The 286,125-nt window shown below is 34.1% G+C and overlaps 27 protein-coding genes, 1 long non-coding RNA gene, 3 other non-coding genes and 2 pseudogenes across 47 annotated transcripts; 12 read left to right on the plus strand and 21 right to left on the minus strand.

The window, feature by feature from the left end:
• Positions 1-1,255: 1,255 nt before the first annotated feature.
• LOC132038612 (1,4-alpha-glucan-branching enzyme 3, chloroplastic/amyloplastic) lies at positions 1,256-24,606 on the minus strand. 2 transcript variants are annotated; one of them, XM_059429277.1, is made up of 22 exons: positions 24,211-24,603; positions 16,295-16,366; positions 16,077-16,141; positions 14,828-15,505; positions 13,103-13,263; positions 12,748-12,837; positions 11,278-11,353; positions 9,448-9,555; positions 8,456-8,546; positions 7,485-7,586; positions 7,080-7,182; positions 6,140-6,277; positions 5,972-6,043; positions 5,735-5,839; positions 5,066-5,143; positions 4,863-4,970; positions 3,824-3,904; positions 3,354-3,458; positions 2,492-2,577; positions 2,277-2,331; positions 2,006-2,083; positions 1,256-1,888 (listed from the first exon to the last, which is right to left on the minus strand). In XM_059429277.1, exons 1-21 carry the CDS (start codon positions 24,516-24,518, stop codon positions 2,051-2,053), a joined length of 2,715 nt encoding a protein of 904 aa, XP_059285260.1. In that variant the 5' UTR covers positions 24,519-24,603; the 3' UTR covers positions 1,256-1,888; positions 2,006-2,050. The 2 variants fall into 2 exon arrangements, with proteins under 2 accessions (XP_059285260.1, XP_059285261.1); XM_059429278.1 differs by lacking the exon at positions 7,485-7,586 and having other exon boundaries at positions 24,211-24,606.
• Positions 13,550-13,622, plus strand: LOC132038808 (small nucleolar RNA snoR113). Its single transcript, XR_009410283.1, has one exon. It is a non-coding gene; the product is annotated as a small nucleolar RNA snoR113 (small nucleolar RNA).
• A 16,030-nt stretch (positions 24,607-40,636) lies between the features above and the next one.
• On the plus strand, positions 40,637-42,259 carry LOC132036667 (mitogen-activated protein kinase kinase kinase 18-like). Its single transcript, XM_059427046.1, has one exon. It carries the CDS (start codon positions 40,829-40,831, stop codon positions 42,242-42,244), a length of 1,416 nt encoding a protein of 471 aa, XP_059283029.1. The 5' UTR covers positions 40,637-40,828; the 3' UTR covers positions 42,245-42,259.
• An 11,685-nt stretch (positions 42,260-53,944) lies between these two features.
• LOC132036127 (imidazole glycerol phosphate synthase hisHF, chloroplastic) lies at positions 53,945-63,442 on the plus strand. Its single transcript, XM_059426367.1, has 19 exons — positions 53,945-54,253; positions 54,851-54,933; positions 55,456-55,550; positions 56,002-56,105; positions 56,601-56,770; positions 56,890-57,004; positions 57,454-57,509; positions 57,596-57,634; positions 57,725-57,823; positions 58,539-58,601; positions 58,684-58,746; positions 58,866-58,948; positions 59,109-59,217; positions 59,336-59,389; positions 59,717-59,804; positions 60,384-60,421; positions 60,745-60,850; positions 61,744-61,910; positions 63,063-63,442. The coding sequence occupies exons 1-19, from the start codon at positions 54,073-54,075 to the stop codon at positions 63,120-63,122; spliced, it is 1,773 nt and encodes a 590-aa protein (XP_059282350.1). The 5' UTR covers positions 53,945-54,072; the 3' UTR covers positions 63,123-63,442.
• An 8,039-nt stretch (positions 63,443-71,481) lies between these two features.
• On the minus strand, positions 71,482-78,163 carry LOC132037990 (dihydrolipoyllysine-residue succinyltransferase component of 2-oxoglutarate dehydrogenase complex 2, mitochondrial-like). The gene is made up of 14 exons (XM_059428704.1): positions 77,998-78,163; positions 77,282-77,356; positions 76,318-76,378; positions 76,209-76,236; positions 74,898-74,968; positions 73,955-74,029; positions 73,801-73,856; positions 73,660-73,704; positions 73,274-73,528; positions 73,074-73,168; positions 72,605-72,695; positions 72,413-72,523; positions 72,045-72,239; positions 71,482-71,956 (listed from the first exon to the last, which is right to left on the minus strand). The coding sequence occupies exons 1-14, from the start codon at positions 78,046-78,048 to the stop codon at positions 71,765-71,767; spliced, it is 1,401 nt and encodes a 466-aa protein (XP_059284687.1). The 5' UTR covers positions 78,049-78,163; the 3' UTR covers positions 71,482-71,764.
• Positions 78,164-80,025: 1,862 nt separating this feature from the next.
• On the minus strand, positions 80,026-81,515 carry LOC132036739 (glycine-rich cell wall structural protein-like). Of its 7 annotated transcripts, XM_059427121.1 has the most exons (4): positions 81,323-81,515; positions 80,388-80,699; positions 80,319-80,351; positions 80,026-80,246 (listed from the first exon to the last, which is right to left on the minus strand). In XM_059427121.1, the coding sequence occupies exons 1-4, from the start codon at positions 81,462-81,464 to the stop codon at positions 80,176-80,178; spliced, it is 558 nt and encodes a 185-aa protein (XP_059283104.1). In that variant the 5' UTR covers positions 81,465-81,515; the 3' UTR covers positions 80,026-80,175. The 7 variants fall into 7 exon arrangements, with proteins under 7 accessions (XP_059283104.1, XP_059283105.1, XP_059283102.1 ...); XM_059427122.1 differs by having other exon boundaries at positions 80,026-80,348; positions 80,475-80,699; XM_059427119.1 differs by having other exon boundaries at positions 80,026-80,408; positions 80,475-80,699.
• A 1,608-nt stretch (positions 81,516-83,123) lies between these two features.
• Positions 83,124-93,861, minus strand: LOC132038266 (glycine-rich cell wall structural protein-like). Its single transcript, XM_059428955.1, has 4 exons — positions 93,522-93,861; positions 90,016-90,372; positions 86,515-86,883; positions 83,124-83,672 (listed from the first exon to the last, which is right to left on the minus strand). Exons 1-4 carry the CDS (start codon positions 93,859-93,861, stop codon positions 83,269-83,271), a joined length of 1,470 nt encoding a protein of 489 aa, XP_059284938.1. The 3' UTR covers positions 83,124-83,268.
• A 2,186-nt stretch (positions 93,862-96,047) lies between these two features.
• Positions 96,048-97,103, minus strand: LOC132038267 (putative glycine-rich cell wall structural protein 1). Its single transcript, XM_059428956.1, has 2 exons — positions 96,966-97,103; positions 96,048-96,539 (listed from the first exon to the last, which is right to left on the minus strand). The coding sequence occupies exons 1-2, from the start codon at positions 97,059-97,061 to the stop codon at positions 96,048-96,050; spliced, it is 588 nt and encodes a 195-aa protein (XP_059284939.1). The 5' UTR covers positions 97,062-97,103.
• Positions 97,104-102,283: 5,180 nt separating this feature from the next.
• On the plus strand, positions 102,284-106,909 carry LOC132038606 (uncharacterized). The gene is made up of 3 exons (XM_059429263.1): positions 102,284-102,636; positions 103,260-103,379; positions 106,899-106,909. Coding segments are annotated over exons 1-3 (345 nt in total). The 5' UTR covers positions 102,284-102,412; the 3' UTR covers positions 106,900-106,909.
• LOC132038605 (threonine--tRNA ligase, mitochondrial 1-like) lies at positions 103,865-105,236 on the minus strand (annotated as a pseudogene).
• Positions 105,565-114,231, minus strand: LOC132038604 (uncharacterized). Its single transcript, XM_059429261.1, has 14 exons — positions 113,956-114,231; positions 113,725-113,795; positions 112,491-112,682; positions 111,874-111,971; positions 111,388-111,578; positions 111,087-111,253; positions 109,760-110,098; positions 109,604-109,668; positions 109,255-109,303; positions 108,993-109,149; positions 107,572-107,656; positions 107,416-107,485; positions 106,594-106,734; positions 105,565-106,073 (listed from the first exon to the last, which is right to left on the minus strand). The coding sequence occupies exons 1-14, from the start codon at positions 114,062-114,064 to the stop codon at positions 105,777-105,779; spliced, it is 2,031 nt and encodes a 676-aa protein (XP_059285244.1). The 5' UTR covers positions 114,065-114,231; the 3' UTR covers positions 105,565-105,776.
• Positions 114,232-116,431: 2,200 nt separating this feature from the next.
• LOC132036565 (GDSL esterase/lipase At5g55050) lies at positions 116,432-122,067 on the minus strand. Its single transcript, XM_059426921.1, has 5 exons — positions 121,125-122,067; positions 119,423-119,547; positions 118,599-118,814; positions 117,637-117,889; positions 116,432-116,824 (listed from the first exon to the last, which is right to left on the minus strand). The coding sequence occupies exons 1-5, from the start codon at positions 121,384-121,386 to the stop codon at positions 116,604-116,606; spliced, it is 1,077 nt and encodes a 358-aa protein (XP_059282904.1). The 5' UTR covers positions 121,387-122,067; the 3' UTR covers positions 116,432-116,603.
• Positions 122,068-122,713: 646 nt separating this feature from the next.
• TRNAF-GAA (transfer RNA phenylalanine (anticodon GAA)) lies at positions 122,714-122,786 on the plus strand. The gene has a single exon. It is a non-coding gene; the product is annotated as a tRNA-Phe (tRNA).
• Positions 122,787-123,399: 613 nt separating this feature from the next.
• On the minus strand, positions 123,400-130,191 carry LOC132036709 (GDSL esterase/lipase At5g55050-like). The gene is made up of 5 exons (XM_059427089.1): positions 129,762-130,191; positions 127,917-128,041; positions 126,381-126,617; positions 124,514-124,769; positions 123,400-123,769 (listed from the first exon to the last, which is right to left on the minus strand). Exons 1-5 carry the CDS (start codon positions 129,991-129,993, stop codon positions 123,549-123,551), a joined length of 1,071 nt encoding a protein of 356 aa, XP_059283072.1. The 5' UTR covers positions 129,994-130,191; the 3' UTR covers positions 123,400-123,548.
• TRNAF-GAA (transfer RNA phenylalanine (anticodon GAA)) lies at positions 127,096-127,168 on the plus strand. Its single transcript has one exon. It is a non-coding gene; the product is annotated as a tRNA-Phe (tRNA).
• An 11,413-nt stretch (positions 130,192-141,604) lies between the features above and the next one.
• On the minus strand, positions 141,605-146,945 carry LOC132035786 (probable tetraacyldisaccharide 4'-kinase, mitochondrial). Of its 4 annotated transcripts, none has more exons than XM_059425902.1 (9): positions 146,764-146,945; positions 146,134-146,257; positions 144,829-145,068; positions 144,292-144,441; positions 143,952-144,161; positions 143,725-143,784; positions 143,381-143,461; positions 142,332-142,467; positions 141,605-142,259 (listed from the first exon to the last, which is right to left on the minus strand). In XM_059425902.1, exons 1-9 carry the CDS (start codon positions 146,943-146,945, stop codon positions 142,228-142,230), a joined length of 1,215 nt encoding a protein of 404 aa, XP_059281885.1. In that variant the 3' UTR covers positions 141,605-142,227. The 4 variants fall into 4 exon arrangements, with proteins under 4 accessions (XP_059281885.1, XP_059281884.1, XP_059281887.1 ...); XM_059425901.1 differs by having other exon boundaries at positions 142,332-142,482; XM_059425904.1 differs by lacking the exon at positions 144,829-145,068 and having other exon boundaries at positions 142,332-142,482.
• An 11,308-nt stretch (positions 146,946-158,253) lies between these two features.
• Positions 158,254-165,703, plus strand: LOC132036958 (uncharacterized). Of its 2 annotated transcripts, none has more exons than XM_059427374.1 (9): positions 158,254-158,880; positions 160,214-160,254; positions 160,339-160,417; positions 160,509-160,554; positions 160,657-160,755; positions 162,701-162,769; positions 162,846-163,179; positions 163,325-163,470; positions 163,545-165,703. In XM_059427374.1, the coding sequence occupies exons 1-9, from the start codon at positions 158,399-158,401 to the stop codon at positions 165,072-165,074; spliced, it is 2,826 nt and encodes a 941-aa protein (XP_059283357.1). In that variant the 5' UTR covers positions 158,254-158,398; the 3' UTR covers positions 165,075-165,703. The 2 variants fall into 2 exon arrangements, with proteins under 2 accessions (XP_059283357.1, XP_059283358.1); XM_059427375.1 differs by having other exon boundaries at positions 158,254-158,872; positions 160,209-160,254.
• Positions 165,704-167,090: 1,387 nt separating this feature from the next.
• LOC132036270 (uncharacterized) lies at positions 167,091-168,062 on the minus strand. Its single transcript, XR_009409546.1, has 2 exons — positions 167,643-168,062; positions 167,091-167,559 (listed from the first exon to the last, which is right to left on the minus strand). It is a non-coding gene; the product is annotated as an uncharacterized LOC132036270 (long non-coding RNA).
• A 5,618-nt stretch (positions 168,063-173,680) lies between these two features.
• Positions 173,681-174,533, minus strand: LOC132038268 (uncharacterized). Its single transcript, XM_059428957.1, has 2 exons — positions 174,462-174,533; positions 173,681-174,397 (listed from the first exon to the last, which is right to left on the minus strand). Exons 1-2 carry the CDS (start codon positions 174,531-174,533, stop codon positions 173,681-173,683), a joined length of 789 nt encoding a protein of 262 aa, XP_059284940.1.
• Positions 174,534-174,780: 247 nt separating this feature from the next.
• On the minus strand, positions 174,781-175,369 carry LOC132037258 (uncharacterized). Its single transcript, XM_059427751.1, has one exon. It carries the CDS (start codon positions 175,246-175,248, stop codon positions 174,859-174,861), a length of 390 nt encoding a protein of 129 aa, XP_059283734.1. The 5' UTR covers positions 175,249-175,369; the 3' UTR covers positions 174,781-174,858.
• A 3,282-nt stretch (positions 175,370-178,651) lies between these two features.
• LOC132036269 (autophagy-related protein 8C-like) lies at positions 178,652-181,296 on the minus strand. Of its 2 annotated transcripts, none has more exons than XM_059426568.1 (5): positions 181,137-181,294; positions 180,208-180,263; positions 180,054-180,106; positions 179,209-179,327; positions 178,652-178,916 (listed from the first exon to the last, which is right to left on the minus strand). In XM_059426568.1, exons 1-5 carry the CDS (start codon positions 181,171-181,173, stop codon positions 178,822-178,824), a joined length of 360 nt encoding a protein of 119 aa, XP_059282551.1. In that variant the 5' UTR covers positions 181,174-181,294; the 3' UTR covers positions 178,652-178,821. The 2 variants fall into 2 exon arrangements, with proteins under 2 accessions (XP_059282551.1, XP_059282553.1); XM_059426570.1 differs by having other exon boundaries at positions 178,788-179,012; positions 179,180-179,327; positions 181,137-181,296.
• Positions 181,297-182,776: 1,480 nt separating this feature from the next.
• LOC132036035 (probable beta-1,3-galactosyltransferase 2) lies at positions 182,777-188,454 on the minus strand. Of its 2 annotated transcripts, none has more exons than XM_059426257.1 (11): positions 187,980-188,454; positions 187,074-187,140; positions 186,637-186,701; positions 186,308-186,519; positions 186,135-186,198; positions 185,549-185,621; positions 185,331-185,451; positions 184,554-184,641; positions 184,341-184,466; positions 184,137-184,246; positions 182,777-183,238 (listed from the first exon to the last, which is right to left on the minus strand). In XM_059426257.1, the coding sequence occupies exons 1-11, from the start codon at positions 188,102-188,104 to the stop codon at positions 183,090-183,092; spliced, it is 1,200 nt and encodes a 399-aa protein (XP_059282240.1). In that variant the 5' UTR covers positions 188,105-188,454; the 3' UTR covers positions 182,777-183,089. The 2 variants fall into 2 exon arrangements, with proteins under 2 accessions (XP_059282240.1, XP_059282238.1); XM_059426255.1 differs by having other exon boundaries at positions 187,044-187,140; positions 187,980-188,443.
• A 4,525-nt stretch (positions 188,455-192,979) lies between these two features.
• On the plus strand, positions 192,980-194,157 carry LOC132036176 (heterodimeric geranylgeranyl pyrophosphate synthase small subunit, chloroplastic-like). Its single transcript, XM_059426442.1, has one exon. The coding sequence runs from the start codon at positions 193,070-193,072 to the stop codon at positions 194,117-194,119; it is 1,050 nt and encodes a 349-aa protein (XP_059282425.1). The 5' UTR covers positions 192,980-193,069; the 3' UTR covers positions 194,120-194,157.
• Positions 194,158-197,455: 3,298 nt separating this feature from the next.
• On the minus strand, positions 197,456-198,843 carry LOC132037138 (protein S40-6-like). The gene is made up of 2 exons (XM_059427596.1): positions 198,620-198,843; positions 197,456-198,175 (listed from the first exon to the last, which is right to left on the minus strand). The coding sequence occupies exon 2, from the start codon at positions 198,170-198,172 to the stop codon at positions 197,615-197,617; it is 558 nt and encodes a 185-aa protein (XP_059283579.1). The 5' UTR covers positions 198,173-198,175; positions 198,620-198,843; the 3' UTR covers positions 197,456-197,614.
• Positions 198,844-206,016: 7,173 nt separating this feature from the next.
• Positions 206,017-213,264, plus strand: LOC132036494 (uncharacterized). Of its 2 annotated transcripts, none has more exons than XM_059426847.1 (8): positions 206,017-206,147; positions 207,130-207,186; positions 207,665-207,717; positions 208,767-208,818; positions 210,027-210,089; positions 210,187-210,246; positions 211,585-211,627; positions 212,726-213,264. In XM_059426847.1, exons 1-8 carry the CDS (start codon positions 206,135-206,137, stop codon positions 212,787-212,789), a joined length of 405 nt encoding a protein of 134 aa, XP_059282830.1. In that variant the 5' UTR covers positions 206,017-206,134; the 3' UTR covers positions 212,790-213,264. The 2 variants fall into 2 exon arrangements, with proteins under 2 accessions (XP_059282830.1, XP_059282829.1); XM_059426846.1 differs by having other exon boundaries at positions 206,023-206,143.
• A 1,747-nt stretch (positions 213,265-215,011) lies between these two features.
• On the plus strand, positions 215,012-223,612 carry LOC132036358 (aconitate hydratase, cytoplasmic-like; annotated as a pseudogene).
• Positions 223,613-224,273: 661 nt separating this feature from the next.
• Positions 224,274-229,098, minus strand: LOC132036566 (uncharacterized). 2 transcript variants are annotated; one of them, XM_059426924.1, is made up of 6 exons: positions 228,847-229,098; positions 228,130-228,251; positions 227,332-227,501; positions 226,739-226,816; positions 225,445-225,589; positions 224,274-224,932 (listed from the first exon to the last, which is right to left on the minus strand). In XM_059426924.1, exons 1-6 carry the CDS (start codon positions 228,941-228,943, stop codon positions 224,519-224,521), a joined length of 1,026 nt encoding a protein of 341 aa, XP_059282907.1. In that variant the 5' UTR covers positions 228,944-229,098; the 3' UTR covers positions 224,274-224,518. The 2 variants fall into 2 exon arrangements, with proteins under 2 accessions (XP_059282907.1, XP_059282906.1); XM_059426923.1 differs by having other exon boundaries at positions 228,130-228,257; positions 228,847-229,094.
• Positions 229,099-240,335: 11,237 nt separating this feature from the next.
• Positions 240,336-242,707, minus strand: LOC132035848 (uncharacterized). Its single transcript, XM_059425990.1, has 3 exons — positions 242,527-242,707; positions 242,135-242,244; positions 240,336-240,647 (listed from the first exon to the last, which is right to left on the minus strand). The coding sequence occupies exons 1-3, from the start codon at positions 242,705-242,707 to the stop codon at positions 240,579-240,581; spliced, it is 360 nt and encodes a 119-aa protein (XP_059281973.1). The 3' UTR covers positions 240,336-240,578.
• A 646-nt stretch (positions 242,708-243,353) lies between these two features.
• On the minus strand, positions 243,354-248,269 carry LOC132035850 (pentatricopeptide repeat-containing protein At4g28010). The gene is made up of 3 exons (XM_059425991.1): positions 245,798-248,269; positions 245,489-245,620; positions 243,354-244,122 (listed from the first exon to the last, which is right to left on the minus strand). Exon 1 carries the CDS (start codon positions 248,068-248,070, stop codon positions 245,857-245,859), a length of 2,214 nt encoding a protein of 737 aa, XP_059281974.1. The 5' UTR covers positions 248,071-248,269; the 3' UTR covers positions 243,354-244,122; positions 245,489-245,620; positions 245,798-245,856.
• A 3,757-nt stretch (positions 248,270-252,026) lies between these two features.
• Positions 252,027-253,586, plus strand: LOC132036446 (protein translation factor SUI1 homolog 2). Its single transcript, XM_059426789.1, has 2 exons — positions 252,027-252,183; positions 253,003-253,586. The coding sequence occupies exon 2, from the start codon at positions 253,074-253,076 to the stop codon at positions 253,410-253,412; it is 339 nt and encodes a 112-aa protein (XP_059282772.1). The 5' UTR covers positions 252,027-252,183; positions 253,003-253,073; the 3' UTR covers positions 253,413-253,586.
• Positions 253,587-260,101: 6,515 nt separating this feature from the next.
• Positions 260,102-266,545, minus strand: LOC132036445 (calcium-dependent protein kinase 2-like). The gene is made up of 8 exons (XM_059426788.1): positions 265,487-266,545; positions 264,315-264,458; positions 264,056-264,208; positions 262,286-262,401; positions 261,368-261,535; positions 261,158-261,285; positions 260,955-261,054; positions 260,102-260,485 (listed from the first exon to the last, which is right to left on the minus strand). Exons 1-8 carry the CDS (start codon positions 266,175-266,177, stop codon positions 260,411-260,413), a joined length of 1,575 nt encoding a protein of 524 aa, XP_059282771.1. The 5' UTR covers positions 266,178-266,545; the 3' UTR covers positions 260,102-260,410.
• Positions 266,546-270,621: 4,076 nt separating this feature from the next.
• On the plus strand, positions 270,622-271,743 carry LOC132038269 (reactive Intermediate Deaminase A, chloroplastic-like). Its single transcript, XM_059428958.1, has 5 exons — positions 270,622-270,724; positions 270,833-270,879; positions 270,960-271,031; positions 271,152-271,203; positions 271,578-271,743. Exons 1-5 carry the CDS (start codon positions 270,622-270,624, stop codon positions 271,670-271,672), a joined length of 369 nt encoding a protein of 122 aa, XP_059284941.1. The 3' UTR covers positions 271,673-271,743.
• Positions 271,744-272,057: 314 nt separating this feature from the next.
• On the minus strand, positions 272,058-279,810 carry LOC132036108 (OVARIAN TUMOR DOMAIN-containing deubiquitinating enzyme 2). Of its 2 annotated transcripts, XM_059426346.1 has the most exons (10): positions 279,666-279,795; positions 279,522-279,566; positions 278,408-278,486; positions 278,277-278,322; positions 277,049-277,157; positions 275,369-275,460; positions 275,202-275,264; positions 274,470-274,588; positions 272,522-272,597; positions 272,058-272,443 (listed from the first exon to the last, which is right to left on the minus strand). In XM_059426346.1, exons 3-10 carry the CDS (start codon positions 278,470-278,472, stop codon positions 272,387-272,389), a joined length of 627 nt encoding a protein of 208 aa, XP_059282329.1. In that variant the 5' UTR covers positions 278,473-278,486; positions 279,522-279,566; positions 279,666-279,795; the 3' UTR covers positions 272,058-272,386. The 2 variants fall into 2 exon arrangements, with proteins under 2 accessions (XP_059282329.1, XP_059282328.1); XM_059426345.1 differs by lacking the exon at positions 279,522-279,566 and having other exon boundaries at positions 279,666-279,810.
• Between the last annotated feature and the right edge of the window lie 6,315 nt (positions 279,811-286,125).

Consider the following 286,125-nt stretch of genomic DNA (forward strand, 5'->3'; position numbering starts at 1 on the left):
AAATGCAACTTACTAGGATCTTGATAAATTATTTATACATATTAAATGAATTCTTAACACAAATATGACGTTTGAGATAAAACTACTGGATTCTGTCAAACCCAGAGACAAAGCTCTAAATCTGTCACTTACAATCACATATTCCCAATAGAATTGTGTAGAAAGGAATATTATATTATTAGATTAAGTATAACAAATAACCTGGAGGATAAAATGTTACAAAAGGGAAAATACGCTGAGTGTAAATTGTGGTGGATCTAGTGCATAAGCTACGGGTTCATGTGAATCAAGAGAGATATTCATAAATATTATCGTATATTAATTTGAGATAGCAATAGAAACACATAAACTTTAAATCTTTATTTCGCCTCTCATGTAAGTTGATTCCCTCTTGATATTCTTTATGTTGTGGTAAGTAAAAAGTTGAAGCCCTTTTTCCTTCCTGCTATTTTACATCTGTGATGGCCATGCAACAGAGTGATAATAGTGTTTTCTTTTTAATTTTTTATAAGACTTCAAATTCCAATTGTACGTTTCGGTCTGTGAAGAAGTGTTACTCAGCCTGATCATCTGCTTATCTCCATTCTTTTATTTGCCCTTTTCATACATGCCTTCTTGTTTGTATGACTCTTGTCGATACTAAAAGCCAATCAACCACTTGTTAAACCCCTTTATGAAAGAGTTTAAATTGTATGTACTAACAATATAAAAGATATTTATACTAATCTAGTCACTTGTAAATAAAGAAAAATAAATTCACAATTTAAAGTTTATGAGTTCTAGGGATCTTCCGCTTGCCTTGAACTCCTAATCTATTTATGCTATTGAGTTTCCAGCTTATTATATGTACATGTTAGTAAATTTCTCTAACACATATAAATGATTAGGGCTAAAGCTAATGGTTTTTGCCGAACAAGTACACTAAGCTGTGCATCTACCCATGCTTGTAAGGTAATTGCTTATCAATCTGTATGATAAGCATAACTTGGCAATTACAGAAAAATGATACTGACACACATGATATCACAAGTTAATTTGTGCTAATATAAAATAAAATTATATTGTCGGTACCATATTACCTGAAATCCTTCAAAAAGATAGTGGTTTGAAACTTAAACGAAGACAGAATATAAAAAGTGCAGATTCAACTCTGACATTTTAAAAGTGGTGTGAGATCCATTAGATAGCATTAACTAAATGCAAACACAGTAAGTATTTACGCTTAGTCTCCTAAATATATGATAATAGATGAAGATGTAATACGTAAAATTAAATTAAACTGCTTTGAGACCAGCCATGGTATACAAGAGTTGACTGTTAGAGGCCAAATACATCTATAAAATGAATATCTACAAGATAAATGTGTGATTATACAAGACTGGACATTATCAGAAATGGTTACATTTGAAATAAGTTGAAGTAGCACAAATATATGACAAAATAAGAGATGTCACATGAGATGGTTTGATTCCGATGTAGAACCCAAGATGTACCATTTCCTTAAGAGGTGTTTGTATATCTCGAATCAATGACTTGATACCACAATGTTCACAAAATATGACTCATCGATTTGAATGATCTCCTATACACACTGGCAACTTCAAAGGTGTCCGAGCCTGTTCACACCACGTTAATTTGTTTGTGTATCCTAAACCGAGTGAGGGTTCTACTCGAGGCCCGTGAAATCTTTATCTGGCAGATGCTTTTGACCCCCATGGCAAGCCAATTTTTTCCGTCCATGCCCCATTGCACAGAAGCAGCGACTTATCCAAATGCTGAAGGCAAAAGTTCATGACAACTGACTAACCAACAGCCTGTCCTTAAGAATCACATAAACTCACCTCGGAAAAGCCACAGTATTGATCAGTACAAAGGGGCAAATCAGAACCTATTAAAGATCAGAAAACAATATGAATAAACTATACAAGCTTAATGAATAAGCACGAGAGAGCGCTTAAATACATGTTTAGAATCTGAGTCAAACTAATGCATAGTGTGAACCTACCTTTCCTTTGTGTTGTAATATGAGGCACTTTGACTGCTAGAGTGATCATGCTCTTAGAATTCGGGTCAACTTGTAGACCTGCAAAACTTAAACCAAGTAAATAAGCATTTGTTGGTTATTGGCTGATGGTTCACGAAGGATGATTAGAGAGGCTGTTTTAGCAAATATGTAACTCACAAGCGCTTTCCAAAAGAGAACTCACTTTTGCAAAATAATATTTCTAATAGCTTTGAGATACTTCATAAAATGTTGCAAGTTCAGAGCTTCAAACCTGAGCACTTCTACTCGGTAGAGGTACTTCCAAGCAAAATCTCATTCCATCAGCTCTGAAATGGGAACATTAGACTCGCATTATATAAAAGTTGATATGGATATCATGTAAAAACATTGAAATGTCATCTTCCTAGTGGAAGTAGAGAACGTAAGTAAGCGACTAGATGTGGGTCATGTTAAAAAAGTGAAAAAGGAAAGCAAATGATTGGTTACCTTCTACTAATGGTTCTTTGAACATTCTGATCATGGCCAAGCAGTCCACTACCGCCGTACTTCTTTTCATCTGTATTTATTGCGACCTATAAAAGTTTAACGAACAATAGGGTAAGAAATACCAATAAATTATAGCCAGAGAAGTTAAAGATCAAGTAATTAAATGATATGTCAACTGTGTTCCTCTATAGATGTAATATTCTCTGTAATTTCAAGTTATAGCTAGAGAAGCCAGAAAATACATAGGTCAAATAATCAAATGATATGCCAACTATATTCCTCATAAATTTTATGGCATTTTAAGACAAGTTTCAAAAGTTTTCGTTTCTTTCTTCAAAATCTGTGCCTAGTCGAATAGGTTCACAAAAATTGAAACGGAAGGAGTAATATTTTTCTTCGTATTCTTGCGGGATTGGGAGAGAAAAAAAAAAAAGGAAAAAATGATCCTCTTCTCACACAAGCTAGGGGTTATTCTATGAATTTACTATGGAAGGCAGGAGGGACAGAAACAACAGCTACATAAATCCTTTCAACTTACAGACCCATTCCAAGTTGATGAGCCTTTTTTTCCACACTTCTCCTCATGTTCATGTGGGAGTGAGAAGAATATAGGAGAAATCTACATCTCGCACTAGGCTTAGATACTTCTCATCCCCGTAAGAAGAAAGTGAAAGACGCACAAATATTTTATTTCATTACTTATATGTAAATGGAGGTGTAACCATTTACTGCAAAGCAACCACCTCTATGCCTGACCAAATTAGCTGCATAAAACTTCAGCCACAGGGACAGCAAATGTTGAACAGAAACTTCAAAAGACTAGATTGAGAGAGACAGTAAGAAAAGGATAAATGGCACTTACTTGATACTCTCCAGCTTCTTCCACACCTATAATGTATGTTTCATATGAATTGACAGGATGAAAGTTGAACACAAAGAGATTGGGACCTCTCAAGTAAGAAATCACCTGTTCCAAAGAATAATTTCACTCTTTATATTCAAGAAATAAATGTTTGCCATACAAACTAGTTATATTGAAAAATTCCAGAGCAGAAGAACCTTTATGATGTTTTCCCCCCCCCCCCCCCAACCCCCACCCCACCACCCCCCAACCCCACCCCACAAAAAAAAAAAAACACAACCGCCCCTAGGGGTCACAGAGAGCTAAAATATGAGACCCTCCACCCTAACTAGGAATCCCCAATAAAGAACCATCTCGAGCATCACCTTCTAATTCTCATCAGTCAGGCATATTAGAAAAACGAGATACGGACAAAAATCGTCAAAATCGTAATGGAGAACCATCAAATTAAAGAGAGACAGTGTTTGTACCATAGTAGTATCATTGACATGGTGAATGTTGGCAAGACCTCTGGACATAATTCTCCCATTTTTATCCAAGTCCATCATATCCTGAAAAAGAACGGAGTCAAAAATCTCTGCTTTCTTTTTCCCTTTGGTTGCAGAACAACTATTCCAATTTACAGCAGAGCCAGAAAGAAAGAGATGCATAACATATGCCTATAATTGAATCAAACACAAATTATCTCATCAACCAACTAAAAAGGAAAATATAATGGTAATGGAGAGGTGATAAGTATCATCAAGTATGACATAAAATAATAAAGACGGGGAGTAGCACATGAACCTCATTTATTAATGCATAACTATGGGAGCTACCTTAATTGACCCTACAGTATATCTTTTCCACACAAATATCAGAAAAGGTTGCTATCCCCACTTGTGGGAATATACTGGGTACGTTGTTGTTGTATCAGAAAAGGTTGCTATGGCGTGTGGAAGCCTAACTATATATACTCCTTGATGGAAAATAAGGGAAGAAATCAATATGTGGTATCCAACAAAATATGTACTAAAGAGTACACTATTTTTCAGTACAGAATAACGGAACAGGTACACAGAATATCGAAAAAGGGTTGCTTGATGTGTGGAGGCCAAAGTATCTTTACTCCTTGATGGAAAAAAGAAGAAAAGCAACATGTAATATCAAACAGAATATATACTAAAAACTACACTCTAAGGGGAGATAAATTTAGTGACAGTCATTTACTAAAGCCCAACTACTAGGCCTAGCTTGCATTGCACATATGGTGTATTTTCTCCACACAGTACCAGAAATTAATAAAAAACCAACAATGATGTATGAAAATGGAAGAAATTTACTCCTTGAGGAGGGGATAGGGATACAAAGCAACAAATAATATTATATGTGTGTGTGTGTGTGTATATATATATATATATATATATATATATAGAGAGAGAGAGAGAGAGAGAGAGAGAGAGAGAGAGGAGGGGGGGGCGGAGATAAACAGGTGAGCAAATTTTGCATAATTAAGAGTTCAGTGGTTACCTTATCAAATGAGAACAATTGATCATGTATATCATCTTCCAATAAATCCCAGCGACGGTTAGCTAGTGAAAACGAGAAATTGTTGCTTGACATTGGAAACTCAACTCTCTGTTGCAGGAAACAAATGTCATTTGGTACTAAATCTACTGTATTGTAGTTGTGCATGTCCACAAATCATATGTGCAGAAAATGACTACTCTCACCTTTGGGTGACCAAATTCATTGCCCATGAAGTTGAGGTATGCATGACCACCAATTGTAGATGTAATTAATCTGATCATCTATTTAATTCAAGAAGATTCAAGCCATAATTAGACAAGCTCAAATGCAAGGGAATATCACATAACACAAGCAGGCAAGAAATCTAAAATTGTGCTAAGAAGAGGGAAATAGCCTAGTGTATGCTTTAGATAAATCCATTCCTTTTTGCATTAAGGAGTTTATCCGAAGAACTATCTATTAACCAGAGAATCAACAAAATCAGATTCAATAAGCTGAACTATTTTTCCCAGAAGAAGAAAATCTTTAAAGGCTAGTTTCTTATTGAAGCACATGTAAGTTTCACATGAATGCCACTGCTTATTGACCATAAAATCAAGAACGAAGACAATCTTACACAGGTTAATTTTGACCTCAAATAAGAGGTAAGCATGTACGTTCACAAAAGATTATTTATTTTGGCCGGATTACCAAAATAGAGTGAGACAATATTATTACGAGACGAGTGTAGGACGGCTGCTCATAGTACCAGATCTGATCAACCAAGGGTAACCAAGAAATGTCAAGCATTACCCTTGTGTAGCAAGCAGCCTCTAGGTAGTACCAGATATTAACTTTCTACATGGAGTGTAAACCAAGAATCAAGAAATTACCTTATGTAACGAGCAGCCCCTAAGCACTGACTCTTGTGATAGAGAAGATTTCCCCGAGGAGTTACCAATCAGTATTTCTGCAAAGGAACGACCTCCAGAAATGGACTAAAAGAGAAGGAGAATTACAACCAGTCAGACAATGTTGATTACTCAGACCTTTAATATATGAAAGAAAAGTAAAGGAAAAAGGGAGAAAAGCCATATATTCCACATGACAATAAAAAGAATTGTAGCTACCTGGTTGTGATTTTCTGCATACAAAAGCATCTTATCGGTATTTTGTCTGTCGCCCACTAATGTGCTAACAATCTGAAATAAGACAACCAAATTAAATACCACCAACTACCATAGCATTAGATGTTCGAAAGGAGAAAAATCCTGTAAGCCAATAACGCAAGGTTCAACCTTACTCATGCACCATTCATGATCAGGAGTATTTTCAAGTAATGCAAGCCACATCTCTGAGGCAGAAAGATTGGCAAAATAATCAAAGCCCAGTCCACCTTGAGAAGTTGGGTCGCAGAGTCCAGGATACAGTGTTGCCTACGTAACAGAAAGAAAACTTTATCAAAGGACAGTTAGGGGTCATTTGATTTAGAAGCAGGTTATGCAAGGATTAGTAATGTAGGGAATGTAATGTAGGATTAGTAATACACAAGATATAATGCAGGGATTAGTAATGCAAGAGTTGTAATTTAAGGATTATATGCTAGTATTAGATATTTGATTACTGTACTAAAATTTATTATACAATCTATTTTTTTAAATATGTTTTTATCTTTTTTACTATAAAATATAAATTACTACATGAAGGGTTATATTTTTAATCTGTGTATTACTAACCTTGCATTCTTGTTCCACACACAATCCTGCATTAAAATAAATATATTGATTCCCGCATAACTTATGCAAGTACTAGTTATGCGGAAAGAAAATTTGAAACCAAACATGTCCTGAAGTATGCTAAACTTTACGCGGTTCAGAAAAATCACATCAAATGTTGTTTTAAACAATGTTGAATTTTATGGGGAGATATTTCTCCATTACTCCAACCAAACATCACCCAAGGGTCTCAAAACAACAAGTTGCATGAAAAAAGGAAGGGAATCTGACACATCTAGCAATACAAGACTAAGAAGTAAACTTGCACAAGTAGAACTCACTCAACAATGAATTATCTTTACTTACCGAGAAACACTTAGTGAATTCTCTTTTCAAGAGATATTCTAAAGTATCATAAGGTATACTCAGCAGAACTAAATTCAATAGGAAAGGACTTCTACTTCCTCGAAAGCATATAAGAAAGCAATGAACAATTTCAAGAGAATTGAAAAATATCACTTACATCCTCCGCAATTGTGATCACATTAGGATGAAGAGCATGCAAGATTTCATTTGCTAATATGAGGTACAATAAGGCTTCCTTGTCAACATATTGGTTGCAGTACCTGCAACAACAAAGGTTTTAGATTGTTGAAAAAAGACCACCCAACAGAATGATAGATTCTCATAATCTTCGAATGTTAACACACATCCTAGTCACATAGTTATCCAATTTGAGGTCCTTCTTGACTTGTTTATTAATCTCTCTAGCACTTCCAAATCAAAGATAGATATCAAAATACAGTTAAAGACTGCAAACATATAAATCTTAACTTTATGTCATTGGTGAACGATGCATAAACATTTTTTAAATAAGTAAACAATGCATGAACAATTTACATGACACAATTAAACTTTTGATGCTTACTCATCCATGTCACCAGTAAATGAAGCGAATCCATTATGCGTATACAACATGGATGAGAGCGAATGAAAATGGAAGCCATCGACATGATACTCCTCCACCCACCTGAAAAATATCATTGTATAAGCAAAACGACAAGAAAACAATTTCTTGCACAATCATGTCTGTTAGGTGAAAGCATTTAGTTTGAACAAAGAAGTTTGTTTCTTAAACAGAAATCAGATGCACTGATGCGTCAGCCGTACTGTTACCCTGGATCTATGAGACTTTACTAGCAAGAGAACATACATGCTGCCAATTGACTAGACACTACCAATCCACATAAATTAACAAGGCGATGACACTCTAATAGACGATTACTGTTGACAAACAGGGTCACCTCCACCAGGTTGTAGATGAATTATCAGCTTAAATATTTGCTTCACGAGGTGCCAAATAGCAGATTTTTCTTTTTACTTGGGGGGGGTGTTGGATAGCAGTTTCTTTGAGAAGAGTGGTTCCTTCTCTAGCTTCATGAGACACGAATGAGGATCATTGTCTTCAGACCATGGGCAAAGGAGAGAGAGGACAATTGGGTACAATTTCCCTTTGATAAAAAAAGAATGGAATGTCATCTGGGAAAGCGGCATGAGGTCGCATGCCGGTGAGCAGAAGCAATTGCATGCCGGTGAGCAGAAGCAATTTAGAATTCTACCAAGAGTGAATCTACTCTGATACAATGCGAAATTGAGGGAGAGGACTTATGTTTGTATTTCCCAATTGATACAAATGGACAACAACATAAACCTATATATAGGTGTAAAGTACAAAAAAATACAGCGTGAGCTTAATAATTAAAGGATGGTGGTGCCTTTATTGCACAGCCATCAACATTTATCAGGTGCCAAACCTTGACGTCTAACGAAACTTAAAGCTAGCTATGAAACTGAGAGAATAGCAAGCATAGGATGGAAACCATATAACTATAAACTCACCAGTTCAGATTTGAAAGAAGAAAGTGCAGAACATCAGGATCGCCATATTTGAACATCCGTGTGCCCCAGAATTTGTGGTGTCCACGTTTACCTAGTTATGTAGTAAATACAGAACTCAGGATCCAAAAAAAAAATCATATAATATCAAAGTATTGAAATATTTAATCATATGTAGTTCTTTTACCAAGTTACTGAAGAGAAACTCCAACTAGTTAGAACTTCCATCAACATACGGAGGCAACAAAAATAGTATATTAGATGAACTAGTAGAATAACCAGTGAAGATGGTGTCTTGACTTTCTTCAAATTTGAATTCAAAATAAATCTCCAACCCCGACTGTCCTTATATTCTGTCCTAGACCAAGCTTGCGCTGAAGTTTATATTTTTTACGGCCGTGCACAACAAAAGTACTTATTTTTTGCATTAATATTTTTTTATAAAGTTTTCTACATAAATATATAAAAAGGCATATTAGGAAAACGACTGGAAAAGGAACAAGGTTGACCTTTGATGGAATATTACACTCCACCTCTCATTTCTACTTTTTCATTTTGTATATGACAATAACTTACTTTATTATCAGGGTAAATTGACATACAGACACACATATGCACATCTATATACATACACGTGTGTGTATGCGCACGCCCACAACTCCTGTTCAATGTAAACTTTAATATACCTAAGGGACAACACTTGTGCAACGGATATTTCAGCTAGTTAGAGATCCCTATGCAGAGCTCAATCCTTTTCCACTATGATGTAGCTGGAGTAGGCCAAGCCAGCAATCATTTTTGTCATGTAGTAGTTCCAGAATAGGTACTAGTACTAGTATAATAGCGATGTAAGCAAATTGGCTTGCGAATCCCAGAACCACATACCACAAATGACACACGCATCAGGGCACACAGTTTGTGATTTTGTAATGTAACAAATAAAAAATAATCAGGGCGTCAAGTGCTTCTAAACATTCTCACTTCGAAGACTATACCAGTGTGGAAATAGCAATCATTTGTTCCATCAAAAAGAGATAACCCAACCATTTCATCTGCTGCTGCATAAGAGTGCACAATCTCCAAAAAGACAAGCAGTCCAAGCCCTGCAAAAACAGAACATGATTAGTAAAACCCAATACAGTAAAGAGAAATCATAACAAGGAGGTGTATCACAATGTTATCCAGAAATCATTACCAGCACACACAAGTTAAAGGCAATAAGAGGCATAAGCTGAAGTGGGCATTGGAAAATATTTTCTTAAACGTAATTTTAAAATCTAAGTTGACATTTGTGTGTTGCAACAATTAGGAGATTCTCTAGAAGAAATACAGGGTTCTGCTTCTGGCGGCAACATGCTTGGTCCCGCTTATGGGGTCAAATCAATACGTTCTAAGAAGAAAGATTGGAATCTCAATCTCAGTTGTACAAAGTACCAAGCATTCTAATTGGATTAGATTAATATCAATGGATCCGACCGCTCTACCACTGAGCTACTGAGGAACAAAGAACAAACAATTTTTATCGGAAACATTCCTCTAATGAATTCCCTGGGAACTTCTATAGTCAATGGAATCTATAGAATTGTGATCAATCAACTATTGCAAAGTCCTGGTATTTATTACCGATCAGAATTGGACCATAAAGGAATTTCGGTCTATTTACTCTTTTTTTTTTTTTTTTTTTTTTTTGATTACTAATTTCGGTCTATTTACTCTTTCAATCCCTATTTCATTTGTAGGGTCAACTCGTGACTTCTCAGATCTCAGAATACATGAATTAATCTCTGGTTCATTCCGCCATCCCGACCAGTAACAAAGAACATGCTTTTTGGGGGAGAGATACTATTTCACCAATCGAGTCACAAGTTTCTAATCTAGATTTGAGTGACTCTAGATTTGAGTATCATGTCGTAAGAAAAAAAATGAATAGGAAAAAAAAGATTTCTTTTTTTAAGTAATAATCATTGAGACACCATTATTCGCCTCAAAAAAAGGAATTTAATGATATCAACATGGTTTTAAGACGTTTCTTGGAATAGTTTTGAAGGAGACGTGTCTCAGAATAATTTGAAGGCTCACAAGATAGCATCCTCTAGTTGATAGGACTATCTGTCAATACATTCCCAAAAATCAATAAACTATGTTCACAAGTCTCCTACATTCCTTGGCAGGTAAATGGTGTTTTATGCTTCCGATGCAGCCAAGCGTAGGAAGGTGGGTAAGTTCTGCAAAAGAGTAAGGTCTTAGCTTAAGGCAGTTAGCTACAAGGAATTGTTAGGATGAAACTCGTTCAATTCTTTTTATTCAGGTTGAGCAATTTGCAGACAGCGGCATAGACGTTTAGGTTTATGGAATATCTAGTAATGAATGAACATCTTCTAAGTTCAAGAAATCAAACAGAATGCATTAAGCAAATATAGCTTCCAAATGAACCTGGCAGAAAGTTAATGTCAAGGAATTGCTGGGGCGAAACTCATTTAATAAATTTGATCAAGTTGACCAATCTGCAGACAACACAGCATAGTACACATAGGCTTATAGGGTATCCAAGAATAACTTACGAGCATCTTCTGAAGTTCAAGATGTCAAATAAAATGCATTAAGCTATGCTATTCTAAACAGAAAATATACCAAAAGAGCCCGACAAAAAGTAAGTGTATATCAATTAATCAATCAGTAAATGACACCTCAATCACAGATATACAGAGTATAGTTATCAGAAAAATAAAAGGAAAGAGAAAAGCAAATAATGTGCAACATAAGCAGTCACTAACAGCTTAGCAGGATGTAAACCATATTTGCCCAGGTCAAACGTCAAGGATTACCATGTGCTTCATCAACCAAGCGCTTGAAGTCATCCGGTGTGCCATAACGGCTACTAACAGCATAAAAGTTGGTCACCTTTATAGGAAAAAAGACGGTGAAATTATATTGATGGTGAGAAAGAAACTATAAATCATCCTTATCAAAAAGAAACTATAAATCATAAAGGCTGAGCAGGTTCTGAATCTATACAAAAAGGTTATAAAATGTTGCCCACTACACTATTGCCTAATAGCTAAAAAGAGTGAGAGGGCATAATGATGCAATCTTTCACATGCCTAACCTGACAATAATATTGTTCAATAAACACTGTGTTCATGCAGGATTTATGAATTTACAGTCTGTTAGTGTTACCTGACACGAAGATTGATAAAAACAGCAGATTATGCATCTGATATATTCCATATAGTAATTGATTATAGGAAAGGGCATCAATAGGATATTTGCCTCAAATAAAGAGAAAATATCCCAGCATCAAGCTGCCTCTCAGTTTTCAACATAAAACGCCATATGCGCATTTAGCTTACTATTGTAACCCTCTAAAATAGAAAATTATGTTCGTTTATAGGGTTGGAAATAAGAGGTGTTAGAAGATGGAAAATAAGGAGACTAGTCGTTTCGGAAGATCGGTAAGGAAGCAAAAGTTTTTTTTTTTTTTTTCAGTGGCTCTGCTGTAGACACAACCAATTCAATGCTTCCTCTAACGGAAGTAAACCAATAAATAATTTTCTTCTTCCGCCTCACCCTCCCTACCTAGAACCACCAAGCCCCTTCACCAGTGACGCCCCATTGCCATCCTTGACATCACCACTGACCACTTTAAACCTCTATATTGGTCCTTCACTGCCACCCTCAACTTGTCACCACTCGCTCCCGATCACCACCGAGGGAACTACCAAGTCCCACCTTTCCTCAACATCATCTCCTTCCATAAAATCCTATTGACTGCGAATGCAGAGACATACCCACGCACAAATTGACAGATTAACTCCTTTCACCAATCCCCTTTTTCATTCCTCAACTGTCTCGTTCTCACCACTCTAGAGCCACATACAGTAAGTTCACATTTCTTTTTCTTTTTTTTTTCTTTTGATAAGGAGCAGTAAATTTGCATTTATATTGTGCCCTTCTGAGGCCATTATAACAACAACATACCCAGTGTAATCCCACAAGTTTCTTCTTCTTTTTTTTTTTTTTTCTTTTGTCTTTTGTTAACCTCTTGCTGTTACTCAATAAAAGAGTTCCCGGGCAAAAAAATTAAGGTGAGGCTTGGTGCAAGAGGGGCGTTCTCGCCTGTCACCAAGTTCAAGCTTGGTTGACCATGAAACAAATCCCAAAGTAAGTAATATGAAAGTCTAATAACATGACTCACTTTTTTATAGCAGCAAGCACAAGAGAAGTCCAATTTTGAGAATGTAGCATATGTAGCTTTCAGGGATAGAGAATTGAGGAGAAACTAATTCGTAACTCACTCTATATCCAACTGTGAAATAATCCTTGTGCTCAACAACTCCTATTATTTGTATTGCATTGTATCCAGCTTCTTTTACATGTGGAAGGACCTGGAATGACAAAAAGGAAATATATTAACAACTTAGAAAAAACAAATTTTTTATCCATACAAATGCAAAAACATAAAAGAAAATAAATACACTCTTTCAGCACAAAACAAAACATTTCTGGTAACACACCTTTCTTTTAAATAATACGGATTTAGTTCAGATATATCAACCTAAAGATTTTGAAGTGTGACACTTGCAAAAGTTTTGATGCCAACACTAATTGCAAAATAAATATTAATTGCAAAATAAAGTACAATGTAGTCACCTTGCTAATAAAATCATTGAAAGAGGAAACTTTTGGTTCCTGACCAGAAATACCAACATGACATTCATATATGCGCAAGGACTTAGGCTTGACTGGCTGCTTGTGTTTCCACGTATAAGCATACTCAGGAGATGGTTCCCAGTGGACTGCCAATGCTTGCTCTGCAAATGAGCAAAGGAGTTCAGCAACATCAATACATATTCCAGTCATATCCAGGAAGGACTAACGGTAGCTAACGAAATCAATGATATGATTATGTCCTGCATCTCTTTTGCAGCGGGCATGGAGATTCAATTTAGAATCATCTACCCAAGGTAGGGGTAAGGTCTGGGTACACTCTACCCTCCCCAAACCCCACTTTGTGGGATTTCACTGGGTACGTTGTTGTTGTACTCAAAATGCTCATCACAAGTCACAAGTCACAACGCACAAGTCAATAATGGAGGGTGGCAATGATGAAAAAAAGGCCGGACTTACGGCTGAAGTTAAAAGAAAAGAAAAGTCAATTATGGAGGGCCCTCTCCCTCCCTTTGTGCTGGAACTATTCATGCAATAGTTGCCTACCCTTTCGTCCCTTCACAGATATAACTTAAATTTTTTCTTACCGAGATAAAACTTATGACGCTAACCATGACGAACAAGTCAATTATGGAGACCCCTCCCTCTCCTCACTACCTCCTTTTCCTTCACTCTCTCTCTGCTGGAACTATACAAGCAACAATTGCCTACCCCTTCGTCCCTTCACAGATAAAACTTAGATTTTTTTTCGCCGAGATAAAACTTATAATGCATCAGTTTATATATTCACAGACCTTTCGATAAAGTAAATTATACACATTCGGAGTGTATGCCACTTACCACTTTACCACTTCAATTCAAAGTGTCACCTATCTTTTCCGATTCAACCTAAATGATACTTGATGCATGAACATTTAGCTCCAACTTAGTTAGGGGGTATTTTGATCTAAGCTTGCTGATGGATCACTAGGCTAGGTTAATGAGGCCCGCTTTACTCTTAAAGCTCCGTCCGCTACTCAACCTTCTTATCAGCAAATTATTGGACGAGGTTTTTGAACAGAACATTCGAAAAGCAAGAGGTGTAAGCATGCAAGCATACATGCACAAATTAGGGATAACTCATACTCCAAGCTTTAGAATAATCACCCAAGACCAAACTATGACTACAGTATCCCGTCCCCATTTAGTCACATACAAGTAATAAACACTAAACATATTGTAGCTTGTCACATACCCAAACGTATGGCTTAGCAGTTAATGACACTGGAATGCATCGTGGGAGATCAACTATGCAAAAAACACTTTGTGATTTCTTCCCATCGGTGTAAGTTTTAGCGGACAGAGTTTACCCAATACCTATACCGGTGGGAGGTTGCATGGAAGGTTGCAGTTACTCGATGTTTTAGTAAATATGCGTGGAAGCTGGCCTAGACACCATCATTGACAAGAAAATATGACACATTTATTATACGTGTGTTTTGTAACTTGTCATATCTACAATTGGATATGTGAGTATAAGATCCTAAGCATGTAAATACTCATACATTTACGCATGTCACTGACAGGTCATATAGGCAGACAAACAGAATACAGCAAAAGAAAAATATTCATAATTCTACATGCTTCAGTGATTCTTTTTTTTATATCTCAGCTAATTGCATATAAACCAGTTACGGATGTAAAACAGTATGTAAAATGCTTGTTTACCTGGAATGACAAAAGTAGCCCATGCAGGAACTCGTTCAAGAGGCCCATTTGGTGTGTTAAAATACAACCTGTATTTGCTTCCATGAGGTAAAGCAGGCATATATTTCTGTAACCAACCTTTCCTTCCCTTTTTAGTTTCCAACCAGTAAGCAATAGGAGGCTGCTTCGCACGAAATTTCTTAAATGATTCATGATCACCTATAATATTGAAAATATCATATTCTTTTCCATTATCTATCACATCATACGATGGCAAATTACTTGCTGGATCAGTTTTTTGTTGCTCTTTCCAAGCTTTGTATCGTGTGGCTGCATCAGGCATTTCTTCTAGTTCCTCTTCTGTTTGAGGTCCATTTGGGCCAAACATTTCCTCATATAACTTTGCTGCCACCTCATAACGTGATTTAATGAAGCGATCTTCTCCAGGTTCCCAATACTCATTATTTGCTTTTTTAAAGATTTCCTCGACGGCAATACCAGTGTCACCTTTGTCATAGTCATCCACGTAATTGTACTGTTGAAAATACAATTTATCAGGTTCTTCTCCTTGACGCAATTTATCTTCAAGAATAATAAACCAATAACCATAATCGTCATGACCAAAATGACCCTCCCTGGCACAATTATCAGTTGTTGACCACCGATTAAAATCACCAATCAGAGCACAGTAGCGAGCACCTGTTTCAACATCTTGGCACTTGTTGGTCAAAACCACAAAAGGAAAAAGAACAACAAATCAAAGAAACAATTGCTGACCATCAAGTGCTAAACCCACTCCCCATCCCATCTAATTGTGTCACACAATTGACGATACACAAATAGTTACATTGACTTGCATATAATCTCAGAGTTGGAATTAAACATCAATGAATTATTTGAGTTCGTGCATAAAGGTTACTCTACATGGAAAACCTCAAATCAAGTATTTTTCTAAAGTGATATCGCACCAGTCTTAACGTGAAGCACTAATTGAATTAGATGGATAGAGAACTTTAAAGCAATAATGAAAATCAGACGATACCAAATAGTGAGCAACTTTCAAAATGTCATGTAGTGGATGGATGAAATTTGAATGGTTAATGGAGTTTATATACTTAGTAGTTGCAGAATGCCCAATGTCACTAAAAATAAGCACCAAATGGTAATGTCATAACGAAGCATGAAATAATACAAAAGTAATTAACATTAGGAAGATAAATGTTGGTACTAGAAACACGTTAAGATGACAAATTGTTGTATGGATTTGAACCTGGAGCCCACTCCAAGAAATCAACTCGATGCTGCATGTTGCGATGCATACCCAGTAATTCATACCTGTGAAATAGACATCCAGAATCAGTCAAAAACAATTCAAGACGCATTATATGATACTATTAGAAAATAGTCACAGAATGATACTCAGAAACAGAGACAAATAGGAGAGAGGAAGGCGGGTATCAATGTAAGAAATTCGCCGGTAAAACTTACCCAGAAGACATCTCCTTGAGACTGAAGTGACGAGTCAATATTTCATCCTTCAAGTCCTTCAATGATTTATATCTGCAAAGCAGAATAAGTAAAAGAATGAATTACTCAAATGGTTCAAAAATGAAGAAGTAGCGGGAACAATCCAAAAATACTTAATTAGAGTTGCTGCTCATTATTATTTTGGATAAGAGGATTCCAGAAAGTCTAAAAGATCATAGAAATATGTTACGTGCAACATTAAAATGTTGGGCCCTCGTGTTGTGTTATCCACGTGTATGGGGTGTGTTAAGCCCCACATTAATTGAGAGAGTGGATTCCGATATCGCTCTTGGCAGTTCTCCGCTCATTAGCTGGCTTTTGGAGTTGAGTTAGGCCCAAGGTACATTTGTTCACAGTGAACATTGGCCCTTTACATCACCAGGAACCAAGGAAAATCTTGTAGCCTATTCAAACTCTTATGATTGCTGAGCGGCGAGCGCACAATTTACATTTCATCAAAGGTGTTCATCATTGAGGACAAGGATGTTTTCTAGAGGGAAACAGATATTATGCAAAATTGGAAGATGGAAACAATTTGAATATTGAAAAAAAAAAAAAAATCAGTTGTGAAGTCACAGCAGTCATTTTCTGTTAAAAACTGTTAGTTTCTTTCATCAGCTTCAGTGCGGCCTCACTACATAAGAAGCTCAAATTGTAAGATAAGAGAGTATTGTGAATTGTGAATATTAGAACAGAATTTTCATTTTCCCCATTCTTTCTCCTCTCTCAATTATGTTCAGTAATTTGTTCAAGGGCGTCTATTCTTTTAGGTCCTGTAGAACTATCCAATTGCTGTTTCCCAGTTAGCTGAAGAAAGAGCATTACAAAATAGTATTATAATTCCGTATAGTGCGTTGAAGAACCTAAGGTCTCATGTTCAATTTCCGGTAAAAGCATAAAATACACTAGGCGTGACAGAGTTAGCATGTACTAGAATTAGTCGAGTTGTCTGCAAGCTAGCCCGGATACCACGGTCATCAAAACAAAGATAGCACTATATAATTTAGAGATAATTGTCAAAAACACACTTCAACTATCACTTTTTCGCGAGTTTCATACCTAAAATAGCAGTGCTCCCTTTTAGTCCCCGAACTATCACCGTCTACTCAACTAGGTGTGTTTTAATACAAACTGCTTTTTTGGGGGAGAGATACTATTTCACCAATCGAGTCACAGGTTTCTAACATATTCATACCTAACGATTTTCCACAAAGTGGTGACGAAACGTATAACTTGTACAAATCTTTCCATTTTCCAAGTCGATCCGATCCATTCGTTCGTAGAGCTATTTACTCGATCGCAGACATTTCTGGAACACCTCTAACAGAGGGGCGATAACGGATTCTTCCAATATCAATAGGTTGATTGTTTCTCTCCTGTATCTTCCCAAAGGAAAAAAGATCTATGAGAGGAAAGAGTTGTTTCCTGAATCCGAAAGAGAGTACTTGGGTTCTCCCAATAACTAAAAAGTGTAGCATGCCTGAATCTAACTGGGGTTCGCGTTGGTGGAGGAACTGGATCGGAAAAAAGAGGGATTCTAGTTGTAAGATATCTAATGAAACCGTCGCTGGAATTGAGATCTTATTCAAAGAGAAAGATCTCAAATAGGTCCCATTCTTCTACTATTTCCCGGAAGCCGATGACTATTCATAGCTATTACCTTGACACCAAAGAAGAGTTCGACCCAATGCTTTATTTCTATCATAGTTGATCCTGATTCGACATTAGAAGTATATTGATTTTTCCCCAATAACCGAATACTTTTGTCTGTAAATACTACATATTTGATTCCATCCATAAATCGATTTTCTTCCCTATGAGTTATAGTCTCAACGGTAGAGTATTCGGCTTTTAAGTGCGGCTAGTGTCTTTTACACATATGGATGAAGTGAGGGATTCGTCCATACTCTCGGTAAAGTTTGGAAGACCACGACGCATCATTATGTTCGATAAAAGGAATGAGGAAAGCTCCAATAGAAAAATATTGAAAAGGAAAAATACTTCGAAGATGAACCTGTTCCCATGCAATAGTCAAGAATTCTACGGAAATCTTTTTCAAATACAAAAATTCAGTATCTTCCCCCGAATTAGTGAATTAGACAGGATTCCTTTGTCCAGAATAAGAAGTGGTGGGTCAATTTTCATAAATTTCATCGTAAATGTGAAATTGATGTGTTCTGGAAATTGGCACGCTTAGGAAGTAGTACTCGCTGCTTGCGGAAGTGTACAGATGGAGTTAGTTATATGGCGGGGCCCAGTTAGTTATCAAGTACCAAGCATTGCACTTTAGTCCTTTCATTTTTGTCATAGTATTTACTTTATTTACCCATTAGTCCCTAAACTAGGAAGAGCACAATATAAGCTCATTCCCTGTCACTGTTGCATTTTATGAAATGAGAACTTTTATCTTTTGTCTTTAAATTCTCCTTGTAGTTAGTTAATCTTAATTTCAGCTACGAATTCATCTTAATTCGTATCAGTGGTATCAGAGCCTGATCCTCGCACTGTGGATTTGAGCTCAACCATGGTGACTGACATGGCAGAGTTGTTGAGTAAGCTGGATAAAATTTCATCAGAGGTGGCAACGTTTTCCGATAGACAAACCCAGTTAGAAGCAATACATGAACGATCGTATCGCGAACTTAAAGAATCGATAGATGGTGGCCGGAGAACGGAGAAGAGCAAATTGCCGATGATTAATGAAGGTGACGAGCTGGAATTGTACTCACCTACTAAAGGACCTTCGTTTGGGTCGTTTGATCAAGGAGTTTAGAACTCTGGTGGGTCATCAAAACAAAGTGATGGAAAAACCCCAATCCTACCAGCACCGAATATACCAAAAACAGTCCCTAAACCATTTCTAAAACCCCCATCTCAGTTCACTTCTAACCCACAATCAACTCCATTCACACTGACCCAAAACCCAGCTCCATACCCTTCAACTCAAATTCCACTATACAACCCAGTACCACACCAAATGCATACAACTACGCCCTTCACCACAAAACAATTCCAATATCCTTCTTTAGCTCCCCAATACCCTTATAATCAGTTTCCTAATCAGTCCCCAAATGTATACGTACCTAATCCTTATCCTCCACAAATACACTCACCATCACTAGGTTCTCATTCAATGACTGATACTCTAAAATTGAATTTCCTCGGTTTAATGGAAAGGGTTTTCAAGATTGGTGGTATAAGGTGGAGCAATTCTTTTCATTAGATGAGGTTCAACCACATCAAAAGGTATCTGTGGCTTCTATTCATTTTGATGATATAGCAATTCAGTGGCACCAAGCTTATATGCGTAGTAGAATGAATCTTCCCCCTCCTAGTTGGGAGGAATACATTATGGCTTTATCTGATAGGTTTGGTACTGAGTATGATGACCCTATGGGTGAGTTGTTAAGAATTAAGCAAACTAGTTCTGTTGTTAAATTTCAAGAGAAGTTTGATAGAGCCATGACTAGACTTAATTTAGATCCAAATCATGCTATTAGTGTGTTTTTGGAGGGTCTAAAGCCTGAATTAGGAGATGCTGTAAGATTGCATAGACCCTACTCACTTCCGCAAGCCTACCATATAGCTAGGTTGCAAGAATCTAACTTCCTTAAGCAGGCAAGGGCTATGAAGAGCACTGCTTATTCTAACCAAAACATCACTAAGTCTCAAACACCCACTTCTACCTATAGTCACCTTAAACCAAATACCAACCTCAACTCTCACCTACCAAATAACCAAGTTAATACCATTGTTCCAGCCAGTCAATTCAGGAGAAGGAGGCTCAGTCCTGCAGAGCTTAATGACAAAAGGGCTAAGGGACTGTGTTATCTCTGTGATGAAAAATACACCCAAGGCCATGTTTGTAAAGCTAAGGCCCAACTATATCTTTTAGAATTGGATGAGGAGATAGAAGGGAAGTTGAACAATGATGAGGAAGTGTTACAAGTGGAAGAAGTGGTGGAAACATGTGAAATTTCTATCCATGCTGTTTCTGGATTGAAGGGATATAAAACTTTAAGGCTGACTGGTTACTCTCACAAGAGACCACTCAACATTTTGATAGACACAGGGTCAACTCATAACTTCCTAGATATCAACTTAGCAAGCAAAATGGGATGGAAACTGGAATCTTGCAGTTTGATAGATGCTAAGTTGGCTGATGGAAATGCTGTTCCTATTTCTGGGATGTGCAAAGGCTTAGAATGGGTACTACACAAGTCTGTTTTTAAGGCTGATTTGTTAGTCCTACCACTGGGAAATTGTGACATGGTGTTGGGATGTCAATGGCTGAGTGAACTAGGGGACATCACTTTCAATTTTAGGGAGCTGACTATGAAGTTTGTCTATCAAGGGAAGCAGTTTGCATTACAAGGATTGCAACCTCAACTGCAGTGGATGGAGGTTGACTCTAACCACTGTCCCAAGGAGGAGGGCACTCAATTATTCATAATCAAGGTAGTACCTAAGGAAGGTGAGGGAGTTGATATTCCCTCTGAACAATTTCAAATACCACAAGATATCACTGAATTGTTGCTTGAGCATCCTGAATTATTTGAAGAGCCTAAGGAATTACCCCCTTCTAGAGGTAGTTTTGATCATCACATTCCACTCATTGAGAGCCACAAGGCAGTTAATAGCAGACCCTACAGATATTCTCCTAAACAGAAGGATGTCATTGAGCAGTTAGTTCAGGAGTTGCTTCATAAAGGGTTGATACAACACAGTTGCAGCCCTTTTGCTTCACCAGTGGTATTGGTGGGCAAAAAAGATGGGACATGGAGGATGTGTGTTGATTACAGGGCTCTTAATCAACTCACTATCAAGGATAAATTCCCAATTCCATTGATTGAAGAATTGTTAGGGGAGTTAGGAGGGTCCAAAATCTACTCCAAATTGGACCTTAGATCTGGTTATCATCAGATAAGAATGGCTCCCTCAGATGTGCACAAAACTGCTTTTAGAACTCATTCTGGACACTTTGAGTTCCTAGTCATGCCTTTTGGGCTGACTAATGCTCCATCCAGTTTCCAAGGACTGGTGAATCATGTATTCCAAAGTCACCTAAGAAAGTTCATTATGGTGTTCTTTGATGACATTCTTATTTTTAGCAGGAATCTGGATGAACACTTGGATCACTTGAGGATCACATTTGACTTGCTTAAACAACATCATTTGTTTGTTAAGAGGTCTAAGTGTACTTTTGCTGCTGTTAAGGTGGAATATCTGGGGCATTTCATCTCAGCTAATGGAGTTGAAACTGACCCACAAAAGGTTCAAGCTGTTAGGGATTGGCCACTGCCTAAGAACCTCAAACAACTTAGAGGGTTCTTGGGACTTGCTGGGTATTATAGAAGGTTTATTAGGGGTTATGGTAAGATTAGTAGACCACTCACAGACTTGCTTAAGAAGAATGGGTTTACTTGGACAGATCAAGCCACATCTGCTTGGCAAAGTTTGAAGGATACCTTAACTACTGCTCCAGTGTTGGCATTGCCTGATTTTTCTCAGTTTTTTGTAGTAGAAACCGATGCCTGTGATCTAGGCATAGGGGCTGTTTTGATGCAACAGGGTCGACCAATTGCCTACCTTAGCAAAGCACTGAGTGGTAAGAACCTAGCCTTGTCTGCTTATGATAAGGAGTTGCTTGCTCTGGTGTTGGCAGTGACAAAATGGGGTCAGTATCTTGTGGGAGCTCACTTTATTGTGAGGACTGACCAGCAGGCTCTCAAATACTTACTAGCTCAAACACTGCACACTGGTTCACAATTGAAGTGGATCACTAAACTCATGCAATATGACTTTGAGATTGAGTATAAAAAGGGAAAGGAAAATTTAGCTGCTGATGCCTTATCTAGGCTGCCTGCAGTGGACCTAGCAGCCCTAGCCTTATCTCCTATGAGGACTGATCTGTTGCAAGCAATAATGGATAGTTGGACATTGGATAATGAGCTGATGAAAGTCATAAGAAAGCTGCAGAACCATGAGGAAGTTACAAAGGGGTATACCTTCATTAATCAACAATTAAGGAGATATGGGAAATTGGTTATAGGACCTGATAACAACCTAAGGAAGGAATTACTACAACTTTGGCATGATTCTCCATCTGGGGGTCACTCAGGAATGGATCATACATTTAGAAGGCTGTCAGCACTATTCTATTGGAAGGGCATGAAGGAAACTGTTATTTCCTATGTGAAGGACTGTGAGGTGTGTCAAAGAAGTAAAAGTGACACTGCTGCATACCCTGGCTTAATTCAGCCTTTGAAAATACCAACTTTAGCTTGGAGCAGCATTAGCATGGATTTCATTGAAGGATTGCCAAAATCTAAAGGCAAATCTGTAATATGGGTTGTAGTTGATAGATTAACCAAGTATGCTCATTTCTTGGCTTTGTCACATCCTTATTCAGCTACTGATATTGCCAAATTATTTATGGATAATATCTTCAAACTACATGGAATGCCTGAGGACATAGTAAGTGATAGAGATCCCATCTTCACAAGCAAGTTGTGGCAAGAACTCTTCTCCATTCAGGGTGTAACCTTGAATACCTCCACTGCCTACCACCCACAATCCGATGGCCAAACTGAAGTAGTTAATAGGTGCCTTGAAACCTATTTAAGGTGTTACTGTTTTGATTCTCAGACTGATTGGGTGCAGTTCCTTCCTTCTGCAGAATGGTGGTACAACACATCATTCCACTCTTCCATTCAGATTACTCCATTTGAAGCTTTATATGGCCAACCTCCTCCATTGCACCTACCTTACATTGCTGGTGAATCAGCAATTGCAGAGGTAGATAGAAGTTTAGTCACCAGAGAGTTTAAATTTCAATTGCTCCAGTTTCACCTCAACAGAGCTCAACAAAGAATGATTTCTCAGGCTAACAAAAAGAGATCTGACAGGCAATTCCAAGTAGGCGACTGGCTGTTCCTTAAAATCCAACCTCATAGGCAAATTACCATGTCTCATCAGCATTTCAACAAACTATCTTCCAAATACTATGGTCCCTATATGGTTCTGCAAAAAATAGGGACTGTGGCCTACAAACTCTCCCTCCCACCAGAATTACTCCTCCATCCTACCTTCCATGTCTCATTGCTTAAACCATGTCATGCGATCCCTGTTCACATTTCTCATCCACCTATTATCAACCTCTCTAGTCCATACTGTCCTGCACCAGTCAAAATTCTTGAGAGGAGATTGATTCAAAAGGGCAACAAGGCTGTTCCTCAAGTTTTGGTCGAATGGGACAAGTTACCAGTTGATCAAGCTACTTGGGAAGATTTTCATGCATTGAAGGTGCGGTTTCCTTCTTTTGTTCCTTGAGGACAAGGAACATTTTAAGAGGGGAGTACTGATGTGTTCTGGAAATTGGCACGCTTAGGAAGTAGTACTCGCTGCTTGCGGAAGTGTACAGATGGAGTTAGTTATATGGCGGGGCCCAGTTAGTTATCAAGTACCAAGCATTGCACTTTAGTCCTTTCATTTTTGTCATAGTATTTACTTTATTTACCCATTAGTCCCTAAACTAGGAAGAGCACAATATAAGCTCATTCCCTGTCACTGTTGCATTTTATGAAATGAGAACTTTTATCTTTTGTCTTTAAATTCTCCTTGTAGTTAGTTAATCTTAATTTCAGCTACGAATTCATCTTAATTCGTATCAGAAATACTTATACAAATAAAAATGCGGGAGAGATAAAAAAGATGCAGGGTCGTTTGTCTGGTTGGCTAGTCAAGCATGGGCTAATTCATAGATCTTTGGGCTATAGTTTAGGTAGGAAAAGGGAACAACCGATAGTTACCGAAAAAGTGATAATTCAGGTGTGTTTTTGACCGTTATGTCTATAATTTAAGTCAATGTAAAATACCTTTCACGAAGAAACTGAGCAAAACCTTTATGAGTAATGCCATATTTGCTAAGAAACCCAACAGGGTCAATTCCTTTCTCTTCATCCGATTTCCCCGAGCGATGCTTCCATCTTTGCGGTTGCGGTGGCGGTTGGTCGGTTGCTGAACAGCTACATATGTTGTTCCTCTGCGGGCACGAAACTCGAGGCTGGCGGCTCCGAACAAGTGTAAGTTGGCGACGGTTAGTGCTACAGCTTTGAGAAAGAAAGGTAAGACGAGTGTCACTTAAAGGTGAAGAAATTCGAATAGAGTCCGTTAGAGAGAGCATTGTTGATGATAATTCCGCAGGGGAACTAAGGGGGAAGAAGAAGATTATGAACTGGTTTTTATTTTTTCCGCCTTAGTGATAAGAGGCGGGTACTGTATCAGAAGTGGAGAAATTGGACTTGCGTTTGAGAGTAGATTCAAAATAGAGCCCGTTTGGATTGGCTTATAAGTTTTATTTATAAAATTTTTTTTTTTTGAGTGTTTGTTTGTAAAATTAAAAATCATTTTTTGTCTTAAAATAAGTTCTCAAAAAAATAATTGACCCATTTAACTTAGTTTATCTAAAGACCTTATAATTTGAAAACAAACATAGCCAAAAAAAAAAAAGTTGGACTACCCCTAACTTATTTTTTCAATTTTATATAACAAACAAATTTTTTTAAGCTATAAGCCAATCCAAACGGGCTCATAGTCTCTTAAGTATGTTCTGAATATTTTTAGTCCCTTATGTTTACTATTTTCATGTTAGAAGTTTTGTTTTCCATGAGATCCTCTCATCATGTTATAAATTTTCTTAAACTATTAATGTATTTTTTTTTTTTATAATTTTTGTGTTATTATACAAATTTTATGACATTATAACTTAAAATTTGAAAGATTCATGGGGTTTACGACCCATGCCTAGGGACTTATGCCTCACTCCATGCTAATTAATAAGTCTCGCCTCACGTTTTCGCCTTTTAAAACACTGTGGTATAATTTAGATGGTACTAACCTCCTTAAGGAAATGAGACAAATGAAAACGATTAGACAATCACGTAGTACTCTCGTCTTGTGTTGTGATCTTCCTTGATGCACCTACCCACCAATTTAAGAAAAATAATAGGGAAAAAAAACATAATTAGCCACCCATTAGTATTTGTAGTACTAGCATAGCCCTAAATTTTAGTTTCCACAAAATAACCCAAAAATAGTATAGCCATATTAATCAGAATTCAGCTAAAGATCTCGTTGATACAAAATTAACTACCGAAAATTAAAGCCACGGATTTATTACTCATATCAAGATAGGCATGTATATCTAGCTGATTTTAACGTAAACTACAACGAACTCCATCCGCAGATAATTTTGTGTCCAAAATTTAAAAAATAAAAAATAGGAACTTCACAGCAAGCACTTGGGAAAAATTTCATCTATTAACCTCCAACAACAACATAAAAAAGGGATATAATTTTGATGTATATGTGCGCAAGAGACCCAAAAATCAGTTACCAACACAAGTCTGCAACACCCATGTATAATTGATGTATATCCAATCTATTCAATGTATACTAGGTGTGGATACCTTATACACAAATTATGTTCATATTTGATGTGTAACATATGTATATATATGCAATGTATAGTCAGTGAGTACACCTTATATATTGATTATACAATTAATAAACACTGAATATATAATATATAATGTGTATACTTCAAGGTGCCCTCAAGGTACTTTTTCTCATTGCACTGACGAAGGAACCCTTCGGAGCAGTAATAACACCACCTAAACGTCCATTACTTTGGACCATTGAACAAATTTTTAGGACCTTCTTCACCACTTTTTAGACCAAAAACTCTACTGCTTCTTCAATTTTTTTTTTCTACCAGGGAACACTTTGAAGCTTCTCTATCAACCACCCAAAGTAGATGAAAAATCCATGAATTTGAAAGAGAATAATACCACACTTTTACTAATGAAGACACATAAATCTAAGAAGTTAGGTGGTGGATTTGTGGAGAAAAAAATAGAAGCATCGATGAGAAAAGGAAGAAAGGTAATATTACATTGGGATTGGAAATGTTGAAGACAAAGATGATAGAAACGTTGGTGTGTGACAGTGTGAGATACACGTTCTTTGGTGTATTGTATAGTAATTACTGATTTTACTAGTTTGCAACTGGAATCTGTTACATTAAAAAATGTAAGCTTAGATAATTATCAAAAGTTATTTCCTAAAATGTAGGCTTAATTTATGGATCACTGTGTATTGGATTAATAGGCTTTAAAAAGAAAAATCATGACCGAACAGTTAAAAAGGGTAAAGAAAAAAGAATGAGGCTATTTTGAGTTTATTGATACTATATGGGCCGCTATTCGAGTTAATTTTTCAAAATAATATAGGTGTTCCATATTATCAACAAACAAATGCAACTCCTTAACTTACTTCAAAATGAAGAAATTGATACGACAGAGAATACATTGGGCTTAGATCAAACTTGGCTTTCCAGTGCCCCAATGAAGATGTACTACTTAAATGTTAGTGGGCCTAGTAATAGGCTGCTTGTTCACACAACCCGGCTGAACAGGGCAATGAAAACCTTCTTTTATGCGCAGGATATAGGCTGTCCGAAATGACCCAATAGGCCAACGATTATGTCTAAAGGCCCAGAAACAAATTAAAGTGGGCCATTTGCAGGAATGTCCTTCGCTAGGGGTGGTCTTTAATTTTTGTTCGGTCTTTAAATTTTGTCCTTGCCTAAAAATCCTTTGGATTCAGGTTCGAACCCCGCTCAATAAAAAATTTTAGAAAAAAATTCGCAAGGTAGAGTTTAGATTTGCAAGGCAAAATTTTGAAGCAAAAATCTGAAAACGTCCTCCATGCGACTTTTTTTTTTTTTTTTTTTAGTGAGCTGGGGTTCGAACCCACAACCTAGGGGTATTAGGCGAAGGGCAAAACTTAAAGACCACCAATTTGAAGTGCAAATATTAAAGACCACTCCAAATCAAGGCCAATCCGCGCAAAAAAATGAATTAAAATAACAAAACATAATAGCTTCCAAGTCCCCCATAAAAAATATAAAAATAAGAGTAACAGAACACTGGTGAAAATAGGATCTCTTGCCCTCTTACAATTTGAATAGAAGAAAATGGCTTTTTCAAATCTCTTATGTGTTTTTTTTCATATTTCTTATATGTAAAAAATGAATATCTCTTGTAAAAAGATCATAAAACTAAATAAAGTTTGTAAAGGAGTAAAAATCCAATTCTCCCACTGAACTGCCACCCCATAAAAAATTTAAAGGCAAAAGACATAAATTGACCCCTAAACTATACCACAAACGTCGATATCATACTTGAACTATACAGACGACCTATTACACACCTGAACATCTCAAAAGTGAATTTAATACCACCCTCTGAGCTGATGTGACACAAAAAAAATTATAATTAAATAATATTAAATTCACATTTTAATTGCTCAGGTGTGTAATAGGTCGCCTGTATAGTTTAAGTGTGAAATGACTTTTGAGGACTAGTTTAAGGGCCAATTTATGGGAGTAAATACTCAAAATACCCCCAACGTTTGACCAAAATACCAACTACACACCTAACCTTTGCGTTGGTCCTATTACCCCCCTGGACAAATTTTTTCAGTATTAAAATGCCCATTTTTGCTGATGTGGCAGTCCAATATGCCAACCCCCAATTATTAAATGGCGCTTGTCCACACGCGCCTGGCCCACGTGCCACATCTTTAATTTCCCCCCATTTTGACCCGTAACCCTAAATTAATTCACCCCCAATTCTCATATTCACAAAAACCTAACACCTATCCCAAATTTCACGATAAGCACCATTTTCAACCCCAATCTTTGTCAACATATTATCACGTACATATTTTCGTTCTTTGCTCATTGTTCATCTAGTAAAGGTTAGTTTCCTTACATTTTTTTTCTTTCAAAAAATGATACTAGGATTTTGTGCATATTGTTTGAAATCTGGACTATAAAGAATAAATTTTCATAGTTCCCCAACTGTAATCAGCATATTTATTATCATATTGTGCATATTATTTGATTTTTTTTTTCAAAAAACGATGGGGTTTTCAGTTACTGTGCATATGCTTATCATTTTTTTGATTCCGTTTGACATTAAGTTGAATTACTTGTTATTCTTTGTTTTTTTGTTTTGTATTTAGGTAGTACATGGCTGATTTTGTGTATGTAACCTTAAGATGGTACTATGGAGGTGTGTTACACTTAAATAATGGGGAGCCAATATATGAAGGTGGGGAAGTTACTGATATATTCAATGTCGATGTTGATATGTTGTCTTTTTTTTTGTGTTGAGAGACTTTATTAAAGAATTAGGATACATAATTACTTGCACATTTAGTATTAAGCCACCTAATAGTGGCATTTTGGTAGATGTTGATAGTGATGAGGTTATTTTAAATATGACTGTGGGTTTGAATGATGGTGATACTGTGGAGGTTTTTGTCAAGCACATGGTTGATGAAGCAGTTGTTGACCCACCTTTATTAGAATATGTTAGTCATGGGGATAGGGAGGAATATTGTTCCCCTTTTAATAAAGGGATGACATTAGGGGCTGATGAAAGAGGTAGTAATGAAAGGGTTGTTGAGGAGCCCTTAAATTGTCCTAATACACCTTTGTCCTTTTCTACTCAAACTTGTGAAAAAACACCACCTCCTACCTCTTATACACCGTCGCTCATCGCGAAAACACACCACCCCATTCTCTTTTACTTCAAATTTTTTCGTTCCGGTAAAAAACACCTCCTACCTATCCTACACACTTGTTGCTCTCGAAGAAACAACACCCCATTCATCTTTTCCTTGTGCCGATACCTCTTGCTGAAAATACAAGCAGCCCTTCCTCTTCTACACTGCGCCTTCGATTGAAAATAATCCACCCCATTGTTCTTTTACTTTGTCGCTAGTCTTCTTTGAAAATACAAGCAGTCCTTCATCTTCTACACCTGCTATTCATGAAGATCTTGAAGATGTGGGTCCAGTTGGATCTAATTCCTTAGATGAGGGTTCTGATTTCTCAACTGATGATAGTGAATAATTTGTAGATGACATAGAAGGGGAAGGTGAGGATGAATATGCAAGTGATGACGATGAGGTAAGAGAGTTGAGGAATTTGAAAGGAGGATTGAAGTTCGAGAGAAGAAAAAAAAAGTGAGAGGCAAAACCTGATAGTGAAGAGGTTCCAGCAGGTGAAGCTGGTGTGGATTTAGGGTTTGATGAAACTACAACAGGTAAGGTTAGTCTTGAGGGTAGATTAGGCGGTGATGAACCTTACATTGATAGTTCTGCTGATGATAGCTTTAAAATAGATGAGGATGAGGGTTGGGATGATGAAGAGGACATTGAATCTATTGGGGTAAGTATGCCAAGAAGACAAAGGTTTACAAGAAGGAAGAATGATAAGAACAAAATCATTCATGACCCCACTGCCAAGAAAGTTGTATGGCAGTTGGGTATGGTCTTTAAAGATGTTGATGAGTTTAGGAGAGAGCAAAGAATAAAATATGCTGTTAGGAAAAGGGTTAAAGTAGAAAAGTGGGTGAATGAGCCTACAAGAGGGTTAAGGTGAGGTGCAAGGATGGTTGTCCATGGATATTGTATGCTAGGCTTGATAAAACCACAGATGATTTCCAAATTAAAACTTACATTCCAAAGCATACTTGCCTCCAAACTACCAGAAACTACTTGTGTAATGCCAAGTTTATTGTTGAGACCTATAAAAAGAGAATAACTGAGCAACCAAACATTAAAGTTGTTCAGTTGCAAAAGCTAATTAGGACAAAGTTTAATCTTCATGTTGGTAAGACCACAATTAAAAGAGCAAGAGCAAAAGTACCGAAAGAAATCATGGGAGATCACATTCAGGAGTTTGGAAAAATCCTTGACTACAGGGATGAATTGTTAAGGACCAATCTTGGTTCCACTTGTGTAGTTAAATCGAACCAAATGCGATGGTAGGCCTATTGTTTTTCGAGCTTTTATATCTGTTTTGATGCTTTGAAGAAAGCATTTCAAAGACTGTAGAAAATGTATTGGTTTAACGAAAGGGGTTTGTAGAGGACAATTGTTGGTAGTTTGTGTGTAAAGATGGTAATAACCAAATGTTGCCTCCGGCACTGTGGTGGAGTATGAAAACAAGAGCACTTGGACTTGGTTTATCGAATTTTGAAGGAAGATTTGGCACTTGGAGATGGGAGATTTAACATTGATAACAAATATGCGAAGGTATGTTTCCTTGATTTTTGTTGCAATTTTTTTTTCATGAAAACTCACGTGTATTCATCTATACTAATTATTCTTGTTTGGGACTATTTGTTGCTATTCAAGATCTTTTACCTGTTGTTGAACAGGAAAGTGTGCTAGGCACATCTTGGCTAACCAAAGAAAGACCGGAGAGGGCTACAAAGAAGACAAAAAGAAGTTTTGGAGAATTGCCAAAAGCACCTTTGAGTCTCAACTAAGGAGAAATATTGTGGGTGTTTTCTTGGTCCAACGAAAATGATGGACAAACTGATGTATTACAACATAGATTATTGGTGTAAGGCCTACTTCAACACTAATGTAAAAGTATCGTAGATAACAATATGTTCGAGTGTTTTAATGCTTGGATCTTGTTTCGCCTGTATGAGTAATGCATATTTACCTTGTTGTGTCTTTTGTAGATAACAATATGATTTGTTTGTTTATTGGCTAACTAGTAAACATAAAACTATAATAACAATTTGAGGAGATTAGGGTGAAAATGATGGCAAGGATTGGAACATTGAGGAGTTTGTAAACACTTGGAGATGTAACTACTCTCCAATGTGTACGAAGGTGTTAATTACACTTTCAATGCAATGTGAGTTTAATGGAGTTGCTGGTTTTGAAATTAGGGAAGGACTATGTCAACACACTGTGGATATTTCTAGAAGGCATGTGTCGGTGGGTGTGGCAGCTAAAAGGCATTCCATGTGCACATGCTTTAGCTGCAATTCAGTTCAAAAAGGTATGATCCACTTGGCTACATTGACCATTGCTAAAGAAAGAGACTTACATAAGAACATATGAAACCACAAACATGGAGATGTGGCCCGCTAGTGTGGCTCGTACATAAAAAGCATGGTAAGCCTCAAAAGGCCGAAGGAAGGAGATAGGTGAAATTCCAAAGTCCGGGAAGATGCCAAGACTCGGAATGGCCATGACTTGTAGCAATCGCCATAATAGAGGCCACAACAAGAAGGGTGTCCAAAAAAGACTAAATGGACAACCAATCCAGGGGAAGGGCCAACACATCACAACCACCATCTTCAAGCAAGGTCATGGGGAGACCAAAGAAACCCCCAACAAAACTAGTACCTGTTGAAAAGAGGCCAAGAGGAAGACCTAGGAAAACTGCCCAAGCAGTAGGAAATAGTCCTGCACTAGCTGAAGTTCATGTTTCACATGAAAAAGTAGGCACAAAATATCGCTAAAAGAGGAAGAGGAAGTGGCACTAGTGCACCATATAAAAGGCCTAGAGTAATGGGAATGGGTGTTTTCCAGGCAGAAAATAGGTTCAAAGCTGTTAATGTGAGTGCCTTAATAAGCACGAGTGTTCTTTTATGTGTTGTTTCCATTACTAAGTGTTATTTTATGTGTTGTTTCCATTACTAACTCCTTGTTATTATTTATGTACCGGCATGATTGACAGGATTGTGTCAACTAGTAAAGCAAAGGTGACCGTATTTTGACATTGGCTACAAGCTAAGCGCAAATAGTAAGCTGAAATGGAGAGGCAATGAAGCAATCACAACCAGGAAACTACAAGAGATACAGGAGAAAATGACAAAAGGTAGAGGTAAATCAGCAAACCCAAGCCAAGAAAGCACCTGTTCACAGTCCAAGCAGCCATGGAAAATATAATTATGATGAAAACTGTCCCTGCAGTTCTTAAATGTACACATTTATGGATTGACATTTTAGTATTTTGTCTTGTTCGTTTAATCAAAACAACATTATAGTACATAGCTGTTTAACGTATTCCAATTCCATTTCAGCTTGACATAGTTGTTAAACGTGTGCAAATTCAAAGAAAGGGCATGAATTTAATATGGTCAACAAAGGTTATTCAAGGCACTAAATCCAACATGGTCAAGGACCATTAAATGGCACTAAATCCAACATGGTCATAGGACCATTAAATGGCCTATTAATTATATAACCCATCTATATAACACAACATACACACACACCATATCACACATTCACTACACTAAACTACAACAACAACATCAACGTGCAACCAGCAACAAGCACAACAAACACAACAACATACCAGCAGCAAGCACAACAAACACAACAACATATAACATCTACATCATACCAAAAGAAGATGCTAGCTTTCTTTCTGAAAAAGTTAACCCGTTCTTACGTGCAAACCGATGATTTTGTAAGTTTTTTTTATATTTGTTATTATTATTTGATTTACGTGAAAACCGATGATGTAAACTTTCTTTTTTGTTTATTGAAGATACTTCCACATGAACATCATGACATTTTTCCAACGAGAACAACACATGCCGTGTTAAAGTATCAAGATGACACCGTTCACAAGATGACTTTCAGAATTGGAAAAAAAGCTCGTTTATGCCAAGGGTGGAAGGCATTTATAGATTCAAAAGGTTTGAAAGAGGGAGACACACTAGAGATTTGGGTGTGTAAATGTGAGTGTGGAGATGGCATAGGGTTTCATGTATTTAAAAAAGAGATAGAGATCATAAATATTGATTAGTAGATCTCTATTATTCAATTGTCTATGTTTAACATCTCCATGTATGCTACTATTTTGATTAAGACAATGATTAATGTTATGTGGATGTGATTTTGATTTTAATTTCGGATAAACACTTCAAAATACCTTAACATCAAACTTCTTCATTCATACATGATAAAATAGACGTATATGTTACAAAATTTGCCATAACAAAAGGCAAACAAAATATAACATAGCCGAGACACTACCACCACTACCACTATCTATGGCAATTTGATTTTTCCATTGTTTGAATTGCCACTACAGAATACAAAACTTATGAACACAACAACAACACAAACAACAAAACAAAAAATGAAATTCCTATGGAACCCACCCCCTTTAGTCTTCCTTGTGTCTTATTTTTTTGGTCCATCAACCTCGACCAAACCCATGTCAACACTAACCGAATTATTATCGTTAGTAGTGATCTCATCCAATTCTATCTTCAAACTCCGATATTGCACCAATTCCTTCTCTAAATCTCTAATTTTGTTAACCAATTTTGGGAGGATAAATTTTGATCTTGGATCAACTTCATCTCTCCGTCCCTCCAATGAAAAAACTTGCATTTTTGAGCCGAAAAATATCAAAACGAGCATAATTTTACAAATTTAATTTTTCAATAAATCAAAAAATAGGAGCAAGACCATACACCATAATAGGGACAAGACCAATTATCTTCTTCCAGGGTTGTTTTTAGACCAAGAAGTTTGCATTTGCAACAAATTCCCATGTTGACATTGGACCACGGTTCTAAGCATAGGATCACTCTCATCCATACACAATCGACCAAGGTCAATTTTTTCCATAACAAACCCTAAGAAATGAAAAATGACTAAATATGAGCAAGAATTACTCAAGAAATTTTAAACAATAAATTTCACATGAACCAATTTAAAGAGAAATAAATGAGAAATAAACCTTAACTGACGAACCTCTTTCCAACGATTGGAGCGATTAAGGTGTTGATTTTTGGAGCTATAACGATTGGAGTGGTTGAAGTTATGGAGTTGTTTGCTTTTTTGACAAAAAAATGGAGATGGGTATTAAATGGGGTGAAGAAAAAGATGAAGTAGCCGTTTGGGTGTAAAAATGGAGGGAGTTTAAATTTATCTATGTGGCAGTCCAGTTGGCGCTCCAAAACACGTCAAATGCTATTTTTTTAAAGGCTATAATGCGCCACTGAGCAGTGTATTCACGCTTTTGTCCACATCAGCAAAAAAGGGGCATTTTAATACTGAAAAAATTTGTCCAGGGGGGTAATAGGACCAACGCAAAGGTTAGGCGTGTAGTTGGGATTTTGGTCAAACGTTTGGGGGTATTTTGAGTATTTTCTCCCAATTTATGTTTTTGCCAAATTTAAAAATTAGAGTAACAGAACTGCCAAGTACCAAGTAGGGCTGGTTTAAATATTCAAAATATTTCCTCATGTTCAATTTTCGTCGGAAGAGAAAAAAATGAAACGTGATTCTCTTATGGGGGAAAAAAAGAAGCCAGCAAAAAGCGTGATGAACTGATGATATGAGCAAAATGCTTTGAAACATTTCATTAGTATCGTGACATATTGGTATTCTATACAATTAGCTTATTCAATGCTCATAAATACTTGTGGCTGCCAACAATACACGATTTCAAAGTTTAAATACGAAAAGAAATGAAATAATTACGACATTTTTCCTGAAAGAAAAGAGAATGAGAAACTAAACAGTAGTAAAAAATAAAAGGGAAGAGTAAAAGAAGAAAATACTGAAGAAAAATGCCTGGGGCAATGTTTTTCTCGTTTTCTAAAAGCTGCCATATAAGGACGCTCCAAATTAAAGTCACACAGCGTGGAAGGTAGAGTGTGATTAAAGCAAAGCCAGCGGCGGCAGGTAACGAATTAAAAAGGAAAATGAGTGTGTATACCCACTCATTGTGGAGGAAAAGATCATTGAAGTTGGATAGCGTTATCCCCAAGAGTGTAAAGAGTCACATTGCTTAACAAACTTAGGAAAAATAGACTTTTGTGGTCGGAGTAGTAGAGTGAAGATTTTTACAAAAGAAATTCCAAATATAAACATATAAATACATCAAGAAGCCAACGAAATAGTCAACGATTAGTATATATATATATATAGAGAGAGAGAGAAATTTGACCTATATGTCAACGGATTCCCTTCGTGGGTGGCCGGTTGCCTGATGAAGTGGTTAGCATTTTTTCACTTTTAATGATTTAATTGAAGTTAGTCCAGGTTCGAGTTTTAAAAATAAAGAACTTTTAGTACGAAACGTGTTAATGGAGCATTTGGACAAATGACTTCTTTTGAGGTCACTATTTAAGTTGTTTTTTTTCTTGTTAGCATAGTGAACTAAAATTGTTTGCAAAAATTAAAATCATCAATTATTTTTAAAGGTGAAATTTAACCCACTGAATTAATGGAAACAAAACTTAAAAGAGACCTCAGAAAAGGTCATATATGGCGTAAATAATCTTGCATTACTTACTTTCTTAATGAGCTTACCCGATAAAGAAAATTGAATTAGTCACCGATAAAGAAAATTGAATTAGTCAGACGAATAAGCTAGAAAGCAGGTAGTTAAATAAAAAATAGTACTTCGTAAGTTCATATTACATGGATAATCAGCTAGAAAGCACAAAAAGTACCAAGTGTTTGCCAACAAAGGTCATGGTGGAGTGACAAGTGGTTCTTCGACCATAATCAGAGGTCTCAGGTTTGAGCCTTGGGTATGAATCATTTTTGTTAGGGAGCGCTTTATCCTCCAATGTGAAATTTTTCAGCACGAATTCAAATTTTATCCTACCTCAATATGAATACCACACACGGGCTAAAAACCAAAAGCAAAAAAAAAAGGTACAAGTGCTTTTGGTTACCCAAAGGGTCTTAAGGGTTCCAAAATCGCGTGAATCTTGCCTTTTTAACGTGACACAACTGTGAAACCAACACATTACAGCACTAGGCACGCATTTGTTTTTCCTTAGTCAGCGATAGCTCAAGGGATGGGCAACATGATAAAAGGTGTAAATCAAAGCTGTTTTGGCCTTATTGGCTTCGCTTGGGCCTTACATTCTCTCATGATAGATAGCATGGAATTGTGCCGAGTGATCAGTTGTCACCGCCCACGTTCTACTGCATGTCACAGATCTTAAGTAAGTTAGTTATTACCACATCGCATGGACAGTCAATAATATGACTTCACTGACATATCCGTGTGTATTTAATGTGAATTTTTCATGATATAGTATTAAAAGAACCTATATACAGTGATTTTTTTTTTTTAATATTATCAGAGGTAATAGCTAGGCTAGTATTATTTACGCTATTTTGTGAGTTGCTGGTATACATTCGTTACAAAAAATTTCTCCTATATCTTTAGACACTATATGTTATTGCTCTTAAATGATATGGCGGTGTACAAATTCTTATACGATAGTGCATGTTGTTAAAATAATAAAAGTACCATAAAATAACGTGTACTCTTATTATAAACTTATATCATATCAGATACGTACTCATAGCCAGGGGGCGTAGCTAGGGATGTAAAGGGGTTCATCCAAATCATTTTCGTTAAGTGTAAGGTTAAAAACTCTCCATGTATAGATAGTTGATGTTGAATTTCTTTTACTATTTTCGTGTGTTTACTACTTTCTATTTTGATTTTCCCTTATTCGGGCTCCACCACTGCTCATAATAAAGTCCACATAACATAAGTGATTAGTATAATTTATGCCGTCATTAGTTCTTTTTTGTTTTAATTATTTTTGCTCTATTCTCTCATAAGTACTCTAATTATGATGTGCTACATGTAATGATATTACGAATTTAGTCACTTTCAATGGAAAAGAAAAACAAGTTTCACGTTTTGGATTTAATTTAAACTTAAAATTTCAACTACCGTAATATTTATAATTGCTCACATCTTACATGCGTTTTATCATACGTCACGAATTGAATCTCTATTAGTTGCTTTATCAACGAGAAAAATATGCACTCCACCCGATATTATTACGTAAAACAGGGATACAAGTTAATAGATATACTCCGTCTTTCTAAATTTATGTGGTAAACTTTCATTTTTAGTCTGTTTTAGAAAACTGTCATAGTTTATATTTTGAAAATTTAATTTTGTAATGCCTAATCTATAATTATACAAATATTTTAATTTATTTTAGATCATAAGTTTAAAAAAAAAAAAAAAAAACTTAAACTCCATACTCAATCATATAAAAGCATAAATTAGGACAAAGGAAGTACACGAATACAACCATAATATCAATTTCTTTTTAAAACCTGTATATGGAATGTAAAATGCCTATGGATATAAGCTTGTTTGGATGTGCTTAAAAAAGCAGCATATAAGCTGAAAAAGCTGCTTTAGATAAGCTAAGTCAAACGGGCCAAATTATTTTTTGGGGCTTATTTTAAGTACAAAATGGCTTATAAGTTGGCCAGTCAAATACTCAAAAAAACTGAAAACGGGCTCATAGATTGCAGCTTATCTTATCTTAGAGGGCAGTTGTGGGCGGCTGTGCTTTAGCTGTTTCATGAGCTTCTGGAATCTACTTTAATAAGGAAAGATATAACTATAACTATACATGTAAAAGGTTTGTTAGTTGTACCAACTTTGCAGCCGTTAAATTGGCTTTCAATTTAACCCACTCTAGCATTTTACCGAAACTGCCAAACTAGAAAAATATAGGTAGGGCGAAAAAAGAAATGGTGGTAGTTCGACCAAAACGACAAGGAACTAAATGCATTAATTGTGTCGTGGATTCTTTTTTCTGGCTGAGCCATATGATACGTCAGGTTGGCGCACACAATTATGAAATGCCTTTACTTCGTTATTCAATCCGTGTGCTGCGTTGCTTTTATTATTTACTGCCACAATATGCACTTTTTTCAGCTCTAAATTGCTCACCGCTGTAGTGCTTTGTCGTTTTTTTCTTCTTTCAATAACCATTTGATAGCTAGAATTGAGCTTAAATGGTTATTGAATTATCGTAAATAAAAAGAAATTATGAGTCGTGTATTTGGTCTAATGAGAAATAAGGTTTTTGATTAACATAAAATATAGTGGACTTAATATTTTATCTTCTGACTTACAGAAATTAAGTGTCAAATCGTTAAAAAGTAAACTAATTATGTTGCTTTCTGATTTGAGTGACCTATGAATGGATCCTTAATTTTCACTTATACCAAAACTTATAAGTTGTAATTTATGATTGCGTATTTTGTGTTAGTCTCTCAAATAGCAGTATATTTTATCTGTTTGACTTTTCCATCTCTCCTACCTTTTAGGTAGTAAATAATTAAAAAGAAAGTCTACGGGTTTTAAATGTAAATGCTGCCTAGCTTAGCTTGTACTAACTATTAATATCGCTATACTTTCAACCGCCGGCCCCAATGACGCTAGCAATTTGGGCAGATTAAATGCATCATACTCCTACAACTTTATTTACTTTTTACATGTGAAAAGTGTATCGCGATCATTCAAAACCTTTAAGAGAGTTTTTCTTAATCCAAATGCGTATTCAAGATTACCTGTTTAACCATTAAATTCAGATTTATATAATATATACTTTTTAGTTTCAAACTTTACAGAATTTACTTAAAAATCCTAAGATGTTCAAGTCATATTGAGAACTTAAATTTTGACCCTCAGTAATCTTGAGTCCTTTCTTATTGGAATTTAGTTTAATCACTTCAAATACATGATAAGTAGATCTTCAAAAGTATGAAAACGAAGAAAAAAACTATTATACGCACATTCTTCGCAATTGCCGGCAAGCTTAATTAAGGGCTTGTTACGTTTAATGTGAATGCACCAGACTTGGAAGTGAACGGAATCTGATGAATTGACTTAGTATTTTTAAAAAATATGTACACAAGACTTAGCTTCGTAGTTAGTTTTAGGTGGACTTTTATATCAAAATATATACACAAGACTTTGCTTCGTAGTTAGTTTTAGGTGGACTTTTATATATACACATATATACAAAATACAAAACTTTTTGATCTAACCATGTGAACATACCATTTGTTCTTAGTTTCACATTTGTAAGCATATTGGAAACTGCAATCACGCAAAGACATGCCGAGTCTTCCTTAGCTTAGTTTAAAGACCTGAATTGACCTCATAAACAACCAATTTGGTCAAACTTCTAGAATTTAGCTGCTCTATTTTGAAATGTTTTTGGTAAAAGAGTAACAATTATGTTCGGTCAATCAATTTGAAAAATATTTTTATCAATATTAAAACAGTAATTTGTTTTTGGCCAAGTCTTTTTTGGTAACATATGTGAATATTACCATACATGTTTGGCCAAGCTTTCAGAAAGTACTTATGAGGAGAAAATATATTTTTTTAGCTTATGAAAAATAGCATATACTATAACTCAAAAATGTTTATTCTTTTATGAAAAAGCCATGATCAAACACCTCAACTCTACTCACATCGTTCCATTTTACTATTCTCTATTAACTTGACACTTCTCTTAAGAAATTATCCGTAAAGTGTTTATTTTTTTAAAATTATTCATATTAATAATGCTTTAGAAATCAAATTTAATTCCTAATATTCTATGTAGTTAGTTACTTATAATCAGGTAATAATAGAAGAAAATAATAAGTTTTTCTTGATTTACTAAAATAAATAAGTATAAGAAAAAACTTATGTTTAATTAATGACTAAGGAACCGAAAAACATAAATTAATATTTTTTGGCTTTCAAAAAAACTTGACCAAATAAGCGATTAATATTAAAGCACTTTACTCGGTAAAGATTTAAAACACGGCCTATTGCGTGGTCCCTTACGCGCAAACAGTGAAACGCGCCGCAATATGAAGTGAAAGCAGAGGAATATGATTGGTCAGATATTACAATAGCGGTGATAACGCAATTTAAACGCACATTCTCACGTGTCTTCATGTGGACGGCTTTTTCTTCATAACTAAACAAACACCGCCCGCAGTCGGCCTAAGCTGTCCATTCCTTCTACTTTCGCCACGTGGTTGACTATCCACTTAGTTTTTCTTGCCTCAAACTTAGTTGGAGAGGCAAATTACAAGCAAGGAAAGGTCCCTCTTCATAATAGTGTGTTTGGATTTGATTTGTGCTCATTTTAATTAATTTTACGGGATATTTATTAGTTGTCATCGGTGTAAATATTGGATAATTCTGTTTATCAAGATTTGGGTGGATAAGAAGAAATTGTATACTCCCTCAGTCCTAATTAGTATGACATTGTTTGACTTGACATAAAATATAAAAAAGAAAGAGAGACTTTTGAAATTTGTGATGTAAAATAAATTTTAGATATTTGCATGACTATAAATCATTTTATTAAAGGTAAAAGAAAATTTTAAAATTAAGTTGTTTTAATTATAAAAACATGAAATTCTTTTTCATTCTCGACCCGGTTAATTTAACATTGGCCACATCATTTGGTGCTACAAGGAAGGAAAGGACTTAAAAACGAAAAGTACAAAAGAGCAAAATACATTGCTGTCATTGGTTCAAATACAATGAAGATTCTTTGTATAATCCACCTACTTATAAAAGACCCCAACACCACTCAATGTCCATTAACTACTTAGCTGCATTTGTAGGCAAAATATTTCCAACATTTAAATAACACCATCAAGCATATACTTTCTCATTAGAAATTCCCTAAACTTTTAACTCCACACCCCAAACCCTCTCTTCTTTTCTTACTACCAAAAATTCTTATCTAAAATACAGACGAGTCGAGTTGAGTCGAGCTAAATTCTTCAATGGATTGGATTAGAGGTCCCATAATTGGCCGTGGCTCATCTGCTACTGTCTCCCTAGTAACCAATTCTTCAGTTGAGCTCTTTGCTGTTAAATCAACCGAGCTATCTTGTTCAAACATGTTGCAAAAAGAGTACTCACTAATTTCTCAGCTGAATTCTCCATATTTAGTCAAGTGTTTTGGCTTTGACATCACTAATGAGCAAAATAAGAACATGTACAACATGTTCATGGAGTATATACCAGGTGGGACCCTCACTGATTTGATCAAGAAACAAGGAGGTTCTTTAAATGAATCTATGATCAAATTTTACTCTCAACAAATCTTACTAGGCCTGGATTATCTTCACTCAGTTGGAGTTGTACATTGTGATGTAAAAGGGCAGAACATTTTGATTAGTGAAAATGGTATCAAGATCGCAGATTTGGGATGTGCGAAATTCCTTGGAGATGAAAATTCAGGATTTTCAGGTACACCAGCCTTTATGGCACCTGAAGTTGCTCGAGGCGAAGAACAAAATTTTCCAGCTGATATTTGGGCTTTTGGGTGCACTGTTATTGAAATGGTTACAGGTTCACATCCTTGGGTTGAGATTAAAGACCCTGTTTCAGCTTTGTATAGAATTGGTTTTTCCGGTGATTTGCCTGAATTGCCAAACAGTTTATCAAACGATGCGAGAGAATTTATCAGTAAGTGTTTGATGAAATGCCCTGAAGAGCGATGGACTGCGAAACAACTTCTTCAACACCCGTTTTTGCAGTATTTAGAGTTGAATTCTTGGAAAGATGAAGAATTGAAGAGGGATTCTCCTACAAGTATTTTGGATCAGGGATTTTGGAATTCGTTCGAGGTGATGGAATCTTCGCCTTTTGAGTCTAGCAACACTGTTGATTCGCCTGCTGATAGGATCAGACGGCTGATATCAAGCTCTTTGAAGCCTAATTGGGTGGAGGAAGAAGATTGGATTACTGTTAGATGCAATGATACAGAAGAAAATTTGATAATTTCAGAGCAAAACTGCGAGTTGATCGAAGAATTTGGAGAATTGTTAGATATGGAAACATCAGTGTCAACATTTTTTCCTGAACATGAGTTTGTTGTCTCATTAGACTTAGAAGATACTTTGGTTAATTGTATTATTAACGATGAGATAATTAGCATTCTTGATACTGGTAGTACTAGGATAAATTTGATGATGTCTTCTGAGATTGTAGGTGACATTTTTGTATCCGAGTTTAATGATTCTGAAATAAAAAGGATGAAATTTTATTGTACAATTGAAATTCTTTTACTGAATTCAGTTTCTCCTCTTGTGAAGGTTTCATTTGATACACTATTAGGCAGAGTAAACAAATCTTTAGGCTATCATATCATTAATAAGCCAACTGGGGAAATGCCAGTATGCATTAGTTTGTAGCATAGAAAAGATTCTAAATGACACGTTCTAATCTATTAGATTAAAAAGTGTATATACACCAACTGTCAAAGATGTTTAGATTAGTACAGTATTATATTTACTGTTCCTTGCCCTTTTTTTATTAAAAAAAAAAAATAACTTAGTTAATGTAGTCAGTGAGAGGAGAATGCGCAGTAGAAGTGACGGCGACTTAGTAATTTTGGCTCATCTATTCGATAAATATAAATATTAAACTTCAAACCCCTAAAAATGATTGGTGAGTTCAGTGGCATCTTTGAATTTGTAAAGTTAAAATTCTGAATCCGCTTTTGTAGATAGTTATTAAGTAACTTGAAGAGCACCACATTTTTAACTCCAGCCAACTGAACTAGTATATCAATAGTACCAGACTTCTTTAACATCATTGGGTACAACACCATATATTTTGTTTTAAGAATGATTCATCATAAATTAACTAATTTTACAATAGTTTTTGACTTATTGCAATCCTTTTATTTATTTAAAGTTGGGATCAAGTGAGCAAGTTCATGCGGAGACATCGAATGATCAGAGCAAAAGATTACATCACCTATTACATCTAGAAAAAGTGAGCGTGGACTTTTCTGAAGAAGTTATTGTTCCGTTGAGTGTGAACCCAATGGACTTTTGGAAGAAAAGTAAAGTCAACTAATTTTGGCCATTGCATTTGGAGCATTCTATAGTTTGAATAAATTAGGTGAATGGCACAACTCCCTATGAGGTCATTGGACTTAGAGATACTTTGGTTGATTGTATTAACGATGAGATAATTAGCATTTTTTATACGGGTAGTAGTAGGATGAATTTGATTATTTCTCCTGAGAATGGAGACATTTTTGTATCTGAGTTCAGTGACTCTGAAATAAAAAGAAAGCAATTTAACTGTCCAATTGAAGTTCTTTTACAGAATTTAGTTTGTTCTCTGAACTGCAATTTCATTTTCCCCATCTCAATTGTTAGATGTTTTGTTTTTACCTCTTTGCACACGAGAAAGGTACAGTTCCAAAAATTATTTCCTCTTGTGAGTTGTGAAGGCTTCATTTATACAACTACTATGCAGTGTAAACAAATTTTAGGCTATCATAATTCGTATCATTAACAAGCCATATCCGGACAAATTCCAGTAAGCATTAGTTTGTGTCTTTGTGACATGGAAAATATTGTAAATAACAAGGCTAAAATCAGTAAGCATTAGATTTAAATTACATGCACTTGTCCTGTAAAGATATTTAAGGCTATTATTTTAATTTAACTTTACTTGCCTTTTTTCGTTGATAACTTTGAGATACTATAGACAGTTATTAAACCACTTGATAGTGCAACACATTATTTCACTATTAGTGCCAAAAATGAAATTCCAAAACGTTTAAACTACATTAATAATGTAAAAATTCTCAGTGAATAGATACATACAATATGGGGGATCATAAGTTTACTAGTTTTGATTGTCAACTTGCGAGCAAGCTCACACACAAGCAAATATTGCATCACCGAGTTCTACTTTCCTAAACAGAAAAAGTGGGCGTGGACTTTTTGAAGAAGTAATTGTTCTGTTGAGTGTGAAGGCACTGGACTTTTGAAGGAAAAGTAGAGTCAACTAATTTTTGGCCATTGCATTTGGAGCATTCTATAGTTTGAATAGATTAGGTGAATGGCGCAACTTGCGATGAGGTCAACGGGGAAAATTATAGCAGCGTTTTCTACTGGGCCATTGCATTTGAAGCCTTCTTTAATTTGAATAGATTAGGTGTGAATTGGAACTGAGATGGGGTCAACGGATCACCATGTGTTTGGTGATAAGGTGGAATGGATAGGATCCTCTATCCTTAATTAGTGACCTCGGGTTCGAACCTTGAGAATGAAAAAATCCTGACAGGGTATGTTTTCGTTTTTTAATGTGCCTTGTGCGTAGAGGAGCCAAAAATTTAAATTTATGGGTTCTGGTCCACAGTTTCTTTTGCTTGCTGCAATCTATTAGATTTTGCCCAAGTTGTGGCTACCATTGTGGATCTGCCCATGCTTACGTGGCGTAATTTTGGATCAATCAAGGTTGTAATGCAGGTATTAGACACTAGGCGAGAAGAAAAAATGAGGTCAAAGTGAATGGATATTCTTTCACCCTTAACTGAATGTCTCGAGCTTGAGCTCTGTGTGTGAAAAAAATCCTGATAGGGAACGCTTCCTACTTTAATAGATCTTACACTGTACAAATCCGCATTCATCGAGTCTTAATATAGGTGCCTGATACCAAGTGAGAACTAAAAAAACAAAGTCAACGGGGAAATTAAAGTTGTTTTTCGTTCCGTTGACCATGCTAAACTCATTGAACTCCACTTTGAATTGGGCAACGTTTTTTGTCTTTTGGAGTTTGGAAGAATGGGGGTTGGCCTATTTAGGTTTACCCAATTTGCGAAACAATGATTTCATACCTTGAAGAGGCAAAGAACAGTGACTTTTTCCAATGGTGCATCTAGTGTCGGTCCCAATCATATTTGGTTTTGCTAGTGGGGTGGTTGTGTCAAGCTCCATTTTGCTGTGGACGTAGTTCTTCTTATCCAGAAACCGACCAAATGGAAAAATCCAAAACAGGTGGTAAGTAACATATCCTATAATTAAATAGACGATGTTCAGACTATTGAATTTGTGTGTTGCGAATATTAGAGAAGATATTTTATTGGGTTATGAATAAATTACCTACATTAAGTATTTTTTCAACACAATATATAGTGTATAGACTTACTGTTATTTTTTCGAACCCGTAATTAAAATTCTAGCTCTACTCGTGTTCTATTGTGTTTATCAGAGACAAAATTTGTCAAATGCATTAACAGGTCATGGCTCGACCCGTCAAACATGAGCTCGGTGAAGATAGGACAAATAACGTGTCATAACGCACCACAACCAACACGATCAAATCCCCACATCCTGTTCTATTTTGCTTTTTGGAATAAGAAAATGAAAGCTAAAGTTTAACTTCTTATGATTTTATATGTTTTGAGTTTAAATTGTATTTGACATCTTAAATTACATTACTTGACATGTTTTGACTCAACAATTTGATGAGTCATTTCGAGTTCAATATGTTAGATCGAATCACCAAATGTATATCATAAAGTAATTCGTCTAAATTTCGAATGAGTTGGCCAAACTATTATAATTTTTTTCACCTCTAGAGCACGTTGACTATTAAACGAGGGCCATCATGGGTGGTCAACCTTGGAATTGACAAGCTTTGTTAGCTGGGGTTTGTAACAAGAAAATGATTTTTCACCATATTCCCATGATAGATAAAACCAAAGTGGAGGAAATTTCAACTATTTTATGGGTGCTGTTTTTGTCTAGAATAATAAAGCATATTCTTGTGGAAATTCAAATTAATGCCATAGTCCTGACTTAAGCAGTGACTTCACCTAGTCTATGTAATAAGCCTACGATTATATTCCCTCTTCAAATATCATACTCCAATTTTTCTATTCATTTGCACTCTGACTAAGTGACTATATTCCTCTATTTTTATAAGGAAAGCTACACAAACTGCCCCACAAAAGCAAAGTATATTTATCGAAGTTTGCCCCCATATAAATTATTTACCCGAAATGCCCATTAAGCCAAAACAATTTATCCGAGTTGTCTAACATTTCTACTGTGTGTAGGAGACCTTTGCTTAGGTAAGTATTCTTTTATGGCAATGAAATATCTGCTCCTTTATTGCTTTTGTCCTTTTGTGCTTCTTTTTTTTTTTTAATCTTTCCCTATCCTTTCTCCTTCATTTGTTGTTGATGTACTTTGGTGACATCTCTATTACTTTTTCTTTTTCTCTTATCATATTTTTTCTTTTAAAAAAAATAAAAATAAACTTTTCAAGATAAAAATATTAACTAACTAACTAACTTTAGACTAATAAAAATATTAAATATTAAATAATTAGATTAAAATAATAAATAATTAGAAAAATGCTAAAGTCACTAGTTTATGTATTAAAATCTAAATTAATAGAAAATAGTATATGTTTATAATTTAATTATTTTTTTGCAAATGAAAACAAAATTTATATCTAAAATATGACTCTATTTTTTTGGTAATATTTTTAAAAATAAAACATGCTAAAATGATATAAATTAAAATATAAAAATTAGACTTGAACTCTATTTGATGTATTTTTTTAATAAATTCTTTTTTCTTAAGGAATGAATCAGTCTTTATGATAACTCATCAGTATATGATATATACCATATGGATATCATAGATGACTAAGCTCTTTTTATGAAGGAATAAATCAGTCCTCTATGATGTCTTGCGAGTATATGATATATCACGTGGGTTAGTCATCCATGATACCTTGTCAGTATATGACATATACTATATGGGTATCATAGAGGTTTGATTTGTGTTTTTCTGGAAGGAATGAACCAGTCCTCTATGATACCTTGTCAGTATATAGTACATGATATATACCATGTTGGTATCATAGAGGATTGATAAGTGTTTTTTTTTTTTTTTTTTTTGTAGAGATGAACTAGTCCTCTATGAACCCTATCAGTGTATCATAGCAGACTGAGTAATATTGTAATGAATCTGTCATCTATGATGCTCTTTCAGTAGATGATACATACCACGATGGTATCCTAGAGGATTGAGTTTTTTTGTTGAAGGAATGAACTGTCAGACCTCCATGATATTCTGTCAGTATATGATATACCATGTGGGTATCATAGAGGACTGAGTAGTATTTTTTGAAGGAATGAATCAATCTTCTATGATACCCTGTCAGTATATGATATATACCATGTGGGTATCATAGTGGATTGAGTTGTGTTTTTCTTGAAGGGATGAATTAGTTCTCTATGATACCCTGCCAATATAGATATATACCATGTGGATATCATAAAAAACTGAGGAGCTTTTTCGAAGGAGTGAATCAGTCCTTTATGATACCCTGGCAGTATATGAATATACCGTGTGGGTATCATGGAGGACCGAGGAGTGTTTTTTCGGAAGAAATGAATCAGTGGGTATCATAGAGGGCGAGGGAGTATTTTTCGGAAGAAATAAATCGATCCTTTATGATACCCACAGCGATATATGAATATACCGTGTGGGTATCAAAAGGAGGAGGAGCATTTTTTTCGAAGAAATGAACCGGTCTACATGATACCACGGCGGTATATGAATATACCGTACGTGTATCATAGAGGACCGAAGAGTGTTTTTTTTCTCGAAGAAATGAACCAGTCCTCTATGATACCCCGACAGTATATGAATATATTGTGTGGGTATCATCGAGGACCGAGGAGTATTTTTTTATTTGTAGAAATGAATCAGTCCTCTATGATACCCTGGCAGTATGTAATTTACTGTATGGGTATTATAGAGGACTGAGAAGTTATGTGAATATATCGTGTGGGTATCATAAAGGACCGAGGAGTGTGTTTTTCGAAGAAATGAACCAGTCCTCTATGATACCCTGACAGTATATAAATATACTGTGTGGGTATCATAGAGGACCGATGAGTGCTTTTTTTCGCGAAGAAATGAACTAGTCCTCTATGATACCCTAACAGTATATGAATATACCGTATGGGCATCATAGAGGATTGAGCAGCGTTTTAATGAATCTGTTATCTACTAAACCTTGTTAGTACATGATATACCAGGTTGATATCATAGAGAACTCAATGTTTTCTTGAAGGAATAAACTGTCAGTCCTGTATGATACCATGTCAGTATATGATATACCATCTGGGTATCCTTTGAAGATTGAGTAGTATTTTTTCAAGGAATGATCCAACGTTCTATGATACCTTATCTGTATATAATATATACCATGTGGGTATCACATAGGACTGAGTGTTTTTCTTGAAGGAATGGTATTGGGTCCCTATGATACCATGTTAGTATATGGTATATACCACGTGGGTATCATAGTATACGCAATAGTATACTTCAACTGCTACTGATTTGGTATATTATATGCTAAAATATGTTGTTTTTTGAGATATAGAAGGAAAAAAAAACCATATATCAGTTATCCTTCTTATTGATATAAAAAATAAAAAAAGGAGCCAAAAGGTAGAATTAGACTATGAAAAAAAAAACAGGAACTAAAGAAAAAAATAATTTAAAAAATGAAATTAAAAAAAGAGAAAAAATAAATAAAAATCACCAGAAATAAAAAAGAATAATAAATAAAACTAACAAAAAAGGTGAATGAAATTAGATCACGGAGATAAAAAATAAAAAGCAAAGAAATAGCTGAAATAAAAAGGAACAAGAAATTAAAAAAATAGAGCAAAAAATAAAAATAAAGGAGCTAGAATTAAATATGAAATCAAATTATGGTGAAAAAGAAAATAAAGATAGTATGATTTGGGAAAGAAATAAATGAACAAAAATGGGGAAAAAGAAGTAAAGAAGAAAAGAAGATAAGAAGTGTAGAAATAAAAAAGAAAAGAAGAAAAAAGAGACAATTACCTACAAAAGCTACAATAGGTATGAAGGATAAATAATTCTGGGAGGATGAAAGTAAGGGGGACATGAAAGACTAATTATTTTTGTGTAGCGGACATTGGTGTTCTTTCCCATTTTTATATTCCATGTTATTCTTCTACTATAATGAACTACTTCTATTTGTATCCTTAGGCGTGAATGGTGATGCAAACATTCCTACATAAAAAAAGTTGTTTGGATATTATACTTGTGAATATACTTTTTTTCTTAAAAAGGTTTTACAGAATCTCTGGAGGAAATATACTTGGCCAACATTTTCGAGAACCTTTTTGACCCTCAAAAATAGTCCTTGGAATCAACAACCACAATATCTAACCAATCAGGTTTAATTACTTAGAGCTTTCCTTACCGTATTTTCAATTTCGCGTTGAATTTGTCATGGATAGTCAACTTTTACTTTATTGAATTAAAATTATCGGAAAAGGGCCAAATATACCCCTGTACTATTGAAAAAGGATCAAATATAACCTTCCTTATACTTTAGGTCTAAATATACCCCTGCTGTTATACCATTGGTTTGAATATACCCTTACTCAGTTAAAGTTTTCCAAGGTGGACATCCGATCCTACATGGCACTAGCATTTGATGAGGTGGACACCACGTGACAAGTCACCTCAACACCCCTAACCCATTTTACCCCTCCTATCTGTTTGTTCTTCCACCGCTAAGATTTCCTTCCCCTCCACTATCATTGTCACCGCCATTGCTCCTCTGCTTTTCCGTCACAACTGAAAGAGAAGGTGAATTAGCAAAAATTACACTTCTTTTCCGTCACAACTGAAAGAGAAGGTGAATTAGCAAAAAAATTACACTTCTTTAGCTCTTGATTATAGTGAAAGCATTGTTAGGCTTCTTTATCACCTATCTTATAGTCACTGGAATCTTACCCACCCCCAGTCCTGACAAAAACTTGAGAAAGCGCGGTGCAGGATGACTTCAAATGAATAACTCATCTAACCTCTTTGCATCTATATCAATTATCATGAAAAAAAAATGGTGAAAAATTCTAGACTACTAAAGCGAACTTGGGGGACAATTTAAAAAAATTTCAATTTCCTAAATAAAAATCCAAATTTTTACGCCCTCCGAGAATTCTTCATATGACTCAAAGTTGGAAAAAGAAAACTCACAGCTTCAGGAAGTAAACAACGTAGTTAAGTAAAGAAGTTACCGTTTAGTGTGAGCCATTTATTGGTTGCATTTTTAGACCTTTGAGCTGCAACTATTGTGACGGAGAAGCAGAGGAGCAATGGTGGTGGCAATGATGGTGGAGGGGAAGGAAATCTTAGCGGTGAAAGAACAAATAGAGGAGAGAGGTAAAATGGGTTAGGGGTGTTGAGGTGGCATGCCACGTGGTGTCCACCTCATCAAATGCTAGTGCCACGTAGGATTGGATGTCCACCTTGGACAACTTTAATTGAGTAAGGGTATATTCGAACCAAGAGTATAACGACAGGTAGGGGTGTACATGGACCGAGTTGGTTCGGATTTTTTAAAGACCAAACCAAACCAATTGCATCGGGTTTTTAAATCTATACACCAAACCAAACCAACAAAAGTCGGGTTTTTCAACCTCGGGTTTTCTCGGTTTTTTCGGGTTGCTCGGGTTTTTCGAGTTTTTTCCGGTAAACTCTTCATACAAAACATATAACTTGTACTTCAAATATTTCTTTAGTCCTAGTAAGATACGACTATCTAATTAAGATATTTATTAAGAAAACAACACAAAATGTGATGAGAGATGACATTGTACTAAAATATTCAACGAAAAAAATTAATGAAATTGCATAAAATAAAATTTTCATAATCTAAAAGTACTAAGTCATGCTACAATAGATACAACTAATTTATAAGGCTTGTAGAAAATGATCATAATCTTTGGGGTCGTTTGGTTCAAAAACAAATTACGCTGGGATAAATTATTCTGGGATTAATTACGTTGGGATAAGTTATGCTGGGATTAGTTATTCTGGAGTTATTTTTTATTGACTGTTTGGTATGTTGGACTAAAAGGATTATACATTGGATAATTTCTAAAAGAAGAGGTTTCTTCCTTATCCCGGGATAACTTATCCTGGGATAACTTATTCCATCCTGTGGTAGGTATAAGTTATCCCAGCACTATTTTTACTCCTGGATAACTTATCCCATGATTACTAACCAAACGAGGGATAAGAAATTGCTAAATTCTTATACCAGGACTATTTATGTTTATCCTTCATACCAAACGACCCCTTAACGTACTAAGTCATGCTAAAATAAGTACGGCTAATAAGTATTAGTTACATGACTAGATATTAAAGAAAAAAATAAAATTAAGTTATGTATTTTCACTTTCTAAACTAATATAAAACTAAAGAATAGATATCAAAATTATTGTCATTCCAGTGTTAGTTATGAATTTCTTCTGTTAGCATTATTATTGATTTGATTTTTGTTGAGTTTTATTTGAGTTACTAATATCATTGAGCTATAAAACTCATTAAACCATTCAAAATTCTAATTCCAAGCTTGAAATAATATGTTGAAAGACAAAAAACTATGAAAAAGTTAAAGAAACATTTATAAATTACATTATAAATAAATATTTCTACGTATAAAATATGTTTGAAATTTTATAAATGTAATGTTGGGTTGGTTTGATTCGGTTTGACTTTTTTTAGCTAAAACCAAACCAAACCAATAGTGTTCGGGTTTTTCTTTTTAAAACCAAACCAAATCAAACCAAACCACTAGTCGGGTTTTTTTCTCGGTTTGGTTCGGATTATCGGTTTGGTGCGGTTTATCGGTTTGCTTTGTACACCCCTAACGGCAGGGGTATATTTAGCCCCTTTTTAATAGTACAGGGGTATATTTGGCCACTAAACTTTATATTGTTCAAGGAGATAACCACTCGACTTTATATAAGTATCAAGGAAACCAATAAACTATTTTTTGCAAACATAATGTTCATTTTCCAATAACCACTCTATTCCAAATTCAAAGTTAGTATCGAACCACTTAATAACTCATTTATCAACTATGTAAACTCATTGTTTAAATGCCACATCTATTTCTACTAGCAGGTTAAGTTTTTTAGATTTTCTCCATGTTATTAGTCAAGTTAGAAGAAGCGAAGAAGGATCAACAACGTTTCTGTTTGAAGTTTATCAATATTGACTACAAGTTAGCTAATTTTAGACATTTGTATTATAACTTAAATAATAGGGTGAAAATTGGCTACCCTGTGCTAATTCTTCCGTTCTTCCCATTTCTTTCAAGAAATTTTTACATTGTGTAGCTAACATTGAGGTATTTCAGTATAATAACTACACTTTAATTTTATTACAAATCATAGCTATAAGGTATTTGTAATTACAACTTGTAGCTATGCTTTACCGGGTTCGCGTGTATTCAGGTGTATTTAGATACACAGTTCCAAAATTTGACTGTAAGTATTTGGCTGATTGTATTTTTGGGCAAACTAGTTGTATTTGACTTTATGTGTTGTTTGACTGATCTATATACATATTTATTTGGCTGACTGTATTTTGGCGAAGTAAAGTATTTGACTGTATGTGTTGTTCGGCTGATCTATACACACATGTATGTGGCTGACTGTATTTTTGGAACTGTGCATTGGAACACACCCGAATACAAGCAAAATAGGTAAAACATAGCTCAAAAACAATAGCTACGGTTGATTAGATACCTAGAAACTATAGCTATTTATGTAAGTTACTCTTCTTTCAAAGTAGGCCCAAAACACCACTCAAGACCTTCAGTGAATCAATTTTTTGCACGGATTGCCCTTCTTTTGGGGTGGTCTTTAAATTTTGCCCCTCATATTTGTGTTCTTTAAGTTTTGCCCTTCGCTTGGATACCGAGGTTCTAGGTTCGAACCCCGTTCGTGCATAAAATAAAAAAATAATTTCGCAAGACGGTGGGGGGAGAGTGTATGCCGGATCCAAAGATACAATCTTAGGAAAAACCAAAGTTATCTATGCGACTTTGCCTTGAGACATTTTCTTTTTTTTTATTTTTAACTTTTCAAGGCACACTTTTAGTTAAGGCATACTTTTGGTTATGCCTTAATTAAAAGTATACCCCATAAGGCATAGTTTTAAGGAAAATTTTGCCCCATAAGGCAAAACTAAATTATGCCTCGAGGAAAAGTTATGCCCATCCGGCATAACTTTAGTTTTTCCTAAGGAAGTTATTGGGATGAAGTGACTTTGCCTTGAGACATTTTTTTTTTTTTTTTTTTTTAACTTTTAAAGGCACACTTTTAGTTAAGGCATACTTTTGGTTATGCCTTAATTAAAAGTATGCCCCATAAGGCATAGTTCCTTAAGGAAAAATTTTGTCCCATAAGGCAAAACTAAATTATACCTTGAGAAAAGTTATGCCCCCTCCGCATAACTTTAGTTTTTCCTTAAGGAAGTTATGCCGGAGGCGGACTTTGCCTTGAGACATTTTTTTTTTTTTTTTTTTAACTTTTAGTTAAGGATACTTTAGTTATGTCTTAATTAAAAGTCCGCCCCATAAGCGCATAATTCCTTAAGGAAAGTTTTGCCCCATAAGGCAAAACTAAATTATGCCCCTCCGCATAACTTTAGTTTTTCCTTAGGAAGTTATGCCTGAGGGCAGACTTTGCCTTGAGACATTTTTTTTTTAAACTTTTCAAGGCACACTTTTAGTTAAGGCATACTTTTGGTTATGCCTTAATTAAAAGTGCGCCTATAAGGCATAGTTCCTTAAGGAAAGTTTTGCTCCATAAGGCATAACTAAACTATGTCTTGAGGAAAAGTTATGCCCCTCTCCGCATAACTTTAGTTTTCCTTAAGGAAGTTATCGGAGGGGCGTACACTCCTCCAATTTGCCTTGCGAAATTATTTCTTTATTTTATGCTTGAGCGGGGGTTCGAACCCAAAACCTCAGTATCCAAGCTAAGGGCAAAACTTAAAGCACTACAAATGAAGGAAATGAAAATTTAAAGACATTAATATGAGGAGAAAAAAAATTTAAAACCACCCTTTAAAAAGAAGGTGCGAATTGCCCTCAGTGAATTTCTGAAAGATGGACTCGAAGCCCAGGGCGTGTTACCTATCGGCCCAAATCAATAAGTTTCTAAATATGGACTCAAAATCCACTACCAGTTAACGTTAAAGCTGATCCAAAAGGCAAACAGAAAGAACACTAATCTTTAGAATCTGCTCTGTCACTTTTAGTTCAGTCCAATTGCCAAAAGTAGCCGTTTCTTCACTATAACATATTATAACATATAATTTACACTTGTAAACCAGAAACCAGAGCTTAGAAAATGGAGGCGGCGAGTTTCACTTCTACTTCACAGTTATTAACAGCTGAATCGACGGCGTCGTTTTCGTCGTATTCCTCATCTTCTCAATCTCTTCGTTTCCTACGTTACAAACCTAATGCCAAACCTCTCAATTGCAAATCTTCTAGAAGCTTCTCAGTCCGAGCCTCCACCGATGATTCTGGTCTGTTTCTCAATTTCTCTTCCTCATGTTGACAATTAAATAATTAATAATATGCAAATGCACATTTATTATATGTAAAATGATGTCTCAATTATGTGATGGCGGCGTACGTGATTGTAATGCTCGTTGCTATAATCATCTATTGACTTGTAAATAATAATGAGTTAATGTTAAAAAACACACCTAAACTATCACTTTTTCCGCGAATTTCATACCTCAAGTATCCATTGTTTCATTTACCTACCTAAACTATCACTCCTTTATATTAAGACACACCTCGATGCTGAGTTGGCCTACACGTGCCTGTTGTCATTGATTTCAAATATTTGGTCAACTCAGCATCGAGGTTTGTTTTAATATGAAGGAAGTGATAGTTTATGTAGGTAAAGGGAATAATGGATAGTTGAGGTATGGAACTCGTGAAAATGTGATAGTTTAGGTGTGTTTTTGACCGTTAACTCTTAATAATTCGCAAATCTACGTACACGGTTAATTATGTGTAAGATGATGTCTTAATTGTATGATGGCCCTGTAGGAGATTGTAATGCTTGTTGGTATAATTATCTATTGACTGTTAGAATTGCTTTTTGTTTGCAGTGGTAACTCTACTTGATTATGGTGCTGGCAATGTACGAAGTCTGAGGAATGCAATTAAACATATTGGTTTCGACATCAAAGATGTATGCTCCACCTTTAATTTCCTTTTCTGCTTTTGTGACTTTTATTTCCTTTTTAAGTATTTAAATTGAGGTTATTTGTAAGAAATTAAGACATATACAATTCAAAGAAGAATGTATATATGGCACCAAATTTTTCCACATGCACATGATTAGCATAGTTCAGTTGTACTCTTATGTTCATACAAATGAAGTTTGCAATCTTATAAAGTAGTGGAACTGGAATTACCGCGGCTATTGTTTCCTAAAGTCTTGGCCGACAAACAATTGAATGTCCTCTTTAGGAAATTTACCCTTAAAATGTTATTTGCTCTTTGATGTCAACCCTAAGTGTTTGTCCTTTGAGGATTTGAGGATAAGCATGCCCCTTAATCGCTGACGAATCATGAAGTAGTTTTTATGTTTATTTTTATTGTGTGGAAAGTTTATTACAAGCGCAAGCCAAAACCAAAAGGGAGAAAGTATCCATGCATTTAGAGTTTTGGTTGCTCTCTTTCCGTACTTTATTTTTTCAATGTCTTCCAGGTCCAAACACCAGAGGACATTTTGAAAGCAAAACGGCTCATTTTTCCTGGGGTTGGTGCTTTTGCTCCTGCCATGGATGTGCTAAACAAGAAGGGGTATGATTCTCTCCCACATAATCCATAAGGATGGGCTTCTTTATTTGTTAAGTACTTGTAGTTGTAAATAAACAGGTAAAATACCTATTGATAATTTTACTCGTGTTAGAAGTTCATAACTCAAGCATGGTTCTGGGATAATACAACCTCTTGCTCCATGTCTATGTACAAGATAAGCCGTGTATTTGCTTGAGAGTAATCAACCAGTATTTAGTATTTACTGCAAGACTTCTTCTGCAAGAAGGTACTAAAAAGGGCACAACAAAATATTTGAAAGACCTGTTAAAAATACATTGTACTAATTTATTTTGGTTAAAGCTTTTGCAAAGATTACAACATGTCTATAGAAAGTTCCTGTGTCACTATTTTGATTTTCGTGTTTTACTTTGTTGGTCCATTTAAATTAAGTTTTTTTAGCTTCTCTGAAAATTATGGGAAAATTGTTCTGCAGAATGGCTGAAGCACTTTGTACTTACATTGAGCAAGATCGCCCATTCCTAGGCATTTGTCTTGGACTGCAGCTACTTTTTGAGTCAAGTGAAGAAAATGGACCAGGTCACAAACTGACATTTAGTTTATTTATGGCTTTAGACATTTCATATTAACTGAGTTCAAATCACTTTTATCTGACTGTAAAAAGGGTCCTTATGCAGCAAGACGCTTAACTTATGGACTATGAGATTAGTGTCTGCTGCAATAACAAACAGGATCATTTCAGTATTTAAAATGGTTGTATATTTTGGACTATATTATCATGGATGAGGATCCAAGGCTTGCAGTTTCAGCTATAAGAATTTATCTACGAAATGAATTGATTGGGCCGTCCACCTGCTTTACATTGTTACCTTATTGAACATTGAGTCCTTTGGTTTCACTTTTCCAGTTGCAAGTGTATTTAGATGTCAATTTCGATTGCATAATCCATCTTTCAAACTCAAAGTGATCGTTACTCTCCAACAATATATATTTATTTGTTTGCAGCAATTTCATACATCGTTTTAACATATAGCTACTTCATCCGAGAAACTGACTTTCCAACATGTTTATCAGTAAAGGGTCTTGGTTTAATTCCTGGAGTAGTTGGACGATTTGACTCTTCTAAAGGGATCAGAGTACCTCATATTGGCTGGAATGCACTTCAAATAGCAAAAGATACTCAAATTTTGGATGACATTGGAAATTCCCATGTCTATTTCGTACATTCTTATCGGGCAATGCCGGTACTATTTCTCATTGAGTAAATATATATTGATGGTGACTCCATCCTCTTTTTTCTCATTTTTTAAGTTTATTTAATAAATTGGCAAACAGCTTGATTCAAACATTTCTCCTGATTTAGTCAGATGATAATAGAGAGTGGATATCATCGACCTGCAAGTATGGTGACAATTTCATAGCATCCATTCAGAGGGGAAATGTCCATGCAGTTCAGTTTCATCCCGAGAAGAGTGGTGGTATGGTGACTTCCTCAATTGTTTTGAAGCATGAAAAGAAAAAGTTAACTATGACAAAACTCTCTTTAACCTTTTTATGTTTGATCAATTAAAATATGTTGGCATGGAGGTGATCATAATGTAAACACAGCCAGTCAAACTTCATTGGAGAATTTGTTAAGGAGATAGCCAATTTTTTAAATCATTAATAGTTCAAGCCCTTTTTAACCTTTTGCATGTCGTTCATAGATACTTAAATTTGTTTTTCTCATCTTTGAAGAGCACAGAGATAAACCTCTTTAATTTTTTGTCCTTTATGGTTAAGCACAATATTAAAGTTGTAAATAGAGAGATCTCTCTCACACACACACACATTTATGTATATATCACACACACACACATCCCCGTAAACTGTTTAATTTTTTTTCTTATAATTACTTTCTCCTTAAACTGTTGGAGTACTTTTCCAGATGTTGGCCTTTCTGTATTGAGGAGGTTCTTGAATCCAAAATCTGGGAAAACGCAGGTATTAATGATGCTTATGACTTAATGCTATACTTCTCAAGTTAATTGTTCAAAGCATCTAACACATGAAAGCTTCATGCAAGACAGAAGCTAGTCCAAGGGAATGCCTCCAAACTTGCAAAAAGGGTAGGTCACATTCTTCATAGTAGTAACTTGATTCTCATAATTTTTTATTTGTTTGTATTGCTGAAGTTAGCGAATTTTGCGATTACTCAGGTTATTGCATGTCTTGATGTGAGGACAAATGATAAAGGTGATCTGGTTGTAACCAAAGGAGACCAATATGATGTTAGAGAGCACACAAAAGAAAATGAGGTAAGTGAGCATTAGTCATTGTTTAACCATCAGCTCCTTCTGACCTCTGTCAATTCAAATTAATCTTTGAAGCAGTTCAATGCTGGAGTTGATTTGCAAACAGTTGAAAGCGGACACTTTAAATCACAAACACCAGATAAAAATGAGAGCCGGCAATTTTTTTTTTGAACAGTAAAAAAAACAACAAAATTTATTTGGAAAAGGAGATCGCCAAGAGATGTAAAAGGGATTAAGGAAAATAAAGTTTTGTTATTCTTCTTTTTCTAAAAATGAAGGGATTTTATTCTTCCGCTGTAAAAAGGAAAAAATTTGCTAGTTCTTTATTCTTATTTGTTTGTCAAATCTCTTGCTCTGAGTTTAGAAAACAGACGCTAAAAAGTTGCAAGTTTTGGGCTACCAGACCTGGTGGCATATGTGATAAGAGGTTTCTCTACCTGTAAGATATCGAAATGAAAGAGAAGGTGCAATAGAAAAATAACGAGGAAGTAGCTAGCTGGTTTATGGCCTCTTAAGGTTCTTGGTGTCAGTTACTTGATGCACGTAGTTAATTCTTTTTGATCAGTAATCTAACTATGTTGTATAGCTGTATTGGAATATTTTGTTTTTTTGACATCTGGAATTTATGGCTCTTATGCTGAAACCATGTGGATCTTTTACTTGATTCTAATTTTCCAATACTTGCTCCTTTATTTGAACATGACTGTCTTTCCTGAAGGTGAGAAACCTTGGCAAGCCAGTGGATCTTGCTGGACAGTATTACAAGGATGGGGCAGATGAGGTTTACCTTAGCATTAGTTATCCATAAATCTATGTTACCATATCCTGATGATAGACTAACTAGTTGTTTTTGGTGGTTTTAGGTTAGCTTTTTAAATATTACTGCTTTCCGAGACTTCCCATTGGGCGATCTACCAATGTTGAAGGTCTGTTCTATACTTTCTCATAGTTTTCTTTAGTTCAATATTCTGAGGAAATTATTTAAAACCGTTCCCGGTCAAGAGGATGGTTAGTGATAATTTGTGCTACTTGATTTGTCATTTAGGTATTGAGGTATGCATCAGAGAATGTTTTTGTGCCATTAACCGTTGGAGGTGGTATTAGAGACTTCAAAGATGGAAATGGCAGGTTTATGTCTACTTTTTATCTTGTTCATACATCACTAATCATTTGCTTTGAATCTTCCATATTGGTTGCCTCAAACTGAGTTGACAAATTGAATAATGTTCATCTGGGAACGTGGATAATTATCAAAGTTCACTAGTTGATATATGGATTTACTTCGCAGATACTACTCTAGTTTGGAAGTTGCTTCAGAATATTTTCGTTCTGGAGCAGACAAAATTTCTATTGGAAGTGATGCCGTTTATGCTGCGGAAGAATACTTAAAATCTGGAGTATGTGATACTCATCTATATGAAAATTAATCTGTTTAGTTTTCAAGAAAAAAAAAAATACTTCCTTATTTATTGTGACATTAATCTGTTTTTTTCGTTTCGCTTACTGTCTTTGAAGGTGAAAAGTGGAAAGAGCAGTCTAGAGCAAATCTCCCGAGTTTATGGAAATCAGGTAGATTTGAAGTCATGTATAACTTTATGCTATTTTCTTCAGATAGTGATGTCTTTGTATGCTGGTGCTAGTAATGATAACACATTTTTGTGTCACTATCCTAGGTTGAATATCTTGGTTTCCAACTGCCAAGATTTGACTTTTAATGTGGAAACTACCTTTTTCTTCTCTCGTCAGTCTTCACTGATGAAGAGTGACTTAGACATATTAGTCTATAAGTGCTTTCCTTTGCCTGCTTGCTTTCATGTATAATAGCATACTCATTGTTATTGGATGAGTTGTACTAAAAAATTGTTGAATTTGGTTTGATGTATTGTAATATTGTAGGCCGTAGTTGTAAGCATTGATCCTCGAAGGGTGTATGTGAAGGACCCCAAGGCTGTGGAATTCAGGACTGTGAAAGTGAGAAACCCAGGTAACTGCATTCAGATATTCTCTTCCAAAGCAATTTAGTAGTTTATCTGCATCCAGTGTTTCCTCGTAGAAAGAGAATCTTTTTGCCCAAGAGCGACTTTTTTTTTTATTTTTTGATGAAGAAGACAACAACAACATACCCAGTGTAATCCCACAAGTGGGGTCTGGGAAGAAGAACATCAACTTACAAAACAGGAAACAGGGTATTGTAATTAGAGATGAACATCAACTTACATGTGCTGCTATATGTTTGAGACTTGCTGTCTAAATGTGGTGTCTATACATTTGAGGTTGTTTTGTGAAGTTCCAGCTATACATTGTGATGCTCCTTAACCCCCCTCCCTCTTTTTCCCTGGGAGGAGAAAAGGAGAGCAGGCCTGTGGGGTATAGCTTGGCGGTTATATATCCTTAGCATATCAGAAATACATTCATGCACACCGTCTTATCAGATTTGTGTCAATGTTGGGGAAGTAAAAAGAGAATCTCTTGCTATATGTCATCTCACATTCTCACTCGTCCAAAATAAAACGGGGACAAGAAGGGAATATTAATTTGACTGAAGTGTGTCTACTGGTTGCAGGTCCAAATGCAGAAGAATACGCGTGGTACCAGTGCACGGTGAGCAGTGACTCTTTTCTATTATAAATTACACACCGTTATTTTTGTAATATTTTTGCTTTATTCTGAGCCGAGGGTCTATCGGAAATAGCCTCTCTACCCCCAGGTAGGGGTAAGGTTTGCGTACACTCTACCCTCCCGCACCCTACTTGTGGGATTTCACTGGGTATATTGTTGTATTTTTGTAATATCTTTCTCTTATTGGTGTCACATGGAATATCAAAGATTGTTTTTCACTGTTGATAATTTATATATCTTTTGTTTTTCACGGTTTGATAATTTATGTATCTTCACCGAAGTTCAATTTAATTCTATGTTTCAAGGTGAGTGGTGGGAGAGAAGGCCGCCCTATTGGAGCTTATGAGCTTGCGAAAGCTGTTGAAGAATTGGGAGCTGGGGAGATACTGCTAAACTGCATTGATTGTGATGGTACGTTGTTCATGAACTTCACGTATATTTATCCTACATTTCAGGTTGTGTTAGAATGAGTCTGATGAGGTGGTCAGCGCCATAATTTGGTATTTCTACTGTAACAGTCGCCAAGCAGCAGTAGGATTTACATATCCTTTCTGCTTTTGTTTGCGATATAGTATTCCCAGATCTCACTTTTGTTGTATTAGAAGTTCAAATCTATGAAAAGTTAAAGAAGAAAGCTTAATCTTTGGACCAACTTTTGTTACCTTACATTGTATTTAAAATTGGATGGAAGGAGTATTTGCTATATTACGCCTTCCCTTGTCTGTGTAATGATTTTTGTTTTTTCCCTTAATGTTTGTGGGGACTATAAGTCCACAATTACTCCATTTGTGCTGTACACTGTTCTCTCTGATAATGAAATCAAGTTAGTTACCAAAAAGGGACGTGCTACTTCTAATAACTTTATAGGAGCAAGGTGAACTATTTTTTTTTTTTTTTTAACCCCTCACCCAAGGAGCTCCCTCCTTTTTGCTCCCTTGGTGACTCGAACCCACAACCTTGGGGTTGGAGGTGGAGGGTGCTTACCATCTGGGCGACCCTCTCTTATCATCTTAGCTATTTCTTTCCTAGATTAACTTACATGGTATGATCCATGGTACTTGTGAATGAAACTATACAAAACTTGCATAGTTGGCCACTCTTGATATGATTTCTTTCTTTGCCTTATTAGGACAGAATTTTCATTCACCCATTAGCTCTACTCCAAAGTTTGCTGTCTTGTAGTTTATTACTTGTTAGGATAATAGTCTAGTCATACAACCTGTGGGTTTCTTTTTGCAACAATCCATTTAATGTATTTTGGGACACTTTAATGCCTAATTATTGTTCTTTTGATGTCTTTTCAGGTCAAGGAAAAGGATTTGATATAGACCTAATTAAGTTGATTTCAGATGCTGTAAGCATCCCTGTGATTGCAAGCAGTGGAGCTGGAACTGTTGAACACTTCTCAGAGGTCTTCAGAGAAACAAATGCTTCTGCTGCCCTTGCTGCTGGAATTTTCCACAGGAAGGAGGTGAGTTGGCTATATTAAACAGATGCCTTCTTCTGTATTGGTGTTAGCTCAAAACGAAGATAAAACGTAGTTAGATGAGAAAAACATGTTAATCTTATCCAATGAAAGGTGGATGGTTGATGTCTCTGATAGCATGCACCTCCTATATGCGTTTAATGAGCAAAGCCTTGCCTAAAGGGTCTTTTTATATCTTCTAAAATGGATCTAGGAGATATCTGCCGCTTGCCAGCTAGTTAACGTCACTTGAAAATGCTTTCTATTTCTTCCAGAAGTGCATATTTAAGTGATATCTATGGCTACTATTTGTGATCTTAAGAGCCCGTTTGGATTGGCTTATAAGTTGGCTTATAAGCTGTTTTCAGCTTTTTTGAGTGTTTGGCTACTAGTTAAAAAGTCATTTTGTGCTTAAAATAAGCTCAAAAAAATAATTGGACCCATTTAACTTAGTTTATCTAAAGTTGTTCTATAAGCTGAAAACAGCTTATAAGCCAAAAAAAATAAGTTGACTACCCCAACTTATTTTTTTTCAGCTATAAGCCGCAAACAAATTTTAAGCCTATAAGCCAATCCAAACGGGCTCTAAGTATTGAAGAGAAAGTTCTTTTAGATTATTAAGGTCCTTCTGCATTGCATCTTATCAAAAAAATAAAATCTTCTAGATTATTAAGTATCACAGAAAAAGATTGCGTGAAGTTGCATATTTTGCAGTAGCTTTTAGTTTCAGCAAAACCTTTTCATTTCCAAACGCAAGATAGTCTGTATAGTACAAGGGAATGCAATAGGTAGCCTGCACCATCCAGAACCCCCCTCCCCCCCAACCCCAAATTCTCAACACGGTTCTCTACACTTTATCTTATTCAAAAGGCCGAGAAAGGTATCACGGTTCTCTAAGTGGTTAAAAGGAATGAATGTAACGCGAAAATAAATACTAACATGGTCGAACTAGAGTTCTTGGGAGGAAAGTGTTTAAAACTAAGTTCTGTATGATAGTGTAATGTACATGGATCCTGGAAGAAAGTATTTTATAAGTTTCTTGTTGTAATATAGATACATGTTAGGTATTCATCAAAAAAATAAAAAATAAAAAACAAATGCATACATGTATATGGATATCTGACTGACCTAGAGAGTTGTATAAATTATTCTCCCCAGGTTCCCATTCAAGCTGTGAAAGGGCACCTGTCAAAGGAAGGCATAGAAGTTAGAATGTAACAGAATTTTTGCTATCGAGCAACTCAATAGGCAGTACTATCCTCGACCAATCCTCATTAGTTGATGCTACTGAATGTCAGCTTTTTCTTTTTTATCTTGTCGCTACAAGGAGAGCCTCTTCTTTCAGTATCTTGTACTCTTCGAGTTTTGTGCCAATTTTGAGCAGGTTATCATTGTATAATTGTATTATTACATTTTTTGTGTATTTCCACCGTATTGCACATATCTGATGTCTGTGTGGGTGTTAGTCCTGAATATCATCACGGTTGGTTATGACATAGAGGTGCTTAGTTATTCAGAAAGTTTCGATTAGAGCGATGGTATACATTTTATTGAGAGACTCTTTTATGTTGAGCATTTGAGAATGAGTTTATTCCCAAAGAATATTTTGGTTAACATATTTTACTCTATATTATTATTATATTTATTATATATAATAAGGGTCAATGTAACTTTTTTGTAGTCTTAGTTAGAGTCTTTGGTTAGATTACAACTAAGAGTTGCCAACTAAAGGTTGTCTTTTTTCATATTTATCACTATGTTTGTCTTTTATTGTTTCATTTACTATAGGTTGTATAAAAAATATCAAGACACTTTTAAAATCTTTTTGATAATACAAAACCCCTAGGCTAATTTTTTTAAGGTGATGTGACATGTGCTAACTTCTTCATATATCTTATTTTTACTCCTACTTTATTTTCTTAAGTGCCACACCTAATTTTGATAAATTTAGAAAATTTTAAACTCCTCTTAAAAGACTTAAGAAATTGTGAATTCCATGAAGTCAATTAAAAGAAACACGTTACTATGCGTAATTTGAATGAGAGAATACACCACATGTGCAGTTACCTTGATTAAAACATGTACTGCACCAAAAAATCGTAATTTCTCTAATTAACAGCTCTTTAATTGCTCAGTGTGAAACTTTAAAAATTTAACAGATAAAATTGGTCTTCATTTGGATTAGATATTGTTACCTAAAATATTTATTTTTATCTAATCATTTGTTAACAATATTGAAATATGAATCTTCATTGGTATATTATGTTAGTTTGTATGTTGATTAGCCCTATTGTTCATATTTAACAAAATTAACTTTCTTTTTTTGGATATTATTTGGTGGATTATAATATTTTATTTTTTAAATTTGATATGCAACCTTAGTAATATTTTCTAAGCATAACGAACAATGTAAGTTGTAGGTTATACTCCATTCATCTAAAAAAATAATGCAAAGGCGTACTATTATTGTCAGTGGCTCAATATTTGGTATGAATTCATAAATATATTTCTTAATATATATTTACACTTAAAAATTACATAAAAAAAAATTATAATCTGAACTTGATAGAGTAGTTTAAATGTTGAGAACGTCTTTGAAAAATATGTAGTTAATGAAACAATTTTTTAGTTTCTCGAGTAATAATAATGTCAAACAAATTGTGACAAAAGGGAATATACTTTTTATGTTTTTTGTATATTTTTTTTTGGGCGGATGAAAAAAATGTTAGGCAGTGTTTGTTAGCATAGGAAAATATGATTAAATGGAACATGAAGCATTGAATGAAGATGAAGCATTGAATCTTCATTTGTGCTTGAGAAAATAATTAAAGTATACATTTTATAAAATAAGATTCCATTTAAACTAACAAAAGGGAAAATGTCATTTTTTCATCACGTAAATTTTTAGAAAGTAGCACGAAAGTCTACTTAACTTTTTTTGCCTTTTATTTTCTCCCAAAAGTACTTATTTTTTCAATAAAGTACTTATTTAAAAATAAGGGTGTTTGCTAAAGTTTTGGGATAAAATAAGTATTTTTTTAAAGATGAAATGGCTGTTTTTAAGCTAAAAAAAATAGCTTTTGCCCAAAAGACTTTTTGAAAAAGTTTTGGAGAAAAAAAATACAAAAAGACTTTTTAAAACCACAAACACTAATTCTCAATCTCAAAAGTTTTTTTTAAATTAATTCGTCAAACACTGTTCTTTTTAGCCAAAGATTTTTAAAAGAAAAGTATTTTGGAAAAAAACATTTTTTAAAATAAGTTGTTTTTATAAAACAATGCGCTATTTATTATATTAAGAAAAGTAATTAATTTTCATCATCTTTTCGATATACTTTGTATAATTTAATTGAAATTGACATCTACAGACACTAGTAAGTATAAAATTTTATTTTTATTTGTTTGAAAGTTATCTTTGATTATAAGTAACCTCATTAAAATCTCAAAAAAAGAATAAATATAGCATAAATAGTTGATATCTCTAGAACGATACTATTTTTCTTCTTTTTGGAAGAAAACGGTATAGTTCATATTGGATGTTGTTAAAAAATTAAGAGACTTTATGCCATGTAGTTGTTTGAAAGTTAAAAAAAAAGAAAAAAAAAGAAGGTCTAAAGTAAAGAAAATTCAATTTTTGTTCAATTTTTAAATATTTTTTTGCAATCTAAATATATGGAAAGTCTTTAGTTTTTAAAAGTTTGCAGAAAATATCGAACTAATCTTTCAATAACTTAATGTCACAAAGAGCAAATTTAACTTTTAATCTTAGTTTTGGCCGTGCTAAAGTTGTAAAACTATCAAACTAATCTTTCTATAAACTTAATGTCACAAAGAAAATGAAAAAAATAAAAAAAAATTTACAAATTTAACTTTTTATCTTAGTTTTGAGCAGAAACATACGGCCAAATGCCACTAGTATCATGAATAAATTTCCACCGAAAAGGTAATATAATAATCAAAGTAACTATTTTTGAAAAGGAATGCGTCCTTTTGGAAACGTAGACTAAATTAAGGCGTTCTCATGTCAAAGACTGATCAAAGAATTGCAATTTAAGTGACGAAAGTCTGAATTTGAATTAAAGTATACCAGGAATTCGAATTTTAGTGCATAGTTAATTGGACATTTCTTTGCTGATAACTATTCCTTTTCCCAAGTTTGTTTCTTTATTCCAAAGTTTATTCACTTTTTAGTTTTTGTTCTCGTTATCTTTAGTTAACAGCTTAGCAACAATTTTAGGAGCACGGAATGGTGAATATGTTTGACAGAATTGGATCAAAATACAATATGAGAACTTAAATAAATTAATTTCACAAACAAGATTTAGTGAAAAATGTTGAATGGGATAGCTCAAGATTATGTGGAAAATCTGATTTGAAAAGGGCACTAATATATTCCTTTTTAGTTTGTCTCAAAAACAGTGTTACCTTTCTATAATTATTAAAAACAACTTAACTTTTAAATTCCTCTTTATTCTTAATGAAATGATTTATAGCCACACAAATTTCTTAACATTGGTTAAAGATCTTAAACTTTGTGTCGGGTCAAATGATGCACATAAATTGAGACGGAAGGGAGTAATGTTTTTGATCATGGTTTATACTCCCTTCGTTTCATAACAAGTGATGTTTTTAGCTTATGCACTTAAGAAATTGCTCACCCTGTAAAATTAGGAGTATTTTTACTAACTTAGCCCCAATCAAATTTTACCTCTTTCTTAGAAAAGCTCTTAATGATTCTTGATTATATAAATAAGGTTAATTTTGAAAGAATAAGATCAATTTCTTCTTGAAATCCTAAAAAAGCACCACTTATTTTGGAACAAAATGAAAAAGCCCAAAATGGAGGGAGTAATACGTACACATGTAGAAATGGGCGGGTTGTTTATTTCTTTTTAGGAGGATTAGTTTTGAACATATTAGACAGTAGAGTAATACGTAAATTTAGACTCTTGTAAACCCTCTCTTCTTCATCAATCAATTGTAAACCCTAGTCTTCTTCGTCAAATCAACATGATATTCAAGCAAATCAGGTAAGTAGGGAAATACTTGTACGATTCAGCCACTCAAGCTATTGCTAGAAAAATCCAAAAGGAAGCAGCAGCTCATCCCAAATTCTGATCCACTATCATTTCAGCAACAAACAGATGCAACGTGGCCATAAATTGGGCTAACAAAGTCAACCCATTTGTCAAATTGAAGCCTCTAAGTGAATCCCAAACCATAAACACTGCTGCAAAACTGGTTGCTGATGCTTTCCTTGGTTTGGTAAATTCTGAACCCTATCCTAAATTTAGCTTTCTTTCAATTTGTGGTGGTTATGTCAAACAAATGAACGATGATATTTAATTAGAGAAATAATCTAGTTCTTATATTTCTATTCTAATTTGGAGTCAATAGTTTAGCCTAAATTAGGAAAATATGACTAAGAAGGAAACAAAATAAAAATATCCTATACAGAAAATAAATATTCCACTAAAGCATTTGTTTAGGCCCCCATGAGTCAAAGGCCCCCAAATTTTTTATTGTTATTATATAACAACTCATGCGTACGTATTTAAAGTTTATAGCTTTGTATGTTAAAAAAAACTCAGTATCACAGGTCTTATTATATAATTGGGAGAAGATCTTTCAAGTTAATAAAATGTTAAGTCATTTGTTGCAATACAATTTGTTGCAATACAATGAAAGTATTGTATTGCAACAAATGACAACAACAATGAAGGGGTACCGGATACAAAAAGAGGGAATTAACATAGGAATCAATGCACAGTCTGTTCTAGGTAGGGGCATTTCTCCTTTAATAGGTCTTATGCATCGCGAATCCGAATTAGTCGAGGTCTCGAAGGGGTACCGGATACTCAGCGGGAAATTAAAATATTTATACCTCCTTCTATCCGGAAACACTAGAATTGACATCACTAAAGCATGAAAATGGTTTCTAGCTCATCAAGCAAATTAAACTAAAAAATAAGAAAAGGGATAATTTATTGCGTGGTTTTTTTTCCTTCAAGAAACCTTACTCTATCATGTGATATAGCTAAAGGACTAAAATACTTCCAACTCCAATACACCGGGCGACTGTTTACCAAAAACACAGGTCTCCGCAAAGTCATAAGACCATGTATGGGGAATAGAGTTGCCTTTGGTACGTAGGAAGCATTTTACCTCCTATATGTGTGTGTGCGCGCGCGCACGTGTGTGTTGAATACCCTCATATTTTTACACGTGTTTACTTCTTTATATTTAATTAAACTTTAATTAGTGAAAATCCGGGCTCTGTCACTGATAGGGCGGTCAACATCCTTAACCACAGTTCTTGAATTCGAGTCCTTGAAATGGAGTTCATAGCCTTTGGCAGAGAACACTTTACCACAAAAAAAAAAAAAAAGAAGGATTCTCTGACGCGAATGCAAATTAGTCGAGCTCAAAACGGGTACTTAATACCAAATAAGAAACAAACATAAAAGAGGAATATATATATATATATATATTACTATTATATATAAGGAGAACCAAGGGCTTTTGTAGTCCTCACAAATTTTTTTAAATTAATGTTAAACTTTTCAATTAATTACTTCTAGGTCCTAATGATATTTTTTAAAGTCAATTTTTTTATTTTTTTTATTTTATTACATAGGGATAGGGGAAGGGGAAATTCGGGAGGGGATTATAACATGGGGATTCGAACCTTCACCAACAAGGTGAAAGTTCAGGTAGCCGATCAACTGAGCTCTCTTAGATCCCTACGTCAACTTTACTTTTTGTTCTTATGGTTTACTTTTTAAAAGCTGTCGAACACCTACCTTATTTCTTCTTTCACTTTCTTTTATTGATCTTATCTATTATCCTTAAAAAACAATCATTTTTCCATTAGATATTCTAGCTTCTTGTCGCTCTCTCCTTTTTCCTTTTTCATTTGTTGCATATTATCCTCTAACTTTTTTTTTCCTCCTGTTATTGATTTGTTGGTTGTAGATTCTTACATGTAGGCATTTCTTTTACTTTATACTTGCATCATTGAATTTGAGAATTTCTGAAAATTTGTTTATCATCTTAGCTTAGGATATCGAATCACTTGTGTCCCTTGAGATTCGCTAAATTTTTCTACTTAACTTTGTTCCTCATAAATAAAGTTTTCGTTAAAAATCATCTAATTGTGTGATGAAGAAACTTTAATAATTATAAAACTTACTAATAAAATATTATTAACCTGCAAATACATTAAATTAGTTATCCGATAGAAAAATGTACTCTCTCCGTCTCAATTTATGTGATATAGTTTGATTAGGCATGTAGTTTAAGAAACAAAAGAAGGACTTTTGAAACTTATGGCCTAAAACAAGTCATAGATATTTGTGTAGCTGTAAATAATTTCATTAAGGGTAAAATGGATAAGTTTTAAGTTTGATTATTTCTAAATATAGAAATGTATCATTCTTTTTTGTACAAACTAAAAAAAATGAATCACATACGCGTAAATTGTTTAAGGAATAACAGGTTATACTTATTTAATAAAAGATTATATTTTTATATTTTGAGTTTGAGCCCGGGTTTAGCACGGACCTTATATATATATATATATATATTTACCACTATACATGTCAAATCCACGGTGTTTAAGCTCACGATACTCTTGACACAAAGCACAACTTTCACAGCAGAAATGAAGCAAATAGTCCCCACAAGGACTCTCAAGCAAATTGAGTGGACCAAGTTCCGGGATGATTAGCTTGAAACTGGCCCGGCACGGGGATGCCGGTCATCGGTTTATCGCCGTAAATTGGAGCTGAGAGGTTGTTGCTCTGTTAAATGAAGTGAACAAGTATTCTAGGTCGTGTGGGTGTGGCCCATCTAAGCAGTTTCCCCGCAGCTGTGACATGCACAAGTGTTCTCGGTGGTGGCCCTATCTACCCCGCAGCTGTTTTGGCAAATTCAGAATACACGCTATGCAATTCCTACAAGTTAAAATGTTTTTCACAGTTACAAAGCACTTTTTCTATTCACTGCATTAAAAAAAATCAACGTTTTTCTCCTCGAAGGGCCACATCACACACTTCAAAATAGGAAATGATTTCAGATCCACTAAATTCACGTGAGATCTGAGAAAAGAAAAAAATATCAAGTTAGAATCTGCTTCGATCAATCATATCAAAATATAATCTCATGCAATTTTAGTGTTGTGTTCTTTCATATAAAATTTTCTTGTTCTTTTTTTTTTTTTTTTTAATTTCTTTTTACTGCTATGGATACGTACATTCCAAATCTAAAAAGGCAAACTTACAGTAACAGCTACAAGTAGTAGCTTCTAATATACTATAGCTATATTTTCTAAATTATTTTTCGTAGCTACCTTATATTTCGCTGTCTTTCCTATATTCATTGCTGTATTTGGATAGTAACTTTAAATTCTCAAAAAAAAAGTTGCTGCCAGCGGGTTCGAACCTAGGCGCGCAAGGGTAAAACACATGCCTAATAATCACTCCACCTACAGCCCCTCTTGTATTTAGTAGCTATGAAATGTAATAAAAAATACAACATCTAGCTACGAAATTTAATTAAAATACAACTTCAAGCTACGAACTTTAATTAAGAAAAAAGTAGTTATTATATATAAATAGCTCTTATACATAGCTTTGGCATGTAAAATTTCATTTAAAAATATAAAATGTTGGGCCCGTGCTCCCATCTAGTACTCTATTTAGAGCTCGTTTGGATTGGCTTATAATTTGCTGAAAACAGCTTATAAGTTGTTTTTAGCTTTTTTGAGTGTTTAGCTGGCTAGCTTAAAGCCATTTTGTGCTTAAAATAAGCCCCGAAAAATAATTAGGCCTATTTGGCTTCGCTTATCTAAAGCAGCTTATAAGCTGAAAATAGCTTATAAGCCAAAAAAATAAGTTGGGTTACCTCAACTTATTTTTTTCTTTTGGCTTGTAAGTTATTTTCAGCTTATATCTTTGGTTTTTTTAAGCCCCTCCATACAGGCTCTTAGTAGATATATTTCCGTTGGAATGAAACTAGAGAATGCTCAGTTTATGTGGTAACATTTGCTCTTTAATTTTAAACAATAAATTAAACTTTATACTGTACCTTTAATGAGAAACTTATGCAACACAAATGATACGAAATGTTTGAGGCCATAAGTTTTAAAAATCGCATTACCACACAAATGTTATTGGCATATTGATATCAAAAGTTTCAAAAATCTTCTTTTCCTTTTTTAAAATTTTGTGCCTATTCAAACTTCGACAAAAACTGAAAAGTTCTGGGTAAGTCCGATTACACTCTCAATCAACTTTGGTCCTTGTAAGTTGCTAGAGCATAGAAGAGAGAGCTTCGAGCACTTTTGCCATTTATCTATATGGAACTGCAATTAATGATCCCCCTTTAAAAATTGAAAGGCCAAAATGATTGTCCATAGTCATTTTTTGAGTGGCCAAAGGCTCATGGCATGACCCCAAAAGCAGGTGATTGCAGTTTAAAATAGTGGGAGCAACAACGAATGACTTTTCAAAGGTTACCAATCCAGAAGAAAATGCTAAAACCAAAGGCCGGTAGGGCCGAAATACAAGATTGTCAATTCGAAGACGGTTCAAGTTAATATAAATATATCCAAATGAGAAATAAGCATCCTGCAAAGTATATATGGTTCTGCAGAAGGGTGAAACGGAAGAAACTCAAAATCTTTATGGCTCTTTGCAAATCTCAAGTATATCTGGCTGCAACTGAGTAAATAATCATGACCAAAGCAACATCAGGCCAACAAAACTTTGATATCGCCATTTATTCTGGTTCTAAGTTTGAATGTGCACTCAAGTATACACTGACGTATCAAATCAAAAGCCAGATGATATTGCTCATCTTCAAACATCAAGGAGCAAGCGACGGGGATCTTCCACCACGTCCTTAATTCTTCTCAAGAAGTACACCGCTTCTCTTCCATCGATCAGCCTATGATCGTATGTCAGCGCAATGTACATCATCGGTCTTGGGACAATGTTTCCTCCAACAACCATTGGGCGACTGACTATTGAATGCATTCCCAAGATAGCAGACTACAAAATCAATCAGCAAATTCTCAATGGTTAGATAGCTCTACAGGGTAAATGCAACCACTTCCTATGTCACCTCAAAGATAGATACCTGGGGAGGATTTATGATAGGGGTACTGAGAAGACTTCCATACACACCACCATTTGATATGGTGAATGATCCTCCAGCCATTTCATCAATAGAAATACTTCCATCACTTGCCTTCTTAGCAAGTGTGTTAATTGTCTTTTCTATCTCAGCAAAATTCATCTGCTCAGCATTGCGTATAACTGGAACAACAAGACCCTGAGAGCAAGGAGAAAAGAAGATATGAACCTTCCAACATTTATGAAAACACTGCCAAAAACTAAAGAAGCAGAGTCCATAGAAAAAAGAGTTTGACGGACAAATTGGGACTGATTATGCAAGAAGTATCCATGTAAAATCTGAAACTTTTGAGTCAGAGAGAGCAAGCTTGCCTTTGGGGTACCAACAGCGATACTGATGTCTATATAATCCCTATATATGATGTCATCGCCATCGATAACTGCATTAACTATAGGCTGATTCTGGAGGGCGCTAACTGCTGCCTGAAATTCATATAACGATTTTAGGCCAGAGTTTGAGAATGAATATGGAAAACAAACAGAAACTAGTCTTCCTATTCATACTTTCACAAATCCAGACATGAATCCTAACTTCACTCCATGCTTTTCAACGAAGGCATCTTTGTAATCAGAGCGGAGCTTCATCAAATTTGTCCTGAAAAGAGCAACAATGAAGAAAGAAATACAACATAAGGTCAACATAGATGCAAAACAAACATCATATATGAGAAATGCCCACTACACCTCTCCTATAGGTCAGATCAGAGACCAATCTGCTTCCAGGAAAATAAATTGGAAAGAGTAACCGAAGTTATAACCTTAAATTCCAGTTTCTGTTTAAAAACTTACTTGTTCATTTGTCTGAGTGCTGTATATGATATTCAATAAGACAAAACCTAACATCAAGATTCAGATCTTCCAAATCAAACTAGATCAATTTTCTGTTTCGTGTTTAATTAAACGTGTGATAAAGATGCAGAATATTAGCAAAAAAAGATAATAAGTACGATACAAAATCAAAGTCCAAACTTACATATCAACTTCATTGAATGTCGTCAGCAAAGCAAATGTGTTCTGAGAATCTTTCAAACGTGTGGCAACTCTTTTTCTGAGCCTGGTCATGGGAACCTGTCATTAAAACATACTGTAAAAGCTAACACGTAGTAATTGCCAAGATACATAAATGAGTATTGCCATGAAAATGAGATTAGACAGCATCAATTGTTGACTCACTCGTCTTTCCCGGTCTTTGGGAGGAAGTTGGAGCTCTGTAGGAGAGCGTTTAGGGGGTGGAGGTGAACTTTCCTTAGGCTTCTCCTTAACAGTTGTCGTCTCAACTTGAGGTTTTGCCTTTTCCTCTTTCTTATCTTCAGCTGGAGTAGCTGCTTTTTCAGAGGGCTTCTCAGATGGAGCAACACCCTCACCAGATTTTGAAATGATAGCAACTTTATTGCCTGGTTCTACAGTGTCCCCTTCCTTGGCTACAAACTACAGGTGTTCAAAACCAGATTCAGAAGCTGTTGAGTACCAAACAAAAATGTAACATACTAGGTGGTGGCGGTTGGGGTTTGGGGAAGTTGGGCGAAGCAGAGTTTCAGTGCCAGCCAAATATGTTCTACCTTTTGGATTACACCAGCTTCAGGACTGGTAACATCAATTGTCACCTGTCAAAGTAAAGACCATCCAAATATAAGCCATTAATCTCCACAGAGACCTAAGAGAAAGGTGACCGAAATCAACTAATATTAGAAGTTATGTACCTTATCTGTTTCAATCTGAGCAATTGGTTCATCAACTTCTACTCTGTCACCAACATCTGCTCACATAAGGAAAGAGGAAAGAGAGTAAGTACATAGACTCAATGAACACTACTAAGACAGATGATAGTTGAAGGACTAATCAATAAAGACATACTCTTCAGGAACTTGGCCAGTGTCCCATCACTTATAGATTCGCCCATATATGGAACAATAGCGTCAACCGAATCACCTTCATTACAAACATTGAGGGTCAAATAAAAGCGAAAAAAAAAGTGAGTAATTGTACCAATACAGAATAAGGGAAAAGGTTGGCAGAGAAAAGGAGAAAGCAAATGTCAAAGAAAAACAATTAAAAATAACTGGAAGCAATCCATAAGTTATTCACTTTATAAATTCCCCCATTGTTTAAACTGTAAACAAAGTGCCAATTTCCTACTAATTCTTAATTTCTACTCCACCAGATTCTAGGTCCTTCTTGATGGCATCGATGTTGATGATAATGACAGTCTTGATGCTAGAGATGATATAGAACTTTATACCGCGTTGGAACTGCTAGCTAGCTATATCCTATGGGTAGAAATGCAAATAATTCTTCCACTTCCAAAGAGATATATGCAAATGATCACAACTAACACCACCCAATAATTTGGCACAATAATAGGAATCAGAAGACACCTGTAATGCTTTTTAGTATCTATATGACCACAAAAACAACATACCCAGTGAAATCCCACAATGTGGGGTCTGGGGAGGGTAAAGTGTATGCAGACCTTACCCTTACCTTTGAAGGTAGGGAGGCTGTTAGTATCTATATGACCACAATCAAATAGAAAAGAAATGGAAAGGGTAACTTCACTAAACGATGTGAAGATAATAATTTAAAAGGGAAGCTACAACTGACTTAGGAATATCCAATTGATAATTAATATGTTCAACAGCGCTAAAGAATAAGGCGATGGGACCATGATCAATTGCAGGAACAATACCAAGAGACCAAATAACGTTTTTGAACAATATCATATCCACTGTAATCATGTCCATGACTAATTTCATTTGTATCGACATTCCAATTAAGCTTAATTACTATAAAAATATACCACTATTTGCACAGTAATGCCTGCTCCAATTTGGTAGTATTGGACTTGAGCAAAGATTGGTCACAGCTCCCCTGCAAGCAATGCAGTAATTCATATAAACAACTGGTGTGCGTAGAGAAAATTAACACATCACCAAGTCCCATAATTTTTCTAATTAACACGCAGCAACAAATATGCCTCAATCCCAAACATGTTAGGGTCAGCTAATGAATCCTCACGGACCACAAATGAAGGAAAGTTCAAGCATCACAACAAGGTACCCTTATGAAAAATTGCTGTATCCGAACATTCCCGACGCCTATGCACTTCGAATTGGGTAAATGCATATTATAAATTAGGACTAATATATGGATTTTGGTTGGACTAAAAATGAAGTATCTAGGCTTGATTAGTAAAACACAGCTAAAATTGATGACATACTTAACGATCTTTAATTGCTAAAAGAGATTTCGATATAATTTGCTTCATGTCAAGACTTCTTCAAGTGTTTATAAGTTAGCCAATCAGATTGCATTAGCCGATTGTTTCCTAGGAGTCTCTTTAATTGGTTATAGGGAAACATACAACATTCAGAGAACCTCTAATTTATCATAAAAGACAAACTACTGAGTAATGAAATGAGGTGAACAAAGAGGAATGGAAATAGAAAATTCGTATAACCAACTCCAACGTGTTTGGGATTGAGGCGTAGTCGTTGTCATTATAAACACAAAAGTAAAAGAAAGGAAGATACAAGCAGGTAAATATCAATCCCAATATATGTGACAGTATTGATTATATTACTTTAGGACGTTACAAATGATTGAAGACAATTTCATAATAATGATGTTAAATCTCTGAAGTTGTGCACAACAGACCAACTAATCAAACTCCACCAACTACCCTGATAGTGTAAGTCCTTTAAATTTTTTTCTTTTTTGAAAATCAAGGTATGTGATATGCACACACTGTCATTATAACACAGGTACATTCACTAACAGAGGTCCACCATCTCCATCTCCTCTGTGGACATGCACACACTGGCACTCTTAACACAGAGTAAATTAATTGGAGTGTGTCGGCTTTTAGTTACTCATTCAACCAAATGAAAATACAAAGCAGATCCAACAACACCGAGCTAGGTCCCTAAGAAATGCATACAAGAAAACTATATGAATTCAACCGAGTTTGTCCTAGGAGAAAATAGAATGGCTAATTCGAGAAAGTACACTGTGTACTTACTCATGCTCTATGCCTTCATATATGTACTTACTCATGCTCTATGCCTTCAAATAATATATGAAAGGTGTTTTAGCAATATTAGATACTAACCTTGCTGGCCGCAAATTTGATGAGCACCCTGTATTAAGAAGTAGGAGTTCATTATAACAGCTGACACCAGTATAAATGTAATGAATCGTCATAGCTTAATTACACTTACCAGGTAGCACAAGCTGGCTGAAATTTCGCACATGACCACATTGTCTAGTCAGAACTGATATCTGTTGTCACACTCAAAATATGTCACAACAACATTTTAAATGAGATTAAAAATAAAAACAGTAGCAAGACAAATAACATGAAGCCTCGTGTTCAATATAATGAGGCGGAGGAGAAAAACATGAGTCTGAATCGTTAAGTATCAGAAGAGTTTCCATAGACAGTATGTTGTGGAATTTGAATAGCTTACTAAGTCAGAGCATAATATTGTAGGAGTGATCACAGCCAAAAGGCTAGCACCGATACATTGCATAATGAGAATTTAAGGATAAACCAAAAGCAACGTTAACAATAGTTATCACAAGAGTACTGAACTGCAAATTTTGTAACTGATGTATCAAAAATCCAAAACAAATTCACAATTTACGATACTAGAGTCTAGACAAAACAATGTGAAACAACGTTCCTTCTCCAGATAAACTGTACCAATATCAAAAGGACTCTGTCAATTCATTTATCAATAGTATTAACTACCAATCAATGCAGATCAAGTATTTAAATTGTGGCTAAATATATACTGCCTCTGTTTCAATTTGTTTGTCTTACTTTCCTTTTTAGTCCCTTTCAAGAAGAATGCCTCATTCCTTTTCTGGCAAATCTTTAATTCCAACTTTCCACATGGTGTGTTTAAGACCACAAAATTAAAGGACAATTTAGTACATTCTACATATCTTTAGTTTAAGACCATTTGCTCTCTTAAACTCCGTGCCAAATCAAAACCAGACAAACAAATTGAAACGGAGTATCTAAATCAATTTAACAAAAATTTCATCTCCATGAAATTGCAATAGCTTTGTATTCTAAATAATAACTCAAAACACTTCATTACTAGAAAAAAAAAATCTCCGAAAAGATACAGAACAAAAAAAAAAAAAAAAAAGGATAAACCTAAAATTAGGCATTACCTCTTCTACTGCAGCAGAAGGATTTCTTGATTTAGATGCTGCAGGTCTAACCGTGGGCAGAGATTTCCTTAAACACTGTCCAAAAAAAAAAAAAAAAAAAGCAAAATTTTTGTCATATCAAATAATTTCAGTAACTCATTTTACAAAATGCACAAATATATCGAAACAAAAGCCACTCCCTCTGTCCCAATTTATGTAATACTTTTCGTTTTTTGAGAGTCAATTTGATTACACTTTGAAGCTAAATTGGATTAGATTAACTCAATATTTTAAGATTAGAAATTTATATATTTGAAAACTTCATGAAAAGAACTATAAGTTGCAACTTTTCTCATATCAATTTGGTCATCTTAAAATATTGGTTAAAGTTCACACAGTTTGAATCTTGGGAAGCAAAAAAAGTATTTACATAAATTGAGACGGAGAGAGTATTGAAGCTAAATTGGATTAGATTAACTCAATATTCTAAGATTAAAAATTTATAAATTCACTAAGTACGTTGTTGTTGTAAATTCAAAAACTGCATGAAAAGTACTATCAGTTGCAACTTTTCTTATATCAATTTGGTGGAAAATACATCTATGTATTTGGTCAAAGTTCATGCAGTTTTTGAATCTCGGAAGCGAAAAGTGTCAAATAAATTGGAACAGAGCTTGTAATTCATTGTACAGAATGCATAAACATATCAAATTAAAAGCTAAATCAGGGATTGATACCGAAGTAGAAGAGGCGCTAGAAATGACTTTGCGCCTTAAAACGCCTAACATCGCTGATTTCAATTTCTTACAACTGTTAAATAAATCAATACAACAAAATCACAAAAACGTTGAGAAACAAAATAAACCGTTTATAAATGACTATATATATATGTGAACAGATCTTGTGTAATATGAATACGAGAAAGAAAGATTTGACCTGATGTAAATGAGAGAAAATTGAAGTTTGAATAAATGGTAGGGTTCGAGAAGAAGGCGCCGATTGAAAATTCGCTCACGATGAAATTGTACTATAGCTCTGCTTAGCTTTCGTTATTCGGACTTTTTCCTTTTTTACTGACGTAGGGAAACAGTGAAAAGAGTCTAATTGTTTAATTAACTCGTCCTTTATTTTATTTTTTGATGATTCATCTTGGTATGGTACCCACTACCGTATATACCAATCATCATATCGAAATGAATTTTTCATACCACTGTTTTGATATTATGATATTTGGTATGTATTTTAAAATAAAATTGGTATTTGGTACGATATGAAGTGTAAAAATTACATATACAATTTACATATTGGTATTTAATTACTAACAAATATATAAATTAGTATTAGTATAAACTAATTGTTTAGACGTTGAAATTTGACGAATCTATTTTGATTGAAATGTCCTTTTTATGTAATTGATTTACGAAGGGGGTTGTTTATACTTTCTTTTACATGTATAAGGTGTTAGCGTTTCTTTAATAGTTGAAGACATTATTATTCTCTATTATATAAGTATATGTAAGTTAAAATCGAACAAACTGTGATTACTGATTTACCGTACCTCAAAATATCGAACCATACCGAATTAATTTGGTAAAGTAATGGTATAATATTTTAAAAAATTAAAAATAGAAATTTCAAATACCATACCATGCCCACTCCTATCCACTTTGGGTTAGACTAACGAGAAATTTCACATTCCCTTACCAAATGCGATTATATAGTGTCGGGACTCAAATACCAAACTTTTAATCCTTTGATGGTAACTGACTCAGCCTTCCATAAAAGTCATGTCTATGACTTTCGAAACACCAATTACTGGCTTCGTTTTATTTATGTGGTACGTAATATTTCTTAAAAAATAATTGGCACCTTTTTTATTAGAAAATTATAATTTTAAACTTTTCATGTCATTAATAATGACATGTTTTACGGTTGTTATTGAGATCTCCTGCCATATCAAAGATTTTTAATCTTTATTATTGAGATCTCTTGTCATATCTAAGATTTTTAATCTTTAATTTTTTAAATTATGTGTCAGTCAGAGATTGTCACATAAATTGAATAAAACATAATTGCGGCCTCAATTCTAACCAAGTTAAGTCCATAATATAAATTCTTAATGGCCATATTAGCTAAAATTATTTCATCTTAAACCAGTATTATACAATTACATAATAATAATAACTTTGTCGTCTAGAATAATTAGAATACAACAATAACAATGTCACAAATTTTTTTTTGTTGGAATCTCTAAAATGATTCTTTAGTCACGATTTAGAGAGATTAGATCTTTCCTTTTAATTGTTAGCTGACCACCATATGATTGGTCCTTCTAACTATTGTTCAATCATATGATACATTAATGATGTTTGTGCAAAGAGATCCTTCACAGATTAAAATAGAAACAAACAATTTCCACTGTATTTTAAGCTTATATATTTTTGGTATAACTATTTTTTTTTTCGAAATTTACGTATTTGATTACTTTAGATAAAATTCATAAAGTGGAATATTTTCTATCAAAAAAATTTGATTCTCAAAGTTTAAATCGAGACGTGTAACTTAAATTAAAAACACACCGATCCTAGAGGTAGAGGCCTAGATTTAATTGATCAAAATGATCATTAGTGGTGATTGTCACTAAACTTATAATTTGGTAGAAATATAATAGGCATGAGTTCAATTATTTTTTTACTTATTGTTTCTTCCTTGGCCATTTAATATACAGTAGAATTTAAGAAAAAATGGTGATTGCTTAGGTTAGAATGACATCACACACGAATTTGTTCTCTCAATTTATTAACCAACATTACATTACATCCTACTCACACATTTCATAAAACATAACATGAAATTAACATGCAAGTGGTAATATTAGTACAATAGCTTTAACTCCACTGCTATCTACGTTGGTTTCATGGCCATCCACCGCCATATCCTCCGCCAAGCCCGTCACTGCCACCTACTCCACCGCCAACATTACCGCCTACCCCACCACCAACGCTGCCGCTACCACCTACTCCTCCTCCAAGTCCTCCGGTGCCACCAGGGCTGCCACCTGCTCCACCTCCAACGCTGCCTCTACCGCCTGCTCCACCGCCAATGCTGCCGCTGGCGCCTGCTCCACCGCCAACGCTGCCGCTACCACCTACTCCTCCTCCAAGCCCTCCAGTGCCACCAGGGCTGCCACCTACTCCACCGCCAGGGATGCCACCTGCTCCACCGCCAATGCTGCCGCTGCCGCCTGCTCCACCGCCAAGGCTTCCGCCACCAGTGTCACCACCCATGCCACCAGCACCGACACCTGCACCAACTCCAGCACCAATCCCAACCCTACCTTCAGCTCCTCCACTAATGGGCCCAGCACCCATACCCAACCTTCCTCCTATTCCAGCGCTAACACCCCCACGAATGGATCCTCCTATTCCAACCCCATTGCCTGTTAGATAAACAAAATGAAAATAAGTTAGAAGAAACTTAATTAAAGGCAAACTGTATACATGCTGTATATTAGCTTAGTGGATTTTTAAATAATAAATTTATATAGTTAAGAGAAGATTATTTTAAAGACCTAGTTTAAGATATATATACCATTTGTATAAAAATATTTACATTATCATGTCATTCAAAGAATATTTATAGGTAAGTTTCTTTAAAATATGAGATTTGTAATCTTGAAATAAGACAATTTACTTGCTATAATACGTAAAATTGGCTTGATGGCATAAGAAAATAAAAATATTAAATACTTTACTTTATGTATTCTAATTTATGTGATATAGTATGGATAAATACGAATTTAATAAAAATAAAAAAAAAATTGAAACTTGTGATCTGAAACATGTCATACGCTATCAGCGTGGTTATAAAACTTTTGAAACTTGTCATATTTAAACATGCATGCCGCAACATTTGTATATCCAAAATTCTCATTAAGGTAAATGATAGTAATAAGTTTAAAGTTAATTATTTTCAATAACAAATATATCATTTATTTTTAAACTGACTAATAAAAAAATAATATCAAACGAAATGGAAGTGAAGAAGTTTCTAGTAAACTACCACCAATATTGTCTCCGCCTTGGTTATCAGTAGTCACATAATTTGCGGCAACAAGAGAATCATTTTCAGTTGGTAAATTTCTAGCACCAACAAAAGCTCCAAGTGAAAGCACAAAAAAAAGTGAGAGAATTTTAACAAACATTTTGGCTAGCGCAGTTAGAACTTTAATAGGCAAAAGAGATATAATAAAAAGTTTTGTGAGAATTTAGAGGGATTATAGGAGGGATTTTATAGGGAGTTTGTGCCTGGAAAATACAAAAACCCAACGGTTTACTGTATTTTCATTCATTGTACGTAAATGAGTGCATGAATTTTATTGACATTTGTAAACCATGCACGTCGGAATTCAGTGTTATCATTACAAACTTGAAGAACTCTGCAACTGTATTTGCATATGAAAGAGAGAATAACTGATCCTCAGAATATTAATGCACATTTAATTCTCAAAAAATTGATGAACATTTAATTTGGACTACAAGTATTTTGACTCATCATGCCAATAGTAGAGACAAAAGGTTTATATGATCTGTGTCTGCTAGTAATAGCCTACACCTAGAGTCCAATCTTTATCATTTAAGTTGGAGTTCAACTAGTTTTCTAATTTCATGTCCAATCTTTATCATTTAAGTTGGAGTTCAACTAGTTTTCTAATTTCATGGATAATGAAAAAAAAAAAAATAACACGGTGCATGAGGCATTCCGCGTTCACATGCAGGGTTCAGGGAAGAGTCACATTCTAGGGGGTGTGATTGTGATATGTAGCTAGGCATGTAATTTACCCCAACACACACATTAATGGTTGATTCCATGACTCGAACCGTGACCTACAGGTCATCAGAGACAACTTTACCAATGTCAAGGCTTCCATTTTGACCGTGTGAAATATATTTATATAATTAGATCATCACTTAAAAAATAATTTGATAAGGTAACTTTTTAATACTAGCATTGATTAGTAACCTAAAATAATGGTAATTAAATAACATGTTGTAACATGGTTAAACTACAATGTTGGTGTCGAAAACTCATAACATCGATCGGTGGAAACTTTATTATGTGTCTCACACAATTGATACTAATTGTGTGAGGCTTTTTTTGTCTCACAAATTTGTGAATCCAATTTTGTAGACTCAAAAATGTAAGATTATATGTGGATCCACTAATTTGTGAGACAAAAAACTAGTTGTGTGAGGAAAAACAGTTCATAATTGCGGATTAATAATATATAGTACTTTGTTTTTGTGGGACCCAGTGGCAACTGTTGAATCTAAGTTTCCACGAAACAGTGGCAGTAATTTTCTTGAATTATAGAAATAGCTGAAAATAATAACGATCGAAAGTTACTAAACCAAACAGACATTGATAAGTTCTTGAAAGAATGAATGGGATGAACCCATCGTTTCATAATATACCATAGAGCAAAAAATATAAATCGTTCCATAAAGTTGTCTGAAAAATCATTTTACATTTCAACTTTACGGATAACATAACCTATCACCCTTATTCTTGTTCAAATTGAAATTATTATCCCTGAGATATTATAATCAGACTTTATTCTTCGCTTTATATACACGCACAACTACTTGCATGTGATTTACATATTTTTTGAATATGTACGTTCATGTCATTATATTATTGAGTTTTTTCATTGCTCAAATTGTTCATATTTTTTTCACCGAATCATTACATGATTTCCCTTTTGATATCATGTCCTTACACAAAGAAATCGTGAAGTAGAAAAAAGAAAGCGACGATCAACCAAAAAAACAAACAAGTTATGAATATAATGTCAGCATAAACATGCATTTATTCTTCACTAACTTTCGTTATTAGATGTAACAGTAACTGACTTTAACATAGTGAAATATTCTCTTATATTAAGCTTATTAAAACATAAAATTAATTCCTCGGCCTACTACAAATTATTTCAATGTGGCAAATTTGAATTAGATGCCACCACCACCGAAACCTTCTCCGATACCAAATCCATAACCACTACCACCATCCTCTCCGCTGCCTCCACCGCCGCCACCTCCACCACCACCGCCACCACCGCCGCTACCGCCTAAACCCGATCCTTGGCCGCTACCGAAGCCAAATCCAAATCCGGAACCATATCCGCCACTAAAACCACCAACTCCTCCTCCACCGCCTCCGCCCCCGCCCCCGCCGCCGCCACTGCTGCCGCCAGCTCCTCCAATAATTTGACCAAATCCTACACCATTTGCTCCAGCAGGGATATCAAAGATTGTAGCTACTGCATCTCCTAAGAGTTTTCTTGCTGACGTGTCACGTGCAAGTAATCCCACAATAATGAGAAAAATGAATGCCTTTGAATATTGTGTTGACACTGTTTTCAAAGAAAAAATTAGATTAGTAACTTGCAAATAATATAAAATATTTACTATAACACGTTAAATATATTAATAATGCAACATTTAAATCGTGTGAAATTGGTTTTTAATTCAGCATACAAACACACATGACACATTTGTTCTAAATGATAAGATGCAAAATAAGACACCGGCATGGCAAATTAATTAACTATGAATAAAATTTCTTTATCCTTAACTAAAGATTTTGGGATTGAATCCCTTGGATCGAAAAAAATTCTGCTAGGGAGTGTTTTTTCCTCATAATAAGTCTTACACGATGTGAATTCAAATTAATCGGATCCAAAATAGATACCGAACACAGAATGAAAAAAAAAATGAAAAAAAAAAGAAGAAAAGAAAAGAAGAAGAAGCAGCTATTCACCTATAGTATAACACACGGAAAAGTTAAAAGAAAATCTAAGATTCTTTACTATTTTTAAAATCATTTTAAAGAAATATGGGATCAACTGAATGTGAAATCATACACTGTATGACTTAACAAACCAAAATAAAGAGAATTACAATAAATCAAGTAATACTTTTCAATAGACATAAGCATGCATACGTAGTATTAGCTTAAGAAGAAAAAAGAAGTTCAAGAATCCTTACTTTTCATTCTTCGTGTCTTTGATTCTTCTGAAGAGATAAAGTGATTTTACAAGATAGAATTGTACGCAATGCAAAGACTTTAAATACTAGAGATAGCTGAAGATAACATGTCTAGCTAATTAATGTGAGAACTAAAACTGAACATATTAAGAAGAGTTATGACTCGCATATGTAACAGTAATATTTAATGGGTCAACTTATCCCCTTAAAAAACCTTGATAAAATTTGAATAACGCACATTCTCTTCCTCCCCACTAATTATTAATTTTCTAAAGGTTTGACCAGACCTAAAACTTTATAATAAATGTATTCTTACGTTAATACTTGATGTAAATCAGAAAAGAACCAAAGTACTAGTAGAAAGCAAGACTAAACTATATTTTTATTATGATGTTTAATGAATAGATATTCAGAAGAATGAGTAGAAACAATAACTTCTTGGGCTAATTTTATTTTAAAAAGTTTTAACTGCTATATGAATACTGACATGAATTTCAAAATTACTTTCTGGTACGCTTACATATTAATTAATAGCACAAAACATTTGTTTATAGGGATGATCTTGAATTATTGACTTTTTAAAACTTAAATAATAATAATAATAATAAAAAGTTAACACCATGGCATGCATTTGTAGACTTATAATTAATAATAGTGTTTTAATTTTTCTGAGTTCACACAGAGACAGATCAAAGATTTAAAGTTCATGCTTATGAGTTTGAAGTCTATGGATTCTGAAGTTTATTATATCGAACCTGTACTTTTCATATTAGTTCCCCCATGTTCACCAAGTCTAATGTACTTTTTGTCTTAATTAAAATAGTTAAGATACAAATAATGAAATAATCAGTTAATTAGTAAGCTAATCGTAAAATTTCGGGATAAGGCATAGAAACACCTAAACTAAGATGAAATTGCGCCAGCTACACAGCTAAACTATACGAGGGTCTGATGACTCCCCATAAACTAACTAATTTTTCTCGTGTTATTTACGCCCATGAACTAATTTTTTTGTATATTATTTGCAATTAAGTACGTATCTGATAAAAGAAAAAGTTAAACAAATACACGCTTATTCAAAACTAAGAAAAAAGGGTCTTGGTGTCTTTACCCAACATCCTCTTTCAAACCATTCATCCTCCTTCCGCTGTTACAAGAGTTCACATTTCCTTTAAAATTTTTGGAAAAGATGCACTAAGAAAATTAAACATGCAATTAATTAGCACTATTGATTTTCTATAGTTAGTCGAGTTCCCAGCTAATATACAACATTAGCTTTGAATTTAACAAGAGTTCATATTTCCTAGTTTGTTTTATCTCAAAATTTAATCACAACTGTAATAGTTAGGAATTAACTAGCAATTTTCCCATTTGAAGCTGCATGAGATAATTTAGAATATATCTTCCTTTGAGTTCATCCTTTAAGTGGTTGAGTTTATTTTTGGTTGAAGAAGATAAAATAGTGTGTATGACTGAACTTATTCGATTTGATATGGATTACTAATGGGCTATTATTCCCGTCATGTATTTACTTTAAAAAATTGAATTATAAAATTAAGTAACAAAAATACGTCATCTCAATTCGTTTCTCCTTTTTGATATTTTCATTTACTTTCGTGTATACAATGGATTGATTTGTTAGAGCTACATTAATCAACATGGATCTTGATAGGAATATTACAGACATTTGAACTTTTTTTTTTTTTTAATATAATTTCCTATTTTTTCTATATCAAAAAAAATTTGAACGACAAATCATATATTTTTTAAAATTATTTTGTTTGACAAGATCGATAAATTATTTGTTTATCATAATTGGGGGGAAAAATCGTATCAGTCATATAAAAATTGGAGACAGGACCGAAATGGCATGTATATCTAGCTACTTCGGTAAAAAAAGGAACGATCGACTTGGCACAAGACATAGGATAGTAATTGCTTGGTAACGACTTTTCTGTGATGAACCTTACCTGATGTGAATTCAAATTAATCGAATCACTGAATATACCAATACGAAATAATTAGAATAAAGTAAGTTGTTTGCATTAATGAATATAAAGAGAAAAAATTGAACTATCCTACTCTTCAACATTTGAAGTAAAGTTCATTATTTCAATAATAAAATTAGACAAACAAATTAATCGTGATGAATTCCATCAAAACTTTGGCCACCACCAAAGCCTTGCCCACCCCCAAAGCCTACATTACCGATTTGACCACCGACGCCTACACCGCCGCCACCTCCCATAGAGACCGATCCATCTCTGCCGATACTTCCACCTATTCCGCCGCCTCCACCACCGCCAATTGACCCAACACCGGGTACACTTATTGAACCTCCAACACCAATACCTGCTCCAAAGTCTATACCATCAGGACCAGCATGTCCTCCACTACCCCCTCCGCCTCCAAATGAGCCCGTAACTTGTGGAACATTATTATCGGGAACCCCTAATCTGCCTGTAACTTGTGGAACATTATTATCGGGAACCCCTAATCCCCCCGTAACTTGTGGAACATTATTATTGGGAACCCCTAATCCGCCCGTAACTTGTGGAACATTACTATTGGGAACCCCTAATCCGATAAGCTTTCGAGCCGAAGTTGTGTACATTAAAGTTCCCAAAATCATCAAAATCATGAATTTCGAAGCCATCTTTAAATTGATTACTTCGCTAAATTGAAAGAGTAAGCTCTTTAATTTGTGAGCTAAAGGAAACGCTTCAATTCGTTGTAAGTTGAGTGATCAGCTTAGCTGCATATAAGTTTAACAAATTGCTTTTAGGAACATTCTGCATTAATATGATTCATGGTTGTATGGACTATGGAGTATATATGCAACTGTAGATTGATAGAGAAAGACGAAACAGAAAATTTTCACCATTAATTGCTTGGTAACCTATTAAACAAAGTTTTTTGCATTAACTGTTGATTAAAGGTTTATAATGTAACAGATGACTTTATTAAGGATGCATTAATGAACAATATTGTTTGCTAGGAGTTCAATTCAAAGAGTTAAAAAACCAAATCACACGAATCTAATCCAATAGGAAAATAATATCAGCTACGAAATTCTGGTGCAACTTATTTTAATTTGTAAGCTTTGTTCCCCTCATATTGAGAAGTAATAAATATACTTTGAATCTATTACGCAATTAGTAGTCCCTCCATACCAATTTATGTGGCACCACTCGTATATTGAGAGTCATGCAGGCTGTTTACACGTTGGTGCTATACGTGCTATGTCACAAATCTGGCACTTTAATTATTTTTCTAATTCGCTGTAATTGTCTGACTTTCAATGTTTGAATGATCTAAGAAATAAAAAGAATTTCATGAATTACTATTTATCTAAAGCACTTTCCAGAGTACTAATTATAATTCAAATACTTCTTTAAGCTTTAGCAACTCCATATATGCTCCATGTAGATCCACCCATGTTTCTCCTTAGACGGATGTGTTTTAATAGTGTCAAGGAGCGGGACAGTTGCAATTGAAGTTGTGGTGCAGGTTGCATTATATTTTATCTTTTTCAATTAATACATGCAGTTAAATTTGCAGTGAATCAAATGATGATGATTCGCATCTCTTTCTACAGGCTAAGAATTTTGGGCCTGTTAATTGTGTCGTTTCTGTCTTCTTTTCTTTCTATGTTAATCTACTTCATGAGTTTAAGTACTCTTTTACTATTACATTAAATTATTCTGCATCCAACAAAAGTTGAGTGTTTACTGCTTTAGATCTGTGTTGCAAAGAGTTGGTCATGAGATCCAGACTAATGTTCTACGGATTTAAGTTACAGGTACTACAAAAAAATTGATAATTTGTGGAGGCTAAAAATTGCAATTCGCGGGGGTTTTAGCCTCTCAAGCCATTAGCGGAGGCCAGAGGCGGACCTACATGGAAGGGTGGGAGTGCACGTGCACTCCCACCCTTCGGAAAAAATTATGTATATATATGTGTATATATCTTGAGAAATTAGTATATATTTAATTGTGCACTCTAACAAACGAAAGTGTCTTTGGGGCACGTTGGTTGCAATTGCTGCTTCCCCTACATGTCACTCCGGATCGAACCGATGTCACTTGTGATTTTTTTTTTTTAGCCTATTTTTAGGAAAACAATAAGCGTTAAATGAGCTCGCCCAAATTCGAACCTGCACAGTCACCACATGTTGCACAGCCTTGTACCACTGAGCTATCTCTTTCATTTGCTTCACTGTGTTAAATTTTATTTATTACACATATTTGACCTATATACTTGTATTTTCGCCACTGCTACGCTATTAGTGACCGGTCCGACACAGTATTATCCCTCAGTCATCATTAAAATTTTTGTTGGCGTTTATGTTAAGATAATAGTGCCCCCAGAGTCTAAAAATCCTGGGTCCGCCCCTAGCGGAGGCTAAAACCCCGTGAATTCCAACTTTCAACCTCCGAAAATTACCCTTTTTTTTTGTACATGCAAAAAACAAAAACAAAAAAACTTACATTATTATATATGTAGTTATAATTGTGTGATAGCTGATGATTAGTTACCGTTTCTTGTTATTTTACCTTGTAATATTTGATAGCTGGCGAAGACAAAATTTTCACCAAAAAGTTTATCATTATTTTATACATAAAAAAATCGCCTTATTATATATGATGAAACGTAATTTTTCGGTGAAGGAGTTCGATTCTCCCCTCTAGCTCCGCCCACATTTGTAAAGAAGAGGTAAGAGGTGACACAATATCATTTGGCACCGCTATTAGATAAAAAGTAATTCTTCTATTTCAATTTATATGATAGTTTGATTGGGCATAAAGTTTAAGAAAGAAAAAAAGGACTTTTAAAATTTATGGTTTTAAGTATGTCTAACATATTGTGTGGATGGCTCTAAGTTGAAACTTGTGAACTCAAACATAACATACTATAAAAACTTGTTATTAAAGATAAAATGAAATGCTTAAGTTAAATTATTTCCAATTTTAAAAAGATGTTTTTCTGCCGAGAACGCTGCAATATGAGAAATGAGATTAAGGAGACTACTGCATATCACTTTACTACTAGGTACTACCTTCATACGTGTCAAACAACATACGGAGTATGAAGTAAATTACTATCTCTATGTGTATTCCGTCCCTTTGACAAACTAGCCAGCAATCCCCATTTTCAAACCAACCAAAACGAAATTTGAAACACGAAATCTTGGGTAACAAATTTTCCTAAATTTCTTTTTTTTAAAACTCAATTGGAGATCATTTTTAGCTCAACTGCTCATAGTAGATATTCCATCAATGCCCAACATTGCAGACCTTGCCCGCGGAGTGGTGCAACTGCTAGAAGTCCCGTCGCTATATTCTCATATATTAAGCTTATTAACAATAATAACATACCCAGTGTAATTTCACAAGTGGAGTCTGGGGATGGTAATATGCACGCATACCTTACTCTTATCTTTGTGGGGTAGAGAGGCTGTTTACGATTGACCTTTGGCTTAGAAAAAACGTAATGAATGTAGAATTGCAAGAAAAATTAGACATCAAAATACAAAATAGATAAAGCAACAGATAGTAATACACACTGAAAAGTAAGGAACTGCGCGATATACCTAAATAATACTACTAAGCTTATTATTAAACATAAAATTAAATCCTCGGCCTACTACAAATTATTTCAATGAGGCAAATCTATTGGATTAGATGCTGCCGCCGCCGAAACCGTCACCGATCCCAAATCCATAACCACTACCACCATTCTCTCCGCCGCCTCCACCACCGCCACCTCCACCGCCGCTGCTGCCGCCGCTACCGCCTAAACCCGATCCTTGGCCTGTACCAAAGCCAAATCCAAATCCGGAACCATATCCGCCACTAAAACCACCACCACCACCTCCTCCACCGCCGCTGCCACTGCTGCCGCCAGCTCCTCCAATAATTTGACCAAATCCTACACCATTTACTCCAGCAGGGATCTCAAAGATTGTAGCTACTGCATCTCCCAGGAGTTTTCTCGCTGATGTGTCACGTGCAAGTAACCCCACAACAATGAGGAAAATGAATGCCTTTGAATATTGTGTTGACACTGCATGCAAAATAAAATTCATAAGTTTTTATTTCAATGAATATATTAGCAACCTATATAATAATAGCACAAAATAATCTGCTAAGTCATGTTAAAAATAAATTTATAGTTTACATATTTATACTATAATGTAAATATAAAAATATATCTTAAATCATGTGAAATTGCTCTCTAGTATATCTATATGGTTTATCTTCAGAGTACAAAACACACATGACACTTTTGTTCTAAGTGACACTGTAAGGGCAAATTGACTATTCACCAAATACTTCGGGTGAGATGAGTAAGATTTTTCTATTCTTAATTAGAGGTTTCAGATTTGAATCCTGAAAAAGTAAAAAAACCTAGTAGGGAGCGTTTGCCCCTGTGATTGATACATGGCACAAATTTAAATTAGTCAGGAATGTCGAGTGAGAAATAAAAGAAAAACTAATTACCTTTAGATATAAACACATGGAAAAGTTAAAAAATATCAATGTTTTTTTACGATTTTAAAAGATATTTTAGAGAACTAATGAAGAGCTAACTGATGTGAAATCATTTTACGATTTAACAAACCAAAAATAAAGAGAACTAAAATAAATCAAATAATAACATATATTAATTTACGAAAGAAATGTTCAGAAATGCCTTACTTTTCATTCTTCTTGCCTGTAATTCTGTGGAAGAGATGAAGTGATTTTACAGGATAGAGAATAAAGTGATTAAATTCTCGCCAATTAATGCGAAAACCAAAACTGAACAGGTTAAGAAGAGTTATAATTCGCATATTTAACAGTAATATTTAATGGGTGAAAAATTATCTCCTTAAGAACCTTCATAAAGTTAATTTGAATAAATATTCTCTCCCCCTTTGAGTAATTAATTTTCTAAAGGTTGACCAAATCAAAGACTTTATAATAAATATTTTCTTACGTTAATACTTGATGTAAATTCAGAAAAGAAAATAAATACTAGAGAAGTAGAGTAAACTGATGTTTAATGAATAGATATTCAGAAGAATGACTAGGAAAATAATTTCTTGGGCTATTTTGTTTTGTTCTAATTTTTAGTACTACATGAAATAATGACCTGAATTTCAAAATTACTTTTTGGTTCGCCTAGCATATAAATTAGTAACATAAAGCATTTGTTTATATGAATTATTGACTTTTGTAAACCTAAGTCAAAACAAATAATAAAATAAAGTTGACAACATTTGTACACTTGTAACTGCTAATATTGTTTCAACTTTTCTGAGGTCACCGTAGCGTGGATCCAGGATTCGAAGTTCTCGAGTTCGAAAATTTAGTATAGCGAATCTGTACTTTTCATACGTTCTTGAGTTCTAAAATTTAGTATACCGAATCTATACTTTTCATACTAGACCCACCCTTATTCACCAAGTCTAATGTACTTTTTGTCTGAATTACAATATTTAAGAAACAAAATAATGAAATAATCAATTAAGTAAGCTAATCGTATAATTTATTGTAAATATAGCCATATATATGTCCATATTACATAGTACACACGCACATGCACACATACATACATATAATATTACATTTTATAATAATTACATTAGCTACATTCAAAAAGAAAGATAGAGGAAAATATCATCTTATTTTAATTATCTTTTACTCTAGTATCATGCACTTAGTTTACCTCAATTTTCTTTCAATCTAAATTCTAAACATATTATAACGAAAGATTGAATATTCCTATTCATTTGAGGATATTAGAAGATGTCATACATACGGGGTTTAGGGACTCCGAATTTGTTTATATTTCTTATTCTTTATTATTTATTATTGTTGAATTCCTAATTTGTGAACATTTTCTATAGTTTAACAAAAATTGAAATCAGAAAGAACAAGGACTGGATTTTAAATATTTGAAGAAGATACGCTACAAGAAAACATGCAATTAGCACTAGCGACTTTACTTAGAAATACGATTTCCTAGGTACTATACAACATTGGCTTTGAATTTAACTAGAGTTTTCTTAGTTTTTTATTTTAAGAATTAATCTAAATAATCGTCTACCGAACCGCTTAAACTAAAAATAGTTAGCGAATAATATATGTGAAATCCATGTTATATGTGTAAACCGTGTATAATTTACGTATATCATCTACGAAATGTTAACGGTAAATTTGATTGGCTATTTGTGTAAAGATCTCTTTTGTTGTCTCAAAATTTATCACAACCATAATAGTTAGGAATTGTCCCATTCTAAAGCTGCATGAGATCATTTAGAATATATCTGTCTTGACAAGTTCATCTTTTAATTGTTTGAGTTTATTTTTTCGTTGAAGAAGATAAAATAGTGTGTATGACTGAACTTACTCGATTTGATCGATTATAACTAATGCCTCCTCATGTGATTATTTAAAAATAAAATAGGAGATATAGCTCAACACCTTATCCATCATGTAATGACACCGTATTTTCGCCCATAATTTCAATGCTCCGATTGCGCCTTCTGTATTTATAACTGTAAGTGCACATGTATACTCAAATTTATATGTGGGTTCCGCTTCCGAAAAGGGTATAATATACTTTGTCTCAATTTGTCTATGCCTTTTGATATTTTCATTTACTTGCGTGTATACAATGGATTGATTTGTTAGAGCTACATTAATAAACATGAATCTTGATAGGAATATTACAAACCTTTGATTTTTCTTATATAGTTTTATATTCTTTTTATATCGGAAGAAATCTGAACGATAAATCATACTATATTTTATTGAATTATTTTGTTTGACATAATGTATTTATTTATCATAATTGGGAAAAAAATCAGTCACATAGAAGTTAGACACAAGATCAAAATGACATGCATGTATATCTATTTCGGGAAAAAAGGAGCGATCGAATTGGCACAAGACATAGGATAGTAATTTGTTTGGGAAGCTTTTTTCGTAGATGAAACTTACATATGATGCTCATAATAATCGAATCACTAAATAACAATTAATATAAATACTTAGAAAAAAGTAAATTATTTGCATTAAAATGAATATAAAGAGAGAAATTTGAACTACCTATACTCTTTGACATTTGAAATAAATTCATTATTTTCATTTTTATTAATAAAATTAGACAAACAAATTAATTGTCAATTCCATCAAAACTTTGGCCACCACCCAATCCTTGCCCACCTCCAAAGCCTACATTACCGATTTGACCACCGATGCCCATCCCGCCGCCACCTCCCATAGAGACCGATCCATCTCTGCCAATGCTTCCACCTATTCCGCCACCTCCACCACCGCCAATTGACCCAACACCGGGCACACTTACTGCACCTCCAACACCGATACCTGCTCCAAAGTCTATACCATCTGGACCAACATGTCCTCCACTACCACCTCCGCCTCCAAATGAGCCTGTAACTTGTGGAACATTATTATCGGGAAAACCTAACCCGATAAGCTCTCGAGCAGAAGTTGTGTACATTAAAGTTCCTAAAATCACCAAAATCATGAAATTCGAAGTCATTTTTTTATTGTTATACTTCTCTAAATTGAAAGAAAAACTTATTTAATTTGTGAGCTAGAGAAAAGCTTCCTTCTAAATTGATTGATTAGCTTAGCAGCTTTAACGAATATATATATATATATGAGAATAGTACAGAATTTATAGCAATATGAGAACAATTTATGGTTGTATCGAGTCTATATGCAACTGCAAATTAATAGAGGAAGAACGAAACGGATTTTTTTTTACCATTAATTGCTTTGTAACCTATTAAACAAAGTTCTTTTTCCTGAATTAACTGTTGATCGATTAAAAACTTACACGTAACAGGTCACTTTATTAAGGATGCATTAATGAATATTGTTGTTTGCTAGGAATCCAAAGAAAATAAAAATCAAATTACACGAATATGATCAAATAGGAAAATAATATCAGCTACGAAATTATGTGCAACTTACATAATTTGTAAACTTTGTTGCCCTCATGTCGAGAAGTAATAACATACTTTGAATATATCACGTAATTAGTTGAATATATCACGTAATTAGTATTCCCTCTATTCCAATTTATAATGTGCCATCGTTTGAATTGAGAGTCAAACGAGTTTTTTTTTTTTTTTTTTTTTTTTTACCGTGATCTTTTCATATGCCTTTTAGATATTCTGAATTGTTAATTATTGTGACTTATAATACATTTTAAGTAATTTTCAAATATGTAAATGTTATTTCAGAAAACCTAAATCCGATGTTCAAATTTGCTGTAAAAAATTAAAGAGTTTGGACTTTCAAACTTCGAACAATACCACATAATTGGGATTGTTTAGACTTGAAATTGAAGAATATATTGTTTGATGAGGTGCGCTTTATCCTTTTTAGTGGGCTTGTCTATAATACATCTAAATTAATCAAGCCACTAAACATCAAATACCATATGGTTAAGTCGAAACTTGAAAGTATTTGGCCATAAAGGCAAGAAAAGAAAGAAAAAAACAAAGAGAATCGCAAGGATGCCATGCAGGCTGTTTACATAGTGGTGCTATATATATATTTAACGGAAAAGGGCCAAAATTACCCCTGAACTTTGAAAAATAGTTAAATCCATCCTTTCGTTATCTTTAGGGCCCGATTATCTTCTGGGTTATCTTATGGGGTCAATTATCTTACATCCAGCTTGCCACGATGGCATCATCCTAGCCCTTCAAAATTATTTTACCCTCAAATAATTTTTTACTTACTAAAATAACTCAATCAGGCCGAATTTTTTTTTTTTTCAAAAAAAAATAATACGGATAATTTTTCCAAAAAAAATATAAAAATAATGCCGTATTATTTTTGCTGGAAAAAAAAATTCGGTCGGATTGAGTTATTTTAGTGAGTAAAAAATTATTTGAGGGTAAAATAATTTTGAAAACTAGGATGCCACGTGGCATACCAGCTTAGATGTAGGTATAATTGACCCCATAGTATAACTCTGTAAGGGTATAATTGGCCCTAAAGTATAACGAAGGGTATGAATGAACTATTTTTCAAAGTTCAAGGGTAATTTTGGCCCTTTTCCGTATATTTAATCTGTCACTTCAATTATTTATCCTCGTTGTAATTTTCTATTCAATTATTTATCTTCGTTGTAATTTTCTGACTTCCAAGATTAATTTGAATGACCAGAGAAATAAAAGGATTTTGTGAAATAAATAATTGTCTAAAGCACTTTCTAGCGTACGTATTAATTATGATTCAAATATTTCTCCAAGCTTTCGCAGCTCCATATACATTTCCCTAAATGGGATATATATGGAGCAAAGAGGGAGAAAATGGAAGAAAATAATACTCACGTACTACTACTTCTTGAGTATTTTGTAGTAATAATGTGAGACAAAAAACCTAACTTTAATTTGCGCAAAATCAACAAGCCATTTCAAATTGAAGTGGAACAAAGAAGATTAAGTTAATAATATTGCCATTGGAGAAACAAAAATACACTACATCTGGACTCTTAATAAATCTCCAAAAGGATAACCAATTTTAGAGAGGAGGAACTGAGAAGAGACACATAATTAAGATAGAAAAATAAAAATTGCAACAAGAAAAAGGAAAAAGAAAGTAGAAGCATACATAAGTAGCTAGTACACCACGCATGCATGGCTAGTACTCCACGCATGCATGGCTAGTACTCCATGCATGCATAACTTGTACTCTATGCATTGTGTTTCAAGGTGTTCCAACTCCTCCATAACCTTCACTTTCACCACATCCATTACCATTAGCTCCATCCATACCACCACCACCACCACCACCACCACCGCCTCCACCACCTCCTCCTGCACTCGCTCCAGTTCCAGTTCCATTACCATAACCATAACCACTTCCACTACCATATCCTCCACCACTACCACCATCACCATAACTACCTACTCCTTCACCATACCCTTCCCCATAACCATAACCGGAACCATCTCCTGTTCCTTCGCCACTACCTCCACCACCTCCACCTCCATATCCTCCACCACTACTACCATCACCATCATTACCTATGCCTTCACCATACCCTTTCCCATAACCATAACCAGAACCTCCTCCTGACGCTTCACCCCCACCCACACTAGGGCCTTCACCACAAGCAGTGGGATGATAAAATGACTTATCTTCCTCAAGCATGTAGTTCCTTGAATCCATCAGGGACGGCTCAATAAAGCTTATAGCCTATATACATAAAGTCAAATAAGAGACCTTGAACTTATTTCATAATATCGATATGCTAATGAGACAAACAGACTTACTTTTCATTAATATATGAATGAAGGAAACAAGATAAAGATAAGTATAGTTTATTCAAGAAATTATAATCGAGTTGAAATTAGAAAGTGATATAATTATCAGAAATAGAAAAATGAAATGAATGTACGTAAGTAGAGGAGAAAAAAATTAGTAGAATTGAAGAGATAAGAGGTACTCAAGTGGAAGTTCACACCAAATAGATCTAAAGATGAAAGTATATATATATATATATATATATTTGGAACTTTATCAATGATATTTGTACAAATTATATTGAACTTATTTATGTATTTTAACAGCTTCGATGCTTTAAATATTTGCGGATGAAAGCGATAGTTCCAGTGGCCTTACCTTCGGGTCAACCCGGGAAGATACAAGCTGCATGGCACCAAGAAAGCAGAAAAGAGCATCTAGAACAAAGAGAAGAGAAAACTTAGAGTTGATCATCTCTTAATTAGGTGCAATACTAAGTCGTTGAGAAAAAGACTGTAATTTTGTAGGCAATGAGGAGTACCGCCTAGTGATAAGTATATATAGAGGTAGAAAACACAATACTCCCAAGGAAAATTTAAGTATCCAGGCGCGGGACAGTTGAAAACGTTAAATATTTTCAATTGAATTAAGGAGTGGTGCAGGTTGCATTATATTTTTTCAGTAAATACATGCAGCTAAATTTGCGTTGAATCAAATGATGATGGTTCTCATATTTCTATAGGCTTAGATTTTCGGGCCTTTTAATTGTGCCTTCTCTGTCTTCTTTTTCTTTCTATGTTTATGTGTTTAAGTACGTACCCTAGTGGATTGAAATATTCTTCATCCAATGAAAATGGTTTATAGTAACTTTAAAGAAGGTTGCATCTATTGATAATTGGTGTAAACATTCAATACACATCTAAGTATTACGTGTAAAAAGTAGGGGTAAGAGAGGTGAAATATAATATTCCTCAGTCACATAAAAAGTACAATGTGTAGCAGACGTGTAAGAACTCCAATGGAAATTAATGTTGGACCTAACTTTATTTAAAAAATTAGTTTATGCAGTAAAAAAATATTTACCAAGATTATATAATGAGATCATAAGATGTTAAACCAATGGGATGACCTAATTAATCCTATTTAATTGGAGTGTCGATAACAACTATGGGAACCCAACAATCAAACATCAGATAAATCAAAAATATTAGAGATTTCTCTAGCTCTAATACCATGTTAAGATCTGTATCTTAGTCTAACTCAACTTCAAAAATTAGTTCATAAGGCAAATATTATCTAAAATCATATAGAAAACTAGACAACAACAGCCTATTTCTTAGAACAGATGTGGAACAATCTAACAAGACAAAAGGAAATATATCATCTCTACCACCTTGCAAACATGTGAAACAACTTATAATTAAGTAAATTATTCTCTCCTACCTTTTCCCTTCTAAAACTAAAACCCGCTGGCAAACCAACGATATGACATTCATGTGTACAAACAAGTTTGACAACTAGCAATCCTCATTGTTAACAATCAATTAAGACATGCAGTAATCATCATGTGATTCCAAATTTCCAATTCAACGACCAAAAAAAAAAACTTGAATCTGTGTGCAAGTATATAATATGTGTCTATTTTTAATGCTCATGCAACGGCCAACAAGTTCTACCGGTCAAAGATTTTTCTTACTCTTTAAAAATTTTGTTTTATACTTAGTAATCATGAAATTTATAAGCTGCTAAAAGTCACGTCGCAATTCAACAGCTTATTAATCATGACTCGTGCTATCAGCTTGATGATGAACTACAGGACAAACATATGCACAGTATTTCGTTTTCAATTTTATTTTTATTTTATTTTATATGTGTGTAGATATATAGTTCAACCCAAAATCAGGGGCGGCTCAACGAAATCGGTGGCCTAAAGCCAAACCTCCATATGAGGCCTTAAAAATATCTAATAAAATATTAGTACATATTTTTATTTAAATCCATTTTTTTTTTCTTTTTTCTTTTTTTTTGTGAAAATGGTATATAGTTCATCTTATATATATATCTTGATTATTCACTCATTTACATGCTAGCTTCACTATTAGAGGTATTTGGTAACTATATTCACTAAAATTTAAATAAACATTTGTGTAAGAAACATATATAGACGGTCACGATAATATTTTTCTAACTTCTCATAATCTAATAATCTCAATTTCGTAACACTATGTAGATGTCAAAATAATTTCATACAATTAGAACAATTCAAGTCTATTTTGAAGTAAAAAAAATGGTTTAATCCATTATTTATAAGAAACAATCAACTCTACAAGAAACTTCATCTTTTTAAAATTATCAAAGTAGTCATCAATTTGTTCACTTTTATATACAATCGGTACTTCGCTATAACGATGCTTTGCGCATATATAAAGACTCTCTACTATAGCGACCAACTTTTTTGAAACCTATTTTTTATGTTATATTTTACTTCTCTATAAAACATTTCACCTATATAACAACAACCAATTTTATAACGAGACGCTCTTTGCAAAATTACCCCCCATAAAATAGCTATCTTCTTTTTTTGGTAATATAATAATTACCATCTTTAAAAAATAGAATATCTATGATTACCAATAATAAGTGTAGAGATTTTGACAAAATATTTGATCATTTCATACACTATTACAACAAAAAAATATTATATGAATATATATTTTTCATCATTAAATGATTTTTCTTCGTTATACAAAGTGTGATTAAGCTTAGAATTTGACAATTAAAAATGAAAATTAGATTTTATGCGTCTTTTTTGCCTATAACAGCTAAATATTATTTAATTGACAATGCTGTTATATGTGTATAACAACCATTCTCTATAACAACTGAAAAATTTCGGACCCAACGATGTTGTTATAAAGAGGTTTGACTGTATTGCATAACGTTTATTACTCTCTAATTCATGTGAAGGTGTTTGATTAGACACGAAGTATAAGAGAAAAGAAAGATTTTTGAAACTTTGGTTTAAAATATGCCAAAGAAATTTTGTGGCTATAAATCATCTCATAAAGGGTAAAATGATATATCATTCTTTTTTGGACTAACTAAAAAAGAAAGAATGTCACATAAATGGGACGGAAAGAGTGTAAAATTAGAATTATTTATTTCAATAATCTCTATCACATTTCAAAAAAAGAAGTATAAATTCTAGTCTCTTTCATTCATATATAGATAATGTATATAAAATAAAATAAACTGAGGCCTTCATTTTGGGGGACCTAAAGCAACTGCTTTAGTTGCTTCCCCTCCAGCCGGTCCTGCCCAAAATCAACCGGTTCAATTGAATCCGCGTGACCCGCCTAGATTTGCTTCTAATTTTAGTTTCTACTACGTACGTTATTTTAACCATGAAGCCGCTATAGATAAATTCCGGTAATTTCACAGATGATCGCCTAATTATATTTTATTGTATCAAAGTTACTACTGTAATTATTTTCTATAACAAAAAAATCACTTAACTTTACTGAAATATCACGTAAGTTACTAAATACTAATTGATTGTAAGTATCGTTTTGAACTGTCTTATTTTTTTTAACTCCACATCAAACGCATAGATTATTAGAAACAAAAAGGGAAAGTCACATAAATACAAGTTTTTAAAAAGTTATTTAAAAACATTACAACAACTTTCAAAAAATTACACAAATACAATTTACTTGAATTTATTTACATAGTTTACAACTTTTTAAATTCTAAGTATCTTTGTAACACATATTTTTAGGAGGTAATATCATTAATGCATATACTTTTTACTTTCTCTTTCTTTCAAATATGGAGAAGACATGAGAGAGAATTAATGTAACTTTTCAAATAAAACAAAATTAGATGAATACTATTTTTAATAGACCTTTAAATCTGACATCTATCATTTTGAAAAGATTCTTTTTCGTTTCCTTCTCTTTATTTTTATTCCTTTAGTTTTAGTTGCTGCAATTATTTTTTATGACTAAAAGAAATTATTTGAGTATAGTAATATTAAGAAAAGTACATGAACATACATTAGTTATTATTCGCACTTTAGCATAAAAACTATTCTTATAACTTTTTTATTGTACATATATGTGTGTGTGTGTTTATATATGTATTTTATTTCATTAAAATAGTTGATATACCAATGTTAAATGTTGCATATAGTATGCTTAATATTATATAATTTATACAATAGCACAATAATTAATATTATACCAATATTATATGTTGTATAATATACTTAATATTATATAATGTATAAATTAGCATAATATACTTGACATTATATACCATTTATAATATTATAATAAACTTGATATATTATTTTTGATGATATAAAAGTTACAAGAATAATTATCACGTTGAAGTCTGACTAATAGTTACGATTTAATATGAATATTCATGCACTTTCTTAATATTAATGCATTCAAATAATTCCAACAATTTCTTTTAGTAACAGAAAGATAATTGCATCAAAGTGAAAAGTAAAAGAATAAAAATCAAAAGGAGGGGAAAAATTAATTCAACACGAGCTAACAACCCTATGCATCTGACTTTTTTTTTGGGTGTGGGCGGGGGGGGGGGGGGGGGGAAGGGCATGGAAATTATTTTTTTAAGTAGGATTTATACTAGATATTCATTTGCAAATATTCCCTATACTAGATATTCATTGTAAATATTTCCTAATTATATTTAATATGTTACCACTAATATATCATTCTTAAAAAGACTATCAAATATGATTTTAGCAGAAGATTTTTATTGGTAGTCATTGTAATATCTAATTTATTTGCACACACAAGAAAAACAAAGTAAAACAAAAAAGTTTCTTAATGAAAAACATTATTCATATATGAAAACAATACCTTTATTCTATTTTTGGGTAAAAGAATCTTCATATATCACCTAATAAGTGCCTACGTTTTCAAAATCTGATGGTGGGATGCTTTTCTAACTTAGAAACGGTTCTTCTTATAGTAATTAATAAAGATATAATTATAGTAATTAATAAAGATATAATTAATTGATTAGCTTAAATTTAGGAATTTATTATAATGTGAACTCCTTGATTAATGTGAACTTCTTGATTTTTGGAGAGAGAATAGGCTCTTTTTTTGTATACCATGTATACTTATTTTGTCGTACTAAATGTAATATTGAAATTGGCTATTGATTATGCAGTAATTTACTCATTTACTAGTATTTATGTAACTTCCCCCAACAAAAACCATACGCTATCCCAAACACCACTGAAGACCAACTTGGGCATTTGAAAGTTCACTGGGCTTTCTTGAGAGTCTATAGTATAAAAACTACAGGTAATTTATTAAAGTGAAAAATAAGATATATTATCCGGAGTTTAAGTGATATACATCGTTAGTATAAAAAAGAATTACATTATCAAATCATCCAAAAAATATCCATAGCTAAGTTTCTTAAAATATGAAATTTTGTAATCTTGAAAATAAGACCGTTTACCTGTTATGCTATAACAGGTAAATGACTTGATGGTAAACTTTTTTATATATTAAAGAATATATAATTTAAACTCAATGTTCTATTACAACATGCTAAAATATGTTGATAGTGTGAAAAAACTGCACTCTCAGATCAGGATGTGTTTGGTACTAAGGGAAATGTTTTCCGTTCCATGTGAAATGTTTTTAACGTAAGTTCTTTCTCCATGAGTAGACATTTCACTCTCCGTAAAACCTTATCCATATAATGTGGGATAGCCATTTCTTGGTTAAAATTCACCAACTTTATGGACTAAAAACAACACTTCAATTTCCTACAATATGAAGTGCATTTGCCTTCACTCTCCAATCTTACTGAAACTTCCAAGCAACAAAGTCATATGCCAATACCATAAATCAAAGCTACTGGAGCAGCAACAGCACTATAAAGCTAAATTAGCTACTTGTTTTATAATTAAGGGAAAAAGGACTCTGTTAATTGCTCCACTTAAGGCTATTAACTCACCTGCTGCTTCCGGAGACTTGTCAGTTTTGTTACAGACAGGGTTAGTACTTTTTTCTCTTTTTATTTATTTTAAGTTTAACTCATTAAATTCAATAACATATTAATGCACACAACATCTTGATTGAGGTGAAAAAAAAAAAAAATCGCACCTTGTTTGAAAAAATCTTCTTCTTTTCCTTCCCTTTCTTGCAGATTTAAAATTTGAAGCTTATGGGTCTTAACAACGACCTCAATTTCATATATAATAATAATCGTATTCACATTCAAATATTTTATCATATTTACTGAATTTGTAAATATATATCAAGAGTTCGTGCAAATGTATCCATATATTGTACTCTAGATTTCCCCTGAATGGAGTATGTTTTTAACTGCAGAGGAGGTTTTATTTAGAACACTAGTGCACTTGTTATCAAAAAAGAATAGTGAAATTGGAAACAGACTGAAGCACCTGTTTTAAGTCTGAATTGGAATAACTATAAGAAAAGAATTATGTACATTATAGGAACTACTGATATATTTTTGTAATTACAAGCATTTATATTGACTCCTCAAACAATATATGTTAACATTAGATAGGATAATGGGGATATTAATAAACTTTTTGCAAGCATTAAAGGAGAATAAACTAAAGTGTAATGCGTTTGCTTATTGTTTCGACAGTGCAGTAATGCTATTTATGTATTGGATTGCCAACTTTGTGGTGCCGGGGATCGTCTTAAAGGATCTTCAAGATGACAGTACCACCAACAATAACAAGGCTGATGAAAAAGATCTTCTATGAAGCAGAAGATTGTTAGTACCAAATGAACAAAGGGAAAAACAAAGGCTTCACAGCACCAAGCAAGGAGTTAAAACTCTGCTAGACTCTGTCAACTCTTCCAGATTAAAGATTTTTTATTGATTTTTTCTGTTGAATATATTGGAATTAATGTTAACTCTTGTTGAATAGAAGACCTCTTTTTAATCATAATGAGACAATGGAGTTGTTTTACTGCTTGTTTGGTGATTTTTACAGATTGTGTTTTATTGATTGTACAATTTTCCATTTTTTCATAATGTCGCATACCATCCATATGAAGAATAACCTTACACTATTACAAAAAAGAAAAGTAAGCATAAATAATGAGTAAAGGAAAGATGAGAAAAAAAATAAGGTAAGATGCAAACATAACGAATTGATCTTTACATAACAATGAATTTAACCATACGATATACTAATAAACTTTAAGTAACAATCAAAACAAACATTATATTTAAAGTAACAATACGATACTACTGAAATGATGCAACCATATCTTTGAAGTGAACGAGGAGATCATCAACTGTCATGAGTTGATGATCACGCTTGTCTCTCACTCGAACGCTGACCTGACCACTACTAGCTTCTGCTTCTCCAACAACCAGAGTATAGTTGTATTGTATCAGTTGAGCTTCTCGTATCTTTTTCCCGATCGCCCTGTCACTTACATCAACATCGACATAATAACGAGCATCATGTATCCGCTTCTGGATCTCAAGCGCGTACGCTTGAGATTTTTCAGAAACAGGACAGAGTATGGCTTGACGGGGACTAAGCCAGAAAGGCCATTTCCCCTTGTAATGCTCAAAAAGAATAGCAAACATACGCTCAACTGACCCGAGTATAGCTCTATGTATCATAACTGGTCCCTCCCTCTTACTTTCGTCTTCTGCTATGTATGAAAGGTTGAATCGTTCAGGAAGCTGGAAATCGAGCTGCAATGTTGCACATTGTAATTTTCTTTTCATTGCATCACTTAACACTGATATCAATTTTCTGACCATAAAATGCTCCGTCTCCTTGGTTGATCTCCCAGGGCTTCCCGAACTCGTTCAATGCTTCCGTAAGAGCATCTTCAGCCTTCTTCCAGCTTTCTATGTCTCCGATATACTTTTCAGGCCTCGTCGATAACTTGAGGTCAAAATTACTGACACCGAATATGTTATACACATAGCTGATGAAATCTAAGACGCCCTTGACTTCATCCTTAACCTGTGACTCCCTGCAGAAGATGTGAGCGTCATCCTGGTGAAATTGCCTGAGACGCGTTAACCCTGTAAGCGCACCACTAGCCTCGTTCCTGTGAAGTGCACCAAAGTCAGCCAGACGAAGTGGTAGTTCCCTGTAGGAACAAACTTTGTGACCGAATACTCTACAATGTCCAGGGCAGTTCATTGGCTTCAACCCGAATTGATCTGCTTTGTCATCAATATCAAACATGAACATGTTCTCCTTGTACTTTGCAGCATGGCCAGAAATTTCCCACAACTGCATCTTGTATATGTCTGGACTCCAAATCTCCTGGTAGCCTCTTTTCCAATACTCATTCTTTGTGAACTCTAGCAATTTGTTGCAAATTCGAGCACCATGTGGGAGAAAGAAACAACTTCCAGGGCTTAATTGATCAAAATAGAAAAGTTCCTGCTTCTTATTCAGCTCTCTGTGATCGTATTTGTTTGCTTCCTCCAGCATCTCTATGAATTCCTGATCCATAAGTTTGCAAACAAGAAAAAGGGAGATAGGAGACGACCACAATTAAGAAAAATAGGTAATTGTTGTAAATAATAATAAAAAGAAGAGATGGAGAGAATTGTAGAGATTGTATGTTGATAGGAGAAAAGAAACTTGTCCTACAAGAAAAAATGCTAATTTTGAGGACAGAATTCAAGCTACACTATAATCTATATATATGAATTTGACTACAAATCCAAATCCTAAACAAGTTAGGATTTCTTCCATCCTAAAAGGATACACTGACGTTGGAATTTACTAATGAAGCGTCTGATTTTATGTATGAACAGGAATAATCTTAGAATTAATTTATGAATAAAAAAACCTATATATTTTTGTAATTACAGGTATTTATATTGACGCGTTTAACAATATATCATAATATTAAGATCGAATAATGGGAATATTAAACTTTTTGCAAGCATCTTCGAGGAATGTTTTTCCATGAAAAACATATTTCCGAAAAATGTTTTTCATGAAAAATGACTCCCATCATATCAGATACACTAGAATCTTTGATAGAATCTTACATTAACCGTTTCGTCACCAGCATCAGCTGAAACTCACAATGTAGGGATATTCATCGGGTCTCTGTGCCTAAACTAGTAACATGAATTTACAGTTGCATAATGAACAAAAAACACTTCTTATACAATTGTCCAGTCATTTTCAACGGGTGTAACAGGTTTATCAGCTGGAGATGAACTTCCAGGCTTGGGAGGTTTCTTTGAAAACATCGATGAGAATGGTTGGCGTAACGGACTCTCCTCCTGGTTCTTTTGGCCTTGCGGTGATGGTTTATCCTTGTTACCAAAAATGAGACTGAGCCTTTTGAATCGACTTTTTAATTCATTTGCGGGCACAGCAGTAGGTTCTTCAGGTTGAAATGTGATCCTTATGACTTCATCTGGACTGAGTACCATTGTCTCTACAGTCTCGTAGACCTAGTAAAAAAATTAATTGTAATTCTTCATAGCAGAACAACCTATTAAAGTAACTATATGACATTCACAAATCACAAATGCTGTCAGCAAAGTTTGGGTCCAAATCGATGATTCTGTGTAGCATCGTCCTGCACTATAGGGCTAATAAAATTACAGAGAGATGTCTAACAAGCACCAGAACCCTGCTTCCATCATATCCCAACCTTACTATCTCATTGGCTAGTGCACACTTCAAAACTCTACGGATAATGGACCAGCTCCTGTACTGTTGGCCACTAAAACATTTGGTTTTGTCCGTGACAGAGTATGAACTCATGATGTGTGCCTAACTGACACATTATGTATTGTGATTTTACTAGAGAACTAAAGCCCTAGGGGCGAAAAGTTACTAGTCTATTATAAGCCAGTCCATGAGATGATGTCAAATGCACAAGCACATCTAAGGAGCAAGACTGCTTGTATCCAGCACCACAAGCAGTCAGCAACCTTATTAACCTCCAACAAGTTAGATAAGACATACCTGGCACAACTCGTCAAGTTTCTCAACCCAGTTGCTTCTTTGACAGGTGACAATGACATATTCTTTACAATCGCAGAACAGCTTTGATAAATTTGAGTTGTTGGAAAGGGTGGCTTCAGCAGCTACAAATCCTGATCCCAGCTGAAATTTAAATAGCAAATTACATAAATAATCTAGTCTTTGAGATTTGGAAGCTAAAAAATGTCAACCAAGCCAGAACGATGCTCTGTTTACTATGTAATGGGAAGGTGAGAGGGAAGGACATGATGACAGTAGAAAATTAACTTTGAAGGTTACTAAGCATCACCAAATGAACTGCAATTTATAACTATAAAATTGATCTGGCTAACCAAAATATATGGAATATAGGAAACAAAATCGGGTCTCGCACAAATTACATCAACTTTTTCCTCTTGACAAAGAAAGGACGCACAAAAAATGGAAATTTTTCAACTGTATATTTTGAGTTTTTTGATCAGGTGTATATTTGAATTTATAAGACGAACTTTCCACATTAGACAGGCTGATACAAATTCAAAACCTATGTTCAAAATGAAAGATACCAAGTCTTGAAACAATAACAGAAAAAATCCTTCTTCAACATGGAACTAATACTATGACGAGAGTTTCTGATTCCAAAAGAAAAATGCATATTGACATTCATTTGAAAGAGATTATATATCTGGGATTATTCATTTCCGGTTTTTATTACCAACGACGGCGGCTGAATTCTTTCATTTTGAGAGTGAGGAATGAGAGTAACAGAAGAGACAGATAAAAATTAAGACCAGACACATTTCAAACATGGATAAGAGGACTTACAAGAGACATAAACAGCTGCTTGAAAAGCTCATGTGGCGATATATCCTCTAAGTTATCCAGAATACTTTCCCTACAGAACGCACCATAGAATTCCTTTCAGAAAATCAAAACACATTGTTTAGATCTTCTAAGCCGACCTGGAACTTAAAAACTTACACAGCCAAATCCTCATCAAATAGTGGAGTTTGTCTAACAGCCGGCAGTGGCTTTGCAGTTTCCCATAGTTCGCGCCACAAGTTGCCTAAAAACATCAATCAGCAGAACATGTCAGATAAAGTATTGCACACTTCTTCGACCTGTTCTGCTTGGAATGCAATCAAAAATAGTTTGTACTTATCACATGATCAACAATCATAATGCAACCGTGAGGGGTCTTAAGAAGACACTTCAAACTTAGTGCAAGTTTGTATTTTGTTCCATCCACAAGAAAACTGAAACTTCACCATCAAAACCACAAAATACCCCAAATACCAGTTACACCAACTAGTTTAAAAATACTCTTCTACAACCTGCTTAGCATTATGAGTAAGGCAATAGACCCCTTGTCATACCTAGAATTGCTGCACGTACTTCAAAGAATCTTTCTTCTAATAAGACCCACTGGAGTTACGAGACTGAGAAAGCTACCATTTCGGAAAGTTCTGTCTCACTTGTGCTAAATGGCATATAGTTGTTCCTTGTGTATCCACAACTAGTGCACTAGTATTTTAGCAGCGTCCTTTTTTAATAAATAGCCTATCGTATGGCCTATACTAGTGTGTGCGACTATAATTTATAAGAGAAGAATACAGCGGACATCTAATATGTTAACAAATACAAAAAATCACAAGATAAAATTACCCCACAAACATAAAACTGTTTTTGTCTGTTCATGATTGCTGCAATATTAACTGCTTTCAGTGATGTAACCAATAGCAGTTGTTCTAGGTCTGCACACTTTACAAGTGACCAATAGCCAAATTAAACCAATTCGTGGTACAGTCCAATTTGAGGAATAGTCTCATCTTTATACAAATACAAGCAAATCAAATAATAACCTTGTTTAAGTTTCTACTTTCTCCATTCATCTATTTTCATGAATCAAACAATCATAGGACTCCAGTAAAAAATAACATCGCATTTATCAGAAAGCTTTAAGCAAAACCAAAAAGTGCTATTTCAAGAATAACTGCTATAATCATTTGCTTGTGCTAGGACTCTATCTAAAGCAATCCATTGACACAGCACCGTTGTCTTTTCCAGGCATAACAGAAGTGAAAGGTATAATATTTTTTCTTATTTGAGAACTATGCAAGCCCCTTATCACCTCATAAAACAGAGAGCAGCCGGAGCAGATGAAGTCTGAAGACTGATTAACAATGGCTGCTAGCAGATAGAAACATGTAACAATTTTTTTTTTTTTTGACTCAGCAGATCAAAGTGAAGGTCAATTTAAACCCTATTGGCTAAAGAACACCCCAAAACAAGAAAGACTCATGTATGACAGAAAAAATATCTGAAGTACAGCAATTGAAATGAGATTCAGAAAACAAGGGGTGGGTATTGTGGCATGAAATTTGAGTTAATTAGAGTAAAACCTTCTTTCTGCATTCGACTACTCAGTTGGCCTCTTCCAGGCAATGAGTCATTAGCATCAAGGGTTTCATTAATTTCATCATTTGCATCATATTCCATCCAATCAGGAGGAGAATGCCATCTAATGAAATCTTCTAATATACACCCAGGGTTTGCTGCCTAGCAGAGTTCAGAAATTTGCATGTTAGTTTCAGTCAGATACTGCCAGCTTGAGAAGGTACTTCAGGAAACTCTAAATTACAGATTCTGTTACTGAAACTTCACCTTGAAAGCCTGCATGTCAGACAGGAGTTGAGAGCACCCAGCTCCAAGACTGATAACAGGAAAGACGAGCATTTCAGATGAAAATTCAAAACAGTTTGAACAACACTGATGATTAATGGCAACTTTTATTTGTTTAATAAAAAGATGATTAGTGACCATTATCCAAGAAAAAGAAGACCCACAACTACTGAGTCATTCCTGAGCAACATTTAGTGCAAGGAAGGTATAGGTAAAGTAAATGTTTTTGCAGAGTAAGTGTTAAACTACTAATTTTAATGATTGGCCTCCATTTATGGACATTTGCAGTTGCAGGTATGATCTTGAAAACAGAACAGCCTAAAAGCATTACCTCCCTGTTCGGAGCACCAGCTCCTCTGTTTCTTTGATTAGATCTTCTGTTAGCAAAGGTTCTTCCTACATATATATACTCATGGTCATAAGCAATTAATAGTTAACAGTCGAAGGTATCCAATTCTTATCATAACATCTGCTCCTGTCCACAAACCTGCATCACTGGCGTGTATATAGGTTCACCTGTTTCCAGCATTGTTAAATCAGATCGTCTATCGACTCCTAACCGAAGAATTAATTCTCCTGTGCTAACTTTAGCGTACAAGACGGGAGTTGCAGGAAGAGTGCCCTCATCAACATGAACATCATTATTTGAACTTGCTAGCCTGACAACCGAATCCAACGATTCAGTGGCTGCAATGCGTCGATTTTTTCTGGAAATGCAACGGTTAATGACCTGGAATTGCTGATACAAAAGACACGAATTTAGGTCTGGAATTTGATCTGGAGGAATGCCAGGGATATATTGTCCTTCAGACCACAGCCTCCTCAACTGCATGCAAAGAAGAGTGAAGAAGTAGTACTCAGTTAGAGACGGAACTATGTTCACAGCGCATCAACTAAATTAGAAAAATGTTCTAATGTGTAACTTGATGTCTAACTAGAAGATGATATTCTGTTAAAAGGGTCCACTATCTGCAACAAATTGAGTACGAGAATAATATCTACTCATGAAGATATCATATGTCACTGCAGCTCAAACGAATCAGGAAGGTGAATTAATGCACTAGTGGACTACAAAATCTGGAAAGGATTCCATAAGACCATAAAATAGTAAAGAAAAGTAAGTGAACTCTTTTACTCTTCACATCAAGACAAGGAAAAGAAAAAAATCAGAAATCAGCAGAGGAGAAGAGTATGAAGAGGTTCAATTTGCAAAAACTTTCAAACAAGGATGTAGACTTGTCATAGTATATCACTATGATTGAAAAACGAAATTCAACTTGATTGGTAATTATACTATTCAAGCTATATCAGCTATGGGGTTTGGGGGTGGGGGTGTGTAAAGAAAATAAAAATAAGCATAAATGAAATAAATCCACGACGTACTTCTAACCATGGTAACCATCAAGTTGTTATACATCAACATACTATATATTTTGCATTACAGTACCCAACTTAACCATCAGAACCTGAACATCTAGTTCCTACTAGCCTTGCTGGTCAAGGATCACTGCAGATGAATAGGATTTGCTTTTTGGCAAGTTTAGTACCCTCAAGAGAGCCAACTAGTTTAGCAGACAGATATAGCTGCAACATTCTAGCCGGGGTGAAAAGTGATGCTGCTATATTATTCTTCAGAAATCACTCCCTTAACAGCAGGATGGATAGCTCAATGCACATTCATGTTAGAAAAAGCTGGTCCGTGACATAAGCAATGACAATAAGCAGGTAAGTGAAGAAAAAAAAAATCTCCTATGACAACACGAATCCGTTGCTTAGAAGATTGAATGTGAACTAGTTTTGTTGAGTATACTTACTTCTGCAACAATTTTGCACCATAATAATGCCATTTTCCGCAGTGATTTCATACGTCCAGTTACATCAGCAAGCTTAACGATAAAACTCTCAGGAGGAGCACCATGAATATCCTTAGGCAAAGATGAAGCATTCGCAGAATCTACCTTCCTTCCAGGAAAATGTCCTTCTACAAGTATCTTGCAGATATTGCAGTGGAAGTGAAAATCACACAGGATAATCCAAATAGCTAAAGGTAGAAATTACTATTATATTTAACACAGAAAGATATTCCACCACATAATTGAAGAAACTGGCAGCTACCTGCATCTAGCAGTAAATTGATAAGAGCCAAAACTTTGTCATCTGCACCAAATTCACCCGCAAATTTGTCATCTTTATCACGTAGCACTAATGACTTCACTGCTGATAAGCTTAAGCTAGCCCTCTCCATGGGTGAGGAGCCTCTGGATGAAGCTAGGAAGTCTTTCATTGTAATACACCTCTTTCCAGCCCTAGGAAAGACCCAATAGAGGGGAAAAAAAGGAAAAGGGAATCAGAACCACATCATCAATTTTCAAAGGAAAAAGCAACCATGTAAGTGATTAACATTCTTTTTTAGTTCACAGACTGGGTGTTTGTTGAACCACGACAAGGATATGGAAGATATTTCACTTGCATGATGGAACTGAACAATGTAAAATCAAACACTTCATGCAAATGCCAATGAGATGGGAAAATTCATAGAGAACCCCGACTAAAATTGAGGTGGTAGAAATTTCCAAATTTGAAGATAAACAAATATCTTACTCAACAGCTACAGCTAATTGCTTCATGACAGCGGCTGGAGGAATGACATCTCTGTCCCAAAGGTTTGACTCTTCCGTTGCCGAACCTGATTCAGAGTCCTTGAGAATATAAAGAAACTCATAACATTAGCAAAACAAAATTAACAAAGAAATATTTCAGCTAAAGGAGTCGTAGCTATGAGATATCTCCTATTCCTTTGATAGGTCTTCAGAGTTACAGACCAACAAGTGCTCTCCAACTAAGCATTTCTTATAAGAGAGAAATATATGCACGTTTACATAATTTATTTGATTCCAGGTACGATGAAAGTAGTTTGACATATAAAAGAAATAGTTATTATAGGTCTGACAACAGCATACAGGAAAACAAATAATCTTTAGCTTTAACCAAGTATAAATAAGGGTTTCTGCAAGTACAGATTGGGGATATATAAGCACCTATTTGAAACAATACGAAATGGGGATACAGTCGCTAACAAAAAGCTACCGTGGCATGTCAAAAGGTAGAATTATGTGAGAAATAACCAGGGGCGACAAAACAGCTCAAGGAATAACGAAGACAGAATGTTTTGTATATTAAGAACCTTCTGTTGTATATTAACAAGTGAGATAACTCACCTTTGAATCAGGTAATTCTCTCTCACTCGTGAAGCAAATATTTTCATCAAAAATTGCATATGCCATTTGTGGACTTTCAGCTTTATCAGTGCTCTCAGTTCCTCTTTTGCCTATTCTTATGTTCTTAAACCTCTCCTGCCAGTCCTGCTTTGCCTTTATTGGTGGAGGTCTCCACTTTGAATTCTTTCCGTCCTGGAAACAATGCATCCTTAAGATTACTTATACTATTGGATTTATATTATAAAACAAACAGCTAAAATCGAGTTAAAGATATCTAAAACATAACAGTATGAGATTAATTAAGAAAAAGACAACTATGTCGACATCAACTTGTGCCCTACTATTCTCCTTGTAGAAAAGAACAACAAAAGAAAATTGAAATTAGGCAGTTAAATCCGCCTATATTATCTTCCCAAAGTATAGCCTATCCGTACTGCGACCTACTTTAACTATGATAAATCCTCTGAATACAGAGCTGAATAGAGCATTATCAAGGATTCATATAGCCGACCCTAGCTAATTTTCCATTAAGGCATAGTTAATTAATTAATAATGAAATATCCAGTTGACCTGTAATTATTTGAAGTTCTATTTAACAAAATGAGTAACAAATACAAACAAGGTTCAAATCAATATCTGAATATTCTCTTTTATCATAGCAAAATAGTTTAACTATGATAAATCCTCTGAATATAGATGTAAATAAAGCAATACAAATGATTCAGATAGCTGACCCCAAGTCCCCAACTAATTTCCGATTAAGGTTTAGTTGATTGAAATTAGCCAGTTGACCTGCAATTATTTGAAGTTCTAATTGACAAAATGAGTAACAAATCCAAACGAGGTTAAATTTTATAATCAAAATCTAAATATTCTCTTTTTTTCCCTTCACATTATCATCTTCATCATCAACCAAACATGAAAATATAGAGCTGAATATAGCAATACGAACATTCATATAGCCCTAATTTTCGATTACGTCTTAGTTGATTGATTGTTATCAAAATAGCCAGTTGACCTGTAATTATTTGAAGTTCTGTTTAACAAAATGAGTAACAAATCCAAACAAGGTTAAAAATAAAAAATCTAAATATCCTCCTTATTTTCCTTATTATCATCTTCTTCATCAAAAAAAAAAAAAAAACTCCCGATCATATACATTCTAACTGAAAAATCTCATAAAATCAAAACAATAATAATTTTTTTGAAAAAAAAAACGAAGATAAAAATTTACCTTATTAGACTCGTCCTCATCGTCTGTAATAATCTCACTCGTTGACGTCGCCGGCAATTGTTTATCCAAATCTACACCAATTTTGAATGTTTAGAGCAAAAAAAAAATTGTAAAAAATTAAAAATGTATATCAGTAATAGAAAATAACTAGTAAATTTGTGTGCGCTTCGCGTTGTGGTTACATTAATTGAAAAAGAAAAAAAGAAGAAGAGAGAAATGAGATGGATAAACCTGGATCGTTGATGAGATCAGATTTTTTGATATCAGTGAAAACTTTCTCCGCTTTAGCAGCTGCTGAATGGAAGGCAGTTTTTGCTCTAGATACGAATGATGCCTCCATTTTCTTAGGAAAAAATAAATTGAGAGAGAGAGAAAAGATTGATGGATTTATTGGAGGGAATAAAATCAAATAATTTGGGAGTCCATACGCGTTTGTCAAATTTCTAGCAATTTGTTTAGAGTGTAGATGCTTATCATTTTGTGGATAAATAAAATAATGTAAACTGACTAATTATGTTGCTATCATGTTTCCTATTTGATGATTACAGTATTATATTATATGGGCGTACTACGAGTGATAAATTATTTTCGATAAGGTAATATGACTTTTCATTCATAAGATTCAAGGAACCTCCACCCTTCCAACCATAGTAATGGAGTATCTTTTACTATAATTATTTAGGGTTGATAATATTAATAAAACATTATCTTTTAGCTATTAACTAGTAGATTAATTTTGAAAGTCACCTCGGACACTATACGCTTATATTTTTAATACAAGTTCGAAAAATATAATTTAGTGTGATAAGAGTAGCAAAGGATAAAGAAGGTATGTGTTGAGTATTTCAATTTGGGGGGAAAGAAACAACATGAGGACAAGCGTTTAATTCAAGAACAAACATGAGGACAAGCGTTTAGTTCGAATTTCAGCTTAACAACTAGTAATAGTTTTGATTAGGGGTGGGCGTTCGTTTCTTCGCTTCGGTTTTATCAAACTTCGATTCGGCTATTTCGGTTTCGATTTTTTGAAGGTGGACACCAAACATCGAACCTAACTAGTTCGGTTCGGTTCTTTCGGTTTCGGTTTTTTGAAGTTCGATTTTTTCAATTCGGTTTTTTGATATGATATTAAAAGCGATTCCATTTACAAAATATAAGTTAACAACCTTCGGCGACCCACAAAGGACTCCAACTCCAAAATTATCACCTATTTCCATTATCATATTAATATATACCTTCAATAATTAATAGTAATTCTGTTATCCCATTATCTAATTATGTATCAAAGAGTTGACTTTGTACGAGTAAACTTGTTGTCTCAATTGAGAATGCATTATCCCTTTCCCCTATTTTTAGCCTGTTTGGACAAGTGTATGAGAATCTAAAAGTACCTTTTATGTTAGAAAAAAATAAGTGTTTTTGAGCTGTAACTAGAGGTGGCAATTTGAGCCCATATTTAGAAATGCTAACCCATTTAACTCATATTTTAGTGAGTTGGGTCACTCATATTTCATGTGGATAAATATGGGCTTTAAGTTTCTTTTTAACCCATAAAAATATGGGTAAAATATGTGTATCCATATAAGAACACACTAAACCCAATCACAATTTATTTCGAAAATGAGAAATTTCTTTCTTACATCCAACCCCAACCCTTACCCCACCACCCACCCCGCCATGCCCCACCCTTCCCCCCAACCATTTTCTATTAATTTATTTTACTTCTTTAATAAAATATAAAATGTGAGCAATATTTTCATAACCACCACCCCCCCCCAACACACACATTTTTTTATTTCATATACTTTATTTTACTTTTATAAAAAATTTATTTAAAAAAAGAATTTTGTTTTCTTACCTCCCACTCCGACGTCTACCCCCCACCACATTTTCTATTTCATACATTTTATCTTTTATAAAAAGTGAAAAAAATTCTTACTCCCACCCCACCCCTCCACGACCCCCCTCCCCCAACCCCCCCCCCCCCCCTAAATTTCAACTTCATATATTTTACTTCTATAAGAAATTTATAAAAAATGGGAAAAAAATTCTAACCCCCACCCCACCCCCTCCCCCCCTCCCCCGGGAAATTTTAGTTTCATATATTTTACTCTTATAAATTTTTTAAAAAAAATCTTACACCCCACCCCACCCCCTCCATAACCCCCCCACCCCCCGCCAAATTTCAATTTCATATATTTTACTTTATAATTTTTTTATAAAAAATGGTTTCTTACCCCGCACCCCACCCCCTCCACGGACCCCCCACCCCCGGGCAAATTTCAATTTCATATATTTTATTTTTATAAATTTTTAATGAAAAAAAAAATTCTTATCCCACCCCATGACCCCTCCCCCGAAATTTCTATTTGATAATATCAATTATGAATATATGAAAAAATTAATTTAACTTGACAAAAGAAAAAACAATTATAAACATTACACTTGAAATAATATTACACTTGTATAATATGGGTTAACCCATAACCAACCCATATTTAACCACATGAAATATGGGCGGTTTGAAACCCAATCTGTTTTTGTTCAAACCATTTTCAACCAAATCAAATCCAACCAAACCCACCCATTTGCCACCTCTAGCTATAACATACGCTACTTTCAGAAGTTGAAGAAAATAGTTTCTTCCCATAAGTACTTTTTGAAAGTTTTGCCAAGCACAAATAGCTACACTTCTGATAATTTTACAAAACAAACAAATTTCGGAAGCTTAGTCAAACAGACTATTTGTTGAGATGATAGAACACACTGATATCAAGTATACAGTCCCATGAAAACAAATTCTTATTTATGTTATTAAAATATTTTTTTGGATAGGCTACACTAGGAAAGTACCATGTGCTGTAGATAATTGACTGATTCTACAAAGCAAGTAGCTTGGTTAAATTCATCGAGGTTACATATTGTTTTGTATCATTGAAAAGAGTATTAACAAGAATTTTGGATGCTGCTTCCGTAGGATGAACTTTATCCCAGAAAAGGTGATCACTCCTGTTGGGACAATATTTTGAAATAGGAATGCAAGGAACGTCTGCATATAATCTCCCCATCCCACAACAAGCAGCTTTAACCTCACGAAAACCTGAAAATAAAACAATTTTTATAATTGTAAGAGAGAGAGATCAAAGTTTTGAATGGGTATTTATAGAAATTAGAAACATAGAAGAAAAAAAAAACATTGTGTAGGAAGGTGATATAGGTGGCAAAGGGTTGAATTAAACGGAACAAGTCAAAATATGTCAAATTAATAAACATGTCATAACTCAATTCATCCAAAGTTTGTTGGCGAATCAAAATAGATTAGGTCAAGATGAGTCAAGAAACATATCATAATTCAGCACGCAAGATGTGAGCTAACATGCCCTTCTTTTTCATTTTGCTTTTTGGAAAAAAAAACAATATGGAAGCTAATGTATTTTTCTTAAATTATTAAATCAGATTTTTTAAATTAATATTATACTCGGTTTCCAAATATGATTTTATATAATTAAATTTGTATTGCATTTTGACCTGTTGAGTTACTATTTGATCCGTTTCGACCCAATTATTTTGAATTCAATTAATTGGTTTTAAGTCAACAAAGGGGTCATATTGCGATCCATTTAGATTTGGATTTATTAAAAATGGACTAAGATTCAGAAAAAGAGTCAATAGGTCTTGTGAGAATTAAATACGAATGCATAACAACAAATGTATACTGCTCCTATCTTGAGAAGACAGAGAGATAATTTCAGATACACCCTCAACTCGCGAACGATAAAAAGAGACAGTAGCAATAAACAAAACAAACAACAAGATAATGAGATAACTGAGGCTAAAGAAACAAGTCGTAATGCAGATCTACAAAAATCATAATAAACACTGCTAAATAAAAAATGAAATTGTAAATTATACCGTATTTTGTTGGATTTTGGATGAGATCACCCAAGAAACTGTAGACGTCAAAGTAGGAGTAGTTGAAATCTTCCTTTAGCTGTGACTTCAATTTTTGCAACATTGATTGTAAGCCTTTATTATAAATCCTCGCCCAATAGTTTGCCTTATCGTTACAATTATCAGTTGGGTTCAAAATTCTTTGCTCCGGAATGCACCCAATTGGTCCTATCCCAACAATCACAAATTTATGTGCACCTAGACCTTGTAATTTCTGTAATCAAAACCAAAATAATTTCAATAGGCTAGCATTATTTCCCTACAATTAATGTGAATTTTGCATAGGATCAGTAAATTGTACTAACACTAATAATAAAGTCACATGCGTAATTATTTTTTGTTACATTAAAATAATTAAACTTTATTCATTATAATAGTAAAGCATCAATTTACTTCTGTCACACTAGAAAAATGAACTGTGCCCATTATCACATTAAATAACAAAACTTTAACTACAATTACAGTAAAGTCACCTTGATGGATATGTTTTATCGTTACTATGAGAGTGAACACAATTCAGTAATTTTACTGTTATATCGAGTAAAATTTAGCTATTACCTTAATATGACAAATAATAGCTATGTGACTTTACTGTTATAATGGTCAATTCACTACTAGAAACACAACGATCCATTGGAAATCCGTCAGAAATTGTTTATTTCGTCAGGATATTTTCGTCAGGATTCCTATGGAAACGTCCGCCAAAAAATATATGTTTCTAGTTGTTTTAAAGTTTAGGGAATCTAACTGTTATATTGAGCAAAATTCAGTTATTTTAATGTGACAGAAAATAGTTTGATGAGTTTATTGTTATAATAATAAAGTCCAGTAAAAAAGAAGAACAAATTAAGGGATTATGTTACACCATTTTTTTTCCTTGTTGTTTAATTAATTTTATTATTGTCGAGGCTAGAAGAACATACCTTTAGCTGGTCCGCAAAGGTGGATAGCATTAAATCGATGTACTCTTGTGGTGATTTGGTGATAGGTATTTTGAAAAGGTCATTGCTTCCAATAACAATAGCAAATAGAGAACTTGACATGTGCCTTTTTGCTGCACTTTCTCCTATCTTTTTAATCAACCTTTGTTGCACTTCGGTGAAGTACTCAACTTGTTTTGAGAGGTATATTGTGCCATTCTGTCACAGAGAAAAAAATAAAACAAGAATTAAGAAACTCATTAGAAAAAGGCAAACACGATTCTTAAAATACTTGTCATTTAAGAAGGAAACAAGAAAGAATTAATGATTTCTCTCTAATTATAATCTTAGCATTAGTGGAACGAGTTTTATTAAAGAAAGATTGATTTGATTGAAAGATCAAAGAATAAAAAAGAGTAAATAAGTCATTTGACTCTTTATTAATGTTTTCTCGGAAGATATGTAAAAGACTAATATGACAGGTATATTGGAAAAAGGGAGTATAATAAAAAGAGAAGCACCAACCTCCGTTTAATGAATGGGTTGGTTTTACAAAGACGGTAAGATTTCAAAATATTAGTACTACCTCTTTTTTTTTTTATCTCGACAAAATGTCTAAATTAGAAATACGAGAGTCAAGCATACCAAATTTTCAGTGTGTGATCAGAGATAAATTTTCTTTTTAAGATAAATTTCATGTACTTGGGAACTACAAAATAATTAGGGGTACCAATCTAAGAAGAACTTTGAAAAATTCATAATCAAACAGAGAAAATTGAACTTTTTCAATAATAATATAAAATAAGATAGAATAAATATGCTCTTACAAGAGGATGGTCATTGGTGCTACTTAAAATTCCAGCTCCTCCCGAGGCAAAGCTTACACCTTTCAGAAAGAGGTCATTCTTGTTGGAAAGATACGGCAGAGGTGTTGGTAAACCAACATTTTCAGCTGTTACATAAAAGCCATTAATTTTCCAAAATTAAGTATCATTTATTTTTTCTTTACCACAAAGGTAAGGGTAAGATTTGCGTACATCCTACCCTCTCTAGACTCCACTTGTGGATTACACTTGGTGGTGTTGTTGTAGTACTATCATTTCTTGTAAATGTTTCGCCTAATTAACACTCCGTTAATTAGAGATGTAAGAGTAAATTTGATGAAAAGTGATAAATACTTCTTATTTTATAAAGCGCTAAGTAGGTGTTTGTCCATACAATATGAAATCACGATTTCATATATTAATTTCAAATCAGCGTTTGTTTATGAAATTTGCACAAAAATTCAGCTTCAACTTTATATCATGATTGTAAATCCCAAATTCTCCAACAAGGCATGATTTGGGATTACAAAGCATGATTTCAAAAATTTTAAATGTCAAACTTACATATATATATATATATATGTGTAAGGCATGATTTGGGATTACAAAGCATGATTTCAAATTTTTTAAATGTCAAACTTGCCATAAGTTTATATATATATAAATATATATATTTTTTTTTTTTGAAAAAAACAAAGATACATAAGTTGGTAGATATATTTAACAGCCATGTTTACCAACCATTTTTATCAAGTATAAAAAAAAGATCTGCAAGTTGGTAGTATATTTATAACAAATTTACTCTTACCAGCAACTCATTTAAAGAGTAGTTATACTACAACTCATGTTCAATTTTTCTTTTTATCGAACTAAAGTTTGATCTATAGATGTTATATTTTTATAAAGGTCTTCTAGTAGTGTATTAACTTTGTTATGAACTATGATTTGCTTATTTGGTAAGATTGTATAAGAATTGAGAAAGTTTTGATAGTTTTCACACCTTGTTTGGTTTTTATGTTTATGACAAAATACAACTTAAGAAATCCAAATTGCATGTCCAAACAAAACTTCAACTTCAAATCATTCAGATTCCAAATCACTGATCTCATATCATGATTTCAAATCATATTCAAACAGGGCCTAAATATTTTGGAACAAATTTAATACATTAATGATCTTGGGCCTAACTCAAACTCAAAAAAGATAGCTCATGAGGTTAGGATTTTTCAAAACCGTATAAAGAGACTTATTTAAAATTCTCAACAATGTAGGACTCACATATGGAGCGTGGACACTATAATATTGGGCCCAACATCGGGCAAACACCAAATTGGGATGAACATGGCCTATGATACCATGACAACAAAAAAAAATCTTGGTAACTCAAACAAAAAATTAGCTCATGAAGTGAGGATTGCTCAAGATCATATAAATTTACCTAATTTTATATTTCCAACTGATGTGAGACTCAACAACTAAAACAACAAATACTTGAGACAAAAAGTACTCCCTCTATCCCAATTTTTGTGAAGGTGGTTGATTAGGCACAAAGTTTAAAAAGTAAAAGATTGTGTTTTAAAAAAAAATGTGGTCTAAAACAAGTCATACATATTTGTGTAATTATAGAAAGACGTCATTCTTTTTTGGGTTGAAAAAAAAAAGTATTGCATAAATTGAGATAATGAAAGTAGTATTTAGTATTTACCAAAAAAATCAGCAGCATTTTTCCCATTGCTGAATCTTCCTGTTGGTTTGCCACCAGCAAAATCAATTCCATTGAAAGGAAAATTTGCCCTGAATATAGTCTCAAAGTAATTGTTGTTCCCCACATCTACTAGAGAGTCACCAAACACATACATGGCTGTCACCTTTTGTGCTCTTAACATATTCAATTGCAAAAGTAAGAGAATTGCAATTAAACAACATGAATGTAGCAATTTAGTTTTGACAGAAGAGAAGGCTGCCATTCTTGCTCAGCTCCAATATGATGTGGACAATAAAACTATTTTTGTGCGTTTATTTAAGGAGCTAGAAGGGTAGAAGAAATCTAAAAGGTGTTTAATTAATTTAATGTCATAATCAGAAAGGGTAAATAGTTATAAATAAGTTCTTAGAAAGAGCCGAAATAATTAAATTAACTATTAAAGGCAATGCAATCTTGTGTGTCAAAACGTGGAAAAAAAGATTAAAATGAAATCATGATAATCTCACAACAGCAATTTTTTCTGGAAAACCAAAGGCGCAGAGTAAATATGCTTTCTTAAGATCGTAGCTAAAATATACACCTTCCGTCCCAAAAGAAGTATTACCGTAACTAAAACCACGTCCATTAAGAAATTAATATAGACAATGTGAAGTTTACTAAACTATCCCTATTTATTAAATATTTTTTGAGAATTAAGCAATATTAAAGAGGACTATTTCTTTAATGCTAAGGGCGTAGTTGGAAACATGTGTCAATTTTTGTCTTGAATTTCTAAAGTGACACTTATTTTGGACAACTTTTTTTTGCTAAGGTGACACTTATTTTGAGATGGAGCGAGTATTATCATAAAGTCACTTAAGTTTGTATCAATAAAGTCACTTAACTTTTGAATTTTCTTTTAAAAAGTCATTCAACTTAATTTTGTAACAATAAAGTCACTCAACTTTTTTTTTTTCTTTATAAACTCACTCTAGCTAGATTTGTCACTTCCAGTTATTGAAAATTTCTGACTTAGCAAAATAAGCTGATTTGTTATGTCATATAAACCTGGATCCCACACTAAATAATACAGTATCAAAAGACCCATATTGAAAGCGAGTCTGATTGCTTAAGACGGACGTACCCAAAAACAAAAACAAAAAAAGGAAATTAAGAACTAAAATTGTTAGTATATTAGTGTACTGAGGGTATTCAGTAACGTGACTTTTCAATTTTTACAGATTTTTATCTTAATTGAATTTGATCGAATATAACTTCTTAATGTAGGTAACTTATTATTCAATAGCTTAGGAACAAGAAAATAACGAGTCATTTTCTTCGGTATGGATGTTTGTCATATTTAACTGACTATTTCGGTGTATTCTAAGTTGTCGCATGTCGTGTAATCTTATTTTGTTGCGTCTAAGACAGAAAGTATTTATTTGCTATATTTTGACAAAAGGTCAAACAAGAGAAAACAATTAAACAAAGATAAGACTTGTTATGGGTTATGCAAAAGAACAATAACTGAATAAAGTTGTTGGATGTCTCTGGGGTTAGAGCTATTCCTTACCTGTAATATATAACATTTGACAAGACGCAGACATCTAGCGGGGATAGCTCAGTTGGGAGAGCGTCAGACTGAAGATCTGAAGGTCACGTGTTCGATCCACGTTCACCGCATTTTTATGTTTTCTTTTCTTTCATTCAGTTTAGTTTTTCAAAAGCAAGATCTAATGCGCAGTTTTCTGATTAATTCATTCTCTGAAGCTTCATATTTTGTTCAAGGCCGCTTGCTACATCAAGAGCCAAGCTTTATCTTCATCAATATGATTTAGTTATGGTCTTTTTATCCTTATATTTTACTTGCCGTGCATATCATTGAGTCAATTCAACCTATATTGTTTCATCACTACGTGTCTGAGCCAGACATAACGGGCTAACCGCTAATGTATTATTGTATAATGTGCTCGATCTGTGCTCACTACATAAATTTTATTAGACGGGAAAGCGTTTCATATCTAGATTTCTAAAGCTCGAACTCGATACCTTTGATTAAGGACGAACATATTCAATCTTGCTACATGCCATGGTGCTCCTAATTATTTTTTGGAAAATTCAAATGCGCATTATTCATCTTCAAAATACCATTACCATTGGTACTCCTAATTACAATCGTCATTCGCCTGAGTAGAGCCAACTAATCATTACTAGTGCCCCTAATTAAATTTTATCCAACTCCATAATCCGATGCCGAAATTGATAGAAGCAGCAAATAAAATAACGAGACCATCTCTCAAAAACAAAATACGCAAAGCTTTTACCTTAGATATTTGCAAGAAATTACAAACAAAAGTGTAATTCAATGATAGTACATATATATATAGACAAAAACCTGTCTACAAAATTAACTTGATTTTCTTTTCCTGTGCTCAGTATGCAAAACTACAAGGCAATCAGTTGCTTCACATTCAGTGGAAAAACATATTGGTTGGTTCCATCAAAAGCTGTATTAATAATAATACGATTAGCAGCTTCTGTAGGATGATATCTATCCCAAAAAACATGGCTACTTCTGTTGGAGCAGAATACGGCAACTGGGGTGCATGGAAGTTTAGCTCTTAGTCTTCCAAATCCACAACATGCACCTTTCGCTTCACTAAAACCTGAAAAAAACATTTCATCTCAGCCAAATTAAATACTGAATAATTTAGGAAGTCGAAAAAATGGTACAAAATAACGGCCAATGTCAATTTGAATAGAAGAAAATAAAGATATCTAGGAGAAGTTTGTGATTTTAGTCTGTGAACTTTTGAAAAATTGTTGTGTTTGGTTCTTGTAATATTTTATTTACACATTAACCTCCAGTTAATTGAAATGTTCACGTTTGATCCTTCTGCTTGTGATTTTTTACAAACTTAGCAGATTATTAACTGTTAAACCATTTAATTATCCATGTGTTATATTTAAATTTATAATGTTACTCCATATCCTATGGTAATATATATAGTTGTAAAAATGTAAGTAAATCACAAATTTCTATGTAAAAAGAGCCAAAAAAAAAATGCAAATTTTAATTTATTCAAGGTTTAATATGCTAAATAAATATTCAAAAGGGACAAAATCAAAATTCATTAATAACTAAAGGATCAAAAGTGCAAATATCGCTTATACTAAAATTGTCCATGTGATAGTATTCTATGCTCAATAGCTTAAGTTCTAGATCCACCTCTTTTATAAGAGCATAACCCAAGTCAAATGTATTTAAAATATATGTGTTTATGCTAAGAATAGTGGATGCATGCAGTAGTATTTCAAAAACACACCAACTTAAAATTCTAGATCCGTCTCTATGACAGACAAGAAATTAAAACGAGTAATTGCAATTAGTTATTGAAATCGGAACTTACCGTAAGTAGATGGATTCTGGATGACATTGAGCAACAAATTGTATGTGTCCAAGAATGTGTAATTGATATCCTTGAGCTCAGCCTTCAATCCTTGTAGCATAGACTGAACTTGTTGGTTATATTTGTTTGCCCAGAAATTAGCTTGTTCGGAGCAGTCACCAGAATTATTTGCACTTTGGTATCTTAGCAATGGAATGCATCCAACTGATCCTACTGCTGTAATCACAAATTTACGTGCACCTAGACCATGCAGTTTCTGAAATAAAACAAAAAGGGAAAATTTCAGAGACCTCCTCTCACGTTTTGCTTCGTTTCACTGATCTCCCCTCACTTTTGGAATATTACGACTAACTCCCTTATTTTAAAATTTTATGTAACAACTCTTTTATTCTATTTATTATTAATGAAAAAGTAACATATGTGGACTGATTTGTCCTCCCTAAGATCACGTTTTTTGATTAATTATTATTTTATCAATTCTCGTTTAAAAAGTTACTTCCTAGGAATTGTTATCATGGGCTGTTCACCCGTACGTTCCCAACATTTGAGCTTTTTGTTTCTTCATGTTTTAACTTTTTAGAGAAAGTATCTTGCTAACTACTCTGTGATTGATTAAAAAATATAGAAAGTGAATTTTATATATTTAAAATATAAATATCTTATTGCAAGCAAAATCCAACAACACGTGCTAGATAAATTTTTGATACAAGATGTCTTTAATAGATGAGGCAGTATAGAGACCTTTATCTCTTAAACCCAATTCGTCAAATCCAGTCCATTAGAATACTACTTAATTCCTAGCAGCAAAAACACGAGGAGCACTTGACATATTTACTTACCAAAAATATTACAAGTAAATAACCTTTATTTGTTGAAGACACACTTAGTAAAAAATAATTATTTTTATGCAGAAAATATAATGAGAACACTAGGGAGGGTTGAAGAGGAATAGGAAAAGAGAACCCTTCTTTTGAGAAGACTGAAGAACACTTTGGCATATTCTGTTTTCAGTTTATTCGGAAATGAGATATTAATAAGATACTAATTCATCCAAAGAGCATGATCTTAGGGAGGCAAATCAGTCCATGAATGTTATTTTTTTAATTAGTAAGAAATAGAATAAAAGAGTTGTTACAAAAAGTTAAAATAAGGGAAGTAACTGTAATATTGCAAACGTGAGGGGAAGCTAGTGAAACGAGGGAAAACGTGAGGGGAGGTCTCTAAAATTTTCCCAAACAAAAAAGTACAAATAAGATTTCCAATATTATAATGTACTGAAGCTACTGGGTTCGAGCGGTGGAAGCAGCTACTAATACTATTTCATTAGGGTAGGTTGTCTACATCACACCCAATAAGGTGCGACCCTTCTCTGGAACCTGCTAGCACGGGATGCCTTGTGCACCGTGCTGCTCTTTCTTGTAGTTAGTGTTGTCGGGGAAAATTCAATTTTTGTTAAATTTGAATTTCGTTTTGGCTTTGAAAATTCTGAAGGAATTCTGCTACATACTCAATCCAAAAAGCGGGAATTTAAATTCGTTAAGGACAAAAATTACTCCCTCAAAGCCATCAATTTTCTATTTCGGGCAACTTCACGGAAATCTGTCCGTTGATTTTGCATTACAATAAGGGAGAGGTAAAAAAGTAGCGGCCCGCAGGTGTTTACACCATGTTAATGGATGCATGACATGTGTTTGTATATAGATTTTAACACTTAACCATGATTAATTAACTTGCATTTTCACCTCATTAAATTATTGCACTATAGGATATCTAAATATTGGTGTAAACACCAGGGGCGAGTAAATATTTACTGGGAAAAGCTTAATTAATGTAACTTTGGCTATTAGGTGGTAGAAAATGAATGTACCTTGAGCTCGCCTTGTAGAATAGAGACCATTTGATCAACGTATTGCTGGGGTGCTGTTGCCTTTGGGAGTTTTGAATCGGATTTAAAATAATTAATTATATCATTACTTCCAATGACAACACCAAGTATGGACTTTGATAGTTGCTTCATTGCACCATCAGCTCCTAGCTGCTTCACCAATCTTTGTTGCACGTATGAGAAAAACTGCACTTGTTGAGAAAAATGAAGTGCTTTACTCTGCAAATAAAGAAAATACTTGTTGTTACATGAATGTTATCATCTAACCATAGCATTGTAGGCGGAGCTAGCATTGAAAGTACGAATAACAACAACAATAACAATATACCCAATGCCATACCATTTTTGGGGAGGAATCCGCAGACCTTACCCCTACCTTGGGAAGGCAGAGGGTTGTTTCCGAAAGACCCTCGACTCAAGTGCAGCAAAGCATTGAGAGTACAAGTTTGGTAGAATTCGGCTATTTAAATCCAAATATTATATTATTTGTTGATAAATTCACTTAATATGCATATATAATAACCTTCAGAACCGATAAGAATTCAAAAATTTGAAGTCTCTTCCGAGTATTCTAGTGATTTCATGCATTAATTCCTTCATCCTATGAAAAATAAAATTCATATATTCCGATTCAAGCCAAGAGGGCTTTTTTATTACTAAGCAGGTAAATAAATTAATAGAAGAGGATAAGCATAAAGCTGGGATAGTTCAGTTGGGAGAGCGTCAGACTGAAGATCTGAAGGTCACGTGTTCGATCCACGTTCACCGCATTTTTATGTTTCTTTTCATTAGTTTTTGTTGGACGTAATGGGCTAATGCCTTTGCGGCCCATGAAACTTTTTGTTTTCATTTATTTGATCCAATGTGTCACCTAATTTTTAACTGAGGTTTAAGACATAGATTTGGTTGAAACTTGAAAAAAGAAATTGTGAAGTTGTGTTGAAATTTTTTTTTGTAAGTTAAAATTGCTTTTGACATAAATTTTACTTGAAAAAAGTAGAATTTTTGTGAGTGGAAGAGAAAATTTCACCCAAAAATTGGCCCAAATTAGTTTTTGAAACTAGATTTTTTTCTTCAAAAATTGATCAAATTCCTTGAACAAACAACGTTTTCAAATTTTTTGAAACAAATACCCAAAATTTATGTCCAAACGGGAGATTAGTTTCATGTACCTTATCTATAATGTAAAATCAAAAAATGTCCAATTGAAAAATAACGGCGAGAGGCATTCAGGAAATCATCGGCGATTGTGGTTGAGATGAATAGGATACCTCGACTCTTAATCAGAAATCACAGTCTCGAACCCCGTGAATAGATAAAGATCATGATAAAGAGCATTTTATCCTTTAATGAATCTTACGCAACACGGATCCAATTAGATCGAAGGCCCAAAACAAATACCCAAAGCCGGAGAAAATCAAAAAGAGGTACTCAAGGGATATCTAAATTGCATTTCAGAAAGAAAAAAAATTATAAAAAAAGAAAAGGTGAATTATGTAAGATGAATTTATGTCTTACAATTAGGTCACCATTGGTGGTGTTGAAGACTCCAGCTCCACCAGAAGCAAAACTTACACCTTTGGGGAACTGATTATTCTTGTCGGCCAAGTATGGGGGAGGTGTTGGTATTCCTAATTTCTCAGCTGCCAAACAATAAAAATGCAAAAATTAATTAGTTACGTTATATAAATATAATGAATAAATAAAAAATTACGTGATGCTCCCATGTTTGCATCCATAATTCCACGTGCATAAAACAATACAAAATGGATGTCACCCGATAAAAAGGATAAAAGAAGAGATATTACTATAGCAAAAAAAAAAAAAAAGGCTAGAGTTTGCTCCATCACTCAACATAGAATCAATCCTCCACCGTCAACTTTATAGTGGCATCAGTTGTGCTTGTATACAAAGAGCAATTGACACCCCATTTTAATAAAGAAATAAAATATATATTTGTCTCGAATTATTTTATATTCCTGCCTTTTTATTTTATGTGATAGTATTGGACTGAACAGAAGTTAAGAAAAAACTAAATAGATTATTTTAAAGTACTCTTAACACTTGTGTCATCTAAATCGTGCCATAACATTACTAGTTATGATTATTACAAAAATATATCATCAAAGATAAAATTATGAAATTTAAAAAGCATTATTATGATATGAAACATATGGAATATATAACTTAACGTATATGCATGAATGGGCCCTAAATATGTTCTCATCGCTCATTTTCGATAAGCATCTTTATTTTTTCTTCTTCTTCTTTGCTTTTTTTTTTTTTTTACCCAACAAAACTATGTCTTCATGTTAATTTAAAAAAAAAAAAAAAAAAAAAAAAAAAAACTGCAACCTACCGATTACAAGAATTGCGTTTAATACAGTTTGGTGGGGGTGGGGGGGCTGGGGGGGGGGTGTGCGCATGCATCCAAGATTTTGGTTTTCATGCACAATTTACATTACGTACCCCACTAGTAGTGATAGTCCCATTTTACAGTAAGTATGATTTCGACATTACAGTCGAATACGTGTGGTACCACAAAAATGTATGTTTGTATATAAATTGCTACTATCATGTAAAATCAATACTAAGGGTAACGTTGGGTACAAAGGAAAATATTTTCAGGTTTGTATACAGTAGCAAATCTAGGATTTTTCACACAGGAGGTTCGGAAAAACAATAAAAGCTAAATACAAAAAATAATGTTGTTCCTGGGCATCAAACTTAGAACGCTAGACAATTTTTAACACTCTGGAAAATTTTTTTCGTTTTGTTTAGGGTATCCAAAAGTATATAGTATATATATTTACGTCAACACCGAAAATCTACCCTATATATACATTGTAATTTTTCTTGAGGGTATTCAGGTGAACACCATCACCACCCTCTAAATCCGCCCTTGTTTGTATATATGTTTTCTTGTGTTTGGTAAGTAAATAGCAAATATTATCTCCAAAAACATTATAAATAATTTAGGCCAACACTATGAGGGTGGAGGTGATGAGAGTGGTGGGTTGGGTGGGGGAAAGACAATCAACATGGAATGCCACTTTGAAATTTGTTTTCTTTGGTTTTACCATGGAAAAAAATATTTTCAGAACATTAACCAGCCAAACATAAAAAAAAAATGAAATTAAAACATTTTTCAGAAAACATTTTCCTTCGTTCCAAACACATCCTAAGTGCACGCATTTTTTGATTTTCCTTGTACCAAATATTCATGGAGATGGAAAATAGACTAAATACTGGCAAAATAAAGGTTCAGTTACTTTACTATAACAAAATCATTTTATGTATTTTATTGTTGTAGCTCATGAGTAGAATTCACTGATCATAAGTGAAATTAAGACGAGAGCTTACCTAGAAAATCGGCAGTGTTTTTGCCATTGCAAAATCTTCCAGTAGGTTTTGCACCAGGATAATCAATACCATTATAAGGAAAATTAGCTTTAATAATGGAAACAAAATGGTTGTTATTGCCAACATCAATTAGAGAATCTCCAAACATGTAAGCTGCTGGCACTGACTGCGCTTGAGATAGTTTAAAACATATGAGCAAGAAGAAGAAACTCAAAAAAGAAGAAATAGCCATTGATGATAAATTTGCAAAAAAAAAGAAAAAAAGATTTATGGCTATTTCTTCCACACTGAAAAAATTGTATGAGAAAGGGCGCTATTTATAAACATGAATTGGTGTTGTGGTGGTTATTATTGCAAGGAGAAGAAGACACAGAACCCGACAAGTTATTGTGTGAACAAGTTGAATTTTTTTGAGTGACAAGGAATTAGTATATGCTATTTGATGGCCACATCTTAAATATTGGCCTTCTAAAACGGAGCTGCTTTTTTGTGTCTGTATCTAATATGTTTGAGGACTCTTTTTTAAACTTAGTCGAATAATTATTAATAGTCGTAATCCATATGTCTAGCTGGAGTTCGAGCTCCGAAGCGAGTACTATAATTAAGGGGAAAGAACGTCGCTGCCCTTGAAAATGAAATAACTATCCGTTCATACATCTCTTACTTTCATGCCCCAAAAACTATTTACCCGAAATGCCCTCAAAATTATGATATCGATACGGTATATAAAAATACTAAGATGGTATCATGTGCATTTATTCAAAAGATAAACTTTTCTTAAAAAGCACCCATGACATCGTCATCTTATATACATATCTATGATGGTATCGTGGAAACTTCTTCAAATCCTTGATAGAGGAATCGCTCAATTCTCGTGGATACTATCGTGGTACATAAATATATTGACACGATATCATGGAGGACAATCCTCTTGGTCCTTCATGGTACCATCATGACATATAAAAATAATGCGATGGTATCATGGAGGAAGGATTTTGGGCAAGGGAATACTCGGGTAAATATTTTCGGTTGGTTGGGTAAGAAGCGAAATTAGTTTAGTAAGGACATGAACGGATAAATATTTTACATTTAGAGATATTTTATGTTGTTTACCTTATAATTAATGGTAATATTTTTGTATATATTTTTTTTAAATTAGAAATTCGAGTTTCAGCTCCGAAAATGAAAAATCTTTTACTAATAGGGAGTGCTTCATTTCCTTAGAGGTCATTTGACGCAAAACAGGGTTATCCCACGATTATAATCTCACCTCTTGTATCAGTCAGCTTACCAAAATTTTGATATAAAATCTATAACGGTACTAGGTAATACCAACAACCGAACAATAGATAAATGTAAGTTCAAATCCTAATCCTGATAATCAAACAACCACTTAGTGAATCGACACGGAATAAATCCAAAGTAATCGGAATAGTGATTTTTGAATGATGGAATCTAAAGAAAATCGTAAATCGTTCAGTTTAAAATTTATTATAACTAAAAATATGTTTATGTAATCAATGAAATGTATTTGAGTCTCTGTATAACATTAGTGTCATATAAAATGAAATATGCAAATATAAATAATAATTAAATATCATTAGACATCTATGTTGTCCAAGTTCTGTCAAGGCCATAACTTGTTGTACAAAAATATTTATTATGAAAGAAATTATAAAAATGCAACAAAACGGATTCGAGAAGACTCCAATATCATTGCTTAGTAGTGGAGCCAAGTGTGACTACTGTTTTGGTTGCTCAGAAGATATTCTTTTTTTTTTTTAACTCAAAAAATATTCTAAATTTTAGAAAAACTGACAGACTGGTAAAGCACTTCTTGTAAATTGAAAAAAATGAACCTAATTTTAATCGAAAGTAATAAAAAGAAATATATTTTTTTCTTAAAGAGAAGCCAAAAAAGGGTAATTGTCCAATGAAACTTGAAGTGATGTGTTCATAGCTTTTAGATAGTATTATTTATTAACATCAATAAATAGCTTTCTCAAATGATGCACTGAATTTTGTAAAGCTGGTGATTCTAGAATCAGATTCACACGTTTTTTGGATCAATTGAAAGCTCCTTTTGGAAGATAAAATACTCCACCGTCCATTTTTTTCGGGAATTTTACACTGTATGCCAATTATGGCAAAATATTTACCCGTTTTAGCTCATCCTTTTAACATTACCCGCCATAGCCATTTTTTTCCTCTTCAGTTTTTTACTAGTCTTATACATTATTATACACTTTTATCTGAGTTTATACATTGTCTACATTAGATGTATAAAGTTATATATTGTTGTATAAAGGTTAATATTGAATTGTCATGAAATGTTGGTACGTAGGTTTGTAATTTAAAATATGGGCTATGAATATGTAATTTTGACCCATAAATTGTTTATAACTGAAATTTTCCCCTTTTTTCCAATATAATAAAAATAAGTGTTCATTTTTACTTTTTCAATTTAAAAAACAAGAGATACACCATTTATGCCTATTTTACCCTTATTATTAATAACTCGACTTTCTCAATTCATCTGCAGCACTTCGGAATTATAGTTGGGAGCATGTATGTTTAGTTGATTTATGTCTAAGTAATTATTAGGGATAATATAAAACTGTTATTTATTTATTGCTCATTAAGAGGTATGTCAAGTCAATATTGGACAAGTATAAATAAATGAAGGGATCGAAGTAAAGTAAATAGATAAACTTAGCTCCTATCCCTATCAAAAATTCAAGAGTTGGGGACCAAAGTTGTCGTAAATTGTAAACATCTTTTAAGTGCATCACAAAGATAAATCTTTAAATTTAAGGGCATAATTGGAAACACTTGTCAATTTTCGTCTTGAATTTCTAAGTTAACACCTATTTTGGAACATAATTTTTTTCGCTAAACTGGCACTTATTCTGGAACGGAGGGAGTAATTAAAATTTATATTTAAAAAAATTAGGACTATTGTTAGGTGACTCATCTTGTGCATGTCAATTCCAAGTTTTCACTTCGAATAATTGAATGAACGGCTCAATGTCATATTAATTACTAGAAATAAAAACACCGACACGTTCCTCAACAGTCAAAGTGGAATTTATTTCACCTTTTTGGCCCAAAGAGTGAATCTATCACATACAGCCCATTAGTTAATTGTAAGATCCCAAAGCTACCTTCCCACGCGCACCCCACTTCGTCATTGACTTTTAATCCAAAATATATTGCTTTTGGTAGCCTTCCATACTCCATAGTCTTGCCTTTTCCTGGAAATCCATATTCCATGACTCCAACAGCAATAACACACCCAATGTATTTTCACAAGTGGAGTCTGAGGAAGATAGGATGTATCCAAACTTTATCACTACCTTTATGGGGTAGGAAGGCTTTTTTCAATAGACCCTCGGAAAAAAAAAAACAGGCTTCGAAGCATGATATTCGAAAAAGCAAAAAAGAAGAAGAAGAAAGAAAGGCAACAAAGGAGTAAGATAAAAGCAAAGATAGGGATAAGGTCTGCATATTCCATGACTCCGTTTTCTAATATTGTTTACTCAAAACATCATAATCTCTTTTTTTGTTATCTCTAAGCACACTTCTAAGAGAATAGTAGAAACTACTTACTAGAGAAAACTTTAGTGAAGTTTGAATTATATTAGTTTTGATTTAATAAAAAAATTGGAAATTTTTTGAAAAATAATTTTGGGAAAAAGTTGTGTGCTTAAAATAAATTTGGTGTTATAAATATTATTTATTATTATGGATGTCTATCTCTAGGAAAAATATTAGGGTTAGTGACTTTGGGATCAAGTCACTTTTTCCCTATAAATATAGAGGTTCTTCTCCATTGTAAATGAATCGTAAAGAGAAATAAAGAATTCCTCTCTTCTCTCTTTCTCTACAATTATTCTTGTTCTTTGCTTTATTATTTTATAACACGTTATCAGCACGAGTCTCTAATCTTTTATTGGAGTTTGGTCGATAATAATACTACGTATTTGAGAGCTTGATGTTACTGAAAATCAAGTGAGAAAGAAAGAAAAATCCTTTTGTAGAGGTGAATGGTCCAATGCACGAATAAGGTACGATTACAATCTTTTATGAGATTTGTGGCTTTATTAAGTTATATTACTATGTGGCAAACGGTTGAGGTGGCCAACGCAGGTTAGGTACTATGAGCCTTATGATTGTTCTTGGTTTAATAAATTTATCATTACTTGCTAGTAACGTATTTAATTTTGTACATTGGATTTGAGGAACCTAATAGGTTCATTCGTCCCTGAAGAACAATACTGTGAAAAGAAATATATGATGGATCAGCACAAGTGACGATAAATTCTAAGTCTCATTAGACTAAATTTATTTATGCCCAAAATCACCAGAAGTGACAATAATTTTATTGTGATTGCAATTAAATATGTATTTAAAAAAAAAAAATTATATGCACGCCTCGATTTGCTCCTGAAGTAGCAACATCATAAGAAGAAGTTGTAAGTTACTGTAATTTTGATATGGTTGAGGCAAGTCCATGTGATGGTTCCACTCCCTGAAGTGAGTGAAACAACTTACAAATACAGATTCATTCTCTGAAGTGAATGTGACAATATTGTAAAGCCTATAAATACGAACATGTACTTGGTTGTGAAGATATCACGACTCACCTCCAGAAGAGGTAGAATAATCGAGAAGAAATATTCTGAATTTCCTTACTTGTAATAAATCTGAAGTTTACTCCCGAAGTAGTAAGACTCTAAAATTTACACTTGGAGTAGTAAATCTGAAATTTACTCCCGAAGTAGTAAGACTTTGAAATTTGCTCTGAAAAGTAAAACTCTTAAATTTACCCCCGAAGTTGGTAGAACTTCTAACTTTACTCTCGAGTGGTTAAACTTTGCATTACTCCTTAAGAAGTAAAACTTTGAAATTTTCTCCCGAAGCAGAAAGAAGTTGTAAGATATATGAGAAATAATTTGAAGGAATATCTTCTTGTGGTTGGGAAAAAAAAAAACTATTAAAAATTCTGTATAAAGCGCAACTAAGTGACCAGATCATTCCCCGAAGTGAATGAAGAAATACCACAATACCTCCTGAAGAGATAAAATAATAAAGAATATAAATGTTATTTTGTGGTATAAAGTAATTGTTGCACGTATTTGTCGTACGTAGAAACATCTTGGTCAATTTTATTTTAAGGTAAAAGATGGCAGATCTTGTTGAATGTTTTCTCTTTTGTATGTTTTTAATTTTCCTGAAGGAAATAACAATTTATATATTTTTCCCTTGAGGAAGTACACCAATATGTCATGTAGTGCATATTCTTAATAATATGTCAAAACCAAGTGCACAACTATTATTTGTTTGTCGAATATTAAGGCACGTGTAAACCACGAGTAGTACGTTGTTATATATTTGGATTGAGCCTAAACCACATAGGCACTAGATACATTAATAAGAACCATAATAATTTCTGTGTTTTCATCCTTTGTTCTGGTATAAGGAGATATGGGTCACTACCCAATTTCATTAACTTAATATTATTAAATTAAGTCTTCGATACATCATAAAAGGATTCTCTTTAAAAAGTACTATATGTATGCAAATCTTTTAAAGTTAGAAAAGTGAATTATTGTATCCTAGTAGGATTTATTAATTAGTCATTATTTTTCATATTGATGAAAATTTATCAAGATGGATGTAATTCTATTTGATGAAAACAAGGACCTGAAACTTTAAGTATATGGCGTGGAAGTGTCCATCACTTTGTTAATTAGACCATTACGAAATCATGGGAGGAAAGGTGTGAAATATATATTAAACCATTTCTTTATAAGTTTTATAGTCTTTGTGCATTTTTATTTTATGGCTATCACTATGTGTTTATGGTGTATATCCTTTGACGATAAAAGAATGTTTTGCATGTGTGCGTGTAAACTGTACCATATTCATTAGTCCATTTGATATCACATGTCTGTATTGGTTCTCTCAGCAGAATATAACCATTGGTTTGTTATATCACTTGTACTTTCTAACGGTACTAATATTTAATGTGTATTTATTTTACTTTATGTATGTTATTCCATTTGAAGATATGGATAATTCTCCAAGAAAGTTTGGATTAAAATCCTATTATGAATTTATTATTTTTAAAATGTCCATTCGTTTACTGTTTTCTTTCATGACACCAGCAGTGTCTAACAAAATCAATTAAGGGCTCCAGAAGAGCTAACCATTTATATAAAAGATCACATCACTAGTAGTGTCCAAACAATTTGTGATTATGGAGAATAAATTAAAGGCTCCTGAAGAGCTTATATAGTATTATGTCATTCATTCTAGAGTGTAATATACGAAGGTGTTATGATCGAAACACAAGTTATAGTAAACCCGAAGTTTACTAAAAGTAAATGGCTCTCATATTGAAGGAGGATTAAATATTTTCAAAATCATAGTGGGCATGAAATATCTATGTGAAAGGTTACATGCCTTATTCTCCAAAGTGTACTATAATATAAGCATGATGAAATCACATGTCACGGTAACCAGAAGTTTATCGATGCGAAAAAGTATTCATGTCATGGTAAATCAGAAGTTTACTAAAACAAATAGCACATGGCATGGTAAACCTGAAGTTTACTAGTATAGATAATTTTATTAGTTGGCATGAGCAATTTGGCCGGCCCGATTCAAATATGATGTGCGAGATTGAATATTCGACATATATTGAAGAACTTGAAGATTCTTTAAGAATTTATCTTTGTTGCTTGTTCTCATGATAAGTGGATTATCTTGGCTAATGTTGGGATTGAATTTCCCAAATTCTAAAAAATATAGAAAAGGTGAATATGGGCCCGTTCACATTGTTATGTGATGTCTTAAATAGATGCATCGATAATGGTCACATTTGCATTTATTGTCAACCTGCAGTTTGACATATGCAAAGTTACTTGCTCAAAAATGATTGAGTTGAGAGCGCAATTTTCAGATTATGTAATCAAGATAATTCATCTTGTGAATGCTAGTTTATATCCAAGTTGGTTTGGCATTGAATGCCTCCGATAAAAAGCTAAATCATTGCTTATGAGAACAATGCTTCATGTCTTTGAATTATGATAAATTCTCACCTCATAATTGGTTCAGGGTTAGGAACCATATATTTTCATCTAATAGTTTTTATGTGTGGTATATGATTAATTAAACTACCATGATGCACAAAGATGAATTTCCCCTAAGAAGATGGAATATATGTTAGTTTTTCTAACATAAGGGGGAGAGAATAAGAAGCTGAGGAATATGTTATAAATTATCATTAGTATGATCCTCATTTAAAGGATAATTCAACTCAAATGCTAGAAGCATTTGCTGACCCAAAATTAATTTCTAACTTCAGCTGCAAAATGCTCCTATTAAATTCATGTCCACTGAAGGACGAGTCTATAGCATGCATGAAGCGTGGTAGACTAATCGGTTCCAAATGCAATAATCATTGAAAAGAAAGAGGAGCAAATGATCAATGATCATTATAAGGAGGCAATGTGCTCTTGAAGAGCCTACGACATAACACTTCATGAAACCTTATGAGAGGTTAGGTACCTAAAAAATAATGGAAGTGATGAGATCTCAATAAGTTATGTCCTATTGCAAACCGATACAAGATAATATATCGTCGACGATATCTTTGGTACAATATAGCGCAATATTGTAAAATATTATGAGGATCTAAATTCTACGTCTATTAAAGCATGCTAACGTAGAAATTATTATCAAGTGAAATGACGCATCTTGGTAAGTGTAAAGCTTATTGGACATGTTGTCCAGACACCAGAAGATGTCACATATTTAAATAGAAATAGATGTTGTCACAGCCTATATGAATTATTTGACAAAATTATATGAAAATTCCTGAAGAATTTTAAATGCTGAAGCATATGCAAGTTGTAGAAATTTGTTCATAATTCTTATATGAATTAAGTTAAGCAAGGTGAACGCGACTTTATCACCTTAATGAATGTTTAATGATTAAGGGCACAAATGACTTTATTTATCCTTACATCTTTGTGGAAATCAAAATCTGTCATATTGTTAGTGCAAGTTGATGAGTTGAGAATTATTGAAACTCTTGAAGAGTTTTTAAAAGAAATAGATTATCTGTTGAAAGAAGTTGAAATGAGAAACTTGCAAGATTTTTGGTCTGAAGTGCTATATCTTTATGCAATTGATTCATTTATATATTTTGCTATGACTTGGAGGATTATAGTCATACGATGTTGTTCTACATGACGGTTAAATCATATAAAGATAACATTTATTTATAAAGCAAGTCGGGAATACACACTTGAGTGATTTCAACAATATCATATACCAATGCAACTCTATCCAAAGGCGAAGATGTAGCGACATACATAGCCCAACTAAAGAGAGGATTCATAAAAGCACAAGTCATGCTTCACAAAAGTTGTTCTTCACACACGAGCTCTAGAAGAATGGTGATATCAACGTGCAAGAGATTTGTTCGAGCGTTAATATGACCGATTTATTCACCAAGTCTCTACAAACTACAACTTTCATAGAAGATAACACAAGATTGAAGAATGAAGATTCAAGTTTTGGAGTGATGTACCCATCGGGGGGAGTTAATACGCGTTGTACTCTTTTTCCCTTTCAAGGTTTTTTGTCCCAATTGGGTTTTCCTGGTAAGGTTTTTAATGAGGCAACCAAATAGCGTATTATTAGAAATGTGTACTCTTTTTCCTTCACTAGATTTTTTTCCCATTGGGTTTTTTCTAGTAAGGTTTTAACGAGGCACATTATCTATCAAATAGACATCCAAGGGGGAGTGTTATAAATATTATTTATTATTATGGATGTCTATCTCTAGGAGAAATATTAGGGTTAGTGACTTTGGGATCAAGTCACTTTTTCCCTATAAATATAGAGGTTCTTCTCCATTGTAAATGAATCCCTCATAAGAGAAATAAAGAATTCCTCTCTTCTCTCTTTCTCTACAATTATTCTTGTTCTTTGCTTTATTATTTTATAACATTTGGGTTATTTTTTATTTCCTTAAAAAATATAGGTGAATGAAAGCTAAAATCCATTTAGGAAAAAAAGGGGCTTTAGTTCTTATGTTTTGCGAGAGTATCTTCTTGTGCGAGACGTTGAGTCTTCGGACCTTTCTTTAAGTTATAATAATTTAATCAAAACAAGGATTGTTAGAGTGATAAACACTCATTCATTTTTAATTAGAGGTTTTGAGTTCGGGTTCTGGATGTAGAGTCACATTTGTTAAGACAAGTTTACCTCCAATATGGAATTTTTCGGGCACTGATCCAGACATAGTTGAGTCCCAATACTGATACTAGACATCAGGTGAGAAAAAAAAAATGTAAGTTACTGCTGTATAAGTTTGTGATTTGACCATATCCACTAATTGTTAGTCTTCTATGGAAATTTAACTCAATACTTGCAAAATGTCAGAATGCCAGAATACATTTAGGGCCTGTTTGGAAAGCCACCCAGGTAATTGGGTGTAATTGCACAGTTTGGTCTGTTTGTTATTACACATTTAGGTGGGAATTGGGTGTAATTGAGAGGGTGTAATTACACTCTCCAATTCTCAAGGGTCGAGAATTGGGTGTAATTACACCCTATAATTACAGAGTTACTTTTTAATTTATTTCTTTTTAATTTGTTTTCTTTTTTAATTTATTTTTTATTTCTATTATTTAATTTATTTTTAAATTTATTTTAATTTGTTTTCTTTTCTAATTTATTTTTTATTTCTATTATTTGATTTCTTTTTTATTTTTAATTTTTAATACTATATTTTTTGTTTTATAGAATTTATATTCCATTTCCTTTCTTCTCATTCCAACCTTTACTTCTTGTGGTTCCATGTAATTGTTCGTATTTTTTTTTAATCTTTAATTTTATTCATTTAGCATAACCGTGTTAATATTTTAATTTTTGAAACTACATCTCTTAATATTACAAAGAATGAGTCATTAGCAAACTTGGTATATAAAAAGTAACATTATTAAAGTAAAACTTCGTTGTGAATGAGGTTATTGACTTATATTTTCCCTTTCCTTTGAATTATAGGAGTATTTATTTACGTTACGTTAAAACTTACTTATGTAATGTTAGAATTTGACATAAGAGTAGTATGTTAAAAATATTCTTTCGAATTTTGAATTTAAGTTATATTTTCAATTTTAAAAATATTTGCTTTAATACTATTGACTTGTTATTTCGCATTGCGTGTTATTTATTTTTCACTTATAGTTGATAGAATTATTGTCAAACATTTGAATAGTGTTAGGGCATTATATTTATAAATATTCTTTTTTTGTCAAACATCCAATCCCATGATATTTTCACAAAAAAGGTATGCTTTTAATTTGAAATTATATATCAATTATTTTTTACAATATTAGTTACAAATATATGATTATTAATTAACATATTTTCAAGAAACAATGTATTATTAAATAACTAATTTAATATCATTTATAAAGGCACATATTTTTAAATATTAATTTTAAATTTTTTATAATTAAATTTTAATTTAAATTAAACTAACTTTGTAATTACATCAGGTAACCAAACAACACAAATAGAATTATATTGAATTACATTACACAAACAAATAGGTCGTTGAATTATAATGTGTAATTCTTAGTTCGTGTAATTCTTAGGATAGTAATTACACCAATTCCAATTACCAGGTGGCTTTCCAAACGGGCTCTTAATTCTTTTTTCCCCTGAAAAAAGGAAAAGAAAAAAGGGGGACCATTAATTGGAACAATGGAATGTAAGTTGGGGTCCATCGTATAGCTGTATTACGTACTATCCTCCTAGTTGACGTTGAATTTTGTGTCGTATTTTCTACTGTATGTCGGGTCAATGACTCAATGTAACTGTAGATATGGTGCTCCACTGCCCCTTTTATATTTGTTGTTTCACATTTCAGTTTCACCAAAATGCGGTATTCCCACTACAATTTTTCGGATCTCAATGCAAAATGGAAAATGTCAATTTGGGAAATATGGAGCCTTCCAATTGTAGTAATCCAAAACTATCAATTTCTAGGTAAACTTGTTGAAATTCATGCAATTTCTAGATGGATCTTCTACTCTGACTAAGTTGATACCCCACCGTCGCACTATAATCCAAAGTATCTCGTGCCGATGCCGAGAAATTTGAAGAAATTGCACGGTTTGTCCTTTAAATGGAGTGGTCTTTAATTTTTACCCTTTAAAATCAAACTTATGATGCGTGGACATAATTTGTGGGATATTATGATGCGAAAATATAAACTTATGTCCCGTAAAAAAAGTTGTTTGTCACAAGAAATACAATTTAAAGACCAGCACACAATAGGGAGAAAAGTGCAAATGACCCGAGAAATATTTATTCAGTTTCACAAAGCCCATACATGAATGTGAGCCTAATCTTTAAGTCGACAAGATAAGCTCAATCGAAGTGCACAAGTAGCAACTTTAAGGATCCCTATTTATGACATAGCCAAAGTTTATAAATTATTATAAGCCTAATCGCTTCAAAATCTACTTCCAGCATACAGTCCAAAGCCAAAACTTCAAAGATGAATGTTTGAAGTTTCACTTAAATGTCTGAAATTTTGCAGCTCGTTTTTCGTTCTTTAGCTTCAAGCTTCGATCCAACCCTCCTTAAATCGGTCCCATGAGTTGCCAAACTTTGGATTTAGCTTCACCAATCTAGTTTTACAAGTTTTAGCAATAGCCAAATAATGCTCGAGATCTATTAATGATATTACTTGACTCTTGACTTGAGAATCTGAGGCTAACAATTATCAACCAGGCATTATACAAAGAAAGGGCTTTAAATTGAGAATTAATGCTAACTAGATACTAGTACACTTTAGATAATAATCAACTACAGGATCATCACCACATTTGCTGGACGACGACGAGGAGTATTTACATTGGAAGACCTTTGCTTCAAACTGGAATTAAGGTAATCAAGAATATATGTGTTTCTTCTTCAATGATGAAATACAAGCTTGACCTTAGTTTTATAGATGAAGCTCTGTACTTCAAAACCAATGAGCTTATACATAATCCACAAGGCTATTCCATCTTATGGCCTAGTAGATGTTGAAAAATGGCAAACGACGCTACATCTAGCAGCAAGAGAAGGCAAAATAACCAAGTCTTACAGAATTCTAACCAGATATAAACCAGAGGATTCCACTTCCAATGCTTCCAATCGGTTATCCCGGTGTACCTTATAGCTCTAGTGGTATAGCTCTAACTTCATTTAACCATGACGATGATGTAAGGTGTGGAGGCAAGTGGTCTACCTTGTGCATACTTGACGAGAAATACTTCCTTTTGTTACTGTCCTCCCACCATTTTCTGGTACTGTAACTCCATTTATCCGACAAAATCTTATGAATTGTGTGTAGCATATCTTAGTGCAAGCTCTCCGTGTAAAAGTCACCTCAGTCACATCTTTTAAAGATCACAAATTCATCTATAAGTAAGCATTGAAGCTTATATGACCTTCAAAGGAAGTGTTATACCATATTTACACCTTGTCGCTTACTTCCAAATGCTGCCAGACATTTCTTAAAGCTATCTTCTGTGTTTCCTTTATGAGGTAGAATTTGCAAGCTGGAGCAAAGAATCAACACTTCATGTGGATCTAAATACTTGAGAATCTCGGGAGATCTATCATAGTCCTGGCAAATCAAGAACTGGGATTATCAGAAAAAAGCATTAGCTAGTAAATACATGAATCATACCATACACATTATGGTTTAAATTGAAGTTCTTTTTAAGACTTAAGTACCAATTCCGTACCCAGCGACAATTGTTTCTCAATAGGAAGAGGAAGGGTCACGAAGGACAAATTTAATGGTCTATGTTTTCTCGGATATAAATTAAGAAAGCCATCAAGTTGAGAGATAGTTATCATCTTTTTAACAGAATGCGCCAGGAGGAATGTTTCAAAATGAAGAAGAAGAATGGTAACTGACCTTCTAAAATGAGATGGAACAAATGCAGTTATTGTCAAAAGGTCGGAATCCAGGTGGATGGGGTCATTGCATCTTTCCAGCAAAGATACAGGGAAATTACGGGACTAGAAAGAATGGAATAAGGTTAGCAAAACCTAGAAAAGCAAGCGCTGGATGGTTATTGAAGGACAAGGAAAAGTGAGGGGTTTTCATGCCTTCATTTTAGGGCACCTCGGCCAGACAAACCCATTATAAAACAAGGGTGCCACCACAAGGATTGGGCCATTTCTCTGTACAGATTGCTAAAACGTATAGATGCAAGATCAGACAATGAGGTAAATGTAGTTGTCTTAGGATCAGAATTATACTCTTTGCATTTCGTATCCTGTAAAATTTTTATGTAAAATATGTTGGCTCTATTAACTCTACTAGCTTGTTTGTGTCAGTGCGTATAAACTCCAGGTAACTTGGTTCTGTCAAATGTTTATTGATAATCACCAAGTTCGCAACATGTGTCATCTCTTTAAAGACAAACGAAAAAAGAACCACACCAATTTGCAAGATGTATTCACCTTTACTGAGTTCTGATCATATTAATCTCTTGTTAAGAAACAAAAAAGAGAAGAAAAGATGATACCTTTTCTGTTACAACAACAAAAGGCTTCATAGCAAACTCTGATTGAAGATTCCGAAGTCTTGTTTTGATCATGTCAATATCCTAACATTGTTACGGACCAAGGTGAAAACTCAAATTTTTCTAAACAGAAAAGATAAGAAAACGAAAATGTCCAGCACTAACATTGATTCAAAGAATCCAGGTAGAGCAGGGAAAACAGGTGGATGACAGATCTACGGGTGCCATGTGATGTAAGAGAAACTACATAAAAACGTCTACCTTCACAATTACAATATACTCGTTATTACTCTATGACCAAACAGACGGGCAAAACGAGATGCCAAACAAAAACAGATGATGTTTACCTTAGCTTGAAACGAATGATGGTCACTGAAGTCCAGCCGATCAACATACGCTGGCCCCAACTTCAGAGTGTTAAGAAAATTTTAGAACAAAAGAGAGAATAATAAGTTGTGGTAATGAAACCAACGAGAGAAGTTGAGTAAAAACTCAACCACCTCCAAACTTCAAAGCGAAGGTAGAAAATAGAAGGTTGTATGAGTATCAAACGAGAGAACTCAAAAAATTGTACCTTCTTTATCCTCTCAACAAAAGAATCAGCAGATCCAATTGCAGAGACACATAAGACAAGTGTATTACGGATGTTCATCAAAACCAATTTGCATGACATGTTGCCAGCTTTAAGAAAGTATAAAGGCGCCAATGTGCTCAAGAATATAGGAAGAGATTTTTTTACTTTTCGAATTTCTGATGCTATGGCATCAATGTCCTTTTCTGAGACCTGTGTGCCTCGGACAAATTAAAGGATGTCAGTGGTCCTAATTGATGTTCTAATTTTACTAATCAAATGTTATGCTTCACAAGTATCAGGAAGCTATCTCAGATATACAGAAGAGAGAGAGTGTTAATACCAAGTCTGCATGATGGATTACAACTATATCGGCACGTGTGAGTGCGGCCAAAGGTTCCCTTAATGGTCCAAGTGGAATTAACTGATGGTTCCCCCACGGAATCATTGCATTCACCATCACAATCTCGACGTTACGCCACAAACTGATATGCTGCTTTCGGATTTCCACAGTTAACAAAATGTGAGTAAAACTTCTATGTTAAAACAAGGAGCCCACAGCCATACTCCTAATGAGAAGCTAAGCCATTTTTAGGTCCGGATATAAAGTCCGAGGATTGAAATAATAAGAATATCCAATTTTTAATTGCTTGGAGGATCAAATAATAATAATCCAAAAAGAGGAAAAGAATAAGAAGGATTGTGATTACACATGGTGCAGGAATGTGGAAAGGTATTACATATTCCACAGAAAGATGGGACACAATTTTAACTCATTTTAACCCAAGAATAGCATGAACTAGTTCTACTGGATATAAACAACAAAATTCCTGTTTGATCAGTAGGTGAGTAACACTTAACGTGCAGTTTTGGCCCGGACCTGCATTCCATCGTCTAGGATTGCAATCCCAATTTGGTCAGAATAAGAACTATTTCCCTTTTTGTTATCAGACAAAAGTCTCTCCAAATCCGTGTCACCATGCTTGCAAGGGCTGATATGGCCATATCTTTTCAGAAAACAGGAAGCTGTATCGGCCCTGTTTGCACCTATGCCTATCTTCACGGGTGTTCCATACAGATGCCTTTGAAGCATTTTTGATTCATCTGCGCCACCATAACCCTACAGAAGAAAACGTTTTCCGACATACTAGCCTTATTTTTTGCAACACGGTGAAATTTGAATTGCAAATGGTCCAAAGTACATGAGAAAGGAGAAAAGACCAAAACAACTGAATACCACAAACAAACCAAATAAGAGGGTCAAACTATTTCTCCCTATCTTGGAAGATTTAGGTAACTAATGTTGGACCACACTGTCACTAGGTCAGACATGAGATTAGTACAAAGAGACAATAAAAGGCCGGATGCAACAGTAATAATCCACTGTCAATAAAGCAGAAGAGTGGCCTATTTACAAGGTTCCTTTGTGGTAATAATAAAACCCTGGAACATCAAGCAAATTGAATGTAGTTGAAACAGAAATGAGATTGGATTCATTCATTTTCAAAAATATAATATGAAAAAACTAAAATATGGAATCATAAAGTATCCCCACTGCTGCAATGTATATGACACTCTTGTCAGCATAATTACATTCCAAAATCTTTGATAACTTCCCATTAACAGGATTACTCCATACAACTCTCAGAAATCAAATCCACTTAACTATTCAAATTTTAATCTTCACGTACTGTTTTTCATCACACTAAGGGGTCGTTTGGTTGTGGGCAGGAAAGGAGTTATTCATGTATCAAACTAGCATAGTTAATACCATGTCTGGTAGCTTTTTAGTTACTTTGTATACAATTCAGCACACCAAGTACGTGTCTGGTTATCATTTACAATCCCACACAAATAAAACGGGTATAAGTTATGAGTGAATTTATGTATTATTTTATGCGGGATAGAAGATGGAATAAAGGGTTAGTAATACATGAATAACTAAACCTGTGTAACTAATTCCTGCATTACTAATAGCTGCATAACTCTAACCAGCAACCAATGGACCCCTTAACTTCCTAAATATTTCAGTATTACTTTAATATTTTCTTCTACTAATATTAATATAATACAACATGTCAAAATTAACATCTCAAGTTCCATATTCAATCAAGCACTATCACACATAATGTAACAGACGGATTAACTGGGCTATATTAAGAAGATTGGGCGAAAAAGCGACTACCCTTGTTAGAATAAGAGGTGAAATTCCAGCATTAGCCAACCAAACAGCAAGAAACTCAACCATTGGAGTCTTCCCATTACCTCCCCAAGTTAAATTCCCAACACTAATCACTGGCACCGGCAACCTAACACATCAAAAAGCATTACAGGGTTATCAATGGTGCAGTTAGGAATTTCGCTAAGGATATTCAGGATTTAATATATATCCATAAAAGTTAGTTTTTAACCTATATGTGCAGTATCATTTTCTATATAAACAGTACTCACTCTGTCCCAATTTATGTGGCACAGTTAAAATTTCGAGATTCAAACTTCTAACCTTTGACCGTGAATTCATACATAGAACCTTTAAGTTTTTTAAATTTTTTGAAATAAAGTTATATGTTTGGAAACTACCTAAAGGTACGGTAAATAACAATAATTAACAACTTAAAATATTTAGAAGCCATATAAAAAAATTACGGTCAAAAGAAAAAGTTAGCTGACTCTCGAAATTTCAAATGTGTCAGATAAATTGGGACTGGGTAGTGTATAATTTTCTGAATACATAGCAAGGAAACAAAGTCCAACATAGAACAAAATAATTATTAATTACTGGGTAGTGAAGAATGTATTGTGGGAATTTAATTACCTGTGTTTGTGAAGCAAACCAAGTTGGTAAAAGCGATGACGTATGGGAAGTGCGAAGCCATAGAGAGTGGAAGCTAGTGATAGAAGAGGTATGAGAGAAAGTTGGAGGGGTGAAAGTGTACGGAGCCTTTCTTGTGGGGGTGTATACGCTATTTGGTTCACCAATTTCCTCATTTTCTCCATGGACGCACACATTAACGAGTGGAGCAATACGCTCTAAATTACTTGAGTAAATAGCATTTGCGAATTGCGAATGACTCCAATCCATATAAAATTGCACGTTTTGTCCTTAAAATGGACTGAACTTTAATTTTGCCATTAAAATGAGCTGGTCTTTAATTTTTTTACTTTAGCAACGGACTATAACTAGCTTCTTTAGAAATTATTAAAGTCTTGTGGATATTATGTACAAAAATATAAATTTGTGGCCTTCGGATTTTGTTAAATTATGAGGGACATAAATTCAAGACCAGCACAAAAGAAGGTCAAAATTGCAAATGACCCCTCCAAATCTCATTTATTTCAAGTTGTTGGATTTTGGAGTAAAAACATATGACAAACGACGATGTTATCTCTCCTTTTTTTTTTTTTTTTTTCATCAGGTGTTCGATACCCGCATTGAAATTCGATTAATTTGGATTCGCGCCACATAAAACGGCCCACTATCTTAGTTAAACTTAGGACGCATGCAAATACTCCACTTTTTTTGCTTGGATATTTCATATTTTTTTATTTCTCACCAAAATTACACTTTTTTGAAATTTTATAACCAAAAGTATATGTTCTAAGAAAAATATTAATACTTAAGAAGTAAAATTTACTTGGCATAACTTACATTATTACCTATTTATACGAATTGTAAATGTAGAACATATAGTTATAAGTTGTTAGAAGGAGCTAAAAGGTAGCTGTTTCTGAAAATTTTACTACTAAGAATTTGATATCAATGAATTCTCTTCAATTGATGATATGTTCACTCGACACCCTCCCCTCCTTTGTGGGTCTCAACTCTTAGTAATTAAATCGTTAATTTTGTAGCCTGATAATATAAAGTACTTATTAGACTGGATCATGTTTTATGGTCCTTCGGAGGAATTATTATATGTTCTATCATATTTTATTCACATACGTGTTTTAAATTTTAATTATCAATTTATTCAAGATATTTCTCTTTTCAATCTCATACATCACAAAAAAGATTATGTTTCCACACGACAAGATTAATAGTAATCAATTTGATAATTCGAATAAAAAAATGAATGGATTACAATTTACATGGCCAACATACCAATTTTTTGTGTGGAGTGCCCTTCAAATGCACTGGTCTTTAATTTCTTTCCCTCAAATTGGTAGTCTTAAATTTTTGGCCCTTTCGCCTAATACCATGAGGTTTGGGTTCGAAGCCCGGCTCAGTAAAACAAAAAAAGATAATTTCCCAAGGCAAAATTTTATAGTAAAGTTAGGCCTATTCGGGCCAAAGTTAGGCCTTAAGACAGAACTCTGCCTTCAGGTATAAGGCAAAACTCCGCAGCCTTACAGGTAGGTTTTGGATGCTCAAGGCAAAACTCTACCCTCGGGGAGATTTGACGCCGATCGAGGGTAGAGTTTTGAGGCAAATTCTACCTTAAGATAAAGTTTCAAAGAGACCTGAATACAGGCAAAGGCAAATCTCTTCCTTGTGATACTTTCAAAAAATATTTAATTGAGCGGGGGTTCGAAGCCGAAACCAAGAGATTCTAGGAAAGGCCAAAAATTAAAGACCATCAATTTAATGGACAAAAATTAAAGACCACCCCAAAATCAGACCATTCCTGAGAATTGCCCCCAACATACTCTGGCTTTGTTTGTCTGGGCTGGACACAATATGTGCATGAAGCCCAACACAATTTCCTGGAGATTTTTGTTTTTTGACATGTCACGAAATTTACTTTAACTAGTTATAACTAGAGTGGGTTTTTGCAAAAAAATTATATATATAAAAGAAGTTTCATTTTGGGACATCCATTTTTTTTAATAACATCTACTACTAAATAGTAATATTATCCTATATTTACTATTAAGAATTCAACTGAATTCTTTGTCAACCAAATTTTAACTTTGATGTGATATCTTCTCCATATAACAATATCCTTTGAATATCACACCAATAATAAGGCACAAGTTGAATCAACATATTAAATTCCATATGAAGTCAAACATTGTCATATAATATAAAATAAAAGATTATTAATTAATGTATAATTACTGGATCCTTTCTTTGAATAAGATAGGCTAAAAAAAAAACTTGAGTTTAACTTTTATATGTTGATAACATATAATTTTTGTACTATCAGTAATCTGAAAAAAAAAAAAGTTGCACAAGTTGAATCAACGTATTAAATTCCATACTAAGTCAAACATTGTCATATAATATAAGTCAAGCATTGTCATATAATATAAAATAAAAGAGTATTAATTAATGTATAATTACTGGATCCTTTCTTTGTATAATAAGATAGGATAAAAAAAAACTTGAGTTTAACTTTTATTTATTGATAACTTATAATTATTGTACTATCAATAATCTAAAAAAAAAAAAAAAAGTTTCTCACTATATATAAGTTAAATTAGTTATCTAGAAATAAGTAGACTGGCTATCTGCTACTACTAATAACGTAAAAACAATATTTTATACCTTTCATATTATATAAAAATTAAATCATCAAAAAAAGGAAAAAGTGTTGATTCCACGAAACTACTACTTTGGGGCGGACTTTTTTGAGATCACGTTAGTGCATGCACGTAGTTTGTCTATGCTACCTTCATTAATCTCCTTTAATAAATTATTATGTCCGTGTATAAAGGTTTTAGTCTAGCTCACGGTCACCAATAAAAATACGCCACAAGTAGCAAAACATCAACAACATACACATGCAATGCTGAAAAAGTGAAACGGAAATTTGCTAAAAGTTTTGCAAGGAGGCCACATGCACATTCCCACAAGGAAATAGAACCAAAAGCCTACGTATGAATCAATTGTATTCTTTACTCCATTTGTTTACGTCGGATGTGTGTGACGAAAATCCTATATTAATAGTTGAAAAGAAAAATTTATAGATTGGACTTTTAATAATGTAAGGTCTTTTAGAAAAATCGTGCGAGTTTAGTTTAGAATGAATAATATCATGCTATGTTAAATATAGTTGTGTGTTGTTTTTAGCTCAATAACTTCATTTGATGTTTCTTAATTTGACTGATCATGAGATTTTCTTTATCTTCTTTGTTTGAAGACATTTTAATTTATTCCAGTTCCTTTGAAGTTTTATATTTTGCGACTGAATGAATTCGAAAGACAACAACGTTCTCTTTGTTTGCTTTGGTTCAAAACCGATGCATAAGAAATAAATTATGATGAGCCGGGTTATTTATGTGCTGAGTCTATATGTTTAATTGGAAAGGACAATTGAGATCTAATAGCCGAAAGGAGAGACATTTTAAACCTGAATATAATTTAAAGACAACTGAGGTCCAATTAAATATAAAAGAAAACAAGTTTAAGTCATTTTCAATATGTTAATGGTATTTTGACCCTTTTCCGTAGTAGTATTTGTTTCTCATCCATGATGAACCTCTTCAAGTCTGGCTTAGCTTGTTGCGTGTACGATACATTGGAATTGAGATATTAAATATATCTAGAGTGAAAAATTAGTCCATGAAAATACAATCTAATCAATTCATTCAAGTTTTGGCTCATTTTGATCCCGCTAGTTCACTTCATTTAAATCGTAATTGGTATGATATGTAGTCCAAAATGGATCTATGAAAAATTTAAATATTTTCATAAAGATATATTTTCATATATTATATATTGTCATAGTAAAGAATTTGTTTTATTAGGTACTTATAAAAACTTATAAAGACCAATCAAAAAAATAAAAACTTAGTAAGGATTGGACATGTCAAGTTCTGACTTACTTTTAAGCTTATTTTAGCTCAAGTAATTTTGGACGAATCACCAATCCGTTCACTTATTAATTTGGTCATTTTGATCTGCTCAAATTTAACAAAATTGTCCATTTAAGTACCCTGCTAATGGTAGATGATAGCAAGTGTCAAAATGCTTAGGAGCCGTTTGGACATGATTTCATCTCATGAGATGAAATCATGAGATGAAATCACGAGATGAAATCATATTTGGACATGCAATTTGAATTTCTTAAGTTGCAGTTTTTTTTTATAGACATAAAACCCCCACAAGTTGTGAAAACATCAAAAAAATTCCAATCCTCATACAATCTTACCAAATGAGTAAATCATAGTTCATAATAAAATTAATACGCTACTAGAAGGCCTTTCTAAAAAATACAACATCAATTGATCAAACTTTAGTTCAATAAAAAGGAAAATTTAACATGAATAGTAATGTAACTACTCTTTAATATAATTCTCCCACATAGTAAACAAGATTGATAAATATATTTTACCAACTTGCATGTTAATATTTAATACAAATGATTGGTAAACTTGATTGGTAAATATATCTACCAACTTATGGGTCTTTTTATACAAAATATAAACGTATGGGTTAAATTTTACATTTATATTTTTTGAAAGGGAAAAGGGTCAAATATACCCCTCTACTTTAGTTTATTAGTCAACTTTGTCCTCCATTAGCGAAAGTGGTCAAATATACCCCTCCCGTTAATAAAGTATACACCCATACCCCTCAATTGGATGGAATCCCCAAATCAACCTCAATTTACTAATTTCACTTACAATTACCCTATTTCCCCTTTTTAACCCGACTCGACCGGACCCACTAAACTAATTTAACCAATAGGAATTAAACTCCAAAACCCATTTTCTTGATCATCTAACTCCCGATTCTTGTGGAAAAAAAAAAAACTACCGATTCTCACCAATATTCTTGGACATCCATTTAAAATCTGTTGAAGATTCATATAAGAATAATTAACATAAATTGGTAGACCCATATAAAATTGAGATTCCCAAAAAATGATATTTTTCCACAAGAACAAAGTTACTAATAGAATCATTTCCAGTCCAAGAATTGATTCTTTTGCAAGATTCAATCTTGGGTTTAGGTGCTAAAATTAGCTCAAGAAAAGATTATCTTAAGCATGGTAAATGTACAAATGATGCTTTTTTTTAGTGATAAACGCTATTAGGAACAGTCATCAAGGCTGTCGTAGTTGGTGTGGCCAGAGACGAGCTAGTCGGATTTGGTTGGAGCTCGCTGGATTTTGTTGGCTGCTTGCTGTGTTTTGGCAGTGTGGGAGTGAGAACATAGAGGGAAGAATAGTGATGACGTGGAGGGAACCCCTCAAGCCATGGCCCATGGGATATATAGCTCCACCGTGTCATTGCTGCAATGATCAATGAAGTGTTTGTGAGAAGTTTGCAAGTAACACAGAGAGCCGGTTTAATACACAGATTGTTTCTCTTGTCATCCTATCAATTTATTACTTTCATATTAAAACATGTCAATTATCAAAAGAAAAATATTTAATTTATAAATTCTATGTAGTTCGCCGGAGAAGACGAAGGAGCAGTCACTCTCCCTTCTCTCTCAAATGTCCACCGAAATATTTTGGGGGAAATGGGGTATATTTCGTGGTTATTTTAATTAGGTGGGTATGGTTGGGTCGGATTAAAAAGGAGAAATCGGGTAATTTTAAGTGAAATTGGGAAATTGAGGTTGATTTTGGAGTATTCCATCCAATAGAGGGATATGGGTGTAAACTTTATTAACGGGAGGGGTATATTTGTTCACTTTCATTAATGGAGGATAAAGTTGACTAATAAATTAAAATAGAGGGATATATTTGACCCTTTACCCTTTTTGAAATCATGATTTCAAATCCCAAATCATGTCTTTTTGGATGATTTAGGATTTCATCTCATGAGATAAAAACAGAGATGAAATCGCATGTCCAAACATTAATTTCATCTCATGAGATAAAATCGCATGTCCAAACGCCTACTTAGATTAGGACTCTAATTTGAATCACAGATATAGAGAAGCAAGGCTCTTTGGCTCATAGCGGTAGCTAGCTAGGAGCACCAGTTTCAATCTTTGGAGCTTTTATGGCTAAAAGGGGACCCAGTTGCCTCTCTTAAACTTACTGTACTACTACTACAATTTTCATGATTGGTATCATATCATGCCAGTACCAAGGGAATCTGTACGTTGAAAACTTTTTCTATGATAGACAACTATACCAGTTGTTGCTATGAGTAAAATTTTGACTAATTTCAAATTTGTATATTGAATGTTGTAATCGGTCAAATTACCATGTTGATGCAAACACGCAAGGGGCTGTTTTGTTATGTGGATAAGTAACAATAACTTCAGCATAAATGTGAGACTACTTTTTCCATGTTTAATTGAGTTTTTAATTCTTATTGGCCGAATACGATTTCTTTAACTTGCTATTTATTAAATTTTACGTAAATACTCGAATTATGATAAGTTTTCAAGTGAGAAAACATATGATAGGAATTTCTATTAGACAATTTCAACTTAATTTTTGACTTTTTTTTTGTGTGTGTTTTCAAGTGCTCATTTCATGGACACATAAAATATGTCAAAACGTAAATACTCGAATTATGATAAGTTTTCAAGTGAGCAAACATATGATAAGATATTTCTATTAGACAATTTCAACTTAATTTTTGACTTTTTTTTTGTGTGTGTTTTCAAGTGCTCATTTCATAGACACATAAAATATGTCACATACTTTAATTATACACATCAGCATCAATTGGAACAAGCTTTGACTTTTACGGTTTATTGAGACTAATGCGTATAATTAAATGAGATAACATATTTTAAAGGGACAGTTAACTTAATTATGTACGAAATGGATGCTTGAAAACATACCTACAAACTTTTTAAAATTTTAGTCGAAAGACTAATTAAATGTTTTGCATATATTCGGTGGTAACAATGCCATAGTTTATTTGGTTGGTTACAGTGCATCTTGCTCTCTAATGATTTATGTAGGCGACGATACGTATTTTGGAAGAACTGAAACAAAAAATAAATAATCCGGTTGTCGCTTTCATTAGTCTACTAAGCTCCAAAATAACTAATTATAGTACTTACACCTAATTTGATTCAGAATTGATCAATCACTAACCTCAAACATAAAGAGCTACTAATAGTTTGACTTGTGTCACATGACATAAAAAGGACCAGTTTAATGTATTAAGACAACATGTAATTATGAATCTCCTCCAGTGCTGTTGTTTATGAATCTCCTCCAGTGCTGTTGTTTAGTATTTCCTGTGCTATATTTAATCTTCTTGTTTCAATTGACTATTATAATAATATGTATCTTGTCTCTGACGCATACAATCTGCAACTTTTCTTCGTTGACGAATTACCGCACTGACATTAATTCCTTGATCAGTACTGAATTTGGGAAAGATTAATTCCTTGATCAGTACTGAATTTGGCAAAGTGTGTGGAGAGGAAAATGTTTAATGATAGTTTATACCCATAGTATAGTAGTAACTTTTTTAATAATCGCGGTGTTTGAATCAACTTAGTGTCTATCGGAAACAACCTCTCTATCTCCCAAAGGGGTAAGGTTTACGTATACTTTATCCTCCCCATACCCCGCTTGTGGAATTACACTAGATACGTTATTGTTGTGGTGTCTGAATCAACTTACGTGCACCTTAACTAATTCCACGAAATATCTGAAATCTTCCATAATATATTAATTTTTGCTAGTCAATTTTCAATTTTACAGTCACTACTAGCCAAAAAAAAAAAAAATGCCACTACGGGATAGTTCAAATTAATTTCACCGAGATTACAATTAATTCACAAATTGCAACATCATGAATTCATTTTTTTTTTCCAGATATCTAATTACTATAATCTCTTATTAATTACTGCTATGTGTTAAACAAGATATAATCTAATTAAATTTTAGTCAAGCTCACGACATAAACGAAGTGCCCCACATGGCGGGATTATACTCATTGTTGTTGTTGTTGTTGTTGTTGTCACGACATAAACGAAGTGCGATGAATGAAGCTGGCCCGGCTGTTGCCATAATATTCTATTCATACTTGGTCCCGGCACTTTTGTAACCCAAAAAAAAATAATTTGAAACCGAACTAACCCTTTAAAAAAAAAAAAAAAAAGAACCAAACTAGACTTCACGCACAGATTCAAACTGTAACTTTTTGAGTTTGGTCCTTTCACGCACAGATTCTGTGTGTGAAAGGGGGTACTTTTTTTTTCTTCTTTTTTTAAGCTATCAAAAATTACATTTTTTTCATACTTTGAGCAAAGATTAGTCATGTTTCAAAACCCCGAAATATCAATATTTTATATAGAACTTAATATATTTTTTTGCATACAATAACGTCAGCTCATTACATCAAGTATACCTAAACATTTGGATCGTCGTTTTAAGGGTTGTAAAGTGCCCCGAAGTAAGTTTTGTTTGCTTGAAAACTTGTCATTTTTAGATCTAAGTGTCATATTTCATAGGATTTTGATTTAAGTGTTTTGAAATAAAAATATTATATTAAAAAATAATTCATCCAATACGAGAGGTTCAACCAAGGTATAATATATCTCATTCAATGCTCCCACCAAAATTTGATCCCATGTTGTTGGCATAAAAAAGAAGTAAAAAAGAGAGGCTAAACCACCAAGCCAAATTGGTGAATGCAACAAAGTAGACACTTTTTATTTTTTATAATATTCACTAATGTTATCTAACTCGTTTTCATAAATTGAATTTCGAACCTCGAAATTGACATTCAAAACATCATTACCACGGGATTAGCATATCGAAATAGATTTTTTATCATTAGATTTTTACTAGAGAAGAATGAAATTTTTGCACAAATTTGGGGGAAAATTCAAATTGAAAGGGATAACGGGCGTTTTTTGAAAAATCGGCTCTGCCAAACCTCCTCACGGTAGTTTGTTCGCGTAGATCTCAAAAAAATACCCTGAATCAAAAAAAAAATCCCGTAAATCGGACATCCGAGCGCAAAGTTATAACCATTTAAAGTTTCAATAATTTACAACTAGTTTTCTACCTATGCTCCGGTCCTTATTTTTTATTTACGTGAGTGAAGAGGCAGATGTATACTTGATGTAATGAGCCGATATTATTGTACGCTAAAAAAAATATTAAGTTATATATAAAATATTTATATTCCAACTTTTTGAAACGTGACTAATCTTCGGTCAAAGTATGAAAAAAAAACTTAAAGTAGACACTTTACAACCCCTAAAGCGACGATCCAAATATATATGTATACTTGATGTAATGAGCCGACACTATTTTATGCTAAAAAAATATTAAGTTCTGTATAAAATATTTATATTCCGGTGTTTTGAAACGTGACTAATATTCGGTCAAAGTACGAAAAAAAGATTAATTTTGAGTTTGATTTCCAAAGAACAAAGATGATAAGTTTTCAAGCAAACAAAACTTAACAAAGATGATAAGTTTCCAAGCAAACAAAACTTACTTCGGGGTACGTTACGACTCCTAAAACGACGATCCAAAAGTTTGGGTATACTTGATGTAATGAGCCGACGTTATTGTACGCAAAAAAATATATTAAGTTCTATATAAAATATTGATATTTCGTGGTTTTGAAACATGACTAATTTTTGCTCAAAGTATGAAAAAAACGTGATTTTTGATAGCTTAAAAAAAGAAGAAAAAAAACAGTACCCCCTTTCACGCACAGAATCTGTGCGTGAATGGACCAAACTCAAAAAGTTACAGTTTGGTCCTTTCACGCACAGATTCTGTGCGTGAAGCCTAATTTGGTTCTTTTTTTTTAATGGGTTAGTTTGGTTCCATTTTTTTTTTTTTTTTTGGGTTACAAAAGTGTCGAGCTCTTCATACTTCTGTAATTAAGAGCGCGAAATAATTGCTCCTTTATTCTGGATTTTGGTTTTCCTTAATCATAAGTCTCGGGTTCGAGTTCTGAATGTGAAAAAATTCTTAGTAAGGAGCGATTTCCCCAAAATGAAGCTCTAAGCAGGGTGAATTTGAATATAATCGTGTTTCAATACAGGTATCGTATACCGGGTGGAAAAAAAAAAAAAAAAAAAAAGATTTTGGTTTCGGACAACTGGACGTTGAACGCAAAAGGGCAATAAAAAATAAACTCAAAAATCAAAAAGCATTTGGTCACTTTAAATGGAATCGCGCCAGCTCACGAAATGACAAGACTGACACATAATATATCGTGAGAAGTATTTAATCGCGCTCAATATACATATCGAATACATACAAACAAAATAAAAAATATATTGCATATATTTATTATTTAATTATAACTATAGTTTTATTTTAAAAAATAATTAATTTAATATAATATAAATGCATATGATATTTAATCATGTATTCTCCATAACCTCTTATAGTCCTAACAGTGGCGAATGCAACATGGGATTACCGGATTCTTTTGAATCCAGTAATTTAAACGCGAAGTATAAATTTATATATATAAATTATAATAAATAATTAATCTGAACTCATAATAAAGAATATAATGAATTCAGTACTAAAAACACTAAATGTTGACCTATAAAAATAAATCTCGAATCCATCTCGAGTACTAACAATGATTGTGGGGATAATGAGTACTCTTTCAACTCTAATTAGAGGTTTAATTTATCTTTGATACGTGACTTTTCAATTTAAATTTGAATTTAATCTATCTTCCATATCAGTCTAATAAATCTATCTTCAATATAAGTCAAATAAATCTATGGGTGAAGTTCACGCTCTTATGTAGAAAGCATGCATGATTTGACGTAACCAGGAACACACCTTTGGACACGCAAACTCAGCGGGCGGTATTTAACGTCGTTATTCTCAGCCACCAACGGCGTTTCATACATAGAGAGCAAAGAAGCTCAGTTCTACGTTAATATAAATTCTCCCTCGATTTATTTTTTCCTGTCTAACTTAACACGCCCCTTAAGAAGTAATCTCCTCATTTTAATTTGTTTGTTTTATTTTTATTAGGCAGTTTAAAAAAACATTTCTTTTCTTTTTTGACAATTTTTTAATTTAAATTTTCTACACGACATTTTAAAACCACAAGATGAAATGACATTTTAATACATTTTATGTATCTTTAATTTAAAATCACAAGATTTAAATTTTTTATTTATCTTTTAAATTTTTTTATCAAGTTAAAACCAGACAAACAAATTAAAACGAAGAGAATAATTAATAAAATGACAAATATGTTATATTACTCTTTGAATATAATAAACTCAAGATTTTGAAAATGCATTTGACAAATGATAATAATTAATTAATAGTAATAAAAATAAATTAGGAAACTAAGTGATAAATTTGTGTTCGATTTTTCAAATTGGAACAACTAAAGGGAGGGATTATTTGAAATCCTGGGTAATAGACCCCACCACCAAGGCTGAGGTATGGACTGAGGTTCGGACCACAAAAGCAATTTCGAAAAAAGCCAAAGCACACAACCTCACAGTCAGAGAGGAAGAAAATAATGTAATGCTAGTAAAAGAAGAGAGAGAAAAAGGGGACGAGAATCTAGAGAGAGACTTGTAGAGAGAGAAAGAGTAAATTCTAGAGAGAGAAAGAGTACCTTTGTCGATGGGGCAGATCGTGAAGACGAAGAAGAAAGGACGTCCATCTAAAGCAGATCTAGCAGCTCGCCGTAACAACGCCGCCGTTGAGCTGCCGGAAACTGCGCAGGAAAGAGAACTCCGGCGAAGTGGACGGCGTCGGAATGTACGGTACGCGTTTGACATCGATGATTACTTGGACGACGACGAGTATTTCATCGAGGACATCGATGGAGATGAGAGACGAAGAGAGAAGAAGCTGAAACTGTTGCTTAAGTTGCAGAGCGATGAAGCCGGCGGCGGCGGCGGAGGCGCTGAGTCAACTCCACGTCGGCAACGACCTGCCACGTCAGCTTCATCGGATGATGAAGAGAGGAAGCCGTCTAAGAAGAGAAAAATTAACAACAACGACGACGAGAGAGATGAAGAGGAAGAAGAAAATGATGAGGAAATTGAAAATGGAAATGGAAATGAAATTGAAAATGAAAATGATGATGATGAGGTATGTGTGTGGATCTCAGTTAAGAATCTACTAAAGCAAAGTGTGAAAGTGATGATGTTCCATGTAAATATTCAAAATTAGTAGGAGTTGACAGGTATCCGGTGGAATTAGTCGAGGTGCTAGCAAGCTGGCCCGGCCCGGCCTGGACACTACAGTTATAAAAATATATCAAATTTGAAAATTGAGAGCAAAATGGGGAAGATTGTCGAGCTCAGTTTGAGCTCGAAATAAGAAATGGCAGATTGTTACCTCTGTTTACTTTTGCTATCAATTAATACTATATAAGTATAGAAAGTGATTTTTGACATGTATATATGGATATTCAGTTTAAGTTTCTATATCGACGAAGGGTGTTCAACTGATCACCTTCAGTCTATCGTGCTCCACCACTAGAAGTGTGAACTGTTAAGTTTCGAGAGCCAAATTGGGGAACAAATTGAAGTCCAGCTAAGCTGAGTGAACTGAGATTTTTTTTTTCTTTCTTCTAATTGGACCAGACTTTCTAAATCAGTCACAGTTGTTTCTCTCTCTTTCCATATAGGCACTACTCAATGTGTGTGTGTGTGTATGGTATATGTAGGTAAATCTGTGTCGGGGGGATTGATATATACTAATATAACTGTCGGGTCAACTGTCAAAAACTAACCCCCACAGAATCTGCTCACACGCTCCCACCTTTCTCTCTCTCTCCCCTTCTCTTTCTCTCTCTATATATAAAAACCCATAGTCCCTCTTTTTGTTTCTGTCTCTGTCTAGCAGGACCCGATTTTTCTTCATGTGTTCATCACGAGTCTTTTTAATTTGCTTTGAGTTTTCTGCACTCTAATATATTTTGAGGAGATTTTTTAGTCTCTTAGTGGGCGTATGGATATAAGAATTGTGAAATTTGGAAAAAAAAAAAAAAAGTAGTAAGTATTTGTTTTCAAGTTGAAAATGGTATTTGGAAATTGGAGTTGTTTTTTGAATTTTTGTGAGTGATTTGGAATGAAAATTGTGGAAATAATTTTTTGTAGTTTTTCGAATTTCCGGAAAAGAAGCTGAATTCCGGAAAATTGTAACAATTCTATGTCCAAATAGTTTTTGGGAATAATATTCCGGATAAAAGTGAAAACTATCCGTGGCCAAACGTGGTCCTTAGAAAACTCTAACAACTTATTTTTTGAAAGATGGTATTCTTGAGAGAAAATGGATCTTTATAGAAGGTGAATAAATGAGGATTTATATAGCTGACCTAAATTAGGATAGGGATAGTTGCTTGATTGTTGTATAATTCTGTGCTTTTGTATTTTGGTGATTATGTTTATGGATGTTTAAGGTTACTGTTGGATTTTGACAGGCTAGAGGAAGGAATGAAGAATCAAAAGGTGTAGACTCTGCTCCAGGTATAGTTTCTGATTTTTCAGAAATGGAGATATTTCATGTTTGATTCTTGTCCACCTTATTGAATGTATGATGTGGTTGAGCAGGGACACCATCGGAACCACATTCTGGAATCCCGTTGCGAGACAAGAAGACATTGGAATTGATTCTCGACAAGTTACAGAAGTAGGTGTTAATTGTTAGAAAAATGGCAATATTGTTGGTTGTTCAGCTAGTGGCCCTTGTAATGTTTAGTTTCCTTAATTACTTGTGACAGGAAAGATATATACGGTGTTTATGCGGAACCTGTTGATCCTGAAGAGGTATGTTTTTGGAGGGGTAGTTTTTTGTTTTAGAAGTCTTATTTGGAGACTGACAGTAAAATTAAAGAAAAGCTGCTTAGCTGTTTCTTGATTTCTGGGCAGCTTCCTGATTACCATGAGGTGATTGAGCATCCCATGGACTTTGCCACCGTCAGGAACAAGTTGGGAAATGGATCATACACCACTTTGGAGCAATTTGAGGTGAATCTCTTCTACTAACCCTCTTCATTCTGGTTAATTTTGTCTGTGGAGTGAAGGAAAATGCATTTGTTTCTTATTGTGTTGCGCGTTTTGGTATTCCAGCGGCACTGAACTGGGCATTGTACGCTTGCCTTTTGGATATATTGTTATGCTTGGGTCGTTGCATCTAGATGACGGGAATAAGTTTCTTTCTGTTTCAAGAAATCACGACTCCTCACTTCATCAAGAAAAGAAAAAGAAATCATGACTTCTCACACTTGACTTTGTCTCGTTCTTTTCTCCTTCCAGCGTTAGCTTGCATGGTTGTAAGTAGGGTTTTTTTAGTTTTTTTGAGTGACAAGAAACATGTTGATTCTGTTGACAGCTCAATTTATGTGGCTATGAAGAGTAAGAGGCTTAGTCTTTTGATGGTGCTGTGCCATTCATCACTAGTGGTATTGAGAATCTGTAGCTTTGGCTGCTAGTGTCAGGGGAGAATCCAGGTATAAAAAATGGGTCACGTGAACACATGGTCACCCCACTAAACTCGGTATATTATGTATATAATCCGTAAAATATATCTAATATTAACTAAAGGAACACATGCTCAAACTAGACCGAATGGAGCATTGGCTAAGTACTACCTTTAATCACTTAAGGTTGTGGGATCGAACCCTACTAATTGCACTTTTGCGTCTTTTTAAAAAAAAAAATCTAAGGTGAACTCATCCTCTTGAAATCCTGGATTCGCCTTTGGCTAGTGTTACCCTCAATAATTGAAATTTGAACGGTTTCTTAGTGTAGTCACTACATTGCTCTATCTCCTTGTATAATTAAAAAGCTCATACTATTTGGTGCTTGTGATTTACTGAATGCGCGGAAATGGGAGAGGAGTTGCTTTTAATCGAGATGGATCTAATACCATTGTGGGTGGAGAAGTTCGTCCTTGTAGCTCTGCTGTGAAATCTATTCAACTGGGAAGAGGAACTAAAGAGGAAAATAGAGCAACATCAAAGAATATCAATGACTAAGCTTAATTAGATTGTTTATCTTTCTAGTTGTTGGATACTGACAATTTGTTTTAGCTGCAGCCTCTAGGCTTCTTCTTTGTTAATTGAGGAGGCATAATGGATTTTACTGATATATAACATCTATTTCTCTTATGAGTTTTGCAATAATGGAAACCTGTGGTTTTCTGATTTTTGGGGTGAAGATAATGAGGAAGGGGTTGGGTGGTATCCCATGACCCTGTTTTAGGTTATCTGATGCCTAATTCAGTTTTATCTCTTTTTTCCTTTTCCAAAAATAGAAAGTAAAAATCAGTTGGTATTCTCAGCAAGTTGAGGAAAATTTGAAATATTTGAGTACTTCAAGTCTGGTGAATACATAAAATAATGATATTGCAAAACCAAGTGCTAGGGAAGCAGGAATTGCTGACGATATCACGGTGTCCTCTATGTAGTCTGAAGCTTTTCTGCTTTAGGTGTTTTGTTATTGCATGAATGTGCATGCTAGACTTAGTCACACTGCTTATCATTCGTTTTGGATGCTTCAAGCAGTATTGTAATGGTGTAGTAACTAGCCCATCTTAAGGTGTTTGCTTTTATAGGTAAGTCAATATCTTTTTTAATTTTGTACGAGGAATATAGAATGTCTCTTTGTAGGATATAAGGCTACCAGGGAGATACTATGCGTCACTTTTAGAGATGTGAGTTCATGGGACTTCAATTTGTGTTCATTCTTCTCATTCTTTTCTTTGATGAAGGAGAAGTCCTAGCTAGTCTTTTGTGTGTGACTTTACCCATGAGGCTGTTGAAGTCCAACTGTCACTTTTGTTTTATTAAGTGCATTCTCACCATTTTTTTCAAATGGATTTTAAGCTATGTTACTAGCAAGCAAATTTCCAGTATGTACTGATCTTAGCTTGATGTCCTTGAATAATCAAACTTTCATTGTTCCATTTCAGAGCGATATTTTCCTCCTTTGCTCAAACGCAATGCAGTACAATTCATCAGATACTATCTACCATAAACAGGTAGTTCTTGCAACCTTATCTTAGTCACCCTTTCTCTTTGAATCTATGATGCTTATCTTGCAACTTTTTTGGCAAGGCACGTAACATCCAAGAGTTGGCTACAAAGAAATTTGAGAAGCTAAGAATCAACTATGACCGTTCTGAGAAGGATGTGAAGGTAGAACAGAAGACAAAATACGGGTCTGTTGTCAGGAAGCAAATAAAGAAGCCGATTGTCCAGATGTTCCAGGAAACTGTTGGCTCTGATTTCTCGTCAGGTGCCACTCTTGCCGCTGCTGGAGATAACCACTTTCTGAACAACACTTCCCTTGCTGGAGTATCAGAGAAACCTTATGGTGTTGATGGGCTTGCTGAAGGAAATTCTTCACTCAATGATCAAAATGTGGAGAAGGCAGAAGAATCACTATCAGGTGCCATAAATTATTGTTTGTCTTCAAAAATAATCTAGATGTTCATATTTGCATAGTAACATGGTCATTCCTGTTCTTTATCCTGCACTTCTCTTTTAGCTGTTGACAGCTTGAATTAATCAAGATTTTTACTAACTTGTTGCAGTGAAGGGTCCCCTATCCAGATTTGGAAGGAAATCAACTGTGCCTGATGAGAATCGTCGTGCAAGTTACAACATAGCCACACAACCAGTTAGCAACACCGAGTCCATATTTTCAACGTTTGAAGATGAAAGCAAGCACTTGGTTACTGTGCGTACCACATAACTAGTTTTATTTACATTTAGTTATTGTCTTCTTCTTATGTAAAATTCCTGTGTGTTTAGGTTGGTCTTTATTCTGATCATGGATATGCTAGGAGCCTTGCCCGATTTGCTGCAACTCTCGGGCCTGTTGCATGGCGAGTTGCATCCCAGAAAATTGAACAGGCATTACCTCCTGGGTTCAAGTTTGGTCGTGGGTGGGTTGGGGAATATGAGCCACTTCCAACCCCAGTATTGGTGCTTGAGAACCATACCGTGAAGGAACCTCCATTCTTTTCCAAGTCTGTACACAAGTTTGGAGCTCAAAAGAATGAGAAAACATCTGAGGACACAATTGCTGCAAAAGATAAACCTCTTTCAAGGCCTATGCTAGAAGGAAAATCACCATATCTTGGTTCAACTAGCGGTAAGCCCACAGAGAGCGGTCTGAATATCTTAATTCCCTCAAAGGAGCAATCTCCCAGGGAGGTTAATCTAGAAGGCAGACCATCTTTTCTTTCTTCTTCTGGAAAGAAACCTCCTATTTGTGCTAGCCCCAGATACCAGCAGCCAGATTTGCAATCCAGGAATTTCACTGAACCTGATAAAAAGATGCATTTCAAAACTGAACCTGATAAAAGGAACAATTTCAAAACTGAACCTAATAAAAACCTGCAGAAGCAGGTTGAGTTAAACTGCCCACCCTCAGCCAATCAAAGGAATTCTGAGATTATCAGAAAGAGTCACGTTACTAGTACTTCTGAAATACCTGGATCGAGGTCTACTGGGGCAAGTCCGAGGAACCCATTCTCGGCTGGGTCTGGGTCTTTTAAGCAACCGGTCATGAATGGAAATGCTGTTGGAGGACTGCCCAATGGGAGATCTGTGAATAACAACTCGGACACTACATCAGTGGCGCATTTAACTGCTGATAGCGTTCCAACTGTGAGAAAAGCAGCGGGTTTCTTTCACCGAGAACAGGAGCAGGGCCTCAGTGACCCTGTACAGTTGATGAGAATGTTGGCCGGAAAGGCTCAAAATCAGCAGAACTCTTTGAGCCAGTCACAAACTGATGCTTCTCCAATTTCCCCTGTGACTCCATCTTCGAGGAAAGATGATTCAGGGAATGCCGCTGCCGCTGCTGCCCGAGCATGGATGTCAGTTGGGGCAGCGGGAGGTTTCAGACAAGGTGTGGAAACAACAAGCATGCAGAATAGTCATATTTCTGCTGATTCGTTGTATAACTCTTCTCGCCATGTCCAGCAACAAGCTTCACGAGTTCGGAGTGAACTTCCTGCATCGGCAATGCACTTTCAGGCTGAGAAGAACAGTACTCCGCTTCATGCTTTCGTGCCTCATCCTGCGAGAGTGGGCAGCGAAGCTCAATTCCAGAATCAGCCAATGATTTTCCGTCAATCAGTACCTGCTGACTTGTCTAGATTCCAGGTACAATCTCCTTGGCAGAGTTTTAATCAACCAGCACAGCCAAGACAGAAGCAGGATTCCCTTCCTCCTGACTTAAACATTAGTTTTCAGTCATCTGGGTCTCCTGGCCGGCCATCTTCGACTGTTTTGGTTGATTCTCAGCAGCCAGACCTTGCCTTGCAATTATGAGACCAGGCAATTTACGATAAAATATTTGAAGAGGTCTGAACCACAAGAGCCTTCGGATCTTCTGGCTGGCATGTCTGAATCTTGTTTTTGGGCACCACTGCTTCAGCAAACCACTAGCATCTGCCTGTAATTGCTGAAGGCTTTGATATCGGGTCTCATTTCATGGGACGTTAAGGCTAGCAACTAGACAATTGGAGTCAGCTGCTTCATTTTTATGGATGTTCCGAGGTATTTATTGTGTTCAATGGTGGGAAAAGGCAATAGATCTAGTTCAGGTTTAGGATAGGCAGCAGGAACAACAGGAGGACCACTGTCCAGGTCACAAGTCGGTGTGTCGTGTGGTTTCTTGACAATCACTGACTTGGACATTGTGATTTAGATAGCTGAAGACGGGAAGCCTGTTAAGTTAATAATAGTTTGTTCGAGGGCTCGCTATATGGTGATTTACTGATAGAAATGCTTTAATTCATTGTACATTGAAGCAAGGTGGGACTAGTCTTTGGAGTTTTTTGTTATTTTACTTCAATCATTGTAGTTCTACCTCATTTTCCTCCTTAGATCTGCGGGTTTTCATCTACATGTAATGGCGTAATATTTAGAGAAATGCAAAAGAATTGATATTCTTTTTTTGTGCCATTTGTCAATATTTTGGTTAGTGCTCGCGGAGTTGAACAACAAAGGCTAAATATAAAAAGTATGTTGTCGACGAGAATGAACTTAAGACGTTAGATAATTTTGAACACTCTAGACCGCTTAAACTAACTTTTTGCATTTGTTTAGGTATTTAAAAGTTAATATATGTACATGAATACAAGAAATCTATCTTATATATACATTGTAATTTTTTACTGAATATATTCGGATGAATACTCTCGGCACCCTTTAAATCCAGCCTTGACTGCAATGTTCACATGATTTGATGCCAGCTAGTCATGCCCTCATGCAGAGGCAAATAGACCGTATGAGTTCTTGTCCTGATTGAACTCAATATTTTTAGCACTGAAAATAAATCACTAAAATTTCAACAAATATTTATTTTGAACTCATCAATTTAAAAATGCAATTGACTTCCGTAAGCTGATCACGGATGAAAATAACTAAAACCTCAACATATATTATACTCCTTCTGTCCCATATTACTTGGCCACATTACTAAAAATATATGTCACAAATTACATGTTCATTTACAAAATCAAAATAAAATTAATTAAATTTTTCCTATCTTACCCTTAGTATTAAATGTTCTTGAAAATAATCAATATTGATTACACCCACCATTCCATAATAAGTGGTGTTTTAGGCTTTTCAGTTTTAAAATAAGTGGTGTTTTAGGCTTTTCAGTTTTAAAATAAGTGGTGTTTTAGGATTTTAAGAAGAAATTGATCTTGTTCTTCCAAACTTACCCTTATTTATAATCAAGAATCAGTAAGTAACTTTTCTTTTTCTAGGCATTAATTCGGGGTATGTTAGTAAAAACACTGATAATTTTCTAGGAGTGAGCAATTTCTTAAGGGGTGTGCATAAGTTAAAAACACCACTTATTATGAAAAGGAGAGAGTAGAATGTATTTATTAGAGAGAGATAGGGTAAGATAGTAAAATAGATTATTTATTTATAATTCCTTAATAGGCGTGCAAAAGGTAAAGTGGCCAAGTATTTTAAAAGCGCAATTGACTTTAGTTCTAAAAACAAGATTGAAATTTGTATTTCTCTATGTATACTATGGCTGTACTCATCCACTATCGGTCATTTTCTTCCATCTCTGTCAAGTCAAAAGCAACCCATCCCCAATATTTAAGTTACAAAGAAAGAGCTCTTAAGTGGAATGGTAGTGTTATTATGTTTTTGTATTACATTAGTAGATCATGGTTTTGGTATTTTGTGAATATACCGAAAATACGTCACGTATTAATACAATCTGCTTTAAATTGGAAGGAATGATTATTCTCTTCAAAAGGGTCTATCTTTGATTATCATCTTATTCAAACCTGGGAGAGTTGTTCTTGTATAAAAAACTTCTCCAAAGAAAATAACAAATCATTCCGTGATTGAATACGCAAAATTTCGAAGGCAAAAATCTGACAGAGACGAAATCAAAGGAAGACTATGCATCACTATCAGTTCTGCCAGTTGGAAGTCTCGGCTATATGAATTTTCACTGACCAGTATATATAGTTCAAGTGAAGCTCATTTCGAACTAATGTTACAAATTAAAAAAAAAAAATCACTAGAAATTCTCTATACTGAAAGATGTATCAGAAGCAGAGGTGGATGCAGCGTTGCCGCCATATTCATCAGAATCCAGTAGTCTCAATGCGGAACATAAATTTATACGTAAAAATCCACTAAAATTACAACAAATAGTAGGTCCAAACCTATTAAAATACAACAAGTTCAATACTAAGCTGAACTTGTAGAGCTTAAATCCTGAATTCGCCTCTGAGTTCAGAAATTCAGAATCCTTGTTCTGCTGTGCTAAATGAACCTTCGGCAAGAACAGAAACAGAACCATTATTCACATAACTAAAAATAAATGATCTATCTAGATATGAAGTAGTAATATATTACTAGTCATTTTTCAGGATTTGCGTGGAGAAAAGGGCATCCTCAAGCTTAGCTTATTCTTCTTCTTGTTGATGACCTTGTTGTGATCACGAAGGACACAAACGTCGCCTTTGCAGACGAATCTGCTTGATTCTGAGGATTCAGAGAAGCAGCCCCAGAAATTGAACAAAGCCATATGGAGAAATATTGTGGCTTCTCTCCTCTTCCTCCTCAATCTTTCTTTTGAATATTTGTGATGATGAAATGATAGGATTGTCTTTGTATATTTATGGACAACAGACAAAAATGTGAACAACATGCGAAAGTCGTTATTGGCAATTAAGTCCATTTAAACGAGCCAGCACCATTTGCCTATATTTTTATATTGATTTAAGTTATATACCGGTGAAGAACTTTTATACTATTAAAATAATTTTATGGTTATAGCAGATTTTCATCTTATTTTCTAGGTTATCATATTAGACTTGACGTGAAGAATTACTTATTATGTTTGATCAATTTTACTTGATAGTAATAACAATATTATGTTGTGGTGGAGTGAAAAATATTTCTTTATTCTTAATTAGAGGTTTTGGGTTTGAGTGTCGAGTGTAGAATTACTTTTGGTAAGGAGCACTTTACCCAAAGTTTTACCAAACTATTGGTCGAACAGTTTAGTGGACTCCAAAACGAGTAACGACCGCCGGTGGAAAACCAAATGAAAAAAATTTGTACGTGCACCAAGCTTAGATTCATAATTTATTGCTACGAAATTTGCACCAAGCTTAGATTCATAATTTATTGCTACGAAATTACAATTTCTAGTAATCCTATTTGTTTAGCGTTTGAATTGTCTTCTCAATTCTTTATATTTGCTTTCAACTTTTTTATTGATTAGGACCACCACTAGCAATTAAACACGTTTAATGAATGTGGTCTTTTCCTTATGAAACAAGCCTCCACTGAAGAGCACACTCATGCTTTTGTCAAAGAATAAGTTTTGTGTTCCAGCGGTGTAAATTATATTTATACAATTGTCTCTTAGAAAAGTTATTATACGTAACTTTTATAATAAACATTAATTGATTATCTGATAAAAGTAATTACTAATCTACAACTCTATTATTAATTCTTTTTAAAAAATAGACTATCGGTATATATAATTTAATTTTATAAAACTATATATAAAAAAAAAAATTGTAGAGAAGAAAATATCTTGGCAGATGCAACAGGAAGCACTAGAATAACTAGTGCGAAGGTGACTAATGTGTGTACGTGATTCAGGTCAATAATTTTGACATTTTGATCCATCGCCAGTTTTGTACTACTACACGTGCTTTTGACAATGGAAGCATGCCTCTGAAATGCTATTGAATGGCTTTTGTTGTTTCAAGTTTTCAACATTCAAAGTTACTAGTAATTCTTTTTGGTTATCCTATCCGGTGTTCGAAGCCTCGATCGATTGAATTTGTGTCGTGTAAGGTCCATTAGAGGAGGAAAAGCTCCCTATCAGAATTTTTTCATATCCAAAACTCGAATTTTAGACCTCTAATTAAGGGTGAAAGAATCATATCTATTCTATCATAATCCTTGGTAGTACTAGTGCTTGGACATAGAAATGTTTTTTGGAAAACTGTTTGGACATAGAATTGTTACAATTGAACCACAGTTTGATTTCTTATTTTTTTTTCAGCTTTTCTTTTTTAAATTAAAGTTGTTGCTGTAGAAGTGTAATGCATCGAATAACAGAGAGTTTATATTGGAATCTTATATTTGATTTTCCTCTTGATGAATGCGACATGAATCCCCGCTACTCATGTAATACTATAATTTAAATGTTGCGAGTTCTAAATTAAGATCGACTTTAATATATATAGTTCTATTTCTATTTATACTTTAACTCATTTATATAGAGTTAATTTTGAAACACTGGTTATCTCGAATTTGTAAATCCATTGTTGAATCCATGTAACAACAATGGATCAAAAGCGAATTCAAGATTTGAAATTTGATTATTGATTCTGAAATTTTGCTTTTTGTTTTCTAAAATTTACAATTTATACACACAAAATCACAAATATACGATTTGAATTAAAATTACTTAATTTCGCCGACTTCTTCTCATGAATGGTGCATAGAGGATAGGCCCCAGGCCGCCAACCCCGAATACGATATTTGTTGAATGTAGACTCGTGTTGTTACGTCGTTACGTGATTTTGTGTAACGTGACTTAACCAATCTCTAGTCTACAAACAAAAAACAGCTACTTTATTCTCATTGGGCTGTGGGGGTCACATAATCAAACAGCTTTTGTCATTTTGTCTACTTTCAACCACTACAATCCAGACGATCGAATTGCTGCTTAATTTTCAATACTTTCAATTCTTCATTACCATTCAATTTTATTGTATACATATATTGGAACCCAACTAAAAAACCTTCATGTATTGGTCATAGACCCTATTTTAGTGCTAGTTGCTAGGATGAAAGGAATAGTAAATAACGTCATATTCTTGAAGTACACGGCTCAATGTTTTTATATAGTAGCTTTTAATGTCGGCTATAGCATACAATCATATCTCTTTATAATCACATCATTTGTCTAGAAATTTATTTATCGCTAAAGTGAAATGTCGTTACAGAAAACACAGAGTATAACTTAACATGAAATATAGATTCCAAAGAAATATGATCATTATAGTGAAATGTCATATAAATGATGATTGTTATAGTCTATAGAGAGGTTTGACTTTATATGAAATCCCAACACACGATGGTTGATTAATAGAGGCAGCGAGGGAATTCCATTTTTGACTGACTTCGAGCCCTTGTGTGCTTGAGTTGAAATTAGTTTTTAAGTATGACAACGGCAAAAAATTATTCGTACCAAGTGATTGCACAAAACTAATCGAAGCATGACATGTGATTATATATATATTCCTCTTACCTAATCAATAACAACAACATACCCAGTGAAATCCCACAGAGTGTAGATCGAAGAGAGTAAAACGTACGCAGACCTTACCCCCATCTCGGAAGATGGGGACTGCGTTTTCCTAAGACCCCTACTCAAGAGAAAACATGATGAGAAAAGGTCAGATACGCACAAACTGTTCAAAGCAATACGAGGTTAATTAATTTCATATAAAGTCAAACCTCTTACCTAATCATAGTTAATTAATATATATTCTTACTAATGACAGAAGCACAATTTTCACAAGGGAGTTCATTGCCTACTATATATACATAAAAAAGTATTATATATACGTACAGTGTGGTTTTTGTGCAAAGGAGACTCGGATGAATTCCCATTCTACAACCTCCCCCCCCCCCGATTCTCACTCAATTCATTAAATCACTTAATTATGATAAGTTGATATGATTTGATGCAAATATTCAGTGTGAATAAGTTATTTAAGAGCTGAGACTTGAGACTATGTCAGGCCTAAGAATACGTTTCAGAAATTTTTTCTCAGTTGTCCCTCTGCAGATATCTAATGCATGCACTATGACAGTTTCTTTGAAAGGGGCTGAAAATAGTTTAATAAAGTAGCTGACGCTGCTTATAGTAGGCCAATGATCAATGTATTGGCAGTTGTTTAATACTAATATGAAAGGACAATATATCTAATGGTTTAAAGGTCAACCAATTAGATTAATAAATTAAGCCTCAATATTAAATTAATTGACATGATCCTATAGAACAGTTGTTACCATTTGGCTCTATTTGAACGCATATTCAGCGGTAGATGCAAGTTAAAACTCCTTTTAACTTTAATTAAAACAACAACAATGAACTAGTTATATGTTCATTGTCAACCTATTACAACTTTCCTCTTTTATTAGGATGAACTAAGAGGCATGGCGGCAATATAAGCTCCCTAAGTAAAGCAACACCCAATCTAAATTAATTCCGAAATTCAAGTTCAAGGTTCAAATTTTTTTTAAAATTCAAGTTCGAATATTTGCGTATAGAGTTTTGTGGTTTCTTCTTCATCATTCAACTTCAATTTCTAACTTATGTTTTCTGCTTTTGACAATAGTATCCAATTGATGTGCAACAAACAAACACTTAGCTCCCATTTGGCCGTAGATTTTGAAGTTGAAACCTTAAAATTTCAGTTTTTGAAATTTGTGATTTTTGGAATTCGAGATTGTGTTTGAACATGTATTTTACTTGAAAAAAATTTGAAGTTTTGCAAGTGAAAGTGAAATTTCCTCCAAAAAACTTCAAACACCCAGCAAATGGAATTCCAATTCCAACTTACATTAACAGTGTTAACTTACGATTTTCATCTCAGTAACTCACTGACAAACTAATTTTTCAAACTCATTCATTGCCAGGGACCTCAAATGCTAGGGACCTCAAATGGCACATGCAAGTATACAGTAATGATGAAGAACCTGAGAATTCGAATTAACAGAACCTAATGCCTTTTATTTTACAACAAAAAAAATAGTTAGCCAAAATGGTTCTTCTTGAACGAAAAGATGGATCATCAATACAACATAAACAGCAGCACTAACAACAACAACAACCCAGTGAAATTCCACAACGTGAGGCCCTGAGAGGAAAGTAGGAAACTTAGACTACTCCTACCAAGGTAGACGACAATTGCTTTCCGAAAGACTCTGCCTCAATAGAAAGATAAAAAGAGGTCGGATAAGGCCAAGAAATTCAAAGCGATATGGAAATGAAAATAACGAAAGCGACTAAGCCATGATGAAGCGGTTGCAAAGGGGTAGTAGCTATCAAGATAAAATAAGATAATCAAAGTACATAAAATAACGTATAGTAGCGAGTAAATCAAAGCACAAGAACTTATATCGCGATAATGCGACTACTAATATGAAAGGATAAACGATACTATCTATTAGCCTTCTATCCTAATACGAGTCCTCCATACCCTCCTATCTAAGGTCATGTCCCTGCAGTCAGAATCGCGCCATGCCCCGTCTAATCACCTCTCCTCAATACTTCTTCGCCTACCCCTACCTCTCTTCGAAACCATCCATGGCCAACCTTACACCTCCGCACCGGGGCATCCGTGTCTCTCCTCTTCACATGTCCAAACCATCTCGCCCCGCTTCCCGCATCTTTCGTCTTCCACCGAGGCCACTTCCACCTTGTCCCGACAGCCTCATTCCTAATCCCGTCACTCCCGGTGTGCCCACACATCCATCTCAACATTCTCATCTCGGCAAGTTTCATCTTTTGAACGCGAGATCTTAATCGGCCAACACTCCGCCCCATACAACATAGCTCTGCCTAACCACCACTTTGTAGAACTTGCCCTTAAGTCAGTGGTGGCACCTTCTTATCACATAGCACTCCGTAAGCAGCCTCCATTTCATTCACCCTCGCCCAATACGACGTGTGACATCATCGTCAATCTCCCCACCGCCTTGCATAATAGACCCAAGATACTTCGAAACTACTTTTGCTTCTGACGACCCTATACCAGCCTTACTTCCACGCCACCTCTCGCGCGCTTCACCGAACTTGCACTCCAAGTACTGCCTTCGGTCCTACCCGCCTGAACCCTTTAGACCCGCAGTTTGTCTCCAACCCTCTAGCCTAGCGTTAACTCCGCTACGAGTCTCGTCGATCAGACTATGTCATCCGCGAAAAGCATACACCATGGCACCCTCACCTTGAATTTGCCGTGTCAATTCATCCATCACCAAGGCAAGTAAAAACCACCAAGAGCCGATCCTTGACGCAACCCCATTACAACCGGAAAGGCTTCCGAGTCTCCTCCTACCGTCCTTACCCCGGTCTTGGCTCCCTCATACATGTCCTTGATCACCCTAATGTACGCCACAGTACATCTTTTAGCCTCCAAGCATCTCCACAGATCTCCTTGGAACTTTGTCGTAAGGCTTTTCTGGTCGATGAATACCACGTGTAAGTCCCTCTTCCTCTCCCTCTCGCTCTACCCGTCTCCTTACAAGCATGGATGGCTTCGTAGTCGAACGTCCCGTATGAATCCGAACCGATTCTCCGAAATAGATACGCCTCTCTCCTCACCCTCATCTCTCCACCACCCTTTCCCACACTTTCATAGTATGGCTAGCGAACTTGATACCTCTATAGTTGTTCGCAACTCCGGATATCGCCTTTGTTCTTGTATAGAGGGATCATTACACTCGACCTCCATTCTTCGAGCATCAGTCAGCCACTCCAAACCTGCCGAGCCCGCAATCTTCGAAAATTCTCCAGGAATCTCGTCAGGTCCGGTCGTTCTTCCCTTGCGCATCCTACGAGCAACACCCTTAACCTCCTCAACCTTAATACTCCTGCAATACCCAAAATCGCGACGCCTCCCTATATGTTCTAAATCTCCCAACACAATGTCCCTGTCCCCTTCTTCATTCAAGAGTTTGTGGAAGTATGACCGCCATCTCCGTCTAATGTGAGCCTCCTCTACCAATACTTTGCCATGCTCGTCCTTGATGCACTTCATTTGATCCACATCACGTGCCCTCCTCTCCCTCGCCTTGGTTAGCTTGAACAATTTCTTATCCCCGCCTTTTTTCTCTAGTTCAGCATAAAGGCGTTCAATAGCTGCCGTTTTTGCCATCGAAACCGCCAACTTCGCCTCCTTCCTCGCCATGTTATAAAGTTCCCTATTCGTCAACTTCTCCACCTCATCCTTGCTTTCTATCAACTTCGCATACGCCACCTTCTTTGCTTCCACCTTCCTTTGCACTTCTCCATTCCACCACCAATCCCCTCGATGCCCACTATCAACATTGTATATCTCCCATTTCTTCAACTTCAACACCAATAGAGCAAATCAATCCACCATCAACATTCTCGATCCTTCCATGAGAAAACACCGACTTCACTTTCTCCAGATCTAAACTGCGTTGCAAAGGCTTAGGAACTCCTAATTTGATCTGCAATTTCATCTGATCGAACGAAACACCAGGTATAGATCCTCTTCTAAAAGCAGGTATTGAATTCGAAGAAATTGCATCTCTACAAGCTAGCGTCGCAGTTCAAAATAATTTCGAAAATCAAATTCGAAGTTAGAACATTTGAAAATTCAAATTCTAGGTTTGACTGTTTGTTTATGATTCAAATTCTCAAATCAGTATTGAAGCATTCAATTATTAATTCACGTTTTCTGCTTTTAATAGTGGAATCAAACTGATGTGCAACAAACAAACACTAGAAATCTCTACATTGATTGACTTAAATTGCTACAAAATGATGATAAAAACAGGTGAATTACTAGTAACCAACATAAACAGCAGCATTAACAATATAACAATCATCATTTGCATCTCCCATTTCTTCAACTTGAACACCACTAGAACATACCAATCCACCATCAACAACCTCAACATTCTCGATCCTTCCATAAGGAAACACCGACTTCACTTTCTCCAGATCTAAACTGCGTTGAAGAGGCTTAGGAACTCCTAATTTGATCTGCAGTTTCATCCGATCAAAGGAAACACCAGGTATAGATCCTCTTCTAAAAGCTGGAATTGAATTGGATGAAATTGCGTCTTTACAAGCACGCATAGCAGCTGAGGTTATGTCTTGACCGTGTTGATCGTAACCTACGCCCATTTCTACGAAGAGAAGAGTCATTGATGAATTAGGAACACACGCCATTGGTGATGGATTTGAGGTATCAATCAAGGGAATATGAGTTGTGCTAGGTTAGGGCAAAATTGAGGAGAGGCGGCTTCTAGTGAAAAGAACAATTTGGGGCTAAATGAGGAATAAGGGAGTGTTTGGTATAGTGAGAAATGTTTTGCTGAAAAATAAGTTCTTGTTACTTATTTTTTTAGTGTTTGATAAGCAAATAAAAAATATTATTTTAAAAATATCATTACATCGGTTCCATTTTATACGACACTTTTTCTTTTTTAGTCAGTCTAAAAAAGAATAATAACTTTCTATACTTAGTAAAAATTCAACTTTAAAAATACTTTTTTACCTTTAATGAAATGATTTCTAGCCATTTGTAGGGCATCTAGTAACTTAGTTGGTTGACTACCTGAACTTTCACCTTGTTGTTAAGGTTCGAATCCCCACGTTGCAATCCCTTCCTCCATTTTCCCTTCCCCTACCCCTTATGTAATAAAAAAAAGAAATGATTTCTAGCCATCCAAGTTTCTATGATTTGTTTTGGATAACTAGTTTCAAAAGTCTTTATTTATTTCTTAAATTTCGTGCCAAATTAAACACCCTCATATAAAATGGGACGGACGGAGTAGTATAAACTAGGAAAATGGTATGATGAAGGGAGTGAAGGGTGGGGCGTGGTGCGGAGTGGGGCTAGGCGTAGGGTGGGAACTTATCGTTGGAGGGATGGACCTAATTATTGAAGATTAAATCTTGTATTTTTGACAAAATTTTATCAAATAATTATAAATAATCTATTTAGAATCCGGTTCACAACAAGAAAAATTAAAAATCCTGACAGGCTTCTAAGAGTAGATAATTAGTACTATAAAATGTTATCTATGAAACTTATTTTGTCACTTTCACTAGAAAAGTCATTTTTAAGGAATTTATGTTTCGAAAAAAAAAAAAAAAAACATCAATCAAAAATTAAAAAAGAATGAAAATATTTTTTATTTTCCTTCACTCCAAATAACCAAACACACCCTAAGTTTCAGAATCTTTTTCTTAGGTGGTCCCTCCGCATCAATTTAATGCATGCACTATGACAATTTCTTTTTAAGGGGCTGAGCATAGCATTGTAATGTAGCTGATGTTGCTTATAGCATGCCAATGTATTGGCAATTGATTAATAGCATCAAAGGACAATTTAAGGCTACGACAAAGAACAAACTAGTCAGAAAATTTGACAGGTATTTGTTTTTAGTTCAGATTAAATAAGAAACCAAAATTCTAGTGGGAGCATTTCATCTTTTAGCAAATCTTACACGATGCAAATTCAAATTAAATAAAGTCTGATATCGAGCACCAAATTAAGAAAAAAACGACAGATGAGACGGTTTAGTTGGTCCTCCCCATATATGTAGTGGTTAAAAAATCAATCAATTGGATTAATCAATTAAGCCTCAATACTACATAATTGAATTGGTTGTATGGAACATTTGTAATCATTTGCCTCTATATATTGTAAAGTCATTTCACTTCAATGGTAGATAATTTAATGTTAAAGCAAGTTAAAACTCCTTTAAGATTAAAGACTTCTAATGGTGATAAGGTACTCCACAAAAAAGAAATTGCGTGCAGAATAAAACAACAAATAGACTGGTTTTACGTTGATTGTGAACCTATTACAACTTTCTTCTAGCACATGAAATAAACTAGTCATACGTTCACGTTCATTTCCAACCTATTACAACTTACTTCGTTTATTATTTCTACTATATTAGAAGAGTGGGTTGGATCGTCGTCCACCCACTCTTCTAATATAGTTAAAATAATTTTTTTTAAAAATTAAGGTGGGGCCCACTCTTTTACAATAGAAGAAATTAAAAAAAATTAAGGTGGAGATTACATTGAACAATTAGGAGACAATTCAAAAAAAAGGACATTTAAATAATGATAATAAGTTTCGAGAAAATGTAAAGGTACGCTTAGAGAAAATTTAAAGAAGAGAAATTAAATGAAAAAAAAATAACGATTTAAATTGAACAAAAACCTAAAGAAGTCATAAAACCAAAAGATTTAAAACTTATACCACACATAAAACTACACAAATAATGAGGAATAACATCGAAGAACGAAATATAAACGGTCAATTAAACGTATACACATATTTTCTTAAAATGATGAAGTTGGTCTATACTTAAAAATTTAAGATTACAACAGATGCTAACACATGAAAATGCTTTTCATGTTGTTGAGTATGAAACTCGGTAAGAGAAGGTGTATTTCAAATCTTTCAATTGGAGAACCAAATCAGGAAAGTCATATATGGGAGAAGCGGACTAAGTAAAATAATTTATTGATATTTTCAATTAATTGAATTATAATACTTTCTATAATAAAATTTCATAATTATATTACTAAAAGGTACTCTCTCTCTGTCCTAATTTATGTGACATAGTTTGACTGGGCACGAAGTTTAGAAAAAAAAAAGATCTTTAAAACTTGTGTTCTAGAATAAGTCATAGATATTTGTGTGGATTTAAATCATTTCATTAAAGGTAAAAGGGGAAGTTTCAAGTTAAATGATTTCTAAACATAAAAATATATCATTCTTTTTAAAATGTTAAAAGAAAGTATTATTTTTGTGTTGGCGTCTAAGCACAGGCTTTAAATAATCAGTGATGTATATAAATAGGGCTGTGGTGGTGTCAAAGATGGATCCAGATATAGGGCTGGAAAATAGAGTCAAGGTTGGGCCGGACTGAAGGAGCTGAAGGCTTCCCAGTTGTGGCCTAATCTCGGATAGACTCTTTCACCAAAGAGGGCCATATATGCTCTGCTCTCTGACTGCTCCATATCTCATGTACATACATCATGAATAATTGAATGTCCCTCTCCTTCCCTGCTCTCAGCTTCAGGGGCTGATGTTCACGAACACCCTCGGTAAAAAAATACACCGTATATACTAAGGCATTTAATTATTTTTTATATACATATGTAAATTTTGACTACCCCGAACACAACAAAAGAGGTTAGTTCAGTGGTTTAAAGGATTCAAAATTCACCTTGAAGTTCCAAGTTCAAACCCCAAACTAAGTGAAAATCTTGAATCCGCCATTGCTTAGCTTTTGTAAAAAAATTCTGCCATTGAGACGAGCTTAAATGGAGTAATATTAACAATAAAGATTCAGATGACTGACCCAACTTGTTGAGGGCTGAATCATAGTTGTTTAATTTCTACGCAATATTCAGGACCATCTCCGAGTCTCTCTCTAATTGCTTACTAGTTATAAAATAAGACAGATATATGCTAATGAATTCCACGATAAGATCGCATAAATATCAAAACTCGATGATTTGCATTGAAGCATGAAAAAGCAGAATAGCCGATCACCGGGCGATTTTTGTGACTAAGGAAAAGGAAACACAAACGAGACACCAATTTAGCAAAACAGAAAATGAGCATCTCCATAAAGGTAGTAGATACATAAACCGGTCAATGTCAACCCAACACAGCATCTTGGTAGAAAGATAATTCCAACGAGTAGCTAATATTAAAGTATTTACACGGTTTCTTAAGACGTATTTACATAGTGCGGTTTGCCTGCACCTTTAGAAGGATCCGAAGGTATTCTCGCCACTGTAGGTCATGTACAGAAAGCCATCCTCATCCTTGTGTTCCTCATAAATGGCGGACATCATGGCAGCTGTAACAATGAGGAAGTACAATTACAAAAAGGAATTTCAATTTAAGTGTCTTAGTTTGACTAGACACACAGTTTAATTTAAGAAAATAAGTGAAACTTTTGAGTCTTGTAGTCTTAAACTAAAGGTGTGAAATGTACCAAAATGTCCTTTGAATCTTTTGGTCTTAGATATGCCATGTAGAATGTTAGAATTAAAAAGTTACGAAATATTGAAAGCTACATTCTTTTGAAACAGACTAGGAATGCCAGACACTTGTTGAAACAGAGGGAGTACTATAGAAGTTGTTCTCACCTGTAGGGGGGAGGATATTTTTCACAAAGATAAAAATGGCCTTCTCAGCACTGAGCTTAATCCTCTTGCGAACAACATACACAAATTGCCCAACGGTCAGATCTGCGGGAACCAAATACCTGCAGGTATTTCGATTAACAAACAATTTACAGTTGAGAAATCAGACAAACTTAAAAAAGAGCATGACCATGGGAAAATTAGCCGAGTCAACTCTGTTCAACCTCGCTGGTGGTACGAAATCATTGTTTGAGTTGTCTATCACCAGTTGACTATAAAGAAAGAGAGTAAAAAGGTCCTGGAATTTCATTTTGAGATTCTACAAGAAACTTTCACATCTAAAGCCCATCGCCATTTCGTTATAGCATCTATTTTTGTCGTTGCAGGCCGTATGTATAGAACCAAATTTTGGGATTGGGCATATAAACATCTTTGAAATCCTTGATAGTCTGGAAAGAGATTGAATTTTCTTGCATTTCTATATACCTCCTTCCTAGAGCAAAGTAAAGTTCTTTCAGCCTGATTACTAGTAATACTACTACTAATGACAAATGATATGACAACAATAGAAAATACTGGAATGTGTTATTCTAAGCAAAGACATATCAAGAATTTTCATCAGTCACATAGCTCAAAGGGAAGATATAAACCATATTAACCATACTACTCGAGCGCAACAACTAAAAGATACAAACTTGAGATTTATAAGCAAGATATACTATTATGGGATCATCACAGGGAAACAAAAGCTCATTTATGACAAAATAATGAAGTAATCTAAACTTAAGGACATAGTCAAATGAAAACCCAAGTAAAAATTGCAAAGCTCAAGCTGATAAAAGACTAACTTTTTCTTGTCAATGTCAGGGATGTCGCTTCTTTCAGCCTTTTCCACAATCACCTAAATAAAAGGAAGAAACCAGGGATTAGGTAGGAGAAAAAGCACATAATTTTTGTAGCAAAACCGGAAGAGCATTGCAAGAGAATAGACGAAATTTGTACCGGTATTCTATCAGGGTACTTCTCCCTGATACGAGCAGCTTCTGCCTGTCGCCTCTCTAGATGAATGCAAGACCAAATTATCAAAACATGTAAATGGCATTCAATGATAGCAGAGAAAGATAGCTACAAGGGAAAGAAAATTCAAAAGAGAAACCAAAAGAATTTAAAGTAGAGAAAAATAATATATCCAAGATATACACAACAAGCCCATGATCAACCATCTAATGATAGACAATAACTCTCGGAACGGTTATTAGGAGAGCATCAAATGATTGACATTAAGAAAAAAGAACTTCTACCAAATTGAGGATTCTTTTACTGACTAGTGACTACAAGTAGGATGTTCTTGTACTTAATTTTGTACACCACATTTTGGCGAATATCTCGCAACAGCTTTTAAAACTGCAGTAAACAATCAAGCTTACAAAGAGTATATACAAAAAGAATCTACCAGTACACACATAATTTTAACCTATGTTGCTCGGAACTCTCCAAAGATGTTGCAGCACTTGCGTCGGATCTTCCCAGACACAACGTGTCAGCATTTTTTAAGAGTTCGAGCAACATAGATTGTAACTGAAAAAAAGAAATCCAAAACCTCCAATTACATCAACTAGACAGTGAAATTCACAAGTAAATAACCGGAAAAAAAAAAAAAAAACCCCGAGAAATTTAAAACATAAAAAAAAAAAAAAAAAAAAAAAAACAGTAAAAATAGAATTCCAGTAGCAAGAATCAAGGTTAAGCACAAAAGTTTTTGAAGGTATAATCCCCACCTACCACACAACCCCACCCCATCTCCACCACCCCACCCCCAACAAAAAAAAATACTAATTGTCACTCTGATTATAAAGGAAATAAATTCAAGAATTGAACAAGTCAAAGATCAGATCTTGGAAATACAAAACAATAAAAACACAAAAAATTACCAAGAGGGTGTTCCAATTTGAAGGAGCTTTTGGCCATGGTGATCTGAGAATGAGGATAACAAAAAATTGGGCTAATCTGCAAACTGAAAGATGAAAATAAAATTAGGGTTTTTAACAAAAAGGGAAAAAGATGTAAGTAGAGAGAAAGATCCGGAAAATTTTAGGGAAAGAAACCTTAGACACACAGGAAATCACAAGAGAGTGAAAAACCGATAAAATTTCTCTTTGTATATATTAAAGTTATTAAAACTATATTTTCTCTATATAAAATAATAATTGGACAATGAAACATCCATCATATACGCCTCTTCAATTACGTTTTCCCTATTTTATCCCTTTCTTCGCGCGAGAATATGACAAAATTGGTCCCTTCTATATAAGGGTGGGTTAAGTAGTCCCATAAATATGTTTTGAGCAATTCTGATCATTTAAATTTATTGAAAGTGAATGTTTTTTGTTTTTTTGCTAAATGTTTGATTAACTTTACCTATTAAATTTGATGACAACTATAAAAAAAAAAAGGATTTAACTGAATATATTAGGAAAGTCTCATCAACTTTTAAAAATTGCAACACAAAAATAAACGAAAAATAATATCTCAAAAAACTGTATCAAATTCTAGAAATAGATCAAAGATAGTGAAAACTTGTGCCGAGTATCTAATGGAAACAATTTCTTTATCTCCCAAGGTAGGAGTAACTACTTTGTAGGATTTCACTGGTATGTTGTTGTTGTAGATCAAAGATAGTGAAAACTATGAGAAAAATACCTCCCAATGTAGTTGTCTCTAAACCTTTTTTTTTTTCATGGTATTTTCAAATCTAACAAACAAAGTTTGTTAAATATTTGCCGGAAATAAAAAGAATACTTTTACCAAACAATAAAGGACCAAAATTACTCAGATCATACTTATAGGACTACTTTAAATCTCTCACTCTAACTTGAGGGACCATATTTGTCATTCTCTCTTTTTAACACACCATTTTCATAATGTTGAGGGCCACGGCCTTATCCATGCTTAGTACTATTACACTCTGCTCTTGTGTTCAATATTCTTTTGCAGTTCTCTATTTTCTTTTCCTCTTATGGTTTCTGCTCTAGGATGCTAAAAATGGTTTAACATGATTCTTTAAAAGTTGAGTTGAAGTAAATAATGTTGTAAAGGTCTTTTATATTATCTATCAAAAGATTTCTTTTTCGTATACTAAAAATATTACCCAATTTTTCAACATATCAATATTTTATAACTTCTTGTGACATGTAACTTCTCTTGTTTTTCAAATTATTAAGGACAATCTTTTACTCTTTTAAGTGATTCGACAAAGGTTAAATTTCTTTTGAACTGCCAATGTAGAAGTTAAACTCATTAAATGTCTTGTTTTTCTAATTACTAAGGACAATCTTTTACTATTTTAAGTGAATTGACAAACGTTAAATTTCTTTTCCACTGCCGCAAAAGTTCATATAACCAAACACCTGGTGCGAATAAATATTTACTTTTCTATCAAACCCTTTTCTTTGTTAGTCAGCTTCACAAGGCAAATAAAAGTCACATTGCCTAAACTTCATAGCCCATAGGCTTTGCATATATTGCCACAATGACTCCTATAATAACATGAGTAAGAATGAAACGAAGTAACTAAAGGAAAATTTCAATACTTTCATATATGAAAGCAGCAAAGCACTTGCTGAAAGATACATTTATTAGTTTCCTCTCACAAGACTAACAAATTATGTTCTAAGCATCTAAAAAGAATGGTTGTTTACACTTTTGCTTCAAATGAAACTGGTTGCTACAATTCTATCCCCTCCTTAGCTAATAATATTTGGAGCAGATACAGTGGCAACCCCTCTCCCTCTCTCTCTGATGTTTCGGCGAATTCTTGTTTTTTCTCTCGTGTTTGTATGATGTTCTTGAAGTCTCTCCAGAGATTGGAGAAATACTGCATTTTATCAAAAGACTGCATTCCACAAAGCATTTTCGCCTTCCCCACAACGTCGATGAACCTCCTTAATCCTATCCACCGACCTGCATATCCCGCTGCAGCTCCAATCAAAGGAAGCAACACAAATGTTGCCTGCTTGAGCTTTCCACTCACAATCTGGAGAAATTAAGATAAACAAAATCGAATTAATCATCTCAGAACATTTAGAGATCAATCAAATCAAACTTCTTCCTCAATTAGGACAAGATTCCCCGTGTGAATAGTTGTAGTTGTAACTAAGGCCCAAATAAATGTGACATCCGAGTTCCAACATTCGAGGATCTAATGTACGGCGAGGAAGCGAATTTCTCAGACTCAAGAGGGTAACTAAAGTGCGTAAAGAAGGGGGAAAAGAGAATGGAAAGGCAATCAAGGAATTTTTCAGAACTTTTCTCAACCAAATGAGCCATGAAAATAGTACAAATGCAATTTTTTTTCCCGTCACGAGGCACAATGAGGAAAAAAGAACAAACTAACAGAGTGGTGCTATTTGCATAAAAGGCCCAGGAAGCCATGTGGAAGAAAAAAACTACGCTACTAGAATGGCACCATGTGAAAAAGTACAAAGCAGTCATGAGGAGAAAGGCAAGGCGTCATAATTGTTTTTTGATAAAGTGAATTAACTACCACAGGGTAAACCACCACCTCTCGGTTCATGTGGTTGTTCTAATTCCATGTACGTAGAAGTGTAAAACAAGTAAAAATGCTAAAAGAAAATTCTAAGCCTTTAAATTACTCAAAATTGGGAAGATCGTAGTGTACTTGGAGATTTTCTTAAATCAATAGTTTGATCTTGTAGGCACATCTTAATCACCTTCCCAATTAGAAATAATCATTAACCCTATCATTCCTGCCTTATTTGCTCGGAAAAATAATAAAAGATGGATAATTGGAAAACAAATCTGCCAAGTTTAAAATGTTCAATGCAGATACAAGGATCAAAACTTCAGGGACTCTTAAAACTGACAGTTCTAGAAGATACTCTACTTCCAAGAATAGTTTTATGAATTGTTACCAGGTGGAGTTCCACAACACAATCTTCTATCATCTATATGTTCCACATCCAATCCAATGAGCCATGACCCAAGAGAGACATCCTCGTTAACATACTTGTGCAGAACGTGCCTAGGATTATTAGAAACCAGGATCAGCAAATGTTATTCACGCAAAATAACACAAACACAGTCCAAGAATATCAGGAAAAAAAGCAAATACTTACTGATTTATAGATATATAAGTGGCTAAATCTTTTGAAATGGCATATAGCTGCCCTGTTGCATGTCGAAAATATCTGTTTCCGTCCTCACCAAATTTCCAATGCTCAGGTTCATGATATCTCACTCCCCTGCAAAGAGAAGAGCGGCAAAATAGAGGTGAGTAGAGGAAATATATCTATGACTCGTTTACGGTCAAAAGTGAACTCCTTGCTTACTTCTGAGCAAGGACGGGACCAGATTTCATGCAACCGATATATACACGGGGTTTTGAACGATGTCTAAGCAGAGTTGCTCCTAGTGCACCTGAAATTTTCAACATGCATGTTATCGCAAGAGTGGTAGCATAAGCATAGCAGTGCAATTGTTGTAGTAATACAAACATGGTCTTTGTGAACAATCTAGAGAAAATGACAAAAATGGTCCCTTATGTTTGATGGTAGGTCCAAAATAGTCCCTTAAGTATACACGGAAGGGTTTTGGTCCTTTAAGTTTGATAAAAATTAACACTTTTAGTCTCCGTCAAATACTTACCGAACTTTGTCGGTTAGATTTGACGGCAAATATGGAAAAAAGGAAAATAGAGGAAACTCACATTTAGAGGTACAAATTTTGTAGTTTCTGCTATTTTTTATTTATTTCTAGGGTCTAGCGCAACTTTTCGTGGTGTAATTTCTACTATGTTTTACATCATTTTAGTGTCTAGTGCAGTTTTTTGGTGCGGCTATTTTAGGATTTGATGGGACTTTCTTGGCAAATACGGTTAAATCTTTTTCTTCCCACTATTTCCGTCAAATCTAACTAACATAAATAGTTAAAAATTTGATGGAGACTTAAAGTGTTAATTTTTGACAAACTTAAGGGATCAAAACTGTTCAGTGCATACTTAAGGGACTATTTTGAACATACCCTCGAACATAAGGAAACATTTTCTTCATTTTCTCAACAATCTACGATGCAGAAAGAGAATAAGGTATAATGGTTGAAAGTCCTACCTATATTTACATGTACATCATCATCAACTTTAATATAGAAATCAGCATCCCACAGCGCAACAGCAGTAGTAAAATAGGTCTTTGTCTTGGCGGATAATTCAAGATACCCCTCAACATGTTCCTACGAAAGTCCCAGTAACATGTCCAACAGTTAGATTAGTTTTAGAGGACTGGGATCTGATATAAGACGAGACCAAATAAAACATTAATATTATTACCAGCCTCAAGAAATCTCCGTGCTTCTGGTCTTCTGCTTCAATTGCTCTATCAAGAATGCCACCTGATGTTGCACTGGTTATTGGATAAGTAGATGTGTAAGACTCCACGAACATCAAATTACAAGTAAATAAATATGCAAACTAACACCTCCCAATTAATAGGAGAAATATGAAATATCAGCTGCCCCATTTTGAAATATATTTTTAAGTACCGAATCCTCAATTATACTAGACAAAAATTGTGAAAATGTGAACTAAGTACTACTTCCGTCTCAAAATAGTTGTCACGTTTCGTTTCTCAAGAGCCAATTTGACAAATCTTTAGAACTAAATAGATTAGATTAGTTCAATATTTTAAAATTAAAATTTAGATATTCAAAAACTATACGAAATGTACTGTAAGTTGAGATTTTTCTCATATCAATATGGTGAAATAATACATCTTAAAATGTTGGTCAAAGTTCATGTAGTTTAACTCTCAAGAAGTGAAACGCGACAAGTATTTTGCAATGGAGGGAGTATTTGTTCTTGTCATCCCCATTCCCAATACACATTGAGAATATCAACAATCAGTTGTATTACCCACCTGTGACCTATCACAAAACGAATTACAATACCCTTTTCTTCCTCTAGCTTCTTTCTCTTATCACCTGTTTTCCACGGGTCAATTATCAAAATGCTTAGTATATATCCAAGTATCCAACATTGGAAAATCTCCAAGACGGACTCAAAAAAAACCAAATAATGAAGCTCAAAAACCTTGTGGCATCCAGGTAGCACGGATCGAGTCTCTTCTTTTTCGGCTGTTGAAGGCAGTGTTTATCCCTACGACCATGAGATATTTTCTCTTCTTGGTCAATTCAGGGATCTTTACGTCTTCGGTTATGGGAGATCCACTCAGTATAGAATCTTGCAAAGATCTTGCCGCAGCTAGTTCCATCTCTAGGTTTGAAATTGTTTTATCCAAGGTTCTGTAATTTGTATACAAAGACAACAGCCAATGAACTCGTCGTTCCAAATACTTGAGAAAAGGAAACATAAAGTACGACATTCATCAAATCTACAAGTTAAAAGCATGAGAAACATACTGTACAGCGTGATGTGTTTCCGAAACTTCCCCGAAAATATCCTTGGATTCACTTTTCACATCTTTCTGTTGAAAACAAGAACACCAAAAGCCATTATTTTCGAATGACTCAAAAATCATTCCTCAAATTGCTGCTACACTCCTCTTATCCAATACTCCCTCTTTTTCAATTTGTTTGTCTTAACTTTCTTTTTTAGTCTATTTTAGAAAGAATGTCTCTTTCCTTATTTGACAACTCTTTAATTTCAACATCCCACATGACATGTTTAAGACACAAGATTAAAGGGCATTTTGGTATATTACATATCTTTAGTTTACAATCACAAGATTCAAAAGTCTTCTTTACTTTCTTAAACTCCGTGTCTACTCAAACTAAGACAAACAAATTGAAACAGAGGGAGTACTCACTTTTGTAGGATCACAGTCCTCAGAAACTACCCCTAGTTTTCGATCATCAATCCGTGTTGTCCTTGAAATGCCTTTAGCTTCTGGCACTGTCCACATCCTATAACCAAATATCTTCATTGATGAAAAAATAGGACAAAGTTGCAAAAAGGCTCAATAGTTGGGCAAGCAAGAAAGATAACAGTAAAAGGAGCATTTTAAGCTACTCTCTCCGTCCCAAAATACTCATCACGTTACGCTTCTCGGGTGTCAAATTGACTAATCTTTGGAGCTAAAATGGTTCAGACTAATTCAATATTTTAAAATTAAAACTTAGAAATTCGAAAACTATATGAAAAGTACTATAAGTTGTAATTCTTCTCATATCAATAAGGAATACAGACAGCCCTCTCCATAACAGCCATCCTCTATGACTACATTTCACTAAAACAGCCATATTTTCTGTTGAATTGATCTTTCATGTAATGTTATATTATATGTTCTCTCTATACAACATTTCGCTACAGCAGCTAAAAATATCAGGACAAATGATGTTGTCATAGAGAGGTTTTGTCTGTACAACTTAAAATGGTCAAAGTTCATGTAATTTGAATCTCAAGATTCGACGAGTAACAAGTATTTTGGGACGGAGCGAGTACACTAATATGCTTTAAAATGCAGCTATAGATCTTTTTCATGACTAAAAACCAGGCTTATGTCAATAACACCACCATCCTATCTTAGAAGTAACATCATTAAATTTCTAAATTGCATAAATGAAATTCAAAAAACTAAAAATTCCCTACATAAACATACAGTACCAATCTAATATGAAGCTTAGATGGAAACACAAATTCTTGTGTAAAGATCCAAACTTTCATAATCGAATCAAGAACAGAAAATCTCAGAAGACTTCTTATCACACACAAAGTTGAAAAAAGAAAGATCAAATTAATAAACCTGTCAGTGAAGAGCATCCCAGCACAAAAGCATCCAATACATAGAAGAATAGTCAATTTCCTAGAAAAAACACCTCTTCCAGCTGATTCAACTCCTCTACTTTTGAAATTCATTGTGTTCTTCATTGCTTAAAACCAATCAATGACTAATTCAAACAATACTCATTTCAGACTTTCAGTTCCCAAGTCAACAACCCCAAAATAAAGAACCCCAAAAGTAGTATCAATCTCAAGATTACTAAAAAAAGCTTCTTTTTTTTATAAAAGGGGTTTCTATTTTCACATGGGAGAAGTTGAAGGTCGGTGAAGTAGAAGAAGAAAGTTTGGAATTTGAGGAAAACAAGACCCCCAAACAGCACTTTGTTCAAGACTCCATCTTGTTTTACTTTTTCTAAGTACTTTCTTATTAATTCTTTTAATGGAGTACACCTGTTTCTTTTTCTGTCAAGAGAGAGATAACATTGTCGGTGAGGTAGCTGGTAAATTTTTGTAACTGTAAAAAAAAAAAAAAGGAAGTTGCCTCACCACAAAAGTGTTTTTTTTTTTTTTTAACCTTCTCTTTTGTTTTATTATTACCAGGTAGCAGGTGATGATCTGTTAGTTAGTACAGATAAAAATCATGGATGGTGCACTTGTAGTAGTAGTAGTAATAATGTTAGATCTTGGCATGTAGGGATGGCAATTGGGGCAGGGCGGAGCGGGGCAGGACAGGGCAAGCCCTTAACAAGGCAGGGCAGGGCGTCACTTAAACAGGGCAGGGCGGGATAGGGCAGGGCAACATTTATTTTTTGAATTTTTTTAATAGGGAAGGCAGGGCAAAATTTGATTTTTGCATTGTTTGGTTGTTGAAATCTGGACAGCCTTTGTGTAGTTTGGATCATTGTGTGTCCAGCTAATTCTGTGTAGTTCGGTTGGTATATCATAAGATGGACATATACATTTTCTAATACAATGATATTTGTTTCGGATTTTTGATGTTGGTTTTATTCCACTTTTTTGTTTCAATTTTGGTATGAGACTATCAGTCCATTTCTTATTGTGAAGATTCATTATCATCTTCTCTGTACTTTATGGCAACTGGTTTTTGAAGATTGGTTGGCAACGGAAAATAAGTGAAAAAGATTGTTGAAGATTGGTTCTTGTAAACAGGTTTTAATTGAAAACTATGATTCAACTGCACTTTTTAGAACTAGTTGGAACTTTGTTTTACTAAAAAACTTGTGAAAGTCGATCTTTGCTAGGATCAATCTTTGCAGTTCACAAAATACTATTGCAACATTACTATCACAATGACCTTTTTCTTTCACAATAATCTTTGCAGGAATTGATTACTAATTATATTTTCAAATCCTAACGATAAAAAAAAAAAAAAAAAGATTCAATTTCAGGAATTGTTTGTTCAACCAATTTACAAAAATCAAAAGGATTTTTTATAAAAAAATCCATGCTTCAAAGTGAAAAATAAAGAGATAAAATGAAAGATAACATAAACGGGGCGGGGCGGGGGCGGGGCTTGGGGCAGAAGCGGGGCAAATTTTTGAAAATGCTAAGCGGGCGGGCAGGGCAGGGCGGGTCGAAATCTTAGCAGGTCAAGGCTTGACCCGCCCTATTGCCATTCCTATTGGCATGCTGCAATTTTGTTGGAAATGTGGTCAACCTCAAATGTGTTTTGCTCTTTGTTTTTAGCTAGCGTTTGGTATAGATTTTCAATCAGATTTTGAAAAAACTATCTTCAAATATTTATTTGGTCATGAAATTTGATTAGATTTTGAAATTTCACTTCTACTCGCAAAATATTAGAAAATTTTCAAATAAAATGCATGTTTAAACACAACTTTAAAAACTAAAATTTTCAAGTTTCAAATTTCAAACAAACGGAAGCTTAGTCCCATATATATTGTATTGTATGGTAAGAAATAAAAATCATGTAAGTTAATAGGTGGTGGGATTTTTTTTGAGAAGTTAAAGTTAAAAAAGATTATTTGAAAAGTCAAATTAATTGAGGTTTATTGTTCATACAGGTATTAGTTATTTATATAGTTATAAGTATATGTTAGTTAGTATCTTTTAAAAAAATTCATTACAACGAGAGAGAAGGAAAGGGTAAAATGAAAAGATGAAGCGAATATACACTACAAATAAAAATTGAATTTTTCACTTCAATTGTGGAAGGCAGATAGCTTGCCATGTGAATCAAGCAACTTAACATTTAAAACTTCTTTCAATTATCTTCCTTTTGATCAAAGAGTTTTAATAAACTATGTTTCACTTAAAGATTGAGTCAAAAGAATATCTGTGTTTATATAGTAAGACAATATCATATTAAGAACCTAAATTTGACTTACTTTTAAATGGCGCCTTCCATTTTTGAACATGTCTCATCAAAATTTATGGGATTGAGCCCAAAAAGCCATTCAGATTTGTTATGCTAAAGGTATTAGTAAAGTTATAAAAATAAAAGAATTAACTAAGTATCAAACCGTGACTTTCGTAGCTCTTTCAAGAAAATAAAGTTTTAAAATTTCAATAAACAATTGTTGTTCTTATCAAATTGAGCATCAATGTTTACCTTGCTATCAATTATCACGAGAGTTAAAATTTTATCTTTTCAATGAAACATGTGACAGGTTGTTTTCCCTAATTTTATCTAGCTTTTTGAGATATCAATGCTTTATACGGTTGTAGAGTTCTCATTAATTCTTTGAGTTTGGTCCTTTTCTCAAAATAAAAAGGTGCATTCCATGAATTAGATATCAATAATTGCATTAGAGGAAAAAAAAAAAAAAGACAAAAAGGAGTAGGTATCAATCATGGCAATATGATTGGTACAATTGTACAAACATTCAACAATTTCTCATGTGGGAGGGTGAAAATGATGTGTTACCTTAACCTCATTTAAATGCACACCTTGAAAACTTTTGCAATTATAGTATTAATATTTTCTAATTTTTTTTTTTTTTAATCATATTGGTATTGTAGCAGAGTTTCAAGTGGGTTGGGGCCACTATGCCCATAGTGGTTAGGTTATCACCGCATTCCAGCCATTTTTGGTCTGGTCGAACATGATTGGCTACCAAATATGTAGCTCGAAGCAAAGAAAATCTCTGCCAAAAAAAAAAAAAAAAAAAGAAGATCGAAAAAGGTCGTAACATTGAGGTACATCAATTATATTCCGTTGATTAATTTATTTTTTATTCGAAATTCATTGACTTGATTAATTCACTAACGTTCATGATATTTAGTATAATGGAGCTTTCACGATGTAAAGAAACAAAACTAATTATACTTTTTCAAAACTGGCCTTCTTGCAGCCTTTGTTTTTAGTAACTTTAACCATATATTATATATAAATAAACACATAAGTTATGTCGCACAAGGGCAACACATACTACAGTTTTTTATTCCAAAGGTAAAAGCAAGACTTGGAAATAGTATCGGTAGATGGAATTGATTATTGAGAAAAAAACAAGATCGCAATATTAAAAATACAAGGGCGTAGCTCTTACAAATAGACAACTTTTTGTTATATCCCTCAAACTTATCAATCTTGACATGACCTTTTAACAACATAATAGTAAACCTTTTATTATATATATTAATTGAATAATTTGCCGCAACAAATGATTATAGTTGGATGGATGAGATTTTTCTATCGTTAATCATATGCAGGTGTTGATATGACTTTTCGATTATGAGTTTATCCGAATCCATTACTTTCGATACAGAGTATAAATACACACACACACACATATATATATATATGTAAAAATTATTGAAATTAACAAATATTAGATCTAAAATCATAATTCTAATTATACAATGAGTTCAATGCTGAGGATATTTCAAAGTTGAACTTATTAAATTTAAATTCTAAATTCGCCTTTGATTATATGTCTCAGTTCAAACCCTGAGTATCAAAAAGATCTTGGTAAAACTTCTAACAGGCCTTCGCGATGCGAATCTAAATTAATTTGTGGCCTCAATTCGAATATCGAAGATATGAAGAAAAACTAATACTAATTTACTATGTCCGGTCTAAACAAAAAATTATTGATCCGTACAAGCATCCAATAGTAGCTAAAATAAACTCTGTGTTTCAATATTACAAACTTTCATTCTCTATTTTAATCTTTTCTCTTCCCTATTCAATTCACGTGCTAGCTGCATTCTCCAAAAAAGAAAAAAAGAAAAAAAAGACGACTACATTGTGTTATTAACACTCACATGGCTTGCAGCATCTAGACACACTCTTTGCATGATTGCCTTCAGCTACAGCTTTTATACATAAATAAAGTACAATATGATAAACTAGAATTATTGACATATTTAATAACACAAGCCAACCGATTTTGTGGTCTGTGGATGCCCTTCTAGTATTTTATCCCTTTTACTAAAGGTGAATTTTCTTTTTTCTTAGATAATTTATAATTAGACTCCCAATTATTACTGTGCCCACAGGATTTGTCAAAAATGACCGTTCATGTTTGTAAAATTGTAGATTTGAGAGCACACATTTAAAAGATTATGTAAATTTTTCAATAATATATATCTTTAGTGGACCTCTTCGTAGGATTTGAACCCAGATAAAGAAATAAGGAGACACTATAACAGCCCTTTAGGCTTTTGGACCAAGTCTAAGAACATATCATAATATTAGTGATGTTCGGTAGAGTGAGCGGACCATGTTATACCTATAATTAAAAATTCATATCGGATTGGGTTCAAATTATGAAAAGAAAGTTGTCTTTGATATGGAAAGTTTTACCAAATTTTACCTTCAAAGCGAGATTTCTAACTTAAATTCAAATTAATTGGACGTTAAAAGTGAGTATCAAATACCGAGTAGAAACAAAAAATATATATCAGGCTTGAAGTCACTAGAAAATTCTAGGCACTTTAGTCTTAGTGGACAATGTCTAATCTCACGTTTAAAAAATGAAATTACATATGAAACGTGTACCAGGAGAAAAATAATAAAATAAAGGGAGACGTGTACACTACTGCAAACTTTTTAAAACTTTTAATCTTTATCAAGATCCCATCTTTAAATTGATATGAGCTCATTTGCCATTTCAAATTCAACAATTTAGCATGGCAAGAGTCTTTTCCTTCATCAATGGTTCCACAAGCCTTTCTACTCAACTTAGTTGTTCATCGTCATCATCATGTTACAGACCAATGGTAGTTAGAATGTGCCAAAATCAATCTTATTGGGCTTCAATTGAATCTGACATAGAAGCCCATCTTAAGAAGGCCATCACAATTAGGCCTCCTGAATCTGTCTTTGAGCCAATGCATTACTTAACCTTTGCAACACCCAAATCCACAGCACCAGCCTTGTGCATTGCAGCCTGTGAGCTGGTTGGTGGTGACAGAGCCCAAGCCATGGCTGCAGCATCAGCAATACATCTCATGCACGTGGTAACTTACACCCACCAACACATGCAGTCAACGCTGAAGGAGTCAGGGCCTGGGCCCGAATCCATACTCGGGGCCCGGTCCGCTATTGGACACAAAAAGATTGATGTTGAATTGCAAGATGAAGATGTGAGCCCGGCCCGTAAAAACTCGAACGAGATCTTGAGGTCTACTGGGCCCGAACTAGAGCCCGCCAAGGGACACAAGTTCGGCCCGAATATTGAGCTCCTCACGGGAGATGGGATCATGCCCTTTGCCATTGAGTTGCTAGCTAAAGACATGAGCCCGGCCCGGAATAACTCGGACAAGATCTTGAGGGTCATTACTGAGGTGACACGTGCCATCGGGTCACAAGGGATGCTAGAAGGTCAGTATCGGGAGATAGAATGGGCTCGATCAGGCAATGGAAACGAGAAACTGTTGGAATACGCGTGCAAGAAGAAAGAAGGGGAGATTCATGCATGTGGAGCTGTTTGTGGTGCAATTTTAGGGGATGGAAGTGAGGAAGAAGTAGAAAGCTTGAGGAAATATGGGCTTTATGTTGGAATAATACAAGGAATAATAAATGGAGTAGGAAGAAATTACAACAAAACAATGGAGAAAAGGGTGGATGAACTGAGAGTGTTGGCCATGAAGGAACTGAATACGAGTTTCAAAGGGAAGAAATTAGTGAGGCCAATTGCTAGACTTGTTGAAGAGTTTTTCGTGCCTCTCAAAATGTGATCTTGTTTAGATTTTAATTGAACTACATATTTAATTTACAATAAGGTCTTTTGGCCACACTATTTTGGCCACAATGGTCCAAATGGGATAAATTCATATGACTATTTAGGTTATATTTAATAATTTATGCTTACTTAATGTCATTTCTATCTTTTCTTCTCAAAATTTATCTTAATTTAAAATTATAAATTATGATAATTTTTACATAAGTGTAGGCAAATTTGAGTCAAATTGGTATGGTAATTTAACAACTCTCTTTAATTTAAACTATAAAAAGGTGTAACTTGTCTACTTTTCAACAAGTTTGAGTGAGTGATATATTCATTTAAATGTTGCAATTTGGTCATTTCAAGTCAAACACATTATTTTTTTTTATAGTCCTCGCACGAAGTTTTTTGTTTCTTTTTACGCCTAATTGAAGTTTTTATGACATTGTGAATCCTCACATATTTTGATAAATTTTGAGAACTTTAAGGAATTTTTTATGAGACTAAAAAAGATGATGTCATAAAAAAGGTTATGGTGGCCTTACAAAACATACTCACAATATTTCCTCATAAAAGACTCAAATATGTAGAATTATATTTTTCCTTAAGAATTTATTATAAAGACGTAGAGAATTATCATGTCATTCAAATTCTATCTTAATATAAGCTTAATTATTGAATCAAAATATTATTCTTGTAATACTATTTACTTTGTCGATGTTATTTACCAATTATCGTTTGTTATTTTAAAGTTTTTTTGGTCTTGTTAAACGTAAATTCTTTTTATTTTCTCCTGTAATTTTGAGTCATACACACTGGCAAAAATAATTGATTAACAAAGATTTCACTTAAGGTATGATTAAGTTTAAATTAAAAGAATAAATACAAATAGACTTATATCATTGTTAAATTCTTAAAAAATGTATCAAAATGAGAATTACAGTCCTTTCGCCTCAATCGAAAAAATGAATTTCTAAGTACAATAGTAAATTAATCAAATTTTATGTGCGCACACTTTCAATATTAAATTTGTCTAATAAATTAATGTTCTAAAAGAGAAACTAGAAAATACTATTTTATGTATATATTATGAAAATATTTGAGAAAACATTGTAATTAAAGAAAATACAATTTGATCTCCAAATATTAATAATACAAGACAATTACTAAATACATTTTTTTACTTTTTTTAATATTAAGATATTTTACAAAGTACCGGATAATCAATATTTATTATGATTTAGGACAAATAGTTAAATTGAACATGAAAAAGTTATTACAATGTAGATTTCATAAATGGTTCCTTAAATTAAGAAAAAGGGGAAAATGTTATTTTCTTAAATGGCGTCTTTTGGAAGGAAAAAATAAAAAGCTAAAGTAAGAACAATTTAATTTTGTTGACTTTTCAGCACTTTTTTGGTGATTTAATTTGAAAGAATATCTACAAAAATATCTTGTAATATCAAGGTTATTTTTATTTATTTATAAGTTAATTTTATTGATTTCATCATACAATTATATTTTCGCATTAAATATTTTTGAAATTAATTGAATATTTTAATATATTTTGGTAAAAGAAAAGTTAGTCATGGGTTCAATTCAAAGAAACAAATGAAATTAATTTAACATATGGAAATCTCAATTTTGATTATCTCAAACTTTAATCTCAAAAAATTTAAATAAAATAGAAATTAGAAGAGTTTTCAATTTATTTTTTTAACAAATCTAATATATAAATTAATAGAAATATTTTCCTTTAATTTTTAGATACGTTTTTGTACTTTAATATTTTAGAAATCTTTCGAAAATGTCAATTTAATGTTACAAAAACAAAAAAGCAAGAGCAGAAAAATTCAAAAAATTATCTACAAATTGAATTTATGAATATCCGTAAGGCTGGGCCAAATGACACTAGTTCCAAGATATATATATAAAGGATAAACAAATGTTTTACTACTGTCTACAAGTATGATTTTACGTTATTGTACTGTTAATTTTCTTCTAGCAACTTAATTACATAAAGCAAAACAAGAGAACAAACAAATGAACAAATTGAAAGTATTTTTGAGTTAAGACGAATTAGATTATGATCTGCAACTCAAACCATATTTGACAACACACTCTTTCCTAAAGCGTATAAATTATGCCTCATTTATTGATTCAATCTATTTTTATTAATACGTGTAAATTTGATCCAGTTCAATACTCTAGTTTTATACTGGAAAATCCAAAATTAAAATGTTGAGGTGCTAATGTCATGATCAATTGATCATATTTGATTATGACTATGAAAGCAAAGCAAATGACTTTTATTAATTAATTAATATGATATTACGTACTAAGCAGTATTTGTATTTATGCAATGGGCCAAAAGGAGGCATATGAAACATGCTTTTTCAGTTTATAAAAATGAACTTGGTAGAACATCACTTTCTATTTTTTTTATTTTTTTTTAATTTTTTATCCCGCGCACAGCACATGATATGTATCTCGGGCTTCATTGTGTTTCTCTTAAACTTGCTCCTTTCCCACATTTTTTAATACTATTAATTTTGTATTTGGAATCTGTTAATTCGACTAATATAAATTTGTGCCATACAAGATCCACACGACTTCATTTTGTTAATACGATTTTCACTATTAATAGTCTTCATGTTTATGTTAATTATTGATGACTTTTTAGAAAAAACTCCCCACATCAGAAAATCAGATCTTGCCTGCTCTTTGATAAAGAGAAGGGAAAAGTGTCAAATTTTCCTTTCTATTATGTAAAAAGGATTAATTTTTTACCATTTGTTATATTATTGTATAAAAAGAAAACTTCAGTTACCCAAATGGTTTAAATATACTCTTGCAATGCCGTTAAGGTTATTCAAAGTGGACTCCCAATATTACGTGACACTGACATTTTGATGAGATAAACATTATGTGACGTACCACCTCACTGCTGCCACTCAGCCCTCCCCTACAACCTAAATACTACATACAAAGAGACACTACACTAAGCATTGTTTATTGATCATTATGCTTTGTCTTGCTTAACATGATTTTTTTTAATTTTTTTTTTTTTTTTTTTTTGTTTCCGAAGCACCTGTTGGCCCCTACCAAGTGAATATGATACAGACAAAGTTTTCTTGAAAAGTCTGCCACTGCTATGTCATGGCTAAAATTTAGTAAAGAAGTAAGAAGAATATAGTGTTGACATCATCCATTAGGTATGCTAAATTTTCTCTGAAAAATTAAAGAAAAGAAAAAAAGCACAATTGCTACATGCCACTAACCGCTTAAACATTAAGAGATTCAGAATTTAAACTCTGCTAATTCTACGTTGAAAATATTACTCGATTACTAATCAAATCCTTCTAATGATGCCCTATACTGTAATCATCAACATTCACCGCATCATCTGCACGACTATAATACAACAATAACAATAATTACGCCTTAATTCTAAACAAATCGAAATCGATTATATGAATCTTGACTGTTGATCCGTTCCATTTTAATGTTATTCAAGGAAACCTGTTTTGCTTAAAATTGCATTTCTCACCCTGCTCAAATCTCTCCCTTTCAAAGTTCTTCCAACACCTTCACACACTGAAAAAGAAGATATTTTACTCCTTCCAAGTTTTTTAGCAATCCATTCATGTGGAGGCATTATTTCTCCTTCATCATCATCGCCGTCATCATCTTCTTCTTCATTATATCCACCACCGCCAGAACCGTCATCATTTTCATCATCACGCCACGAGGTTTTTTTCAAACTTGTCCCATAAATTTTTGACCAATCGGGAATGTTTACTGGAGCTGAACACTGAGTTATTTTAGGTTCGTGAATCGAACTCTTGTTTGATCTTGAAATCATTTTGGATGCAGTGGGCAGCTTCCTAGGACTGAAATTTGAAGACGATTCTTTGCTTCTGCTGAAATTTGAACCAAATTCGCGACTTTCATTGGTGACATTACCCCAAATATCTTCTTCTTGAAATTCTTCATTCCTCATTGATGTCCATCCACTGCTACCCTGACTATACAGATTGTACCTCCCTTCATATGACGATGACATCTTCTGCAAAACCCAAAATTCAATCGAAACTTTATAAATACAAGTTCGCGATTTTATGTAAAGGGTTATACTCACTCATTTCCTCTAATTTTATCAGAATCTGCCCCTTAGTAGAGCAGATATTATGATATATGATGGGTAAGTTGATTAATCTTGTTACCCACTATGTTCGAAACAGAAATAAACATAAATGGAAATAAAATTTCGTGAGTGTCCTTAAGAAATTTAACACTTTTCTAATATATGAGGTATAAAATTATTTCCTTCCAAACTAGAACAGAACACTTTTACTGGAATAGCAGTACTTCAAACTGCAACAACCTTCGGACGTCAAGACCGAAGCATATCACACGACTCGATTTTGTTGAAAACAATGCATAGAAGAGGCCAGAGGGGAGATTTATTTCGAAATTCAATGAAAAGATTTGAGATGAGTGCAGAATGTACCTCTTTTTCTAATTGAAACTTGCAAACAGATAATTTCTTCAAATCTTGAAAATCTTATCTGCAAAATGAAAAGAGAAATAATTAAAACAAAAGAAGACCAATAATTCCATTTAATGGGGAGAAACAGAACGGTTTCTTCTATTGCTTTCAACATCAGAAAACTCTGTTTTTTTACCTTAAAACCTATGAATAGCTCTTGCTGATGAATGAAATTCTCAGAAGAGAGAGTCACAGAGGAGAGGGGAAATAGTGAGCAATCAAAGGAGAGGGATAAAAGACTTTATTAATTTTGGACTTAAAAGAGATTTCCTAAATAATTGACCTGTGTGTATTTTACATTTTGTCTGTAGCAAAATGCTCGACCATTTGATAAGGAAAGGTTAGTGAGCAGTGGCGGAGTCAGGATTTTGGTCGAGGGGGTTCAAAATGTAAAAAAGTAAACATACGAAGAAGCCTGCGCGGTTCAACATCTACTATAGATACATAAAAAATAATTTTAACCTAAGAAACCGGTGCTTTTTTCGCTCTATGGGTTCGGAACACTTCTCTGCATAGTCTTACCGTTAGTGAGACCATATGAAATATGTAAACTATTTCACTTAAACTGACAATTTCATGAATGTTAGATCCATTTTAGAATGTTGTTGGAACCAGAGGGATTTTAGAATGTGTTTAAGTTTTATACATTGTCGGGGTAAATAATTTTTTAAAGTATCAGGTCATTTTGAGATATTTGTAGGTAAACATTCGTAAAGTGTGATATACAAGGAAGAGGTAGTCCCAGTGGTGAATGATCCGTTGGGAGTTTGTCTCGGTTGGAAACTATACAATCTTTTCTCAATAAAATTTCAGTTGCGCTCATATTCATTATCGTAGAAATTGTATTCAAACTTTTCCCAAAACCCTTCTCATCAATGGACTCTTAACGTATACTGCTAATTCTAGGTTACGGCACATTTCGGAATTCAAAAGATTCTCATTCAGTGGTGGGGTATTCATAAAACAGAAGGCCTCGTTTAAGGAGTAGCGAATTAAATTGAAAACTTAAAAATAAGATATGTTACCTGCTACTGCTACTGCAGATAAAAATGGCGTGCCTAAAAATTTGTATAACACTTAAAACTCTTTTAGAATTAAGTAAATTGCTAAGAAATTAGCAGGGAGAGCTAGTATCTGCTTGCTTTATAATAAGACTCCGTCACATGGAAATTAGCTGGTTAATTCTCTTTCCCTTTTCCTGGTTGTTTCCTTAAATTGGCTACTTCTGCAAGAAACTTTTTACCCTCAATAAAGCTCCTTTATAGAAAAAAAGCCTATAAGCACCAACATTAGTGCACTGCACTTGTAAATTTTACAACATAATTTACATTATCATGTTTAGTTAAACCTTTTTTTTTTCACACATCGCCCCTTGTTAACAAAAAGTTAATCTCTTAATTAAGCTCATTAAGGTGACTTCCATGAAAGCTCAAGTGATATCGATGTCGCCTAGTGGGGATAACCAAATTAATCTAATTTTTGCTGTGTGTCCACCACCTTAATTTTTTAAGGAAAAGGCAAAAGAGGCACACTGATTGATGTTTCTCCAAATAAAGTCAGATTCTGATGAAGATTCCTGCTGGCACGTTCTGTAATTAGACTTTGGCAAATGATGATTTTTATTTTTAAGTATATACAATTTTTTGTGATTTTCCACCATTGTCTGGTATTGGCTTGAAGTCCCATACTATAAGCTTTTTCATACACAAAAAAAGTTACTATTCAATATTCATCTCAACATAACCCTTTGTGGTTGAATATACATATACTAAAAATATAATCGCAAGTAGTTCCATATGAGTGAAATTATTAACTCGAACAATACAATAAGTGACCTAATGAAACATGCTAAGATACGCTACTAATATATCGCTATTCTAGAAAGAAAAAAAAATCAACTCTTTAATTAGGATTTAACAATCTTAAAACGCCAAATTATTAGATCCCATAAACATGCTATATGTCTCAATTGATTATCATCAAATAAGAAGTAAGAAATAAAAAATAAAAAAAGTTAAGATGGGCTGCAAATATTTTACTTAGTTAAACAAGACAATATATTTTGTAAAGCATGTGTTCAACATGACGACAGAACCAAAGATCTTAATATATGTAAATAGAGAAACCAAAGCAGAATTCTCTACACAGCGCAATATGGTTGAACACTTCTAAGTTGAGAGAAAACAAAGTTATCAATGAAAAGATAGACATGAATTTACCCTTTGAAAGCGAAAGAAAAATAAGCTTCTACCGTTAAGACAAAGAAGAGCAGCCGCCATTCAATGTATCTGCCTGATTTCTGGACAAACATAGATTTTGCACATTTCACGTTCATAGATATAACCATTTCTACACTCAGATTACTTCATAGAAAAGAAAGAGAATTTTAGTAGGCATTTAGAAATGAATTACAAATTATGATTTGCAATCACTAATTTGGGTAGGGGTAGATTGAAGTTGAAATTTCATTTTGGCATCCCATTTGAATTTCGAAAGTGTATTTTTTTCTCATAAATATGAAAATCCCCCATAATTTGTGAAACTATCAAAACTTCCTCAACTCTTATTAATATTACCAAATGAGCAACCATAGTTCATAAATAATGTATCCGAATATCCTAAGACGCCGGACAATAAATCATATATTTCCATGTTCGTTTTATAAATAAATGCTTGCGAGTACACATTATTACAACTTTTAATTACTCATAATTTTAAAACGATCCACCGATCTAATAAATCAACAATAATAGTAACTAGCTATTCTTTAATATAATCCTTCCATGTGGTACAAACAATCTCTTCACGTCAAGCATGAGTTTTTTTTTTTTTTTTTTTTACAAATTTTAAATTATAAATCTTATCTTTTGCAGAATATAAACTTATGGGTCAAGTTTTTAAACTTTAAAAAATTGCGATCACAAGCTTGAAATTGTAATTCTATTTTTTTAGATGAAGTTGAGATTTGAAATCAAAACTTCAAATTGAAAGTTCAATTTTATTCAAATATCATAAAAACAAATACAAATTTCAAATTAAAACTTCAAATTTAAATTCTAACTCTTGTCTTGGTCAAACAAGCCCTTAGTACGTACTAAAAGTAGTAGTATTTGGTTTCATTAGATGAAGTATTGTAAAGATTGAAATGTAGCTAAATTCATTTCCTCCACAACCCCTCTGTTTTTCATTAGTACGTATTAATTAATTTACTTGGCGTACTTTTTTTCTTTCTTTTGGGGGATTAAAAATTGTGTTGGCGGCTGTCAAGCAGAATCTGTCCCACAACCTGCGGCCGCCACTCTGGCCAACATGTCTGGTTTCACGCATTTGTTTGACAATCAGGTAAATACGTAAATTCCTTTTCTTTTTTTTAAAAAAAATATTGAATGAGCGCTTTCACTTCTCTTTAGATTAAAACTAATATCAAGTGAAATGGATTTCGTAATACTAGATGGCCTATGCCCGTGCGCACTTTAGATTATAGTGCATCTATATGTATGTAGTTGTGTTTGGATAGTGATTATATATAATGTTCAAAACACGATTAATATAACATTATAGTTTGTGCTCCGTATCTAAAACTTTATTATATTAATGTTTGCTACTTAATACAAAATCGGCAAATTTATTAATATTTTTTAAAAGAGTAAGCACTTGTTTAAAAGGAAACTATTTTCCTCTCTTTGAGATAAAACAATAGCAATATTTAAGCATCAGTTGATACTTTCAATTTTAATTCAATTAATTTAAAGGTGTAAAATACTTATTATTTTTTATCAAATTTTGATTTGGATAATTCTAATTCAAATTATTAAATTAATTTTACATGTTTAAAACGAAACAAAGTAGAAATTGATTTTCTATTTAAACGAAGAAATACTATTTTTCAATTTTTGGTAAATATTCTCGATTTAGCTCATTACTTGTCGTGTTGTCTTTTGCATGGTTTTTTAAGAAAACGTCGATTAGAATTATAATTTGACTAATTTACCTTATTCATTATTTGATCTCCATTTGATATATTTTTTTTTACGACATTAATCTCTTTTTCACATTTATTAGAGTAAGAATAAAAATAAAAAAGTAATTAAATTCTATCTTATTTTAAAATATAAATATTTTAAGTATATTTATTTTAGTAAACATAACAAATAAATGACATGGCGGAATAGCAAATACAATAGCTTTAATATCTAGATTAGATCTCAAACTAATATAAAAAAGAAAGAAAATTGTATGGTTTGACTACTTAACCTTTGAAGAAAGAATTTCATTTGCTCCACTAATGGATTGATACGCACGTGAAAATGAATCCATCATTATTGACTTAATGAGATACTTTGGAAATTACATGAATATTGTTTAATTTTTTAATATGGGGTGCATTTTTTTTTTTGGACATTATTAATTTGCACTATTTTTATGCATATACATATATATGTTCAAAACACGATTAATATAACATTGTAGTTTGTACTCCGTATCTAAAACTTTATTATATTAGTGTTTACTACGAATACAAAGTCTGCAAAACTTTTTTTTGACATTATTTTTTTTTTAATATGGGGTTCACTTTTTTTTTTTGGATATTGCTTGATTTTGTTAATATGGGTCTACTTTTTTTTACCGTGAGTTTGGAGATGGTGGGTTCCACTTTTTATTTTTATTTTTTTATATTGCTTGATGTCGTTTAGTATGGGGTCCACCCTTTATGGGGTGCACTTTTTTTTTTGGACATTATTAGTTGCACTATTTTTATGCATATAATATATATACATATACTATGTTCAAAACACGATTAATATAATATTGTAGTTTGTGCTCCGCATCTAAAACTTTATTATATTAGTGTTTGCTACGAATACAAAGTCTGCATTTTTTTTTTAACATTATATTTTTTTTAATATGGGGTTCACTTTTTTTTTTTGATATTGCTTGATTTTGTTAATATGGGATCCACTTTTTTTTTTCTCATGAGTTTGGAGATGGTGAGTTTCACTTTTTTTCTTCCTTTTTTTTTTGTTTTTTTTTATATTGCTCGGTGTTATTTAGTATGGGGCCCACCCCCTTTTTTTTTTTTAAGGGACAACGGGCGACGAAGCATGGGTCTAAACCCATGCTTTATATAGTTTCTTTTTATTTTTTTTTTATTTTTTTTATATTGCTTGGTGTTGTTTAGTATGGGGCCCACCCTTTTGGACATTATTAGTTTGCACTATTTTTATATTGCTTAGTGTTTGCTACGAATACAAAGTCTGCACTTTTTTTTTTTTGACATTATTTGTTTTTTTAATATGGGATTCACTTTTTTTTTTATATTGCTTGATTTTGTTAATATGGGGTCCACTTTTTTTTCCCTTGAGTTTGGAGATGGTGGGTTCCACTTTTTTTACTTTTTTTTTTTAATATTGGTTGGTGTTTAATATGGGGACCACACTTTTTTTTTTTTTTTTAACTTGACTACGAAGCATGGGTGTAAACCCTTGACATTGTTTATTTTTTAATATGGGATTTTTTTTTTTTTTATATCGCTTCGATTTTGTTAATATGGGGTCTACTTTTTTTTTTCCCGTGAGTTTGGAGATGGTGGGTTTCACTTTTTTTACTTTTTTTTTAAATATTGGTTGGTGTTTAATATGGGGACCACACTTTTTTTTTTTTTTTTTTTTTTGTTAATGCTTAACGGACGACGAAGCTTTTTTTTTTTTTTTTTTTTTTATGCTTAAAGGACGACGAAGCATGGGTGTAAACCCTTGACATTGTTTGTTTTTTTAATATGAGATTCACTTTTTTTTTTTTTTTATATTGCTTGATTTTGTTAACATGGAGCTCACTTTTTTTTTTTTTCCGTGAGTTTGGAGATGGTGGGTTCCACTTTTTTTTACTGCTTTTTTTTTTTAATATTGATTGGTGTTTAATATGGGGACCACACTTTTTTTTTTTTAATGCTTAACGGATGACGAAGCATGGGTGTAAACCCATGCTTCTATATAGTAGTAAATATAGTAGTAATGAGTACTGAGGTAAATACGTAAATTTTTTTATTTTTTTTTTAAATATTGAATGAACACTTTCACTTCTCTTTAGATTAAACTAATATCAAGTGAGATGGATTTCGAAATATGAGTACTCAGGAATCAGAGTACCACATATAATGTATTACATGATGACAAATGTGACATTTCATGGACTAGTCAACACATTTTACTTGCTTAACCATAATCTCCATTTAGCTTGTTGGATCCCAAGTAACTTACGGTTATTAATTGGCTAATACTGATAAAATTCTTTTGTAAAAGATTTTGAAACGTTATTTTGCAAATATCGTCCAAACTCCTAATAGTTGAAAATTGCACTACCACATATCTTGGGAAAAAGAAAAAAAGAACTAGAGATTTTTATACAAATAAGCGGACGGATTCACTGCTTACTTTTTTCTAGCGGGTATAAATAGATTACGCATGATTATACAAATATTATATGTGAATTATATCTTATATTCTATATCCGACGGCTTTAGTTTAAACGATTGGGTGAATAGCTATTTAAGTTAACTAGACATCTTATAAGAAATTTTCACCAGTTGTTCCTTCTTAGACAACTGTTTAGAAGATGACCCTCTTTTTATTTTTCTTACAATCTATGAACATTTGAAATCACGGTCTAAAGATTCTTTTTGAGTTAACTAGAAATCGCATGAGGAAATGGTAGATCATGGTCTAAAATTTTGTAAGTTATTCAAATGTTAGACAACAATCTAATATTTTGTCTGTTACATTGAGTAACATATGGGTAAACATTATACTCAAATCTAATGTTATTTGGAAGGAAATTTTTAAGGACACTCTTTGCAAAACTTGTAAAAGTACGGACATCGCGTAGATCATTATCCTTATGTGTGTATTGCCATGTGTTGCTCCATTTGTTCCGTATCTTGATATTTTACTGTCTTATTTCTCTTAAAATCTTGCATTGACTATGCTTCTTTTGAGCCGAGGGTCTACCGGAAACAACCTCTCTACCTCATAAACGTAGAGATAAGATTTGCGTACATCCTATCCTCCCCAAACCCCACTTATGGGATTACACTGGATATGTTGTTATTGTTGTAAAAGTTCGGACAAAATCTACATGATAGCCTCAAAAACGGACACTTGTGTAAATCAGCCTAATATAATACGGACCAGCCCACTAAATCCCATAGCCCAATTTCTAAGAGCCCAAGCCAGCAAACGGCTGCAAAGAGATGTGGGAAACTCGAAATGTACAACGAACACTTGCCTTCTCCGTGAAAAATCAAGGGAAGCTAATTCTGCACTAAATTGGAGAAATACACTAAGTGAGATTATTAAAAAAGGATCCCTAAAAAAGGCATGTCGAAATTGTGGGCGAGATTTGCAGGTATATTCAGTAGCAAGAATTTTGTAGGGATAGATAAAGCAGGCAATCGCTATTTTAAAAGAACTGAGGAACTTGATGGTGTCAGTAAGTGCGTTTTCCTTCTTTCTTTCTAATTTCATTTTCTTCTTTACTTTTAGTTTAATTCATTTTTTGTTCAATGAGGAAATAGTGTGGGATTCAGTTTTTGTGTTTGTATTTAACAGTGATGACTCTAGTACATTTTTTTTTTCTTTTTCATATTAAACTTTCTTAGCTTTTGTTTTGGCTAATTAATATTGCTAGTTATGATCATTTCGCTGTTTGAAAGTTCAGTACTTGATTCTACGCTATTAGTGTCCAAATAAACGAATAAAAAAGAGAGAGTAAAGGTTGATTTTTGTATGTTGGAGGAACCCATTCTAGCCCAATATTTTGCTAGACTAGACCATTAAATTTCCTATTTCATGTCGGGAAACAAGGGGAAGATATACAATAATAAATATTATTTATAAGAAGATACACAAAGTGGCTTGAGACGTGCTAGGCACTGTCGTAAGAAACTACTATTTCAACAATGTAAAATGTTTCCTCAGGATTAAACAAGCCTACTTCCACTAGAGAGGTGCAGGAACAACAAAATTTCAATAACAAAATCAGCAAGTTGGAAAGAGGGTAGGATGACGAAATAATGGTTTAGGCTAACTCTTATAATTCTCTCCTAGTTCATGGAAATGATGAAAGTCAAAATTATTTATATATAGGCGTAAGAAAAAGTGTGGAGGAATTTGGGCGTGACACTTGTCTCTTACCCTTACTCTAGCAATCAAAATCTTATGAAATACATCATTTTGCCAACATTTCATACCCTATCGGGATATCTAGCTAAGAGGAATATTTTTGACGAGTTCAGACTTGACCAAGTAAAAGAAATGAGGTGATTTTGCATGAGGAAATTGGAAAAAAGAATTACTTACCTAGTTACCTATAACTCTCCCAAGTATTCAGGTGTTCGAAAAGTTGTATCTAGATGGCTTGTTTTTTATTATGTTATCTACTAAAGAGCTCTGTGTGATGTTGTTATATTTTATTAGTGAAGGAAAAGAGATGGGTGACATTCAAAGGAGAGGAAGATCCAACCTCCATTCCAGGTATGCCTTATTGGGAGAAACACCTAGCCAGCTCTAGATCTTGTTTTTGGTCTCAGGGTGTGTTTGGTATGAAGTAAAATGTTTTTTTCTTTTTAAAAAAAGGTAAGTGGGTTTCTTACTTATTTTCTAGTGTTCGGTAAGTAAGCAAAAAAATATTATCCCGAGAGCATTTATATGTAACTTGACGCAATCCTGTGGGAGTGAGTTGGGTGGGGAGGTCATATTCCTTATCTTTAAGGAACTTGTATTCCTAGAGAAAATGTTTTCCAAAACATTTTGACCAACTGAACATGGAACAATTGGAAAACATTTGCTAGAAAATATTTTCCTCCATACCAAACACACCCCTAAGTATAATACCCTTCTCCATCATGTTAATATGTCATGAAGAAAAATAATTGGCTGCTATTATTAACTTTTCAAGTTACATTACCACATCATTTGTTGCCATCAAGTAATTACAATTGATTGATTGCAGTTGAATGGATATGTTGGTTGAATGGACAACGGAAGAGTGCTCCAACTCCAGAGGTAAAATTGGACCTTTCATGTTAAAACTCCGTGCTCATAATCATTGACCATCATTAACCAGCATTATCTTTTCTTTGTTTGAATTGTCTTGTTCAAGAATAGTACTGTTATCCCTTTACCAGCATGGGTAAAATTATAGAACATATGTTAATAAACCGAATAGTTTGGCTTTTTTCCCCCATATTTGGAATTAACACAGGCAAATCATATTGTTGTATAAAAGGTTGCAACATCAGTGTGATACGCCGGTATTTGAGTATAGTTGCTTTTGCTTGCAATCCATATCTCTTGCCTTGTCTGCTACTCCAATGAATTCTTAGGTATATAGTCACTTGATATTTTCTTTTTTATTTTGATTTTGATAGGTAAATAATTCATTGGAAAAGCAGCATTGTGGAATGGACCCATATGCCTTTAACCAGAGTCTAAAAAAAAAAAAAAAAAAAAAAGAAAAAAGAACAAGCCAGCAAAAGTCCCATAAGCCCCTGTTCTTCTTTTGCCATTAATTCCAGCTCCAGGCTACTATTTCAATTTTCGTTGTGGTACTTGAAACACTATGCAGTTTTTCCTTCTCGCGGTTCTTGTTTGTTGTGCCATTTCATTTATGACTTTTCGGTCATGCCCAATTAATTGAACATAGGTCCTCGGTGTATACGGTGCAATCTAGCTGAGGTGCTTCTATCATTACATTTGTTGTCAAAAAAAAAAAAAAAAAAAAAAAAGAATACTGCAAAGCTTCTCAAATATTTGCCTTCAAATAACTGATGGAACTTATGTGATTAAAAGTAGGTCACAAATTGTCACTTTTAGCACATGCTTTCCATTATTCAGATATGCAGTTTTTTAAGTGTAAGTATGTGCGATCTGACTCGGTTGGACCCTGTCCGTAGGCGAACAGTTATAGTAGTTGGTTGTCTTGGGATTTGCCGTAGGCGAACAGTTATAGTAGTTGGTTGTCTTGGGATTTGATATTGTCCATCAAAAGCATTTTATTTAGCTTAATTCACTTCCTGAACTGTTATTTGACGGTTATATATTTTCTATACCAGGAAATGGCTGAGTTGGAGGCCAGAAGGGAATTTGTTAAACTTAATATTGCTCGTAAGTTTTCCAGTTTTATGCCTCTTTTTGGTTCATGGATTTCTTAACTGGTCTTGAAAAAACAACTTTAATATACTGACTTACTCCTAACACCTAGAATATTTAAGTTTGTAAGAGAAGATAGAAAGAAGCTCACTCGGACTCTTCACTTTCGGTGCCGCACCAGTGTCAACACGACGTGGGTGTGGGATCCGTACCCGATTTGGTCAAACGATTGTGGATACTTTGACCAAAATCGATAGATAAATTTGAGACATACAATGATTTCTGAAATTAAAACAAAAGCTAGGGCTATTGCAATAGCCATGGTACACCAAAAAATAGTAAGGAGATGCATCTATACTTAGAGCCCGTTTGGATTGGCTTATAAGTTGGCTTATAAGCTGTTTTCAGCTTTTTTGAGTGTTTGGCTGGTCAGCTTAAAGTCATTTTGTGCTTAAAATAAGCTCAAAAAAATAATTGGGCCCATTTGACTTAGCTTATCTAAAGCAGCTTATAAGCTGAAAACAGCTTATAAGCCAAAAAAAATAAGTTGGACTACCCCAACTTATTTTTTTCAGCTTATAAGCTGCAAACAGCTTATAGAAATAAGCCAATCCAAACGGGCTCTTAATAATAATATGCATCTATACTTAATAATAATTACAGTTTCAAACTTGCTCTCAAAAATTTGTGCATTCTTTTCCTTATAAATAGTCCACTATATTCTGGGCATATTTTTATAACTCTATTTTAGATATTTGAATTATTTTTAGCCGAATCCCAGCACCCGTATCCATACCTGGATCCGTACCCCCGAATCTTAAAATTTAGATCATGAAGGATCCGACCTCTAGATCCGCACCCGTATTGGACACCCGCACCCGAGTCCGAGCAACTTAGCATTCAACTTCTAGATGGTTGAATTTTTAAATACTTTTCTGCTTTGGCCCATAATTAACCATGGGTTGGAGTCAAAATAAGTTTAGGTGCTTAAACTACCGGGTCACTTAGATTTATTTTTCTTTCCTACTTTATATGTTTAAAAAGTTAGCTTCTGTTCTGGTCGTCACTTATGAGTTATGAGTTTAATTTTGTTATTAGTCCGGTTTGAGATTTTCCAAGATCCAAACTTGCATGCTTTTTTAAGACACTTCGGTGATCATTGGATTGGCTGTCAGTAGGACGACCACCTTTCTGATAATATATTATTTTTTTGTTGCTCTAAGGTCTCAAGAAGGAAGAGGAGGAAAGAAAGGCCAAAGAAGGCAAGCGGAAAGCCACAAACATTGGTAAGTTGCTAACTACAGTTTTACTCTATCCTTTGAAAGGGGAATCAAATTGCTAGTTGATCTGCATGACGTTTATTCCTCTTCACCTTGTCCCTAGGTAAAGCTGATGGCCCAGATTTAAAGAGTTTCGTTCAACAATTTCCAGATGCTTCAGAAGGTATCACCCTACCCTACCAAAGTACCCATCTCCATTCTTTAAGCTAGGGCCTGTTTGGTTTTGCAATCAGAACTTATTCGTTTTAGAAACCTAAACTTGCAAAACCACTTCTCCTCTCCATGTGAGCTTCCTTTTTGCAAATTGCACTACCCTTTTAGGGAATTTTTTTATTTTTTCTCTTAAAGCTTCTTTATTTAATATGTTCAGTAGCATCTGCAGATATTTAATGAGTTCTATTCTTCTAATTTCACCGTATGAAAGACTCAAAAGATGTTTTAGGATATGAGATTTCCAGAAGGCAACCCCATGGTGAAATTTAATCCACCACAATTAGAGTTGACTGACTCTTGTAACTAAATTTAAGTTCAAACGCTGGCCAGAGGACAAGTAGGTGTGTAGCCAACCACAAGATTGACGCCAAGCTCCTATCCTGAACAAAAAAAACCACCTTCTTCCAATTTATTCTTTGTCTATCCTTCTTAGCCCCCTTTTTTCTTGAACTGTTCCTCCAATGATCTTCACTTTGTTAAAACGTTATGAACCTTTAATAGCAAATTTTGTCACCTCTACATCAGAAAATGAGTTGAAGGTTGTTTTACATGCATTTAAAAGGGCGGGCATATCATGTATGGATGTGTGGAAACATTCGTTATATGTGCCAATTTTGGTAATTGGGAGTAGCTTATGGGACTAACAGAGGGGGATTTTTTTTTTTTTGTAGCATAACATGTTAGAGGGTGTTTTGGTTTGTCAATAAGATGCACGTGTGTATTACTGGGACGGAGATAGGAGTATAATACATCCAAATTATAATACGGAATACGTATTGCCGGGATTATTAAAAGGGATATCATTATACTGAATATCGTAGTATACAATACCCGAAGGTATTGTTTATCCTCCGCTTGTATGATAACCTTTAATTAAATAGCAACTTGGTGCTTAACCGGGCGACTAAATTCCTAACTTGAATGATATAGATGTAAATGCCCATTTGTTATTACTAATCACCTGTATTGAGTAATATAGGTGTGATGTTCCGCTTTTTGCTAAATCGCTCACGTACAGTAAGTGGGTTAATGAGTCTAATAATTACCATGATTTCAAATACAGTCTTTTACCAGCAAACCGAATAATTTTCTGTTTTCCCCTTTTTGCTTGGAACTAAGCAGTTGTTGTTTTTGTTTTGCAATACATTATGGTCTGATGTTAATCCATAGCAGAATATATCTTTTGGTTCTGCAACTGTTCTCCTTTTCCTGTTTTTATTCTTCTCTTCAGCTAAATTATGGTCAATTGTTTCTGGACTTTGTTTTGATTGCATCTTCATTTCTGTAGGTGATAAAACCGCAGAAGCATCTGATAGACAGAATGAAAAAAGGTGAGCCAAAGCAATAGTTTTTTTCAGTGTGGACTGCTTTCACTAGGTTTTCACTCTTGTAATCATTGATAAGAACAGGAAAAAGTAAAGAAGTGAAAAGGAAAGTGGAGGATAAGCGAGAAATAGTCCTCAGATAATTTCTCTTGCGACCTATGAATTTGGCTTGTTATTGTGTTCTCCCGCTTATAAAACTTGCATACTGTGTTATATAGACATGCTAGACCAAAAGTAACTGAAGCAGCAATGTGCTTATCGTGTCAGATATCAAGCACAAAAAGTTCTCTTGTTTGTCATTTGGAAAATCAATTTACCGCCTAAAGTCTCCTGTTTCTGCTGGGTCGCTCTAAAAAGGGCTTGTTTAACTCTGGACAACCTCATGAAAAGGAAATTTCATCTCGCTAATAGATGTTACATGTGTCATTGCACCTCTGAAACCATTAACCACCTATTCTTACACTGTCCAGTTGCTACAGATGTGTGGAATATGTTCCTCACTTTGTTTGGTTTGCAATGGGTTATACCTCGCACTGTCAGGGAAGTTTTTGTCTGTTGGAGTTCTTGGAAAATTGGGAAGGCCATCCGAAGAATCTGGTCTATGGTCCCTGCTTGCATTTTGTGGTGCTTATGGTTGGAAAGGAACCAAAGATGTTTTCATGGTATTGTAACTGCCAGCTCATATCTCAAGGCCAGATGCCTGACCACTCTTTTTAGCTGGATTAATCTTACCCCTGCATATAACCCAGACTCTTTTTTGGATTTTATTAGCTCCTTAGTCTTATGATAGATTCTTGGATTTGTCAGCTCTCTAGACTTATGATAGGTTTTTTGTTACCTTTGTATGAGCTGATATTTCCTCCTCTTTTGTGACTATGCATCCCCTTGATGCCTTTGTGATTATAAAACACTTACATCATCAAAAAAAAATATACCCTTCTACTGATCCACCTAACATACGCTGGAAACCATAGTTCTTTTTGTGATTTTAAGTTCTCACTAGTGGAAATAATCTTACATAGAATGAATAATAGCAGGATGACTAGCTATTAGACAATCTAATTATCATAGGCAACGACTTAGATATATCTTGTTTGTTTTCAGGTCGACAGAGCCAACTGGTTCCGGTGAATCCTTTAGACCAGGAACATGGCAACCTCCAACATGAGATCACTCAAACACAATGGCAGCCTTTATTTTTCTCTTGATGTTCTATTATAGTCACCAGATGACTGCAGAAGTTGAAGACAACGAATTAAGGCCACATAGTGTGGCAGTCTCATTCTTTTTCCGCACGGATGTTTGCTCAGAACTATTGTTTCCGGCCTTCTTGTTTACCCGTTTCAGAGTCTTGCAGCTTTTGGTGGAACAAAAACTTTTGGATGAGTAATCCTCACCCTTTTTCCCTTAGATGTACTGTAAAGTTCTGGTATAAGGGTAAGTTCCTAACAGAAGAAAAATGAATAGAGTGCTATATATTAGGAATATTATACACTCCAGAGGCTTTCTTGCTTGTTTAGCCGACCTGTATCTTGTGAAAAGTTACTCAGCTTTTCCATCTAACAATTTTGTGACTAATTCGTGTTTTCGATAATTGTTTTCTATGGAAGCTAATTGTTTTCTATGTAATCTTATGAAGTGAACTTGGTAAGGTTTCATATTCAATTCGTGTTTTCGATAATTGTTTTCTATGTAATCTTATGAAGTGAATTTGGTAAGGCTTCGTATTCAATTACTGATCAGGAATACCCTGAAATGCTCCTTGAAGTGTTCTGTTTTCTTGTTCCTTATCGATATCTTTCACTATGTTCTTTCCTTAAAAGTGGCCCTCCTTCCCAGTTAGCTAGAGATCAATTCATGAGTGATCGAGTTCTTTTTTCTGTGGGTTTTCACCCGGTGTCCGGTATTTGTTTTGGGGTTGACTGATTCGGATTCATGCCTGAAACTTTCAATTTGAGGGGAAAATGCTCTCTTTTAAAGATGATTTTATTTTTAGGGGATCAAATTCGGGACCTATGTTTAAGGATGGGGAATGCTTACCACCATTTTGGAGTGCATAATGATTTCATTTCTTGGTTTTTTTTTTTTTTTTTTTTCATTTTTCATGTTCAAATTTGGATATTGCATAGTTGTAACTTTCATGTTGTATGTCCGTTATTTCATTTCAATTGCTCAACTTCGGTTCTAAAATTTCACATAGGTAGTAATTAGGAAAATTTGGGAAGATTAAATAGGTTAAGAGTTGAGGCTGCATGAAACTAAGACCCTAAACCCTGAAATCTTAAACCCTAAACCCTAATACAAACCTAAACCCTAAACCCTTATCCGTTACTTTGAATTATCCAAATTTAGACGTGTTGAATATATTACACTTTGCCACCTAAATTTGACACCCCTTGTTACTTCTTGGCCGCAGTTTAGCTTTCATCTGCGCATCACGTGTCCTCGTGCTCATCTCTTCACCACTTCACTGTCTACACTCTTGCACAATCAGTAACATCCTCCCCACTATACATTTCCCCTCCACCCCCCACAGACTCAGGGGCGAAGGCAGAGCTAAGGGACGTAAGTAGCTTCATTACATCTTTATCAAAAGACGTATATAAAATTGAAATACCGATTCAAATTACATTTTCATGTTTGTATGGTATGTTGAATTGACCTACTTTTTCAAATATCTACTTCTATGTATTTTGAATCTCCTTAGCGATAAGTCACCAGTAAGTTTAGGTATGGCAGAGCTATCTCTGTCGAAGTGATGATAATTGATATTTCTTAACCGAAAAAATTACACTATATAGATAGATAAGTTAGCGAAGTCATCTTTGTCCAAAGGGTGTCAATATATATACTCCTCCATTCCAATTTATGTGACACTTTAAGCTTAGTCAATATATATAAACTTCGACTAACATTTTAAAATATTTTTTTATTATATTGACACAAGAAAAATTGCAACTTAGTTGTAGTATTTTTTGTATAATTTTTTAATGTAAAAATTTTAATTTCAAAATATTTAAGTTGATGTAATCTAATTAAAAAAATATTAAATTGACTTTTTTTAAATAAAATTAATTGCCGCATAAAAATGAGTTAAAATTTTGACTCCCCTATTGGGCATGGATGATCCCACTAAGCAAAAGAAATTCAAATTCTGCCACTCCCGAGCTCTCGCCAGCTCCTTCTACACATTTCCTCTGTACAACTCCAACATTTTTTTTTGCTACTAAATACTTGCTATAAATAGCAAACAAAAACAAAGAAAGAGAGATAGTAAATGATAACTCCAGTAGTTTTCGTGTTGTGATGGACAATCTAATATGATCATGTATTTATCCACTTGCCATTCATCATCATCATTATCATTATCTTCTTCAGTCCTTCTTCGACCTTCCAAGCTTCGCTTTGCTTCCACTCTCTCTACTATAACAATAATACCTTGGTCTAGTTCAACTTCAGCTGTTTCTAGAACCTTCTATTCAGCTTCACTTTCCCGCCATATTCAACGTGCTTCCTTTTCTGTTACTTACCCATCATTCAGGTGCTCGGTTCCTCGTTGGAGTTACGGCGTTGATCGACGTTCTCCGATCAATCTAACGGCTCAGATTAGGACAGCGAGTCCAGTTTTTAAACGCCTGGAACGCAATATAGCTACTATGATGGGTATATCTCCTCATATTTTTCATTTAACTATTGAATTCGTGATCAACTTTAGTTCCTAATGCTGCTGTTTATAAACTATAAACGTATTAAATGTTAATATTAAGCTCTAGTTTGATGCACTGTGTGGTCGAATGAGTTGCTTCTGAAGTTAACGACTAGAGCTCTCCCTTTTAAAAAAAAAAAAAAATTGGTTTCAAGTATTCAGTCTAGAAAGATTATGCTTCTAATACATGTACTTATTTAGTAGAGTGATTGCATGGATCTCTAAAAACCAAAATCACCTGTAGTGAAATATAATACTACTAACACTTGATGCAAAGTTGAAAGAAAAAGAAATACTAGTTTTCAAGCCTTGAGAAAATGCTTAATTGGGTTGACGCATTTGTTTATTATCTTGTGTACCCAAAAACTTAAGAAGGATAGGTGCTTCAGAATTCAGCAAAATAACGTTACGAGAGTTTTGGATTGACTTTTTAAAAGTAGTTTATAAGCTAAAAGCTAATAGCATAAGTTGGGAATATTTGAATTTTAGCTTATTTTTGTACTTTTTTTGCCTAAAAATAAGTGCTTAAAAACACTTTTTATCTTTCCAAAAAACACTTAAAATAAGCCAATCCAAACACACTTGTAGTTTAAAAAAGAGGGAGGAGAATTCAGTAGTTACGTAGTTTGCTCAATATAGAGATTGGAGTTATTGCAGTAATTTTTTCTTTGGTCTTTAGCCGCATTATCAAAGGTGAAAAGAGTCCAAAAATCTCTAAGGTCCATTGGGGCTTTAAGCGCAAAACCCAAATAAAGCATGGGCTTGAATGAGGAAAAAAAAAAAAATACAAATATGGATGTGTAGTCGAAGATTAATAATTATAAACATGGAAAACAAATATTGGGACAAAGAAATTGAAAAATAAAATTACGATAAAGTGAAATATCAATTGCTTTAGTATTGCCTCTTTAGGATTACCCTCATTGGCAAGGAAAAGTATCTTAGAGCCTTGATGAAGACACTGAAGCGCCCACTAAGCGAGGCGAAATGCTCAGCATGATATGCGCCTCGCTTCAAGGCACTGGTCTTTAGTGATGCTCAACTGCAAATGAGCGGCAGAATTCACAGTTCATGGGGATATCTCCTATGGAATGAAGAGGAGTAACAACTATTACCATAGATATTTGGAAATGATTTTATTGATAGGTTAAGGTGGTTGAAATGCACTTGCTTTTGAAGTCGTTAATATCTATCCAATACTGCTGCAAGTGTTACCGATATTTAGTGTTTTTTCATTGGGATGAAAGATTGATCATAAAAATATATTGCATGTTAATACTTCTAACATTACTTTAACGGATTATCTAACTTGATTATAACGAGTTTTCTAGAGTAGGTCTAATTGGGGTTGAAACTAGGTCTTTTATGGATTACCTGCATAACAAGGCTGTGGATATCCATGTGAATGGCTCCTTTTGGATTTGGAAATGGCATGTCATCTGATGCAAATTTCGCTGCCTCGTGCATGAATCTTGTGATGTATGATTCTTTAGTTTTGTCTGAGAAATCCTAAGTCAAATTATCTTTAAATTTTTATCCAGCTTCAGAACATCCTTTCAAACGAATATTTACTAGTCTTCCCAAGCCTGGAGGTGGCGAGTTTGGAAAATTCTACAGTCTTCCTGCTCTAAATGATCCAAGGATTGGTATGCACTCAAATTAGTTTTACTATATTTAATTATCTAGTTCCTGCATTCATTTTTTGATCGTCCTTGTCGTCAAGCCAACATTTCAGAAATTTCTGTATTTCATTTCTTGTGATGCAGACAAGCTGCCTTTTTCTATAAGGATACTGTTGGAATCTGCTATACGGAATTGTGACAATTTTCAAGTAACCAAGGATGATGTCGAGAAGATCCTGGACTGGGAAAATACTGCACCAAAGCAAGTTGAAATTCCATTTAAGCCTGCCCGTGTTTTGCTACAGGTGAAAAGAATGAAATGCCAATGATTGATGATTGTAGCATTAACAGATTTATAATTTTGAATTCTTGCTCACGTTCAATACAATAAACTTTTAATGATTATGTACTTAGGATTTTACTGGAGTTCCATCTGTGGTTGATCTCGCCGCTATGCGTGATGCTATGAAGGAGCTTGGTAGTGATCCTGACAAGATCAATCCTTTGGTACATTTCTTGTTCATCTAGTTCTAGATTGCTCAAGACTTCTATCTCTCTGTGGAGGGTAGTAGTGGTTCTTTGTTTCACTTCCTGTATATTGAGACATTGGTAATCTATCCAGGTTCCAGTTGACCTTGTAATTGACCACTCGGTACAAGTTGATGTGGCAAGATCGGAAAGCGCGTTGCAGGCTAATATGGATATTGAATTCCAGAGAAACAAAGAGAGGTTTGCTTTTCTCAGATGGGGTTCCACTGCGTTCCGCAACATGCTGGTTGTTCCTCCTGGTTCTGGTATTGTTCACCAGGTATCATCATGTTTTTTCTTTTTTTCAATTTAAGAAAATAAAGGAAGAGAGACCTATTGTATGCTGCTGCCACGGCATTAGCCTGCATAGAGTGTTGTTTCTGATTTTAAATTCTGCTTAAGACTTCTTGTTTGCTTTGAGATTTTCTTTTGACATCATTTCTCCTGTTTGCTTCCTTATTCTCCTCTCAACTATTCCATAGGTTAATTTGGAGTACCTTGGACGAGTAGTTTTCAACTCAGATGGTGTACTTTATCCTGATAGTCTAATTGGGACTGATTCACACACAACAATGATTGATGGGTTAGGAGTTGCTGGATGGGGAGTTGGTGGAATTGAAGCAGAGGCAGCAATGCTTGGGCAGGTAATAAATTTATTTCAGTATTCAAGTGATTTTGTGCTCCATCGTATATAGAAGTATATGATATCTCCCACCCTGTAATCCTGCTATGGATCACCACTCCCCTTCATTTGTTGTCACTGCATTGATTGCTTGAATGCCGAGGTGAGACTATTTGCCTAAGCATGCTCGCCCTTCAGAAAATCTTGGCATATTAACTGCTACTCGTTATCAGATCAATCATTACTTTATAATTATAATTTCACTATCTATTTATTGGTATTCAAAAGTTGTAAGAGTGATAATCATTTTGAACTTTTTAACTTTATGTGCCTCTGTGAGGATATGAGGATTTTGGGTTAATAATGAATTATACTCCAAGAAATTTTACTTTTTAACTAGATGATGTTCCTTTTTGGTAGACTAGATCTTGGTTGAAAACCTGGATTGTTGTTTATGCATGTTTTTTATGCTTCAGCCCTCAGCTTTAATCCTAGGAATGAGAGAGAACATTAATTTCCTTAATAACTTATACAGTGGTGGCTTACCTGGTTGTACCATAGAATTATCAGTGTCTGCAATTCTATGTTATTGCATGTAGTCCCTTGAGAAACACTATCATTCATTTAATCTGATTTTTTTTCCTTTCTTCTTTTGTTCTGACAGTCAATGAGCATGGTTTTGCCTGGTGTCGTCGGCTTTAGAATGATTGGAAAACTGCGTGATGGGGTGACAGCTACTGATTTGGTCTTAACTGTAACTCAAATGTTAAGAAAGCACGGTGTTGTCGGAAAGTTTGTGGAGTTCTACGGTATTTAACCATTGCTTGGGCTCTTTTAGCAAAAGCGATGTCTTCTCTGCATGTGGCTAATTTAGTTTCTTTGGTATATAGGTCCAGGACTAGCCTCACTATCATTGGCTGATAGGGCAACAATTGCAAATATGTCTCCCGAGTACGGAGCTACCATGGGTTTCTTCCCTGTAGATCATATGACCTTACAGTACCTTAGATTAACTGGACGGAGTGAGGAAACAGTCAGTTGTTCCCTCTTTTTTTCTCCTTTAATTGTGGTCTGCTCTAAAAAGTAAAATGCTCAGATATTTCTAACAGTCTCATTACTTACTATATTATTAGATAACAATGATTGAGGAGTACTTGCGGGCAAACAAAATTTTTGTTGATTACAGCGAGGTAAAATTTCTATTAGTACATGTTATCATCATATATTAATGTTTAACTTTTGTGATGTAACTTAGCGGTATATTGTTACAATACAGCCTCAAGAGGAGAGAGTTTACTCATCTTATTTGGAATTGGATCTTGCTGATGTTGAACCCTGTGTCTCGGGACCAAAAAGGTAATACTGTGTTCACATACCAAATATTTGTGTAGCTCATTGTTCGATCCTATCCAGCACTCTCACTGTTCTCATCCCTCATAGGCCAAATGATCGTGTCACTCTCAAAGATATGAAAGCTGATTGGCATGCTTGCCTCGATAACAAACAAGGATTCAAGGTCATTCTTTCCTCGGCGAACATTTTGAATTTTGGAGATATTCTTCTCCATTTTCTTTTTTATCTAAAACATGCAATTTCTGATTGATGAAGCATCAAATTATTTTAGGAGCTGACAGAATAATGCGATAGAAGTGTTTACTTGTATAATAATTAATAAATATGCCATGAAGTGTTGAACGGCACAATAAATAAGCTCTTTCTTTTTAATCATGCAGGGATTTGCTGTCCCCAAGCAGGAGCAAGATAAAGTTGCAAAATTCACATTCCATGGACTGCCTGCTGAACTTAAGCATGGTAGTGTAGTTATAGCTGCTATAACGAGCTGCACTAATACATCTAATCCAAGTGTCATGCTTGGAGCTGGTCTTGTTGCAAAAAGAGCCTGTGAATTAGGTTTGGAGGTTAGTTTTAGTGCCTAAACTGATGCTGCAGGCCTTGCAGTTTGTCGAGCATGGCGATTCCTGAGCTAAACTATTTATAGATGGAGCATGCTTCTAAAGTTAACTTGTGTGATTATTCAATAGGTTAAACCATGGATAAAAACAAGTCTGGCTCCAGGTTCAGGGGCTGTCACAAAATACCTCCATAAGAGGTACTGTTTGTGATTAATTGTTACTCCCCCCGTCCCAATTTAAATGTCTTACTTTCCTTTTTGGTATAACCCAAAAAGAGTATCTCTCTCTATATTTAATAAGTTGACAGTTTAAACATCCTACACGACAAGTTTGAAACCACAAGATTCAGACATTTATGTACATTACACACATCTTTAATTTAGGACCACAAGATTCAGAAGTATCTTTTTATTCCTGAAACTTTGTGCCCAGTCAAACTAAAACACTTAAATTGGGACGGAGGGAGTACTTATCTTGGCTCTTTCGCTCACTACATTATTATTTGTTCTCTCTGAGTTAATTTGTGACCTTGTATTGCAGTGGCCTAGAAAAGTACCTGAATCAGCAGGGCTTCAATCTTGTTGGCTATGGTTGCACAACTTGTATCGGTAATTCTGGAGAACTTGATGAATCAGTTGCTTCCGCCATCACTGACAATGGTACTGTCCAATTTATCACTTGATCCTTGCTATTTTACCTTTAAGTACTGTTCAATCTGTAGTACTTTCATGGTGCTCTATTTTGTGCATTTGCTGTAGTACTTTCACATGGTGCTCCGGTGGCATTCAGGCTGCTTGAGCAGGTCATCTTTTAGCAAGAAAAAATGATTGGCTATGTTGATGATGTTCTTGGGATTCTTTTGCAGACATTGTAGCTGCAGCTGTGCTTTCTGGAAATAGGAACTTTGAAGGCCGTGTTCACCCCCTAACAAGAGCTAATTATCTTGCTTCGCCACCGCTGGTTGTCGCATATGCACTTGCAGGAACGGTATGCTAAGATGAATTAGTGGGGGACCTGTCCCACATTTTCTTAGATTGATAGCCTGCGCTAACCATGGAAATTCAAATTCTGCAATGTCATAGGCGTGGAGATGGCATGATGCTAGTATTGGGTCACACAGTTTGTTGAAATACTATCCTCTAGGCATAAATTTGCTGGAGGAGTGAACTTTCTGTGCTTAGATAGTTTCTTTTTGTGCTTTATTTCCCGTTAGCTACTCTCAATCATTAGCCTTCAGTTTCACTAAATGTGTGGACAAGAGCCTTTCCACCCTTTTTTAGCATGTTTCTTCTGATAGAGTTCATGTTTTGCTGCTCTCTGCTGCTTGTGTTTTGTTTCACTAATTTTTTGTTTTTGTTTTGCCCAACTGTTGGTTAGAGTCCCACATTCTCATGAGCTAGTTTTTGGGGTTGAGTTAGGCCCAAGTGTCGTATCTTTACACCAACCAAGTCTCTTTTTTTTTTTTGTTTTTTGTTTTGGGGGGGCGGGGGAATCTGCATCTTGGTACTAACCACTAGATTACTTACTTTGCTTGCATATTTGTATGGTTAAAATTCTTTCTACTATATTTCAGGTGGACATAGATTTCGAGAAGGAGCCTATTGGAAATGGAAAAGACGGAAAAAGTGTTTACTTAAAGGACATATGGCCTAGCAATGAAGAAATAGCTGAGGTATTATGCTTTCCTGTCCTCAATAAACAATGATTATCTCCATGGAATGACTAAAACCGATTCTCCATGGAATCAACTCACGGTCCCATCAACCCCCATATTTCAAGGGCATGAGTGTGGATCCTCCCGGCCCTCATGGGGTGAAGGATGCCTACTGCTTATTGAACTTTGGTGATAGTATCACAACTGACCATATCTCTCCAGCAGGTAGCATTCATAAGGATAGTCCTGCTGCAAAGTATCTCATGGCGCGTGGAGTTCAGCGGAAGGACTTCAATTCTTATGGCAGTCGTCGTGGTAATGATGAAGTGATGGCTAGAGGTACTTTTGCTAACATTCGCATTGTCAACAAGCTCTTGGACGGGGAAGTTGGCCCAAAGACCATTCACATACCAACTGGGGAGAAACTGTACGTGTATGATGCAGCAATGGTGAGTTGCAATGTTTATTGAGGAAATAATGCACTATTGTTTGGCTAATAGTCTCTGCATATTCCATAAACACGGTGTTCCTCTTATTTTGTTACATTACCCCGTCATATGGTAATGTGTTTGCTATATTGAATTACTTGCAGAGATACAAATCCGAGGGGCACGACACCATTGTTCTTGCTGGAGCAGAATATGGGAGTGGGAGTTCCCGTGATTGGGCTGCTAAGGGCCCAATGCTACTAGTAGGCATTTTAGACTAGTTTCCGCAGTTCATATTATCTTTTTTAGTTTCTTTTTTCTCTATAAATGGTACATTATTTCTTGAAACAGGGAGTTAAAGCAGTGATAGCTAAAAGCTTTGAGAGGATACATCGCAGTAACCTGGTTGGAATGGGCATTATTCCACTTGCCTTTAAGCCTGGTGAAGATGCAGAAACACTAGGTTTAACTGGTCATGAGCGTTACACTATTGATCTTCCACAGAGGATTTCTGATATAAGGCCCGGACAAGATGTTACTGTGACTACTGATAGTGGAAAATCTTTCACCTGTACTCTTAGATTTGACACGGAGGTATGTATTTTGTTTCTACTATACAACCTGTTTATCCCAGTCTAAAAAATGACTTACATTGACTGTGCAGATAGGAAGTAAAATGTTCAAGTAAATGATCAAAATGTGTTTCCAGTTTGAAATATAACATAGTTCAGTTAAACTGGAAAGCTATTGAATAGAGTTTGAGATCGGATGTAGTAGTAGGGAATAGTGAAAGGAAGTATTTATTTGAGTTTTATTGAGATGGAGAAGTGCATTTGAAGTGGTCTTATTTCTCTTTTTTCTTTCTTTCACATAGCAGCATTAGTTCTGGAGACTCCAATACAGATGACCTGGCTATCTATATTTAATCATCACTTATAGATTGAATTGTCGCAAGTCTTAACTAACATTTGTCGGTACTTGGTCCTATTAAGGTTTAGTATACAAAAGAGGACATAACTCGTTTATCATCTGGATTCTGGTGGTTCTTTGTAGGTCATTCCCCTGACCTTATGAATTTATTATATTTAAGTGAGAGAAGTCTATGTCCAAACATGTGTTATGTAACCAATTGTGTAAATATCGGGTGAAAGATAAGTTTTCACCATATCGTGATAGCTTATATATTTGTTGATTTGGGAATGTAGGTTGAGCTGGCATATTTTGAGCATGGTGGTATCCTTCCTTACGTCATTCGGAACTTGAGCAAACAGTGAACTACGTATGGCCTGAGGGCTAATATTGTTGCACAATAACATGCTTTGCTTATGCTACTAGCATCGCTCAAGAAGATGGATGTCCTGAACTCGTTGGTGGATAAAAGATGATATGGGTCGTAAAATGTTTTATGATTTGTTATATATATATATATATATGGGGTTGTATTGTAAATTGTAATTGGTAACATAAATATATGGGTTGTAAATCTTTTATGATTGTTAAAATCTTTTTCTTCCCTCATGTTTTATATTACTGTGGAATGATCTTATATTCTTATGGAAGAGCTTAAAGACTCTTTCGGCAGCTGCGGGGAACCTCTTGCAGATTAAGCTAGGTTGCACATAGCATTTTTCTTACTTTGAAATACGTTATTTTTTTAGTTTTTCCTTTGAGAAAATTGATAAAAATGACTAGCTAAACAAATCGTCGTGATTAAGATGTTATCTTAAACTAAACTAAACAAAAATCCAATCCTGAACCCTCTTTGTTACGTGTTCTCCTCTCCAATCGATCAATCTCTCTCTCGTGCGCAAGATAATTCCAATTTCTAAAGAAAATTGGTCAGGCGAGTCCTCGTTCGTAAGAAAATTTCTAACTTCGGCCAGACAACATGAAAAGCTTCTATGTGATCAAACCTTGAAACAATCGCAAGCAACTGTGTACGCAAAATCTACTTGATAACATTTGGTACGGCTTACGGAAAAGCAAAAACAAAATCTATGGGAATTCATGCACTGTAGATGGAAAAAGAAAATTGGAGCACATCATTATATGAATCTTCAGCAGCAAAATTTTAATGTACACACACAAGAACGACAACCAAGAACAATATACACACCTCACCACAGGATTGACCATGCGAAAGCAAGGCTCTTGACCAGTGGCCTTCCTCTTAACAGTGTAATGTTTCAAATAGAAGACCATTGCCTGAAAGAAACCAAATACTTTGTCCGAAGCTCGCGAAACATTTGCTTCCTCTCAACTGTCCTTGCAAAGAGAAGCTTTCCCAGTTACCAGAAAGAGATTACATATGACACTACGTGAGACTCGCTTGAAGTCTACTTGTCAAAGTATGCTGCCATACAGAAGGTCTTTCTATTGGCTGATGGAGATGAAATACAGGTTTATAGAAGTATACATCCATTTTCAGTTCCAAATGTTGAGGGATTTGCTCGCCAGCGAGGCAAGTGCTAGTGCTTTTGCCCTACTATTCATCATTACCCATTCCTTTTCTGCACGTCGCTGGTGTTGTCTGGCATTCTTTGCTCGCTTTGGGGCTAGTCTAGTATCTCTCTCAAGAAATGCAAGTCTAAACTTTTCTGCCACGGGCAAATCTTCTGTGCTTGAAACTGATGATGCTGATGTTCTAGGTACAAATCCAGATACTTCCCAGGTCTTGGGGTCAATATCTTCAACAATTGGATCATCTAACGATAGATCTAGTCTTGCTTCTCTAGGAATATCAAGCCCCCGGTAACCTAATGGTGACAGCTTCGGATTAACTATGATTCGTGGGCATTCTTCAGACAAACTTTCCAGCATGTCCTTTTCTATTTTTGGCTGCAAAAGGGATAGACAAACATTAAGTCTAACTCAGAAGACTACTTCCAGGTGCAGCCAGGGATAAGGGAAGATCAATGAATCTGGAGTATTAAATCAATAATCTACATGCTGCTCCAGTTTGAAGCCACATGCATAACTCCTAACAAGAAAGATGAATAGCCTATTTGGACAAGCTTCTCAGAAGCCAAAAGTGCTTATTTAGAAAATTGAGGTGTTTGGCCAAGCTTTTATATAAAAATAAATGTTTTTGAGTAGTGACAGACGCTGGTTTTCAGAAGCTAAAAAAAGTAGCTTTTCCCCAAAAGCACTTTTAGAACATTGGTTGAGCACAAAGTACTACCATTAATATTGGCAAAAATACCTTTCAAATTAATTAGCCAAACACAAAATGCTACTCTCTAGAAGTACTTCGAAAAGCATTGCTGACAAAAAGCACTTCCCAAAATAAGCATATTGGAAGCTCGCCCAAATAAGCTAGATTGCAAGCCTGAGACAAATAGAACTCATACCCATAAAAGCCAACGCAAGGATGTCGCACCATGAGCTATTTCTGAGGTATCAAGTTCCTCCCAAGAATCTCCTTCCACATGCTCTAGTGTTGGCTTCAACGAAGCGAAGCATCTACGAGCTGTGTTCTCACTCCGAGGGCAGCCTCTGCAACATTAACTCTCATTCATTCCAGTTATGTGGTTAACTTACATTTTCCTTATTTATTGAGAGAGAGAAGAAATCTTTGAAATATATTTATCACGCAAAATATATGATAAACCTAGATTTTTACAAGGGATTTCTTCCGTAGAAACACTTCAAATGATATTGTAAGTAGCTGAAACATACAGTTCTCTTCTTTCCTTTTTCAACCTTTTTTGGCTAGCTTCACACAAAGTGTCTAGTAAGGCAGGCTAAAAGCAAAACTAGAGGATTCATGAGAACAATCTTTGGGTATCAAATAACAGATCTAGTCAATAAACCAAAACTTCCTTACAACCCTACGGGTTTAAGCATGCCAGGCTTATCATGTAGGATGCACTCATAATATTACGTGGTTACTTGAAAGTGAGAAGCTAAAGCAAACATTAAATACCTGGCAAGTGAGTACTAAAGACAACGTTAAATTACATAATTATGTATACAATGCATATTTTATATCATAGATCTGTTTACCCCCAGAACATGTCCACACTTGAGAAAGAAGAAGCTCATAATTAATGACGAGGAGCAACAGCAAGGGAATAAAATGCTAAAACCCACAAATATTTGACCATTATATTCCTAAGGATAGACAATAACAAGAACCTACCACAACCTACGTAAAGAATAACAATCATGCAAAAACATATATGCGCTAATCATCCTGTCGAAGAAACATGAACGTAAACAATATGATTTCCCATAGCAAGTAGTGTCCAGTATCAAAACAAGAAAAAGTAGATTGGATTTAAAATTAACACAGCTCTTTGCCATTTGCTTGTCTAGATCAAATCTGAGCATCCTTAAGCCAGGCAAGTTCAAAGATCTAAAAAGTAGCCAATGAACACTTAAGAGTATGCACATATCTGAGAAGAATCTTAATACTGAATGTAATCATTAGTAACCAAACCACAATTTAACATGGAAAGGTCCACAAGCAAGTTATGAAGAAAACCAAATGATTGCATCAGTGGACTAGAGGGTGACCCAAACAGTCATTTATGAAATGTTAGCTTAGGAGAAATTCAAGGGACCGGATCTTCTTATTGTTATACACGATTTTTCAAGCTTCATGACTGAAAGAAGTGACTTGATTTAAGAAAGGAAACCTACCCCCATCTCAGTATTTCAAGAGACTGGCAGTTCAGCAAGAGTTCTGATACACTGGCTGACGTGAGCTTGCTGCAGCGACTGTGACAATGGATGTTCACATTTAGGTTTTACATTTCAAAACCAAATTTAAGTTGAGCAGCAGAAAAAGGACTGAAATAGGTGATAGTGTGGCCTGCACAAAGTGTGTAATGCAACTTTAAAGAAATATGGAATCCAGAAAAGTACTTGGCATAAAATTGAGCACGAGTACCAGATCAAGGACTAGCTAGAGAAAGCTAGAACAGTCAAAAGTCGGAATTGACGCCTCATTACCTAATTTTTGAGTTACAAATTAAGTAACTACCTGATTTAATTTACTAATAGTTGAGGGTCGGGTTCCTACTTTCATACTCCTTACTAATTGCAGAATTTTGACATAGGACAACAAAATTTAGTGTGCCTCGGTGGAAATGTGAGGTGTCATCTAGAAAGCCATAGTTGCTGTGCCAATCATATCCAATAAGGAAGTTAAACCAGAAAATGCTTGTCCGACTCGCATGTTGTTTTTAAGAAAAAAAAAACCCTCGACAAATGAAATGATCAAAAAGCAACACCTTATATCAACTGCTCGCAGATGTTTGCATGTCGTAACCACTTTTGATAGGCCAAAATCAGAAACCTCTGAACCAGATAAGTCCAGGATTTGCCACGAGCTATCAGCCAATGCAACAATAACATCATCATTCAATAACCTTCTCCTTCTTGCAATTGCCACAAGCGCCATCTAAACAAATAATGTTCAAGTAACAAGAAAAATTAGAGTCGAGACAAAAAGCTAAGACGCAAATCCACATTTTTAAATAATGTCATTAAATAGTTTTGCAAGATAGCATGGATTGACAGTTTCACTTTTCTTTTATAGTCACCCTCCACCACCACCACCCCAATCCCCACCCTACAATTCCCCCAGTGAAAACAAATGTATACTTTGATATCCAAGAAGCAGTCTTTTGTAAAAAAAAAAAAAAAAAGAAGAAGAGCCAGCCCGGTGCACCAAGCATCCTGGAAAAGGACGCACCCCAATGGGGTGTTATGTAGGCAACCTACCCTAATACAAGCATCAATGGCTGATTACACGGGTCAAGAGACAACTTCTCTATTAAGTTCACCCTTAATGTGGTGGAGCAATAAATTAGCCAAAATTTGAACTTCCTCATAGGACATTTGTAATTTGCCATTTTACAGATTGTATGGTTAATTAAAGCATGAAAGGATCGTTGAGCTAAAAAGCAGAAGTTCTCGGGCTAAAGAATTGCTAACTAAAACTACCAGTATTTGCATCTACCAAAGGTTACATCTTTATAATAATTACAACCAAATTATGTATAAAATTGAGCAAAAGAGTATTCAACCTTCATGGTGGATGGAAAATTAGCAGCAATCTCAGCGAGGTCTTCGATGATATCCTCAAAATGCCTGCCAATAACTCCGAGACACAAGCTCACTAAGCTGGGTGGCTTTCTCTTCTTGATAGCTAATACTGTAACAAAACAAAACAACCAAACTCCATTTAACTCATCAACAATCCACTGACACAAAAAGCAAAGCAAAATAACAAAATGGAGGTCTGCTCACGACAAAACTATACTCCCTCCGTAACAAATTAGTTGTCATGTTTCGCTTCTCAAAAAGTCAAACTATGCGAACTTTGACCAATGCTTAAAAATATTTTTTTTTCATCAAATTGACATGAGAAAAGCTGCAACTTGTACTACTTATGGTATGGTTTTTGAATATCTAAATTTTAATTGTAAAATACTGAGTTAGATCTAATCCAATATAGCTTTGAAAATTAGTCAAATTGACTATTGAAACGTGAAACATGACAACTTATGTAAAAATTAAGACAATTACATTCGATTGCCAAGAAAAAAACAACACTATTACTATTTATGACACTGAATTTTACTTCCCAAAAAATTTAAAACCTGTTCAAATTCTAATTCACACAGACTAATAGATGATTTCACTTTATACTAAAAACCCACTATTCTTTTTGTAGATACCTTTAATAAAAAAGTATGCTTGACATGAAAAGTATATTGAAAAGGGGTTATGTAGAAATGTACCAGATGATTGAAAAAAAGAGCTGTGAATTGTAACTTGTGAATTAATAGGAGAATTCTGTATGCCAACAAAGACTTGAGGGGCTTTTGCTTTGTCCATAACACAAAGATTGTATACAAAGGAGATGATTGTTCAGGGTTGAAGCTAACTGCTGACTCTTTTTTTTGATTCTTGATTTTGGACCTAATTAATGACAACCACTGTTACCGACTATGAAAATCAGATTTTCTTTTTTGGGAATATTTTCAAAAATATACAGCTTTTCAAAAAATGTACATCAATTAACTCAATGTACAATATTATACTGTACAATATTATACCTGGAGAAAAGCATTATACGTAAGGTATAACGTATAAAAGGTGTTTATACACAAATAAGGGCTCGAGTGTTTACAAAACAAGTATGGATTACGTGACGAAATATTTTCAAAAATAGATTAAAAAAATGTAATATATATTTTTTTTATTTTTATTTTTGGTTTCCCATCCACCCAGTGTTCTGCATCTGCTTTAGGATCTGATTAACAACATTGAGCCCCGAGTAATCTGAGTTTGTCCATGTAAGATCCATTTAAGGCTCGATTAATCTTCTTTTTGTTTCTTCTCTAGTGTTAGATATCTGTATTCAAGCCCTGATTAATTTGAATACACTCTCATAGACCCATTTAAGGGGAATTATTTCCTAAATTCAAAGTTTGAATCTGAGACTTCGGATTAAAAATGCAAGAAGCTATTCATTTCGCCGCAACCATTTTTTATTATAAAAATGGGAATTTCTCTTTCACTTTTTTTTTTATTCAATCCACACAAACATAGTAGTATACTTTGGTTCCAATTTGCATGGTGTTTGATTGGATAATAGTTACTGCCTCCGGTCTAAAATAATCTATATCCATATATAATATAAAGAGAAAAATGGTCACGAATATCTCTATACTTTGTTTTAATGGCTAAAAATATTCTTCGAACAAATTTTGGGTCATTTATACCCTTGCCATTAGGAAAGTTAACAAATATGCCCTTAATTTGACGGGAATCCCCAAGTTGGTCATAACCCGATTTCATAAAAAATAATCTTTCTCTTATTTTACCCGCCCCGACCCACCTCCTAAAATAACCCATTCTTCGTTCTCTCTCATACTTTCTCCTTCAACATTCAAGCCCGTCGATGGAGACTTACTTTCTCTTTAGTCGTTGATTGATTCAAAGTTAGTGTCATGTTTTAGGAGCTACAATTTTTATGTTTAAGTTAAATCATCTTAAGAGCCCCAATCATGTTAATTAGTTAGGTAATGGGGTTAACTCTTTTAGTTATTACTTCAGGTCATAGGTTAGTGATAAGTTAGTGCTCTATTTATATGCTTAATTGGTTGCTCTGCAGTACTAATTATTTAAAGGTATGTACTGGTTGTTTCCAAAATGACTGTCAATTGTTTCCATCTTTCTTTGCTTTCCTTTCTAAGGGAAGAGCTTGAACATAATTTCTTTTGAAATAATGAATAACAGGTTTATAAATTATAGATGTTTGACAAAGATGAAAATGAAAATGTTTTCTGATTTCAAAAACCACTTCTTAATCTTCCTTCTGGTTTTATAATTGATGGAATCGGCGGCTTGAGAGTTGGAGGAGAAAATATGAGAGAAGAAAGAATTGGTTATTTTAGGAGGCGAGTCGGAGCGGGTAAAATAGGAGAATGTGTTATTTTTATGAAATCGGGTTATTTGAATCAATTTGCGGATTTCCGTCAAATGAAGGGTATATTTGTTAACTTTCGTAATGGAAGGGGCATAAATGACCCAAAATTAGTTTGGAGTATATTTTTAGCCATTAAAACAAAGTAGATGGATATTTTTGACCCTTTTCCTTAATATAAATTAGACATAGACAAGATGATGTGACACTCTCTATGATCACTATTTCTATTTATCTTTTACCTATATATATATATATATTTTTTTTTTGGCTTTTTATCACTTTTATTTGATTTATGTGATAATTTTAAAAGTCCAAAAATCACCTCATTACTTCTCTACATAATTGCACATTTATGTTCTCTATTGTTAATTTATTATGATTAAAAAAATCTCAACAGTTGCTCACTCAAGAAATGTATCCGTATGAATTATAATGGCTGATACATATTAATGCTAACAATGACACCTTATTGGAAAAAATACAACAGTTAGGGGAGAAAAATAAGAAACACAATGGTTTCTTGGAAAAAAAGAAGAACTCAAAAGGTTTGATTACTTCCTTAAATGTAACGTAAGTCAAGTAGCAAATCTATACACTCCATAAACTATACATATCCTGTCATAAGCCATTCCAAAATAAACTTTCCTTTTTTGGTTTTATAGCCTATAGGGGAATGAAGCTTAGCTTAGATATTTGAGTTTCACGCTTCTTTTTATTCGTTCCTTTATCATTCTGTAAATAAACACATAAAATTTTCTCTTCACAAAAGAATAGAGGCATTTTTATTTAAACGGACTGAGAAGGAAAGTAAAACAAACATTTTGAAACAGATGAAGTATGTTGTGATCATTGGATCAATAAAGTTGGACTCTGAATGACTTATATTAAGTTCATTCATAAAGTTGTTGAACAATTTGTTAGAATATATTATACATCGTAATACATGGAAGGAAGTGTTTGTTTAAGAGCATGACCGCTATGATTCATGCAGTATTGCGTTCTAGTTAAAGTGATTGTTGCATAACAGTTTAGTCGAGTGAATAAAGTCTATGGCCATATTACTATCACTCATAAAGGATTATCTGATTATAATATGAGGACCAAGCGGGAGAATGTAAGAAATACACGTTTGAGACATTTCATGTGACCCATATATTATGATAATAAATTATTTACCTTGTCTTTCAAGTAAATACTATATAATAGATAATATTCTTAGTTATGCATATTCGGAAATTTCCTTGATGGGAGGAAACGTTTTATTAGGAGTCCCTAGGACAATCATATTTATGGAGAAGTCCCAGGGTTAAAGTTTTTACCTAAGAGTCCCTAGCTTACCTATAAATACGCATGTGACTCTATCCGTCCAAAATACCTTTTGTTGATAGGCATAGACTAGAAGACTTTAGGGATTTAACTATTCTTTTCAGGGTTACAAATCGGTGCTAGATCAAAGGAGATTCCCAGGTAAGTTTCTGTTTAGTTTTTCACTGTGTTGGCTCTGTGTATGCGCTTACATACAACAACTTCTTCTAATGTTTCTTTCTGATTTTCAATTATCTTCAAATTAAATATTTCACATATATGATTTTTTGAAGGGTATTACTCATATGGACTATGGAGGAGTGAAGTACAGAGTAACAGCTGAAGAAACAGGCAGTGACTTAGGCTATGCAGGTTATTGGCTTTTCATGCAATTAATTTCACAGCACCATGCAAGAACAAGAATTGCACATTCAATGGGGTGTGGAATGGTGGAGGACTCAGGGGCGATTTTAGGCCTTAATTTTGGAGCACGTGAACACATGATCTCGCTGTAAAATTAGGTATTTTATGTATATATTTTCTAAAATTAGTATAATACCACCTCTTTGGAACACATACTACAAAAGACTAAATGGTGCACTTGGTTGAAAATTGAATTATTTACCTAGGGGACTAGGAATCAATTCCCGCTTAATACAATTTTTTTCTTCGTTTTTGTAGTGATGAACCCATGCTCCAGAAATTCTAGATTCGCCTCTGGTGGAGGTGGTGATGGATTAAAGACACTGCATATTTCATCATTTTTCTATGATATTGCTGCCCAGGTAAAGCCATTAGAATTTCAAAAAACAATTTCCAGAGTAACAAGGAAAAGGAAAAACCCCAATTGTTTCTTAGAAGACTAATAGTCAAGCTATAAAACTATACTGACTATACAGATTGGATGCTTCTTTAACGTACTCACTTTAATCACTAGTCGACACATTTCTATGCGCAAATATGGACGCTTTGCAGATTGAGAAGTGGAAATTTGTCATCAACAGGTAAACTTTCACGTCTACTGAGGTCCATTTTTTTACTGCAATTTCCGTTAATTCATATATCATAGTTACAAAGATTGTCTGCATAAATTTCTTTTTCTTTTTGTTCAGCAACTCTGGAATATCGGTTTAACGGTTAGTGCTTGACAAAATTTGGAATGCTTTATTTTCATTGCGGAATATTCATCACCCACTATACTGCAAGCGTTATTTCTGTGAATAGAAATTTATCAATATAACGTTCTCTTCTAATAAGATCTGCATTGTTCTAACTTATTGTTAATGTGCAGTGCGGTACAAATGGTTTTTTTTTTAAATTAAATATGTAATTGCTTATACGTGACACTAAATATAAATATGCAGGTACCCACATGAGGTTTACTCCGATTTGTGCATTGAGTTGTTGGACTAAACCAGATACACAAAATTATTTGTTACTTCTGTTTAAACTTTTAGATGTGGTCACAACTTTTGTTCCAACTAATGTGAAACCTTATATGCATTTCCAGCTTCCTCTCAATGTGAATAACTCCTGCAAAAACGCTTACAGCTTTCACTCTGCTTAACTATGCTGTAGCACTATTTGTATTCGCAACCTCGCCAGTGGCGGATCCAGGATTTTCACTTAGGGGGTTCGGAAAAAACAACAAAAGCCAAATTTTAAAAATAATGATGTCCTTGGGAATCAAACCTAGGACACTAGAGACAATCTTGAACACCCTGGATCGCTTAATCTACCCGATATATACACTGTAATTTTTCGCCGAAGTTGTTCAGGTGAACACCCTACCCACCCTTAACCTCGCGTCTGAAATAATTTACTTATGTGCCTTTTTTAATTGGCATTGTTGGAAACAGTCGTCACCACCTGCTACAGTTGAGCCATCATTTGATTATGCTGGGAGTAACCAACTTGGTCGCGGAGATGGATGCAAACTACCCAGTGAAAATGGTACAAACTACAAAGTTAGGAAATACATATAATAACAGAGCATCCTCGAAAACAAGTAGCTGACCAACACTAGCAGTGGTTCCATTCATTTGGAGTAGCAATATGATTCTCCTCTTCTAGCAAAATGGTCATTTATTTTAAGAGCAAACTATAAAACAAAATACACTATTTTATAGAGATTTTCCCTTTTCCAAAATTGACGTTAAAAAGTAACTCCACACATCTCAGCTAGGGATGTTCATGGTCCGGTTTGACTCAATTTTTGGTTAAAACCAAACCAAACCAATTAAATCGGATTTTTTTTAATATTCAAACCATTATAGTATAAATTCAATCGGTTTCGGTTTTGTTGGTTTTGTCGATTTTATCGGATCGGTTCGGATTTTGCGGTTTTTGAAGAAGTATTTTATAATGCAAAGAAATTGATACAAGTGAAGTGCAAAAATAAAAATGAGACACAACAAGTATGGTGAAAATAGTATCACATTCACATCAATGCTAAAACATTCATTTCATATCATTTTTCTTTAAGGACTTCTTCTTTTGTTTAAAGACTTCAAGTTACGCACAAAGGTTTTGTTGTTAACCTTGAATTACTGGATAGTCATGAATTAGATATGACCCAAACTCCAAATTGGATCAAATATCTAAACCTACTCCTACACTTATGGAACCATTTTGTTTGTATTCCCTCTCCTAGCAGCAGAGACATAACCGAAAATGCAAGCAAAAATACTACACAAATTTGTCTCATCATCTCTTTGTAAGGAAAAAAAAAAAAAAAAGCTCTTAGCTTCATTTCGCTAAAAAAAAAAAAAGGCTCTTAGCTTCATTTCGCTAAGAAAGTGGGGGAAACAGAATAAGAACACCACCCAAGAAAATGCGCTAGACTTTTCTTTCTAACTATTTGAATTACTATTGGACTTAAATTGAACCAAAATTATAAAGAAGATAGATAATTTTTTAAATATATATATATATATATATGTGTGTGTGTGTGTATATATCACAACACAATATTTTAAATATGTATGTATTTATCGGTCTGGTTCGGTTTGATTCGGGTTTTTTTTGTGTAACACCAAACCAAACCAAATGTTAATTGGTTTTTCAAAATTTAAAACTAAATCAAACCAAATCGAGCCGGTTTTCGATTCATTAAGTCGGTTCGACTCCGTTTATCGGTCTCATCTCAACACCCCTAATCTCAGCCATTTGTTGTCTCAACATCCTTATTTCCCTGCCGATGCCGATTCATGTTGAACCAACTGACCTCGGACTTCTTCATTTTTTGACTCGTTTCCGTCTTTATGGGCCATTATCCCCTTTCCTTTTGACCTTGTATTGTATTGGTGAGGAGTCGGTTTAACCACAAACCAACCACCTTTCAGCTTTCTTTAAAACAAGGACAACAAGTTAGAGTTTAGCAGTTTGCAGATATTAATCCGCTCTTCAACAAGTTGACTCGGATTACAAAAGATTGGTCTATAAGCACTTTGAATCTCAGATGCCTATCTTTACCTGACACCTCACCACTGCGTTGCAAGATATATATGTGGATTTAGGGGGTCAGCCTGGGCCAGAAGCATCGTGAGCACATATGCGTTGGTTCACAAGCAAGATCAAAGATTTCCCAAGATTGAAGTTTCGTAATAATTATTAGGAGTTTTTAGTTCAGCAGTTGCATCGACTCTTTTCGCGGCTTTATTTTTGGATATTCTAGTCTCGTTTTAGTCTTTTCGAGTCTATGATTCCTTTTTTTTTGGTTATTTTCCTTTACATTCTTGTATTGGAAAAACAATAATTTGAAAGTCAATAAAATGATTTTGTTTGTTCTAAAAAAATATCAAATTTTGTCCTTTATTTTGCGTGAACTACGTAATGATCTGATTCATGTTTAACATGATACGTAGGCAATCCTTAATGGGTTCGATCGAAATACTTTCAATTTCATTGAAAGAGAGAAAAATAAACTAACAAAATAAAAGATGTGTTGAAATGAATTCACCCAAAAATCGGGATGAAGCAAGAAAGCCTTCCAAAGCTCATTTTAGATATGAAATAATTTTAGGTGCATGGCGTACAATGTGTGATTAATATCTGCAAACTGCTAAATTTAGTATCCCATGATATTAGTACAACCGTTTTAAAATTGTACAAATTATATTGGAATATGTTTGTGATGTGTTACACTAAATTTGAAGGGGGAGATTTACAAGCTCAAATTGATGAATGGTGGTGAGTCTATTCGACCGACTTAGTTGTTGAACGTAAAATGATTAGATATCGTTTGAGCACCTACACTTTGTTATGTAAATACACTTGTCATACCATATATTCAACTTAATAATGTTCTTGATTTTTTTTAAATGTTTCAACGACATATAACTTACATATGAATATGAGCAATGTCGGCTATAATTGCAGCATGTGTAGAAATTATTGCCTTGTCTTTAAGAAAATGTAGTTTTCTTCCTTTTACAATGCATACATATTAAAAAGCTGTTCTCCAATGAAAGTAGTATTTTGTAGTGTAAGATCAGAAATCAACTCGGATGCCCTTAAACTCCACACTTTTAAGCATAATAATGATATGTATGTCATCAGTTCAATTAATCGGGCCTTACAATAATTCCCGCGATTCATTTAGAAACTTCAACATCATATTGAAAAAGAATCAATACACCAATCAGTGTATAGAGATAACCTGGAACACACTACGCAGAATTGAATTTATATTTCAAAACACCAAGTCATGATCCCTTTTTGCATAAAAATGTGGTTCCTCACAAATACTTTGGTAAAAGAATGGAAGACAAAATTCGGAAAAATATTAGCATATAAATATAATTCAAGTAAAAAATGAAAAATTGAGATAAGCAAGTCCGAAAAGCAGATAATAACTATTAGGAGGTAGATGCAAAACACCGGCAGGCTAGAGCTCTTCGTGACTTCAGATGAATTGATCCATTTTAACCTTATTCAGCCTTTCTTCTACCAACACATAATTCACTTAGAGACTGACTTCATCTGGCTAAAAAAGTGATGAGTAATGCGCTCTTCTTCTTGTCCTCCTTTTCCCTTTTTAAATTTCTCTTTTGATAGCTTAACACTCATTTATTGGATGAAAACTTTTGAGTTCATGTATGATGTAACTGCTTTTAATTAAAATTATGGCTGACATGAAACGGTAGCTTTCATAATTATATGTGGGATATAATTCAGACAATATTCATTAACGTGACAAATGAGAACCACTCAGGACTCATTAAAGTCTGATAATTAATGGATTCTGAAAAATACTATGTACCGTTCCAAATCATAATGAGAATCATATACGTTGTGCATTAAATCCTAACCAAATACATTGTACATTATAGTTCCATTCGTATTGTAAGGGGTAAAAGAAGCTCAACAATCTTATCATAGCTATGCATATCCTCTACATTTTTGTACAATTTTAATGTAGAACATTTAATTAGTATGATTTTTATTAAAGGGTAAAAAGGCCCATTAACTTTTGATGGACATTTTAGTAATTCAACTTCTGAATTTGGAACTTCCCACTTTTATAATAACTAGTTTCTCGGCACGTGCGTTGCACTTGTATGCCAAGTCATGAAGTGCACATGCATTTTATAAAAAAATATTAATACTATTATTAAAATAAAGCTTTGAGTAAATAATATATGGATGATTAATGTGGATCATTGTAAAATGGCTTGTTTGTCGAGGTTAAGATGGTTGGATATTTTCAGAATCTATGAAGATGATTTTTCAAAGTTTAATTAAAAACATGTGATGACTTTTTTTACTTAATTTGATTGTATGAGAGAAAATGTAATGAAGCATATCTCGCCTAATATTTCCTAATTGACAATATATTTGGGCTATGTTCTGGTTGCTCTTCCATGACCATTACTCCGATTATCGACACTTATATCTCTCTTGAAAGCACAGCGTAAAGTTTAGCCATTGGGAAAACATGATATGGTAGATACAATCTAACATCGAGAATTATTTGAGATGTGCTTTATTTATTGGCATAAAAAAATAAAAATGTACATGACATGAATTTGAAATCGTTTTTTGCATGAATTTGAAAGAATATCCTTCATCTCCACGAAATAAAATAGAATTTTTTTGGAACATATGTGCTTCGGTGCTTGGTAGTAACCGAATTAAGAATCAATAACTAATAAATTAAAGTACCAAAAAATGTCCTAGATTCACACAAACTCCAATCTTCCATTTAACACCCATGCATTTAGTTGTGAGAACTCTTAAACATATACTTTCATCTTTTCTCCACGCTATTGTTAGTATCATACTAATTCTAATATCAGATCCTCAAAAATTTCAATTACATGTTGTATTAACTATCAATTGAAAGAGTGAACATCTGATTATGCTTTTCTCTAGTGCAGCTAGAGCTATATTCAAGGGCATAAAGGATCATTCTGTTACTTCCACATGGTGGTTTTACATAAAGACAAATAAATTCCTTATATTTATGTTCAATGTTAGAGGCTAAAATTGACATATCAAATGAACTTTAATTACTATAACAACCCACTCACTCCATTTCTAAAGCACATGTTGGTCGAATATATTAATTCTTTGCCCACTAATCCACATAAATAGTTAACAACACTTGTTTTACTAACTTTCATTCATATGCAACACCGCCACGGGACTGATGACTTGGTGTTTTGTTTTTTTAAAAATAATTGTTGAAATAATTACTGCAAAGGGAAGGGGTAAAACAGATTAATAGGAGTGAAGGAAATAGTGCAATTGCAACAAAACTCCGATCATGAAAGAAAATTGCAATTGATTCTATGGGAATAAAGCACAATAATAACATAAAATAATGTAGCCAATAGATTAAGTCTTAAATAAATACTGTAATAGAATAAATTGTGATTTCCTTTGAACGCCATACTTTTAGCAGTTAGATATTGCGTATCACAAGAAGTGTAATCCGATCAAAGCTACACTTTTAGCAGTTTGATATTATGTGTCATATAATAAGCTTGATTCCTTCCATTTCTGGATTATTAATATTATTCTTGTATTTTCGCATTTCTAGATTTTCTTTATCTGGCTACTTTTATGCTTGCTTGTTGCTACTGCCTTTCCATTTCATCTTTCTTTGAGCCGAGGGTCTATCGGAAAACAACCTCTCTACCTTCTCAAGGTAGGGGTAAGGTCTGCGTACACTTTACCCTCCTCAGTCCCACTTATGGGTTCACACTGGGTTGTTGTATAATAAGCCTGATCCTACAAATAACCAAATAAAGTTCTTTAAATTGAAAAACACAAACAAAGCATCAAAAGAAAATTCAAAGAAACTAAACATCAAGAATTTGGCCAAAACAAAGTACAAATATCATACTGAAGCTTTTCTTTATAAAATTGTTGCAACGCTCGTTACTGAATTGTTGGTGTTCCTCGACTCAAAACATAAAATAATTTTCCTAATTTAAACCTTATCATAAGTCAACGTTAGTATCCTACTCATGAATTCCTCATTTTTCTTACAAATACAAATTAAGACTACCCTTGTAATAAAATATGAATTTCAACGAAACAATTTAATAAATAATACCTCTCTCAAAAAGCACATCAAGTTTCCACCCTCTAGAATTAAGTAGCACAAAATAAAAGTTAATAGATAATACCTCTCTCAAAAAGCACTTCAAGTTTCCACTCTCTAGAATTAAGTAGCACAAAATAAAAGTTATGAAAGTTTGGATTGTTTTCTCAAGAAATATGAGTATGGATATATTATGAAACACAGAAAGTTCCTTGCATATTCATTAAGGTTCAGTTCTCTGATTTTAATAAATGGTCCTAATAAGTTTGACATAAAAATAACTTCTGAATAAGGACACTTTAGGAGGTCGGTTCTAAAACTTCTAGAGATATTTATCAAGCATAAGTAGCGTAGGTAACATAATTGTCTACCATATGAAACTTCAAATTAGTGTATTTATGAAGCGGTGGCTTCTCTTCATAATGGTTAGGATACGTTGGTTAAAGCTTTGTTTTTTGCGTGGCAATTTCTGTTAAATAAAGAGGATAATTAAATTTTTAAAGGATATTTTGATAATTTAACTTTCAAATTAGGGAGTTCATGCTTTTAATATAATATAGATATGATGATTATTTGTTATTTCGAATATAGTTTGTGTTACTCATAATTGTATTGAATTCTTGGTGGACACTTGTTGCGTCTTTACTGTTTGCTTTGGGTGTGCCTGCTTTAGACATATTGTGTATTGCCAAATTTAAGAACCAAGAGCATCATGCACAACCTTTTGAGAATTCTGCTCCCTCTTTCTTCTCGACTCAAGTAATAGTGTACCTTTGGTTTCTGAGAGTTGGGGGAAAAGATTAGTTGTGTGGGGATCATTATTGGTTAGAGAATGAAAACCGTCGTAATTCATTGTTGGTGAGCTAGTGAAAACCAACTCGTTCATTGTTGAGGAGCAAGGGAAAACACACTCTAAGTTAGTGGTTAGCACTGGAAACCCATCAAAAGCCATACTCAAACTCAACATTCAAATCGCTCAGAAATGACCCCTTGAAACCCAAGAAAACTGAACGTAAGCTAGTCGAACCAGAATAAACAAGCTGGCATTGAATCATGTAATAACCTAGGTTATAACTATACACTAAAACAAAACTTACAGCCTTAGAATTCTCTTGATACTCTTTAGAGAATGGTTTCTCCACTGCTATTTTCAACCTCTACAACTCGTGCAGCATCCCATTTCAATTGTGTTGTGTGAGCTCTTGATAACTAAACCAGTGGCGCGGGTTTTTACGTATGATCACCCAACCCTGCAACATACAATTAAAAAAAGAACACACAAAAATTAAGAGTGGAGAAACATAATTACCCAAGATCAGCACATTATTTTTGTCAGCACTGCCATATAAGTAGACCCCATTGGAATGTGATGTTCTGGTTTTAGTATAGAGTATTTGCTGATAAAATAGCATGTCAAGGTAAACATAGATGGTTTCTATATCTGGGTTATAATGGTTAAATCACAAAGAAGAGTAACACCCATCCATCCCAAAATATATAGCACATTTTGACTTGTTTTGAGAGTAAACCATTACATCAAGTGACTTCTGTCTATTGTATAGGAACCTCTCTAATAGTATCTATACTGGGAACTTCTCTGAAGAACAAGAAATATTGCTTCAGTTACAACGACGTTATGCTTTTTTTGTTTGATAGTCTACGGAAGAAGTAGTTGGGCATTTATGTACAGACTTCTATGCTCCCCATTCTCCTTTTTCCACCTGGTCCATATTCTTTTTTCATAATATAACAGATTAATTAAGAAAATTAATTTATGGATTTTTGACAGAATAAACTATACCTGCATATGAATCTGGGCAATGTAACGTTTTAAATTCTTTACCTTTTGAGATTAACTAAGAAAATTAATGTATTGATGTTAATAAATAATATTTTTAAGGGCAAAATGGTCTGTCAGCTTTTGAAGGACTTTTTGGTCTTTCAACTTTTTTTTGAATGTTCAACATTTTTAGTATACTACGATTAATGATCCATAATCCGGTGCATCTAGTTTCAAAACTCAGTGGATAGTCGCTCCTCTACCCTTCTCTACTTAAACACCACACTTGGTTCACATCAGGATTCGAACTTATATGTGCGCCTACCACACATTCCCCCCAGACTACCTTTCCTAGTGAAACAAAGGCCCTGGGGCCAGAGTTGAAGATGTTTTTCTGGCACATGATTGTATAAATTTCCACGGTCGATTGTAGTTTTTTCTTTCCAACTTCTGCATCTCTTGGTGGTTGCGACTAAATTGTCCTAAATTTCCCTTGCAGGTGTGAAGCATTTGCAATCTATCCCACAACTTACGATCGGTGAGCATAGAAGATGTGGGATGTCACACCTGTTTACTGAGATAGATCGTGTTTTACATCTGGAGGTGTATTATTTTGTTGCTATTCATCCCAAAACATTATTTTTTCATCACTCAACTATAGTAGTATTTTAACGTCAACTGAAAATGACTTTCAAATCTTCCGCTAGGTATTTGACTTGATCGGATAGCTAATGCAATCAGCATTATAAAATGTCAGAGAGAAGTTAGGTTAATGAATAGAAAGAACATTCAAACTCTTGTAAAAGATTTCGTCTTTGGCAGCGCCCAAATTTGTCTTTTGTTCTTCAACTTTTACTTTTCCCCGTTCCCCCTCTTTTCTTAAAATTCATATGTTCTGCATAACACGTTTCTCCATGACTCACAACATTTGAGCTATTTTCTGTAAGACAAACTTACCCCTTTCCAACAAGTCAAAGTTGATGTGCCATTTTCACTATCTTTTGCAATCAATTCACATTCAACCCAATACTGTGTATGCTGCTTCTGGTTTGACTTCCACTGAACAGCTATACAAAGAAAATGTAGTAAGGTAATCTAGAAAATGAGCACATGCAGAAAGAGCCAAGGAGAGTGCCATTCGGAAACCATTTTATGCACTAGATGTCTAGATCAGATGGCAACTTTCAAGCCGCCCCCCCCCCCCCCCCTCCTCTTTTCCTTCTTATTCTACTGATTAATTTAACCCTATTATTCAAACATGAGTAGGAATTGAACGACATCTTCTTTATTAGGATGCCCTGAAACCAATTAAAATAATAGCAGTAAAAATAATACATTGCAGTGCCTACCTTTCTGTTGACCCACAGGTTGATGGGATCTGTTAATATGTTGATTTCCTGAGAGAGGCCTGCTCACTGGCAAGCTGGATTTAGGGGAATCAGATACTGCACTGTGGTCACTTCTAGAATTCGAGCTAACAGGTCGGAGTGATCCTTTAGAGTTACCACCATCCTGTCGGGCCTGCTCCATATGTAAGTTTGAAGATGACCTGCTTGGTGAAGATGAGGACTTGGCAAAAGTTTCAGCAGACTGGCGACGAGCACCCACCACCCCAACCTCACGCCTAATAGCACCAACTTTTGCAGCCGGTCTGAATCAAGAGATGGTACATGAACGGGATCTGAAAAGGACAAATAAACTTCAATGACATAATTGCTAGATGATGTAATAGAATGTGGCCGAGAACCATTACTGCTATAGTCAACAGATGCACTAGAGGATGCTTCAGCTAAACTACAAAATTCACAGCAGATACAGGGTAAGCAGGAGAGCTGCATATAACAGTGTCAGCTCACTGGTTAGAACAGCAGCTAGGGGGCTGGGTTTTCTAATGATCTGATGTACCCTATTTCGTTTTTGTTTAATCAGAGTACGACCCTAATGTACCCTGTTATGAACCATCTTGGAGCAATTCACGAATAAAAGTCTTATTTACTTATCAAAAAGAGTTGAAAGTGATGTTGGTAGAGTGCTAATAAGAGAGAGCAGAAACATTAGAAACAGATGTATAGATATATGAATAGATATATGAAATACAAAATTCAGAGGAGGGAAGTACTTGACTGACATCAATTCCCCATTTGACATAGTCTAGCCGGCATTGCAACAAATCCATGCGAACAGATAATATATAATTTCTTCACTTGCCATCTCCTTGAGGAGAGACAATGAGAAACTTTCTATTAGTGGAATTTTTTTTTTAAGTTTTTGGTACATCGAATGCAAAAACTAAGAAAATAAATCAGCCAGCCATAAGATATTGCCACTAAAAGCACTTACGATTGAGATTGCAAAGACCTTGATCCCTGTCTCCGCCCTGATATATGTTACATGTACATCTGATGACCGCCATATGTTCTAAAGGGAAGACATGGTTCTCCACACAAAATCGAGTATGCACAAAGGGAGCTTTCTTCTAACAGCTGATGCACTTCAAATGCCTTTTCCTCCACAATAGAATGACATTTACAAACATCTAGAAGCTTTTGGAAGCTTTAAAACAAAGATGCCTCTATAAAAGGATCATCCTTCAACAACTAAAGCTTGTATTCTATTGCATTTCAAAAGGCTCGCTGACCTCCCACAACCAGCACCTCCCCAGGAGATATCTAGGTCTTAAGGTACTACAAAACATAAGAAACATAAATCTGACATAAGATCAAATTACCAGGTAAAGCAGTTAGACTGTTGCTCCCTCTTCGAATGTTACGATTGATATGTGTGTTGACCCTCATTTCCTGTGGACCATGCTCTGAATAACTTTTGTTGACCCTCATTTCCGGTGCACCATGCTCTGGATAACTTCTGTTGACCCTCATTGCATGTGCATCATGCTCTGAATAACTTCCATTTTCTGGAGCAGTAGAACTTTTACACCCATGGTTCTGAAGCAAGATGGAAGATAGTTTCAGTTAGAATAAAGGTAAAAATATATAAGATAACAGAAATAGTGCAGTCAACAATTGTACATTGTTTAGAAGACATTATCACTGCTAAAAATCAACTTAACAAGAGAAAAAAACATGGAATTTCCTTAGAGTTTGCATAGACTTGACTGATTTACAAAAAAGGAAAAGTATCAAATGTTTGTCTGAGTGGTCAATGAAGTGGGAGGATAACCATGATGTCTCAAGTTCAAATATCAGCGAAAGACAAAAACGCTAGGTGATTTCTTCTCAGTTGTCTAAGCCTTGGTGGACAGAGTTACTTGGTACCTATTGCTGGGGAGGTAGCAGGTATCCCGTGGAATTAGTCGAGGTGCGCACAAGTTGACCTATACATCACGGTTATCCCAAAAAAAAAAAATGGAGGCTGCAATTTCCATATACTAGAGAAATTTTTAGCTAACATGAGTATGTTATTTGGGTAACTGAAAATAAACCTGTTGGTGGTACGTAAATATAATATTCATATAACTCCCAGTTGAAAGAGTAAAAAAAGACTTCTCAAAATTCTGTGCATGCAAGATCTCTGAATGCCAACCCTTCGGCCCCAGATTTCACCGTGGTTGTTATATTATATACAGGCGATGCAAATGAAGTTTAGATCGCTAGGCCCCTTCATTGCTAGATATAAAGCACGAAAAACATCAGCGGTTCAAATAATGGAACAACTCTTTAGTCTTAACCTATACACATCAATACGTAGGTCATGATTAAATGCATCGCTCCAGTATCTTAAGTTCTAGAGCAAAAGCTTGAAAATCATCCTGAAAGCTACAGTGTACTCTAAATGCAAAATTACAGACGAATGACAGCCCCTAAAACAGGTAAGTACTAAATGTTGCATGAATGTTGATTACACATCCATGTTCTTTCCCTTGAAAAAGAAAGAAAAATTTATTTACCAATCATTCACCACGCCGATAAATCCCCTATCGAGAATTAGGGGAAGGTAGTTGGAATAACTTGCAGCGTCAAGACCATCAAAATGGGCATTTATGTCCAACACGTTTCTAAACATAATTATGGCGAGGAGAAGGATCCTCATCACTAGGTCTCTTTGGATGATCAGAAAATATTAGTGGCGAAAGAAGTGACCTAACTGCGAACTGCTAAGTTCCGTGTAAGGGAATCAACAAAATCTTCAGACAAAATATGGAGCCCTATCATTTTTTGATGAAACATGGAGCCCTATCACTGCGACGCTCATAAAGAAACTAAGCGATTTGTGATGCTAACAAATTCCATTCTTTTGCTATCACGATGTCCCACATAAAAAAGCACGTGGAAGTGAACAGAGACCAATTACCATGAATTTTAAGTTCACTTGAGTGCCCTAGAAGGCCATCTGAGTTCTTGCAATGCAGGGTTGCAGTGATCGATAATGGGGGATTCAACGTTATGCCCTTTACTGCAGACGGAAGGACCAACACCCGGTCTCCTGGAAACAGAGGCAACTTAGATGATTACACGATATCTCTCACAAACTATATAATCAACATGATACCTTTACTTGCATATCGACAAGAAAAAAATTTAAGAGGAAATAATAGACTATGGGATAACATACTCTGCATTTGCATTTCAAAAGCTTTAAAAGTCAAAATGTAATACTGACCTATGGTAAAAAAAGAAAAAAAGCTCTCTCATCAGCTGCCAGAAGCGTGTGAATTTGTACTACAAAGCAGAATCTAACTGAAGCTCGGGAAGACTCTTGCGAAGCTTCTTCAACAATTCACTACAGGGAATACTAAATTCTTTTGAGTTTTTCTGCGAAAAGTTTGGCAACAATTCCTCCACATTAAGATCTTCAGAAACATTACAAAGACATTCCATGACGGTTGAAGTAAGTCCGAGGTCTAGTTCAATGCCCTTAGAAGCCATTTTGTGAAGCAACTTAATAATTTCTTCTGTTTCACCATTCAAACTAAGACCCTTGAGTAAACAGTCATATACAGTAATGTCCGGTGTCAAGCCAGATGCACTCATTCTCTCAAATAATTTTTTCGCCTCCTTCAACTGTCCTAGCTGCGAAAACCTGTTTATTAATATGGAGAAAGTGAAAGCATCGGGATTCAAACCCCTCTTAGACATATCAATAAGCAACTCCTTAGCAGACTGCAAATTTCTCGCTTCCAGAGCAGAACGGATGATAATATTGTACGAGATTACATCTGGTTCACAATTTCCATCTAACATCTCTTGAAACAATTTCCTTGCTTGCTCCAAACTACCCTCTTTGCATAAGGCATCCATCAAGCTGTTGTAATCAAAAGCAGTTGGATAATAATATCCCTTTTGTCTAAACCAGAGAAACAACCCTTTTGCAATATTGAGCGCACTCAACTTGCAAAATCCATCAATTATGGTGCTATATGTTATTGAATCTGGAATAAGATTCAATTGATTTAGCTGCTTCCAAAGTTCAAAAGCTTTGACAATGTCTCCTGCCTTTATATAAGCTCCAATAAGTACAGTAAAAGTTCCAATATCAACTAGAGACTTCTTCTCAACCATCTTGTTATGAATTTTTCCAGCCTTATCAAGGTTCCCATCTTGGCAAAGCCCACGAATTAGTACGTTCAATGTTATAACATCCGGCTGAACATAAGTCTCGTCACCCAACATAGAATCAAAAATTGTCACAGCATCATCCACTTTCCCAATTTCACAAAGTCCTTTTACTAGCGTATTATAGGTGATCACGTCGGGTGTTTTGCCTTTCTCTATCATCAATTTTAAAATTTGAAAAGCATCGGTCAACAATCTTTCCTTGCACAGTGCACGTAAAAGAATATTGTAAGTTATGTTTCCGGGCTCTTCACCCCTACGTATCATTAAATTGAACAATTCCATTGCTTTTTTAGCCATCCCGTTATTCCCGAGCCCACCAATCATGCCTGTAAAAGTAACAACATCAGGCTGGATTCCACGGTCCAACATATCATCATATAACATTGTAGTTTCTTTCAATTTTCCCTGCTTACAAAATCCGTTAATTAAACAAGAATACGTGACTACACTTGGAGAAATTCCTTTCTCCAACATCTCATTCAAAAGTTCTTTCCCTCTACTAACATATCCTTTATTGCAAAGCCCTTTTATAAGTGTACTATACACAACAACATCTTCTTTCAAACCCTTTTTTCTCATCTCCTCCAACAATAAAATACTGTCATCCAACCTATCCACCGAACAAAGACCCTCCATCAAAATGGCATATGAATGCGCGTTTGGGGTAAAATTCACCACTTTTTCCATACTAAACCTCAAATCCAAAGCCTCTTGTACTTTCTTTTCTTTACAGAGTCCTTTCATAAGGGTGTTAAAACTAACTATATCGGGCGTTACCTCTTTCATATCCAAACCCCAAACAAATTTAATAGCATTAACAACCATATCATTGTCACATAAACCCTTCAATATAACATTAACAAGATATACATTAACCTTATAACCATTCTTCAACATCAATCCCAATACACCAATTGCTAACTTAGGGCTATGAACATAAACATAACATTCAACCAAAGCAGCTAATGATAAAAACCTGGGCAAGGCTTGAACTTTTCTCATTTTATGGTACACCCTTAAAGCAAGATTGTACTCCTTATTCTTTGCCAAAGTTACAACAAGAAAATTGCAAGTTGGCTCAGATGGGGTTTGACCTAAATCATCAATTACATGGTTAAAATGTGAAAATGCATTAATATACTGAGGATTAGGCTTTGCACAAAGTGACCTCAAATGGGTGTCCAAATTTTGTATATCTGAGTAAAGTGTAACATGGGTTGTTGATGAAAAGTGTTTGATAAAGAACAGATTTTTGGTATTAAAAAAAGGTTCTTGAAAAGAAATGCAGATTCTTGATATTTGATTTCTGATTATCATTCTATAACTTGTGTGTAGATAGATATATGCAGATAAGCAATTGATAAGGATCAAGAAAGGTGGAAATTATGTGAATACCGAGGCTAGAATGAAGGTGGAAAATCAGCTATGGTGCCACTGACTGAGGGTGGCTGTAGCGGGCAATTTTGCCTTTTGCCTAGCGTATTTTGGTGAGAAAAAATGACAAAAGTGGTTCTTTATTTTGGTACTAGGTTTAAAATAGACTTTTAACTAACAGTTGAACAGCTTCGTTTCTTTAAGTTTATCAAAAGTGAACTTTAAATATTTACTAAACTGTATTGTAAAATTTAATCGAAACAGTAAAAGAAAATTTAACCAGAACTGTCATAAATTTTCGTCTTCAGAAACTGCAACATAACGTACAGACCACATAAAAATAGATTAGAATGACAAAAAGTTGCTTTTCCAAAATTGTATCAGACTTCTGAAATGGACCATAATATAAACTACAGAAAGTGTAGTTCCAAATGCGAATTCCTGTTAAATACAGCAATATACCTAGTGTGATTTCATAAGTGGGCTCTGGGAGGAGTGATGGAGGCAGAAATTTTTCTAAGAGTGTTCAAAGTTTCAAGTAGTAAATAATTTTAAAAAAAATTGATGAGTGGGTGTGCACATAAAACTTTAAATCTAACTACCTAATATTAGCTAAGTCATAAAAAATTTGTTGTTCTATTGTTTTTTAAAGGTTTTCCCCTTTTGTAAAATAAATTTATTAAAAAATAAGATTATTATTCTAAAAGCCTTGTATTGTGACTTAATTCAAACCATAGAATACTTCATTTTCTATTAAGAAAAATAAGTAAATCAAGCCAACATTTGATCTATCTCGTTTTAAAAATAAGTAGACTCAGCAAAGCGGGAAACTCAAGATTGAACCTGCAACCGTTAGGGCATTTTGAACACCTTTAACCGTTGGACTAACTCCTTCTATTATTTGAAGGGTGTTCATTTTACGATATATTTACAAATTCAATAAAATTTTACTTATATACACGGTACAATTTCCCGGCTAAGGGTGTTCGGATGAACACCCTTCAGTTAGTTTAGCACCGCCCCTGCTGTGAGGGTAGGATGTCTAGACCTTACCCCTACCTTTGTGAGATAGAGAGGCGAGTTCCTGTTAAATATTTTCTATTTTTACAATTCAATTAAACTTAATAATCAAAGTTTGATAAATATTTAACGGAAACCAAAATGTTCATTTTGACAAACTTAAGAGATCAAAGCTGCTCAAATGAAACTCAAATGATTCTAAAGAGTAGGGTTGCTTGTTGGGCGGACGATTATGCTTAACACTTTGACTCATCGGTTATCGATTTTTTAATGTACTAATCCACTAGCCAACCGGTAAGATATCAGTTGGCTCGGTATCGCGTTAGCAATTATCGAACGGTTATCAAGCGATGTATCGACTAAATCTAAGAGACAATGAAAATTAAAATCATAACATGTAATCCAATTTCAACTGACAAAATCTTTATAATTATTTTTATGGGCAAGGTCATTGAGACAATACTCCATATTGTCTCCTATAGCCTTTAGGACAGTAGCCACCGCACTCCGTAGAATAGTCATTGCCACTATAAACGCAAATTGCCATGAATATTACCATCAACAAAGTGACTATTAACACATGACTAGTGTTTTTTCTTTGCCATGAATCTCTCTTTCTATTTCCCTTGACAAAGGTGAATGGATAAGAAGCGAATATAGGCTTTAGATTTAAGATTTACAATAGATACATCATATACGTAGGAGTGAAAATATAAATATGATAAGTCTTAACGGGTTAACAGTTAACCTGATAAGAAAATTGAGTAATCAACCCCCGCACTAATAAACCGTTAACTATAAAATTTTATTCCGTTCACCAATCGTTAATCCGATAACTCATTATCAATAAACTAATTTTGCGGTTAGATTATCAGTTACGGTTCAGTTTTGAACAACCTTACTCAAAGAAGCTATTTGAACTTATTATCTTTTTACCAAAGATAAGGGACCATTTTGTCATTTTCTTATATTTTGGTACTTAGTTAAAGTTCTGTTAAGATTATGCTTTGGAGTGTTGTACGTTACTGAGTGAAACTTGGACTCTTTACTGACTTGACTCTAATACGGATAATGACACACCATATTCTTAAGTTTGTCCCTGCATAAGCCGCTTGAGGTGTGTTATCTATACCATTCCAAATAATGCTCTTAATAATATTTACGCTAAATAACTTCAAAATAACTTGTTAATTTTTCTTTAGAATTATTGGCAGGTAAATATTTTCAAATTAAGGAATTTTTAGATTGTTGGCCTCCTTAAAACAATTTTTAGGGTTGATTACGTCAGACATTACTATAACTCAATAACAAATAGACCTCCAAACACTTTTACTCAATATTCCTTTTTTGACATTTAAACCTTTGAGAGAGCTATAATCACTCTCCAAGCCACATGACTCAAGAGGTCGTAGTTATTGCGCTTTCAATACAAATAGGAAATCATAGGGTCTCACAAATTTTTATTTTTTTCCCGAAAATGGAAAATATGTATATTCTTCTGTCTTTGTGTTCTTTATGAAAAAGTGAAAAGTGAAAAAAATTGAAATGTAAAAGACAAAGTAAAAAAGTATAATATGATGGGCCCCACAAAAACTACGGCCCAATCAGATAGGAGTCAAGCGGGAAGTAATTGCACGAGTCATTTGCACTTTCGTCCCTATTTTGTGCTGGTTTAATTTTTGTCCCTCAGATGGATGGATTTTCGATTTTGAAAGTCAAAATCTAATCTAGGGGCGTGAACAACACATCATAATATTCACAAACCGTAAAAAATTTATACCCTCATAAGTATAAGTTTAATTTTGAAAGAAATAAATTAAAGACCAATTTATTTGAAGATCATTGGTCTTTAATTTACGCCTTTTAAAATTAAATTTTTGTCAAATGGATATAAATTCTTTTGAGACTCAGGCATAATTTTATGAATATTATGATAATTTTATGAATATTATGATATGTAACTTAAGCATAAAATTAATTTTAAAGGGTAAATTTAAAGAGTAGCCCATTGGAAGGACAAAAATTAAATAAAGACCACGAAAAAGCGGAAATGACCCGTCAAGCAGGCTAATGTAACACGCAATTAGAGCCCAAGTTGTTCGGCAATTATCTGGATTCTTCTCCGCAGATAAGAAAGAGGAATCGGGTCCCACACATGTTGAATTTGACCCAACTCAGGTGTGGCCCCCACATAACAAACTTGCCGTATTCCTAAGCTATGTCTACCTGCGTTGAATCTACGCGTTTTAATATTTTAAAAAATATAAGCTTGTGAAAATGTTTCCGCCCGCGTACCCCAATTTATAAATATTATTCTGGAGGAAAACGCATTATAGCAGTGTATCAACTTTGTATAAAGTGCATAATAACATTTAAAACGTGTTTATACTTTATACATAAATATGAGAAAAATCGGATGTTTATACTTTAGGGTCATTTGGTGCATGATATAGTTCTAAATATCTCAACACTAATTTTTTGTATCATATTTGATAGAAGATATAAATTTATCCTGGGATAAATTTATCGTATCAAACAATATTTATAAAATGCATAAAATAGAGATGGGATATCTTAACACATCCTTATCACGAGATTATTTTATCATCTTTTAGATGGTATAAAATAATAAAATAAATTTATATAAAATAATCCCAATAAATGAAATAAATTAGTCCCAAAATTATAATCTTGGGATAATTTTGACTAACTACCAAACGACCCCTTAGAGTACAGACAACAGATAGTAAATATTTTCATAATTAGACATAAAATTTAATTTTCAATCCTTAATCCAAATATTGATCAAATTCGGAGGGACAACAAATCACAGCCGTCAGATGTATATCTCTACCTTCTAATCAGGATTAGACACTGTTAATAAGACTTTTAAGATTAATTAACATTATGTGGCTGCGAATATTGTGACCCCACCTGCACCGCCACAATTTCTAGTTTTTTTGTCTATAAATAAAAAGCCTATTCTTCTCCTCTAACATCATCCAGTGTTTGATTTAGTTGATTAACCTTTTAAAGGTTAGTTCTTTCTTCTTTTTTTTCAGCTCTAATAATAATCTTTGGCTCTGTGATTGTTGCCTGTTATTGCCTTTTTGTTCTTCAGCTCTAATATTTTATATTTTTGTTTGGATTTTGATCCTTGGATCATCTTTATTATAGTTAGGTAGTCCCTTTCAGCTGAAATTTTGGATATTTAGTTGGGTTTTGAGGCTGACTTTGTTAAAACTTGAATTGCCTGTATGTGCAGTTGGATTATTTGTAGTTGGATCATTTCCATCAATCAAAGTTAGGATCTTTGATCTTTAAATTAAGGATCTTTGGTCTTTAAATTATCTCTATAGTAGTTAAAGCCAAATGATGAATTGCAATTTACCCTCTAGGATAATTGATCTTGACCATCTCATATTGATTAATAGTTTAATTTGATCTTTTATAGGCTAATCATCTTATGTTTGCTAAGTAGTTATATAGTTGGATTGCCTGGAATTGTTGATCATCTCATCATGTAGATGGATTTCTTATAAGTTGTTCAAGCTATTATTAGTTGGATTCTTGATGTGTTGATCATCTCATATTGCTTAATAGTTATGAGGTTGGATTTTCATGTGTTAATAATTTCATCTTTGCTTAATACTTGATGTAGTTTGGATCACTTGATATTGTTGAGCATCTCATTATGATATTGGATTTATTATATGTATGATTATGTTATTATTTAGTTGGAATATTCTTGATTTGTTGATCATCTCATATTTTCTTCATACTGATGTAGTTGGATTTTTGGTATCTTGATCATTTCCATATTAAAGAAGTTTTTTTTTTTTCTTTTTTTTCCAGCTTTTGTGTGATCAATTTACAAGCTTCAGTTTCGGTTTCGGAGCGTGAGAAGTTCTCTTCCAATTAGTTACATGGTTGATACCGACGTCCAGATTCCATCTGCTTTCGATCCATTTGCTGAGGCTAAGGACTCAGGTGCACCTGGAGCAAAAGAGTATGTTCATATTCGCATACAACAAAGGAATGGAAAGAAAAGTTTGACAACAGTTCAAGGTTTGAGGAAAGAATACAGCTACGAAAAAATCCTCAAAGACCTGAAAAAAGAGTTTTGTTGCAACGGTAATGTTGTGCAGGATAAGGAGCTTGGCAAAGTGATACAACTTCAAGGAGATCAAAGGAAGAATGTTTCTCATTTCCTTGTGACTAAAGGTGTTGCCAAAAAGGATCAGATCAAGATTCATGGTTTCTAAGTTGTGGTGTCATTGAAGCATAGTAATATAGGAGTTGTTGTTAAGGGGTTGGTTTTTGGTTAATGCCCATGAAATCTTGCCATGGGTTTCTTTCTGAATTGTGGTTGTACTCTGTTTTCAGATCATAATAATAAATTTGTTTTTCTAAAGCAATTCATGTTGTGCCTGTGTTTATCTGCACTTGTACAGTTGTAGAGCTTGCATAGATGTTGAGTATAAACAGTAAACCTAAAGAACAGAAATCGAGAAAACGCCATAAATAGTCCCTGAACTATGGGAGTAGGTCTAAAATGGTCCCTGAACTATACACTTACCGGATTTAGTCCTTTAACTATTCAAAAACTTATCAAATTTGGTCTCCGTCTATTTTTTTATACAAACAACGTACAAACTCATAAACCATCATGGATTAATCGTTAAACCATTTCTCAGACCTATATTTCTCTCTCCCTGCTTTCTTTTCCTCAAGTTCGTTATCTAACCTCAACTTTTTTCCTCAAGATCTCTCTCGCGTTTCGTAACCGACGGACTGCGTCGGTTAAAATCGACGAAAAATCGACCCAGTAGATCGGTTTTGTTAAAAAAAAAAAAAAATTAAAAACCGATGGTGTCATTTTAAAAAACCGACGGTCTCATAAACTCATGAAGGTTTATGAGTTTGTACGCTGTTTGTATAAAAAAATAGACGGAGACCAAATTTGATAAGTTTTTAAATAGTTAAAGGACTAAATCCGATAAGTGTATAGTTCAGGGACCATTTTAGACCTACTCCCATAATTCAGGGACTATTTATGGCCTTTTCTCAACAGAAATCACCCGAAATTGCTCTTGAGAGATAATTCAGGGGAATTAAGTAGGATTTAGAATGAAATAAGCTTCCTTACTAAATCCAAAAGCTAAGCAGCCAGCTGTTGCAGAACAGTCAATGAGATACTACTCTTGGGCTATCAAAAAGGTTTGAAAATACCCTTTTCATCCCTGTATTGGGCTAAAAATGTCTTTCTTCCATCTATTTTGGGCAATTTGCATGATTGTCCTTATTCGGGATGGTCTTTAATTTTTTGTCCTTCGCCTAATACCTGAAGGTTCTAAGTTTCAATTCTGACTCAGTCCAAAAAATTAATCGCAAAGCAGAGTTGCGTAGCAAAATTAGGTATATTTGGGCAAAAATTAGGCCTTAAGGCAAATTTTTCGGGCAAAAATTAGGCTTATTCGGGTAAAAGTTTTGCCTGAAGGCCTAATTTTAGGTAAAAATTTATCTTAAGGTTTAACTTGTGCCCGAATAGATCTAATTTTTGACAAATGTTGAGCATTAAGGCAGAGGTTTCGCGGAAGCTTTACCTTATTATTATTTTTTTTATTGAGTGGGAGTTGAAACTCGGCTAGACAAGCAATTTGAGGGATAAAAATTAAAGACCAAAAGACAATCCATGCAAACAAGATGAACTATTTTAGCTCACTTATGCCTAAGGGCATTTCTGGCCCTTTTCTATATTATATTTTAAGAAAATTTACTTGTCATGGCTACCCCTAAGACTTAATTATGAATAATAACTACCTTATTTAATATTGGATTTATCAGCTATATTATTCTACAATTACATTTCATAGCTACCCAACTATATTGCAGTTACTATGTTTCCTTATCTCCTAAATACACGGTCCATTAGCTACTCATCTCCTCACCCCAGATCTGTGAGATCTCACCCCTCTTTCTCTCTCTCCAGTTACCTATCCTCCCCCCCCCTCCCCAGATCTGTGAGATCTCACCCCTCTCTTTCTCTCTCTGATCTCACTATACTTTGCGGTTTGAAGTAAAAATGAGTCATATTCATCCATGGAAGATTCTGCTTTGTCCTTCAAATTCGATTCAATTACTTCAGTAATCCGGGAGATGTAGAGAGGTGTGTCAATGGCACCCAAAAAATTGCAGATGTGGTTTGGTGGTAGGGATTTTAGGTACGTTAGTCCTGCTTTGCCTATTGATCAGTCAAATAATGAGCTTATGAGGGAGTTCTGTCGTCGAACGATCCGGTGCCGCCTGCATTTTTGGTTACGAGAAATTTCTTTGAGGTTATGAGGAGGTTTTTTCCAGTGGTTGTATTTTTTTTTGGATATAGTGTATTTTTTTGTATGCGCTTGTATTTCGAAGGAGAAAATGTGTATTCATCATTTTTTAGTGTATTTTTTTGTATTTCACCTAAGATTTGATCGGAATCCATGGTTTCTTCTCCTTCTTTTATCTCTTTATATCTCAGAATTTGAGTGTATTTGAGTGTATTTCGTCCTTTTTTTTAGTGTAAATATAAGTTTAATATATTTGGCTGATTGTATTTTTGGGAAAATTAGATGTATTTGACTGTATGTGTTGTTTGAATGATCTATATACAAATGAACAATGTATCCAAATACATTGAAATACAGTTAAATACATCGAAAATAAAAGGATTATTAGTATATAAATACAATGAAATACACAACTCGTTCGTGTATTTAAAGGATTTACTCCACTATGTTTTGATGAATCCAACAATTCGATGTATTCTGGGAGACTTCAGTATTTTTGGAAAATTATTGTGCTGAGTTTTTTGAATTCAAAAAGTTTGGAATGGAGTAATTTAGAGAGAGAGAGAGACGTGAGTTGTTATGGAACTTCAGCCGTTATGCGTGATACATGGTTGATTATATTTGACTTACCATTTAAAATGAAAGAAGAGAATCTGTTCCATAAATACAACCTATTTTTACTCTGCCAGATTTTGTATTTCCATGTATTTCCGTGTATTACAAAAACGCGAACTCTGCCGGAGTTTGTATTTCCGTGTATTTCTGTGTAAAAGTAAAAAATTATATAAAACATAAGAAAAAGAAAGAAAGAGTGTGTACTTTTTAAGAACAAATATATTTTGGAAGATTGAATTAGACTACTCAAATCTTCATATTAGTAAATAATTTTTTTTACAAAAAGACTTAAGATAATATATTGCAAACACATGACTAACATCTTATTAACTTAAAAGAACCCTTACCAATGAATAATGATATTATTATGTGAAGATAAATGCTTTATGTCTAATAGGCAATTTCTTTTCTGCATGAAGGCTGTCACCAAAATGGACGGTCCGTTTAATGCTCTCAGTAGCGACCTGAGCTCCTTCTCTTTCCCTTGCTGCTTACCGAGGAACTGGCCTTTCACTTTGTGTAGCGCTGAGAGCCAAAAGTAATGAGTAATGACGAGTAGAGAAGGCAGTAACATTTTTATAGGGAGCAAAGTATGAGCTCACCATTATTGAGTCCAAATGGAACTATAATCGCGAAAAAGAAACCATAGATCAACAACTTTATGGTTCACACAAAAAGGCGAATTACTGTTCCAATTCTTAAAAAAAAAAAGTGATGTATATTACACTACAAAGGAGTAGCCGATTCATAAAATTTTCAGTGCATTGGGACAAGCAATATGAGCAATAACAGAACCATATGGAAGTAGCACTATACAACATGTATGTAATTGCTGTTTAAATTGTTGAGTATAGAGAAGCCTTATGAAACAAGCATTATACAATAGTAGGTGATTATCGTTGTCAAATTACTGTCCTCTTTTAATGCGCCCAGAAAAGAAGCATTTTTTTTTATATGTTGATCATTTCATATTGCTTAATACTTATGTAGTTTGATTTTTGGTTAACATGCAATTTGGTTAACAATAACTATATAGTTGAATTCAAAATAATGAGGTATCTTCTTAACATGCAAAAACTAATAAATTAGCTAAGTTAGTTATATATATATTATATTTTGTAATTCTAGATGTTATATTTGTAATTACAGATATTTTGTTGTATGAGATAATGATATAGTATGTTGTATCTCATCAATCTAATATCTCTTTAATTTGTTGATGACGTTCCTGGGTATATTTCTTTTTATCGCTTCAACTGCTCTGTCATGGCCAAAACCCTTCTTGTAGGTCGTTTTAAGCACTTTTATCCCCATGTCAACAAGCGGTGGAAGTGGTAGTTCTATACCATTGGCGGAACTAAGTAATGTTAAGGGGGTTCAATCCCTTCGTCGGAAATTACACCGTATAAGTAAAAGGATCTCTAATATTTTTAAAAGAAATATAATTATGTTGAAAATTGAGTTTGAATCATAAAATGAAAGCATAGCTAATTGAAGATAATAAATATTGATCACAAAAATTAATTCAATAAGAAAGAAACTACATATTGACTTCTCAACCATTAGTTATTATTTTCAACGTACAATTTTTCTAGTAACTTGGCCAAAATAAAGTCTTGTGCCAACTAAAACTTATGACAATATAATCACCAATTAGTAGATGAAATAACAGTGTAGCATGACGACACAATCTAAAAATAAAGTACATAAAGAAATCAGACCGGTTAAAGAGACTTACTGCACTATAGCTCTTCCTGCAATTCATAATAGTTTCTAACCTATCAATTCCACGAAAACATAAATGATAAAAGAAATTAGATTGGTTAAAGAAACTTACTGCATTATAGCTCTTCCTGCTATTCGTAATAGTTTCTAACCTATCAATTTCACGAAAACATACATAAATGATAAAAGAAATTAGATTGGTTAAAGAGACTTACTGCATTATAGCTCTTCCTGCTATTCATAATAGTTTTTGACCTATCAATTCAACGAAAACATACATAAAGGATATATTTGATCATTTATGTATCATAACAACTGCATACATACATAAAAGGGATAGATAAAAACATAAGTTAATGAAAAAAAAAATCGGTTGAATGCATGAAGCAAAACTGGTTATTAGAGATCTTTACTAATTTTAATCTCGGTAGTCTTTGCCATAAAATGACAAATTCTGCTAACCAAAAAGATAAAGCAAAGGTAAAAAATAATATGATATCTTATTGTCATGAACACAAACTGATCAAAAGCTTCATGTTTGGGAAACAAATCAACATAACAGAGGGGGTGATGATCTAATTCTCCATTTATATCTTATAATATTACTTGAAAAATAAAGAAAGAATCAAAAGATCAGGAGGTGAATTTAAGAATGCGGATTGCTGCTATTGTTGTAACATTACCACAGACATTCAATGGAAAAAAAATTGCTTAAAAACCACACATAACAACTCATCTGCCGGTGATACACAAAATTAAACTACAACAAAAAAGAGAAATTTCACGTGACTTTAGAATGTCAAGATTAGGGAGAACTTTGTATTATGGTTTGAACAATATTCGGTGAATGGATGAGGCCGAAGTGGTTACATGTTTTCATTGTGATGAAAAAAGTAATGTTTGTTCATGAGTTGGACTACATAGAACCAAAATTACACAGCATTATAGTAATTGTAATAAGAAAGTATTTCCTAGTTCTATAAAAAAGAGTAAGGACTCAAGCCTAAAGGGAGTAGTGTGTTTAGAATATTCTATATAGTTGGTCAAAGAGGGTACCTCCGGCATCATAAATTGAGGTCTCTAATAGCGCATTTAGTAGAACTTTAAAATTTCTTTATTTTAAAAAGTATTTTTTTTTAAAAATTTTCAAAAAGCACTTTTAGCAAAAATCGATTTGTGTTTGGTCAATTAATTAAAAAACTTTTGGCGGTCATTAGTGTTTGACAAGCTTTTAAAAAGTGCTTCTATTTGTATTTTTTCAAATACTTTTCAAAAGTCTTTTGAGCAAAAGCTGTTTTTTTTTCGCTCTAAAAAGCAACGCTCGCTACTCCCCAAAACACTTATTTTCTCCGCTTGGCCAAACACCTCATTTTTTTCAAATAAGCACTTATTGAAAAAATAAGTACTTTTGGGGGAAAAATAAGCTTGGCCAAACAAGCTATAAGATAGGTGACAATACAAACTTTTGTATATTTTTACTTTTTACTATAGAGCACATGTAATTTATAAAGATGCAAGTTTGGGGAAATTTTTATCACCGCGCGAACACTTTCACTAGTTAATATAAAAGCATTAAATTATTGAGAGAATAATCTCTCCCTAAACGAGACTCTTTAAAAAACTAAATTGTAGATGCTATTGTGTTTTGTTGAGTGCCATTTCAGTTTCAATTATTGAGTATAGAATAATCTCGCCGGCACGATAACTTTGGAAGGCTTATTTTACTATTGTATCAGAAGAGCCAAAGAAAAACAAAGAAATTAAATTTGGAAGCTTACTTTGCTATTGTTTTAGAAGAAACAAAAAAACAAATAAGAAATCAGAAATCAAATTTGGTAAGAAATAAAGTACCGCGATTCACTGTTTAACCTATCTTGACTCGGCCATCTCAACCAAGTAACTTTCAAGAGGATTAACTTGTATAGCTTCAACTCATATTAACTCTATCCAAATCTAATCCAATCCACTCATTCGACGCCACTAGAGCAGGGATTAACGAGCTGTTGATTTATATAAATTCAATCTTTTTTGACCCGTTCAAATTTAATCAAATCCGCTCATTTGTCACCAAGCAAGCTAACACTTACCACATAACTTTGGAAGCTTTATTATTGTATTAAAAGAGAGGTTCTCACAACTTAACAAGCTAAAACACCTACTCCTCACTAAGTTGCTGTTTCCATCTTTGATTGGTCAAACACGGAACCACCAACGAGCACAAAAACAGATATGTTGCAGTTATTTGTACGTCTAATCACAGTTAGAACGATCTCAAAAACATATAATTGAAACATAATATCATTCACTAGGAGTGGCCTTAAATCGACGCCTTTCAAGTTCCAGACTAATGCAGTTTACACAAGGGAGGAAAAATCGTGCAGAAGACGAATGGAAACACTCAGCAAAGACCGTTTTGAGCAGAGAAGAACACAAATATACATGTTTTCTACTGGAAAAACGATAAAAACGTCTCAACTAGCAATAGCTGGTTATGCATCTCCGACAGTTCTAAGGGGAAGCAACGAAGGAGCTCATCGTGCACACTTTCAAGAATAGCTCTTTTGCAACTTGCCCTTGAGAGACTTGTGCAACTAGAAGAGCTTGGCTGGCTGTTTGGCTCCACTTCTCATCATCGTACAGAATTCCTCGTAGTTAATTCGTCCATCCTGAAAATTTGACAGAATTAGCATATATGTGACAAGTAGGAGTGGCAAATGGGCAGGTCGGATCGAATATGGGTGGGCCGAAAATGGTCAAACAAAAACAGCTAAAATACTCGACCTGCCCATATTTAACAGGGATTAAAAATGGGTTAACTGACGGATAACATGGATATCCATATTATGGATGGTTTCAGGAATAGTCAGGTAAGAACACAAGCTAAAAGCCAAAATAAGCTTAGACTCCCAGAAAGCAAGAAGACAAATGGATATTGATAATTATAGATATTCATATAATCCATCTGCATATCCATTTTTTAGTAGATAATCTCCATATTTGATGCATTTTAGCCAGTTATCCAATTCATGTCTAATGAGTCGGATTTGAATGGTTACTTGTTTTCTTAACCATTTTGCTAGCCCTAGTGACAAGGTACAAGTCCAACTATTTTAGCTAGAAGCAGTGAAAACTCACATTGTCCGTGTCCACTTCAGATATGATTTCCCTTATACAGGACGGATCGCCTATTCCATGCTCTTGCATTGCTGTCTCGAGTTCATCTCTTGTAATGAACCTACAAATATAACATTAAAAAAGTAATCTTGAGTAAACTGATCTCACAATTCTATTGGTTTTTTTAATCATGTTTTTACACTAGACATGCACATAGGACTTACCCACTGCCATCTTTATCGAAATACTGAAATGCAGTATATAGATTTTCATCTCTTTCTAGCCTGTGCTTATGCATGGTGGCGGTGATGAATTCAGTGTAGTCAATTGAGCCATTTCCATCCACATCCGCCTGAAGTTCACAAGTCACGAGATATTATTCGGAGTTTAGTGAAGGAAAGAAATGGTTAATAAATTTTAGGAGATTGACTTACAGCTTCCATCAATTGCTTGACTTCAGCCTCTGTGAGCTTTGACCCAAGTTTAGCTAATCCACTCTTCAGTTCTTCGTAAGTGATAGTGCCACTATTATCAGTGTCGATGTTGTCGAACATTGCTTTGAGCCCGTGAATTTCTTCTGCAGAGAGATTCTCTGCAATGACCTGATTCCAATGACAGACAATGCAATGTGTTATTACTTGCAGAAGGAAGAAGACGACAGCTGTCAAAAGACAAATAGGGAAAATATACGGGCCCACAGAATAGAGTAAAATGTCGAAAGACAATTAGTTTCAGTTTTTGTCTAGTGGTTGAACGTTCATAACTACTCAGCTTTGCTGCACTCGAGCTGAGGGTCTTCCGGAAACAACATCTCTGCCGCCATGAGGTAGGGGTAAGGTCTGCGTACATTCTACCCTTCCCAGACAATGATTCTTGAATTTCCTTAAGATTGTTGTTTTTCATGGTGAAAAAAGCAGCATTGAATTTTATCACTTCCAAACGATGATCGTGGATACAAGCATTTGGAAGAATGACAACTTACCAAATCCACCATTTCCAAAAAATACTCTCAACAAATACATTGACCGGAAGGTGTACTAGGTTTATCCTTATCAAAGAAATGATCATGCACACAATTATGAGTAAGAAAGCCGACTTACCAATTTCACAAAAAATATGGTGGCTCATGCTAAATCTAATCATATTCTTCACATATTGTTTGCTTGAAAAGAAGGGAAGGACGAGAGATTAAGCGCATAAAGTGAAAGAAAGTAATCTTCTTGCATGTGAAGAACATGACTATCATACGAGGAACGCTGTACATGCAAAAAGTTGTCCTTATTTACCCTTACATCTCCCTTTTCCCTTTGACTAGATTCAGTTGCAGCAGAATTGACAAATTCTAAGATTACCTTCAAAGCAAGTTTCTTGAGCTTGTTCATAGCTCTGAATTGCTTCATTCTTGAAAGGACAGCACCTTCTAATGGTTTGTCTGATGCAACACCACCTTCCTTCAGCCAAGGATGCTCTGTCAATTACACACACCAAAAGTATGGTTAGAATAAGATATAGCAAACCATACTCGCAACACACGTATATTCAATGTTCTCAAGGACTACATTCGCGCATGAATAGCCTAGGTTGTTGTGAGTTCTGACCTTTGACTTCAATAGAAGAAATATTTGTACTGCACAAAACAATTAGAATTCTTTTCGTAGAAATAATTGAAGCTAAGAAACAGGATTTTTTTTTTTTTGATAAAGAGGGAATGGATTCAAGGTGTCAAATAAAAAATAAGCTTTGAAGGTGAGACTGCAAGCTAAGTTACCCCTATAATTTGTGTTGCCAACAAATAATGTGTTACCTCAAACATATAATTTCTTCAAGGCTTATCATGTCTCACCATTCCCATGAGATTAGGAGTTTGATAGGACCCCTTTTGACTCCTCACAAAGAAATTTGGAAGGTAGAATTTACCATATCATTAAAAAGGTACTCACTAAAAGGATAATGGTTCAGTGGGAAAATGATGCCATCAAAATGAATTCTTTCTCATTGAAATAAAGTTGCACTAGGTTGCATTTGGTTTAAAGTGACTTGAAGCTAGTAGATTTACACAAGAAAATTACTATTTTGCAAGCAAATTTTCTAGCTGTTTGCCACGGATATCAAGTCTTTCAATTTTGATGTAATCCTTCCTGACGTTGTATATGTGACTAATGTATATAACAGGTAATAACCTTATCAAAAAAATATAACTGGTAACATATGGATTTTGAAAACAATTTAATGATCAAGTTTATATGCAAATAATAGCGTACTCTGGTTATTATCTAAAGTCTCCAATGGCATAGGTCAGCTTTTGAGGCATAGGAGAAAAACATGAAGATCCCAGGTTCAAATCCCGGTACTAACCCCCGTGGGAGTCCATCTGCCCCAACCTTGGTGGGCAAGCAGCTAGAACTGATGCTGTTACAGGCCAGGAAAAGACTGATATCTATAAAAAATAATTTTTGTGGCAAGGACTTGTTTTGGCCCCATTAAAATATGCAATATCTAACTTCTTTCACAAGAAACAGCAGCTGTGTTTTACTTAATAACATATTCAGTTCAAGATGCCAACCGCAATTGAAGATAAAAGTAAAGATCTTGCAAAGGAAAGCACTTAGGTCCCTTGGGTGAGACAAAGCAGAATAATCGACGTCGCCTTAAAGGATATTGCGTTCTCTTAAATTATTTTCTACAAATAAATGCTAGAAAGGAGGGAGTATGCAAGTGCCCATATATTATGGGAGTACACTGTCTCTTAGTATATTACAAATCATTGTTAAATCAACCGGCCAGGTTACTGTATATGCAATTTCTTTTGTCTAAAAGAAACCAATATGTGCATTAATGTTTGCACCCAAAGGTGTAGCCTTGTGGTGAATGAAGTTGGTTGCGAACCATGAGGTTTTAGGTTCAAATCCCAACGGACCCAAAAACACTAGGTGATTTCTTCCAATCTATCCAAATCTTGGCGGACAGAGTTACCCGGTACCTCTGCTGGTGGGAGGTAGCAAGTACTTACCTCGCGGAATTAGTCGATGTGAAAGCTGACGCGGATATCAGGATTATCAAGAAAAAATATGTGCATTAATGAATAAAGGAAATCTATAAGCTATAGTTTAAAGGCCACATACCAAGAACCTGTGCAGCTGTAATCCGTTTCTTTGGGTCTTTAGTCAGCATCTTCTGTACTAGGTCCTTGGCACTACTTGATACAGAGGGCCAAGGCTCGCTTTCAAAGTCAATATGCCCTTTAAGTATGGCATCAAATATACCCTTTTCAGTTTCTGCATATCAAACAAATAGATAAAGTAAGTCCTTGAATCCTAGATAGTGACGAAAATTGTCATATGTGTATATCTCAGAAAACGAGAAGCGAGTAGATGATTTTACCTGCCCAAAAGGGAGGCACACCACTGAGTAGTATATAAAGCATAACACCTGCACTCCAAACGTCTATTTCTTTGCCATAACTCCTCCTTAAGACCTCAGGGGCAACATAGTAAGCACTCCCAACTATATCCTTGTGCAACTTACCTGCACGGAATTTCATATCCATTTAAAAAAAACAGATAGAAGCAAGGTTAGTGTTAGTAAGGAGGATATGAAAATCACAAAGAAGCTGCTAAGGGATGGTACTTGAACATATTTCTAAAAGGGAAGGCGTTCATCAGAACTGAAGAAATCAACAATCGGCTTATTAATACACGCAATCTGTATGCAAAGATTCTTAAAAAATAAAAACTCGGCAAGCTTATGATCTGATGATGTTCTCAGTACTCATATATATATATGCTTGTTGATTATTTACGTCCGATTAAGAAGATCCCTTTAAATGTTTCCCTGGGTGTCAAAAAGATGGAAATGTTTCCACCCACTCATATAAACAAAAAATATGGCACTTAAATGGAGGATATAATATATACAAGACTAACATAGGTGTAATTAGTAAGTACATGTATGACCGCGATCCCCTCTAAAGTTAACATTTTACTAAATACTTAATCCTCCAACACATTCACGAACTTTGTCTATGTGGGGACACAGCTTGTTTGGAAGATTGTTACCCATTGTATTGTATAGTATTGTTATGTTAAATACAATGTTTGTTTTGATTGTTACTTAAATTTTATTCTATCATATTGTTAAATCTGTTATTATGTAACGCCGAAGAAGTGTCATTGTTACCTTATTTTCTTTCTCATCTTGCCCTTACTTTTTAGTACTATTTAATAATCCTATTTTACCATTTTACCCTACTGTTTTTATGATAACTCTACCCTGTACCCTACTTTTTCTTTGTAATATTGTAAGCTTATTCTTCAGACCGTTGGTGCTTCGCATTATGAAACGAAGGAAAACAATACAATCTATCCAAACATTATATTTCATCAGAAGTATATACTACAATAAAATACGATAATATATATTATGAAATGATATGAAACAACGGAAAACGATACACGATCTATCAAAATGATATGCTTCGATGCACTAGGATTGACAATAAAAAAAACTCAGTCAAAAAGCAGATAACAAAAAGGACAATATAAAGCAAAATATACCTTCTTGAATGAATACTGACAGCCCAAAATCAGTAATCTTTAGAGCAGCATTTTCGCTCTTATCAGACAGCAAAAAGTTTTCAGGCTTGAGATCGCGATGCAACACGCCCATAAAATTACAAACGTGCACAACATTAACAATAGCCCTACACATTGTTGCAGCAGCTCTTTCACTATAATGCCCCTTAGCTATAATCCGATCGAATAGCTCTCCACCTCCACACAACTCCATCACAAGATAAACAGAACCTTTATCCTCATAAGCACCTTTAAATTCAACAATATTAGGCTGTCCGCTTAAATGTTGCATAATCTTAATTTCCCTCCTCATATCATCCTTATCAGCTTTAGTAACAAGTTTCTTTTTCGATATCGATTTACAAGCATATTGTTGACCAGTTGATATTTCAGTACAAAGATATGTAACACCAAATTGACCCCTACCCAATTCTTTACCAAGTGTATAGTGAATCTTAACATCTTCATAAGGTTTACCAAGAATTGTATCATACCTAACAGCTGGTTTTGGACTTGGTGCTGGCCTTACAGGTAATTGAGATTCAGGGCCTGGAGATTTTGTGTACTGAATTTCAGCTCTGTGGGGTCCATTGTTGTGAACTCCACCTGATCCATAGTGTCCATTGTTAGCATTGGACTGTTCAGGTTTACTTTTGCTTACACAAATACCCATTTTTTTCAGATCTAGCCAAAATGGTAGCTGATGAACTGAAACTAAAGTTGATAACTAAAGTGAAAATCAAGAATTAGAACAAGAACCCCAGATGGTTATTCAGCAAGATTGGATTTTTATTGGAGCAAAGTAGTTAAAGATTCAATTTTTTTTCTTCTTTTTCCAATTTTCAAGAAAGTACAGGGGGGTTTAGGGTGATGAATTTTAGAGAAAAAACACAAAAAAGATCAGAAGAAATGAAGAAACATTGTTGCAGCTAAAGGAAAAATGGGAGAGAAGATTGACTAAACTTGGTCAACAGAAATTGTGAGTTGAAACGTTAAAACTAGTCATTAAGACAGACGAAGACGATGAGAAAGTGTGGGGAGAAAAAGTACATTGGCTGTTTCTACTTTTATTTATTTGAGGAAAAGATAATTGGTGGATCTTAGTGCCAATATGGCAACAAAATTTGTAAATTATACCATGTGTTGCTATCAGTCTTAAAAGATTTAGTTTACGCGGTTAGATGATCCGTTATTAATTTCATCACATTATTTATTGAATTTAAGTTTTATGAATTGACAGTGTAAAAGATTCAGAGGATTCAGAGTTTCGGAGCATGAGGGAAATAGTTAGCATTCTCGGGTAGCATTGTATATGTATTCAATGCCTCACCGAATGGCTTGAAGATATATCTGCTATATAATAAAGGTTCTGATAGAAATTAATGGAAAGTCAGGATAGAGCCTCGAAGCCCAACCAAACTAAGATCGACACACGAAGGCTTGAGTAGCAGCCCGAAAAAGAGAAAGTCGTGGAGACGGTAGACGCACCGATCAAACATAGCGTGAGGTGACGTACTACGGCCTACGGGAGGTTAAATTCTTTCCACGAGTGAATATAGTAAATTTCAATCGGATATTAAACATTAATTGGTAGCATGTAAAAAGGGTAAATAACATGCTATTATAGGTTAAAACTTACTAATAGTATCAATGTATATAACATAAATTCCTTCTTAGTTATTCCTAATAGTTTATGATAAAGATTTACTACCAAATTAATATTACGTGATCTAATATATGTTTACATCAGCGGTACTTAGCAATTAAACTCCAAAAATGTATATTAGTCTGCAAGACTCAAGTGTATAGAATAAGGCCTTAAACGTTAACAATTTAACTCTAATATCCTAGAAAAGTCTTACTGCAATTGTAGTTCTTGTACCTCTTTGTCTTGATGAGGCGGTGCTTTGAAAAAAAAAAAGGTGGTCTTCTAATTTAATTTAATGTTTGTATTTCTTAACATCGTCAATCTAATATTATTATAGTATTAATTATGGAATAATTATTTTTATTGGGGTGACACTTCGAGATGGTGCACATGCTATAAATATGAGCTTCAAATAAATCATGTTACCTCTCAATATAATAAACCAGAAAGTTTTTTAATAATAAGGTGCTAATGAGTAAGTGTCTCCACTAGTGTCAGACACGTTCTCTTCTAGACTTGAAATGAATACGTGCGACAATGCTCAGACCTATTTTCACCTAACAATAGGCAAAGTAATGCAATATTTTTATTCTTGGCCTGTTGTTTTCTTTTAATAGTAAGTATATATCTTGACTATGGTTATACGAACTATATAGTAAAGTCGCAATCCTCATAACTGCCACTTTTCTGTTTCTCTTTTCAGCTGGCTTATGAAGGTGCTCATTCTGTTTCACATTGGGCATACTTGTAAGAAACGACCCTAACAATCCGCTCACAAGTAGTTGGCATGAATTATTGAAACGGATAACCACGATATAATAGTCAGAACCCTTCATCCGATCCTTAATTAAAGTTTTCGAGTTTAAACCTTGAAAATGAGAAACTTCTTGGTAGCCAGGAAGCGTTATACCCCTTAATGTGCCAACCCGACGTGAATCAGACCAGTGAATTTCGTATACAAATGATTAAGCCAAAAAAAAAAAAAAAAGTGACTTTCCTAGAAACTAATTGCTGTTAATTACAAAACAATCCAGAAAATGATATGAACAAAGCTTGAGGTGTGTGAACACATTATCCTAAAGATATTTTGCCCACAGAATAGATAATATAATTAGACGTACCCCTCATATTCAATTATACAACTAGTTGAAGGCAACACTACTCCAGGGACGGATGCACAGTGTAAGATGTGGGTTCACGTGAACCCAATAATTTTTGGTCAAATCATGTATACAAGAAATTTATTAAATATATATAAATATTTTTCTGTAAAATTAATCATAAATTTCTTGAATCCTTCTTTGCTCAACTCCCCAACACACAAGTGTATAGGAAATATCATTTGACAAGAAAAAAGCAGATTCTTTTGCATATAAGTCCAAGGAAGATAAAACTTTTTCAGATGGTCTTCCAACAAATACACGCTATTATGGTTGATACGTGACAACAAAGTTGAGCTGCTTAACGCGTTCCCACGCTAACTTATATTCACATATAAAAAGAAGAAAAATATCGTTTTCTTCACGAGAGTGAGACTTACCATTAATTCGACAGTGTAATTTCCATTTGTCTATAGTACTCTAATTAATTTAGCTTCTTCATCTCTATTTAAAAATAAATTATAAATCCAAATCCACGAGACCTTAATTTCCTGACCTTGCATGTACTGATTGGGAATGCTAGATTAAGTAGAGAAAATACAGTCCTATGAATTTAGAAAATTTATTAGCTTATATATAATGACGGATTTAGAATTTAAAATTTTTGGGGTTCTATAGCAATCTCAAGTTAATACACAATAACTACTGAGTTGACAATCAAATATTTAGGACATTTTTCAATAAATATACTAGATCTATGCAAAAAATATTGGGTTCACCCCAATTGATTAACTACACTCTAAATCCGCCCTATATAAAGTGGCACTAGTGGTAGAATTATGTTTTTCATCGAAGGGATTTAAAATATAAATAAGTAACAATGCTAAAGCTAAAATTTTGAATTTACGAGTTCTAGACTCTAAAAAATAAAAGTTACTAGGTTCTTGATAAAGTTTTTATTCATCTTAAGTGAATATTTAACACAAACACATAACCAGTGCCAAAGGCGTTTGCCGTCGCATCGAGGACACGTGTCACTTGCTAATTCACCCGCTCCTTCACAGTCTCTCGTTTGCTTAGCCTCTACTGCTACTGATACTGGTGACTCCCTCATCTTTCTTTCTTCTCTGATACTATAAATGTCATCGCCTGATTGGTCAAATTTTTTAAAAAGTCAAAAGTGTCAAATTTCTATTTTTTTTTTAAAAAAGCAGGAATGTGCAAATATATCCTTTCAACTTTGCATATAGAGGAGATATATCCCTCTTCAAAAAAATGGTGCATATATACCCTGCCATTATATAAATGGTATAAATAGACAATTTTTTGCTAACAATTTTTTTTCAAAAAAATTATTTAGTTTTTTTTAATTAAAAAAATGTCACGTAGTTTTTAAAAAAAATAAGTCTATCCATTTTTGAAGTAGACTTATTTTCTTAAAGTCATGTGGTAATTTTTTTGTAAGTCGGATCTGGTTCTTTTAAAAAAATGATTAGACTTATTTTTTTTAAAGCCAAGGATATATTTGTTTTAAATGAACCAGACAACCCAGTAGAAAAAAATATTGTCTCGTGGCTTTTAAAAATAAGTCTACTTAAAAACATGGATATACTTATTTTTTAAAGTCACGTGACATTAATTAAAAAATAAGCTAAATGATTTTTTTTTAAAAAAATTGTCAGCGAAAAGGGCATATCTGCATCGTTTGTGTAATGACAGGGATATATTTGCACAATTTGTGTAACGGGAGGGGTATATATGCACCACTTTTTTAATGAGGGTATATTTGCACAATTGGTGTAACGGTAAGAGTATATATGTACCACTTTTTAAATGAAGGTATATTTGCTCTAAATCGCTAAGTTGAGGGGTATATTTGCACCTTTGTCCTTCAAAAAATTATGTTAAGAAATGAAGATGTTTGATTAAATTTTTGGTGAAGAAATAAGTGATTTTGAATAGTAATCGTCTAATAAATATTGTTTTTAGCCTTTAAGTATAAGTTGAAAAAAGAAATAGTAGTAGAGTATTTTTTTCCCCGTAATTTGACACTAATTTTTGATTGATGCATTGATCTCTGATTGGGACTGCATACAAGCTTCGGGGTTAGTCTGTATTTTTCGGACTTTTAAACAAATTAAGGATTTGAAGAAAAAACAAAAGTAAAAAGTATTGATCAAACGCAAATTACTAACAAAAGCACATTTCATATGACTTAGCCAAACACAATTACTGGTCAGGTTGATTTGACAACTTGACTAACCAGACTATTAACACAAAAAAGAAAAGCATTTTGAATTTTCTTATTAATCACTTCTCGTTGATATTGCTAATTTGTCTAAAGTTTACTTGTGATATTAGGTAAAAAGATGGCTATTTATATTAATACTGAGATGATAAGGCACCAGTTGCAGTGGGGCCATATTCTCAAGCAATCAAATTTGTTCCTGAGGTTTGTGACATTTACTCTCAGTTAATTATTTTTAATCTTTAATTAAATCATTTTAACTTGTGATATAATAACATTTTCCTGTCCTTTTTCCATTGCTTGATATTTCTATTTTTTGTGATTGAATGTAGACTGGAAATTTCATATCAGAGACAGTGTGAAGGATCAAACAGAACAGGTCTTTGTTTAATAAATCCTACTTTGCAGTTTACCATTCAGATTAAAAAAAATCTGAGTTTAATACTAATTAATCTTCAGGCTGTCAAGAATATTGGGGAGATACTTAAAGCTGGTGGTGTTAGTTACTCTTCAGTTGTTAAGACAACAATCATGTATGATACATAATTGTTTTTGTATTTCTTCTCACTACCCTCTTAAATTCTCTGTGCTTCCTTAGTTTGTTTTGATTACTGATGCTGAAAATTAATATTAATGATATTATTAACCTACGGGTTGGCTGATCTAAAGGACTTCCAGAAAATCAATGCATTTTATGCTAAATGTGAGTACAACTAGCTTTCATACTAGTACTAATATCATGTTAGATTAAGCCAATTTCGGAAAGGGATGTGGTCACCTTTCTGATCTAACGCCACAAGGCGACGTAAAATTAACCTATAGCATAGGTTACTCTTCAAATTGTAACATAACATGTTATAACCAGTTAAGTTGCACTGATGGTGTGAATTGCACAGTCAGTGTACAAACTTAAATCATTCACATACCCTTTAATCTTCATACTGGTCCAGTGCCAGTAATGCTATTGGTGAACCTGATACCATATTGGATCTTTAGAAAATGAAAGGTGTTCATATTACATTTTGAAGTTTGTCTCAAAAGATGGACTAACATGGGTGATGGGTAGATATATTGCAGATTTTCCAGAACCTGCACCAGCACGTTCAACTTTTCAGGCGGCTGCATTACCCCTGGATGCAAAGATAGAAATTGACTGCATAGCAGTACTATAAACTGATTAAAGCCTTCAACTTCCATGGCTATGAATTTAGATTCAATAAGAGGAGTTAACTCTTTAATTGAGGGTCTCTTGATCCTCTGCAGCACCAATAAACCCTACAGAGAGGTTCAGGAAAAAGGGCTCTTTAAGTCCCAATAATAAGAATTCATCGAGTAACCACGTTCAACTTACTTGCATTATTATTATTGATCAACGAATTAACACTAAAAAAGAAAACTTATTGCAACTACGAACATGAACAAATGCTTCCTCATTAGACTATTTTAACCGATATTAAGAGGAACTTTTGTTGTGACTATGCAGCCAAGGATATTACACGCGATTATGCGAAACTCGAGATCAAACGTAAAACTCAGTGAAATGTTGGCCCGAGCACATTGTAATTGCAGTATGATGCTTAATTATCAGAAAATATGACGAGAGTCGCAGCTACAGTAATGCAAAGCCAAATGCACATTAGGATGACATAGTTCTGCCACAAATACTTCTACAAGAATGCATGGCAAAGCTTTATTTCTTCCATCAATACACCCTCTGCTATCCCTAATTCTCTTCGTCTCTGTCTAAAATGGGATACAATTTTCTATAGCACAACACTGCATAGAGACCACACCTTCGTATTATATATGAAATTGGTTTCCACTTGTACAAAGAAATAATCGAATATGTTTTGTGTGGTTTCTTGTTTTCCTTATTTGGGTTTCCTTTATTTGAATTCCTGGAAGTTCACATGTCCAGTTGCTTGTGCATGCTCTACTGCTTCCTGCATAGGAATGCAACTTCTAGCTAAAGAAGGGCAAGTTAAGAAAGTAAGAAGAATAATTACAAGCAAGACTCCAACCTTTTGGCCAATGACCCCAATTTGGCAAACTCCACATCGCAACGTGAAGTTGGCTGTGTCAGTGTAGCTCCTCTTCCTGCAATGTGGCAATAATGGATAAAATGGTATAGTAATTAGTAGCTTTAAATAGTTGCTATTCATTTCCTCGCAGCAAAATAAGCTCAGATAGCAAAGTAAGTCAACTCCGAGTTTAACAGACGATAAAAGGGAAGGTATAAAGTAAACTAAAGCCCTCAAAAACCACATTTTTATCATGCCAATAACATCAAAATGCACAGAATCTAGAACCCTGCATGCTAAGTCCTTGATTGGCAAGGTAAGTGTTGAGGGTTATGGAAAGGTTGGCAAGGTAAACAAAACTCTGCATGCTTAGTCCTCGATATGTTGTTTTTATCGAAAAAATAAATCCTTTTCAAGAAATCTTCTATCTCCAAATAAGGAAATCACAAGAATTTTAGATGCAGGGTTTTTTTAATAATTTATATCTGATAGATGGCTTGAAATCCTGATCCACAAAACCAGGGGCGACAACAGCCAGGTCCCAAATGGCACTGATTGAACAGCTTCATCCAGTTTTGGCTTTGCACATGATTAGTTAGAAACGCGATTTGATTTCACCAGATTGTTAGTCTTCTCAGACAACTCCCCTCCATGGGGTTTAAGGTTAACCTCGTCTTTTTTCTATTAACCTTGAACCTCAATAGCGTTGCAGCTAACACCGGAGCATATGAAGGACTAAGTAGCACATAAACAAACCATCTCAAGCGGCTTTCTCTTATGATCTTCTATGTGTGCTACTTACACCCTCTATCTGATATGATCATTTCTAATCTTGCCCAATCTTATATGACCACATCAATCTTAACATTCACGTTTCCACTACATACATTTTATGATATGTTTAGGCATATAAGCTCAACATTTGCTCCTTTTTTTTGATAGCCGTGATGTCCGTGCCAGCTTGCATGCACTCAACATTCGCTCTCATATGAAATTGTTGGCCTCACAACCATTCTATATCCCCATTGTATAGACACTAATACAATTAGATCCGCTCATCATAGACAAACTTGGGATTTGCGACCCCAGATAAGATCGGTTCAGGATCATGGGATCCTGTTCTATCAGATAGGAAGGGCTGTAGCACAAAATGTACTTCAAAGTAATTGCCCCATAGATCCTATATCTATCTGCATAACACTCATGTAACACTCCCCCACCTTAAACTTCCTATTGTAATTAAATGTCATCTTCTAACACATCATTCTCCTGGAAGACTGAACCTACAAATCTGAACAATTCGCATTTGGGCACCATAATGCTGTCTAATGTCACTCCATTTTCATTTTTCTTACAGGGGCTAAATTTGCAACACATATGTTCCGTGTTACTTCTACCCCATAAAGGTAGAGGTAAGGTCTGCGTACATCCTACCCTCCCTAGAACCCACTTGTGGGATTCCACTGGGTATGTTGTTATTACGTTCCGTGTTACTTCTATTTATTCTATAACTCATACTCTCTAAAGTGTTTATTCCTGGTTTCAACTTTTGATTAACTCCCTCACAAACAATTAACACGATTAGGCAACATATTACTTTGTAGAGAAATTAAATCAATCCATACTCATTCCAACACCCAGAGAGCATAAAAATCATTATTCGCAAGAAAATTAAAAAAATCAATTTGAAGTACAGACAATTGAGATCTCCAGCACAGTGAACACAATACACACACTAATTCCTCTACCAAAAGATCAGAAAAGCATTTCAACCAAGAAAACTAAAGAAAAGAGTTACGAGTATAGAAACATGAGCCCATTATCATCTGGCCATTATAAACTCTCCCAACTCAAACTCAAGATATTCTCTTTGTTACTTGAGGGGCGTGTCAAGATAAAGCGTGCTTTAAAAACACTTCAATCATTTTCGGCTTAAAAGGACGCTTACCTTTGTTGGTCCTTAACCAGATTAAGAGCAAGCCTCTCAGCCGGTCCTACAGTCCCATCTCTCTGTACAGTAAAAATTGTCTGATCAAACTCCTCCGGAGCTCCTTCAGCAGGGGACATCTGTTGATTGTACACATTAAACTAGGCGTTAGTGGGATAATATAAACTTAAAAATGGAAATCTAACTTCATGCAGCTTTGTCAAAACATAGGAAATTATTCATACAAATGTTAGCTTAATGATTTCATACTACTAACCAGCACGGCAACACCTAATATTTTCACATTTCTTATGACGGGTAAATGCAAAAAACATTAGGAATTCCACTAGAGAGGGGATTGACGGTAGAACCTACCATTACATAAACTTAGGATTTCACAAATAACCCAACAAAAATTAAATAAAGATAAGCGTCAAACAAAAATGACCCAAAAGCAGTTAAAACCCATCAGATTAACCCAGTACAGCAGTCATCTGTCCTTTTTAAGCGATCTTTGGTATTAGATTCAGATCACAAATCCTATCTCATATACTAATCATTTCATTCATTCATTAATTTGATAAGAGGCCAAACAAAGTCCGACATAGGACCTTATCTGTGACTACAGTCCATCTATTCACAGGATCTAAAAATCTTCACAAAATTGAATCTCCCCTCGTTCTTCCTAAATGGAAATAGAATGATCAAGAAGGCGCATGTATAGAGAGAGAGACAGAGACAGAGAGACCATACAGCCAAAGCATCATAATGAAGTCCATCATAAATCAGCATTACTCTTTCCTGATAGTTCTTTCCCTGTTTCACATTTAGCCATATAAAGGAGGTTCAGAAGACTCAGGAATTGAAGAATTACTCATGCAGAAATAGGTGATTACACATCCTACTACCTAAATGCAAACCTGTCCATACAGATCACAGCGTGTTGTTTGGATATCATAGGCTGCAATTTCTCGTCCGTAATAGTCAGCCAATATTGAAAGCTCTATGGCACCTTAAGAGAGAGAGTGTTTCAAAGATAAGAAACATTGATCAGAGAACACAAAACAAATAACAAGAACCTCAATGATTAAATACGAAAGGATGTTCCTAAGCAGCAGCAACTACAGTTCATCCAGCTAATCATGATGCCGAAAAATAGACTTGACTAAAGGAAAAAAGTAAAATATAAAGGCAGCACATAGCCATAACCAACACATTTATCGATGATGCACCTTTTTCTTTTTCTTTTTCTGATACAACAGAAGGCAACAATCACACCTCAATCCCAAGCTACTTGGTAGATTGATAAGTAAATAAACTTTTATTGCATCATGAAGGGGATTCCCTGGTATACAAATAAAGAAGAGCTATAGAAAGATGTCACTTTCTAAACTGGATTCCAATCCTCCAGTGTTATAGGGATCCCACAGGTGCTCCAAAAATCCCAAGAAGCAACATGAGATTTGCAAGTTGGAAGATAAAAGCTCTTCGCTTCTTGCTCCGAATTGTCCAAATCACTGCAAGTGAAGTTACTTTCAGAGCCCAATCCCTCTTATCTCTTAAAGCTTATCAGCTAACACTACCCAGCTAATACCTTTCATATTAAGCATCTGACTCAGCATAATAATTCCTTTTACTGGCCAATCTCCCCTTCAAATGAAGATATAACAGAAAGAAAAAGTAACCAGATTTTCTCTTCCAATGAAGATACTGTAGAAAGCAAAAGAGAAACCTGACTCCCTCCCATGAAGTAATTAGGCCAAATTTTCAATTGAGCAAGACATTACAAGAAGGAATCCAAGAAATTCCACAACGCCAAGGATCATTTCATTTGCTAAATATCTTTAAAAGTTAAAAAAAAAAAAATTAAAAAAAAACACTCCTAGTTTTCCACTTTAGTAGCCAATGTAAAATATAAAAAAAGTAAGGACATGCATGAATACCGAGTTGTATCTTTGAGAACGCCACATAAGTAATATGAACAAATAATATTTGTTCATACAACAGAAAAACTGCAATTCACTAGTGTTATAGGCTTCTCACTCTGTTAGTTCCTTTTAAGCAACCATAAGCAGTAATTCACGAGTTTTACCCATGGATTAATTTGCAAAAGTTTCTCAACTTCAGCTGAAACTCAAAACCTTACAGTAATCCCATACCATTTACGCATTGCAGAGAGGTAATGAAGACTTAAGTAAAATATTTATGGAAGGCTGAGAAGCATTATCATCAGCCCACCCTCAGGACCACAGCCACAATATGACAGGCAATAACGTGAGGCATAAGAGTGTCCTTAAACATTAGGAGGCATGGATCAACTGGGGTAAAAGACGTACTCTTCCACAGTAAATTTAAATGTTAAGGCTCTGGACAACTACTTCAGCACACAGTGGTACAGATTTTAAGCAGATCAGTCACCAAAGAAGACATAGAGCTAATTTTAAGCTTTGATCACCTAATTCTACAGCAAACTATCTGCGGAAGAGACCAAAAAGGATAGATGACTAGTGAAGTCACCGTTTTTATCCTAACAGGACTCCAGTATTTGAAATAATGCCAGAACAAGATAATTTTAAAACAGATAACAAGTGTAGACATACCTCCCCATTTCTCTGGGTTAAGAATCCAATCACAGTACTCTTTGTTGGACTTCCCAAGAAAGGCGTCAGAATATTTTGCAGGATCACTGGCCACTGTTGCAGCAATAACCTTCAAATTTTGAAATGTATAAAGTGGTCATGGATGAGGAGGAGTTAGATTTACGCAATATTCCAAGCATAAACCATATCAACCTATAAAGATGAGTCATATTTCAATCATAAAACTAAATAACCAGGAAATCAGAAACTGGTAGCTTTTCTATCAAGTATCTTCCTGAATTGAATTTCCCCTATGGCGAACAAATTGTTACAAAGCTATTACTATAAGCCTAGATTCCTGTCCAACCATCGATGTCTAAGAAGATATCCGGTACCCAAAAACCTCAGGCATATCTTTTCACTACATTAAACTTTTTTTCTTATGTAGTTTGGTTCCCTAGGCATGAGATTGAATTTAAAAATCATCTTTCGGTCAGATGATGCGAGGCATTTCACCACCTCTCGAGATAAGTAACAACGATCCATAAGAAAAAACAATAGTATCTTTTTTATTGAAAAGTGAAGATAAACCATCTCAGGGATGGTGAGATCACCGGTACCATCTTTATTCCTCAGAGTAGTGGATGTGTTAGACACACTTTTCAAGACAGATCGACACTCAGGTTAGTCTTAAATGGGGAAGTTTCTCTATGATATTAGGAATAAATGTGAATACTACAAAACCTCTAATTCTAGAGATCCCTTATTTGGCTTAAAAGACGTATAATTGACTAATAGAATGAAAAGAGTTTAAATAGAGCGGAATTGACTAGTATTAAATAGCTGGCCCTAACTAGAAAGATTAAGGAGTAGATGATTGATTGAAGATCACAGAAACTGCTTAACAGACTGTGACATAGAGGCTTTTCAAAAGCTCAAGAAAAAGTGTTACATATAAGTCCCACAGCTAAACAGTTACCATTAGATATAGAAAAGAAAGCCACAGAGAGACAGTTTATATTTCACGACTACAGCACTAGCAGTTTCTCTCACGAGAAGTCTCCAATATTCCCCCAAGTAAATAAATAAAAGAAGGTTCACTCTACAAGACTACAACTAGGACATCACACATATGAAATCAATATAAATAACAGCATGAAAGCTAATCTAGCCATATACATAACCATCCTTGATTAGCAACATATGAGTAAGTGCTTTAACAGAGTTATTTCGAGGGAAAAATTGGAACCTGTCTTAGCTCAGAGGCTTTGTTTCTGTCACGATCCATCACATAACTGCATAAAAAGAAATAACAATCCCACTCAACTCGAATTGGAAAAATCAGAGAAAGGAAATTAGAAAAATGGAAATAAAGTTTACCCAACAGCATTGAAAAGACAACTGTTATCAGAAGGAATAACCCTTCGAACTATTGAACCTTCCATCTTCAACTATGCACCTACAAATGCAACCCAAAAAAAAAAAAAAAAAATTAAATGAACGTGACGAATTTTTAGTACAATAGGTTATTCACTGCAACAATATGAAATGTACAGAAGTCAAATTTCCAGCTCTTTTTTCTTTAACAGGACCAATTCCATTAACACCCTTATAGGGAAATGTCCAAAGCAATAAAAGAACTAAAGAAAACAACAACAAAAATGAACTTGATGAATTTTTATTACTATATGTTATTCACTGCAACAATATGAAATGTAAAGAACTCAAAGTTCCAGCTCTTTTTTCTTTAACAAGACCAATCCCATTAACACCCTTATCACCAAATGGCCAAAGCAATAAAAGAACTAAAGAAAACAACAAAAAAATGAACTTGATATATTTTTATTACAATATGTTATTCACTGCAAGCATATGAAATGTAAAGAACTCAAATTTCCAGCTCTTTTTTCTTTAACAAGACCAATCCCATTAACACCCTTATAACCAAATGTCCAAAGCAATAAAAAGAATTAAAGAAAACAACAAAAAAATGAACTTGATGAATATTTATTACAATATGTTATTCACTGCAACAATATGAAATGTAAAGAACTCAAATTTCCAGCTCTTTTTTCTTTAACAAGACCAATCCCATTAACTCCCTTATAACCGAATGGCCAAAGCAATAAAAGAACTAAAGAAAACAACAACAAAAATGAACTTGATCAATTTTTATTACAATAGGTTATTCACTGCAAGCATATGAAATGTAAAGAACTCAAATTTCCAGCTCTTTTTTCTATAACAAAGACCAATCCCATTAACACCCTTATAACCAAATGTCCAAAGCAATAAAAGAACTAAAGAAAACAACAAAAAAAAAATGAACTTGATGAACTTTTATTACAATATGTTATTCTCTGCAACAATATGAAATGTAAAGAACTTAAATTTCCAGTTTTTTTTTTTTCTCTCTTATAACAAGAACAATTCTACCCATCAAACAACATACTTGAAATTAAAGAAAAAAAAAGGTGGTTATGAAAAAACAAACCTTTATTTGGCAACAAAAATCCAGCTAAATTAGACGAGATATTATCTGTCAGACAGCAAATAATAAATTTCAAAAATTCGTAAATGGAAAGGAAACAGAGATAATTAAGGACGAAAATAGTTGCAGATCTATATATAAACTGACCCAAAAAAAAAATGGAAATTGCTTTAACTTGACGACAATTGAAAATTGAGAGACAAGTTACGAATCTGAGAAAGTTTGTTATAAGAGAAGAAATAAGAAATTTAAAAAAAAAAAACAAATTGTAATAGGAGTTTTTGTTAGTTGGTTGGCCTAACTTTTGAAGAATAAAAAATGCTTATTTTAGAATATATTGAAAGTCTAGTTAAGCTTTTTAATGAATAAATATAAGTTTTTTTAGTAGGAGTACAAGTTATTTTTTAAGTGTTTTCAGAAGCTGGAAAAAATAAATTCTCACCAATATTTCTTTAATAATGTTTGTATCTTATTAAATATAGCATTGTTTTACTTACAAATTTGGATCCACCTTGCTAATTAGTAATAAATAGGTCACAAATTAGACTCATATTTTTTCGTAAGTTGACTCTTAAAAATACTATTCAAAATATTAATCAAATACAAATTACTATTAATAAAAACACTTCTCAAATAAACGAAACAAAAGCCGTTAACCTCCCAAAGTATTTTTAAGAAAGAAACACTTTGACAAGAAGTACTGATATAAAGCTGAATTTGGCTGTTCACCAAACATATTCCTAATCTCTAGGGATTTCCCATTAAAACAAAAATATACCAACAATGTACTTTGTGAATATTAAAAATATCATAATCCCTGTGGGCACTGTCCGTAACATAAAATGGTCCAGAAAAGGAATAACGCTCTAAAAGAGATAACTGGGCTAATGCATCGGATTCTATCCTTCTCTCTTTCATATATATAAAAGAGAAGAAGAGGATACAATGCGTTTTAAAAGGCAAAAGGCGTCCGTTCGCATTGCAAGCAACAATCAAGAAAAGGGGAAAATTTCATAACAGATTCAACTATGCATTAATACTCATAATCATTGTATTTGATTTGTTATTTATTCAGAAGAAAAGTTGAATAACGGTTCAAGAAGAAAAATCCTTACAATTTTGTGCTGAGGAGAGGACGAAAGATGATGAACACAGACATTAATATAAATTAATTAGTAGGAAATAAATAGTCTTCCCAAATTCCATATTGAAGTCACGAAAGAGCACAAATAGGAAAAAACCATAAGTAACCGTCATTCTGTGGAACTCAACCGTTTTCTTTTTCAGTTTCTAAACATTAATAGCCAAAATGAATTAAAACATATAAAAAAGATTGAGAAGTAGGGTAAATTGTCAAAAAAAAAATGAGAAAAAGGATAAATAGGAATGCTAGTCATAGAGAGATGTCACATCACCTTGTCTATTTCTAGTTTTATATAATATATAGATTATAACAAATTATTTTTAGCAAGTTAAAAGGTTCCTTAGTATCATTTTATACTAAGATTGTATAATGCAACCACAGGTGATATATCATTATATATATCTACTTTTCATTTAGCCGTTTAGTGCCTTAATTTTTCAATTCGTGAATGATGACTTCAAAAATGAAAAAGAAATTTGATAGACCAAACCCATACCATAAACCATGCGTATGATTGAGTGACAATTGAGATAAAAGTGCATGATAGTATTTTCACTAAAGAATTGGGCTTTCGCCGCATAATCAAATATATTCAAGTCATTGGATAAGTGACAAATCTGAAAAATAAACAGTTAGAAAACGTGTTAATAATGTTATATTAACAATAATAAACAAAGTTATTAGCTTGAAAAATTGTTTTAGATAAGTATCGGAAAATGATTGCTTATAATCATTTCCTACATCCGCAAGCAATTACTCCGTCCGTCCAATTTATGTGCATATTATTTGATCGGACATAAATTTTAGTATAATCTCTCTTTCTATTTCCCTTAACAAAGGTGAATAGACAAGAAGTGAAATAAGATACTCAATAGCCTTTAAATTTAAGATTTATAATAGATACTTTCTATATTTGAGGGTAAAAATACAAATATGATAAGTCTTAACGGGTTAACGGTTAACCCGATAAGGAAATTGAGTAATCCGCCCCCGCACCGATAAGCCATTAACAATACAATTTGAATCCGTTCATCAACCGTTAATCCGATAATCCATTACCAATAAACCAATAAGCCAATTTTGCGGGTGGGTTATCGGTTACGGTTCAGTTTGACTATGCAATTTTATTTTAAAAGTATGACTATATAGATACGATATATTGTATTCCGCCGTATATTTTTTAAAATTTTCCAAATTTTAAAACCCGCTGCAAGCTATCTTACTTTCTTTCTTTCTCTTTTTCCGATTCAGAAGATATCTAAGACTGTACCAATCTGAATTTAGTCGGGCTCTAATGTGAGTGCCGAAGACCGAATGGGAAACAAAACAAAAAAAAAAATGAGGTAGGAGGTTCGATAGCTTTTGAAAAGTAGACTTTAAAAACAAAAACAAAAAAATTGACATAAATAAATAAGATTAGGACCTAAAAGTAATTAATTAAAAAGTTTTAAAATTTTTTGAAAATTATTGTAAGGACTACAAAAGTCCCCAGGCTCGATAGCTTTTGAAAAGTAGACTTTAAAAACAAAAAACAAAAAAATTGACTTAAATAAATAAAATTAGGACATAAAAGTAATTAATGAAAAAGTTTTTAAAAATTTGGGAAATTATTGTGAGGACTACAAAAGTCCTCACATTCCCTCTTATATATAATAGTAACTAGTTATGTGAGGCCCGTGCTAAACCCGGGCCCAAACTCAAGATATAAAAGCAGATATTTTAACTAAAGAAATATAATTTGTGTTAATACAGGTGTACAACAACAACAACAACAACCATATACCCATTGTAGTCCCACAAGTGGGTAGTTATATAAAAGCAAAATTTTCATTCCACTCCTTTAATATTTTAACTTCCATTTTGATGAAATTATTTAATTCAAATCAAATTTGGAACCTTAATTTTACATTATAACTTATGTATCCTAATTTTCTCAAGTTATTTAGTTCTAAATAAATAATCTATACATAGTTAATGAACTTTTAAGACAAATACATAATTTAACTTGTGCAGTACAGATGGAAATGCCTCCTCTCTTCATCGGGGATTAGGGGTTCGAACATGGATATGGAAAAAAATCTTTGGAGGAAGCGCGGGTACTTTCGGTATTTTGAATCTCTGTCTCCGATGCTGTAAAGTTGCTACAGCCTAGACGTGTTGCTACTGCCGTCCTTGTCCATGCATACTCCCACTTTTCACTTTTGTCCTTATTCGTTTTTGAGGACTACTCTACCTGGACTCTCATTTTTGGTGGAAATCTTCTTGGTCTTATTAGGTTACATTTTACATTTTTTTTTATTATATTTTGATAAAATTTAAACAATTTTGAAGTCACATTTTCAAGTATCGTTTTAAATTAGTTTACTCCATGGGTTGTATTTGGTACGAAGAGAATTTTTTTGCATAAAATATTTTTGTAGAAAATATTTTTCTGAAAAATAAATGAATTCCTTACTTATTTTCTGATGTTTGGTAAATAAGCAAAGAATATTATCTAAAAAATATTTGTAGGTAATATAGGCAAAGACTATGTGGATGCAGGTGGGGATGGGGTGGGTTGGCGTGGGGATGGAGGTTGGATGGTGGAGATGTGGAATATCATATGAAAAATATTTTTTTTACTTTCGTAGGGTCATTTTTTTAGGAACTTTTTTTCTTAGAGAAAAAGTTTTTCAAAAATTTTGATAAACCAAACATGAGAAACTTAAAAAACACTTTTTGAAAAATGTTTTCCTCTGTACCAAACACACCCTATATATTTACTTGAGTTATTATTTAGTAATAAAAATTATTAGGTTAATTTGTTTAAATTTGTTTAAAGATTCTAAACTAAATTTATATAAATATTATAATACAAACTAGAAGTCATTGAATTTTGGTGTATTAGTTAGATGATTATGATTATAGAAGAAGAAAACACGAGTTATTGTTAGTACGAGGAAAATAAAATACATTATTAAATCTTAAATGAAATGTTACTATTATATTTAAGGGACAACAAAAGGGCTTTTGTAGTCCTCACAAAACTTTCTCAAAAAATGTCAAACTTTTCAATTAATTACTTCTAGATCCTAATCTTATTTTTTAAAGTCAAATTTATTTTTTGTTCTTATGATCTATTTTTTAAAAGCTGTCGAACACACTGCCTTATTTACTTGTTTTCTATCCGGTATCCGGTGCCCATTGGAGCTCGCCTAATCCAGATTCGTGTCGCACAGGGCCTAATCGGGGGAAGCGCTCCCTACCAAGGATTTTTTCATACCCAGGCTCGACCCCAAAACCCCTGGTTAAGGGAGGAACAACCCCATCCGCTGCACTTTATTTTTTCATGTTGCTTTCTTCTATTGATCTTATCTATTAACCTGAAAAATAGTCATTTCTTCGCTAGATATTCTTGCTTCTTGTTGCTCTTTGTTTTCTTGATTTTCATTTGTTGCTTATTATAGATTTTTACATGTAAGCATTTCTTTTACTTTATATTTATACTTTAATGAGCTCATATGTGTTTACCAAGATTAGTACAAAAATGATTTTTAGATAGTTCTAAAAATTATTAAATGATGCCGTATAATGTTAAAATAAAGACAATATTATTAGTTAAGATTGGGTTATCTTTAAATCTCTTGTTTGGTTAACTAAAATTAATCTTTTAAACACAAATGAGTTTGAAGTAGGGTAGAATTAGAGTGTCAGCTACCGATTTGATCGGATTTGGTAGCACTTTGGTCCAAATTCTGTATTTGTCTTAAAAGTTCATTAACTATGTACAAATTATTAATTTAGAACTAAATGACTTAAAAATTAGGATTTGAAACTGATATATTTCAAATTATGGTTCCGCATTTAATTTTGAAGTAAATAATTTCATCAAAATGAAAGTTAAGATATTAAAGGAGTGAAATGAAAGTTTTGCTTTTATATATTAAAAATATACTTATTTGAAGTTTAATTGTTACCAACACAAATTATATTTCTTTAATTAAAAATTACTTTTTATATCTGGAGTTGGGCCCGGGCTTAGCACGGGCCTCGTGAAACTAATGAAGAAATCTCCATTTTTTTGCGCGGAGTGCCCTTCTTTTGGGGTGGTCTTTAAATTTTGCCCCTCATATTGCTGGTCTTTAATTTTTGCCCTTCGCATTGCAACTTTGAGCTTTCGCGCCTAAATAATGAGGTTCTGAGTTCGAACCCCCGCTCAAGCATAAATTAAAAAAAAAATCGCAAGGCAAGGGTTTGTCATGGTATGCCGACCCGCATACTTTTGTTAAGGAATTACACATTTTATGCCCATCCCATACCATGCCTTATGGGCAGTACTTGGCATAAGTATGCGGTCCGTAAGATAACTTTGATAATTCCTTCACAAAGTTATTTAAGACATACTTTTAATGGGCAAACTTTTATGCCGACCGCATAACTCTGAAGGGAATTATCGTTCTTTGGACCCTAAGATATCTTACGCTAAGTCAACTCATAAGGCATAAGTAGCCGGTCCGTGATAACTTTTGGTAATTCCTTCACAAATTCTATTATGGTGGGGGCATACTTTAATGGGCAAACTTTTATGGGATCCGGATAAACTTTTGAATGAATTATCAAAGTTATGCTGGACCGGCATACTTACGCCAAGTTCCATAAGGCATAAGTATCCGGTCCGCATAACTTTGGTAATTCCTTCACAAGTGTATAGTCGGGGGCATAGCGAAATTTAAACTTGCCTTGCGAATTTTTTTTTAAAATTTTGACCATACGGGTTCGAACCCGGAACCTATGGGTTTTAAAGTGGCAAAATTTAAAGATTTCAAATATGAGGGGCAAAATTTAAAGACCACCCCAAACGAAGGGCAATTCTGCGAATTGCCCCTCGGATTTCGCTAACATAATGGTAAAGCATGCGTCAAAAGAATTCGAGCAAAAGAGTAAAATAATAATGAACTCATTTTGTTCCATGCATATATTTGAAATATATATATACAGTGGCGGAGCCAGGATTTTCATCCAGGGGGTTCAAAAATTCTAAAAGGTAAATATACGAAGAAGTCAGGGGGTTCAACACCTACTATATATACAAAATAAAATAATTTTAAGTTTGAAAATATACTTGTAATTTTTCATTTAAGGGTTAGGACGAACCTCCTGGATATAGCCTCCGCCCCTATATATATATATATATATATATATATATATATATATACAGGGGCGAGTTACCTTGCCCGAGAGGTGTCAAGCGACACCCCTTCGCCGGAAAATCACATTGTATAGATAGGTGAAATTTTAATTTTATAGATATGTATACCAGTGTTGACACCCCTTGACACAAGTTGATGGTTTAGCACAGCGGTTAAGGGGTTGCAAAAAATCGCCTTCTAAGGTCACATGTTCGAACCTGGGTAGTGATATATTTATATTTTTTGACACCCTTTAATATATATATACGCTCCGCTACTATATATATATATATAT

Source organism: Lycium ferocissimum, chromosome 11 (assembly GCF_029784015.1).
Source record: "Lycium ferocissimum isolate CSIRO_LF1 chromosome 11, AGI_CSIRO_Lferr_CH_V1, whole genome shotgun sequence".
Taxonomy (NCBI): Eukaryota; Viridiplantae; Streptophyta; class Magnoliopsida; order Solanales; family Solanaceae; genus Lycium; species Lycium ferocissimum.

Bases quoted from the DNA above. Each gene is read 5' to 3' on its own strand.
- LOC132038612 (XM_059429277.1), bottom strand. From the start codon at position 24,518: ATGCTCTCTCTAACGGACTCTATTCGAATTTCTTCACCTTTAAGTGAC. The intron at 16,367-24,210 runs GTATTTTACATT...TCTGCTTTGCAG, and splicing joins GCTCAGTTTCTTCGTGAAAG to ATATAAATCATTGAAGGACT. The intron at 5,144-5,734 runs GTAATTTCTTGA...TGAATTAAATAG, and splicing joins GGGGCTGCTCGTTACATAAG to ATGATCAGATTAATTACATC.
- LOC132036667 (XM_059427046.1), top strand. From the start codon at position 40,829: ATGGATTGGATTAGAGGTCCCATAATTGGCCGTGGCTCATCTGCTACT.
- LOC132036127 (XM_059426367.1), top strand. From the start codon at position 54,073: ATGGAGGCGGCGAGTTTCACTTCTACTTCACAGTTATTAACAGCTGAA. The intron at 54,254-54,850 runs GTCTGTTTCTCA...TTTTGTTTGCAG, and splicing joins AGCCTCCACCGATGATTCTG to TGGTAACTCTACTTGATTAT. The intron at 58,747-58,865 runs GTCTGTTCTATA...TTTGTCATTTAG, and splicing joins GCGATCTACCAATGTTGAAG to GTATTGAGGTATGCATCAGA.
- LOC132037990 (XM_059428704.1), bottom strand. From the start codon at position 78,048: ATGTTAGGCGTTTTAAGGCGCAAAGTCATTTCTAGCGCCTCTTCTACT. The intron at 73,705-73,800 runs GTACATAACTTC...TTACTTTGACAG, and splicing joins CTCAGATTGAAACAGATAAG to GTGACAATTGATGTTACCAG. The intron at 72,240-72,412 runs GCAAGCTTGCTC...CCTTGCTCTCAG, and splicing joins TCGCTGTTGGTACCCCAAAG to GGTCTTGTTGTTCCAGTTAT.
- LOC132036739 (XM_059427117.1), bottom strand. From the start codon at position 81,464: ATGTTTGTTAAAATTCTCTCACTTTTTTTTGTGCTTTCACTTGGAGCT. The intron at 80,700-81,322 runs GTAGTTTACTAG...TTTATCTAACAG, and splicing joins AGGCGGAGACAATATTGGTG to GCAATGGGGTTGGAATAGGA.
- LOC132038266 (XM_059428955.1), bottom strand. From the start codon at position 93,861: ATGACTTCGAATTTCATGATTTTGGTGATTTTAGGAACTTTAATGTAC. The intron at 90,373-93,521 runs GTGGGCAAGGAT...TTTTGCATGCAG, and splicing joins CGGTAATGTAGGCTTTGGAG to TGTCAACACAATATTCAAAG. The intron at 83,673-86,514 runs GTAATGTAGGCT...CTTTGAAAACAG, and splicing joins AGGCGTCGGTGGTCAAATCG to TGTCAACACAATATTCAAAG.
- LOC132038267 (XM_059428956.1), bottom strand. From the start codon at position 97,061: ATGATCAACTCTAAGTTTTCTCTTCTCTTTGTTCTAGATGCTCTTTTC. The intron at 96,540-96,965 runs GTAAGGCCACTG...TTATGTATATAG, and splicing joins CTTCCCGGGTTGACCCGAAG to GCTATAAGCTTTATTGAGCC.
- LOC132038606 (XM_059429263.1), top strand. From the start codon at position 102,413: ATGAAGTGCATTTGCCTTCACTCTCCAATCTTACTGAAACTTCCAAGC. The intron at 102,637-103,259 runs GTTAGTACTTTT...TTGTTTCGACAG, and splicing joins TCAGTTTTGTTACAGACAGG to TGCAGTAATGCTATTTATGT.
- LOC132038604 (XM_059429261.1), bottom strand. From the start codon at position 114,064: ATGGAGGCATCATTCGTATCTAGAGCAAAAACTGCCTTCCATTCAGCA. The intron at 112,683-113,724 runs GTAAATTTTTAT...CATTGTTTCCAG, and splicing joins ATGAGGACGAGTCTAATAAG to GACGGAAAGAATTCAAAGTG. The intron at 106,074-106,593 runs GTATGTCTTATC...TTTTTTTACTAG, and splicing joins AACTTGACGAGTTGTGCCAG to GTCTACGAGACTGTAGAGAC.
- LOC132036565 (XM_059426921.1), bottom strand. From the start codon at position 121,386: ATGGCAGCCTTCTCTTCTGTCAAAACTAAATTGCTACATTCATGTTGT. The intron at 118,815-119,422 runs GTAAGAGCATAT...TCTCTGTGACAG, and splicing joins GCACCAATGACCATCCTCTT to AATGGCACAATATACCTCTC. The intron at 116,825-117,636 runs GTATAATTTACA...TTTTATTTTCAG, and splicing joins CCAAAATCCAACAAAATACG to GTTTTCGTGAGGTTAAAGCT.
- LOC132036709 (XM_059427089.1), bottom strand. From the start codon at position 129,993: ATGGCTATTTCTTCTTTTTTGAGTTTCTTCTTCTTGCTCATATGTTTT. The intron at 128,042-129,761 runs GTAAGCTCTCGT...ATTGTTTGGCAG, and splicing joins AAACACTGCCGATTTTCTAG to CTGAGAAATTAGGAATACCA. The intron at 126,618-127,916 runs GTAAGACATAAA...CTTTATTTGCAG, and splicing joins CCACCAATGGTGACCTAATT to AGTAAAGCACTTCATTTTTC.
- LOC132035786 (XM_059425901.1), bottom strand. From the start codon at position 146,945: ATGGAGAAAATGAGGAAATTGGTGAACCAAATAGCGTATACACCCCCA. The intron at 144,162-144,291 runs GTATTAACACTC...CGAGGCACACAG, and splicing joins TAATCCATCATGCAGACTTG to GTCTCAGAAAAGGACATTGA. The intron at 142,260-142,331 runs GTAAGCGACAAG...GCTTACTTATAG, and splicing joins ATGTCTGGCAGCATTTGGAA to ATGAATTTGTGATCTTTAAA.
- LOC132036958 (XM_059427374.1), top strand. From the start codon at position 158,399: ATGGGGCAGATCGTGAAGACGAAGAAGAAAGGACGTCCATCTAAAGCA. The intron at 158,881-160,213 runs GTGGATCTCAGT...TTGACAGGCTAG, and splicing joins GATGATGATGAGGTATGTGT to AGGAAGGAATGAAGAATCAA. The intron at 160,555-160,656 runs GTATGTTTTTGG...ATTTCTGGGCAG, and splicing joins AACCTGTTGATCCTGAAGAG to CTTCCTGATTACCATGAGGT.
- LOC132038268 (XM_059428957.1), bottom strand. From the start codon at position 174,533: ATGAAATTGCAGATCAAATTAGGAGTTCCTAAGCCTTTGCAACGCAGT. The intron at 174,398-174,461 runs GTGTTTTCTCAT...TTGGTGTTGAAG, and splicing joins ATCTGGAGAAAGTGAAGTCG to TTGAAGAAATGGGAGATATA.
- LOC132037258 (XM_059427751.1), bottom strand. From the start codon at position 175,248: ATGGCGTGTGTTCCTAATTCATCAATGACTCTTCTCTTCGTAGAAATG.
- LOC132036269 (XM_059426568.1), bottom strand. From the start codon at position 181,173: ATGGCCAAAAGCTCCTTCAAATTGGAACACCCTCTTG. The intron at 180,107-180,207 runs GTACAAATTTCG...CCTTTTATTTAG, and splicing joins AGTACCCTGATAGAATACCG to GTGATTGTGGAAAAGGCTGA. The intron at 179,328-180,053 runs GTTAGTCTTTTA...AAATACCTGCAG, and splicing joins CCTGACATTGACAAGAAAAA to GTATTTGGTTCCCGCAGATC.
- LOC132036035 (XM_059426255.1), bottom strand. From the start codon at position 188,104: ATGAAGAACACAATGAATTTCAAAAGTAGAGGAGTTGAATCAGCTGGA. The intron at 187,141-187,979 runs GTTTATTAATTT...ATTTGGTTATAG, and splicing joins GGGATGCTCTTCACTGACAG to GATGTGGACAGTGCCAGAAG. The intron at 184,467-184,553 runs GTAAGCAAGGAG...TTCTCTTTGCAG, and splicing joins GGTCCCGTCCTTGCTCAGAA to GGGAGTGAGATATCATGAAC.
- LOC132036176 (XM_059426442.1), top strand. From the start codon at position 193,070: ATGGCAAGAGTCTTTTCCTTCATCAATGGTTCCACAAGCCTTTCTACT.
- LOC132037138 (XM_059427596.1), bottom strand. From the start codon at position 198,172: ATGTCATCGTCATATGAAGGGAGGTACAATCTGTATAGTCAGGGTAGC.
- LOC132036494 (XM_059426846.1), top strand. From the start codon at position 206,032: ATGTCGAAATTGTGGGCGAGATTTGCAGGTATATTCAGTAGCAAGAAT. The intron at 207,187-207,664 runs GTATGCCTTATT...GATTGATTGCAG, and splicing joins AGATCCAACCTCCATTCCAG to TTGAATGGATATGTTGGTTG. The intron at 210,247-211,584 runs GTATCACCCTAC...TCATTTCTGTAG, and splicing joins ATTTCCAGATGCTTCAGAAG to GTGATAAAACCGCAGAAGCA.
- LOC132036566 (XM_059426923.1), bottom strand. From the start codon at position 228,943: ATGGACAAAGCAAAAGCCCCTCAAGTCTTTGTTGGCATACAGAATTCT. The intron at 226,817-227,331 runs GTGTTGCTTTTT...CCATTGTCACAG, and splicing joins CTGCGAGCAGTTGATATAAG to TCGCTGCAGCAAGCTCACGT. The intron at 225,590-226,738 runs GTAGGTTTCCTT...TTAATGTTGCAG, and splicing joins CTTGAAATACTGAGATGGGG to AGGCTGCCCTCGGAGTGAGA.
- LOC132035848 (XM_059425990.1), bottom strand. From the start codon at position 242,707: ATGGAGCAGGCCCGACAGGATGGTGGTAACTCTAAAGGATCACTCCGA. The intron at 242,245-242,526 runs GTAGGCACTGCA...TTCTTTGTATAG, and splicing joins ACCTGTGGGTCAACAGAAAG to CTGTTCAGTGGAAGTCAAAC. The intron at 240,648-242,134 runs GTAAGTTTGTCT...TGTATGTTGCAG, and splicing joins CTTTGACTTGTTGGAAAGGG to GGTTGGGTGATCATACGTAA.
- LOC132035850 (XM_059425991.1), bottom strand. From the start codon at position 248,070: ATGATAATCAGAAATCAAATATCAAGAATCTGCATTTCTTTTCAAGAA.
- LOC132036446 (XM_059426789.1), top strand. From the start codon at position 253,074: ATGGTTGATACCGACGTCCAGATTCCATCTGCTTTCGATCCATTTGCT.
- LOC132036445 (XM_059426788.1), bottom strand. From the start codon at position 266,177: ATGGGTATTTGTGTAAGCAAAAGTAAACCTGAACAGTCCAATGCTAAC. The intron at 262,402-264,055 runs GTATGTGGCCTT...TGTAATTGACAG, and splicing joins TACAGCTGCACAGGTTCTTG to AGCATCCTTGGCTGAAGGAA. The intron at 261,055-261,157 runs GTAAGTCCTATG...TTATATTTGTAG, and splicing joins TTCGATAAAGATGGCAGTGG to GTTCATTACAAGAGATGAAC.
- LOC132038269 (XM_059428958.1), top strand. From the start codon at position 270,622: ATGGCTATTTATATTAATACTGAGATGATAAGGCACCAGTTGCAGTGG. The intron at 270,880-270,959 runs GTCTTTGTTTAA...ATTAATCTTCAG, and splicing joins TGAAGGATCAAACAGAACAG to GCTGTCAAGAATATTGGGGA. The intron at 271,204-271,577 runs GTGAGTACAACT...GATATATTGCAG, and splicing joins CAATGCATTTTATGCTAAAT to ATTTTCCAGAACCTGCACCA.
- LOC132036108 (XM_059426345.1), bottom strand. From the start codon at position 278,472: ATGGAAGGTTCAATAGTTCGAAGGGTTATTCCTTCTGATAACAGTTGT. The intron at 278,323-278,407 runs GTAAACTTTATT...CTTTTTATGCAG, and splicing joins TGTCTTTTCAATGCTGTTGG to TTATGTGATGGATCGTGACA. The intron at 274,589-275,201 runs GTATGGTCTCTC...TACAATCAACAG, and splicing joins TTCATTATGATGCTTTGGCT to ATGTCCCCTGCTGAAGGAGC.